Source organism: Centrocercus urophasianus, unplaced genomic scaffold (assembly GCF_019232065.1).
Source record: "Centrocercus urophasianus isolate 14NV4802_14NV808 unplaced genomic scaffold, USGS_Curo_1.0 seq_23, whole genome shotgun sequence".
NCBI lineage: Eukaryota > Metazoa > Chordata > Aves > Galliformes > Phasianidae > Centrocercus > Centrocercus urophasianus.
The window spans coordinates 2015733-2292659 of record NW_024884789.1 but is presented as its reverse complement, the minus strand read 5'-3'; the positions used below and the strand labels follow the sequence as shown (position 1 = coordinate 2292659).

Here is a 276927-nt window from a genome sequence, read left to right as displayed (position 1 = left end):
TACAGAAAAAGCACCTAGAACAAACAGCCTTCTGTTCTACTCATCTGAACAGTCAGCCGTTGCCAGGAAGAAGAAAACATTTCTTCAGTTGGGATTCCCAATTGTTTTCCTCTGCTTTTGTCTGAGCGCTGTTGAGCACACTCACCTTAATTGCCTCAACATCACCCGGCGAGGGCCCGGCTTTCTTTTTGTCTGTTGGCAGACCAGCGCCTGGATTGAAGCTTCAGAGGAAAAAGCAAAGAGGTGCCATTACTCCCTGGGAGGAGTGCGTGCTTCTCTTACTTCCAAACCAGGTTTGGAAGCATTTCATTCAATCAAGTGTAGTATCTTATCTTTGTTAACAAACTGATACAGTGATGAATTGCCTCCTTCAGAAACACCAACCACTTGTCCTCGCTGTCCCATCCCCCCTCCCATCTTTTCATCTGCTCATAACAAGAGGCAGACTGACATTTTATAAGCAAGTAGCTGACAAAAGCCGTTGGATTTGGATGTTGTTGAACACACGGGAGGTCTGTTACCATTACAGAAAGCAGAGTGGATAAAGACAGAGTAAATGAAGTTGGATTTCCTCTTCTGACATGTCTAATGGGATATTGTGACAGCCCATACATAAGCCTATGTTAGGAGAACACATCTGTCTCTGAAAATGGAAGTCACAGAGCACACAGCTGGAAAGAACTTCCTGAAATAGTGACCCAGTTCAGAGACCTGCAGCCTCTCCTGCAGCTGCACATGGACATTTGGTGTGTTTATTGGGTATTTAGTTCAGTGATTTACTTGCTCTAATGCTATCACAGACCTCAATCATTTCCACTCACAAACCATCGTGAGCCCATCTGTTAACAGTTTCAAATGTTCACAGTCACTGGCAAATCAGATTTTTCAGTTCCCAATCAAAACTGAGCAAACAACAGCCACCTCTCTGCAGTAAAGTAACAAAGAGCAAAAAACCAAGAAGTTTCCTGCATACTGATATACAGCAACCCACCCTGACCAGATTTCTGAGATGTGTTCACCACCATCCAAAAACTAGGGATGTCTCAGGGCAGTCGTAATGCTGCACACAAAGTGGTGTTTCTGAAGGAGAATGCCAGTGGAAGTGTTTGTTTTATCTTACGTTTTGGATCTCCTGGCAATATCCTTTGCAAGCTGTGCACCCCGTTTGCCCTTGAACATTTTCTCTGCCTCCTGTCGCTCCTACAGCGATACCACACACACAAAGTTAATTTGAGAACGTAGCATTGTGCAAAGCTGCTGTCTTTGCAAAGAAAGATGCTCTGGCTCATCTTCAGTGAACAACAGCACGAGGAGAGCAGGCATAAAAACAAGCACCAACACACTGCCACACTGCACTCGAGGTGCATCACGTCAGTGCTCCTGCAACAACAACCCCACGCTTCTACAGGGAAAGCAGAGGGCTCTGCTGTCATCTCTCATTCCTTTCTCTAGGTTTGTCTTACCACCACTGTTAGCAGCCAGAAAAGTCAGACTAAACAAACAACAGCAGCAAAACATATTAAAACTAATGAAGCAGACTGTATCCTTAACAGTGTGAAACCATCAAAGAGAAGCATGGCTTTCAGAGCCTCGCAGGACACAGAGTTTCATACAGTTTACAACTGGGGCAAAAAGCTCCTTGTTTTCACTACAGTCCCAAGAGTTAACAGGAGAAAAGGTCTCCATCTGGTGTTCAATCAGAAGGTGGCAGACTTACTTTGAGTTTCACTTTCTGAAAATCCAGCACTCTGACTTGGGGAACTTTGTAGATAACATATAATCTGTAATGCTTCTTATTTGTTACTGGATTCCTTAAAATGCTACAAGGCAAATAAAGGTCATCAAGAGTTACTTAGTTTGAAATATATTACAATAAATTACAAACAGTGGCTTTTCTTTTCAGGATGACATACCTCAGGTAAGTCAACGATTTAATACTTGACAGTGGATCCAGTTCACCCTATGCAATGGGAAGAACAGAGTAAGAATCTCAAATCCATTTCACAGCCATCAAATATTTCAGAACGAAGCTCCTGAGCTCCTGGCTCTGAAAGAGGAACTAAAATCCCCCACTCCTTTCAAGCTCACTTGTTTGGAAACAGCAGCATTTGTACCATTGTGGCAAATGACTGCAGTGAGTCAACAGTGTTCCATTCAATGGCACTGTATGCAATTTAAAACTGAAGAGGTTTGGTTTCACTATGGAAAACACACATCCCAGAAAAAGGAAAAAAACCAAGACAGTAACAAAGCAAGTTTCAGTCCTAACACATAACTAAGAATTGTAAGCTTCAAGCAGACCTGCTGGCTATTAAATCTGCATAAATGGATTCAAATCTAATTTCTACACATAAGACAGCAACAAAACCAATAAAGTTGCACTAAGGCACCTTGCTTATGAATTCATTAATTCAAAGGAAGAACATGAGAAATTGTGCTCTTAGGTTTTCTACTTTTGAGTAAGAGACAAAAAAAGTTCAAAGTGCATTTTCATATCTTAAAAAAAAAAAAACCACAACAAAACCAGGGGCTGTTTATTCAGTCCAAAATTAGACCTAAAATATTTCATTTCAAGGTATTGAGGTCACTTCCCTGAGTGCTCCTTAGGGGACTCTCGTTTGCATTTTAGAGACCAAGCAGAATTACTACAGTTAGTTTAGCAGGAAGCCCACCAAGACTTTGACTGCTGCTCCACTGCATGCTGCAAATGATGTTCATTAGGATACATGCACCACCACGACTACCAAATTCACATCATTCTGAAGAAAAAACTAATCAGAAAGGTGACAAAAACGCACAGTTTAGAGCCATTAAGATGTTTTCTGCATCAATAACTTACCAGTTCAGATATGTTGTTGTTGGTAAGAATGAGCTCTGTGAGACTGGGCAGAGCTTGTTCAAGTCCTTCCCCAATCCGACTACAGAAGAACAAAAAAGAACAAAGATTTCACCTTTGGCTGGAAATTAACAATGATGAACGTATACACAGAAATACAAAAATCACAGAATCATTAAGGCTGGGAAGACCTCTGAGATCATTCATATTAGGTTAGATGTTAGGAGGAAGTTTTTCACCCAGAGGGTGGTGAGGCACTGAACAGGTTACCCAAGGAGGTTGTGGATTCTCCATCCCTGGAGGCATTCAAGGCCAGGCTGGATGTGGCTCTGGGCAGCACGGTCTGGTGGCTGGCGACCCTTTATTTAGCAGGGGGTTGGAACTACATGATCATTGTGGTCCTTTGCAACCCAGGTCATTCTATGATTCTATGACATGATTCGTTCAGCCCACCCCCACCATTCCCACTAAACCACATCCCTCTGTGCCACATCTCCATGGCTCTGGAAAACCCCCAGGGTCAGTGACTCCAGCACCTCCCTGGGCAGCTGTGCCAATACAGAGCTCCTCACTTAAACAAAACCAAGTATGGCACCAGCAGAAGTTTGGGTTAGCACAGCTTTCTAACAAAGCTAGCATAAAACACTAGCAGCCACTGTAAGGGCATGAGGTGCAGCACAGCAGCCCAGTTCATTCAGTTGCAGGTATCCTTGTCTGTGTGTCTCTGAATGTGAGCCAACAGTGTGCCCAGGTGGCCAAGAGGGCCAGTGCTACCCTGGCCTGCATTAGAAATAGTGTGGGCAGCAGGAGCAGGGAGGTGATCATCCCCCTGTACTCAGCACTGGTGAGCTGCACCTCGAGTACTGCACTCAGTTTTGGGCCCCTTACTACAAAAAAGGCATTGAGGCCCTGAAACGTGTCCAGAGACAGGCAACAAAACTGGTGAGGGGTCTGGAGCACAGGTCTTATGAGGAGCTGCTGAGGGAGCTGGGATTGTTCAGTGTGGAGAAGAGGAGGCTCAGGGGAGACCTCACTGCACTCTACAACTTCCTGAAGGGAGGCTGTGGTGAGGAGGGGTTTGGCCTCTTCTCGCAGGCAACAAACAGGACCTGAGGAAATGGCCGCAAGTTGAACCGGAGGAGGTTTGGGTTGGACATAAGGAAGAACTTTTTCTCTCAGAGTGGTCAGGCACTGCAATGGCTGCCCAGGGGGGTGGTGGAGCCGTCGTCCCTGGCAGTGTTCAAGAGGCGTCTGGATGAGGAGCTGCAAGATCTGGCTTAGTGCCTGCGGTAGCAATGGTAGTGGGAGGGCGGTTGGACTGGATGATTTTGTAGATCGTTCCAACCTCATGATTCTATGATTCTACTATGGGAGTAGTGAACGAACTTCAAAGACTCAAAACAAATTCCAGACCCTGCATCTCACTGTCTTTCTGAAAACGGAACACAGACCTGGGGCAGAACTCTGCAATGAACAAAGCTGGCTAATTGAAGGCTGAAGCAAGTACTGAGCGTTATTTCTTCCCCATAAAGCAAACGTTTCTACTCCTATCCAGTACTGAAAGATGCAGGCACACTTCTCTTCCCAAAACCATTCTCGCCTGTCCCAGGTCCCGTCAGATCACAACACAAGCACGTACCAAATCCTGTTGTTATTCATCAGAAGAGTTTTCAGCCTTCTCAACAGAGGGAACCCATCCAGTTTCCGGATCTCATTATCCGAGAAATCAATCGCATCAAACTGATCCAACGTGGCCCCTAAGTTCTCAATGACGGGGATTTTATACCCTGCGGGGGGGGAGAAAAGCAAGGAGGGGAACAGCGCCCACAGGTCAAGGAAAGAAAGGAGGCGCAGTGCCGCTTCGGGGGCAGATCTGAGCGGGAAGAGCGGGAAGAGCCGCAACAGCCGCACAGCCGCTCCGCAGCCCAGCCCGTTCCCCTACAGGCCCCGCGCCGCCCAGCGCGGCCCTTCCCGCGCACGCCGCTCCCACACGGGCCCGCGCCTCCCCCCCCCCCAACCCAGGCACGGCTCCGCCCGGCAGATCCGTCGCACCCCGCAGGTCGAGCTCGCGGTCTCGGACGGCGTTGGTGTATTGAGCCGCCTGCTCGATCAGCTCCGCCGTCAGCTTCACCATCCCGCCAGGCCGCGCCGAACCGCCAACACGCCGGACCGCCTTGCCAGCCGAGCGCCGAGCAGCCGAGCGCAGCCGAACACAACCGAGCGCAGCCGAACACAACCAAGCGCAGCCGAACACAGCCGAGCGCCGAGCAGCCGAGAGCAACCGAGCGGGGCCGATCTCTGCCGAGCCCCGCCAGGCCGCGCAGCCGAGCGCCGAGAGGGAGTGGGCCGTGCTCTGCTCCCTTCAGCTCCTCCTCTGCAAAATGGCGGTCGGGGGGGCGTTGCGTGGAGGTGGATTTCCTGAACGTCCCGGACTGGAAGGGAAGGGCACAGATCACGGAATCACAGGATCACAGGATCACAGCGTGGTTGGGTGGGAAGGGACTTCGCAGGGTGCTGCAGAGAGGAGCATCCACCGCCTCCCGGGGCAACCTGTGCCAGTGCATCACCAGCCTTACTATAAATAAAGGCCACGTTTTCCTCCACAACTCTGCTGTGATCACAGCTGAAGCACTTCGGCAGCTTGTCAGCAGAGGGAACTGATGTCCTATGAACACCTCTGCCTGTGGCCAACACAGCTGGAAGCATTTCGGGCCACCTCTGTCCCCTCTCTGTCCCAGGCTGCCCTCTCACTACCGTACGGATTTGCTAAGCTGAGCACAGCTGGCCGTAGCTGCTGGGGAGCTGGGATGGCTCCGCCTGCAGCTTCACTTCAGCAGGAACCAAATCACCGGGCCTACAGCTGGCACACTGACGCACCTTAATTTGGGCTGTGTGAACACATGAGCACAGCTGACATGAACTGAAGGGGACATGGGAAAGGAAGCCCCGGATCCCCACGTCCTGCTGAATGTCACCGAGCCACCACCTGTGTGACTCCAGAAGGCTCCTCCAGCACTGCAGGCTCCCTCCATGAGATGAGAAGGAACGATTTCTGCACTGCTGCTATCTAGGGGAGGGTTCTTCGTGAGCTGTGACATTTTGGCAAGCACAGAGGACATGGCAATAGTTGAAACACTGCAGCCGTGTTTGGCAGTACATAGTGGTGGCTCATACTTACTCTGGGAGCACCTAAAGCATCGCCCTGCTTGATCCACAGGATCTGTTCTGGCTGGGGTCAGCTCCTATGCTCTGCATCAAAAACATCCTCACCACTACCTGACACCACAGGAGACATGGGAGAGCACATAGTCAGGTTGTCACAACATCTGCATCTCCTTAAAAGAAGTTAGGAGAGAGGAGAGAGAAACAAATATCATAAGGAGAAGTGAAGAACTGGCAGCGCAGTTTGACTCAGGAATCCAGGGATGCTGAAGACAAACATTGCCTTCAGTCCTGTCAGGTATCGAAAGGGGATGCTTCAGCCTTCTGGAAAGCAAATAAAATGCGGACCTTTCTCCTTTCACAATACAGCTGTATGCCTCAGCTCTAAGGCTGTAACAGAGTTGTAACTGCGAGCAGACGTTCTTGGTTTCAGATGCTGTACACGAGCTCTTGAAAGCTCCTCCTTTGTACTGGAATGTCAAAGCAATGATTTGTAAGATGCGTGCTCCCCACTTGTCAGCTACCAGGCAGCAGATGGCTGTGGATGCAGCCTCACAGCCCAACAGCAAGCAGGGCTGCAGGCTGCCCTAAGAAGATTTTCCAGAAAACAGCTATTATAGTTCAGTCATTGGCACCAAGAGACAACAGAGAAATGTGCTTTAATAAATTGCCCAAGTATTCGTTTATCTGGAAGAGACAGACACTTTGATCCTCTGCACATACCAGTGGCAGAGAGACTTTAATAGCTCTGAGCGAGCATTGCAATAGCCTAGATAAATAATCTGAATGTTATTACTTTCCAGGAATGATTTCTGAGGGAGTCGCAGCCCTGGGAAACACTGGGAGCTGATGTTGTTGCATGAACTCAACTTGTAGAATTTGTTTCTCTTTCCCTGCAGGCTGAAGGGCAGCAGAAAGCTGAGACTGCTGGGGATTGGTCATCTTCAATTGCATTGCCTCACCCAGGCTGTATTTTCATATTTTAAGTTGTGCCAAGGACGTAGGGGTAAACATTGTTCTCTTTCCTGTTTTCTTTTTCAGCATTTCAGTGCATCTAAATATACCATGGAGCAGTACTGCAGGCAGAGCTGAGCCAGGGAACTGGAAGTCAGAGCTGACACGGTGCTTCTGGTTGGGACTGGGACACAGCAACAGAAATGGAAGTTTGTTATTTTATGACCAAAGTGGCAGAAGCCAGAAGCATTTCACCCCACTCCTGACCTTGGGTTTGGCCTGAGACCAAAAGGGGGATCCCAGAGCAGCAAAAGGAATCAGTGTGTGATAAATCATCTGGCTCACTCCCGTCTATCCTCTGATAAATGTGAAGAGCTGAGAGAGGCACGAGCCCACAGCAGCACAGCTCTGAGGAAGCATCTTCTCTCAGATTCTGTGATCCTTGTGGATCCCTTCCAACTTGGGATATTCTATAAGCCCCACATGGGAGGGCTGTTTTCTCCTTTTTCATACTTAGAAAGCTCAGTACCAGATACCCAGGCACTACCCTGGGCACTTGGCCCACAGTTAATCGCTGCAAAACAAACACAGTAACAGGCTGCAGAGCTTCCTCTGCTCCCAGTCAAGGAGGGGAGGGTGCGAGCTGCGGTGTGGGCAGCAGGGCTGCAGGATGCTGAGCATGGTTGGGAAGAGAGCGAGCCTCCTGCCAGCACAGCTGGAGGAAAGCCCATCTGTAGTTGGGTGCCCTCTAAGACCCAGCCAGAAGGGCTGGGGTGCACCAAAGCACAGAGCCCAGCCTGGCACTGGGACCGTTCAGGAGAGCAAAAGGTCTGAAAGCAGAAGATCTTTCTGAGAATTAATGTGACCTTGCACGTGCAGCAGATGCTCAGGAGCCATTCCTCTTGCAGGTGCTGGGCTGATCAGGGGATCCGATCCAGCAAACCAACAAGATCAACCCGAGCTGCCTCCAGACAGGGCAGTGGCTGCACAGATTTGCAAAAAGCACAGATCCATCGCTCAGGGGAGATCAACAGTTTATTAACTTAAAGGTCAGTTCACCCAAGGCTCTCAGGCCAGGCTTTCCCCTCTTTGCCCCACAGAGGCAAGCCTGGGCAGGGTGCAGCGTGGCAATGGAGAACAAGCAGGGATCAGCCCAGCTCCAACAGGAACCAGCGTTGATTCACACTGTGAGTTTCACTGGCAAAAGGTTTAACTCATTCAATCTATCAGCAGTGAAAACCAGAACAAGCAGCATAGGGAAATACTGTGGATGTCTGGTTAAAAAGAGCGTCTCTGTGAGGTCGGAGAGGAGAAGGATGAAGGACACCAAAGATTCCCCACTCCCCATATTAAAAAAAAATAGTCTACAGAGAAAAACAAGGACTGTATAAGTTATTTTTTAAAAAATCTGTAAAACAACATAGCCAAGGATATTTTAAACACAATTGTATAAACACCACGTGACGTACTAGGAAGAGAGCGTGGAGAGGGTTGTTTGGGGGAGGGTTAGTGGAACTGAGTGTTTCCTGGCCAGATCCCTGGAATGTCTCTTTTGGAAACAGAAAGGAAAGAAAATCACTGCTGTGGCTGGGAGGTATCCCAGCAAAAGGTAGGATGGTGATGCAAAATGCTGGAGGAGATGAACTGGGAAACCACCTCGGAGAGGAAGGACGGTGCTCCTTCCCCAACTAAACGGCGACTCCGCGTCTGGGGAGGAAAATGCATTTTGCCGTAACGCTGCTGCTGCTCCGTGTGGACGAACCCTCCCTGCAGGCACCCGGCTCTGCCTGCACACAGGGGCCTTTGCTCTGCGGAGCTCCAGTCGTTGCCACACTCACAGCCAGGGAGAAGCAGCTGGATCCGAACGGGGTGGCAGAGCGGCACAGAGCCCGCTCCAGGCAGTGCCCGCTCGTCGTTTCACATGGGTATGGAGCACGGCGCTGGCTGGCAGCAGTGCAGGTCTCTGGGGCTGTCACCGAGCACAAAGCGGGGCCAGACCCGCGTGTGTGTGCTGTCCCATGTCCCCTCGGCCACTCCACGCACACACATCTGCAGGATTTCTGTGCGGACCCAAACTTGGGTGCACGGGTCGTGCCTTGCTCCCTGCTCACGAGGAGTGTTTGAGAGTATTAATATCACTGCCTGCCTGGGGCCTTTCAGGTCTCCATCATTCAGGCTACGATCCGCTCTCTGCTTAACGTATTGCTATAGAAACAAGCTGACAGTGATATTAAAGCCATCAAACTTACGACAGCACCATGTAAACTCTCCCAAAGCTGAAAAAATAAAACTTTTGTCCTAAACGTTTGGCAAAACCGGGCTGGCAGTCGGTGGAAGTCCTGGATGCTGCTACTGGACTTTACCCGGCCATAAGACACGTCTGACAGCAGAACTGCACAAACAGCTTCTTTTCACAGAGCTTGTTTGATTTCACCATCTCACAGAAAGTCTTGTCAGCTGGGAGGCCGGCCGAGGAACAAGAGAAAATGAGAGCAGATTAACATTTTAAATAAACAAACATCGCACGTAACAGGCGGTGCAATTCGTTCCAGTGTTTGAGAAGAGAGAATGGAAAAGGCGTTGCTTTTTCAGGGCATCTTTCACATGGTTTTAATGAAGGAAGAAAGAAGCTTTGCAGCGAGGGGGAGAATTAGCCCCGAGACTAAAGCAGAATGAAGAATAAACACTTGGGTAAATGCTTGGATGCATTTGAGCAACAGGCAGACAGCCAGCAGCTCTGCCAGCCACCCTCACCCCAGCAAGCCCAGCTGCCGTTAGCTCTATCTACACTATGAAGGGAATCCTCCAAACGCCTCATTTTTGCAACAGGGGAGAACCATCAGTGCCACTCACCATTGGTACAGGTCTCGTTGGTCACACAGGAGCCACCAAGCAGGCTGAAGCCGTCCTTACACCTCACGCAGTTCCCACTGGAGCCCTCGCAGGCAGAGCAGTGCTCATCACACCTGTGGAGAGACCACACTGTGCTCTGCTTGCTGCTCCAAAGCTGGGCTCTGCAGGCAGCGGAGCAGAAGAGGTGGAAAGCAGCAAATCTGAAACCTTGTGCCTTGGAAAACCACACTGCCTTCCAACCCTCCCTTGCACAATGGCCCCATGGGGAGCGCAGCCAAATTGCTGCCCTGCGGCACCTCCAGGCCCTGTGCTGGGTGCTGGGGTGGGTGAACGCTGTGGCTGCAGGGCAGGGACTGCTGAGAGCTGGAACACGTGCTCAACATCGCCCTGCCTCCCACATTGCCCAGAGAGACTGGAGCCGGGCTCAGCCCCTCCATATAGCCCCAGGGCACCTTGGCTGGGTGGCAGAGGGGATGTGCAGAGCTGGTTCCCTCCTCCTCTTTTTGTTTGATTTCCCCACAGACAGCTCCAGCTGCAAGCTGTTTTCACCATTGCCACTTATTTCTTTGACCAGGTCCGTACCTCTTGCAGACCTTGTTGGGCAGCCCGTGGCTGTCGGCAGGATAGAAGCCCTCCCTGCAGGCGAGAACACAGCGCCAGTGAGGGGCAGGGCTGTCGGGGGTGCAGGGTGTGCAGTCATCCTCACCGGGTCCTGTGGGACAGGGGACAGAAGCCACTTCACATCTCAGTCCCACTTGGGAGTGAACAAGATGCTCATGGTGCCAGTGGAGCCCTGCGTGCTGCTCCCACCCCAAAAACCCATCCAACATCCTGCCCTGGCAGCCTTTGTATCAAAATCCCCTGTTCCCTCCAAGCATCCCTTCCTACTCCAGAAGTGCAAAAATGATTTTCCCACCCTGCTCAGTGCAATGCATGGAAAAAAAAAGACAGATGCAAAATGCAGCCAGGGAGGAGATGTGGGGTGTCCATGTGTTGTGGCTGTGCTGTCATTAGGAGCCTTCCACGCACTGTGCATGAGAAATGGTTATGCAGGAAAAAGAGAGGGGAAAAGACTTGAAAAATAACAGTGGGAAGTGCATTTACACTGCCCGGAATAAGAATTAGAAGGAAAATAATTTTCTTAAGGGATTAAGAGTCCGTTCCCTTCCAGGCTTGCCAACAAGATCAATAAATATTTTGGATTTAGCCCTAGGAAATTGCCTGTGCATGATAAGTGAGATTCATACGACTGAACATGAATTGTCTGGAGATCATATTATCATCAGATCTATGATGATTTCAAGAACAGGCACAAACATTAACCATGGAAAACAATGAGACACGCAGACAGCAAAAAAGGCAAAATTTAAAGGGGACATCCAGTGACTTAGGGACATGAGTGGATGTCCCCAGCCCTGGGGAGAGCACACGTTGAGCAGATGACATTTTTAAGCACTGCAGAGCCATCCTCCATCACTGAGAAGGTTTTACTGCCTCCCCCACAACCTTATTAAACCACAGCACCTGGATTCGGACGAATCAGGAAATAAAGAATGGCTCTAATCAAAATGTAAAAACTCCTTACAAGCCTTTCCAGCAGGAATACAGCCCAGCACCTGCACTGTGTGCAGGAGCACTCTGTCCCCGGGGCTCCTCCAGGCATTTCCCTATGGACATGGTTATTCAGTGGGATGGCTGCAGGGAAAGTAATGCAGCCCACAGCCTCCCTGTGCTGTGATTTCTCTTCCTTGCTTGGGAATTGCTCCTCTCCTGCTGCAGCCAGCATGGTCCTGGGTGTTGTGGGCTCCTGTGTGTGATGTGCAAAGATTTGGGTTTTTTGCAGGGAGATGCTGGGGATGAAGGCTGTACCTGTGCCAGCAGGGCAGGTCTCGCAGCGCCGGTGCTCACGGCTGAGGTACATGGCAGGCTGGCACTCAGGCACGCAGCTCTCTCCCACCAGGCTGACGGAAAAGCAGAGAACATTGACACCTCCACGTTGGCTCTGGGGACCTGGTGCAGCCCATCCCCAGCTCCTGCAGCCCTGCACAAAGCACACAGTCAGCCTGCCCCTTATGCGGTTTGCAGTGTGCGGTGCAAATGTTTTCATTGCTCTTTCCCTTGTGTTAGACGCCACTGAATTCAGATGGGTGCTTCTGAACCATCCCCGTGGGTGCTTTCCATCTTCCAAACAGCCCGCCAAAGTGCTGCCTCTCCATTCCCTTCACACCGTTTTGCAGCACAGCCTCCAAAGCAGGATCTGAAGTCTTTAACTAATGATTCTCTAATTTCCCCCCATGGGCAGGCTGCTCATCCATTTCCCAAATTTAAAACACAGGCCTCGGTGCTGAAGGTACAAGCTCTGGTATTTTACCTGAACCCATCTTTGCATGCAGTACACTTATCTGGCTCGCCGAGACACTTTTTACAGCTTTGATGGCATTTCAGACAGCGTTTCTGACCTTTCAAAAAAATACAAAAGAAAAAAAACACAAGGAGAGTAGGTGAGGACAAAACCTGGATGGGGATTTGCAGGCAGAGCCGCGTGTCCCTATTAACAACTGCCCTTACTTAACAGCTCTGAATGCATTTTGTACCCCTTGTGCAAACCACCTCCCTCCATTCTGGTGGCACTTGAGCTGGCATTTGGAAATCAAAGTGTTTTCTCCATTGGAAAGCACACGAATGCACGCGGGGTTTAGCGCTGTGATACACAGCCATTTATCAGCATCCTTACGTTCATCGGCGTAAAAGCTGGGGGGGCACAGGGGCAGGCAGGCACCCATCTCGGGGTGGTGGTAGAGGCTCCTCTTGCACGCTGTGCACTGCCCTGGGCCCCGACCAACACAGCTCTCACAGCCCTTGTAGCACCGCCGGCACCTCCGCGCTGCCTTGTCGCCAAAGAACCCTGCTGGGCAGGAGCTGACGCACATCCTGGGGGAGGAACAGAGGGGCTGAGCCTTAGGGTTGGATTTGTTCTGCCCATCCACCGCCACTCGTGTTTTGGGGTTGCCCAGCCCCATGGCCATCATAGCAAAGCCCAACTTCAGGTGCCGGCTGGCACCTCAGCCATGCATCCTTTGATCATCAGTGGCTCTGGCCAACAAAGCCAACAAACACAACTTACCCTTCTGGCTCCATTTCTCCCATGCCACCCTACCCCAGGGCAGGGGTTCCCATGCTTCCTGCCTCTGTTTTCTCTCCCTTATGCTTCTTGCTCCATGCAAGCACCCCACAGGCCCTCACCTGCCAGTTTTCACATTGCCCAAGCTGTAGTGGATGCAGTTCAAGCACTGATCGGCGCTGGGGCCATCGCAGCCCTGGTCACCACACTCGGGGTGGCAGGGACCTGGTGGGAAATGGCAGCTCAGTCAGCAGCTCTGGCAGCTCTGGCACAAAGACAGAGCCTGAGAGCCCCCCAGGGGCTGCGGGGATGCTCCCACCACAGAATTCCCCCCCGACCCAGGACAGACAGACAGAGGGAAGGGGACACATTTCATTGTTTGCTCCAAGGGGAGGTGAGCAGAAGATCTTTGTTTTTTTATTCGCCAGACGCCTCCACCATCAATTTGTGGTGGGAGTGCCGGCGTGCTGTTTTTCTACCTTCTAATTTTACTGTCCTGCTGCCCCGCTCCAGCCACAGGCACTGATCCTCCCCACTCCCCCACCTCACCCTTATTATCCCAGCTCAGATTTTTGGGGTTACCTTGGAGGAAGGACACTTACCCGCATACTCCTCCTCCTCCTCCTCTGCCATCTCCACCTGGCTCTGCAGGAAGGCAGCCCTCGATGGCTCCATCTCCGATACCTCCAGTGTCCTCGTGCGGGGCTGGGGGGCCCCTGGCGTGTTGTAGGGGTGCTCAGCTGTCCCGTAGAAGAGGATGCTCCACTCCTTCAGCTTCCCTGTGGGGTATGTGTGCCATCACACCAAGTTTCCCACACAGTGCTTGCTCTGTCCCATGCTTCAGGGCTGAGCTCAGTGTGTGACAAGATTAGAAGGCATGGTCGGGATGGGTCGATAGTTGGACTCAATGATCTTAGTGGCCTTTTCCAACCTTAATGATTCTATGATCAACTAAAATATCATGGGTGCCTGACCCCTACACCCCAAATTTTACCCCCATTCACTGAAAGTGTCCCCAGTGCACAACGGGTGCAGCCCCATCAGGGACAGCTGCTCATGGGTGTCCTGCCCTGACCCACATGCTTTTGGGACCATCAGGAGCACACAGCTGCTCCCTCCCAGCAGTTCTTTCTGTTGCAATTCTTGATCAGTGCAAGTCTCTTCAAGTCTGTGGTGCATTCTGTTTTAACCACTAATCCCCGCTTTTCCAAGAAGGGCTTAATGATTTCAAATAAATACCTTGGCTCTTGGTGCTTTACACTCTGTTCTCAGGCAGGAAGGCAAGAAGCCACCTGCTCTATCCAGCATGGACAGTGTGGAGCCAGCAAAAGGGCAATCTCAGGTACCCTCAGCAAGGACAACTCAGTCACAACCTCCAGCCACCAAAAAAACAAAATGACTTCAAGGTTTTGCCTCCCATCTCAGTAGATGAGTGCCAGCAAATGTCAGCCCTGCACTGGGCTGTGAGTGGCAGTGAAGGGGAAGATCCCAGCCCTGGCCACGTTCATCTCTTCCCTTTCTTCCCCTTCATCTTTCTTCCCTTCTTTTTGTGCACTCTGCTTCAAACACGTTGCAGGTCCCTAAGGGATGACTTTATGTGCTCATTTGGGGTTTATTCCACACAGCCAGGTAAGGCAGAGCCCTGGGGCAGCATGCAGCCGCATGGAGCTGATTCCCTAATGCCAACTGAGAACCACAAATACAGGGGCAAAGCAGCTCTGGGGGTGTTTTGCTGCTGCTCCAATGAGTTCAAAAGCTTTCAGGCCAAGGCAGCAAACAGCAACACCTTCTACACAATGAGCCCCCATGTGTTCCTCCTGCCAGAGAGCAGCGTGGGTGAGGTTTTTAATTTTCTCCTGGCTTTCTATCAATGAGAAGGCAAATTTTTACACCCCCATATGGCACACCAGCCTGGGGCACGATACTTTATGTTCCACATTCCCTTCCCACGAGGCTGGATCCCACCAGCCCAGTTCCTTGGCCACTAAGGGGACAAGGACTGGAGCCAGGCTGAGGATGGGGGCACCTGGGAGGCTCTGGTTGGGGACAGTCCCCCCCAGCCTGTGTGGTGGCAGCTCAGTCAGGACATCCGTCTGCACCCACAGGGCACTGTCCCCTTGCGCCATTGCACAACCATCCCACGCTCCAGATGTTCGAGCAGCACAGCAAAACAAACAAACAACAATTACAGCTCTCGGGTTTCCTCATTTTGGACTCATTACGGTTTAATTTTGGAAACCTCGCTCTCGGTTGCAGCAAATTTGCCAGAGGGAGAAAACCTGCTGCCGGCTCAGCCCAGCTTCTGTGCAGTAGGGCTTGGCTTTTATACCCATTCTTTGGGGTGATTTCTTTGGGAAATTTGGGTGAATTTAGGCAAAAGATCTGAGATCTAAAAGTTTGGGGCAAGTGAAATTTGGGGCAAAGAGCCTGGGGGAGGCAGTAGTGCGGGCGCTTACCTTGCGTGGTGGGGCTGCGCACCTGGGACGGCGTGTCCTGGATCTCCAGTGTCCACTCGCCGGCTGCCCTCTCGCCCCAGCAGTGCACCGTCATGAACTCCCAGCCCTTGAAACCCTCATTGGAATGGTCAAACACTCTGCGACAGGAGAAGGAAAGCCACGCAGGTCTCATTCAATCAGGAAAGGGAGGTGTGGAATGAAGGATGCGTTTGGCATCATTGCACAGGTCCAAGATGTACAGATCCCCTTGCAACCAAGACGTGCTAAAGGTCTCCCCACGAAAAACTCCAAGCATCGAGCACAGCCCAAGGCGGCTGCTCTTACCTCCTGGCCAGGAGCTGTGACCTGGTCCCCGCTGGAGAGACGAGGCTGATCTGCAGGTCACCGCGGCGCGGGTGCGCGATGCTGAGCCGCACCACCACGTGCTCCAGGTACAGCACGTGCTGCTCGCGCTGCTCGCTGCAGGCGCTGCTCAGGGTGCTGGCACGCAGCACGTGGTCCGGGCGGATGTACCTGCCGGGATGCAAGGGTGACCAATGAAAGGTGAGGCAAATCCTGAGCCCTCACACTGTGTGCGTGGGTAATGTTTGCTCCTCACTGCAAGAAAAAAATCCCGTTTTTACAGGACGGAGGGGTTGGGGCATCAAACTCCCACTGATGGGAACTGGGTATACCATCCCACTGATGGGAGCTGGGCACCCAAATGCACTTCAGCTCTGCCTAGAGATGGATGGAACGAGGGCTCATGTTTGGGAGTACTTGGGAGCATTTCCCTTGGTGCCCTATTGGTGCTGCGTTCCCCCATTTCTTCTCAGTTGTGTTTAAATCCAGATTCCTACCGTTTTACAGCAAAGAGTGGCAAATTATCACCTCCTCTGTGTCAGTGCATTGTCCTAGCAGGGGGATTTGCTGAATTGCCCGATGGTAACGAGATGCTTTTGAAACGCTTCTAAGATCTATGCTTTATGGGTTGCAAGGGCACTTTTTTATTATAATTATCAGTGCAGCATTCCTCCTTGGGTTGTAATTAGTGTCTGTATCAGATAAATAGTTTCATGAACACACTTGGCTCCAAATCCATTCCTGCTTTGCATACTTGATGCTCTCCAAAGAAACTGCGCTTTCCTGCTGAACAGCTAACTGCAAGGCTAGGTGGTGCCATGGTTGGAGGCTCTGTTCTGTCTCAACAGACCCTAACAACCCTGAGGAAACCAAGGGTCACTACAGAGCCTGGTGTCCCTCCAGGATGCCTAAGCACAAGAGGGAGCAGGAGAATCACCCACCATCAGAGCTGGTCCCAGAACACAGCCCACAAGGCCTCCTGCCTTAATATCCCATCGCAGAGTAATACCAGCCACAAAACGAACAACAAAACAAAAGCAGAAGAAATGCTCCTGGCTTGTTCAGGAGGCTGACAGTGACCCAGGACTGCAGACCCAGTTCTTCCAGTTCAAGGGATCCATGCCCCAGTCCCACCACTCACTTGGGTACCCTGTCCAGGCTTCCCACGCAGACGTGCTGGGGTGGCACCGTCTTCCATTTCTTGGCTTCCACTACTATAGCTTCTGCATCAACCAGGCCAAAGCCATATAGATGGCTAACTGGAAAGAGAGAAGACTCAGAAATCTCCACTCTGCCTGACAGATGCTGCTCCTTGCATGTCTTGATGTTTCAGGTCCTCCACCCATCTGGGAAGACATAGAGCTGATCCTATGTGGCAGGAGGTGTTCCAACACGTGGGGATCACCAACCTGCCTGACTTACACCCTGAAATCACCTTGGGGACACAAAAAACCAGGAGCAGCCCAATGGACATTGAATATCCCAAGTTGGAAGAGACCCACAAGAATCATTGGGTCCAACTCATTGGACCACCCAAATGCAAACCTGATGTCCAAGAGCAGTGTCCCAACATTCTCTGAGCTCTGGCAACCCAGGGCTGTGCTTACTGCCCTACGGAGATGTTCCACACCCAACACTTTCTGGGGCAGACAGTTCCCAAACATCCAACCTGACCCTGCCCTGACTCCATGCTGTTCCCTCAGGTCCTGTCACTCCACTATCACCCAACACTGCAGATGTGGAGATGGCAAACCTCCACCAGGTAAGGCTGCAAAGCTCTCCCAACAGCAGAGTCCCCAGCTGTGAGCACCCATCCAGTGTGAATCCCCTGGATCTGGGGGCCTCTAATTTCCCTTTGGATGCTGTTTTTGCCATCCCACGGCACCTCACCTTTATGCCCTGCTCCATTGGTCTTCCAATCAGCTGCCCGTAGGTGTACCGGCCGTGACGTCCTGACCAGGAGGTGCTGGACATCCCTCCATGTGAGCAGGGGACTGCAAGGAGATGTGGTCAAGCACAGCTCTGCTGCCCCCAGTCTCACATCAGGCTAAAAATCAGGCTATCCTACTCAAATAGGGTATGAATTGGTTATTTCAATGCTCACGCCCTGCCTGGGGGTGGCCATTGCTTGGGGTGCCCAAATAGAGGGAGAGTACCCAGGGAGGGATGCTGTGTGCCCATGAACAGGGGGTATATAGTTCCTAGGCTAAAGAAAAAATAAAAGCTAGACAAAACCTTGGTTTGTTCATTTAACATAAAAACAAAACCCGAAGTGCTTTAAAAAAAACCCTTAGGCAGGGTTGACATGATGTCTGAGTTCATGGTGCCATGCAGAAACCACATGTTTCTATGCCTCAACCCAGGAATATTTCTGAAGAATTTTCCATGCTTTTCTTGCAGTCTCCTTAGCATCTCAAGTTATTGATATTGCTCTCAAACACCATTTAGAAAAAAGAAATATAATTTATTCCTTCTCATCATAATGGGGCATCTGAGTGCCTGCATCTCCCTGCACCCAGCCCTGGTACTTAATATTGCGTTTTATGCCCTGGATAAACAATGCAGATCCTACACCTAATACTCTTAAGATGGAAAACAGCATCTCCCAAAATGTGATCACTCAACCTGGGCACCAAGATCAAACTGAAAGAGATGAAGTCTGCTGAGCGTGACCGCCCCCAAATGCAATGGCAGCATTGCCCCACGGCTCATTCATGGCAAGGGGAGAGAGAGCCTTGCTTGTATTCCACTCAATAAAAACAGTAACAGAAGTTCATGAGCAGATGCCCTGCAAGCCAAGCGATGGCTGGAGCAAGGCTGAGAGTGCGTTTGGTGTTATGCAAAAGTAATCCTTTTCCCTAAGCTTGGGAAGGTCCCACCCCAGTGGGGTTGACTTACTTTGCTTCCAAAGCCAAGGCGATGATGCCGGCCACCATGGGTGCAGACACGGAGGTGCCGGTGTGGCCATCGGTGCAGCGGTGCCGGAGGTCAGTGGTGACCTGCAGAGAGAGCAGCTGCAGCCCTGCAATGCCAGAGGTGCTCCCAGTGCTGGCCATTGAGAGCTCCATGGAAACCATGGCACCATGGCATGGGTAATGAACCCTCGCCACATTTCCCACATCATCAGCCCAAAAAAGGGGCTGCAGATATATCTGGCATGTAAGAAAACACCTGTGTTTGTGTTTTCCCTTGCAAAAAAAACTGTTTGAAAAGGACAAAAAGTTAGTTTTGTTGTGGATCAGCTGGAGGAAAATATGGCTGGAGCAGAGCTGGAAAAAATGTCCATGAGCTCGTGCTTGTTTTCATTTTTATGTGCTTGTTTTCATTTTTACACACCAATGGGAAAACCCAGATTTTGGAGCCTCCTGAGGACAAGACCACCAGGGCCAACACACTGAGCAGCTGTCACCAAAACAACCCCACAAGCAGAAGCCCTCACCACAGACACCCAAGGGGCTGCTGATCTGCTCAGGGCTGAACTTACAATTTTCCGCTCATAGAAGGCCCCGCTGCTGTAGGTGGTGGCCAGGGTGGATGCACACTCCTCCAGGTACCAGGGTTTGTAGCCGTTCTCAGTAGTGCTGCTGATGGAGATGGTGTAGATGCTGTTGGTGTAGCCATCACAGGAGCAGTAGTCACCCTCCCGGCCGCCGTTTCCTGATGCCCAGACAAAAATGGACCCCAAGCCCCTGCGGCCCTGTGGGCAGAGAAGGAAAGGGGTGAGGAGACCAAGTGTTTGCCCAGGATGAGAGTGGGGAGCAGCCCGGGGAGCAGGGGACAGTGGCAGGGGCAGCCACCACTCACTGGGTTTGGGGCAGAATTTAGGGTTTGGTTAGGGTGGAATGGCGGAATCAGCATGCAGTTTTCCCCCTGGGTAAGAGCAGCTGGGTCACCTCATCCTAGTGGAACATCAAGAAACTCCCTAAAACCTGTGCCCCACTTCTCTCCAGCCCACAAAGCCCATCGCAAAGCCACCCACCACCCACCCAAACCATCAGAGAGCTTCCTGCAACGCATCCTTTAGGCTTTGTTTGTTTGCTTCTTTCCTTCCCTCATGGCTTGGCACGAACATCTGATGGAGCATCCCCACCGGGCAGCTTTGCTGGCTGCCCAGACCTCCCTGGAGCCAGGGAAAGTCCCATGTGGGAGCAGCCACACTGCTAACGAGGGGCCCCTAATGAAGCTGGCAGCGTGGCAGAATTGGGGCCCATTTGCTCCCCTTGGGGCACACAGAGCTAATGTGTTATTGCACATCCTGATGCTCTGAGCGGGTACCGAGCAGGCATGGAATGGAGCACCATTCCTGTGCATCCCTCTCGTTTAATTAAGTCTCCCTCCCCTAAATGGCTGACTTGGTCCTTTGCCTCCTTGGAGCCCTGGCCTCCTTGCAGAGACCTCAAGGTTCACCTGGGCAGATCGGTGCCTGCCTGCATCCCCACCCTCTGTTTGGCTGTCTGCTCTGACAGAAAAAGATGCAAAGTCAGAGCAATTTGCTGGGATTTATCACGTCTCCCATGTATATGGCCATGCATACATTGGGCCGGCCGGCCGCGTGACGCGTGACAGCCAACAAGAACTAGCAGCAAGAAAGCACCAACAGAACTCATGTGCCACCTACAGCATCTAATGGTACCCACGGACCACATGCAGGGATGTGGCTATGGGCTCCATTCGGGTACACACATGGGGAAGCCAAAATCTCCCTTGCAAGGATGCTCCAGGCTCTGCCTGTGTCATTGCATCCACAGTGGGAGTCAGCTCCAGAGCCAAGAGGACACGCAAGCAACATCCCTCCATCCCAGCACAGCACCACTCACACCCAATGGCAATTCCCAACAGAGCAGAACATTGCCTCACTTTGCAACTTGGTTGGCCCTAAGCCATCCCTGCACTCCTCACTCAGTCATGAAGCTTCCCACGAGCAGACCCAAAACACCCACTGGCTTTATTGGCCACCTCCCCAAACCAATACCACCCCAGAAAGGCTGCAATAAAAACAGGACGCAGACAGCATCTGAACCCCTGCAATTTCCCCCTTGGCCAATGCTTGGGACCAAGGAATCAGTGGGACACAAGGTGCACATCCCCTGCTTCTGCAGTGCTGGAGCCCTATGGTGCCAGGAAAAATATTGCCCTATTAGCTCGGGAGCTAACAAGTATGGTGAGTAACGAGATGATAAATGACCCCCGTGCAGCCCTACTGCTAACAGATAAAGGTTATTTTAATGTTTCCATTAAAAACTCAATTTTAAGGATTTATAACTCAGACGCAGCCATTTGCTTGGGCTAAAGGTTGCTGCTAGCTCTCTGCTTATGACTTTCCTCATTAATTAAGGGGAGGCAGGCGGCAATTAGGAGCTCTGCAAGGAGGGTGGTAAGGGCTGCAAACATGGGTGGCATTGGTCAACAGGGAGTGCGAGACGGGGGTGGTGCAGAACCCAAATCAGCTTGGTATGGAGTGGGAAAGGCAACACGGGCCTCAGGAACACAGCAATCCATCAGTAATCCTGCCTCACTCAAAAAATGGGGAAAAAGGAAGGGGGAAAGGGAGAAGAAAAAAGGGAGAGGGAAAAGGGGAGAGGGAAAAGGGGAGAGGGAAAAGGGGGCACCCAGGGGTACAGGACCCATCTTCATCCAAATCCCCTCCCTTGTCCAACCACTCTGAGCTCAGCCACAGCTCCTGTCTTCAAATAAAGGCAGAGATGTGGAGAACTCTTCCTGAAACGGCGGGTCCATGCCGGACAGGGACCCCACTGCTGCCTGCTCACTCCCACATGGAAAAAAGCTCTGTGAAGGGCGGCCTGTTCCTTGTATTTACACGACATGAACTCCCAGCAACTTCAATGAATTCCTCTTCAGCCCGACCGCCCCGGCAGGAAATCAAGTAAATAGTGGGAAAACACTCCACCCTATTTATAGATAACATGAGGGCGGCAGAGCTGAGAGCAGAGAGGAGGAAGGGAGGGAATGGTCTCAGGGCAGCCAAACCCAACCCCGAGCTGCCCCAGAACATGGGGGTTGCATCACTTACCCACCAAGGGGCCGCAGAAGGGCTTTTCCCAGTGCTCTGAGCCAATATTTGCCCTTTTCTTTTTTAATATAAAAGCACCAGGTCTTTGCCACTCGAGGGGTCTCCCATCACCAAACCCTCGGAGCTCAGGGATGGGACGCAGGGGGCCGAGCAGGGGTCCCACGGGGCAGGGGAGGAGTGCCAGCGCTGGGCGCTGCGCGGTCCACACCTTTTTAATGCCATGCTCAAAAGCCTGCTTGGCCAATAGGCCGGGTCCATCAACTGTCTTCCCATCATCATCTGGCCCCCAGCTCGCGCTGTAAATGTCAATGTAATCGGGTCTGATGCCAAGCGACTTCGCTTCAACAACATCTGTTACATCTCCATCTAACATACGAATGCCTAAAAGCACAAAAACATCAGACATTAGGGCTTAATGGCTTTTATGAAAGTGCAAGGATTGCAATCAAAGGCCTTTGTTAGCGGTGGCGGAAACCGCGAGGCTCGGCATGCCTCCAATAGCTGCAACAAGCGGCAGCGCCGGCGAGCCCCACGGCCAGGAGCTGGAAGGGCATGCAGGGAGCTCTGCTCGTGCTCCCTGCACTGCTTTATTGCAAGCAATGAGGTTTTGGGTGAGGGTTTAAAATCAGCTCCAGTGGGCCTGGGCAGGTTAGAAGGAAGGTCCGCTCCCATCATTGAAATTCCCATCCGAAAACCCTGGTATCCCCATCCGAAAACATTGGTTTCCCATCCTAAAACCTTGTTTGCCCCATCTAATCCAACAACATCACCTGGATGACAGCAGCTTTTCCCCAGTGTTCACAGCCCATTGGCTTTGGGCACATAGGGGCGGTGGGCAGTGCCACGGGACAATGGGACCCCATGTATAGAAACAGCAGTGCCCATCACTATGTCACATCAGTGCCCAACTGGTGCTGACAGTGCCTGGACAAGGACAGCTCCAGGAGCAGCAGTGACCCCATGCTGGGGTTGCCTGGCACCCCCACTGAGATAGCATGGAAAGCCGCATTCCCAGCCCCAAGGAAAACCCAAAACTGGGGTAAGAAGAGCAGAAGGCCCTGCAGTTGCAAGCGCTGATCCTTTGTATGGAGAGCCCCGAGCGATGCCCAGCATCCAGTCAGGCAGACTCTGGTTTACACTGATGCATTTCCCCTTCCACATGTGCTTCTCTTAAAGAAGACAACTGTGCGCAGACGGAATTACACTGCAGCTGTGCTCCAGACAACACTCAGCTCAACTGCATTTCTCTGATGCTGTCCCACATTAGCCAAACACAAGCTTGGAAATGCAGGAAGCTGTGCCTCAAACTCCCTGTCCCAGGAAACATGAAGGGAAGCTGCCTTCCAGGAGAGCGTTGCAGGAAAGAAGAGAGGAGGAGGTATGACAGGAGCCCTCCTTGCTTATGGCAACGTTTTGCCCACAGCAAATGAAAAGCGATGCATGAGTGATGGAGTGCAGCGAGCCCAATTAGGTGGGAGCTCCCTGAGTGTGACAAATGGGCTTCCCCAGCAAGTCGTGCTCATTCATCACTGCTTTATTTGAGTCATCCATCTAAAGTCACTCTCACTAAAACTGCAGTGTTTTCTTCCTCAAATGCAAAGGTGATAGGTCTGGAGGCTGGGTTTCTTGGCTCTGTCAGGTTGATTCGCTCACCACCCCCAGCACACACACAAGTCAAGAAAAGGAAGCAAATTGAAATAGAACTCATAATAAAGGCAGCAAGCAACACTCGTTTCTGCAGCCCTTATTGGGGAAATACAGACACCAGGACCTGACCTGCAGGGTGCCAAATCTTAAATCCCACTGAGTGGAGCAGAGCCAGAGCATGAACAACCTGTCCAAACGATGAGCAGAAAGCATCACGCAGGTGGGATGGGGTGGGGACGGGGCCACGACACAGCCTTTGCCAGCCCCCCGGTCACCCTCCCCAGAACAACATCTTCCACTGAGGCTTTCCTCAGCATCAGGTCCCTGCTGCCAGTCATGCACAGAAGGACGCAACTCAATGGAAAGCAGTGTGGTGCATTGCTGGGATGCAAAGAACCAGACACTGTGCACTTGGGACTGCTCCCAGTGCCTGGGGTGGCACAAGGGCTCACAGATCCTTTGGCAAAGCCCCACTCCTGCTGAGGCACCCGCCGAGTGCACAGCCAGCTCTGGGCTCACCACACACAGTCCCAGCAGCCACACAATGTGCTCACACCCCTATCTGCACAACCATTTTATTTTCCCATGAGGACATTTTGGGGTCCCCCAGACGATCCCTCCTGACTGCTCACTGACAGACAACAACCTCACAATGAGCGTTTTCTGGAGCTAACTCATTGCCACCAGCCAAACCAAATACATGTCCCATCCAGACCAACCCCCCGACACTTCTGGTCAAAGCCAACTCTACCCATACACACGCATGGACTTACGACAGGGATGTGACCCAAGCGGTTTTCCACCCCAAAACACACAGAGCCAGTGTCCCCCATACCCTGGGATCACCTGCATGGGACTGGGGACCCCCATCCTCCCACAAGCCCCCCCAGAGCTCCCTCCTCCCCATGCTGGGGTTTGTCCAAATGGGGGATGATCCACATTGAGCCACATCGGTGCCATATTCCCGGCAATATGTGGGGGAATGACATCCCTCTACCCACCCCAGGAGCCCACCAACCCCATTTGTGGCCCTGTGGGGGGACTAGGAAGGGCAGGGGGCTGCAGACAGTGCTGGCCTCACCTCCAATGCGTGCGTTGTAGGCAATGCCCACAATGCAGTACGAGTTGTTGGCTGCTGCTGCCACCTCCCCCGCGCAGCGCGTGCCGTGCCTGCAGGGAGAAAGCCCTGTGAGCAGATTTTGCATAAAGCCCCTAAAGCAGCATTTCCAGAAGGGATGGGATGGGATTCCATGGGATACAATGGACAGGGGCTCATCAGCTATGCAATTAGCACCACATACTTATTCTCATTGCTGGCATCGTAGCGAGGCGTTGGATCATGGTCATTCCCATTAACATCGTAGCTTGCAAGAGGGTCCTGAAATGGGTTTTCCACCATTAGGTTCCACTTGTTTTCATGGGACAGCAGCCCAGACCCTGCCAGAGTTTCCCCACATTCTCATTTCTCCTTCCTAAAACACCCCCTTCCTTTGACCTCCTGCTGTGCAGCCTCATGCTGTGCTTATTCCCCGCGATCCAGCGGAAACAAACCCCCTCCACTGGCATCATTCAGCCCCAGGTGCCCCACTCACGTAGTTCTGCAGCAGGTCGGGGTGATTCCTCTCTATTCCATCATCAAGGATGGTGACCACCACGTTCCTGCCGGTGTAGCCCCTCTGCCAGGCAGCGACCACATTCATCTCCGAGCGGCAGCGGCTGTTCCTGTCCCCGCAGTGCTACAGGGGCAGCAATGGCAGAGCACAGCCTGCAACAGGGCTGCGACCACACAGCCTGGGCTTCAGCCCTTCCACGGCAGCATGGAGCTCATTTACCAACCCAAAAGCACATCCCAATCCCAACCTCTCCCAGTAACTCATAGATCTGCTCCAGCCACACTGACCGAGGCCACCAGCAGCGGTCAGCTCAGGAGCACACTCTCCTCTCCCCATCATTCCTTCCCTCCACCACTCCTCACACCGCAGGCTCTTGGCTTTTGAAGCGCTCATTTCCTCTCTGCACTTAATTTCAAACAAATTTCCCCTGTCAAACACGGATCGATGAACCAGGCAGGAGGAAAAATGATATTGCAAATAGATGGTAGCAGCTCTTTGATGGGCAAAGATGTGCCAGCACTGCAGCTGTGATGCTCTGATGTCTACGCGCACAGTGCAGCGAAGGCACTGCTGAAACACTTCCAACCAAACCCCTTTGTACAAAAGATAAACAACCTGATTTTTTAGCTCACTTTTCATGGAGGCAATACGCACCAGGTACCACATGTTGGGCCACACCGGGTCGTTGAAGGGCAGGGAGGGGGGATCACCACGGACGTGTCTCTTCACCCGCCGCCGCACCTCCTGCTGCTGCAGCCACTCCACCTGTGGGCACAGAGCACTGCTGGGCAAAGGGCTGTGGGGGGATGTGCCCTCAGGCCCCAGCCAGCTCCGTCTGCAGGCAGAAGGGCAGGATGGACAGGCAGACAGCCAGGAACCGCTGGCTGAAAGCCGTCTTGAGTTTTACGTGTTTCGTTCATTCCTTGCACTGCATCCTGCAGAGCAGCTTTAGATCTTGGAGATAAACAAGGCTCATCAGGGGAGGGTCAGGGTGGATATTAGGAAACGTTTCCCAGAAGGAGCGGTGCTGCATCGGCACAGGTTGCCCAAGGGCAGTGGGGTGACTGACCCTGGGAGTGCTCCAGAACCACAGGGATGAGGGCAGTAGGCACGGCGGGGTGGACTTGGGAATCTTGGAAGTCCTTTCCAACTTTAACATTCTATTCATTCATATTAAAGTCACACAATTCTATACTGGAGGTGTGTGTAAACTTTGATATAATGCCAAGGTGCTGCTGCTCCATCCTAATGCCCATCTCTGGTGAGTCCCACCCTGCAGCTCTACCAGCACTCACCTGGACGCCCCTTGCTTTATGCAGCCCCAAGCACTGAAGGTTCATCAAAAACAACCCCATGTACCCCCAGGCATTTACCCCCACACGCTCCCTGTGTCGATGTTGGGCACAGAGCTCCCCAACCCTTCAGCCCCACATCTCTTAGCCCTGACCTCCATGTGGCCGTGGCTCTGATCTTTAGACAGACACTTTCCTACCAAAAAAAAAAAAAAAAAAAAAAGAATACAAATCCAAACGGTAAGTTTTTGTTTGGCTCATTTATGCTGGAGCTGCCAGCCAAAGCGAGAGCTCCGCACTTGGTTTATGGCTTTATGGCTCTGATTTACAGAGATAGAGGCAGAACGGTGAGCATCGCTCCCAGCCTAGAGCTGCGTTTTTAAACCTATATATTTCCAAGGAAGGGGGTGGGGAGGGGGAAGGGAATAAAATAAAATAACTGTTGAAACAAACAAAAATATATTTCATAGGAAAATATGGTTCCGTGGCGCCTTGCCTGCTGATAGCAAGCTGCTTCATTTGTGCAGCGACGGATTTAAGTGTTGGAAGCAAAAACAAAACACGGCTTCATGGTCTGGTTGAAAAAACTATGCTAAATAGAGGAAATTGCCCAATTAGGCAGCTTTTCTCCCCAAAGCAGCACTCCTTGTCTGAGGGACTCGCTGCCCACCCCCTTCCCAGCACTGCTACTTATGTGAGGATGGGAAGGAGCCTGGGGCAGCCCTCAGCTTGTGACATTCCTGACAGCTCCCATCACCCTTCACAGGAGGCAAAGGCTTCTTGGAAATTACATTAAAAAAAGAAAAGAATGGGGTTTTGCTACAAGAAACAGTTACAACACAGCCCTGTGCCGGGATCCCGGGCTGCGAGTAGAGGGGGAGCTCCTGTGCTCCCCAGAGCTCTGGGATCTCCACTGAGTGACACGGGCAGCTCCACCCAGCATCTTCTCCTTTCACCCACGGTTTGCCCCCCAAATTGCCAGATTTGCTAAATCCCTTCATCTTCACCACACCATTTGGTGAACGTCAGCCCCACAGTGAGAAGCCAGGACCTCAAAGGGTTCTCCGTGGGTATGAGTGCAGTTTAGGGTGTCCCAAGGACCTTTCTTGCATGTTCCATCATCTCCCTTACTGCCAGAGCCTGAGGGGACCTGGCTCCTGCGGTGGAACCAACCAATAAATCCCCAGGCTGGAACAATAGCCCCCTGGAAGACACGAGATGTGGAACATCTGCAATTGATTGCATTTGCTGCTTCTTCGGGGTTTCTGCAATGTTTGTTTCCCAGCTTGTGATGTCGTGTCTCCTTGTGCCTCGCAGGGAATTTTTTATTGCACTGTGCACGCTCAAATGCAGAGACACCTCTAAAATGAGCTGGAAACATGGGAGAGAGGGACAACACATGCCAGAAGGACCTAAACTCAGGGCGAGTGCCAACAGCGGGACCTCAGAGCTCGGAGGACCGCAGAGCAATGCAAGGCACATGCTCACAGACTGAAAGCCCACTGACTCGGCCCCATCTGTTGGCCCCAGATTCATTGAGATGGAAGTATTTCCATTGCAGATCAGAACCCATCATTTGCTTGTTCCCTGAGCAGCTCTGCCACCACTCCAGTGCTCCGCACATCTCCAGGCATGAGCACTGAGGATTTGTCCTTTGCTCTGCCAAAATAACATATCACAGGGCTGCAGCCCTCGACACCGCCCGGGCTCACTTGTCCTGCATCCTCCTGGTCCCCCATTGCTTTTGTCAACTCAGCTGCAACCCAAATCCCTTCGGATGTTTGCTCTAGGAAAAAGCAATGCACGCCGATTGCCAACGATTTCACACATAGCAACCATTGAGACAGCAAATGTTGTGGCAACTGGATCAACACCCGAGTATGCAGCAGCCTCTCGATCCTGTAAGGCTTTTTCCTCCCTTTGCTTTCCCCCCATCCTTCAGGCAGATGTTAGCATTTAGTCACTTTAAGTGTTTTTCATCACTGATAAACATCCCAATGCCCAGTGAGTCACCGTGTGCATGCACAGGGCTGCGTCTCAAGGACAGCGCTGTCATCGTGCCGTGCTGCAGACCATGGCTGTGGGGTTTGGGGGTACAGCCCCATACCTTGGGGTCCATGCGGAGGAAGGTGTGTGGTCCCCGGCTGCTCAGCGTCGAGCGCTTGAACGTTTTGCTGTGGTGGAAGTGGTAGTAGTTTTCCAAGCTGCCAATCTGGGAAAAAGAAAGATTTGTTTTACAAAGGCAAGGGTTGCCCACGGTCTGTAGAAAAATGCCAACTCCAAGGCTGTGCTGTCCTCAGACCCCTCATCTCGCAGCCAGTGATGCTGTGGACTGCGCTCTGAGCATCTGCTTGAGCTGTGGGTGCCCCTGTTCAGTGCAGGAGAGTTGGACCAGATGGCCTTTAAGGGGCCCTTCCAACTCAATGACCCTATGGCTCTATGTGGACCCTCTCTTCCCAAAAGCATCACTCAGTCAACCCAACATCCTGTGGAGATGCAGTGAGATGGGCAAGGAGGTTATAAACCAGAGTTCTTCATTCCCACAGGATTACTGAGAGCCAGCCCTGCTGTGAGCAGGACCTTGGGTCAAGGGACCCTTTGAACCTAACTTTAAACCTAAGTAGAAGAACTCAAAAATGTGATTTCCGTCTTAAAAAAAAATAAATTGATGGAAGAGTATTTGCTCTCCTCTCTGTGGGATCAGAGAGGACACTGCTGGAACTCTTGCCCTGCTCACTGGGAGCAGCGTGAGCCCCACAGGTGGGAGCTCTGGGGAAGCTGAGGACACTTCGGTTATTCCCATGGACAGCATCAATAGGGCTGAAACCCCATAAGCACAACAAAGGGAGTGCTGGAAACCCCGAGAGCAGCAGAGTCCCAAAGAGAAACACAACAGCGCAAGAGGTGAGTTGATCCCTTCTGCCTCCAGACAAGCTCACACATCCCAGTTCCAATGGGAATTGCTCTACAAATGTCATTCATTTAAGCAGCAATACAACCACACAGGCAGGGAGGGCAGCTCTCATGGTGGCACTGGAGTCCCCGCATCCAAGGTCCCAACGGGGTCTGAAATCCCAGAAGCTGAAGGAGGGAAGCACCACATGTCCCTCTGCCAGAGCAAGGACAAGCGCAGAGGTCCCCAAATCCTCATGCCACTGTTTCTCCCCTCCTCGTCCCCACAAGCCCCAGGGGGACGTGGATGCACGGGGTTCAGCACTTGGTGACCTCCCCCTGGGTGAGCCCCGGGCTGGGGATGGCCTGGAGCAGCCAGAGCACTGCAGAGGTGCACGCGCCGGAGGAGAAGCAGGAACGCCCTGATGCAAGCACAGAAATATTTCCCTTGGTCTGCAGCCTGCTGCCGGCTGTCCTGGGAGGGCTCAGGGGAGAGGGAGGGATGGACGGGACAGACAGATGGATGGGACAGACAGACAGAAATGATGGATGGATGGATGGGACAAAGGAGTGGATGAATGAAATGGACAGATGGATGGAGTGGAGAGGGATCGGTGCACAGGGCAGCCGATATAAGGCAAAGCAAAACCCCAAAGCAGGAGCACAGCGTTGGGTCGACGCAAAAGCCTAAGGCAGGAGCACGTCTGCTGCAAAGCGGGACGTTTAATGGAGACGTTGAGCTGAATGGGGAGAACCAGCAGAAGGGCGCGCTTCCCAGCTCCGCGAGGGAGATCGGGATGGGGCTGGACGGCCAGGGAGGGCAGAGCGCGGCGCTGCAGGTGGGGGACACGGGATGGAGGGACGCGGACTGGAGGACGCTGCCGCCCAACAGCTGCGGGACATGGGCATGGGACGGGTTTGTTGATGATGCAACACCCGAATTGCACTCCGCAGGGTTAGGGCAGAAAGCAGAGCTGCAATCAGTCGCTGGGACGCGGCTCCCGCAGGGGGAAGGGGCGGAATCCCCAGACCCGGGGGGAACCGTGCCGGGACCCCCCGGCATCCGCAGCGCGCTCGGACCGGGGAGAACCGCCCGCTCCTCGCGTTCCCGACACCTCCGATCAACCCCGGGCGGAGAGTCCAAAGTTTCCCCGATCCACCCGTGCAACTTCCCGGCCCCACGCGCGAACCCGAACGGCCCCGTACGGCCCCTCGGCACCTCCCCCCGCACCCCCTTACCTGCCCTAAGCTGATGTACCCATAGGCGGCTGCCAGGCGGGCGGCCTCGGCCGGGCCCCCCCGCACGCGGACGGCCCAGTGGTTGGTATAGACGGTGCGGGAGGGCCCCGCCGCCCCCCCCCCGGCCCCAAAGGAGCAGGGTCAGGGCCAGGAGGCAGAGGGGGGCGGGCGGCGGGGGGGCTGCGCGGCGCGGGGCGGGCGCGGAGGCCGGAGGTGCGCGCATGGTGCTCGGCGCTCCGCGGGGCCGCGCTGGGCGGAGCGGGGAGAGGCGGCTTTTAAAGCGGCCCCGGAGCCCGGCGGGGGCGGGGGGATGCTCCCGGGGTGTGTGTGAGTGAGAGAGAGAGAATGGGGGGGGGGAGGTGGAGAACGGCCCTGCCCGGAGGTAGAGAGGGGAGAAGAAGGATGGGGACGGAGCGGGGGGTGAGGCGTGCCTGCGGGCATCGCTCCCGCACCCACTGGGTCCCACTGCATCGTCTGGCACTGAGCGCCGGGAGTCCTTTCTGTACCCCCCCCTTGCATCCCACTTCTGCAGTCCCGCAGCCCCCTGCACCCTCATTACATCTCCGGACATCCCCCCCATACACCCTCTATGCCCCCCTGCACCCCCTAAGTGCCTCCAGCACACTCCCAGCACCTTCTCCTAAGCAGCCCACACCCCTGTCCATATCCCCTGCATGTCTTCATGCAGCCCTCCCTGCACCTCCTCAGTAACCCCTGGCACTCCCATCTGTATTTCCCTGCATCCCACTAGGCATCCCCTCTGTATTCCCCCTACATCCCACTGGGCATCATTATCCCTCTGCATCCCTCTTGCATCACCCCAGGTACCCATCCCTCACCCTCCCCACATCACCCAGATACCCCACTACACATCCCTGCATCCCCTCCACAGCCCACTGTAGCATCCCATGTGCACCACCCTGCCCAGCCCTGTAACCCTGGACACCCCCCTGCATCCCCAGACCCTACTTAGGGGATATCAGAAGCTCATGACGTGTCAGCAAACAGGTTTGTTACAGAACAGGCAGCAGAATCTCCTCTTCCCTGTATCCAGCATCCAGCTGACCCACTGGGTCGTGGTGAACTTGACCTTGGTGTGCAAACCTGATAAAAGACAGCAGGGCCACAGTGAACTTCAGCTGCTCACATGCAGCCATGCTCCAAACCAGCTGGGATATCTTTGGGACATGAGCACAGCTGTCACCCAGAGGTCACCCCGCAGCCACCCCCACTGGCCCTCCCCATTACCCTGTGATGATGAGTGGGAAACGTGGAGTTGGGTTTCCCATGGGAAGGCATCAGAAACTCAGCACGGAGATGAATCCAAGAGGAACCCATGGGGAGCCCAGATTCTCCCATAGGGTCTGACCCCTGTGAGTGGCACATCCCTTGGGAGCAGCAGAGGAGACAATGAGAAGTTGAGAAATGGGGATCTGGGGAGCAGAGCACTGGTGATGGACCCCTCGAGGGGAAGGAAAAACAACTGGTGTTGCCCATGAAGGTGGCATTGCTGAGAAACACTTTTCAGCTAAAAATATGTCAGAGCACATTAACGGCTGCTCTGGTTAAGTGGGGAAGGATGGTCTCCATTAGCACCAGGAGGTGGGAAATCCACTGCTCATTCCCCACCTGTTTTATGCGCTTTGCCTCGAGATTCCCCTCTAATTAAGAGCTCACTGAGCAGAGGAGAGGTGGGAACAGGGCACAAAACCACCCCAAAGCTGCAGCAACGGGGCTGCTCACAAGTTGGGTGCCCACTGTGCATCACAGTGGTTCCAAAACCCAGCATGCTGCTCCTGCCCATTTCCTTTCCAAACAAAAAAAAAAAAAAAAGAAAAAAAAAAAAAGCTCATCAGAGAATGAGGGAAAAGCCTTTGGAGCACTGCGAACATCGATCGGAGGGGAGGAAGGCAGTGTTCCGCTCTCGGTGCCAGTAGGGAGGTGCCGTCTGCTGGCTGACCCCGCAGTGCCGTGAAGCAGACTTTGTCCCCACCGCGGTGCAGCGGGGCACAGCCTGGCTCGGCGCTCACTCTTTTTTCCTGGGCTGATTTCAAAACCAGAGAGCTGCAGCGCGATCCAGCCGGGCGCGGAGATTACAGCAGGAATCAGGTTAAACCCCGGTTATGGGATGCGTGCCGGGGTACGGCGGTGGCACGGCACAGCCCCAGCTGCTTGCGAGTGGCCGTTAAGTCATGCCGTGCTCTTGGAAATAGCTCTTTCTGTAGCTCGCAGGTTTAACCAAATGAGTGAAAATTGTGCTGGTGTAATTAAAGCAGTGCGGTTTGTGATCCGTCTGTGCGCTGGAGTTATTCTGCAGATGGAAAATCCGTGGATGGCTGCAGCCTCGCATCCTGCGTGGTTCCAGTTTCCATTGCTGTGAGGGTGCCTGTGGACACCGCCTTCCTCCTGGGCTGGGCTGCTCCCAGGTGTTCTGCTTTCATCCCAAAAATGCTGCATGGAAATGAGCTGAGTGCAACAGTCAGAAATGAAGATCCGCAGCACCGTGGCCAACGGGTCATTTTTTCACTTTGGGAAAATCCTGAGTGGATTTCCAGAGATCTCTGCTTGATGGAGACATGCTGCACCTGCTGGTTGGAGCCTGGATGAGAAATGAGGAAGAATCAGAGCAAAAAGGCTCTGGGAGAGAGCTGCCATTGGGGCTGGAAGAGCCCAGCTTAGAACAAGGAGGGCCACGTGGATGGGCTTTGCCATGCAGCAGCTCTCCCAGCCATCAGAAACTGAAGGCAGCAGCACAGGAGATTTAAACTGGAGATTAGAGAGGCAGCAGGGAGATGGGAGCTCGTGCCAGAGCTGCAGTGAGAACAGCATCCACGGTCTGGATTTCTGCAATCTTGGAGTGATCTGCAGCATTTTCTATCATTGCTCTCCAGAAAGATTAAATCTTGATTGTCAGGAAGCAGTGCGGCGGGTGAGAAGATTTCCCAGACCAGTCAAAATGTCATCCTGGTAAAAATGCCGGTAATAAAAGATGAAAGGAGAGGGCCCACTGTGGGCTCAAGCCTGTAAAGATGGCCAGAAGATGGATCTGGAAGTTTAGAAACAATTTTAAGCACGGTGCGAATGGTCGCTGCAGGGACAGAAGGGCTCAGCACAGATATCCACGGTGGGGGGAAGAACTGATAAATTAATAAAAATCAGCGGCGCGCCCAGTGTTGAATTAAAAGAAGAGAATTAAACCCAATGTTTTCATAGGTCTCAAAGGGCTCTGTTGGTGCCTAAGAAATGTGGGCAATGAAGAAGATGCCCAGTGGGGTTGGTGGGATGCTCAGCCCCAGCTGGGACCAGGCACTGTTCCTTGTGCCAAAAGCAAGCTTGAAATAACCTGAGACAAAGCCAACCCCACCCACTGGAATAGCAGGTCTGACAGAGCTGGGCTATGCAGGCACTGGGCAGGGGCCGCACCGTGGCTGAGCAAAGGAGGATATTTCAGGTCCCCCTGGCCGGAGCCATGCATCTGTCACTGTCATTGTGGCTCTCCCCAGGGCTAAAATTGGGCTAAAGCTGGGACTCCGAGTGCTACCCGTGTGTCCATGGGGATGTGAGTCACCAGCAGGGACGTCCGCCTGCTTGTGCTGCGGCTTCTGCAAAGCAAATGCAGCTCCTCTGCTCTGTCTCCAAAGTGGGTGATGTCCACGAGGATCCACCGTGACCAGCACTGCTGTGTTTTCACACCTGAAACCTTTCGGCAAAGGTTTTTGAGCACTGGGAGCGCGAACGTGCGGGGCGAGAGATGAGCCTGAGGGGGAGAGATGCAAAGATCAAAACAACAGCGATTTCAAAATAAAATCTGACAGCCAAGGGAAAACACAGCTTGTCCCTGCCGAGACTATCATTTATGGCAATTAAAAAAAAATTGGCATGGCAATAAGGAGAACAGCATGGTATTTCCTGACAAGGGCGTAGGGAGCATCCTTGGAAAGTCTTCCCTGCACAGCGTGCTGGCTGCTTCCAGAAAAACAAAGGTTGCTGTGACCCACCTGTCCCTGAAAAGCAGCTATTTGGGGCTGTAATATGGCTCTTGTTTCAGCTAGGCCAAGGAGAACAAAAGTCACTGGCTGAATATGGCAGAGCTATTGGCAGCTTTTCCCGGCTCTGAGGTTTGGGTATTTGCCTGCAGTTCTGTAATTGCCATGAAACTCCTTAAAAAAAAAAAAAACAACAAAAAAAACCCAACACTGTAGAGCTGGGCTGCAGCAGCCCATATGAGATGAAGGAGAGCTGGTCACACGTATCCCCATGTCCCCACACCTCCCAGGAAGCCAGGGCTGGGACACACTTGGGGCTCACCCAGGGCGTATCTGAGGGTTTCAGTGGCGTAACAGGGATTGCCAAAGCCCAACCTCTGGGAGCGATTACCTTTCACACAGTACTTCAAGGGGGAGCATGGAAAGCAAACAGAAACCCACAGTTTTCTTCACCTGATGCTGCCTATCCCTCCTCAGAGCCACAGCCAGGCGTTGTTTGTGTGATGAGACCCGCACTGCCGCCAGACATGCCATGATGCTGAAGAGAAGCAGCTCCACCTAGACAAGCATTGCTGCTAATGCAGAGCCCACATGTGCTGCTGCACTGCCAGCTCACCCACCAGCCACCCATCATCGATTAATGACCATCAGTCATTGACCATCGATCACCGACTACCAAATATTGAGCACCAACAGCTGACCATCGACCGCTAACCACTGACCATCGTCCACGGATCATTAACCATTGACCAGCAATCACTGACCACCAGCCACTGACTGTTGCCCACCGACAATTGATCATCAACCACTGAGCATTGATCACTGGCCGCTGACTGTCAACTATTGACACTGGCTATTGACCATGGACCATTGCCCCATCCAGCTGGGCACCAGACTTGGCACCACCCAGTTCAAATTGCAGCCGGGTTTCAAGCTGCATCGAGGTCCTAAATCCTGGAGCCAGTTGGAGTCTTGTTACCAAGTTTTCCTTTCACTGAAGCAAACAGCACCTTCAAAACCCCCAATGTTCATTTTCTTTCCCAAAGAGGGTAGCAGCCTTAAGCAGTTGCCACTTGCAAAGTCATACTGAGAGCAATGGGAGGGAAAATCCTGTAGGAAACAAAACTGAACTTCAGTAAGACAGTCTGAGGTGAGAAAAGACCCTCTGTGAGCTCTGAAATTGGTCAGTTACAGCGGTGTAAGGCAAAGCGGGGCTTTGTGGAGCCCTGGACATGCCTGGATTAGCCCCATAGAAATTTGTTTCAGCAGCTGGTGGTAACTGTGGGTTTCCCTGCAGGAGACAGCAGAGAGACGTTCACCTGTGCTCATTTTGAGAGCTGCTCATTAGTCCTCATCAAAGATAATTACGCTTCAAATCAGAATCAGATGTCCAGCAGAATTTTGAACAACCATGACAAAGTGGGTCCCCATTTGTTTACCCAGGGGGAGAAGGGGTTCCTGTCTGCTGGGATGCTGGCACCTGGAGGAGTTTCTACCCACCCTGCTTCCCCCTCCCCGGTAAAAGTATTTGGTTGTTTTTGTTTTTTTTTCAGGAGAAAATGCACCCAACATGGAAACAAGAGCATGGCAATACCTTTTGGTGAGGAAATGGGCAGGAAATGAGGGGAAATGGGCAACGAGCAGCATGGGGAGGGCAGCTTCACCCCAGCTCCACCTTGGCAGGTCGCTGCTGCTGTGCGCTGCCTTCCCAGATATTACTCTAATGCTTTCTTTCAGCCTGCAGATAAATGGGCCTCTTCAGAAGGCATTAAGCCCTCTCTGTTCCAACATTTTCTTTAAGAGAGCAGAGGAAAAGTTTGGATTACGCTGAGCTTCTGAATTCAGCTTTTATGGGTGAGCTGTGAGGGGTTTCCTTCCAAGACAAAATAGGGCCAGTGTGCTTTTTTCTCCTTTCCTTCTGAACGATGACGGAGGCCGTGCTGCCCCTTCGCCTCCTGCATTTTCCTCCCCTCCTGTGGTTCCCTGTGGGCTGCGTGGCACCACCAATGTGATGCTTAAGGGGAGGATCAGTGCTGCCATTGTGCAGTGCCAGAGAACCCCGCACCACAGGCAGGTCCAACTCTTGTTGAGACAATGATTTGTGTTCCAATTTTGAAATTCCTGGGTGGGATCTTTCCCTGGCTCCAGAGCAGCAGCTGTGAGCATTGAATCACAGCAGAAATAGGGAGAAGCATCTAGTGGGAGCAGCACTGGGTGGGAGCAGCAAAGTGAGACCCAGAGACTGCTGGGCTGAGGAAATGGCAATGTAATAATGGTGCAGGGGAGGTGGAACTGGAGGAAGGACAAAAATGAGCCAAATTTGGGAAGAATTATGTTCAAGGAGAACATAATGAGAAGACCTCAGAAGGCTGGTTGAAGCCACCTCCTCCCAGCCTAAATTACCCAGTGATTCAGCCACTGGGGATGGTGCAAGCCCAGCGAGCTCCACGTGGGCGAGCAGGGTTGGTCACCGCTCACCTCTTCCCAGACAAGGGACGGGTGACAGCGGGTGACACGGCGTCAGCGGGGACAGCCTGAGGGAGGTGGCTCATGGCGGCTCTCAACCACAGGGACGCATTGGCTGCAGAGCCCCAGGGCTGCATGGGGGCAATTAGTGGAAGATAAATTAAAAGACACTGTCTGCAGCTCTTGGGAGTCCCTGATCGGCAATCTGCTGGAGGGGAGCAGTGCTGGAGGCTTGTCCTGGCTTTGTGCTCTGCCCTAAGCATCCACAGTGGGGCTTGTTGAGCCTGGGTGGGCAGGAGGAGACGGTGCTCTGTGGGCTCTGAGACACAGGGGGTCCTTGGGATGCATCTGTGAGGTCCTTGGGGATGTGTCCGTGGAGACTCTGGGTTTGCATCCATGGGATCCTTGGGATGTGTCCATGGGAAATGCAGCAGATGGGGTCCCCGACCTGAGATGTGCAGATGCATCCTGGAGAGGTGCACAGGTACGTCCAGTCCTGTCGCTGGGACAAGCTCAACATGCAGATCTTGCGGCACTGCCCCTCGTCCCCAGCCGGGCTCACAGTTCTGGAGAGGGGACATCCCGGCTGAGGGATGGGTACAAAGAAACAAACAGCCCTAAGGATCCGCAGCCCCGCGGTGGGGACCGGACCCCGTCATGCCCCCAGATGCCATCAGATTACCGCTTGGGCGCAATCCAGAGACCGTGCAGCCGCAGCTCCGCGCAGTCGGGGTCGGTGTTACACCGGGCGGGCGCTAGGGGGGGATGGCGGCACGCAGAGCGACCGCGGGCTGCGAGCAGCAGGAGGATGAGGAAGAGGAGGAAGGCCGAATCAGGCTCCAGGCGCAAGCAGGGGATGAGGGCAGGAATGGGGACTATCTTCTGCATATTGAGCACATCCCAGCTCCCCACCCAGGAGCAAAAAGAGGAGCATACTTTTACCCTACAATATAGCCAAAACTGCAGATCCCAAACTGGGGTTTGCCGGGGGTGGCAGAACCCCACTACTGCCCACTGTGCAGTGAAGGCAGCGGGTCGGCCACCGGATCCCACCCTGGCACTGAGACTGCCATCAACATGAGCACTGCACAGCCAATGAGTTCCACGCTGATCACCAACATTAATTATATTTTGCAATTTCAGACAAAAAGCATTGCCCACTGGGATTCCCATCCCAGCCTCCTTCCATGCCACAGCATATTCCCCCCCATGTGGCTGCAAAGCCCGGCAGGACTAGCCATCCCTGCAGCAATTCAACTGGCTGAGAGACTCCTGGTCTCACCACCATCAAGAACATCATTTTGGGAACCATCAGCACTTCAGCTGCACCCTGCGCACCCACCCCTGTACGCGTTCACTGCACGGCTATGTGAGAGCCCCAGCTCAGGCACAGAGGATGAGCCCTACAGCACCCCATATGAGGGAGTTTAGTTTCCATCTCTGAGCGTAAATTCTCTAATCATTTGCTCCCAACCTGCTCCCCCAGTCATCATCATACATTGCCTCCATTGTACCCCCAGTGCTTGGCTGCCCTGGGCTGGTTCCTGCAGGATGCACAAGGAACTGCACTCAGCCACCCCTCCACCAAATTCCCAGATGTCCCTTTCCCATCCCAGTGCACTGACTGCACAACCCTGGCAGCATCTGTGGAGGATTAGAGCCTCCCTAATTTCCAGTCTCCATTTATTCCTGTCCAGCTCCAATCCCATTTGTTCTGGTGCCAACATTGTCTCCCGGCGCACACAGCTCGTCTCCCTTCCTGGTGCTGTCCCTTGATGTATTAATAGCGGGCAGCTCCCTGCCCTGCCTTTGTTCCCTCTGCACATGGCAGAGAAGGATGTGGCTTTTCAGAAGAGGCTCAGGGACAAGAAGGCCCATTCAGCAAATCCTCATGTTCAGTGGCACTGCCATGATGAAATATCCCCAAAAACGGCACCGGGAGCTGCTTCCCATCAGACCCAAGCAGAAAATGAGCTTTTTGCTCCTCCTGCAAACTGTTCCTTCCCACTCTTCCCAGAAGGATGATATTTTTGAAGCTTGCAGGAAACGAGGTTTTGGCAATGCCTGAGAAGCAATGGGAGGGGTGGGTGGGTGGGGGCTCCCTGGATGCTTGGCGTGACTGGAGTGGTCTGAAGCTGGGAGCTGTGGGCTGGGGTTAAGCTCTGGCATGCTGGGAAGGGCAGGGGCAAGGGGTGACGACAAGATCCCCAAACTAAGATGAGCATCAAGGAGCAGCTCTGGGACTCCCTTCTGCACCCCAGGTTGGGATGCCGATGTCAGCAGCTCGCTTGGTGCACATATAGCCATATTCAGGTGGTTGCTTCATTTTGTTTTTCTCCCCTTTTTTTAAAGCACAAAATCACTCCAAATCTCATCGCCCATTTCCCCAGATCCACACTCACAGTAGAAGTGGCAGCTCAGAGCCTCCAGCGGTGTCAGTGCCTTCATATGGGGACACAGGGCAGCAGCAGGCAGCCCCTGGCAGGAGTCTCAACCACAGCATTCCCAACCTGGATTTAAACACATGGCCTCCATCACACTCCTTCATAAGCTAACTTAAGGCATCCCCAACTCTACCCCAGCAAGTGACGACCTTTCCGTGATTTTGGGTTTGCTTTGTTCCCACTGCAAACACCTGCAGGCTGAAACCCCCAGCACACAGGGGCATTTCCAAGTGTAGCAGGGAACCATAGAATCATTGAGGTCAGAAAAGATCTCTAAGATCATCAGGTCTAACCATACACCCATTGCCACCATGCCCACTGACCATGTGTCCCCACGCCACCTGCTGCAGCCTTTGCTGCTGCCAAACCCAGTGTGGGGGCTCCTGCTGCTCACCATGCCCAGGTGTTCCCAGGCTGCCTGCTCCTCCCAGTCCAATTACAACACCCAGCCTCTGCTCCAGGTGGTCTTTAGCCAGATGCTGACGAAGGAGGCTGTCCAGTGCCCTGAAGAAGTGCTATTACCTTTGGGTGCAGAGGGAAATCGAAGCATGTGACTTGCCAAGGTGTCTAGGTGTTGCGGGCTGGGGATGGGTGGCAGTGTCACAGCTCTCCCGTTGGCCACAGAGATGGGTCACAGACCCCGCTGCCAGCACCACATAGGGCTTAGAGCAAAGGGCTGCCTCACCAGCTGAGGTCCTCGTTGCACGCCTCACCAGCACCAGCTGCTTGGTGTCACCCCCAGCAGCATCGCCCCACTTTTACCAGTGACCACGCACCGGGGCGGGCAGCGCTTCCCTGCTGCAAACCCAGCCATGATGCCCGTCCCCAAGCTGCCAGCAAGCCGCTGCATTTGTGCAACTGTGTTCTCACTCTGCAAACACCTTCCCTTAATTACTTTCATTCAACAACAGGTCCTCCCGGAGCTGCTGCTCCCTGCGGATGGGGACTGCCCTCGCAGCAGCTGATAAACCCCAACGATACGGCCCTGGCGTCGCGGCTCCCCAGCAGCCGCGTGTCCTCGCATGCACGGTGACTGCATGCTAAAAACATTCTGCACTTTTTCACCGATTAAAATTTTCCAGGAGAGAGTCAGAACCGCAGCCCACACCCTATCGGCTGGGCCAGAGGTTTCCCCTCACTCTCCGCAGCCCTGCCAGGAAAATCAAGAATACAGAAAAGCATTTCTGCTGGTTTGGGTCATTTTGAAAGTTTGGCTGCAGCATCATTTGTTTAACAATAACTCATTCTGTGCTGCACCCAGAACTTTGGGCCCAGCCTTGCAGGGATGAAACGGATGGATGCTCACAGCTGCATGCCAGGCCCCACGCCTGCCCCGAATCAGAATCTTCTGTGCCCAATTTTGCTACCAGCGGTGGCAGAAGGAGCACTGAGGCTGTAGACAGTGTTTACCCAGCAAAGGGATCACACTGGTGAGACTGGAGTCTCTGCCAAAGCCACAGCCAAGCTGATAAGAAGGAGATGCAATCAGGTGTTTCTTCTCATTACCACTAATTGCTGTTTGCGTGCTCTCAGGAGCTCTGTTCTAGACTGGACCCTGTGCAACTGGAGCAAGCAGAGATACCTGTGAAAAAGTGCATTTAACCTGGAGATATCAGTGCTTTTCTTCTCCTTTCCTTCTCACCCTGCCGAGAACAATGGAGGCAAGGTTTGCAGAGGGAGGTAATATCTTTTTTTAGCCCAACTGAAATAATTAGGAGAAAAACAGGCAGGCTGCAGGGTACATGAGCCCTTCAGCAGGACTGAAATAGAAGCAGAAGTCTGCGGAGCTGAATACCAACAGAGAACAATAGCTGGAGCGTGACTAGTAGTGTTAACCAGTTCTGCCACCAAGGACCACTTTCCAGCTGTTTTCCTTGGGCACTGCCAAAATCCATCATCCTTGATGGTGCTGCCAGGAGCCAGCACCACTCCAAGGAACGGTGCCAGCCCACAAAGCCCCAGGATGTGCACCAGGGCTTTGAGAAGCTCAGGGCCCAGATGGTGCCTGACTGGGCATCATTCTGCACCCTGCATCCCATCCTGCTGCTCCCGGGGCATTGCTGCCCTAACCTGCACCCTGCCTGACCCTCATGAGTCACCACTTCCAGGGGTCCCATCCCTCCATGGGGGTGTCTCCTGAACGCTGGGGACGCCAGCCTGACCCTGGGGGCTGTGGCTGATCCTCAGGGACCTGTTAGACACCACAGTTCTTTGCCCCAGACCAGGGGCTCCAGGTACACATCCCACCACTGGGTACTCTGTCTCACCCCTATGGTCCACGTCCCACTTCCACGGCACATTTCCCACCTTGCAGAATTTGTCCCACCTCCACGGTCCATGTCCCATCCTCCAGATCCTGTCCTACCCCTAGGGTGTATGTCCCATTCTCTAGACCCTGTCCCATCTCTCTCGTCCGTGTACCACTCTCTAGACCTTGTCCCATCCCTACGGCCCGTACAACATTCTGCAGACCCTGCCCCATCTCACGCACCCTTTCCCTTGAGCCCTGGCACTCCATGTGACCCCAGAACCACGTCCCAGCTCCCTGACCGACCCCGGTCCCTCCATCCCGACGTCTCCCACCCTACTCCCGCCGCGGGCGCGGCCTCACGGAGCTGCGGAGCCGGGGCTGGGCCAGGCGGGGGCCGGGCCAGGCGAGGCGGCGGCGGGGCCGGGGCCGGAGGAGGGGGATCCCCGCCTCCCTGGGGCCGCGCTCGCAGCTCCGGAGCTGCCGGAAACCCGGCGCTGCCGCTCGGCCGGTGCTGCTGCTCCTCGGCGTGAAGTTGGTGCGGAGGCAGAGCACGGCCCGGCCCGGCATGTCCCCCCGCCCGGCTGCGGGACGCCGGCGGCGGCGGAGCCCCTGAGCGGGCGGCGAGGAGCGGCGGCCGGTCCCGACCATGGAGCAAGTGAGTACCGGGACGTGTTAGGGGCTCAGCCCCAGGGAGGGGCGTCGCGACCGGTCCCATGTCGGGGGGTCCCTCTGCTGCTATCGCAGCATCCCCAGCCCCGCGGCTTGTGCAACTTGCTGCTGAGTTGGGGTGCTGTGGGAGGGCGAGCGGAGCGGGGCCGCTCCCGGTGGCTGCGTCCCGCTGCGTGCTGTGCTTCCAACGGGCGCGAGCTGGGTGCTGGCCGGGTGCCTGGCAGCGGCCGTCCTTCTCCTCCTCCTTCTCCTCCTCCTCCTCTTTTGGGGAAGGCTGTCGTGCTTCTGCACGTGGAGCTTTTCACGGCCCCCTGATGCCACAGATTTGTTGGCAAGTTTAGCAGGTCCTCTCCTCCACGCGTCTGCTCACCCGGTTATTCCTTTTTCCCTTCCACCCGACGAGGTTTTGCTGCTGATGCACGAGGAAGGTGCGGCAGGACAGGCTGCGGGCTCCGGGACATGCAACACTGGGAGCTTGGCTTGCTCTCCCCGTGCTTAACTCCCCAAATGTTGTGGTGAAAATAAGGGCTTCTTCCAAAAGGGCCACGACAGCGGGGAGACCAAAAGGCAGTCCAGCGTGGTAGGGACTGAAAGTTGTCATTATCCGCCGGCATCCATGAAATTAATCTGTAGCACAAAAGTGCTTCCAGCTGGCGGCTGCACGCAGCGGGCGCTGCCGGGTTGGGGGCTGCGTGCCCTTCGTTGGCCACATATGAGTCCTCCTGGCAGTGGGCAACGGTGCAACTTCCAGGGTCTCACATCCATGTGTGCGGTGTCTGGTATTGCTCCTGCATCACGCAGATGTGAAGTGCCAGCAACGTGTCAGGAGTGAACGTGAAGGGATAGGAAACGAGCTGAGGTATGGGAACGCAACTGGGGATGCATCTGGAGATGCATCCGTGCTGCAGTATGGGATGGACCAGTTGCACCACTTGCTTGCCAAGTAAAATGCTCCTGTGCAGTGTGTGCAACTTGTGAAAGCACCGCCGCAGTCCGACTGTTGGCTTCTGCTGTTGTCAGAAGACACAGAAAGTATGTGGTTTTGTGGGGCCCTAAACTCAGGGGGAGGAAGGCAGAAATAACTGCCTAATTGTTAAATTAAAAGCCACCCCACGTCTTTAATTTGACATCTCTGCTGAGCTTTAAAACATGAAGGTAAAGGAGAGTCCAACTCGTGCTGCACTTTTAATGCCACCATGCTGTAAATCGCACCAATGACTTGTACCGGCTGTGGGACCAGCGCCGCTGGCTCAGGCAGTGACAGAATAACTCAGTTCTTCCCTTGGTTATGCTGGCTCTCTTGGCTGATGTCAGTGGGTTTATTCTGATGGATTTACACCAGCATCAGGCACGAATCCAGCCCGGGAACATCCTGGAATGGCTATCTTAGTATTTCTTGCCTCCAGCAGAAGGAATACCCGCAGAAAGCTGAATTAACAACAACAAATCATCTCTTTGTGCTGCCCTCCAATTTTAGTCATGGAATCACAGGCAGCAAGCATGGAGCAGACACTGAGTCCTGCTCCCAGCGCTCTGCCCTGGCAAACCTCCCCTTGCTGACAGATCGAGGGGCTGCACAAGCCAGAGGCATGGGATGCCAGCACCATGGGAAGCGCCGCGTGGTTGGGAGAGCATCCCATGCATGTGTCCTGCTTGTGTGTGGATCGAAGCGTCACTCCTGCTACAAACAGAGGGGGTGAGCAGCCAGGCTTTAGGCACAGACGGGGACGATTTGGCCCAGAAGTGGAAATCCCGATGGGGTGGAGAAAAGAGATTGTCCCAAGATATCAGGGAGCTGGTGAATGCCATGAGATCGCAGGAGTGCAAGCATGAGAATTCCCTCCAACCAAGGCGGTGATGAGGATGGGTTACTTTTTCAGCAGTAGACGTGAAGTGCTGCAACTTTATAGTGAGTCATTTTATTGTAAAACCATGGAAGAGAGGGTTTTCACACTGCAGAGTAAAGAGGCCACGGATAGGCTGATTTGCTGTGTGTTTTCAGGCAGCCATTTTGCCATCGAGAGAACAAATAAAAATTGATCTGCAGAGCAGAAAACTCCAACCCATTTGGGAGTAGCAGGAAGACAGGCGAGGAGTCACTCTTGGTGCAGCTACATCCAAGCAGAACTGCTAGGTGTGAGGTCAAAGCCCGCGCCCAGTTACCCAAGCATGATATCAAAAAGGATGATGCACCAACAGGTCTGTATTGGTGCAGCCGCTGATGTTTGCTGAAGGAACAAATCGCAACTGACTGCAACTTCCTGGCAACCTAAAAAAGTCGAGCTTAAAAAAACCACAGTGCTCCTCATTTCCCGGAAAAGTTGTTGGTGTGCTGCCATCCTGTTGCAGGGCCTGTCAAACACAGCACAGCACCATGAAACAGCTTCATTCTGCAAAGGGCACCGGGGCTGCTGGCCATTTCTGTGTGATTTACCTTTACCTGAGGAAGTCTGGCTGTGTTTCAGGTATTGAGCCTCTTCCTGACCTTGCTGGAGGCTGGAATAAACGTTTGCACACAGCAAATTTAATCTGTTTTGCTTCTCATTATGGGTGCAAGTTCTATCTTTAAGGAACAGCTCACCCAAATACTATCCAAGGGTGTGTTTGCTGGGAGTCTGGTTCATGAAAACAGATCTGTTAGTAAGGCTTTCCTCTGGATTTTTGGAACCTGTCTGTACTCACTTGCCCTATCTCCACTCCCTTCTGGCCACGGGAGTGCCTGGCTCTGACTCCTTGTGATGCACATGGGATTTCCTCATGGTAGGAAACATGATGTTTAAGCTACAGACTTTCTGATTTGTTTTGTTTTGATTTTTCCCTATCAGCAGCTAGCTAGAGCCATTTGAGGATGCTTGGGGCTCTGCCTTGGTCGTGCATCCTTTGGTTTGTGAAAATGCTGCTTAGTGCCATTACAGGCAACAACAGGTCCTGTGTCCTGGGAGAAAAGCCAAATCTGGGGTAACAGTGTGGTTCTGGGAAGGGCTCTGGAGGATTTGGGGTTGGCCTCCTCTTAAGGGTCACGAGTTCGGTGAGGTGTTTTTCTAAGGGGATTTGGCTCTGCTTGCTCCTGGGAAAGGCTTAGGGCAGCAGCCGTGCCGGATTCTGCATGCAGGGCAGCAGCAGCCTCAGGGTCCATGCCCACTCCCCAGCCCTGTTCCAGAGGTCTGGGCTGTGGGACAGGAGCTGCCTGAGCTCTCTTCTCCCCTGTAGAAGTGTTCTCTGGAAGATGCCAGTCTGGTCCCAGCCTTTCTCCCTGTGAGCTGCTGGGGAGGGACTGCACATGGTGGGTGCTGCGGTCTTTGCTGGGCAGGCTTTTCCAACGCCTGTCATTAGATGGATGGAAGGTGCTCTCAATGTAACTTCTCCCTTCTGCTTTTTTTGGTGGTCCTTCAGGATACAAAGGAGGAGGTCTCGGAGAAACCAAAGCCTGCTCCCAGTGCAGAGAAATTTGGCTGGATAAAGAAAAGCAGTGGAGGACTCCTGGGACTGTGGAAGGATCGCTACGTCCAGCTGCGGAAAACACAGCTCGTGGTCTACGAGGATGAGGTATGCTCACAGCTTAACCCCCTTGGGCAGGATCAAGTCCTCAGTGACACAGCCCTTTGATTTTCACTCCTCTTTCCAGCCCATTCCTTTCAGGAGGACTTCTGTAGATACTTTCAGGGAGGTTAAATGAAGAAGAGACAGCTGCTGCGTTTTAGAGAATATTATATACCATAAATATTTCAGCCAGTAAATATTTTGACAGTAGCATTGTTAAAAAAAAAAAAAAAGACAACGGGGGCAGGACATCCTGTGAGAAGGTGAACAGGGTAAGACTTGAGGCGGAAGCAGGATATGTGCTCGCAGTTTTTGGCATTTAAGGGCTAAAACTGCATTGTAGCAGCCTGACTGCCCACCTGCTGCTGGAGGGCACGACTGGCAGCCCTGCAGCTGTTGAGCACTCCACAAGCAGCTGGAGCCGCTGGCTGCCAGGCTGTGCAGGGTCTTGTTTAGCCACGATGGGCACAGGATGAGGTTGTGAGTGCTTGATTTATCCTTAAATAAGGACACGGTTTGGGTTTGGCTCATCCCTTCCTGTTGGTTGAGCAAGCCAGAGCTAAGAGAAAGACTCTTGGGAGCCTTTTCCTGAACTTCCCTAGATAAGTTGAATGCCTTAAGTTCATGGCTTCATTTAGAGCTGTTTCTAATCCAATGAGGAATAAGAGCCAAGCCAAATCTGCTCTATATCTTCATGCAAGAAGAATGAAAAGTGAAATATCTCTGAGTCTGCTGCTCTGTTGTTGGTCCGAAAGGGCTCTAAGAGTGAGATTGTCCTCAGAGGTCCCCAGAGGAATATATTAGTGGGCAGATCACATAAGCTCAGCCCGGAGGGGTCTGAGACAGGGGCAGCTGAGGCTAAGCCCTGCTGGTATGTGTGCTTCTGTGGCACCTGGCACGAGAGGACTGGGGCATTTGTGGGCATCAGAACGCTAGAAGACAAAAGCAGTCCAGTTTCTGTGCAGCATGTCAAGGGAACGGGAATGGGGAAACACGTCAGCAGTTGCACTGCTGTGATGGTTTCAGGAACAACAGGACTGACAAAAGAGTTTGGTTCTCTTTTCTAAAAACAGTATTGCCTAATATGGAAGATTTGTTATGAGCGCTTTGGGTTAAATTATATTACCTTCTGCTCTCCCCACATCCCAAGGCTTTCAGGAGGCGTTTGTTCTTGGTTTTGAAATGTCACGAAGAGTGCAAGAATACTGAAATGAGAAGTCAGGTCAGGTAACGAGGAGCTTGGAAGACAGGCAGAGTGGTGGGGGTGTGGAGACCTGCAGCTTTTCTGCAGAGATACAGCCTGTCCTGCAAACTGCTGGCTGTCTGCAGATCACATCCGAGTGCCCCAGACACCTGTTGACTCCAGCTGAAGCTACAGGAACAAACAGATTCAAATCTATAAACACGACATGGTGGGGTTTTTTTTTGTTGTTTTTGTTTTTTTTTTTAAACAGCATGCCTTTAAAAACAAGATACATGGAGGTTCTTATTACCACAAGGGAAAAAAAAAGCTTTTAAAGTAAGATTAATTTTCACAGACATTCAGAAGAAGGAAAAATCCTGATCATTTAAAGAGTTATTTTACTATCTCAACGAGGAAAATGGCATTTGTAACAACCAGACATAATGTTTTCTGGTAGCCTGCGGATTGTGGTAACATCCTGTAATAAATTGCATCTGTAAGCTACAGTAGCTACAAGGCCCCATTATTGCAAATAAGGGATCATGTTAATATCTATAGGCTATTAAAACTAGCTTATAGTGAAGTCAAATATCTCAAGAGAGGAAATTGCTACAAAATTATCTGGTAGCACAATAGGATAGCATGTGATTGTGCAGACTGACAACAAGGAAACCGAAGGAAATGGCAATTTTCTGTACTCAGGAGGGGTCCTGTTACTGCAGAATTGTAGTTCATGTTTATTACTGTATTTATCTTCCAGTAGCGTGAGTTGGCAGTGCTGCTGTCTCTGTCTCACAACTGGGGAAGTTTTGGAGATGAGAAGTGACTTGCCCAATGTCAAAGGAGAGTCTGTGGCGCAGCACGCTCTGATGGCTTCTATTTCCTTATCTCAATCTGCATTTTTTGGCTCTTAAGAAGAGAGATTTTTAAGTGGGATTATTCAGTACTTGTTGAACAGGAGGTTAACAGCCCTCAAAAAGCAAGGAGATAAAATATTGGCTAACAGAAATACAAGCTAAGTTAGACAAAAGTAGTTATGTGCGAGGGAGGCCAGCTTCCATGTCTGAGGGCAAGTGGAGAGTCTGCTCATTGAAACCCACCCGATTTCCACGAAACGAGCTGGTGACTTGGACATGCTGTCCTTTTATCAGTCCCTGGTGTGTTGGAGCCCTTCCTACAGAAGTGTTAACATTGCCTTCAGCAGTTGTTCCATATGCAGGCACACTTGTTTATGCAATTGCACAGGGCTGGCAGCTGCACTTGTCTCTGAAGTTTGTATGTGCAGAGTAACAGCAGAGAAGGCCAACAAAAGATGCTGGCAATAACATTGTAAGTACAGCCTAAGCGTAACACAAACACTGTATTTTAGCATCATCAATAGAAATCTCTTGGAATGTGCCTCTGACCTACCTTGGAAGCAGGTTCCCTATACTGCATCTGTTCATCTGTTTTAAAGCATAGCTACCTCCTGAAGGCAAATTGCAAATGGCCATTGTATTACTTGCAGCAGATGGTGGGTGAAAGCTGTGCATCTCTGTGCTGCAGGTTTCATCCAGCTGATGCAATGTATTCCTCGTTATCTGATGAGGCTCCATCCACAGGGCCCTGCAGGTGCACCCTGATGTGAACCTAGGACTCAGTTCAGAAGGATGTATGTACAAGGTACATATTACATACCCAAATGGCAGGAGAGATGCACCTATGCAAATACATACAGCTCTGTGACATTCAGATCCCAAGGAAATTACTGATGCATCTCAGTGACAGGCAATTGCACACAAGCCCACAAAGAACCAAGTAGGCAGGTCATTTTGTAGTGATGTTTCCTGTCTCTGCATATTCTTGCTGGAATAAAAGCTAAGCCCACGGAACTGCACAGGGCATCTGCAGAACAGGCAGTCCTGTGCAAAGAGGCCAGATAAATCCATGCCATCACTCCACGGATCAGAGAGAGTCAGTCTTTTTGATTTTAACTTTTCTTTCCCCTCTTTTGATGATTTGTTCTTTTTTCTTTTTTTTAAAGTGTGCCATATGACAGGGCAAAAATCTACTGAGCAAGATGGCTGCTAGGGAGCAGAGGTTCCACGAGGCCTTTGGCTTCCTGTGTGACCTCAGCAGTGCAACTGATGTCTGCACTTCTGCATTGGTAAAGTGGTAGCAGTGTATAACCAAATGTGATTTATCACTGCGCTTTGAGATCCTCAGATGGAAAAGAGGATTATTATTTCAAGCATTCCAGGCATTGTACAGAGAACGGAGGCTCACAGACCATTAGGATGTATTGGTGATGCAGTCTTTGCTGGAAATTTTATTTTCAGATAAGTAAAAATTTTAGCAGTTCTAGTTTCCCTTTTTATCAACACTTCATTCAGGAAATTCTAGCTTTGCCAAATATGATTCCTTGGTTAAGCATATGCATTAATATGTATGGGTATTTAGTAATGTTCTCCCTCAGGCATTGAAATGCTTACAAACACACACATGTTTAAGTAGCAGTGTGTGCTCCACGAATAGCTAATGGTATTGTTTTTCTGCATTAAATCATGAGTGTAAGATTTTCTGTACCAGGATTTTAAGTGTCTTATTGATTGTCCCTTACAGCAACTACAGAAGCAATTTAAAAAGCAGGCACTAAAATCTATAGAGGGAAGAAGGCCTCAAGGGAACTCCCTGTTTCCTCGGCATGTCTGTAGCCATGGGAGAGGTGTGGCGATGGGCAGCAGATGCAGCCTTATGGGACACCCTGCAGGCCATGCTTTGCTGGGAGGAGAGACTACTGAGTGGGGATTCGGGCAGCTCAATCCAGCATTTGTGTCTTAGTGCAACAGGAAAGAATTGTTTTCACTTCCCTGGGATACAAGAGGCAAAATGCAGCAGGAGCTGGTGTCTGAGACCAGTTTGTAGGGGCAAGGCTCTGATGGAAACCTTGTCTCTGCTTGATGCTGAGCATCCTCCAGATCCCAGGAGGGTGGAGGGACCTGGAGACTGTTGGGAGGGTCAGGCCCTTTGGTCTTTATCTGAGTCATAGAGAACAGAAATAAAAGATTTCTTTGTGCCCAGGTAGGCACACAGAGGGGCTGGCCAGTTGCCAAGGGTAAAACAGAGACAAAAGTCCCATTTTGCCATTGCCTGAATTTCAGTCTTTTCCCTTACCTCATGCGTGGGGTTTTCTTTTTTCTCTGGCTGCTCTCTTCCCTGCCTTCCTTGAAAAGGATAACTTGAGAAGCTCCAGTCTCTGAGATGAAGGAGCAAAGTCAAGTCACTGCCCTTGGGAGGCAGGGCCCTGCATGTCCCTATCCTTTCTGCCTTTATTCCCTGAGCAGCCCATAATCCCAAAGCCTCCCAGGGGAAAAGGGGCAGCTGAAAGTCAAAAGACAGCGTAGCAGAGCTGCTCAACCTGCAGTGTCCTCTTTGTCCTCCAGCTTCATCATAGCCCATGGCAGTCCATAGGATAAGGAGGATGGCTTGTGCAGGATGCGAGGGAAGTTTCCTGTCCAAGAGGCAGGCAGGAAGGCGTGGACAAGGGGGGTGGCACAGAACAACTGTGTTTTGCTGGAGGCAGAGCTGCTCTCCAAGGATGTGTAGGGTTGCCAGGGGACTCTGTCCAGATCTCTCATCAGTGTCCAGCCAAACCACCTACATTTACACCCCAAGCTCAGCAAACTTTCCCATAGGAGGTGGTGACCACAGCAGTCATGTGACAGCACTGAGATGTGGGTGGTCACCTACCCAAGGCCAGGATGAGATCACCGTCCCCTAGGCATGTATCACTGACCTCACCCTTCTCTCTGATTTGTTGGCTGCTGAGGGGTTATTATTTCCAGTTTTTGCAGTGACATTGCAAAACTAGGCAGCAGGAGCCTTTAAAGGGCTCAGTAATGTCAGCAGGATTTTATCTGTGAGGTTTTAGGTTTGGGCAGATTAATCTTCTCCTCCTAATATACCTCTTCCCAGTTCCCTGGTCACATTCACCTACTCAGTGTTAAACGAAATAAACAGTAATGCCATAACAATAATAAACCTAAATTAGATCCAGACAGCCCTGTGTGGCTGAGAACTTGCTCTGCATTCTCGCATTGGCTCTGCTGTGCCCCCATCTCCAGATCAGAGGTTTAAAAAAAAACTGAATGCAGCACGGGCTCTGCACAGTGACTTAAATGTCAAGTGGTAAGCGAAGGAAATTCCCCGCAGCCCACTTCCCTCTGAACTCTCCATTCCCTGCCTCCAGCCACGCAGTAACTTCCTGGCTACGACACATTTCCTCACCCCACACCCCCTTGCTGCTACAGAATTGCTAAATACAAACTCATACCACTACAAATACCAGCAGAGTCAGACCTGGGTACGGTCGTGGCTGGAGGTTTTAATTTAGGATGGTAACAGAGAGGTTCACGAGGCATGCTGACTGAAGCACTTTACTGGCAAGAACTGCTTGGCAATTCTCACTGCTTATTTATGTAATATGTTGCAAAAGGGAGTTTTGGTCTGTTCTGAGACATGAATAATATTATCTGCCTGGCGCTACACTGCAATTCCTATTAGGGATGGTGCTCTGCAGCTGAACTGAGCCATGTACCACGTGTGGAATTTTAGTTATGTTATTGGGAGAAATGAGCCAAGTTCACGGCCTGCAGTCATCAGTGCAGATACACCAGAGATAAATACTCCCCAATGGGACGTTGGCCCTGACAGTTGTGCTGGCTGTATGGGCTGCGTTTCCAGTCCTAGGCATTCTGACAGCTCAGAGCATGGCTGTGAGAGAAGTGTGTCCCAGTCACACGGGGCTGCCACCAACCTTGCTCACAGGAGGGCCAGGCTGCCTGGCTCAGCGTGCCGGCAGGGCTCAGCTCAGCCCACATCCACCACGGGCTTCCTGCAGGGCTGGGCAGTTGTGACGCCTGCTCCATCTTCTTCCCTGTGAAAAAGCAGAATAACGTTGGCGTCATTCATTGCAGGAAGAAGGTGATTTCACCAGGCTAAGTGGGAACTTGGGAGGACTTTGAGATCACATCAGGAAACCTTATGAAAGTGTGGTGTGTTACTTGTTGGATAGATGAACAAGAATCCATGCAGCAGGACTGGTAGCACTGTAGCTTGGCAAAATCCTTCTCATCTTGCATCTGACTGTGAATCATTGGAAGGAGCCACCAGACATGGAAGAGGCTGATGTTCTTGTCCACACTGAGTTATTTGCTCAGCTGCTGTGGACCAGCAGCCACACATCAGCCCATAGCTTAGAGACCTTCATGCTTTCTTGAGTGTGGGATACCAACCTGATCTGTGGGGGCTTGCTGTCTGCATGGAGATTTATTTTTAAGGCAGAAGAGCTTTTAGACAGATGCAAAGGGAACACACACAGAGGTTGATGGTATATGACTGATTTCAGTGACTCCTATTCCTAATAATGTTTCATTCCCTCTCTGCAGGATGAGCAGAAATGCATAGAAACAGTGGAACTGGAGAGTTACGACAAGTGCCAGGAACTGCGTGCACTACTAAAAAAGAAAAACCGTTTCATTTTAATCCGCTCCCCGGGTAAGAAGGTAGGATTGCTTTCTCTTCACCCTCAATTCTGCTAACTTCAAAATGAGTCCCCAGGCAGCAGACAAAAGGCTCTGAAATTTACTTGTTTGGCAGTTAGGAGAAATTGCCTGTGTTTGTGAATGGCCTAGGATGTACACAGAGATGAACATCACTGTCCTGTAGACTTCATTCTTGTGCTGGGGAAAGGATCTTTCTTTTACTGGATTTACGAGAACATTTTCCTCTTGATATTTTCCTGCTTTATCGTTTTCTTTCTCCCAGTACTCCTTGAGCAGTGGTGTGAGACCATACCCTGCTGTTCCCACTGTGCCCTGAGTGAGGAAGTGTCCCTGCCCCAGCTGTGCATGCTGTAGCTTTGCTGAAGTTCCAGTGAAGTCAGTGATGCCAATCCCTGACTGGGACAGTTCCTGTCCTTGGACACGCTCATATGAGAATCTCCAAGTAACTGCAAAGTAGCTGCAAAGTTTCTTGCAGCCAAACAGTTCCTAGAAGAAAATCTGTTTTGGAGATTTAATGAAACTCTGCAATGTTAGCTGCTTATGCAGCACCTAGTTGTGCCCAGAACCTAATAACCAGGCTGATGTTGCAAAGAAGTTCTATATCCACCTGAGCACGACTGTATGCAAGGAAGCCCTTTTATCTTATGTATAGGCCAATATATGTTCATCATCACTGCACATACTTGGGAAGATTTTCTTCATTCCTGCTGACAGTGTATCAGCATCTTTCTGGGCTAAGATGTTTCTGTTGTTGCTCTTAAATAACTCACTTTGACTTACATTCTAATTTCATTGTGATTTTATTGGCTTAAAAGATCTTATTAAATTTTTCCACGCAGATCCGAGAGGTTGTTAGGGGACAAAAAACATTAATTTCCATAAGAATATGAACAGCCAAAAATATCAGCTTGCATGCATTTCCTCATCTCCATTTTGTTTGAATAAATGGAGACTGTTTAGTCCTTGCTGTCATTGCTGCTTATTCTTTCACTTCATACACTTAGTGTTTATTTGTGTAACGGTGCCTCAAGACCCCAGCTGAGTTCAGAGCATCTCTGTGCTAAACTTCATTCACAACAACAAAACAAGGATAGTTCCCCTGCCCCAAAGCATTCACTTGGGCTGGGGTTGGGGTGGAGAGAGAAGGGGAATGATGTTTGTTTTGCAAGTAGGCCCAGTCTGCATCAGGAAGAAAAGTGATATTAAGCACAACACACCAAGGTTATGGTAGCCTGGAATTTGAGCCCTCTGCTAGAGAGCTCCTGCTCAGCACTGGATACAGAGCAGTGAGTCTCTCCAGTTTGGCTGGAGGTTTAATGTTTGTTTCGTAACTTCATTAATCACAAATCATGTCAATTTTAGATCAAAAATGCCTAACCTTGGCAGGCTTGGTGCATTTTCTAGAGGGAGACGGGACCACAACAACTGCCCCTGCTGAATGCCTCTGGCTACCTTGTGTGTGCACACCTACTCCCAGGGAGGCAAATAATTGCATGTGTGAGCAGAGATGGAGGCACAGTAGGAATTAATAATTATTTGCAAGTATACTACTTAGGCAAAGTGTATAATAGCTGTATGTTTCTGCGTGAATCAACAAAGAGTGTGGGATGTGTTCCTAAACCTTTTGTTTCTTTCTAAAGAAAGGTATGTCCAAATTCTGCACTGAAAGGGAAACTTCATCCTTTTGGCATCCTGGCAAGTTTACAGCTCCCCTGGTTCTCATGCCAATGATTAAATGGAAACCTAGATAGCGGCCACTTTTCATAAGGCTCTTTTGGTAAAAGGGAAGGCTTTTATAAATGAAAAGTTCCCTGTTTGTAGCTCCACTCCCACCCTCCTTTTGGCTGGGAGTCTGGTGAGGGTGTTGACACGCAATGTGCTTTTGCAGATGTTAGAACAAACTTCAGTGAGGAGCCCAACGTACACAACTGTCCTTCTTCTGTTTTGGAATTGCAGCTCTGGCAATAGATATCTGCTCAGCATTTTCCTTTGGGGAGACTAGCTGCCATCTGCAGCTTGCACTACAGCTTAAAGTCACCCTGTGAAGTGCCTTGCCAAGCCCTTCCATGTTTCACTAGTTTTCTCAGCCCCTTATCCTGAGCACAGGGCTGAAGAATGCAGAAAGCGAGCGAATAAAGCCAGGAAAGGCCATTTCTATTCCAGTGTGCAAATAGAAATGTCACTGTAGAAAGCAGGGATCCGAGTTTAACTTTGGGGGAATCCAGGTTTAAATACTTGATGGGATGTTTCTGAAGAGCAAAGGACACTTGGAAAGAGCAAACAATAAAACAGAAACTGTTCAGACCCTTCCCAGAGTCTGAAGGAACGCTCAATGTAGGACTGTGAACTCTGCTCACGGTGAATCCATCCATTAAAACAGCTCTGTAGCTACAGTTGCACCCAAATAGGTAAGTTGCCTTGCTAAGCACTGCTCTTTGATGGCAACACCCCAGATTTTGCTTGCCCAGATCACAAGATAACACTTCTGTGAAGCCACAACAATATGAGCGTGTCACACGCCTGCACTGGACAGCTTCCTTATGTGGAACTGAAACCAAGTGCTGTCCCCAGTGCTTTGGTTCTTCAGCAAAGGAAGTTGGAAGTGTGCAGAAGACCCATTCTGCTTGGAAATCTCAAATGCTTCACGTCAGTCACACTAATTAAATGAAAGCTGCTGAACAGAGAGAGCTGAGCAGAGAATTTGTAAGAAGGGGCAGCAGCCTTGGCTTGGAGACCTTAAATGTATTCATGATGCAAAGAGCAGCATAAACCATGTCTTCTCGTGTAAGCTGCCTAGAGACTCCAGAGATTGGCACAAGTCTGGTATTCAGCAGGTCTGAAAGCCTTCAGCTACCAGGATGCAGAATGGGAAGAAAGAGGGTGGCAGTACGGGAAAGAGTCCATGGGCAAGTGCTGCAGCCTCCCACATGTCCTGCCCAGCACTGCCAGGCACAAACTCAGCACTTGTGGAAATTTCCACTACTTTGGTTTTTTTTTCCCTCAGTCGACTTTGGAGGTACCTGTGGCTCCCTTCAGCAGGGGCCCAAATTGGAAGCTGACGAGATCTCAGTGAAGCACATTTGCTTGTGCTCTGAGGGGTTGCTTCAAGAGTCTGCCCAGGCTGAGCGTGGCAGAGGTGCTGCGTTATTCCCAGGGATGAGGCAGCTCTTGGTTCAGCTGCAGAAAAAATAACAGGAATCCCCTAATTGATCGTCCCCTTGCTTCCACTTTTTCCTCTGTGATCCAACCTGACGAGGATCCAGATTCAGGAGATCACATCTGGCAGATAGCCTCTGCTGCACCCTGCGTAGTTACTGACCCAGCTGTGCTCTGGCATCTGCTGGGGGTGACCCTCAGTGACAAAAGTCAGCAGAGAATGTGTTCCCACACCTCAGCCAGCAGAACATAAGCAGTTCACAGTCCAGTTTAGCCTACCCTTGCTGGCAGCTGAAGCTTTGCACTGAAATGGCTGAGAATACACAGATTTCTGTCACTCACCTCTTGACAGATTGGTAGCATCAAGCAGAAGAGCTCAACAAAGAGCTTGTATTGGTAAATGTCAAGAACTGCAGCTTTTGGGTTCTCCAGGCTTATCAGATAAATCACTTAGGGCTGGCCCTGGGCAGTGGGGTCAGCATAGCTACGAGACTGTCCCTGCTTGCAGAAGACTGATGTCTGAGAAGACACAGGGCAGTCAGAGAGATGTGCTCACTGTCGTCACGGGCAGTGACCAGAGTGTGAGCCTCTTTTATTGCATGACATGCAGCCAGTGATTCAGCAGGAACTGACTGGCTGCACTGTGCTCTGAACTCACTTACAGTAAACTGCACACACTGTATTCATGGCTCACAATGGCCACTATCACATTAGGTTCAGTCTGACAGCTTTTCCTGGCACACCAGGCAGTTGTTTATGTCATGAGTCAGTCTCAGCTGGCTTAGCAGGTAGGAAAGCAGATGGGCTGCCCTGCTTCCTGGCTTTAGTCTTGGTGTCACTGACCCTCTACCTAAAATTGCTGCTGGAGATCAGACTAAAGCTAAATGGAGATCAGGCTAAAGCTGTGTGTCCTCTGCTATCTGAATACTCAGATGAATAAAAATAAAGACAAAGTAAATTAATTTGTTCCTTATCTCACTCTAGTCTACAGAACCACAGTGGCAAGCAGAACTGAGAACAACATCTCTGGCTTGTTCCTCTATTTCCTCAGCTTTATAGCAAGCTTCCATCCCAATATGGGCAAACCTTCTCACCCCAGTGCCCGTGGTGGAGGACATGAACTTCAGAGGGAGGCAGACAAGCAGTGCAGTGCAAGGAAACAATGAGGCTCTGTATGGCAGCATCCCAAGTGCCAGCCTCAGAGCTCCAGCAGCCTGATTTTTCCTTAGTATCTGTGGATATTATGCTAAAAAGGAAAAAAATGTTCTTGTAGAAAGGAAACTGAGTGCAATGGCTCTGTGCTGCTGCCTTTGGAGCACCTCCCCGCGCTTTCCCCTCCCCCTGCTGTGCACTTGGTCTGTGATCGGCGGCTGCAGCGGTTGGTCAGCATTAAATAGGCCATGCCAGAGGGACACCTCAGCTTCTCAGTAATGACCAGCAATTCCCCAGGGCCTTCACTCTGCCCTGCTGCGCAGTCGCGAGCTGACAGCATCACTTTGTCACAGTCAGCTTTGGGAAGTCAGCGGCTTTTGTCCTGGGCAGAGAATAAGGCACAGGAAGTGGCATTAGAAGAGGAAGCTTGAAGTAAGGCAGGAATCCTTCCCTTGAACGCCATGTATGTTTCTAAACCTTGGTGCAGGATGCCAGGTCTTTGCCAGGCAGTGCAGCAGCACAGCTGCTCACAAGTAGACCTTTCTCAGATGCTTTTGTAATCACAAAACTTTGGGGTGAAATCATTTCCAAACAAAGAAGTTTTCAAGCACACACAAAAACAGGCCTGCTTAGGCTAAAACAAAACCTGGCTGTCATGTTCTGGAGCCTTGCCTTCCTTAGATTCCCTGGTTAGTGTGATCCCTCTGCACCCCAGACAAAGAACCCTTTTTCCAGAGTGCTGTGGTTGAGGCCCTAACCTCTTCTCTGGGCTCTTAAAAAGGCATTTGGCCCCATCACCTTATGTGCAAACTAATTGAACAAATACACTCTCCCAAAAATGCTTCTTAACTCCCTGCTGGCCATGCTGGCTGCAAGGGCCTTGAGCTTTGTTGCTGTGGTGTGCAGGTATAAAACCTGGGCACTGCAGCGAGCAATAAATGCAGAAAGGAAGGGTAGTATGTTCCTAACTAAACAGCCAGGGTGAGTGTAAGGAGATCAGGCTTCAGCTGTACAGAATTTTTAATGGTGCTGTTAGGGTCAGGAAAGCATCCCTACTGGGAGGCCTCGAGTATAGGCATGTAGGATTTCAGAAGTTGCTGAAACCCCGAACAGTTGCTGCCTCGTTGTACCATAAACAAAACAGGAAGCTGCTAAGAGCACTAGCCTTGTCACCCTCATTTTGTATAGTCTGGATGTTCTGACCCTGTTGTGATTTCAGAATGTGGGGCCTGATTTACAAAAAGGCTGAGACTGCAGCTGGTCTTGAAGGCAGTACAAATGACTGTAGGATGTTAAATACCTGGAAAAAAATATTTTAACTGAGGCTCTACTAGGATGTGGTTTAGGTAAGCCTCTATGTAACTCACCTCCCCACCTGTAAAATGTGGATGATTGTTCTGAAAAGTAGTTTGTGAAGCCCTCAGGTATCGTAGTGATAAGCAGCGAAGAAGAGATCATCAGTGGAATTGGTAATTCTGTCTTCAGGGCAGGGCTGCAGCGCAGTGCCATCAGTATCGACCCGCACAGCACACTATGAGATAGCGCAGTAGGAAGCTCCACCCCTGTCATTAGGGATAGACACATGAGGAACTTGTGTGGTGGCTGGGTTAAGGTTACCTAGGCAACTTTGGGATTGTCCAGTTATTTTGAGTGCTTGATTTTGCAGCTTTCGTGATGTTCTTTAGCACGAGAGCATTTATCTGTGTCTGTACAGTGCAGATTGCAGCTATTTGGATTCAGTGGAGCTATGTGGATCCAAGCCAGTCTGCCATATGGTAACCTGTAATATGAAGATGGTATTTTTCTCACCTGAAGTGTACTTTGGGGCAAAACTACACAATAGCACACAGCAGAAAAATAAATAGCATCTTACTTATTGTTCCTGCTGTGGTCAATTAGAGATTAAAAACATTGAGCACAGCCCTGGGATGACTCTGGAGGAAGGCAGAGCTGGTTGAATGGGGGACAGCCATACGATCATTGGTCCCATCCTCATTTTTGTCCTGTGCTTTTTTACCAGCTGTGTCTTCTATGGCCTGAGATTGTTCTGTATTCTTAGGATAGCTGTTCAGACCCCAGAAAATGTATATCTCTAGAGTCCGCTTTTATTTTTTTCATTTGCAAGCAGGAAAAGATATTGTTAATTTTTTCAGTTACGCTGCGCTTAGCCGCATCCTGTCCATGTGCAGCTGAAGCAGGGTTGGTGCAGCCAAGGTCAGAGCCCTGATTCCTGTATTGGCTCTGTTCTGCAGAGCCACAGGAACAGGGAAGAAGGCAGAACCCATGGCATGTGGGTTTCCTACTTGCAGCCTGTGGCAGAATTGGAGATAAAGCAGCTGATAGCATCTGAACTGCCACAAAACAACTTGGACTCTCAGTCTGATTCGCTGCACGCAGTTTGACCATTCACTGTACAAACAACTTTCTGCTATAAGAGCTATTCCATAGATTTTACAGAAGTAAGAAGCTCATAACTTACTACTTTAATTGCTAATTACAAAAATAGAACGACAGCAGCAAACAGCTCAGCATAACAAAATTCTGTTCACAGGAGCTATGAAGGGAAGTACTTGCCAAAGTGCAAAGGAATCTGTACTTTAAACACAGACTGGAACTGGATGTTATATAAAAACTGAAGGGATATACAGAATGCAGAACGCTGCCTCTCTGTAATGCTTAGGCAAAATTCTCTCTCTGCTCTTGCAGGTTCATGATATCAAATTTCAAGCTGCAACTTTGGAAGAAAAGGAATCGTGGATAAAAGCCCTGAATGAGGGCATCAATAGAGGCAAAAACAAAATATTTGATGAGGTAAGAGATGCTGTTTTCAAACTCATGTACTTCTGTGTCACTTCTCATTCACTGCTTATTTAGCTAGCAACAGAACTTGTGTGAGACCCCCGGCTCCCTGTCCTTCCTGAATGCTAGGCACTGCCAAAGAAAGCCCATTCACAGGTGGATGCAAGGCAGACCAAGCTGCATCCTTACAGGCTAGGAGTCTTTAGTCCCTCTAGTTCCCAGCCCAAGAGGCTAGATCATATCAAGGGGTGTTTGCATCCTTTCTGGTAGGGTTAGAAGCAGGCACAGTAGGATAAGTAGATGGTACAGAGACATCGTCAGTGCTGCAAGAGCTAACATCTCACTGAGAGACCCATGGGACACCAGAGCTCACCAAAGTCAGTGGGAGATGGTCTGATGGCATCAGTGGCTTTTGGTGACATGGTGTCACCGTCCTGGAGGATGCGACTGGCTGCGACTGGAAGGATTTCTCTTCCTCACATTGTCATGATGCCCAGCACCAAACAGCCTGGAAATTGAGGTATTTGGTTAGGACAGTCTTCAAGACCGGAAAAATGTACAGTGACTCAGTCTACCAGCTATTCTTGCTTCAGGCTGGAGAGAAGTCCAGTGGAAAGTTACTCCAAGGTTTCTCAAGCCCATGCACTCTCCCTGCCTTTCTCTCCACTGGCCCTAGTTCCCCACTCATTCTGGTGTGCAGAGGCAAGGATGAAAACTGCACATCATCAAGCCTGACTAACTTTGCCCTGCTCCCGGTTACCTTGTAATTGGCCCCTAATTAAACTGAAAGAGCAGTATGTATTCTTAGTTGTTTTTGTAACTGAAAGGAAGTGTACAAAACCACCATTACAGGAATGACATGAAGAATTAGGCAGGATTAACTAGGAGACTAAGAAAACAGCAAGATCTGTTTAGCAAAGGAAACCAAAGCAGTGAGTAAAAGTCTTGAGAAAAAAGCTAAGTTCCTTTGACAGTGCTTGAGTGCAAACTCTGAGAGCTGAGAGCTTGGGCTTTGCTTTTATTCAGGACAGGGCAAAAGCTGGAGAGAGGCTGGAACATGCCTCTTTTTCACCTGGGCAAATCACATCTCACATCAAGTTTTTAATGGTACCTGGAGCCCTTGGATCAAGAAGGAAGCAGCATGTGTAATTACATGGAGCAGCTGTGTGCAGCCTGAGAAGCCATTACAAAGCAGAACAGCAAAGAGCTGAGCAGCCAGGTCTGCTCTCACGTTACAGTGGGTAGGAGATACAATGTCCTCTAACATAATGCTGCTCAGCCCTCCCTGGAGCCACTGACACAGACAGAGCTGCCTGCAGTAGCAGGGCAATGGGCAGCAAAGCCCACAGCCCCCTCCCCAGCATGGTGTGGTGAGGTCTGGGGTCACCTCCCTCTCCCTTCTCCCTTCTCCCGGAGACAGTGTTCCTGATGAGGATCCAGGGCAGAGCTAGACTTTAATTCTTGTTCATTCTGCTAAAGATCAGATTTCAGATTTAAAATGTTTCTGCACAGACTAGGCACAAGCTAATGGGTCAGGCCTCAACTGGCTTGGATTTGCTTTTCTTCAGCCTATTAAACTGCCCAGAGAAGCTGTGGAGGCTTCTTCCTTGGAAATCTCCTTGGAGATCTTCAGAAGAGCTCTGGGTGGTCCTGCTTGATGGGCAGTTTAGAGCAGGTGACCTCCAGAGGTCCCTTCCAACCTTAACCATTCTGTGATTCTTTCCTGCCCACACGTGGGTGGCAGTGGATTACTCCTCTGATTCCAGGAAATAAATTTGTTAATTCAGCTACAGTTGCAATTAATCCAGGTCACTGCTCACACCTTCTATTCAGCTTCCTGCAGCCATTAGAGCTGTACAAGGGAAGGTCTATTACGAAGAACTGCTGATACAGTTCACCGTCAGGTCACGGTTATTAATGGGCTTTCACCTCTAAGATGACAACAGCAGTTTCAGAGCTCAGGCTGCGTGGGGACAACAAAGCCCTCCTGTGTCCTTCTCTTACCTGCCCTTTCGGTAGAGGGGAGGCTAGTGATTGTAGAACTCTAAGGGTTGGGTGCTTTGATGTAGAGTGCCTTTTAGATAAACATGCGCTGAAGATACCTTAAATATCCATCACATACACACAGGGCTTTGTAGGCAAGCTGGAACTAAGGGAAAATATTCAAAAACCTTCCCTGGATCAAATGCTGCATCCCTTCACGTGTGTCAGTGAGAATTTTATAGATGGATTGTGAGAAATTAACGACCTTCTTCCTTTTCTGTTTCCCTTCCTTTTAAAGGTGAAAGTAGATGAGAGCCTTTCCTTGGACCACGTGACTCGGGACAGAGTGAAAGTGGCCCATGGTCGCAGGCCGCCCACAAGAAGCCACCTCAAGGAGGTAGGTACATGCCATGGGGACAGAGCCACCTCCCCAGCTGGGACCAGCTGCACCCCTGCACACTGCTCCTTCCAGCTACGGGCAGACCCTCAGGAAAACCCAGGTGCAGACAGTCCAGAGAAAGCTCAGGAGGGAAATGGCTTCCCCTGGGAGACACGGCGCCCACACCTCTGTAACTAATCTCCAGGTTAACCCATAGATCTGTAGTTGCTGCGCCGTGTTACAATATATTTAGCTTCCCATAAGTCACGAGCTGCTTCGCTGTCTGGTGAGAGCCTTTATAGTTTCATTTTAATCAGAAGAGACCGAAGCTGCTATATTTATTTGCAAAGAAGTGATGATTTTGTAGCCACAGTGGTGTAAAGATACAAGAACTGCACGGTCTGTGGGGAGAAGCTGTATTTTTTATTAAACTAACTGGAAAAAACAGACAAGCTTTCAGGTTTACAAACCCTTCCTTAGCTCTGAAACAGAATACATTATTCTCCCAGGCAGTTTTATAGACTAGCCTGTCTACCCTTAACCGATTTTCTGGATCTGTCACTTAAAAAAAAAGGGAAAGAAATAACACTGCAAAAATAAACCTGCAGCTCATTTCAGTGGGAGAGGTTCTTATGCATGTTTGATTCCCGTGATTTATGAAAAAGCTTCCACACACAGATTGATATTTTAGCAGAACATTAATCTAAACCAACGAAGGTTTCTAAATCAAACCTTCTTTCTTCAGACTTCCCAGACTCTGACTTATGTGTCTGCACAGCGCTCAGATGGCCCTAGTGCAGGAAATGAGATGCCCCAAGATTTTTCACTTTGCATAGAAATGGAGGGAGAGTGTGTCTTGTGGAGGTATGCATAAGAATGAATCACAGGTTCTCATCCATCCCTTCAGAAAACAACAGAGCAAAACATGACAGAAGTTGCAGAAGCAATGAAGTGTGGATTCTCTGATGCATAGAATGGGTTCAGCAAAGCTGGATGCCCTTCCCTGAGCCCTGATAAGCCCTCTCAGCCCTACTCAGCTCCCTATTTTCATGAGATACCTCAGACATAAATATCTGTAAGTGCTCTCGCTTTCAGCCAAATTCGAGAAAAACTGGCTTCCAATTTCAAAAGCAGTAACAAGGAGAGAGAACAGAGCCTGCAGAAAGATGAGAATGAGAGTTGCTGGCTGCAGCATTGTGAGAGAAATGGGATGAATGAATATTTTCAGTGCCAAAGCAGGCCAGGTAAGGATGCAGCATGCCTGTCTCTGTCTGTTAACGGCTGGAAAGGCAAGAGAGCCTTTACCTAAATTCTGCACTGCAGGGCTCTGGCTCTAGTTGCAGTTTGGTGCAGCATTGGGTTCCCTCACACAGGAACTGTCACTGCATCTCTCCGTCCAGCACACTAAGCTCACATCCTGCAGTGTGTTTACCACATCCACCCTTTTTAGGATATCCCCCTGCTAGAGAAGTTTGCAGGCAGCCTGTGGTTTGCAGGAGGTGTAACCAGCTCGTTTTAGCCCCAGTGTGGCAGCAATGGCATTAGGCTGAGAGAGAGTGAGAAGGCAATGGTGTTACAGTAGAACCTCTGGCCAAGTGATCTCAGTGTATGCCAACTTGTTTTATGTGTTCACATGGAAATATGACAGTTCCAAAAGCAGAAAGCAGCAGTGCTTTGGGTAAGCACACAGGAAATGAGGTGGGTAGAGGGATCCAGCTACTACAGAGCGAAGAACTCGAATCAGTTAGAGCTGACTGCTTAGCATCGACAGGAAAACAGAAATAGGAGTGTGGAGCAGGCTTTGAGATGTTCTGCTCAAAGAAAGTATTAAAATAAATTCTATGCTTTGGTCCTAATTTTTGACTGCTTGTGGCTCTTGGGTTTGTTATTCTTGTGCAAGCTGCTGCACCATCAGGCAGGAAATAATTCAGTAGCAAAACCACCCATAGCATTCACAGAGCATGTTGGTCTGTAGAAAAAGAGGGCTAGGCAGAGGGATAGGAATCTTCATTGATGCATTCAACATTTGCTGTACGGTACATGACTTGACCCTACTTTCTTCTTTGTCGGGTAAAATGTTTTGGTTTATCACAGCTCATTAAATTTGGGCATTGCAGATTGCATTGGGTTTCACAGCTACTGCTGTGAGGTGGTATTACAGGGTGATGCTGCATAGCAGCAGCACAAGCTCTGTGGATTGCTCTTGAGCTGCAGAAGCAGCTGCTCTTAAGAGCGCCGTTTTTGTTATCAGTCAGATTCTCCTGGCAGTTTCGACAGGTGTGAGTATAAATAGGGGGTGGATGTGCAAAACAGTAATCCCTCACCTTCTCCTTACAGCTGAAGTTTTATGCTGCAAGTGTTTGTACCGCTGTATCCATAGCAATTCCTTGAAGTTAAAGGATTGAGCAGGGGATTGATGGAATAGAAATTGATAAAGTTCTCTCTTATGTTTCAGGCTGCCAAGTCTACATCAGATGGGATCCTGCGACTAGATCTGGATATAGTAGACAACGGACCACCAAACTTTGACTCCACTGTCAGTGAAAATGACAATCCGCCACCTCAGAAAGAAACTCCAAAGCCACCTATGCCACCTACAAAACCTTCTGGCACAAAAGAAAACCATGATGCAGAGAACAGTGTTCCTGATCAGGAACATAAAATGTCCCCTCCATTGCCTCCAAATAAGAAGCTTAAGGAAGGCTTAGCATCGAAGGAGAACGCAGATGTCAGGGAAGAGGATTGTGTAAGCAGAGAGGAGAATGTGGAAGAATCTAGTGAGGAGAACAGAGATCAGCTTGTTGAGATCAGCAACAAGGGCACAACAAAAGCTCCAATTCCTCTTCCTAAGAGCGTGTCAGACAAGCTAAAAGTTGCTTGGGACCAACCAGTCCTTGAGCCTAAAAATGCAAAAGACTTGGAATTATCAGGAGATAGTGGCAAAGACAGCCTTGCTACAATTGCTACCTCAGATGTTGCAAAGCCTCCTGTTCCTCCTCCTAAGGTTCTATCAGAAAAAATGATAGCCACTATGAACTCTAACCACAGTGATCTGGAAGCTGGGGGTTTGGAAGAACTGGGGTCTGGCAGTTCCAAGTCCCCGGTGAATGGCATTGAAGCTGGTGAAGCAGCAGAGTCAGCATCCCAAACAGCTGAAACTGAAGAAGGAAATGGGAGAACCTCAACTGAGACGGAACAGCAAACTTCAGCAGAACAGAGAGAGAGTTCCCCAGCTACAGAGTCAGGCCATGAGAGTATAAAAGGAACTATTGAGAAAAAATTATCTGTAGAAACCCCTTCAGTTCTGAAACTTCGCAGTTCTTCTCTGGGAGACTTGCTGTCTGATTTCAAAAGTACACAGAGAGCACTTCCACGCCAAGGTCTCGCTGAGGATTCCCATTACTGCTTAGCTAAAATGGAGGAGAAAGTTGCTAACGAACGGGAGAAGGCAGAAAAACTTCTGCAGAAGGTTTTAAGGGAAGGGTTGGAGCAGGCCCAGGAGGGCAATGGACCCCCGGTGGTGGCAGAGACATTACTCAATGAGGCTGTAGAACAACTTCGGCAAGCTACACAAGTCTTGCAAGAAATTAGAAGTCTTGGAGAACTGAAAAAAGAAGCAACACAGAAACAGAAAGACAAGCAAAAAGATCTAGTGACTCTTTATAGGAGAAGTGCTCCCTGACACACTCCTCAAAGAGACTTCTTTTGCGGAACTCAAAGCTAAACTTTTGCCATTTATGATTTGTACTATTGCTAGGCCAGTGTTCAAAAGGTGGTGTTTTGCTGTGCATGCACCATGTTTATGGAACAGAACTGAGCTTTCAGTTATAGGCTCTCTCTCTTCACGCTGTACATACGTACTAGTCCAGCTCTGATCCTCTTAGCACAGCAGAAGGTTACAAGACACTGAACCGCTTGAAAATGTGAACAGTCTTTATGGACTTGATCCAAAGTCTTTTTGAGTGAATGGATCAGGCCTTAACAATTTCTGATAGTCAAACCAAGTTCAATTTTTGAAAGAAGCAGAATGGTTATTCTAGCAAAAGCCCCTGTCTATCTGTATTTACAAGCAGATACCAGATTACACTGGCACATATCTAGTCTTCCCATTTAATTCATTTAAGGATAAATATAGTCAGAGAAAACTTTACTTTGTTTATACTTTTGTTGGCAAGGTTTCCTGGAGCACCTGGCTCAGTGACATCTAGGAATGTAAGGATAAATGGCTTCAACTTCTCTGAAGACGCTCGTAAAACTACATTCACAGTTAAAAAGTGACCTCACACAGAGGCAAGCAAAACTGTCCAGCTCCTGCCTACAAGAAGTGTCCTCAGATCTAGCAAGTCTGTATGAAGGCACTCTTCTGAATCCAGCTGGGCAGAGCTGTAGGTGTGCTAGGCACTGTGTAAGTGAATGCAAGTCTCAGTGCAGCACTGCCAGGCAAGTATTAATTGTTCCTGTTCCATGAATGTAGAAACTGAGGACACGATGCAAAGCAGGAAGAAGTGTTTTGTAGCATCACAGCACGTTTGTTTGTAAGGACCATACGCATCCATAACTCTGAATGCCATCGGGGTTGGGAACAATTAGCCGGCTGTTTGGAGAGCTTGTGTCCAGGAGACGCCCTGAGGCAGCCTGTGGTAAGAAGCTCATATTGTAAGGACATGCGTACCCTTAGCCATTGGCTCTGCTGTGGGATGTTAGCTGACAGGAACATGCACATCAGGCAGCCAGTCTGGATGGGATCCCCCTTCCTATTTAATATGTTTCTACCTGCCATGTTCTGGCCAGCCCAAGAGCCGTGGTTTGGCACAAACGTCTGGAGTAATTGGAGTATGGAGGGAAAGGCATTTTGTGTGCATAACTTTGGGGCTGGTCCCTGTGGCTTAAGTATATTAAAATAAAAGTACATTGCTGCAGAAGGGTCTGAAAAAGGCACTGCAAGAAGGCTCTGGCACAGTTCCCACAGCTTTCCCACCCACCTGCTGAAAGCAGCCCCAGTTCCCATGGTCTCTAGTGATTGACATTGTGATAAAATCACGTCTGTGCTGCTACTGCATAGCACTGTACTTGAGCTGGGTCCCCTCACCTATTCTCTGCAGTATTTGCTCTCGGGAATCATATGACACCATGAAGGGCTTCTCCTTTGCTTAAGGCAGGCTCTGGAAGCACAGAAAATGACAATCTTCCCTGACTGGTTTTAAGGAGTGTCATGCTACCTTAGCTCTTTTTTCTCATTTGTCAGCACTGCACTCCACTCCCCCATTTCCATTTCTTCCATTTTCTTTGTATGACTTCCCAGGTTCTGCAAAGCTGCAGTCAGCTGCAAACTCTTCCCTTTGCAGCAGCCCAGTGAAGCTTTTTCTTTATCTCTTCTTAGCCTCGCCAATGGGCTCATGTGTCTCAGCATAGAAATATCGCCTTTGGGCTTCCAAATGTCCCATTTTTCACCACCCAGAGCCTCTTTTGATTAAAGCAGCCGTGGTGGTCTGTCCCCCTCTCTTGAGCTGTAGACATTGCATGGAAAATCACTTGTCTTTCTCTCACATGAGAGGTTCTACATGGTCAAACACTCAGGGCTCAGGTGCCACAAAAGCTTTGCTGTGAGACAAAAAAGATTCCTATGTCCTAAGCCCACTGCCAGGCACTCAGCCCCGAACAAACTCTGGGTCTGTGTAATTTGCTGCTGTAGACTGAATGTGAACTGTGGGTTTTGCTCTCAAATATTCTTAGGACAAGGGCTAACAATACAGAAAATATTCAGTGCCTATCTGCTATCTAAATGTATTTTTCTGCATGTGCACTTTTGTTTACCGAACACTGTGTGGTATGAATGTGAGCTGTCAGAACCCTGTGCGCACTGGAAGTCGAGGGACATCAGCTTCAGAGAGCAGGCAGGCATTTGAAGGATGCAGTTTTGTAATAAGGGATGAAGTAGATGCGGAAAAGAAGTTCACTCTACCAAGAAGACACACAAACCACGGCAATCTCTTGGTACAGGTTCAGATCCCAAGGTTGAAGCCAGTCGTAAACTCCAGGATGGGCAAATCAAAGCCTGAAACTGAAAGCCCATGAGAATGGAAATAGCTTATGGGACAGCTCCACCCCAAGATATATAGAAATGCTTTTGCTCTCACAGGTGTTTCTTGTGGCAGTGTGTTCTGTGGACTTTCCCATCTGGCAAAGTACTGATGAAGATACTGAGACATCCTTAACCGTTACAGACAAACCTACAGGATGTGCTTATATTTACTGTGTATTTTTATATAATACTGAATATTCTAATGAATAAATGTCTGACATTTTACTGAATACCAATCGGTAGAAATCTTAACAGAACAAACCTCTATTTGTAACTAAATGGGCATGTTAAATCATTTTACAGGCTGCAGCTAATTACTGTTTTTATGTACTAACAGAACTTACTAGATGGAGTCTCCATAGCACCCAGTAACTCTACTGCTGAAAACATTATGTTAGACACTTTTTGTTTTTAACTGCTTTTGCTCATAGGGTTAGCAGTTTCATCCTAAAATATCTAGCTTGGCCATACGCCTGATTCACCCAGTCTTTACAAGGAACAACATCATATTGCTTCTGCAGTTTTTGCACTTGTTCTCCTCATTCTGATTCTAAGCTGGGCTCTCCCTAAAGCAGGAGGGTGAATTACCCTGTAGCTGCCTTCTGAAGTGCTTCTTGCTCCTCTGCAAATGGCAGTGCTGGTCACAGTCAGAGGCTGCATCCTGCTCCATTCAGCCTTTGCTCTGAACTCCTGCAGCAACTCCTTTGGTCAGTGTACATCATGCACTTTTTTTCCCTCCCTTTAAACGTACACTTCTAATTTCTGACTACATTAAGATTTCTTTCTAGTGCCTAGAAGCCCTGTGGGCATGAAGTGCTGGGGTGCAATTCTGTGTTTCAGGCTGTGCCACTAGGCTATGTTTGTGACAGGAAGGAAGTGAACTTGCAAGCAAGTAAATGTGGATGGCTATCTCAAAAGCAGCCACTGCATCCAGCGGAAAGGCGGCACTTTGTCTCCTCCTTGTAAAGAGCTTTGAGATTTGGCAATAAACCCCCTTTTAAATATCAGCTGCTTAAGAGCCATTTGTCCTAAACAGGAGCAAAGACAAGCCACAGGGTTTGATGTGAAGGAGAGTGTGTTACACAGGCTATGGTCAGGCTGGGGCCAGATTGCTGCAGTGCTAACCACAAGCCTGGAGGAAGGAGAAGCACCAGGGCTGCTGCACCCAACCAATTTCAGTCTCCTGCAAATGTTAAGTTTGCTCAGAGGTCATCCTCTTGGTGGGAAGCAGCACTAAAGCCTCATTCCTCTTCAAGATTCCAGGAAGATAGGAACTCGTATTGTAGTGAGTGCATCTCTTCTGTGAAACTGGGTGGAAACTGGCCAGTGGGTTCAGAAATTACAAAGAGGCAGAGAAAAGAGTTCAAGAGTGCTTGCCATCGTATTGCACAATGTTCTTGGTAAGCTCTGTAAGCCATTGCTGGGAAGGGAATAGTTTCTTAAAGGAATTTCCAAGACACTGATTAGTTTATATGGATGTGCTACAGAAAAGACAGTACTTTTTAAGAAAACACAATGCATCACATCTAGGTCTTAAACTGATGTTGGTAAGGAAGTGCTTCACTCTACATAAAGTCTATGGAACATGATTTTATAAGCCCATACAAATGAAAACACACATTGCATTGGCATGTGAAACATTTGCATGGCTGCTTTTCATTCAAGGGATAGTCATATTTATGGATTGAAACAGACTGTGTCATTGTGTAATCTGAAATAGAGAGCGGGGGTCCTATGTTTCACCCAGCGATCCTGCAGAATTTGGTAATTTGCAATAAGAGCGGAAAGAACTCCTCCAGCCCCAGAATGCCAAAGGATTTACTCCAGCATTGGCTAGTCTGCTGTGATGACTTACTATTCTTGCTATTAAAAAATGTCTTTTATCTTAAAGATGAATCATCAACAGTAAAGCTCTCCAAGATTTCGCCTTCCAGTTTAAGAGTCAGAAAGTTTGCCGGCACAGCACATATCCACTGTCTTCAGAGAACAGAGATCCCTGTTTTGTTATGCCATGTGAACTCACATTTTTCAGAAAGCCAGTGCTTAATTTGTTCCAGGAAACTTGTGTTCCTCTAGTGCCTTACCTCATGGCTCTGCAACCCATAATATTCCTGTGAAAACTGCCGACGTGATTTACAAAGCATTAACAATTTCATTCTCAGCAGCAGTCTGCTCTCTGAGCGCAATGTGAGGGACTTCAAGCAATGTGTTTTCCATCCTTTCCTCTTCTCAGTATCAGTGACCCAGTCTGACAAATATCCCTCACAGAGCAGAGGGCAGCTGGCACCTCCTGCTGCTCAACCTTGGTCCCCTCTCCCTGAGCTCCCACGGGGGCCACTTCATAGTTTGGAAAACTGAGGCTAAGAAACAGTGTAGCAAAATTAATTTAGTGCCCCTTTACTGGAGATCGCGTACAAAGCACTGGTGCTCAATCCTACAGATGAGAAGACAACTTCTGTGGAATATTACCCATCTGTAAGAGGTTACTACGAGATGTTGTCTGTCGCTTACCATATTTGTTGTGTAAAGAAAAATCAAGTTGGCTTAATTTGCAGCAAAGAGGACTAAACTCTTCAGGAAGGTCTTCTAAGCTCAGAGCGGAGGTATTCTGGAATGGGGTCTGCAGGAGGACCTCCATCACCAGGATCTCTTAAAAGCAGATATGCAAGAAGGGTGGTCCGCCTTCCTCTTCTGCCCGGAAAGGCAGATTAAACCCTTGCCTGAGGTCCTTTGCAAACATATGGTGTCTGCAGAAGGCAGAAGCCACAGCAACCAGACTCAGTGGCTAATCAACCCCAGAGGCTATTCACTTCCTTAATCTTGTTTGCTCTCTCACTGGGGATGGTGCGTGACTCTTGGAGCTGCAGGATGACAAACAATGCAGTGCTTGAGCAATCCCTCGCTGGCCCTGCTCACACCTCCCCCAGCCTGCCCTTCTCTCCCCAGCTTTCTCCTCTTCTGCTCCAGGCTTCAGACCTGCCCCCTTAGTTTCTCATCTTGTTCCCCCCTTCTCTGCCAGAACAACTCTTTCCTAGAAAGGTTGGTGCTGTGGTGATAGAAGCTCTCCATAAGTTGCACTGCTGCCTAGAAAACCTCTTTACTCCTCACCCCTGTTTGATCCATGGGACAGTTTCCACATCCCCATAGAGGATAAGTTTATGCTTTGTAACATGGGCATTTTTCAAAGTTGGGAAATGACTCAAAATAAGTGAATGAAATTAAAATGCTGGGAAACAAAGAACTAGCTTTTTTTAAAATAAAAAATTAAAAAAAAACCCACAAAACTACCACCATTATTGGCAGTTCTTCTATACCATCTTCCTCTATGAGGACTTTATGGTGTTTCCTGGTGAGACAGTGGAGATTCTCAGCCTGCAGAATGAGGGAAAGGCACACAGTTCCTGAAGTGCTGGACTCCAAACCCATTTTCCTGCAGTAAATTCTTTTTTAATTGGTGCAGTACTGACATTTTGCAGCAAAATTTAGATAACCTGAACAGTGTTAGCAGCCAACGTACTCTTACAAAGAACAACAAAGCCAACAAAAACAAATGCTGAGAATTTGTCTTTTGATGATTTTTCTAACACTTTGTAGGAACAGGAATGGAACACCAAATCCTGCCTCTTTGGTTAAAGAGCTATTATTCCTAGTCCATACACTGATATGACGTAAGTACTACAGACAGCTATTAAATCTACCATAGTGTTCATTTAAAGGAGGAATAAGAACCTGAATTATTTTTGGAGATGTTCTGGTGTAAAAGAGAAAGCCATCAGAGAATGTAAGTAGACTTCTAGAGAAGGGGTCAAAAGCAGGAAGGCAGCAGGCTGTGTACATGCCAAGCACTAGCTCCTGTTCAGGGCAAGGATGTGGCAGACATGCAGAACAGATCCAGACTCTCCTTCCCCTCAGAACGACACATCAGGGCCATATTCAGAAATGAGGATATTTGAAAACTGGTTACTGGCTTCCCCTTACCCCCTCTTGAAGTATTTACTTCCCTCTTGATCTCTAAATGGTTTACAGATGCTTAGTAAAATTTTTAACAATATAAGTATTTTCCCCTTTAACTGAAAGAAACTCAAGTAGTTTGGGAGGAAAATTGTTACTCCCTTTCAAGGAAACCTACCTTGCACAGAAAGAAATGCTTAAAGGAGAAAATGCTAATCAGTTTTATGTGGAAGCTGTCACTGCACAGAGATATCTGCCACTGAAACTGATAAAACACAGGAGGATCTCTGAAAGTCCAGCAGACATGTATGACTCAGAGTCTCAGGTGACAAAGCGCACAAACAAAACAGCAAGTTCCTCTGCTTTCTCATTCGCAACAAGAATTTCAGTTTTGAAATACTGGCCAAGTGCTCTGCGTTTGTTTAGACCACATCACCATGACAGCACAACGCTGCTCGGCATATTGCTCGTATTTGCAAGAAACAGCGGTGAAGGGGAAGTGAAGCTCAAAGGAAAAACACAGCTAGATGTCAGAAGGGAGATCACAGTAGATACAGATCTGAACCTATGTTTGCCAGCATCAGTCCCAGGCAGGTGGTCAGCCTTGTTGTCCAAGCCACCAAGCCTTACTCTCAGCTCTCTCTGAACCAATGCTGAATTTTCAACTGAATTTTCCTTGAGGTTGAGGTTGAATTTTCCTGAGCCAGTCAAATGAATTCACTTGTTTTCAACTGCCAAGAACTAATGAACTTCTGAATGGTTGTCAGTTCAAGCAGCAGTCATGTATTCGAATGACAGCACTGCTCTCAGCTTAGCCATGCTCCTGCTTTTCTGTCCATCTGAGATCAAAACCACCCACCTCCAACTGTGCAATCAGGGACCCGCTGGATTTGCTGACAAGAAATTTCCTCGCAAAACATTTTCAGAGTAAAGCAGTGACCCAAAACTGTTAACAGAGAAATATGTATTTAGAAAAGTGTCCCAGATTTAAAAATGTACAAAAAAAAGCTTTGCAAAGTTGATATTTTTAAAGTGGATAGTTTTGAAAACACAATTTCAACACAGAATCACAGAGCAACCCAAGTTGGAAGGGACCCACAGGGATCCAGTCCAACAGCCTGGTTAATTCACTTCTTTTTTTTACTTTTCCCTGAGAGTTTTCAAATCTTTGAAACAGTATGAGATATTTTTATGGAACTCCTGTAGCTACCTCATGTCTTCTTCTGTAAGTATGTAAGTTTTCAAAAAGTTCTATTTTTTGCCTTTTTGATCTAAATGGGGCAAGAGAATTTAAACGCCTGGGAAAACTCAGAAGATGACAAAGCTCTTCCAGTCTTGCTCTGGCCATAGAGAACAGGATTCCTGTGCATTTCAGTCTTCAAAATGGGGCATGGGGGCCCAGCCTGACTTCTCTGTGACCATGTCCTCCAAGGACCATCATTTCATTCTCAGATGGTCCTCTCACACTATGGGCTGCACTCCATCAGATTTGGCTCAAGAAAACCTTAGCTGTGCAGGTATGGGGTTGGTTTTTAAAATGTGTCTGCTACCGCCCAGGGAGAGTATCTTTTTTTTTAAACACAATCACAGTACATTTACAGATGTCGAAAGAAGCACCCCCTAGAACTTCTTCAGGAGTCTGGTCTCATTCCTGCAACGTTTGCGTTCAAGAGTGTCGTGTTTTTCTGGCAAACAACTCCTTTGGAATTAAACTATTTTCAGTGCTGAACACAAGAGATGTAAATCTGGGGGCTTGCAGCCAAAGCCACCATCCCTATAGAACAGACAGAGCACAGAGTGTTCTCTACAGCACTGCGTGTTCCCACTCTGTTTTTGCGACAGAGCGGAGGGCAAGCTCTGCAGCAGCCCCGTCCCAGTTAGACATCTCCCCTGTGGACTACGAGACATGGCAGTAGAATAGAAGGAATTTTTAGGCCTTCGAATCAGGACCCTTGGAGGACCCCTCCCATTCACCACAGTGAATAAGAGCAAATTGAAATGCAGCCACTGCCTACCCCAGTTTCCTGGCATTTAGCAGACACTCGTGGTGGCTAATTATCACCAGTCTTGTACTACCCAGGGCTCCCTAATCTTCTAACAAACTTCTTCACGGGAGAATACTGTATCTGCGTAGGACTCCACTAATACCGCAGTTACAGCATCTGGGTTTGAAGATGCAGTATCCATAGATTGTTTCTGCACTGATGAGAGAACCAGACCTTTGGTTTTTCCCTGCAGTTTCCAGATTCAGCAATCACTAGCAAACAGCAGAAGCCAGCAGAGTGTAATTGTATTTTTTCCAAAACAGTGAGGTGCTCAGCTGCAGAGCACTGTGGATGTAACTCAGCCACATTACAAGACGTCTCTAGCAAGAAGGCACTGGAGCAGGAGGTAATTGAGGGCTAGCTCCCGGAGGGAATTTTCCCTTAAAAGGACAACTACATTGTCATGATGAAACCAGCTTGCTTCCACTGCCTGCAGAGCTTTTTGCAAACACGCCTGCCAGATCTGGGGGCGGTGGCAATTATTCCAGCAGGCAGCTGGAGCAGCAGGGCAGTGGCTACTGCTCCGAATACTGTGGGATTTCTAGCCTGGCTCAGCCATCCTCTCCCACGAAGGGCAGCCCCAAAGGGTCACTTCAGTGCCCTGTAACAAGAGGCCAGCTCCTACCATCTGCTGAGGGAAAAGGGATACTTCAGCTAGGGTTGCAACCAAAGCAATCAGCTTCACAAGAAGTGCCTGAACTCATAATCAGTAATATTTTCAGAGAGGGGCAGGCAGGATGCCAGCTGAAAGCATACCAGAGCTACACTGGAATTTTTCCGATGAAATATTTTTTTCCTCCACCAGAAAATAACTGAAATCCCAGCTTTAAATCTGAAAGTCCACGGAACCATTCTGATCAAAGCTCTTTGGATGGGTTTGCAGCAAAATAGGAGAGGAGAACTCTGGTGTGGCCCCTCACACAGCAGCAGGCTGCTGATAAGGGGGAGCCAGGTCTGGGGCCAAGAAGCCCCCTTCCTGACAGGTCTACATCAGGGACTCAAACCTCAGTGTCCCACAAAGGAAAGAAACTGCTGTAACTCCAATGCAGCCACTGCTCCAGGCCTGAGCTCCCTCCTTGCCCTCTGCAAAGCCCACCCACCTGGATTCTGCTCTGTGCTCTCCTGTGCAGTGCAGGAAGGGCTGTGCTGTGGTTTTTAGATGGAATGAGGCTGGAATGGAAAAGACTGGTTTGGGCCCAGCTGTAGCAGCAGTCACGTGTTCCTACCTCACAACCAAAGCCTCCCTGTGCAGATCTTGGTTGAGATTTTCAGATGCAATTAATGGTCATGCAGTCTCTCTAACATGGAATAACCCATGCATTATGCAATGAAAGAATGGACCAGGGATCAGAGTTTCCCTGAGTTCTGATCAGCGGACAAAACACATGCAAGTGAGCAACGAGCAGGTCTCACGTGAGCAAACTGCCATCCCTATATCACAGCAGGGAGTCAAGGCATGGGACAGAAGCCTAAAGAGGTGACAAGACAAATTTCCCAAACATCTGGTCCCCAGCAAACCACTGCCACTGGAAATGCTGAGCACGTTACCAGGCAGACCAGCAGCAGCTCACCACAGGCCACAGTAGTCAGCTCAGGGGTTGCAGTAATTCTTCAGCCGTTCTGGGATCTGTCTGGTGTTTGCTCCACTTGGCAACAGCTCATTGCTACTGCTGTCAAGTGTCAGCTTGAAATAGTCCCATTTCAGGAACTCTGTGAGCAGCCATGGAGGATCAGTACTCTTCTCAGCTTTGGGGTAGAAAACTTCCTCATTAGTCCTTCTCTGCAAAGAGAAGTTTCAACAGGATAAGTGTACTGGTGCTGATAAACAGAAACTCGTCCAGAGATACACAGCAGAAAGCTGGAGAATTACAGGTGTCTACAGGCACAGACCAGTTGCCATTTGGCTTTCCCTTTCTATGAGTAATACTATGAAGATTAAACAAGCTCTATAGCTGAGTCACAGCAAGTGAATGTAAACTTCTTCTCCAGACTGGAAGGACCTGGAGGTGGAGGTGGAGGAGGGACAGGTGGAGGAAGAGCCCTGTATATTCTTATGTCCTGGATAAACACAGCATGGTGAGTCCACAGAACGGTGCAATTACTGCTCCAAGGTCTAGGATGTGCAAGCCTGTCCCAGAGGAAGACTCAGTGGTGGAAACATATGATAAACATATGACAACATCTGCCTTCTGTTTCCTGTACTCTGTACAGATTAGTGCTCTCTACAGATAACCCTGTCCCTTCTCTAAGAGAAAGCTGGGTTTGGGCTTTTTTAAAGGTCTGCTGAGACCAGCTACAATATGAGCTAGCTCATTCCATATCTGTTCTCATACCACGTGCACCCACTAGACACTCAAGCAATGCGATCTCACATCTGCCCAGGGTTGTTTGTTCTCTCAATCCTCCTTCTACGAGTGCACTGCTCTGAAACCAGAGACAGGACAGTCAGAGCACTCTGCAATCAGGAGTACTCTCTCCATGAACAGAGCTAACGCCCAGCTGAGCTCCCCCACCTCCTCTCCACTGATGTCATTATTTTCCATGTTGTTTGTTGTGCCCAGTAGTGAGGATGCCCATGGAACGCAGCAGCCTGTGTCAGAGCTTTCTGCACTGATCATCAGCAATTCTAGTAGCAGACTTTAAAGGGAAGCCTGGTGGGCTGCAATAAAATAAAAGTAATCAGGCTGCAATTTGACCTCTACAGATCTCCTTGTAAAGTACACAACTCCAGCTGCTGTCCCAGCCCCCTCTCACTGCCTTTCATTCCAAGACCATGAAATTACTCATTAGTTTTGGAACAAAGTTTCAGTGCACTTGCATGTGGTTGGGGACAGAGACAGATGTTGTGGGTTCTGGAAAAAGATTGCTGAGAGACAGAAACGAAACACTTCCAAAGCTGCACGGCTGCCTCCCAACAGCATGCTCGCTGGCTTCTGCTGCACTCCTTGGCTTAGCATGGAGTTAGAAACAAAGGCAATGATGGCTTCACAGCTCCGTTGACTCTTCACTTCTACTGTGATTTTATTGTATGCTCAAGCATAAGACTTTCTGTTTTGCTTAAAATTTCACACCAGGCTTACTGAATGACATTGGAGAAGCTCAGAGCTGTGTCACTGGCAGTAGGTTCCAGCAATTGAGGTTTATGGTTACAAAGCCCTGCATCTCAACTGCAATTTTTTCCTGCTAAAAGCAAGGGAAAGATTGCCTTTAAGAGCCAGACAGAGGCCCAGGAACCAGAGAAACCAGACCTCTTTTTACACATGCAGAAAGTGAGAATAAAAGCATGGCCTGCAGGCATGTCAGAGAGGGGATTATGATGCAGCATCCAATTATGGTTCAGTTTACAGGATGCAGCCATCCCCGCCTCCTGCAACCAAGGGCTCACTACATTCAAACCAGGAAGAGACAGGACAGCAGCTCTATCACACAGCTTCTGTTCAGAAAATAGTATTTTCTGCCCTTCTGATCCTTCCCTGCTGCTCTTGTTTTCCTTCACATATAAAATGTTTTAAGAGAACACCAGTCTTACATTCCTGGTCTTGAAAGACCAGGCTGATCTCTGCCTGCAAGGAGTACAGTTCAGAACAAGGACAGGACTGCTGTAACCTGGTGATCACTGTAGGATTGAGGCTGTCACACCAGTGATCTCCCAGCCTTCTCCCAGGTTGGCCCTTCCTTCCCACCAGGTGCTCAATCACTGGTTCAGACTGCGACTAAGCATTCCCACTACAACTCAAAGGAGAATAAACTGAGTTGGAAGACGCAGTGAAATCATGACAGTGAATTGTGTGAAAGGCAGAGATCAGCAGGAGTGCCATGGACATCAGGAATAGCCCTGCCGGCTGTGTTAATTGAGTGTAAGCTTCACTTTCAAAGCTACACAGAAGCTTAAGCCCATTCATCTTTTCAAGGGATTTAAAGGCCTATGAGCTTTGGAAAGTGGCTCTGACAGGACAGGAAAGTTCAAATCACCAATTGTAACTTCCAGTAGCTGTTAACATGGGTTGAACTATCTGTGTCAAGCCCACATGGCATCTTGCCAGGCAAGACTTGCTTCACTGCTCTGAGATTTCCTGGCATCTTTGAGACTTTTACTTAAAAACAAACAAACAACAATTTCTCTAACATGTGATTTCATCCCAAATCCATAATATTGGATTCTTCCTAAGTCTGAAGACAGAGAAAATCATTTTGTGGTACAGGCTGCTTTCTGAGCTAGGAGCAGCAGCTCTGCTGAAATACCTCATTCTGTGTTGTCTGAAAGGCTACACAGGATAAGCAGAGTCTGGGAGACGGGAAAAACTGAATTATAGGCTTATGAGATGGACACTGACAAAAAAAAAAATGAAGTGACAAGCTTGCTCAGATGCCCACTGTGTTTAATCCAGTCATCACACAGCCTGTTTAACTAAATATTTGACTTCAGAACTAGGCCTGAATTATTACTGGCAAAATTTTCAAGCTCCACAGGTCCCTCTAACAAGCTGCTCCTCTGTGGAAGCTTTGCAAGCAGATGAATGCAGCCTTTGAGGAAAGTGATGGATCTCTCCTCAGGCTTCCAGAGTGGGTTCGCAGAGTCTCCTCAGGTTTCCAGGGTTTCTGAAGGCTTCATATGTCTGACTGCAAGAAGCTACACAACTGATGTTTGTGAGCACTTCTGGAACGTTCCCAGATTTTTGGCTCTGTAGCAGGTCCCACTGCTAACAAAGAAAGCGGCAAAATAACCTATAGAACTACTAAAAGCTTGGACCGGACAGATAATAAAATAAAGCCACACATAAAGACATGTAGACAGAGCCCTAACATGTATTCTAAGGGGACATATCTGAACGTGCAGTTTGCAAACCTAGACACAAAGACTGTACAGTTATCCCCTTTCATACCCACAGCAGGGACATAAAGCAGCACAAACATACAATTCCCCACAGCATCACTGGTGGCTTCACAGCACAGTGCCAAGGGAAGTCGTTAAGGTGCTGCCACGTAGAGCCTACAGCACACTCATCTCAGCACACTGTGCCATTTGACACCCAGTCGTGTTAAGACAGACCATCAACACAGAAAGAGGATGGTGGTTGTCTCTTTTCCCATGCAATATTCAATTTCTTGACTGTGGCAGCATATGCCAGGGAATACAGCCCTGCAGGGCTGGAGGCTGTTGTCTCCCTCCCCAGCTGAGGGCAGCTCCAGGGTAGCAGTGGCTTGGCTTCTTGGGCTGCAATCAGCTGCAGGCAGGAGGAGTCACCTTCCAGTTTTGCTTCCAAAGGAAGATTATAAATTAAAGTGCAATTTGCTAAACCTTTTGGTAAGCAACTGTTTCTGCATAAACACATACCGGTTTGTGGGCTGTATTACATGGTTAGCTGCAAATCTTACTGACTTTAAAATCACTGTGTATACAACTAAACCAGAGGGTGAACAGAGGCACATTTTAACATGGCATGGATTTAAACAACCTGACTCATAATTTTTGAAAGCTGGAGATTGAAAATAATGATTATCCTAAACTAACACATAAAAATGGGGCACAAAATGCTATGTCAAAGAGCTTCCCTTTTAAGCAAGAAAGAGCACATAGCCAGCTTAACTAAAATTTTTCTTCAAGTGAAATAAAGTCGAAAACTTTAACGCCTTTCTGAAGACAGGGTCAATATCAAGGATATATTGCAAGAAGAATTCAAATTATTACCTCCCCCTGGCATTCAGTATGGTACAACATTAGTGGAAAAATCCAAAAGCTCTTCTAGTTCTGTTAGCTAATAAATGGATCACTAGGCAAGTGTTCAGCATGTGAATAAATCCTTGCAACATTCTGTTATTAGTATCAGCAGAAAGTCTTTACCCCTTCCACACCTGAACACGTACCTATTTTATAAGGAGAGAAGAAACTGCCTACGTTGCCTTTTTTTCTGCCTGCTGGAAACACCCAAGCCCACAGATGCAAACTTCCAGTGCATCTGTGCTACTTCTCTCTGAGGTCAGCATTAAGCAGCAGAAAAGCCACAGGAGATCAGTCCTAGCTGATTCAGGTTCTGGGAGAGGTGCAGACAGTGATGTTGACAGTGACAAGCTAAGTCCAAACAGCTTTCCATCTCTCAATCTCTTCTAGCGAAGTGAAAGAGTAGCAGAAGCCAGAAGTGCCACCCAGGGCTGGGAGGCTGCTGAGCTGGGCACAGTAGGTACACAGAAGCAGGGATTATTCTCTGCCCTATTCAGTGCTGTTTCCCCAGCCCTCGGGCAGTAGGGTACCCACTGGGGAAGGCTCAGCCCTTCTCAGTCATTCCTGCTGGCTCTGTTCCAATTTGTCTAAAACACTTAAATATTCATTGTGAGAGAGAGCTAGTCTGTGTCTAGCCGGGTGCACAGACTCCTCTCCAGGGAGACAGGACACCTGCCTTCTACACTCAGTGCTTCATCAAATCATTAATTATTTAAAATAACAGGAAAAAGCAAGAAAAACTCATGCTTGCAGCCTGCTGCTTACAGTACTCTCTGGGGTCCTGCGGAGACCAGGGTTTGCAACTCCCCTCCGGCAGAGGAGAGGATCAAACCTAGCTTTCCACTTTCCTCGGGGAGGATGCTTTACCCACTGAGCTATTGTACAGAAGGGCTTTTCCTTCACCCAGGCAGCCCGTAGGCTTGCTTTTCCTATCACTGAGAGTGTTTCTTTTTTTTTTTTTAAATTCAATTTGAATAAATGGAAAACAAACCCCAAATCCTAAGCTCTGAGACCAGCAGCTAACCACAGACCCCTACACAATCTTGTGTTCGCTTTAGAGATTAGGGTCTACCAAGGCAATAGGCATTCTTCTCCATTTCACAGCTGCAACTGCTGCCAATGGTCCCACAGCAAGACAGCTGCATCAGTGCAGCACTTGGGTGCACAGTCCTCATCGGGGTGCCTTTGACAAGGTGGAAACCCATGGATCAGCCCAGCACTTTAGTTAGTTCTGGTGTGTCTGTATGGGGTGCCGCTGTGCCCACAGACATTTCTCCTTTAGTAAAGGGTCTCTATATCTCTGCATCCTCTGGGCCTGCTTCACTGCATCTCAGCACACATAGGAGCAGCTAAGACCTGCACGAGGATCCCCAGGACGGTGGTGTCTAAGCATGGCCTGAGCCCGAGGACAGCCCCAGCTGCAGCCTTGAGCTCACTGCACAGCACAGCGAATCCCGGCAGGTAAACAGCACTGGCACCCTCGTGTGGTCGCTCTGCGCTCTCAGCCAAAACAGGTCGTCCAACACATCTAGATGATTCCTCTAGGGATTCCTTCTAAGGAGGATAGGGGCCCGGGAAAAGCATGAAGTCTGACGGAGCCAGTTGGCATGGTGAAGGGAGGGAATGCAAATGTGATGCTACAGAGAAAGCAGAGCGTCAGGGCTAGCAAGGACCTTGCAAGGTCTCTTCTACCACAAGATGAGCCTCTCTTCCCTGTGATCAGCAAAGAAATCCCTGTCACACAGCTTGCTCCCCTTTGCTATCTTGGCCACTGGAAAGCTACATGCAGAAGAAACTGAAGTCCTGGCTACTGAGATTTAAGCTCATGCTTCCCAGTCCTGCCCATTCCAAGTTTGCAGAATAGGTTCTTCCTTTCTCTCCACAGCATCTTCCTTGAAGGACCAGCAAACAACAGCATTTACTCAAGCAAGCCAACATGCCGCTCAAGGTGTCACCCCGTATTAAAGGCATGACAGAGCGCAAGCAGACACAAGAAAGCATAGAAAATGTAAGGAGATGTCAGGTAAAACAAAAGCATGCATCGAGAGTACTTCACAGCATCTACCCAGGCTCCTGGCACAGGAGCAGGGCCAGCGGGTTGGGCTGAGCAGCCAGCTTTGTCATTTCTGTGTCCTCACACACTGCTGCTTTGGACCCTGCTTTTTTCTGCTTGTCTCAGGCCTCCCCAAGAGGGATTGCATCCTTCCCCCACCCCTAGCTCAACCATTATCTGGTTCCTTCCTCCTAGAATTATCAGAAGGAAAGAGAAAATGAAAGACAAAACTAGATCTTGATGCTGAAACAGGAGAATTAACTCAAACCATGGGTAAAGAACCGATTTAACCCCATTCTGCAGCTTCTGCAGTGCCTTGGCCACACAGCGAGGAAATGCCAAATCTTACATTCAGGAAACAAACAAACAAACAAATTAAAAAACAAATTAAAAAACAAATACACAAAAACAACACAACAACCCACTCTGTATTTCCCACAGGAAAACCCTCTCCTCTCAAATCGGTGTGGAAGCAGAACTAAACCACCCATAGCACCGTATTAGTGAGGGCACTGAAGCTGAACACCCTGAGGGGAGGGCAGCACCGGGCTGAGGAGTCACGGCACGGAGCCCAGAACGAGATGCCTGGGCTTTGCCCCTCGCAGCCATTCCACAACGGCCTATTTTAACAAACAAAAAGCAAAATTAAATATATATATATATTTTAAAGCAAGGATTGCTGACCCAAGGCCACCTTCTCCCCTTTATGAGGATTGCATCAAAACAACTGGCGAGCCCCTGCAGCCGCTCTGCTTTCCAAACGGCGGCGTGTACGGAAACGACGGCGATATTCCATTTATCTTACTTTAAACAGCAGCGAAAGAGACGCTCTGCGGCGGTGCGGCCCGGCAGTCGGCCCGCCCATGAGGCGGCGAGGCTGTGCCCGCCCTGCCTTGAGGAGGTGACATGGGGGATGAGCCGGCCTCGGAGGACGATACGCGTGAGTGGGGCCGCGGCGGGCGGAGGCGGGAAAGCCGTGAGGAGGGGGTTTGGGCGGGAAAGCCGTGAGGAGAGGGTTTGGGCGGGAAAGCCGTGAGGAGGGGGTGTGGGTGCGAACGGCGCTGCGCGCGCTGTGGGCAATGAGGTGGAGCGCTGTGGGATCCCCCTCACCCCATCCTAGCTGTGGTTATAAGGGCCATAAAGATTCCCCCCTCCCTCACCCGCTTACGGAAATGCTTTTAGGAATAATTGAAGATGTAAAATTCCATTCAAAACACAGCTAGGTGTAGAGCAGGTTGCTTTTGCTTTAAAGCACTGCATACGCCTGAGGTGTGCGTAAGTACCCCAAATTCTGCGTTTTGGCCTGCTGCCACCCTGAGTGGTCTCTCAACATGTTTCTGTGCCTGTATTTCTGCTCTTTTACTGCCTTGCATAATAAGCTGCCTGCTTGTTGGTGCGTTGCGCTGAGGATAAAGTGTTTGAAGTGTTTTCTGTGCTGTTTGGGATCACTGAACTCATATTGAGCGCTTTAAGGGTGGTCATACCCCAGAACCTCAGCTCAAACAGTAGAACATTAAATGAATATAAATGGTGCCTGTGGGGCAGGTGTGTGCTGTGATGGGGAGTGCATCCACATTTACAGGGATAACTTCCTCAGTGTCAATGCTGAAGAGGCAATCACACCATCCAGTTGTTTCTCCTACATTGCTGAAAATAAATAAGTTTCAGCTTCTGCAGCCTTAGAGATCTTAGATTTGTTGCTTTATCTTGGCCATTAGAGGAGAGTGTGAGTGAAGTGGTGGTGTGGCACCTCCCACCTGTGCTTTGTGTGTACGCAGAAGGCATTTCTGCCTGGGAAATTAAGGCATTTGCTTAACTATGACTGAGAGTCTCTTGTTTATCTCCTGAATGGGACAGTGAAAAGTTCTGGTGCCTCTCTATGGCTTGTGGTTTGTCTCTGGTTGATAACATTTTCTCAGTAGTAATGAAGTGTCAGGCCTATATGTTTGCAGACACATAGAATTAATGGAAGGTGTTCAAAACCTCTTGATTTACATTAGATAATGCTAAGGCAGAGGCTTATCCATATCTAGATCAGCAGTCAAGTGAATGGAATTCTGCTTAATTACAGCTGAGAACCTGCCTGCCACCATTTGCGTTTTCAGAGTTAGTCAATACAAATGAAATAAACTAACTTGAGCAAAACCATCCCTGCATAGTCCAGCATTTCCTTCTTGTTTGTTGGGTCATTAGGGGTTGATTTTTGGTTAATGCAGGCAGCCTTGTCGTTCCTGCAGTCTTCAGGCTGTGGGAACCAGTGGAGAGTGGAGCTGCTCAGGAGCTGTTTTGCCAGAATATAAGCAGAACCACTTTGCTGATGCTCTGCATTTGCAGGGTGGATTTAGATCTGCTATCTAGCACTTGAAGCTGTGCACCTGTGAGGACCTTTTCATAGACTGGGGCATCTTTAGTGGCACAGAGCAAAACAGAGAAGATGGTTGTGCTCCCAGAGAGTGACGGTTCTGTACGATCCTGAAGTGCTTATAAATAGTAGGTTTGAAAATCAGAATGGGCTGTGTCAAGCAGCAGCAAAAGAGTGTGATTGAAGATTACTACCTAGACTTACATTTGGGTTAAAACATGAGCAGGTTTGGTTGACACAGGCATGTATTCTTGAGGAGGGTAAAACAACAGACAAAAGTTGCATTGGTCCCCTGCTATCTATCCTCGAACAGCAGCCTGAGAGCTACAGAAAAAAAATAGAAGAGAGCAGAGCGTCTGTGCCAGCTCTCCAGCAGGATGTGACAGGCCGAGGGTCTGACTTGATTACTTCTCTAAAGAATTCTCTAAAGCCATTAGGGCAGTGACTGAATCTGACAAAGGCTCGCAGCAGCCTTGCCAAAAACCCTGAGATCCTCCCTGTCAGGCTGCAGCAGGCCCAGAGTCACATTGCTCTCATTTCTTGGCAGGAGGGTTTGTTCGATTAAGGAGAAGATTGCTGAGGCAAGGCCCAGCATGGAGAGTAAACACCCTTAAATTATGCCTTGCTGTGCAAGACAAATGCTGCCATTTGTGTAAATTAATGTGCAGAACTGCCACAGTCTATTAGGAGATGCAACACTAATCACAGCTGGACAGTGGTTGTGTCCTGCCTGGCTGGTTCACGTTGCAGGAAAGGAGAACCATGTGCAAGGGCATCCTTGTAGAGCAGCAGGTAGTAAGTGGAGTGACAGAAGGAAGAGTCTGTGTCTTCTGCTTGAGTCTTCACATCGGTTCTGGGCTTGGAGGGTACCAGATGTCATGGACCAGAAGGATAGAACAAATCCCTACAAACAGGAGATACTGAATTAGAATTGGAAGAGCACTGATTTGTGGTCAGGAAAGGGGAGATAGCAGGTGAAGATGAATCCAGCAAACAGGCCAGCATCTGTATGGCCGGGATTCTTGCTGAAGGAATCTTTCTGCTGTCTTCCTTCCCTGAAGTCATGAGAACTGGTGAGCTGAAGGGGAGGTTTGTTGGGGCACGCTGCTCCGTGCTTCATCCCAGCACTGTTTCAGTACCAGCTCTTCTGTCTCTGCTGCAGTGCTTCATTCAGAGAAGGAGTTCCATGATGCAGCGAAGCGTAATGACACGGCCAGGATGGAGGAGCTCATCAAGAGGGGGGTCGATATCAAAGCCAAAAACAATGTAAGTGCCAAGTTTTCCTGCCTCCAAGCTGCCGGAAGTGCTGAATGTGTTTGAGAACTACAGCTCTGTTACACTGCTCTCCTCATTAGCTGCTCAATTGGCCAAAGCTTTAAAGTACACTGCCCAGTGCCAAATAGAACCTGTGGCAACTGGGCAGCTTCACAGCACACTTGAAAGCAACAGAAATGGCATGCTGAGCAGACTGGAAAGTTGCAAGCAGTGACAAAGGGTTGTAATTTATGGTTCTCTTTGGAGCCAGTGAGGTCACTATCTGCAGAGCAAGGAGGGAAAGGCTGTGGCCAAAGAAAACTGCACAGATTTGGGTCTTCTAGGAGGGTGGTAAAAATGCACACATTCTGCATACATCAGCTTTGGCTCTTTCCTTCATTCTCTTCCAGACAGAGCGAACTGCCTTGCACTGGGCTGCAGGAGCTGGGAATGTGGATGCTGTGCGACTGCTCCTGGACCATGATGTGCCAGTGGATGATGAGGACAGTGTATGAAGGCAAACATCTCTTGCTCATCCTGCAAATGTGTGCACTGCTGGGGGGTGCTGGGCTGGCTAAGGCTGCACCTTAGTTTTGAGTGGATGGCACAAGGCACTGTGGTACCTGAGAAGCTGTAGCTTCTCTGCAAAGGTGTAGTGGCTTTTTGGAGCTTGCCACATTTTGGGCTGCCTCTGTGCTTTGTCTTCTAGCCTCTTTTTCTGCAAGCACAGTGACCAGGAAAATGTCTGGGAGGATGCAAGATTTTTATATAGCACAGGAATGCTTAGCTTCTTGTCATCATGTTGATGAGGCTTGTGGAAATGCTATGACTGCCATCAAGTTCTCTCTTCCTCATAACAACCAGGCCAGTGGACACCACTGACTAGGAGGTGGCAGTTAAGAGGTATGACTCTGCTCAGCTTTTGAGACCATTGGTGGCAGGAATGGCACTAGCTGGGCTAAATGGCAGTTCGTGGACAGCTTAGCATTAGAGTGGGGATGGTAGTGGTCTGCAGTTTAGCTGTACGTGTTTCTCTTCTCTTCTGCTCAGTTTGGAATGAACGCACTTCTCCTGTCTGCTTGGTTTGGCCACCTCCATGTCCTGCATATCCTTGTCAATGCTGGGGCGAAGATAAACTGTGTTAATAAGGTGAGAGTCTCTGCATCTGGGTTTGTCATGCAGAGCCGGAGAGTGACAGAAAGAGAGAGAGGCTTACCTATTAGCCAAGGTAATTGTGTGTGACAACATCATCCCTCTGATGGGGTGACCTTAGGTGAAGCCATCTTCACTTTCAAGCCTAGACTTACTCCTGAAACAGATGTAATCATTGTAGCTATAGAGATGTATGAGGCTTTCTCAGCTCAAGTTTCTGCAGTGCGGACATGGAAGGCATTACAGAACTGGAGAATGGACCACGCTTTTTAAAATAAACCTTGGATGGGGAAAGGAGCATGAATACTTCAGTGATAATGTGCCTGTCTGCAGTAGATACTAGTACAGCCCTGGAGGTAAAGGGAGACTTCAGATAAGTCATTGTTAGCAGGAATAAGTTGTTGAAAGAGACTGTCCCTCAGCATTCAACTTGCTAAATAAACTGTCTTTGATCTCCTCTCCAGAATGGCAGGAACCTGCTTCATTGTGCAGCACAGAGGGGACACCTCCGGGTGATGGAATTCATCATGGAGAACCTGGAAGATGTGTGCGTGGATCAGACAGACAAGGTGGGAACTCTCTTCACTCATTTGTTTCGCTAGGTCTGATCTTGCTCTGCTGAGTTTAGCAAGAATGTTGCCGTTTGTTACAACCATGGGTGACTCTCAGCATTTTCCAGCCATGGCTGATCTGTTCCTGGAGACAGGAACATGCAGGAGTTGGCACACGTTTTTTTCTATTCCTTGGCACTCGTGGTTCCTAGAATGATCCCCATTCTGGTCCTTGGAGGCTAAATCAGGCAGCATAAGATCTACCTTTCTCCTGAAGAAATTCTGACTTGCTTGATAACTGATGTCTCAGATATTATTTCTCTATTTTGTGTTATTCTTGGTTGCTATTAGTAAGCTTTTTATTCTCTATTCTTATAAACTTTCCAGTGTTTTGTGAGACAGAGTTGTGAACACTGGTCTGTAGTTCTGTTCAGCTCGTGTTGTTACCTTAACCCAAAGTAAAGCAGAATACAAGTTAACAGCAAAATAAAAGAGAACTATTTTAGAAGCGTGACACTTTTTGCCTGCACAGACACTAACTTTGCTGAGAACTGGGTGCTTGCAGCAGACGATGTAATCTGCTTTCTGAGCCTTGTTGGGCTGTGTTTTTTTTCTGCTTTCTTTCAAAGATGGACAGGACAGCATTTCACCTGGCTGCAGAGCATGGTCAGCTGGAGGTGGTGGAGTTCCTAATCCGGCACGGTTGTTCTCACAGTGCTAAAGACAAGGTATGGGCATAAAACCACGCACGAGGGAATATAAAATCCAAGAATCAGAGGATGTGAGAGTCAGGCATGGGATTCCAAATAAGGTCAGTGCAGGCAAGTTGTCAGCATTCCTAACTGTGGTTGTGATATGTCAGGACTTTTCTTCCCTATCTACCTGCAAGCCGTTTGCTCCTCAGTCCGTGCTGGATTTCTCTCCAGAATTTTGCAGGTGGATACACCAGCAAGCCTGGTGGACCATACTCCACTTTAAGATGGCTGGGTTTCTTAACTTCATGCTGCTCTTAATACAAGACTGTATTTCAGATTGTTACTGCTGGTTAGGGTCTCTTCTTCAGTCACTCTTGGGTACACTGCAAAATTATCTTGTACGAACACTCACTCCTATGATATTTATATAAGCATATATGTGTGTATATGTATGAAATGATGTTTGCTTTCAGGAAAAGGATACAGCACTGCATTTAGCTGCTAAAAATGGGCATCTTTCTGTGCTGCAGAAGATTGTAGATGTTGGAGTTGACCTTGATGAAAAGAACTTAGTAAGTACATTTAATGAAATGAAAATCACACAAGTTTTTCTATCTCTAGAAGTACTCTCCTGCCACAGTCATCGGGCTGAATGATCACTATGAGGTTTAGAAGATAACTGATTTTATCTAATGTGTTTAAAAGGAAGTCACACTTGGAGAGTATCAGTGAAAAGCAACATCCTTCTTGGACCAATATCCAATTTTAAGGCGTCTCATTTTCTTTCAGTTGTACCTCCTCACCTACCTTATCATTCTGTTATCTCCCTTTTTCTCTCTGACCCTTGTACATTCAAGTGCCTAAATAGTTATTGAGTGTGTTTTAAACTCAACTTCAGTGTGCTTTATAGTATTGACTTAGCCACTGAACATATGGCCCTTCTGTTTGAGATCTCTCTTTGATAGACCTGCTTCAGAAAATTCTGTGGCTAGAACACAGTTAATGACTTAGATAGCAAATATTGGCTCAGTTAAGCTAGTATTAAGCTAGTATTCATTCCACGGCACACTTCCAATTAAGTTTATCAGCTATTTTTTAGTCTTATTTGGTTACAGTTCTTCCAAAGTACATTTGATTGTCACTAAGATCTGAAAGAAAAAGGAAACCAGCAATTTTAGTAACTGGTAGCATTTGTTACTCCCAGAATAGCTGCCCCCTCTGCAAGAGCTATAATAAAACCAGATGAACTCACCTATGAATTCTGCTGCTTTCTTGCAAAGAAATGAGCTGTAGCCCTCAGAAGGAAAAGGGAGAAGCAGTGTGGCCTGTTGGCCAGCTGCTTCCCATGGCATAAGGACAGAGCAGTACTCTGTTAGTGACAGATAATTGTGTTCATTATTTTCCTAACAATCACACTTGCTATTTTAACATGTAATGAATTCAGAAGATACGGTTGAGACTTGCTTGTTCTACTACTTCATCTTGTCCTTGCTTACAGAAGAGCAGTGTGTTTCCCTTTTTGCTTCTCTCATCCTGCCTTGTTCCAGGAAGGACTTACGTGTTTACACCTGGCTGCTGAGGGAGGTCACAGTGACTGTGTAAAGCTGCTCTTGCAAGCAGGTGCTGATGTCAATGTCCAAACTCAGGTGAGCTCTGTGGAGGTGACTCCTTTGTCAGAAGCTTTCTCTAGTGTGACTACTGTACCTGCACAGCTTGTGCAACCATGTTGGTACAGCCAGCAGCTTGTGCAGGGTTAGTTTCGAGCTTTCTTTTGGAGAATGGCTGGGTGATGTAGCGTGAGCGTGGAGAAGCCCTTTGTGCAGTCACCTAAGTCTCAGGAGAGCCCCTTCATCACAGAGGCTAGTCCTCCTCTGTAGATTCTTTTATACCCCTGTTGCTATCATGACAGGGTACCTGTAGAGAGGTCTTGGGTTCAGGTCTGCCTTAAGAAAATTGGAGTTGGCAGAAGTAGAGCAGAGAGTGCAGATGAAAGCCTGTGTGGCTTTGTACAAAGAGGTATGTGAAGCTGCTCTGGGACCAGAGAGCTGTGGAGATGATCTGTGTGGATTTACTAGTTCTGGGGCATGGGTTTCTTGCAGGAAGGAAGCGTGGAGGTTTCTGTGAATAGCCTGCAACAAATGCAGCTTCTGAGAAGAAGCCCTGACTAATACTTGTATTTTTTGATGTGTTTTTCTAGAAGAAAATGAATTGCCTTCATTATGCAGCACTACATGGCTATGAGGAGATAGCCAGGATCCTTGTGGATGCAGGAATCCACGTCGATGCTGTTAATCATGTGAGTCCCACTCATTGCTCTCGTTCCATACCAATAGGCAAAGACAGCTGGTGAAGCTGTTCAAGAGCAACAAGCAACTTTGTAAAGACCGGTGCTTCTGTGGAGCCTGTGCTTATGAGGCAGTATCCCCAGTACCCCCCCAGTCCAGTCTGGCACTTGTCTTATTTTGGACACTGTGGGCACAATGCAGTCTTTTTATGTGATGGAGGTGAGTGCTTTCTGAGCACAAGTTCTTTTCTTGTACAGCAAAATGCTTCAGCGACACACTTGGCGGTACTGCAGAACTTCCCAGCACTGGTGAAGCTCCTCATTGATGCAGAGTGTGACCTTGACATTCCAGATAATGTAAGTCTGCAACTCTTTTTTTTCTTTTTTTTTCCTTTGAAATGTGAACCCATTTTGTGGAAGATGTGATCACCTGGGGGACGGGACTAAAGAGGCGTGCTTTAAAATGGGGAAAAGCTGGAAGTGTAATTTAGGAAATGTGAAGCCTGTGAAATGATACTGAGTGCTGCAGTGAGGTAACCTCTTGATAGTGCTCACTGGGCTGTGCCGTGTCCCTGGGACATGGTGTAAACTCTGCCCTCTGCTGGAATCGGGTGACTGAAATTTCAGGCCAGAAGGTATTCTCCAAAGGTAGTTGGTTGTCTTGACTGATTATAATTTTGTGAATGAGGGGCTTTATTTGCAGCTTTGTGGCTTGTTTGTAGTGTTTTGGATAATATTCATTCTTGTGGAGATATTCTGTCCATGCAGCCACACAATCACCACATTTTGTATTTGATTTTTAATTTTTTCTATTAAGTAATTCCAGATTGCAGTGTGTACACACTAAGCAGACCCTTTATCCTCAGAACAAAGAATTGGCACAGGTTCATTCCTTCCTTGCCAAACTATTTGCCTACAGAAAATGTTTAAATAACATGAAATTAAACGTTCCTACAAGTGAGCCCCAGGAGATGTATGAGACTGAAGAGGTTCCTTCTTCAGACTGAAATGTCATCAGGGAGGCATCCCAGTGCTAGGACAGGGGCAGACCGTGGCTCAGCTTGAGGAACCCAGTGCCAGTTCAAGGTGTTTGTGTGTCTCAGTTGAAAAAGGGTTGGAGAGGAAAGGAAGGCAGAGCTGATAGTTCTTCCAGTGCTTCCATCTGGTGCTGCTCCTTCCTATCTTCACAGCCTCATGCTTGTGCCTCTTTGAAACTTACTCCTTTCACCCTTCTTATGCAGAGGCAGCAGACCTCACTTCACATCGCTGCAGAGCACGGCAGGCAGGACATCGCCGAGATGATTCTCATTGCAGGAGTAAATCTGAAACTAACGGACAAGGTGAACGTCTCCGTGGGTTGAATAGATCTTTCTCACTTTACAGATACTTCTCCTAATTTTTAAGAAGCGCTAGGGAGAATATTAAAATCTGGGTACTTCCAGGGATAAGGTCTGCAGTAGGTTGGTTTGATGCCTTTTCCAGTAAGGAAGTGACTGGTTCTTAGGAAGACAGAAAACAGTTCACACAGTGAGCAAAATTTCCTCTAGTTCATGCTCTGGTTCACATCACTTCTGGTTGAGATACTGTATACATTAATATCAAAGGTTAATACCTTTGATGGAAGTATGATAAATAATGTTAATCAGGGATCACAGTGTACGTTTTAACGGGTTTAAAGTATCTGGTTTGTATAAATTTGGTACCAGTGTCCTGGGTTTTAGCTCCTAAATTTAAAAAGAAAAGGGAATTGTAGAGGAGTCATGCACGTTGTGTGCAGCCTGAAAGCAGTGTAATGTGCCTAGAAAATGCTGAAAGGGGCTTAGGCAGAGGTTAATGAAGTGTCTTCCATTAATACATGGGTAAAAGCAGATCCAAAGCCACCTGGCTGAAACAGCCTTTACCTATAATAAACATTTGTCATCTTCCAGCAGTCTGTGGAACCACAGCAAGGCTCAGTGCAGAGAATACACTCACACTTTTCTGTGTGAAACTGGGCTTCTGCTCATATCTGAGACTAGAATCCTTCATATGCCCGATGGCTGGGCTGGCTCACCTTCCTACGTGCAGCTTTCTGATCTTGTGCCTTTCTTCTCTATGCTCTATATAGATACATACACACACTCTCCCCACTGGCCAATCACTTTATCCAAAATTATGTTTATGTAAGGAGTGTAGTTACATTTTCATAGTCCCATCCACCTGTGCTTCTCCCAGGAGACCATTTTTAATCACACATTGTGGATCCTATTAAGTTAATGAGGTTGCACAAACTACTTCAGCTTTGTGCATCAACAAACTTGCTATGCAAAAGGCTGTAAAATGTCTCAGATTGCAGAGCTGAGCTAATCTGTTGAAGACAGCACCCGTATTGCTGGTGCCTAAGAGCATCCTACAATCCACTGTGACTTACAAGATGCATTCCCAGATGCTGCTGCCAAACTGACAGTTCTCCCATGGCAGCAGAAGAAATACTGAAGATCTTGGCAAATGACTCCCTAAGCCTTGCATGCAATAAGTTGAAGGTGATTCATGGTTTACATGAGGAGACCTGGTTTACAGGTGGAGAATAAGGATCCTTCATCACAGCTAGGTACATTGCTCAATAGGATCAGCTGCCTGCTGTTAATGACTGCCAGGTGAGCATAGCTAGGTCTTTTCCAGCTCATTTTTCCCCTTCTGATTTCAGCAGGGAAAAACATCTCTGGATGTTGCTGCCCGAGGCAATCACATCAACTTGGCAGACATGATTATCAAGGCAGATCGGTTTTACAAATGGGAAAAGGTGAGCAGCTCATACCACCATACCCTGTGTTTTACAAGGTAGATGTGCCTTTATTGTCTCCACTGAGACTCCACATTATCAACTATCAAAAAAAAAAAGAAAAAAAAAAAGAAATGCAGGACATTCCATGGCAGCCTGACCTCAGCTTTCATTTAAAGGAAAACAAAAGCCCTCAGCATGTCACATCTACTTAAGGCTATTTATTTTTTTAAAAAGCCTCTGTTGTTAGAAGCTTCAGGCTGTGGTGAAGTGAACAGGGGTTTTCAAAGATTCTCTGGCAGCTTTCCCAAAGCCTTGCAGAAGAGAGTGGGGTATAATTATTTCCTTTTCCCAGAAGGAGAAACTGAAGCACTGAGTAGGTAAATGTTGGCTTGAGGTCAATAACTGTGACCTTGGGAGTTACAGCAGTGGGGGACACCTCACCTCTTACAAATATCGTTTCTTGCAAGGTGAGCGATAGTTTCTTGTTGGAATCATACAACCAACTTCCCTCTCAAACTTCCCCACAGTTGGGGCTGTTCCTCCTGTGTTCCCAATGTGGGACAGCAGTGTCTCCTGTGCATAGAGTACAGCTGCTCAACCTCAGCCCCCCTCCAAGTCCCAGATCTGTGCCCAACACAGTCTGAGCAGAGAGCATGTTAAAAGCACAGCTCAACACCACATTCCTTGCATCTTCATGGACCTGGAGCATTCCCTGTTACCAGGAAATGCAGTACTCTAGAAGGGAAGGAATAGAAGGGAAAGGAGGGCATAAGCTTGTGGCATAGGCACAGAAATAATGCTGTGTGTCAGACCCTTGTATGGGCTTCCCATGTAGCCCTTAGCAAAGTCATTTATCCCGCTTACAGTCTGGCAGGCAAAGGAGGTGAGCACGTGTCTGTGTTCTAGGGGAGCAAGGAAATCTGATTAAATGATTCTTCATACAAGTCCCAGATAAAAGGTGCTATAAAAATGCAAACTGTGATTTCCATGGGCTTCCACAGCAAAGCTGCTATTAACTGTATTTGTTAACATGCATCATTAAAGTGGAGTGAAACAACAATAAAAGAAATGTGCTGCGCTAGAGTGAGCTTGGTAGCAACCTGTGGGTGTGTGGGAGACAGCAGAGTGACAGCTATGTAAAAAGCTTTGGTGATAGCAGGAGGGCATGTGCAGGTCTTGGTCCAGGGAGCACGATGGGGCTGATGTCAGTAATACCAACAGAACAGATCTTTAACGTCCCAGCTTCACTGAGATTGTCAGCCCCAACAAGACAAAACCTATTGTAGACTGACATGAGAACAAGATGCAGTTTTGCACTTCGATGCCAGCAGGAAGGCTGAATTGCAACATGAAAGCAGCAGGACACGCCAAACTGCATCTTATCCCACAAAAGACTGATAGCAATTCTGCAATATCCCACGCTGAAACTCCTGTTCTGGCTTTGCAGGACAACCTGAACAGTGACTCCAATTCCTGGGTGGCAAAGCACTTGACCTTTAAGCAAGATCACAGGGTGGAAACACAGCACATTCGCTCAGTAATGTGGAGGTTAGCCACTAAATACCTCAAACCTGGTGAATGGAAGAAGCTGGCACATTACTGGAAATTCACTGATGCACATATTAGAGCCATTGAGCAACAATGGACAGGTATAAAACATTGCCCAACTGTTTTCTGTACTTCATTTGGACTGCATTTCCAGGACAAAGGTCTGCAGTACTACTGAAGTGTAAAGAAAGCCACCCGGCTTACTCGAAGCAACCAAAATGTACTTAATGAGTGGGGAGATATCTGTACACTTCTTCTGGGAGTCAACACAAGCATGGATGTCAGTTGTCCATTGCTTTGTGAGGTGCTGCCAGATCTTGAGGTCTTGCTACAGAAATTGAATTAATTTTTTTTTTCTTTAGGACAGAAAAAAACTTGTTTATCCTCTGTAGAAAGCTGAGTGAAGGTAACAGCAGAGTTCCATTTGGGATTTAACAGATGCCTTAGTAGCACCAGGTTCTGGAAACAGATCACTGCCAGTTTGGTGGTCACCATAGGGGGCGCCCCTGTAGTTTGAATAATGCAAGCAAGGAAATAAGCTATGCTTCAAAGGCTGAAATTTTGTACTGATATAAAAGGTTGCCTGACAAGCCCAAGCTCATCCATCACCTCCTCCATTAGCTTTAATATTAATCTAGCAATCTGACCAAACAGGAGTTAAGACAGATTGTACTTTACAGCCTCAAATCCAAAGAGGAGGGGCGTTCAAACACAGGAGGTCAGAAATCAGCTTCAGTCAGGGCTATGGATTGCCAAGTGCAGAGTTTCAGTTTCAGTTTCATTTCACCAGGTACTGCAAGCTACAGGGAGCACGGCCACAGGATGTTGCTAATCTGGCTTCACGGTGTGATCGTGGCAGGAGAAAATCCAGTCAAGGGGTTGTACGAAGGTCTTGTGGGCATTGGAAGAAGAGATTTAGCAGGTAACACTTTTGTTTTCCTTCAAATAGTACACACTAAGCACTAGCTGAATTCTGTTGCTAATACAGCATACAGAGAAAAACTTAAATGAAACCAAATCACAGGGGCTGCAAGACACTGTGCCATGTCCCACCCCTTGCCACCACTCCATATGTCATTTCTCTTTTAGTTCTTTGATCAATTAATGCATCCTGCCACAGCTTTATGCCTGCAGCACGAGAACAACCAGCAAACACGGATCAAAACATCCATTAGTAATCATACTGTGTTATCAATACCCACCCAAACCCTTAATGCTCAGAAAATTCTCTTTTACAGAAAGCATTCGGAAAAAAGCAAACGCAGACCCTGCTTCTCCAAAGAAGTGCACAGCAATGTAACACCCACTGGTTGTCACTGGCTGTCTTATGAGCTACAAGAGAATCACTTGCTATGCTACTTACCAGAAGGCAGCTATAAGTTCAGTGCTTGTCATAAAAGTCACTGCTGCTTCCTTCTTGGTCTGGAACTACCAGGATATCAGCAAACAGTAGCAGTCTAAATGCCTCCTTTATAAAGAAGTGGGATTTTATTGGCTATTCCATATGTTCCAAATACTGTAATAGGAGGTAAGTCACAGCATGGCAAGTGAGACTATCAGGAAATACTGCAGTATTTTACTGTAACTTGTTTGTGTCACAATTTTGTATATAAGTTTTTAATTGTCAATTTTATAAACTGTGGAGAACACCTTTGTTTTGAGAAATGTTCTTTGCTTATCTGTTTTGTGTTTGTTTCTAGTGCTTGCGTCTTAGATTTGGTCTCAACTTCCCTCTTAGCACAGGAGTTTGTTCAGAAAAGTTGAGGTGACTGCATGGTCTGTGATCTTTAAGGAGAAGATTGTTAACTTCATCGGTGTAACATTTATAAATCAGATGGGTAACTTGAAAAGCCTAGATGAGCACGGAGTTATCTGTGTTCTAGGAAACAAAGAGTGAAGTTGTTAAGACAACCTGAAGGCTGATGTTTTCATCCAGAGCACCGCTGTGTGGATTTTACTGTTTTAACTCAAAGATGTTAGCATTGATTATTTTACATAGTCTCTCATAAGGCCAGTTTTCATAAACACAGATTTGACTCATCAGCTTTTGTATTTTTAGAGTGTTTTGAGTAGAAATAATGTCTGTATTTCAATGAATCAGAATTTTACTGTTAAATTTGCACACTATTGCATATTATATCCTAGTCATCCTTTTCTTAAAAAAAGAAAAAATACATAAAGAAAGGAATCCAACAAAAAAAAAAAAAAAAAGTGCAATTCTCTCTCATTGCTGACCCACCACAACCTTGTAAGTAGAACTGTTCAACACAAGAGGCAAGTTCATGCAGAAGATTCCTTAACTTCTAAAAGGTACCTGTACAGGTAGACCTAGACCTCAGAAAGCCACGCTTCTGTTCTCTTGTAATCAGTAGAAGAGGCAATTGCTGAAATCGAAGTTTTATTGAAAACTATTTTTAACAGCTAGCAAGAAAGTTAAAAATTTCAAATAGAAACTAACTTGCAACACAACATTTAGAGCAAATAAGTGATGGCAACATTGGCACTTAAACATCTTTTAAATCAAATATTCAACAAAAATATATGTCAGCTTATAAGTACACAAACTGCATGTGGCAATATATACAGCTGAGTGAAAATATAAAAAGAAATACCATTCTGTGTGAGAACATGATAGTGAAGACTTTGGTAGCAAAAATGTCCTTGTTTTTAAAACTGTAGTCTTCCAAGGTACTTTCTTGAATTCAGAGACTGAAAATTAAACAGATGCCCTGTTACAGTGCTGAATGCTCATTGTCCGCGAGCGGCTCACTGACTTGATCCTGCTGGAGTCGCACAGTGGTAACCGGCTGACACAAGGAGAAAGGCAGAGTAGGAACAGATGATTGTACACAGGAAGACCACCAAACCGATGCCTCATTCTCATTGGCAGTCATAAACCTACTGCTCTTCTTGCTCACTACTGCTATGAAGACTGATCTTTTGGACCTCTAGTTCTTCTGCGCTGACCATAGAGGGATCAATGGCTGCATACCGAGTACCATGGAACTGCAGTAAATGAATCTGTTAGATACAGAAAATAAGAGTGACACTGGTGCAGAGTGAGACATTCTATAAGGGTTATTTTTCTGAGAGGATGAAATTGTTGGCCTGGAATACAAGAGTACAGATGAGGGACAGAGGAAACAGCCAGCAACCAAGCCCCCAAAGCCAACCCTTGATAAACATGGCAACCTGCAGTGCAGTTCTTCTGTAACAGTGATATGGGAGCATGAGTAAACAGAGCAGGCAGGCAAGAAAAAAGAAAAAAAGAGAGAGCTCAGAAAAAGTTTCCTATTGCTGTTTCAGCAACACAGCTGTAGATTAGGTTTGAATGCAGACACTCACTTGAATGTATAAATTGACCTCAGCACTCCTGCAGAGATAAGGGAAATTGCCTCCTGTTTTGAGATGAGCTCTTCTGGCATTAGGATAAAGCTTATACATTTCTTCTTTTGCTTCAGTTGAGAGCGCGCTCTGGTCAAACACCTGTGCAACAAGTCACAACAGTTAATTAGGAGTCTAGTCAGATTTTGCTTATTAAATCAAATGGGTGGGCCCTGTTTCTAGAAGCAGTTGCCAGCTTGTCTGTGGAACAGTTTTAATGAAACAGAAAACAAGCAAACAAGTTAAGCATCAGCGACTAGAAAGCTAACACTGATAGGTAAACATTTGGGTATTCTGTGCAGTAACAGCCATTAGCTCAACACAGAAAAGCCACTGTCTTATCCAGTCAGTAGAAAAAACTATTTAAATGCAAAATTAAACGCTGCAAATACTTATTAAGTTGCTAACACAATACCCAGGCCCTGCTTTCCAAGAGGAGGAAGTGATGTCTGGGGAAAAAAAGTATTTAAAAAAATGAAGGTGAAATAAACTTACATCCATAATAGTTACAGGGATATCTCGAATTTTATGAGGTTCCACATAGGAGTTCTGGCAATTGAGGGTTAGTCTTGAGGCAAGCTCACTCTGGCCCAGACTCTCCAGCTTTCAGTAGAGACAAATACTGATTAATAACATATTTCACTGCAGGAAGTTAATGCAGTAGTAACAACAGAGCCAAAGAGAAGACAGCTCCTTAGTTTTAAAGGGAAACAAGACTGCACTTCAGATAAGAATTACTGTTCCAACTTAGTATCTCTCTGCATGAGACAAATACTTAAAATGTTTAATTAATTGTTCCTGCCTCCAGAGCATAGCCTGTATCTCAGCACTTTATTCCTCTCCATCTCTTTCTTAGCCACTTCCCATATACATAAGTAAATGGAGTCGTAAGGCAGACAAGTCACAGCAACAGCTAAATTGCAAGGGCTGTCACAGCCAACACCTGCTGAGAATCCATCCACCGTTCACTTCTGGGTACGTAAACGAAGAAAGCAGAAGAAATATCTACGACCTCCCGTCTACTGAGTGAATCTCTCACAAAGACTGACATTACAGCCATTGGAGTGCACAGCCACCTACCCTGTCCACCATGAAATCAATCCCGTCAGCCATTTCAGGATCTAAAGGACCAGATGCAAAATTCCCAAGGACAATTTTTTTCAGCATAAAAGCAGGCATCAGCCAAAAGCTAAAACAGAAACGAGATGTAACCATCAGAATTAAGATGCTTTCTTTTAAGACCTCCCTTTTCTTGCACTGACTTTGTGCAAGAATTTCAAATGAAATTGTGAAGAGCTTCGAGAGCAGAGCTGGAAAACCTTGCAAATAAGTGATTGAAATGTTCTGGAAAGCTGCTGCGTTGCAAGGGTGTATTTTAAACATGGTGAATAGCACTCTAAAAGGTTTTGCTGGAAATCAAGTAGAATTCTTAAGACTGGCCACATCCTTAGAGAATCACAGGAAATAAATGCAAGAGTGGTCTGTCAAATTCCACGCTCCCAATTGTGATAACTTCTGTTTCCTTTGTAGTGTGGTTTTAGAAGTCGCATGTATTCCAGCCCTCACCATTTCAGGCAGGCTGAAAACAAGTCAGGCACATGTCAAACCAGATCAGCAGATCAGTGTGAAGTTTCATCAGAAAACAGGTGAATGCCCCCAACTTCATTGCTTGTCTCAGTCTTCCTTACCTGTTTGCTGTCCACGTCTGATTGAAGATGGAAGTGTCACTAAAGGCATTACACAGAATCAGAGACTGAACTCTGGGAGATTTGTGGGTGTATTCAGCAAATTTTTGAGCCAGAAAGCCTCCCAGAGAAGCTCCAAAAAGGTGAACCTAATTCAACAAGGAAAAACAAAACAGATCACGTTACATTTGAGAAATAAGTGACCCTTAAGGGTCACATTACAAAAAGTCATTCAAGTTTTACATTGTCTTTATAGCTAATTTTTAAAGAAAAAAACAAAACAAAACTTCAATAGAGGTTCTTTTGATTTACAGGAAGAGATGAATACTGAAAAAAGGAAGTGTTTCCTGATCACACTTCTAATCTCTGTGTGCTCATCATGCTTAAGTAAAAAGTGAACCTTTCACTTTATATTCAGAAGGTTTTCCAATCCAAGATAATTTATGGTGGCATTCTGTACAACATGAGTTATGAAGGATAACTTCAGCAGGATCTCATGAAAAAAGAAAAATGCAGTGGGCAACACAATTCAATAGGCCTACAACAGCAGTGAATTTAGTCAAATTTTCAAGGGGATTTCCTTTTGAAAATAAACTCACAACACAGCTTCTTTATTTACAGGCTGGCTTTGCATCATGTACTACACATCTGCTCTTAAATGAGACTTGCAAACATCAGGTTTTTATGGCAACTATATATCCATCTCTGGGCACTCACTTTATCCAGCTGAAGGTGGTCTAACAGTTTTCTGAATCCATCACAGAACTCGAGGTGATCCCAATACACCGGGTACTGCAACTAAAACAATATACGAGTTACAAAAAGCCAATCTCTAATCATCAGATGTCAACCTGCTGCTAGAAAGTTATACCAATTCTCACATTTAAGGTTTCTAGATAATACTCACAGCAATTACTCTGTAACCCCATCCGGTCAGTGCCAAAATTTGCTGGAAAAACACATCTGCAGTTCCACTTACAGGAGGAAGAAATATGAGTGGGCACCGAATGCTCCTAGGTCCTGCGTCGTACAGCGACCAGACCTTACTGTCATCATCATCTACTATTATCTGGAAGAAGAGAAGCAGAGGGGGTGAGAAACACAAGACTGAAATGAGCTTCAAGCACATTCCAGGATTGCTACTACAAAATATCTGTCGTTCAGTAAATCTCACAATATTCAAGACTCTTTCAAACTAGACTGTCTTTTATTTCTCACCACAACTTTCTTCTCTAAGGTTGTTTACTAAGCAATGATGCATGCAGCTGGAGCCAGAACTACAACCACCGTCAGACCAAATGGTGTCAGAGGCAGCACACCACACGGTGCCTCCTAAGAGCTCATCCTTCTGCAGATACCAAGAGTGCAAGCACTGGGAATAGTGAATTATGTTGCTTTTATAGTGATTGAGTGCATTTCAGAAATTGTGCTGGGATATAACACAAAAATCACTTCTTTTCTGAAAGAGAGCAGAAAGTCAGAAAGATGGTACATCGTGATCTGAAAATACAGATGGAGATAAATCATGGGAACAGCGAGGCTCTGGCTCCCTCAAAAACAAAAAAAGAAATCAGGTTTATACAATTCCACATGAGGGGAAATATGCTTGGAGCCGCTGTGCCACAGCCCAAAAGAGACCCAGGGGGCCACCTCAGTACCAAGCACAGCAGCCTTAGGCTGGAAGAGCCTGCACTGCCCCAGGGTCAGATTTTTAGCCAGTCACTGACACTTCCATTTACTGGACAAAAGATGTTACAGGCCTGGATACATGTGAGTCTACTGAATTCAGCAGCTAGCCGCACATTATCGATTTGAAGCAGTTACACCTGATTGCTAAGATGTACTCAACTCCCAGAGCAGCACTGCACAGCTGACCTGGAAGGAGATGAGCACATGTCTGGAGAGCCTGGAGTCCCTGTGACACAGCTGGCTGAAACAGCTGATGCACACACGAGCTGCTCACAGGGGGCACATTACATGCCAGAAGCAAGAAGTCACAGCAGAAATGGTATCTTCAGAAGTACAGGATTCAGGTAACAATTCTCTGCTCCAGCAGTGTTGAAGCCTGGCTTGATTTTACAGGGCCTGACCTACCAACAAGCTGTTGTGTGTATTTAGCATGCTGGTTTCAACCCTCCTCACCCCTGCAAAACCATGCAGCTCATTCCAGATCAACAATCACAGATCTAAGGCAAGCCTGCGTCACACAGCAGGAGTTCACCCCCGTGTCAAGATTTTGTCATTTTTTGAATAGCAACATAGAAGCATAATTCACTTTCCCAGCACAGCGATTAAGCTTCTCAGGGAGTTAGAGAACAGTGTATCACATTGGCTTGATTAACAAATCTGCTTGTAATAAAGCCGGTATTTCAAGCTCTGGGAACATGTGAGGAATCACATGATACTGCTGCTTTGTGAGGTCTTCACAAAAAAACAAAGAAAGATAGATTGCATAGCAGGGCTTCCCAGACCGATGAAGCCATTAAAAAGAGAAAAAAGAAAGGAAAAAAAAAAAACCAAAAACACACATACACAAAAAAGCCCCTTTGCACAAAAGCCTTCCTAAAGCCTCCCAAAAATCAACCCTCTGCATAATCTCCAAAAATCACAGTTCTCAGCTGTTATTCTGCAGTAACTTTGGAGACATTCAAAGTAGCTTCCAATGGCTACAACAGAACCTTGAGTATTTCCAAAGGTGAAGCAACACCTTGCTTCGCATCCTGCTCAAAATTACAGAGTTAGTTCACATGAAGGGAATGGAGGCTCAGAGGTAATGCTTCTTTCCTCAAGCTCAGCAAAATCAGGGGGTTTAAACTGTTCTATTTGATTTCTAGCCACACACCAGACACTACTACAGCTCAAAAACAAAGCTAAATGCTGTGGGATGGTTAAATGCTTGCTTGGTAGGGCACTGGTTTTTTTCTTACAGTCGAAAGTCAAAACAGTTGACAGTCACAGTCAGAAGGGCACAATTCATACTTCACTGAAACAAGCAGCAGAAATTCCCTTCAGTTTAGCAGAACCAGAGTGTCCTCTGCTGATGACTTTAAGGAAGGACTGATCTAAAACAGCAAGGTGTATGCTGAGGAGATCCCTATACACTGATACAGCATCCGGTCAGATTCAGCCTTAATTTGTACTCCCCTCTTTCTTCATTTTAGGCCTGAGAAGCTGCAGTACCTGAACAACAGTACATCTGCCATGATGAGGACCAACGTGGCTGCAGCTTCCTGTGGAGAACCAGAATGTTTATGAGCTGAAAAACCATGTCAGAGCCACTCACCTTGTGGCACTTGTTAACTTTAGGGGCCACAAATCCAAGCATGGGTTCATAGGCAGAGCTGAAGACTTTGCCTAAGAACATTATTTTCTGTGCTGTACTTCCTGTTTCTGACAAGAACAGGAAGAGCAACGGAACCGTGCATTTCCTGCTGCTTTTGAGAGGAGCATCTTAACCTGTTTTCAAACAGTGCTGTCTCTGCTTCTTTAGGGCAACCTGACAGCAGTAACAGGCACTGATCAGGACTAACAACAATTGGCCATTCCTTCCTCCACAGGGCACATGCTTTGCCTAAACCTTTGGGAAGATAATGCAAGCAGATGTACTTGCCACATCTTCCAGGAACTAGGACTATTTTACTTCTACCTTCTTCATACCCCATATTCATCACTGTGGCATCACTTTACTATGGAGATAGCTGAATCTCTCAAGGGGGAAAGGTATTCCCTAGTCTGAAGGTCGCCAGAAACCCTGGTGCAGCTTTGGCTTACACATGTTCTTATTTCTGAAATCCTGAGCAGTCAGCAGCAGCTGAAGGCAGTGGCTGCTGGCAGCAAGTTGCAGAACCCTGTAATGAAGTTAATGTCTTAGAGAAAGCCACACGCTGCTCAGGGGAAACAATGCACACTTAAGCATTGTTCCTTAGGGTTGGGGACACAGTCCCTTTACAGTGGCCCAAATGCAATCAGCTTGTTGAAAGTAGTGTTGTTCTTGCCTCTTCTGCCAGTACCATCCTGAAGCCCAAAGAGCTGCTCAGATTAAAGAACAGAACCAGCTGGAAGGCAGCAACTGCAAGCTGCTGCAGAAGTGCCAGAAGCACGTGAAAAGTGTGCTTTCATGCACTCCTAAGACATGTGGGGAAACAGTTTGGCTGGACAAGCACTGCCACAACTGTTCTGCGTTATCCAGAGCCAAACGGCTCGAACAGAGCACAAGGAGAGACGTAGCATGCAAGCTGAGGACAGCGGAACATACCTTTTTAAGAGGAACTGTGCTTCTGAACCAGTTGTAGTCAGGAGAGACTTTAATCTCTCCCATGATGTTTAGGAAAAACTCAGGTCAGACTGAAACAAAGAAAAACAATGTTTGAAATCAAGAATATGGGTTTCCTTTACGCAGCAGGCAGGAGCTGTGCCGTGCACACAAAGCATTTGCAGAGAGTTGCTCACAGCAGCTGACTGCTCTGCCTGTGACTCACACAGAGTTTACTTATCCTTACTTTTCATCACAAACCACATAACTGTGCTGCCAAGAGGCAGCCACCCAACTGCCTTACTGCACTACTCCAATTAGGAAATGACAACGCTCTTGTAACAGCACGCTCCTGGTAACAGTTGTAGAGAAAGACAACTGTTGCAGGCTGTAAGGGCCTCATAGAGCTAACGGCATATTTTCACCTTGCTTTTAAATGCACTGAGGAATCCTGAGGCTTTAAATCTGTCCATGCAGCAGCTGACTTGTCAGGAGTTATGCACAAATATACCCTTAATTAATACAAACTGATTTCCAAATCAGACTCACAGAGAAGTCCACTAATTTACTCTGAAATACATATTCAATACGACATGAATATAAAGGAGTTTTTTTTTTTTTTTTACAGTTGATAACTTCTAGATTTAACTTTTTAAACCTGAGACCATTAGCTTCCATTTATACAACTGATGGCATCAAACAGTTCTGAAGCTCACAGACATTGCAGCTTTATCCTTTTGGAAGCCAGCTGCCCCAGGAGATTATTTCCATGCAGTCATACATGGCACCATGCACAATAAAACAAAGCGACTTTGACAGTCGCCAAATACAAATCAATAGCTTTTATTTCTTAATTCCCGATAAAATAAGACCCCAGTGTGTTCTGTAAACCATTCCAATTCATTTCACCTTGCAGAAAAGCTGCCAGCGTGTAGCTTTAATTACCTTTGAGCTACAGCTGGATTAGCAGTTATTTACAATTTCCTCATCTCTCAGTCTTCATTTGCTATTTCCCATGTACAGGAAGCAGGAACTTTAAAAGTAACCTTTAACCTTGCACACCTAACAAAGAGTTTCAGAGCTGCAGGGTTTCATCTTGGTGCCTGCATCAACTGTTCTGCTACTCATCAGAATCTGGCAGCACATAAAACTGCAGTGAAGGTAAAAACAGCGTTTCCAGCAGCCTGCACCGCACAGCAGCACACTCACATCTGCACTAAGGGGACTGCTGGTCATTACTGAAAGGAAACAGCACTTCAACTACTAATTGACTTCCAGAGCTTGCAATAATTAGTTTCCAAAAAGCCATTCAGCAAAACACGTCGTGGCAAATTTATGGCAGAAATAACAAATTGCGGCGATGTAATGCTGTAACGCAGCCCCTGATGTTCTGTTACAGCAGGGCTAGTCGCACTCAGCCTCACAGCTCTGTGCACAGACACCAAGACAACAACTTTCTGCAAGCCAACGTGCTCACTGCAAGTGGTCCCTGAGCTCCCACTGCCATCGGCTCTCCTCTTCTGCACCGTTAAGCTGATCTGTGGGCCTACACACAGCTGTCTGCCAGCAGACAGGATAAAGGAGCAGGCACAACACATGCAAGCTCTGCCCTGCACCCTGGCCAGCACCCAAACAGTCCAGAGTTCACCTGGATCTCAGCACCGGGGTTTCCAAGGGAACTGTCAGCACCTGTGGAAGGGAACCTGGCCCTGGGCTGAGCTCAGCTCCTTCCTCGCACAGTGCCTCAGTGAGTGCCCTGCCTGCGGGCCGCCTACTGACCGGTCGGTGGGCGGCTTGGATCACAGAAGTGTTTGCAAGTCAGTGACCTCGTATCGAAGTGGGGTTTTTTTCGTTTTTTGTTTTTTTCCCTTTGACACAGAAATGCGGCATTAAACGTGCGTGCAGATGTGCGCCAAAGAGGGCTGCGTGCAGGCAGAGCTGAGCCGCGGGGCAGCCAACAGAGCAGCGATTTGGGGTACAAACACGTAACCCGATGCTGATCGCAACCAAACCCGTACAAATCGAAGCTTCATCTCCAGTTAAAAACAGCACCCCGAGGACCTCCAGCCTCAGGAGTGCTCCTCCAAGCGCAGAGCCACATCAGCAGCCCCGTGCCCACTCGGAGATGAGGGCTCTCCCCGACGGCGAGCCCCACACCAGCACAACCGCCCCGCCTTGCCCTGCCCTCGCCCACCCGCACAGCTCCCGCCCCTCGGCCTTAGCCCCGGGCGAGCTTTCCTCGCACAGCCCCTCAGGCCGCCCCCAACCCACCGGAGCCTAAGAGACCCCGCAGCCCCCTCAGGCGCACTGAGAGCCCCGCCGGTCTCTATGGCGATGCCCCCACACACCTCCGCGCAGCACTCGCGGCTCGGCCCTCCCCGGCTCAGCGGGGCGCGGTGCCGGCTGCGCCGCTCTCCTCCGCCTCCGGCAGCTACTTCCGGGTGCTGCCCCGCGCCGGCCACGTGACGGCAGGGAGGAGCGCCATCGCTATCGAGGCGGAAGAACAGAAGCAGAGAGGCGGATCGCGAGGCCACGCCCCCGGATCGTGATTGGTCGGCGGGGCTGTGAGGGCGCTTTCGAGATCCGGCCTTTTTCCTTTTTGCGCGTGCGTCTACAAACTAGGAAAGAGCCGTGACAGCTCTCTGCTCGGGCTCCTCTCCCTTCTGTGACCTGTCGTGCCACCCAGCGGGTGATTGCATTATCTGCAGCTGTCTGTGAAAAACGTCGATTGATTTAAAGCGGAAGCGCTGCTGAGGTGAACGCTGTGCTTCAAAGAGCTCCTGGCAGGACGTGCTGCTGGGTTTAGTGCAGATTAAAGTCAGGTTGGCAGCTGCTGTAGCGTTGAAGCTGTGTGTTACCAGATTAGAACCAAGAGGAGCTGAGCAGAAGTTAGGAAAGGCCCTGATCAGCCGCTGGAGGCCGTTTCCCCCCCTCGACTGAGGATCACCCAGCAGACGGCTCCATTTCTCCAGAGGTTGTTCCGTTTCTCTTAATGATTTCCAGCTGCTTTTTCAGCTTCATTTTTATGAAAGGCTTTTTAGGAAAAAAAAAAAAAAAAATCTCTATGAAAGTATTTCTCTTGCATTTAAGATTGGGAAGTGAAAAACAACGTGGTGATGTCAGGAGTTCTGAGAAAAGACGAGGTTAATTGCTATTAGAAGTAAGGAATTACCTAAAATTGACGTGCGAAGGGAAACTGAATTGCCAGACACCGCGGCGTAACCCCGGGAGGCGGCAGGGCGCAGCCGCACCGCCCGCACTACGCTTCCCACCATGCAACGCGGCGCAGCCCACCTCTCCCTCGCCTCCCACGAGGACTACATCTCCCAGAAGGCCCCGCGCGGCGGCCATCCCCTGAGTTCAGACGGGGCGCCTCGCGCGCTGCCTGCTGGGAACGGTAGTCCGCAGGAGGAGAGGCGTGCGCGGTGACGTCACGAGGCGGCGCCGAGTGGGGGGAAGGGGTGTTTACGCCGCGGGCGGGGCGCGCAGCTCCGCTGCCAGCGAAGGCCTCGTCGGGGGGAGCGGGCCGGGCCGCGGCCGCGCCATGTCCGCCTGCCACAGCTGTGCCGCGGCCGCGCGCCTGCTGGGCTCTACGCTGCCCTCTGCGCGGAGAGGTAACCGCCCCGACCCTCCGCTCCTCTCGGCCCTTCCCGGCTCCTTCGCGCTGCCCCGCGGGGCCCGGCCCTCCTCCCCGCGCCGCTCTGGCCGCTGTGGCCGCTGTCAGCGCCGCAGGTGCCGTGCGATAAGGGCCGGGGCGGCCCCGTGTCTGCCGAGCGTTCTCCTCGAGGAGGTTCAGGGCTGTGGGGAGCTGCGGGAAGCGGGCTCTCGTTGGCGTCGTTCCGTGCTGGCTTGGCGGAAAGCGTGTCCGGCTGGCGAGCGGCGCGAGGCCCGCGCCAGCCCTGCGAGGGGGCTGCAGCCTTCCGCCCCGGTCCGGCTCTCTCCTCGTGCTGTGCCTTTGTTGCTGTGCGCAGCCCTCCCCGCTTTTCAATGAGCTTTGGGGCTCATGAGGCAGAGGGCCGTTCGTGGCTCCCCGGCGTGAGCTCTGCGCCCGCCTTTGTGTGTGACACCTGCCCTGAGGGCTGAACGTGGCCTTCAGAGCCACGCAAATCCGGGGGAACGAGGAGTCTGAAAACAGGCAGTGCTCTACGTTTAACTCAGAAGTACTGTTTTTCTTTGTGCCTTTCTAAGGAACAAACAGAGCTTGTGTTTTTTCCCCTCAGAACTAAGAATTCAGAGGGATGTGTACAGGAGCAAATAAGGCTGGAACGTGTTTGTGGAGTCATATTGCACATCTGCTTACCTGGGGCTTATAAAAGTCTTCACTTGGCACGTTCTAGTGGTTGTGACAGATCAGTTTGTGGGGCATCGCTGATGGGTGTGGTGGCAGTTGGTATAAACTTGAGGTTGTCAGGCCCTCATCTCCTGTCAGTCTAAGGAGACTGACAGGAGATGAGGGACAAAACACTCTTACAGAATACTTGAGGTTTGGCCCAAAGGTTGGCGTTTCATTCCTCACCTCTCAATGTTTAATAAGTTGTAAAGGAGCCTTCTGTTTTGTCACAGCCTGCTGATCTAGGCAAGTTATGGAGAGGTGCTGTTGCTGCTGCCACAGCTCTTATGTTTGACACGTGTTCTTATAGCTACAAAAAGTGCCCAAACCTGACTGCTGGTGTGTGTGAGAATGCTGCTGTGCTGCCATGTATCTGCACCCTTACAGTGCCTGCATCCTTCAGCAGGAGGTGCCAGCACTGGGCTGGAATTGCTTTTGGATTTACTTATGGAGGACAGTCATTGTGATAACTTTCTTCCTCCTTTAGTCTTTAATTGCCCAATGAAGTTCTGTCTGAAGAAGATAATAAAGCAAGAATCACTCAGATCTCTGGGTTGGCTGAACACGGCAAGCTTCGTCCCAGGGCCTGAAGCTGATGGAGCAGTAATGTGGTTTTGTTTTCTTCTGCTTTAACCAATCTGTACCCTTTAGAATTCAGCACACGCGGCATGGTCAGTTTGATGTTGTACCCCACAGACTGACCAGCTTTTGTGAGAGGGAGGAAGGAGGGGGTCAGCAGCACAGGCACTGCTGCAGGGTGGATGGCTGCCTGGATCCATTGCCTGCAGCCCAACAGACTCTGGGTGCAGTCACACAGCTGTGGTGGTGCTGATCGGTAGAGCAGAAACGTGGTGCTTATCAGCTCAGGCACTTCTCATGTCATTTCATCCCCAGTGTGTTTTCAGGACATCTTCTGTGTCATTCAATTAAAATTGGCCACCTTCTGTCCCTGTATAGCGCTCAGCAGTAGTGAAGTGTTTGAGTCTCTTTATTAGGACTTTGTTCTCTGTAGGCAGGAGAATTGTGATATTGGTTTTTCCCTCAGCAGAGATACTTTTTTGTTGTGGTGGGTGTTATTTTTAAGATGTCCTGTTCCTTTCCCTTTAGAGGAAGCAAGACAAAGCTCAGTAAAGAAACCATTTATGAGGAATAAGCCCCCCAGCACTGGGAAGTGCTGCGTAACATCTGTGACACGTTGGGCACTCAGCACAGTGTGTTTGGTAGTGACAAGTGCACTCAGCACTCCGAACTGTTGGTGCAGGTTTGCTCAGCAGGGCACGGCTGCTTTTGAAACTGAACCAGCATTTGCAGTTTGTTTCTGGTGTGGAGCAATCTGTGTGTTTGCATCGCTTGTGCTATGTTGCAAGCTAAGGTGCTTTTCCACACTGTAGTGGCTCTCAGCGGGGAAGTTGAAATTCTGTTAATTCTTTTTGTTTACACATGGATTTACCATATACGTTTTAAAACAACAAACCAGAAATGTTTACTTCTTCCAGAGCAAATGAATTGTGCTTCTATTGCCAATTTTTTTTTCTGAGTAACTTTTTTGTAGATTTTTCATTACTCTGACTTAGAGCAAAAACCAGGCAGGAGCAGCAAGGTTTGAACTCTCCTGGTCACTGTACAGCTCTTCTGTCAGTAACATTCAGAGCTCCTGTCAAGTACATGAAACAAGTTAAAAAGCGCTGGTTTAAATAAAAGGAAGGTGGAAGATAACGATTGCAGGCTCCTTGTTTGTGCCCAGATGTTGCAATCACAAGGATGACACACGTTGATTCACCCCATACCCAGGCATGGAGTGTAACCTTACACGCCGCTTGGTTTCTCAGTACGTTTTCTTTCTTGTTGGCAGTAAGCCACGTCCACAGCATTCACCCTGTTTAATATTTATTGTGCCTCTCTGCAGAGGCTCCATGTGTGCCAGCTGTAACGCTGCCTTTTCAGTTTCCCCTGCAACAACTTTTTTTTTTTGTGTGTGTGTCAGACGTTTCCTCCGATTCCTGGAAATGACTTCTCAGTGAAATCCAAATCCAGGCACAAGGGCTGGGCCTCTGACGCTCCTCGTAGGTAACTGCTGCACAAGAAGGGCATGTTTCACTGGTCTCTTTTTTACTCTGATGGTTTCACAGGAGCTGGATGCTGGTTGTTCTGAGGATTGCTTTCACGCACGGGATGTTCCCAGTCCTGTGGCACGATGGGACTCTGAGCCCTCTGACGTCAGAGGACATAGGATTACTTTCAGGTCATTTTTGGACCATCTGGCAGCTTTTTATGGAGTAAACTTTAAGGTGGTGAAATGAATTCATTTTGCATTGCTGAAATGTGGCTGCTTGGAGTTCTGCTGTTGGTGGCTTTTATTTAACATAAATCAGCTTCGGGATTCAGTGACGTCAGAGTCAGAACTGGGGTATTTTCAATTGAGATCCAAAATGTAGGTACTTAACATGTAGGTAACAGACTGCATTCTGAACAGAGTATGCTTGAGGAAAACATTGGTTTGGTTTTATCTTACTGATTTTCCCTAAAGAGCTGGATAAAAGTATAAGGCAGTGCATTGAAACTGAGCAGATACAGTCACAGCCAGCGTGCTTGAGTCAGATGCTAACGAGGTATTCTGTGGTCTTGCTGTGATACTGGCAAGATTTTCACCACGCTGTAATGCTTGGTGAAATTAACTGTTTTCCTTCTGTGCTTTCATGTGTTTCCAGGTATTACCTGTGGCCGTACACGCATCCCTGTTCTGGGGAAACTTGGGACTTTTGAAACGTGTTCTCTCAGGCGGATTCCTCTTAGAAGCTTTTCGGAAACACCGGCGTATTTTGCTTCAAAGGATGGCGCGGGCAAGGATGGCTCTGGAGAAGGAAGCAAGGTAATCTCCGTGTGTTATGCTTTTCAGTAGTTTTGGTCAAGATGTTTCCTAAATGTTTTTAGTAGATATGATTCTTCAAATTGCTGCAGCTGACAGCAAAGAAAAATTCTACTGTGAATCTACCGGCAGACAAACTGTATCAATGTTCCGTAATGCTTGTCCTAGTTTTATTAGTCTTTTTGCCTGGGGACACTTCAGAAGTCTCTGTAGAATGTTATAAATCCACAACAGTTTTCAGCAGCTCAGGGAAGAGTAGTGATCACAACTGTTCTTCAGAAGCCTGCTGCTGCCAAGTGGGCTTTCAAAAGTAAGTACAGTTTTCAACGTTCCTTTTCAGCTCTGGTTTGGTAGTTGTGTTTCAGTTGTCACAAGGCGACTTTGTGAGGAGACCTGCTTTATTCTTGGAAGTAAATTTTAATCTATTTTCATCCTGGCCTTTCTCTGTAATTATAGTTAATAAACAGCTTCTTCAGATAAATGATTACCTGAGAATAAAATTGCTCTTTAGTCAGCAAATAACATTTTGAGAGTTTGAGCAGTAACTTTTGCCTTAGCATGGTGGTACGTCATCTGAGTGACTGTCCAGGTGACACAGGTGTGTTCTGAAGCTTCACATTGAATTTACTTGAACAACGAAGAAGGAAATCTGAGATTTTTTTCTTCTTATTCTGTGCTTGAGAAAGATTCTGAGGAAAAGTGGGCACGTAAGGCTTAAAAAAGTGCAGAAGTGTCTTGAAAGAGGGGAGAGATCTTTGGTGTTCTCTAAAATTAATTGCTACCAGTTAACATTAAATACCACTGAAAGCAGAACACGGAGAAAGAGCAGGATTCTGCCTTAGAGGTCAGAAGAGGATTTTTTGCAAACAGTTTCTGAGATGCTTGTTTTATAGGCATATCTGCCCTACAGCCATCTGCCTGCATAGGGACGTCTGCCAAGGACACAAGAAGAGATGTGGCATCCAGAACCTTCAGAATAAACAGTTTTGATAGTGACGTGACGCTCTATAAGAATGAACTGTTTTCTTCTCTGTGCTTAGCATAAACTGTGTTGGAATGTGCTGTTAAAACACTCCTAACGCAGCATAGCTTGCTATTATTGCAGTGCCAATCCAGCAGTTGTAATGCAGACATGGGGTGCTTCTGTGAGCATCCAAAATTGGTGCAACTGGGAAATGCAGGTACTTGTACTCTTCAGGTTGTTTTTATTGTGCTGCTGAGCTATCAAAACCTTTCAAAAGTCCTGACAGGAGTTATTTCATTACACGGGTATTACAGTATTCACGTGGCTGGATTCCACAAACACTGCCAAATGCCCGGTGTCACAGCGCTGCTGTTTGGCACTAATTGTCTGGAAATCTCTTTTTAGAAGTCTGTCGGTGAGGGGGGCGGTAAGAAGTCGAGCTCTGGAAGTTCTGGAAAAGGAGGGAACCAGCTGCGCTGCCCCAAGTGCGGAGACCTGTGCACACACGTGGAGACCTTCGTGTGTAAGTGCTGATGGGTGGCTTCTTCATAGATGGCTGCAGGGCTGGTTGGGTTAAGGATCTGATGCCGTCCTGGTCGTTATGTTTTAGTCTGCGTGGAACTTCAATTAATTACACAATGTGGGGGGAAAAAACAGTTTAGTTTGGCCACGTTGGAATAAGCACGTACTGTCTGATGCATTTGTGTAATTGCCTGTGATGTGGAGCAGAATATGATAGTGGAATTTGGACTGCGATTTATAACAGCTTGTCTCCATTTTATGGAGTCGTAGAGATGCCTGTGTAAACAGTACTGCTTTAACTACTAATAGTTCTTTTCTGTCCATTTATAGATGTAAATGTCAGTAGTCTGTCCTCTGCTTACTAAATAATAGGACTAATCCTCTATGCACTGAAACCAGAGTGGTTATCCAGCAGAGGAATCAGCACGTGACAGATGGCTTACTAGGTTGGGTTTTGTCACAAAATCAAACGCGTAATGCCTTCTAAACAGGAATCAGGAAAGTCCAAACAAAATCCAAAGTGTGTGGGGTGCCTGATGTCCAGCAGGAATAGCAGCCTTTTGAAATACAATTCAGAGTAATGCCAGCTATGCTGCAGGTTCTGTTGTACTCAAAGATGTTTCTCCTTTTTTCAACACTAATGAGACCTGTCTAGAAAATAGGTGTCAGAAAGCAAACACTCATTGTCACTTGGTGGGCCTCAAGGAGGAAGTATCAAATCCTAATCAGTCTTGTGCACTAAGAAGCTTCAGACAAGGGCAACATTAACTTGTTAAATGGTTGTTAATATCACAGTGAAAATGAGCAGATGTGCTTTTATTCACTGCTGCTTGTATAAAGCATGCTATTCATTTAAAATGATCAGGCAGCATGAATCACAAGACCGTTGTGTAGCAGCGGTGTACTTAAATAAAAGCATCAATCATTGGTAGCTGTTTTGTTTCTTCTTTTCTGTTTATAAATAATGGGTATTTTTATTTGAAACTGCAGACAACAAACCATTCTGAAAAATCCAACACAACTGATGTAACAAGAAATGGAATCCTTTGGGTATTGTCCTTTAATTTGGAAATACCATTCGGGCATTGATGTGGAGTAGAATAATGGCTGTGTCCCTACACAGCAGAAATGTAACCTGGTTTATTTTCATTGGCACTAGGAATATTTAAACATGCTTGAAAACTTTCTTATGAAGAGAATTAATTTCTATTAGTATTATGGGAGAAAGTAGGAGCAAGCCTGCTTGTTGGTAGCAGAGTGTATCTGCTTCTTACATCCTTGTGTGTTCTACTCAGACTTCAGGGCTGCACAGCCTTTAAAGCCTGTTAGCAGTTCTAACTGAGCACCATGGCACCAATAGTGGGCTGGAGTGGGCTTTCTCATTCTGAGAGCAGCAGTCTTCAGTCTTAGTTGTTAACTTGAAAGCTTTGTCTTCAATTTTACTTTATAATTGCTCTCAAGTTTTCTCTGGGTGTGTCTTTTTCTGGCTTAGTCTGTTAATTCAATCACGCTGCTTCCAGCCAAATCATAGAATGCGAAGGTGTTGGAAAACAAAAGGGATTGTTCTAATTCTTCTAAAAATACTAGAAACAAAGAAAAAGGGAAAAAAATGGTCAAAAATGAATGGGTTTCAAGTCTTCTTATACGCTGTAACTTTAAGTTTTCAGATAGGCCTTTGACCTTTCTTTAGCAAAACTAATTCCAGTTTGAATTACAGGCTGCAGAGCATTATGTACTGAGAGCCAAAAGGAAAATAAGGAATTAGCAGTCGCTTCATTTTTTTGCAGTAACAAACTGCTAAGGAAGAATGAAACAAATCAAGAGTTGTGTGCTTGGCATATTTCCTTAGCAGTTCCTGTGCTGCTTTGGTTTGCCAAGCTATGCAGAGTTTTGCGATGAGTGAAACAAGATGTGAGCTGCAGAGGTGGAGTGAAATCTAATAGCTTTAAAGCTGGTTGGCACAAGAAGCCTTCAGCAGGCACTGCTGTTGCTGCCTTCAGCTGACACCATGAACTCTTGTCCTCAAAAGCAAGACTTTCCTGCTATGTACTTCACAGGGTAGAAGCTCCCCTGATGTCCTTTTACCTTAGCAGTTTGGTAGCCCTTTGTCTCAGCCCCACAAGTGTTTTTTGGGATGAATTCTCTTGCTCTGACTTCCTGTGTGTATTGTAGAAACCCAACATTTCTCTTTGACAGGATCAGCTTGTGTGTGCTTTGGAAACTGTGTACAAACACAGCCTCTGGTACGCTATGGTAACGTTGCCTGAATCAGAAACAACACTCAGCTTGTTTTCTTATTACATAATGAGTATTTGCAAATATCTTAATGACAGTGAGATAATTTGACCTGAAAGCTCTTCCCTGTGTTCTTGTGTATTTGCCAACTCACCACATAAAGCATGGCATACGAAAACAACCAGCAGTGTACAAGAACATTAGTATTTAAGAACAGAGAAGTTCCTTGAAGTTTTGTGCTCACTTTTAGGAGAACAGCAGTGCTGGGACGTGATTTCCCTAGAAAACTGCTCAAAACTTCTGCCACCCAGTAGAACTTCTGTAACTGCAGGCACCAATGCTTGTTTCCCAGTGCTGTGCAGACAATGGGAGCTGCCCTCCACTGCTGTGTTTTGCCAGCTGAGGGCGATTACCAAATTAATCTGGGGCCTCCCACACATCAAAGCTGCTCTGTACCTATTGACCCTGAGAGTCTCACTGAAAATAGGAAAGGTCTCTAGTTTACCTTCCTGTCTGCTGCTTGGAATAATTGAGGCAAGTGTATTCTGCACAATGATTTTTTCTTTTTTTTTTTTTTTTTTTTTTTTTAATGGATGATGTTTTAAGAGAGCATTGGATTCTTACAGCTTGCTGTTCAGTCGCTTTCTTTTTTTTCCCCCACCATTCCTGTGGATCTATAAAGGGGACAAGGATTCTTGTGGTTACTCCTTGCTAACCAGGCTGCTGGCATTGCAGAAGGAAGGACAGCAGCCTTGTGGCTCTGCAGGCGTAAAGGAGAGCAGGGCTCTTCTGAGTGAGCTTTGGGAGTGTGTTTTCCTGTTGTGCTCTGACTCAGTAAGAGCTAAAACAGGTGAATGTGTGCCAGTGATTGCGTTCATATCAGGTAGATAACAGCTGGAATGTTGCCAGAGGAACTTGTCAGCTGTTGTATGAATTTTCTCTGTAGTATTTATTAACTTGACTACAGCTGTGATGATTGCTGTTTTATTAAATAGTCTGGTCTTTTTTTACTCAGCTATAAGGTGCGTTTAATATTAACGCTGATGCCAGCTCCTTGGAAGGCAAAAACAAGCTATAAATAAGCAGCTGGTGAGTTGCTGGAGGCTGCTGGTAGAATCAGCTGTACTAGAATGTACACGCCATTTTCTGAAAGCTTTTTATGAGTTCAGAAGTTCAGACATAGAAGATTTTCCTGTGGTTGTCTTGCTGCATTCACTTTGCTTTTAATTTAATAAGTTCACTAGCATATTTAGTTTAAACCAGTCTTATTGTATTTAACAGAACACATTGGTATTGTTAGACCTATTTCAGGTTATAAGCTTGTTTTTTCTGTTGCCTATTTTGGGTTATTTCAACTTGGATTTCTGAAAGTGGTAAAGTAGTAGTGCAAGTTCTGCTGTGCAATTCTTGAAGCCAGTGTTGGCACATAACATAACATGGCTCTTTGAGGAAATAATTCACTAAGTTGGCAGTAGGAGGGTTTGGCTTTTGGATTTTGAAAGTAAGGACAGACAGTAAAACTAAGCAGAAGGTGTTGCAAAGCATCCTGAGCACCTGTTGCAACCCCAAACTGTCTCTTGTTGGGATGAGCAAGTGATTTTTCTTACCGTTTGGATTCTCTTTTTTCCACAGCTTCCACCCGTTTCGTGAAGTGTGAAAAGTGTCACCATTTTTTTGTTGTACTGTCAGAGGCAGACACTAAAAAGAGCATCATTAAGGAGCCCGAGTCAGCAGCAGAGGCTGTGAAGTTGGCATTCCAGCAGAAGCCACCTCCTCCACCCAAAAAGGTACGGTCCTTGTTGCACCCCACTTTCCTTTGCACTACAGCATGCTGCAGTGCTTTACTTCTTAATCTGCTTTGGGTGTAACAGTCCACCGTGACAGAGCAACGAGGAATAAAGATGGTGAGTTCAAGATTAAACCTTTGAGAGCTTTGTGACCTGGCAGAGCACTGATAAAGAAACAGTAGATCCCATAAGAGGAGTTGGGCTTGGTTTCCTCTGCCTTTGTCTTGTGACTGAGATGCAGTACCTTAATTTTCTCCTTGTGACCTTAAGATAACCTCAACCCTCTCCAGCCATGGTATCCTTAATTTCTTGCCACGGCCTCACATTCCACACTGTCAACTTCTTTCTGTAATTGCAAAACCTTTTGTTTGACTTCTTTTTGGTTGTGAATTATGGCAAGTCAGCGTGTGGCTGCAACCTGTCTACTGCAGCACCCATCTTACATCATTTGATTTCCTTAGATAGTGAGGGAGCACTGTTGGTGACAGGTGGGTGGTTGGACCAGATGATCTTGTAGGTTTTTTCCAACCCTGGTGACTCTGTGTGATTCTGGGAGCTCACTGTGTTTCTCACTTCCTCGTGGACTGCAGTGGGGTCTGTTCTGACATGCAGGGTTCAGCTGTGCTTAATTAGGAAGTTCTCAGAATGTGTGTCAGAATCTTAACGCACACAAAAAAAGCCCTAAAACTGCAGTCAAGTTTTGAGTGTCCTGTAAAGGCTGTCTTCTAAATTTCTGCACAGTTATTTAGAACTATTTACTAATACTGAGTCACTTCTTCAGATTTATAACTACCTCGACAAATACGTTGTTGGTCAGTGTTTTGCCAAGAAGGTGCTCTCAGTTGCTGTGTATAATCATTACAAGAGGATCTACAACAATATCCCAGCTAACCTGAGACAGCAAGCTGAAGTTGAGAAGCAGACTTCTCTAACACCAAGAGGTTTGTGTGATGTTTTCTATTCTTCTGTTCAAATAAAATCCACCATTTCAGAACCCTGCCTCATACTTCTGACCTTCTAGTGGTAGTAGCTGAGCTGCAATCTGTACGTATTTATACACGTGTTTCCCAAAGGAAGAGAAATGTCAAAGCTTCCCAGAATGGCTGTTGATAGACTCAAACATTGCATTCTTAGGTAAAACACAGCATTTTCAAAACACTGCATGGGAGCAAATTACTGCCTTAACGGTGTATGAAAGCTCAGAAGTGATGAAGCTGACTGCTTTCACTGTCTAAATAGAATGAAGGGGAATAAGCAAATACTGCACTGGTGAGTTAACGAAATCTCACCTAAGGATGGCTTCACTTGATGCTCAGTGTTCTGTAATTTAAATTATTAAAGAGTATATACAGTGAAATTCAGATTTTACAGAAATAATTTTCTGTGACTTATTTAAATAGCAGTCCAGAAGGTTCATGATTTCACAGGTGTTGTCTACCCTACTAAATGTTTAGTGTTTTTCTTACTGGCACATTATTAGGTATCTTCCTTTATAAAGTAAGCTTACAAATTTTACTTCCATTCTCTTTTACTGCATATCTTAATCTAATTGCTGCTTAATCTGCAGGCAGCCATGCAGATCACACAGACAATATTTTGCATAGTGAATTTGATAACAGTTACCTTCCTAAACTTGATGGCTGCTGTTGGCAGCACCTGTTGGTCACTGTAGCATTGTTCCATATCTAGCAGGTGGAGTCTGAGCTCCTCTTGACAGTACTTCTGCTGCTGAGTAAACATGGGGCTGTGTTGATCTACATTATTTTTAGAAGTAGGATTAAGTGGCTGTCCCTGATTCAAAGCGTACCTTGGTTGTTTCTTTCTTAAGGTGTTTTGCTCTGCGTTGCAATGAATAGTATGCTAAGGAAAGAAATCTTTGGTTCTTGAATTTACTTCAAAAAAATCAAAACAAAAAACAGCACAAGCAAAACCTCGAATATGCAGGGGAGAACCTTAGCAGCACTGTTTTGTACCTGGCATGTGAAAGTTCCTGATCCTCTGCAGGAAGTTTTGTGTGCACTCAAAGAAACTGCCAGTGGATGCTTGTGATTTATACATTTGCAGTTCATAATACTTTGAAATATGTTTCATCTGCCATTCTATCACTCAGATAAAAACGTGTGAGTTTTAAGTCTCTTCCAAGCAGAATTGTCTTATGGTGTGTTTGTGTGTGTGTGTGTGTGTGTGTGTATGTGCATATATATATATATATATATATATATATATCTCCTTATTTTTCTGCAAGTGCTTCTAAAAAAAAGATCCATGTAGAGGTCTCAGTGTTAATGTCTTACGTAATAAATAGCTTGCTGTCACTTTAATTAAAAGCATGCAAGTTGAACCTGGGGCTAAACTTGATGGTAATAATAACAAACTTGTGGGGACTTCTTGTTACAGTCCTTGATACACATCAGTGATAAGTATTCAGAAGAGGGCAAGAGGTAGAGAAGCTGTAAGATTTTATAAATTTTCACTACTGTTTTCATCCTCTCTCTTAGAATTAGAAATCAGAAGACGGGAGGATGAGTACAGATTTACAAGTAAGTGATCTCTCTCCTCATGTCCTCCTCTGCAATATTTACCCTTTTGATATTCATGTAGAATAGTATTTAGTGACCACTACAAGTGCTGGGTAAAAATTCTGCTCGCTTTTCCCTTTTGTTATTAAATTTAATTGATGACATTGAGCATTTTTTTTTTTGGGAGGGGGGGGTGGTGAGGTGTTTAAGATCTGACTCTATGTAGTTTTGTATGGAAAGCAGCAAAGTGTAAGGAGGAATGTTTCTGCATAATATGCTGTGCCATTAGAGATTCTCTTCCTATGTGCACTAAACAAAAGCATAACTGAAAGTCGTGTTTTTTTAGTAATTGCTTGAAGTTTATGCAGTCCTCTCTAAATTTCTGCACAAATGGCTGTATCTGTAGATCCGCAGAACAGAGCAGAAAGCTGTGATGCATTGAAGGTACTGATAGGCCTTGCAGTGCTCAAACAGTGCTCTCATTATTCTCTTCAGAACTGCTGCAGATTGCTGGGATTAGTCCGCACGGCAACGCTTTGGGAGCTTCTATGCAGCAACAAATGAACCAGCAGATACCTCAGGAAAAACGGGGAGGTGAAGTACTGGATTCGCCCAACGATGACATAAAACTTGAAAAAAGTAATATTTTGCTGCTTGGACCAACTGGATCAGGTATACAGCTGTGTGATTTTATGTGTCTTAATTCTTTTTTGCTTTTTAAGTTTTATTTTAATGCCTTTTTGTATTGACTGATTAAAAGATGCAACTTTGTTACGCTGAAACAAAACGCCTCTAAAGTCTGTCTGCTTTCTAGGAGGCAAGTTGTGATGCAGTTCAAGTGATCTTTCACCCCTGGGACAGATCAGTTACAGGTGGTTCAATGAAACGGTGGCTGTGTGTTCTTAGGAAGTGGGCTGATGTCACAACGTTTTGCAGATTATCTGAGAGAGCACTCAATAATATGTTACTTCTGTTTCTCTCCAAAGAAGGAGCAGTGGAACTTTGCACTGCACTTTGAGTGTCTGCAAAGGACTATTGATTGATTTAATCTGTAGTCTATTCAAGTACGTGGATTTTGTTTTGTGTACTGTGTGATCCTTTGTTTGTGGTACAGAATGCATTTCAAGCTGCCTCAATATTGGTCGTATTCAAAACTACAGCTTGCTTGTGAACGCTGTCTGACTTGGGAACTTTTTCTTGTATGAGCACCTATGAATATACTGGTAACATTTTCAATGTTTAATCACAGTAGTGGCAATCCTCTGATAAATAGTTGACTTTGTGTGCTCTGCAGAACTACCTGCAGTTATAACATACGGGTTTTATTTCACCAGGTAAAACCTTGCTGGCTCAGACTCTAGCGAAATGCCTGGACGTGCCATTTGCTATCTGTGACTGTACTACCTTGACTCAGGCTGGCTATGTTGGTGAAGACATTGAATCTGTCATTGCAAAACTGCTGCAAGATGCCAACTACAACGTAGAGAAAGCTCAGCAAGGTAAACTTACACAATGTTTTCTCAAGTTCGTGAGCAAGTTATGTTAACCTTACTTAGGTGCTGTGAACTTGCAGATCATCAGTATTTCTGCAAACTATATTTTTGTGGCGTGTACCTGAATTCTTCTACTTTCAAAGCAGAAATAATAAACATGAAGAGAACTATAAACATATATTCTAGTTCTTGTTTTAGCTCTGTTTATGTATCTGGTCGTACATTTTTGCAATCTGAAATACAGAAGTAGAACAGACTCTAACTTAAATTGCTTTCTTCCCAGCATGTAAATTTTTGCTTGTCTTAAGAAGTAGAATCTTCCTTAAGTCCATTTTCTCTAACTGTAGGAATTGTTTTTCTGGATGAAGTGGATAAGATTGGCAGTGTTCCTGGCATTCATCAGTTACGGGATGTTGGAGGAGAAGGGGTTCAACAAGTACGTACTCAATGCAGTGGCTTTACTTTATAAGCAAACTGTTCATCAAGTCAGCTGTGTCGAACAGCATGGATCAGCTCCTTCATGATTAACCCCTGAAACTCTCACTTTTCCTCTTGAATTTCTTTTCTCAAAAAATCCCCAGAGCAACTCAGGACCACGTTGCAGAAAAGTTTTAATTTAAAAGCACCCTTGCAACATTCGGATAGGAAGTTGCTTCATGGAGGCAGTAATGGAGAACATTTTGTTTTTGGCAAACCTCTCAATTCATTACTGTGTGCCACTGGCTGGGTGTATGGGAATGGCATGCAAAGATTTTTGTCTGTAAGTGGGATTGCTTCTCATTGAAAACTGATTTCTTTAAGCTTTTACTGATAGCATGTGAGCGTAAGAAATGATAACACGTGAGTACACCTGTGAAGATACACAGTGTGGGATCTTGTACACCTTTGTGTGTGATGCTGCTGTGTGCATTTTTTTATTGCTTATTCTTTGCTCCTCAGGGCCTGTTAAAATTGCTGGAAGGCACAATAGTAAATGTTCCAGAGAAGAATTCACGTAAACTACGTGGAGAAACGGTGCAGGTTGACACAACAAACATCCTCTTTGTAGCTTCTGGTGCTTTTAATGGCCTGGACAGAATTATCAGCAGGAGGAAAAATGAAAAAGTGAGTACAGCAGGCTGTATTTGAACTGAGAAGTTGTTATCCTGAGTACCACTCGCAGCACTGGCTCCTGAAGGTCTGGCTATACTTGTAAATCTAGTAAGTTTGTGCCTAGAGCAGCAGTTTTCCATCTGTTACCTCAGGTCAGGGAGGCTTAAGAAAGGTAGCAAAGAGCAAACCTATTGTTAGTAGGCTTAAGGAGCTTGCAGTAGTCTCTGTTTCTACAGGGAATTTTTTAGCATTTGCAATAAGAAAGAGATTAAGCTGTTGACAGAACACTTGCTGGTGCAGTTCTTCATCTGTTGCAATACCCTGTGTTTCTTTAAAAACAGAATGAGACACGCATTGTTCTAGCAGTGATAACAGGATTTCTTTCATTGGGAGTGTGCCAAGTATGAAGCTGAGAAAACATTTGCATATCAGTAGAGGTGTGGAAATGTCTTAAGATGTGTCACTTTTCTTTTATTAAAGAAAAACCTACTCTTATTCAGTCAAGCATCGTAATGCCTTGCAGTGGCAATCAAGTATTATAAGGAGCTGATTGTGTGCCAGGGCTTTAATTTCACTAATAGTAATTCATTCAGCTTAAAGTAACGTGTAATGATGTAATTATTCCTTTTCTTTATGGAGCTGGAACATGATTTAGCTACATAAAGAAACTGAAATAGTTTCATAGGCACTTCAGGTTGTTGTTTTTCCTTCTTTGCAGTATTTAGGATTCGGTACACCATCTAACATGGGAAAAGGCAGAAGGGCTGCAGCAGCAGCTGATCTCGCTAATATAAGTGGAGAGTCCAACACACATGAAGATATTGAAGAAAAGGATCGCTTGCTGCGCCACGTGGAGGCCAGAGATCTCATAGAGTTTGGAATGATTCCTGAGTTCGTGGGGCGTTTGCCTGTCGTGGTTCCTCTGCACAGCCTGGATGAGAAAACCCTCGTACGGATTCTCACGGAGCCGCGGAACGCTGTGGTTCCTCAGTACCAGGCATTATTCAGCATGGATAAGGTTGGACCTTGTGACAGCTTTTCAATGGTCTTGTTTACAAATAAGGTTAAAAAGCTGCCTCGCTCTAAAGATGCACTGTCTGTTTTGTGGCTGAGGAAAGTGACTTTACGTACTTTCTAGCTTTGTAGGGAAAGAAATAGCAGACTGAGACAGGTAAGCTCTAAAAACTTGCAGATTGCTTGTTTAGGCCAGTGTTCTGTGAGGACATTGCTTACAAAACATTGGACAAGAATTTGATGCTCTTTTTTTACAATGCACATAAGAATGAAGTAGTGTGGTCTTCTCTTTACCTTATTGCTGTCATTTCAAGGCTATGTGTCCAGCTTGTTTGGTTAATGCTTGTTCTTTAAAACACCTTTCCTTTCCATTCAAAAAATAAAAAAGGGAAGAATGGGCAGCTTTCACTTTGAAGGGAAGTTTTTCACTGAGTGCAAGTGCCTAGATATATGCATAATATTTTTTTTCAACTCCTGATTCAAATTGTTGGAAAGGGCCTTGACTTGAGTGATTTAAGGCTAGGGGGTGAGGAGGCCTTTGTATCCTGATCATCAGTTCTTCATTCTTCCTTACTCTCCAAGCCTTTTCTTTAAATGCTATTTGCAGTGTGTGAAGTGCTTTGGAGATCTGCAGAGCATGAGTAACTGAAGAGTGAATTCAGTAGTTGTCTGTAATTACTATTCTTTCTGTCCCTTCAGCACTTGTAGAAGTTGTATGTAAAGGGATGGTCACTAGTGGTAACTTCAGGTGTAACAGAAGTGTAGCAGAAGTTTTATGTAGTTTAAATGTTAACCGTTCTGGTCTGCAACAAGTGAAAGACAAATACTTGCACTGTTACACCTGATGTGCTGCTGAATTATAAATGAAATGTTAACTGAAAGTGCTCTCTTTCTGTGTGCAGTGTGAATTGAATGTAACTGAAGATGCATTGAAGGCTATAGCCAGACTGGCCCTGGAGAGGAAAACTGGCGCAAGAGGTCTGCGATCTATAATGGTGAGTAAATCAAGTCTCATCCTGTGTAAGTGAACCTTCTCATATCGGTTCTGTGGCCCTCATCGTGGCAATTTGCAATCAACACCTTGCTCATAAATGTGTGCATTCGGATTTCTTCCATGAAGACCTCTAGCTCTGACAATCACTTACTAGCTGTATGTATTTTTTTCGCTGTAGAAGACACCATACCTAAATATTTCTTCTCTTTGTGTTCTTGTAGGAAAAGCTGTTGCTGGAGCCCATGTTTGAAGTGCCCAATTCTGACATTGTATGTGTGGAAGTTGACAAAGATGTTGTAGAAGGCAAAAAAGAGCCAGGATACGTTAGGTAAAGCCATAATGAAGTATCAGCTGAGTAACAGTTAGGCAAATGGTCTGATGTTTGTCGTAGGGACAAGTGCATAAGCACAGAACCATGCACACAACCTAAAAAGAATCCAGTATCTGTGTATTCTACACAGTTGTGTTAGTGCCTATTCTGTCCTAGAAACTTTGGGTTTGTATCGCTTTAGTTTTTAAAAAGAAGCTAAAAAATAAACCTTGTGTTTGAAGTTTCTTTAAATCTCATGTGTGTCTACCTGAAGAAATAAAGGAACCAATCAGCATCATAAGATAACAGTAAAAAACCTCAAGTTCTAAATGTAGACAAAAAACCTCAAGTTCTAAATGTAGACAAGATTCTGAAGCAGAATTTTTCCTCCTTGTAACTTCTACCACTCCGAGGTACTTCTAATGCAAGCTATGGGCTGCAGCAAGCTTTCTCCTCCACTGTGCTTGGAGGAGTAGAGTGTTTAAAATAATAATAATAATAATAAATAAAGATTGGCTGAGCTCATTAAAATAACGACCGTCATAACGATTATATTGTGCTGGAGTACTGAAAGCACGGGACAAATATAGGTTTAAAAAGTAATAGTTCTAATGACCAAGCAGTGGAGTTGAGGGGGATGAGTCAGGTTAAAATAAACAGAGGAATGATATTTAGGAACTTGAGCTTGGTCCACTTGGACTTTGTGCACTGAAGTGTGTGCTCTGCATTTGTCTGTATGCACATAATTTCCCAAGGGAAAGGTTATTATGGCTTGCTTTGCAGCGCTCATGTCTGCTGAAAACTTAACATTTACTGATGAAATCAAATGACTTAACTGAATTCATGAGCCTTGGGATTGGCGTTCAGTAACGAGCTTGCCTAGTTTAAATCTGCATAGCACCACTTTCAGATCAAAAGGTCATTAAACAGATGGAGATCTGAACAGCTTTCATCAGGGCACTTTGGAGGTAGCAAATTGCCCACAAGATACAGAAACTGTCTCCATCTTTTTCTCCTCCATTTACAGAGTATCTGATCCGTTCATTTTAATTATAGGGCTCCCACTAAAGATTCATCTGAAGAAGAATATGACTCTGGAGTTGAGGAAGACGGCTGGCCTCGACAAGCAGATGCTGCTCACCATTAAATCCTGTCAGAATGCTCTCCTGCAAAAAGCGCACTTGGTTATTTCCTTAGGATTTGCCTCTGGCTTCACAATCTGATACTAACAGCATTGGATCTATCTCGGATACGATACGTGATGAGGAACCTTACCAGATAAATCAGATCATGTCTTTTACTGTAACATCACATTGATTTATTCGATGGACATTGTGTGGACTTGAATGGCATAATGTTCAAATATAAATTGTATACTACACTTGTTCAATTAAAACATAGCAAATACAGCAACACCTGGATTGCTCTTTCTAAAAAGTAAACAGCAATGCAGGTGCTGCCGATAGGTAGATTTTACAGTAATGCTACTCTACAAATGGGAAAACAAGTTTAATAATTAGCAGAGGGTGAACGAATGATCAGCTCCTCGTACAACTCACGTGGGGGTATGCAGTGTTAGACTTCTGCTGGTGTTGGGAGCCAGCGGTGCTGGAGTGACTTGTTACATGGGCTGGAAGGGAAGCCCTTGCACCAGGACTCTGAAAAGCTTGGGGGCACTGCAGACAGTGCTGGGAGATACTGCTAAAAATGTACCACTGGCTTGTTAGTTAAATTGGATACTGAATACATCCTGTTGTTCACCTCTCCATCGGGAGAAAGTTTCGGTCACCTTAAATGCTGCGGATGAAGGTGAAGACAATGATTTGCTCACTTTTCCAGAAGGGTAAATGAAATTGAGGGAGTGCTAAGCCGCCAGAGTTTGGATGACAAGTTGGCATAAATTTTTAAATATTAATGTTCTAATATAGTACATTTTGTTTAACGTATTGGAACTATCATGCATCAATTTTTTGGTGCCAGGTATTTGCCCAACCTATCTTATAATGTTAAGAGACAAAGAGTAAGTGTATAATATTTTTGATGTAATCAGTAGTGAGTGTTCACACGGCAGTGCTTTTTAAGTTATACGCTCAAATGCTATAGTATTGCATCTTGTGCTTTTGTCTTTGGTTTTTAGGCTCACAGCAAAGCAGTCCTCCTGTTCTACATCCAAATGAATTCAATCCCTTAGGAAAGCATTTGTAAAAACCCAGTTGGACCTGTACGTTTTCAGTCTGTTTCAGGAATTAAAATTGTTGCTTACAACTCGGTTTTGTCCTTCAGTGATGGATTGAGGTTTTCCTGAGCCCTTCTCCTGAAGATTTAACTCGTGCTTTTTACAGAAAACTTGTCTCGTTCTTTTCCACCCTGTAGGTGTTTTATGTAGGGAAGGGTTCTGTGGGTGCTTGGCCCTCGTTTTTTTGTTCATTTTTGTCATGTAAATTTGAAGTGACAGTCATGTAATCGTTGTGTTCTTCCATAGGAAGCAGCGTGAGCCAGATGCATCAGGTACTGCATTAGGATTCCACCTTTTTCTGTTCAGTCGCCCATCCGTGGTTTGGAAAAAGCTGCTTTTAGAATTGGGAGTGTTTCTAGAGAAGCTTCGTCGCCTCAGATGGGAATCTGTGGTGAGCTGTAACATGTCCTCATTTTCCTTTTTGTAGAGTGAGAAATAGATTTGCTTTTAACTCAGAGCTCTTTAATCAGATTGTTTTTTAAATGGATTGAAAAGAATAACCACCATTCTAGGCAGAACTGTTAAAACAACTTAGTTTTGGAAGTTGTTTGGGATTATTTGCAATTATGTAATCAAGAACTGTTTTTAAGGAAACAAATGCTGTGTAACTGCAGTTTGTACCTCACTGCTGGAGTTTGAATAAAACCAATCAATACTGGGAGCTGGAGCCGTGTCATCCCTGCTGCTCCGCGGCCGGAGCTGCTGGTTAGCCTGGGCTCGGAAATTCAGTTCTGTTCAGTCACAGATGGACACCAAAGGAGCTCGGTGATGGTGATGAGGCTCTTTTAACTCAGTTTTAATAAATTAGGGTGAGAGCTAATGCCCTGAAATTGTGCCGGGGGAGGTTCAGGTTGGATAGCAGGTGAGGTACGGGCACGGACCGCCCGGGCGGTAGGGGCGGCTGTGCCTGGAGGGGACCTGCGGACAGCGGGCACGGTGGGGGCGCGCTGATGGCTGGGCGGGGGATCGGAGCGGTGCAGGTGACTCTACGGCTCTAAGCAAAACAGCAGCCTTTCCCTTCAGTCATGCCGCCCGCTTCTTCAACGTCACCCGGTCCCTTCCCCGCCCGCCCCCAGCCGGTCGGGCTGCTCTTCCCCTCAGGCCCCGCCCCCAGAGCGCCGTCACCGCCCGCCAGGCCCGTTCCTCCCGGCCGCCGGGGGGCGCAGTCGCAGACGCCGCCGCGCCTCCAAGATGGCGCAGCCTCCGCCGCCGCCGCCGCCGTTCCTGGGCCGCTTCGCGCCGCCGCCGCCGTTCCGCGCCTTCCCTCCTCAGGCACCAGGCCCGTTCCCGCCTCCCCCCGCTCCCTTCCCCGTCCCCGCCGCCCGCCCGGCTCTCCCTCCCTTCCTCCCGCCTCCTTCCTCCGAGCCCGGCCCCTTCTTCCGCGGCCCCGCCGCCCCGCCGCTCTTCCCCCCGTGGCCTTCGGCCGAGCGGCCGCCGCCCTCGCGGGACCCGGAAGACGAGGACGCTGCGCAGCGGCAGCGCGATGAGCGCTGGTTGGCGCAGTTCCTCGCCCGGCGCGGCCCCCCGGCGCAGCCCCCGCCGCCTCCCCGCGGCGCCGGCCTCGAGCTCGGGCGGCGGCTGGCGGTGCGGGCGCTGGGGACCGTGAGCCGCCTGGTGGCGCTGTGCCGGGCCCTGCGGTGCCGCGAGGCCGAGGGTCGAGAGGAGGGCTGGGAGCGAGAGCGGGCCGAGGCCGAGGAGCTGCTGGAGGAGCTGAGGGAGACGGTGCGGCCGCTGAGGGAGCCCGGCTACCTGCGGGAACTGGGCCGGAAGGCCGAGAAGGCGAGGAAGAGGAGGGAGCGGCTGCAGAGAAGGAAGCGGGAGGCCCGAGCGGCCCAGGAGGAGGAGGCGGCCCGCGCCGCAGAGCGGGAGGCTGAGATCGACCGATGGAGGGCGGGGCGCATCCAGGAGGTGGAGGAGAAGAACCGGGTACGGAAGAGCGGCCTCGGCCCGCTGCTCTGTGCCTGCGGCTCTGCTCACGGGCTCCGATGGAGCGGCGCGCGGCCGCGTTGTGGGTTTCCGTGCTCGTGGATTCCCCGGCTGCGTGCAGCGTTGGGCCCCTCGCGATGAGAAGGACGTGGAGGCCCTTGGAGCACGGTCCTGCGGGCAGCAGCCGAGGGAACTGGGGTGGGGCGGTCAGAGAAGAGGAGCTCGGGGGCCCCTGACTGCCCTGCACAACCCCTGAGAGGAGGTTGCGCAGAGTTGGGGTCGGCCTCTGCTGCCGTTGACAGCAATGGGGCGAGAGGTGATGGCCTCGAGTTGTGCCAGGGAGGGTCTGGCTGGATATTAGGAGAAATTTCTAATCAGAAAGAGTAACGTTGCACCAGCACAAACTGCCCAGGCGTGGTGGGGACACTCATTGTGGCACTGAGGGACGTGGGCAGTGGGGGTGGCTCCAGAGGAAAAAAAAAAATAACGACAAAAACCCACCCAAATTAAGTTTGGTGGGAAGTGGTGTTGGCACTGCACTGGCTGCCAAAAATTCACCTCTGTTGGTTGCTGGACCCATTGCTGGGGTGGCACAGAGCTGGTGTGCAAGGTGTTGTATCCAGACTGGTATGCTAACGGTCCGTAACTGCACAGCTGTGAAGTCTGCATGGTTTATATTCATTGTACATTTTTACTGACTTCCTAAGGTTAAAGGCTTTATGTATGCGGCTGTTCTGGCCCAAATTTGTGTGTGGCTCACCATTCTTTTTTCCCTGAAATTTCATTGTTAAGGGTTTTTTTTTTCTCCCAGGTCAGCTGGTTGACTCACCTGCTGCTGCGCTGTGACTAGGAAGCTGTGTTTGTTTGACAGCACCTTTTCATTCTGGTCTGGGGGGGATAATCCATGCATCCTGTTGCTTTTCTTTCCTTTGCAGGAGCGGGAGCTTAAGGCTGCTGCAGACAGCGTCTTATCTGAAGTCAGGAAGAAGCAGGCAGACACAAAGAGAATGGTGGACATCCTGGGCTCCTTAGAAAAGCTTCGGAAACTGAGGAAAGAGGCTGCTGCCAGGAAAGGTGAATTAGGAGAATTTTTCCTAACTTTTCTAATGGTGCACACAGGAAATAACAGGAGGTGCACTTTGAAGAAGCTGTTTCTTTATTAGTTCTTGTCGTTATGTGGTTCTGCAAGAACAGCTATAAAATCCTGAGAAGCAAATTGGATGCAGTGACTGTGTTCCTATGTTTCTAAACTTCCTTACCAGAAAAAAACCTTCTGTTGAGATAATTGTTAGCTTATATTTCTCTGAGACTTTGCCAGCTCTGCTTTTAAGTCTCATAACAGAGCTCCTTCTGAATTTGGAAACATTATGTTAATTCTCCTTCTCTTTAGGTGTTTGTCCACCTCCCTCAGCAGATGAAGCCTTTGAAAATCAGGTGGAAAGTCTCAGAGCATTGCTCAAAAATCGCACAGAGCTGTATGAAGCTGAGGAGAGAGCACTGAGAGTGATGTTGGAAGGAGAACAGGAGGAGGAAAGGAAGAGAGAAATGGAAAAGAAACAGAAGAAGGAAAGAGAAAAGCTTCTACAGCAGAAACGTGACATTGATTCCAAGCTGTTTGGGGATCCAGGTAAATCCTGTCAGACCTCACTCTATATACTGCTTTCAGCTCTTAGGCGTTGGGTTTAAAATAAAGGCACAAAAAAGACTGTAGGTTAAGCTGGAGTGGGAATAAACTGAATGGATTGAAGACTTCCAGCATGCAGCAGGTGCTTTATTCTGATGGTTTGGTTAGTGCAGTTTGTGTAATGGGGAACAATTCACTGTCCATATGTTCCCTTGGTGCAGAGGATGGAGACAGGAAAAAGTTTTGGTAGTCTGAGCTTCGCTCTGACAGCTTTGGTGAGGGTGAGTTGATGTGCAAAACACGTAATAATAGGTAAGGATTTCAAGTTAAGCTGGGGAGCAGCAAACCAGTCAGCAAATTTGGAACTTCTCTGACAGTGGCATCAGAGGTCTCTCTGGTTTATTGTGTTTTAACAGATGAATTTCCTCTTGCTGATCTGCTGCAGCCTTTCAGGGAATATTACTTACAGGCTGAGCTTTCTGTAGCAGCTCTAATCCAGATCAGGTAAAAGCTTTGTTTTGGTGTCTGAGGTGTCAAGCATTGTTTGTTGAGGTTGCAAAATACAGTTCATTCGCTTCCATGCATGGCTATGTGATGAATTCTTTCGTTTCCTTCTTTGTCATTTAAACACAGAGCATGGTTTAGAGTCTTGTGTATTGGTTGGTGTGAAGAAATGTGTATGTGTGCATGTAATCCTCCTGCTGAAGCTCTCTTGTGCTGGCTGTCCTCTCAAACACCTTTCTGTATTGAAGGCACGAATGGGATCAGTACCTGGTGCCCGCTGATCACCCCGAAGGAAGCTGCATCCCTCCTGGATGGGTTCTTCCGACTCTCCCCACGAATGACACTTGGGCCACTGCTGTCAGATAACTCAGAAATAAATTGTTTTTGCACTGGAGGAGTGTTTGGTTGTCATTGGTGGTGTCAGTGTGAGAGGATCCAGCGAGGAGGTGGCGCCTGGGTCCTGTCTGTGCTCAGGAAGCCTGCAGCCAGGGTCTGGAATGCCTTGAAGAGAACTGTAAGGGATGGCTTTGCTTTCTAACTCTGCGAGGTGATACCTGAGTGACTGCAAAGCTGTCAGCCCTTTCGTGGCACAGAATTACAGTGCTGCTGTGTGTTTTTATTAACGAATCGCAATCTCAATAAAGTAATGCTGCTGACAAGGTGATTGGTGCCAGGATTCATGAACTATTCTTAGTGACTTTACAAGCTGAAATCTCCAGAATTTTGTTGTTTTTTTTTTTCAAAGAGCTCATTACTGGATGTGTTTTTCTTCTCAAATGAAGCACGTCAGGCATTGCTTTCAAAATAGTTTCTGTGTTTTTGTGCATAGAAACGAGCTATTACGATTTTAAACAAATTCTAAGTACAAACAAGACATCGATTTGGGAGCTTGATTAAAGCAGCTGCTGACATTTTGCTTTGCTGGACTAAAACGGGTACCACAGCATGGAAAAAATTCCCTGTTGTGTTGAAAGAGGTCGGCCAGCCTTGTGAATATCTATAAATCTGACAAATAAGCCTGCTGGGGAAAAAGGTAATAAAACCTGAAGTTTAACCTACTTCAATTGTTTCTGCCTTCAAAGCTATTTTCCTGCAGGAACAGATTGTTTATATAGCATTTGGTTAAAAGTGCAGCTCTGTTTAGTAAGTTGGTTTCTGCACAGAATAAGCAGAGAAAATTGGATTGTTTTTGAAACATTTTTGCTCCAACGGATTTGTTCTACTGCTTGGCATCAGTGTGACCCGAGCTATTGGGAGAGCTGTCAGCAAAAGGTTTGTGTGCAGGAAAACTGCTCCCTCCTACAAGATGACAGAGGCTTATGGCTTCAAATCCTCCCATCCTCAGGACTGTTTGCTTAAAGCAGCGATGGCCCCATCTGGTTTTGGGGCTTTGCTTGCCTACGCAGGTTGCCTTGGCTTCTTTCCAGAGCTGCAGTCATGTTCTCACTTAGCCCGAAGGCGTGGGAATAGATGTGATCTTTCCCATTCCTTATCTCTTAGCATCACCATTGTGTAATTCCTGGAGGAGGCAGCACATGATTGCCTACTCGCAGCTGATAAACTCAGCTCTTAACGCTGGGCTTATGTCAGTGGTTCCTTGGCTGAAGGCTCCTGTTGATTTCTGTTAGTAAGAGCATACTAAGCAGTAATCTATGATAGAGCTGGAGTTTGGGTGCAGAAGTTGGCAGTTCTTGCTCCAAGCCATAGCACCACAAAATGCAGTTCACCAAAGTCCTCCAAAGAGTTCTGATGTGTGTGTCCATACGTCCCCCCCTTCCCTGCTGTGTCTTTTAGCTCCGTGTCATTCCAAGTCTTTATAGGTAGGTCACATCCTGGGAGTTTTTCCTGGCAAAGTAGCATGAAAGCTATTTCAAAATCAACACTTTGCATCTAATAAGATAAATGGCCAAAGGATGCTCTGCTTCAGCAGCTAGGCTCCTTATCCCATCAGTGCTCTGCTGAGGCAGGCTAACCACTTAAGCTACTATAATCTTGATATTGTCAAAGTCAGATGCTCGTCAGATGCATGGATTTAAAGATTTAAGCAGTGGATGAGGAGGTGGTATAAAAGCAACTGCTCTCCCTGCCATGTGAGAGGAGCTACTTGATTTCATCTAACGGTAAGGATAACTTGATATTACTGATAAGAATTGCAACTGCTGGTGCATATGGTGTACATGCAGGCATATTTCAATCTCACGAGCTTGGTGTGGTTTATTTGCACTTTTCTAATGATGTCTGCTTTAAAATGTTTTATGTTTTGAGTGAGAAAGGATGAAGTCACAGTTGAAGGAAGAGGAATGTTTGAAATCTCAAACGCAAAATGAGTGTGTTTGAGTGTTGATTCTTAAAAACAAGAGCCACGTGTATTCAGATTCAGTCCTAAGATTCAGATTTGAGTATAGCAAGGGATTTCTTACTGCTATCCGGATGGATGCTGTGAGAAGCAATGAAATTGCTGAAATCTGAGCAGGTGAATCAGCAGGTGTCCTTTGGTCAGCCAGATGGGGAAGCTCGTGGTGAAAGGAGATGGAGTTGGTTACAAGGGGCTTTTCCCTGGGCTGTGTTTATGCGGGGCACCCAGGGGTGTCACAGCTTTTTGCAAACAAGCCTGGGTCTTTGGGAACTGTTGTGGGTGCTGCCAGCAAAATACACCCTGCTGGAACTGCTGGGTGCACACAGCTGCTGGGAGGTGAATTCCTGCAGGAAGGGGCTGTGCCTTGCAGGCGGGGGCTGCGTGGGGATGTTAAGGAGATGGAGAAAATGGGGACAAGGCAGCTCTGCTGACGTTGTGCTGTTCTTTGTTGGCACTCACGTGGATGGTAAGCACTCTCAGCCAGGCAGCAGATGGCCCTGGCACGTTGCACGCTGTGTGTCAGTGGCTGTGTGTGTGGGGCAGAGCTGGTCCAGGGCTGCAGATGGATTAAGGGATCCTGGTGTCAGCCTGGGGTGGGTGCTGCTGAGCCCAGCTGCGTGTCACTCTTCATTTGCAGGCTACAGGTGGTTGGTTGCGTTCCTTTCCCAAGGTGAGGAGCTGCCTTTCTCAAATGTTTCCTGTTGTAGACCTTTATTTTCATGCTGCGTTCTCAGGCCCGTATACATTCTGCTGCTTATTTTTGCTTTGTGGAGTGTTTATCTATTGCTATAGAAGCCATGCTTTTCTCAGAGGGGGAAAAAAAAGTGGTAAAAGCACTTTAGTGTATACAGATGTCCCATAAACTACATATTGCACAGTGAGCGTGGCTGGCAAGCGTTGCCTTGGGACAAGCAGGCACCAGTTGCAGATTCCAGAAGTCAGAGGAAGACTTGCCATCAGACTTTGCCAGTCAACAAAGGAAACTATTCTGCATGTTGTCATCACTGGGATGTGGGGACTCGGGACTTAATGCAGCAAGTTGTGGCTTATTTTTCACTAAACTGAGTCATTAGTACAGAACTCATGGCTACGTGATGGCAGTAATATTTTCCATTCTGTTCATTTGAATTCTTTCTCTCCCTGCTATTCCTACTCTAAGAAACATCACTGTGCTTAAAATGAGCTGGTTCACCTTTTTCAGATGGTTCGTTCAACATCCCTCAAATGCTGCACTGTGCACCACTGTGAACCTCAGCAAAAAAGTACCCGAGTAGAGAATAGGAATAAAGCTCAGGTGGTTCTGTAGCTCTGCATTTAGCTGGGGGAAAAGGGGAGCGTGGCAGAGGGCGGGCCTGCTGAGTGGGAGCAAGGGGAGGAAAGCAGTGGGGTTATGCACAGAGGTGTCAGCAGGGGTGGAACTGGAGGAAGAAAGTGCTGAAGATCCCTGCTGAAGGTCGTAATCTTGGTTGGGCTGTGTTGACTCAAGCTCTGAATGGCAGTGATTAGTTCTTACAAATTTTCCTGCCTTCTAGTAAATAGCACTTTACAGATCTGGACATTGCACACAGCAGGGCTTACCTCTCTCAAAAGATGGCAAAAAATAGCTTATTTTTCTCTCCTTCCACCCAAATTTGCTGCGGTTACAGCATCACTCCTGTGCAGCTGCCAATCTTTCCTGTTACTTTTTTTTTTTTTCCATCCCTTCTTTAGGCAGTGAGCAATCAGGCAGGGACAATGAGCTACCTGGACGGAGTGCCCTTCCGGACTGCTGTGAGCCTCGAGGGCAACTCTGCAGGAGAAAGCACCTTCATCAAGGCACCAGCCATAGAGCTCCCTGACTGCACCGACATCCTCATGAGCACCATGGTGGGTTGGCCTCTTCCAAGCCTGGTAGGATGCTCAAAGGGATGCTCTTCTTGGGGAAGGAGAGGGAAGGAAAATCTCTTCTCCATGTTGGTGTCCTGCCTGTTGGTTGTTTTCAGTAGGAACATGAGGTGAGGGTGTTGTGAGGATGGGTGAGAGGAAGGGTTTTGGTTGGGGTTGGGTTTTGTTAAACGTGTCCAAGCTTGAGGACGGGATGGGTGGAGGGTTGCAAGATGGTCTTTCTTAGATGGAAAGTTTGATTTGTCCTTGAAAAGTGCAAATTTCAGGCTCTAGTTCAGGCTCTAGAAAATGGAGCTGCTCGCTTTCTTGCTGCTCCTGCTGTTCTGCTGAACAAGCTTCAGCAGTCTCACCCATAGATGGGGTCAGTGCACTGTGCAGGGGAAATCCCCCTGAGCACCCCAGGCCTTCCTCGTCCTGTGACTTGTGCGCCATCACTAAAGCATGCTCAATTTTTGAGGTGTTTATTTGGGATTCCTCAAAGGAAATGTTTGTGGGCAGGATTCCATGCAGGTGATGGTTTGCAAGTGGAGGCGTCACTGAGCTGAGCGTGTCCCTGGTGTCCCACCCCAGGGACTCTGGCTCGCTGTGGATGGGGACACATCTGTGCATGGTTCTGGAAGCATGCAGTGTTGTTCTCCTTGGGGAGCTTGGTTTGGGTCAGGCATAGCACAGTAACAGCAACATTCCCGTGCTGTGAATGTGCCTGCCTGCCAGGAGACCTTGTTTGGAGAGCTCTGGGACATGCACGGCTTGTTTGTTCCCGGAAAGCACTCAGATGTAAGTCAAAAACATGTTCTAAGGATTCTAAGGCAGGCAGTTTGTGACCCCTGTGCTCTGCTCTGGTTACTTGGGAGCTACTTCTCTGCAATCTGCTCTTCCCTCTCCCCAGCAGCCAAGGTGACACAGAACCCTTCCGTGCTTAAAGCATCCCAACAGGATTCCAAATACAACTGAAAGCAGTAATAATGCTGCAAACGGGTGTTTCCAAGTGAAATCCCATAGGGATAAGGCTGGGAGTGTCCAACCCCACAGCCCTGGTGCCCAGTGGCAATGAGACGTTAGTAATATAGAATTGTAGGATCAGAGAATTGCAAAATAACCAGAGTAGGAAGGGACCCACAAGGATCATTAAGCCCAACCCATGTCACACTTCCGCTCAAACCCAAACCCAGTGTTTGAGAGCGATGTCCCAGTGTGAGCGCTGTCAGCTCAGGGCCTCCCCTCAGCCCCCTCTGGGCTGAACAAACCCAGGGCCCTCAGCCCCTTCTCACACGTTTTGCCCCCAGGCCTTTCCCCATCTTTGTAGCTTCCCTTCCACAAAGGTGTAAATACTGGTGTTTCTCACTCGCTCTTACTGCGCTCCCACAGCACGACTTCTCACTGGAGCGAAAGGTGCAGTACTGGCTGGAGGCCGCTTCTCAGCACCAAACCCCCTGGCAGCAGCTCCACACCGACGCCATCCCCACGGCCCCACCATGCTGGCTGCTGCTGGTGGACGCCGCTGAGGGCAAGGAGACAGCAGTGAGCAGAGTGAAGGAGGGCACGGTGCGGCGCAGCATCAGCCTCAGTGCCGAGCGGGGCCGGGGAAGAGCCTCCGACACAGAGAGTGAGGCTGTGTGCTCAGAGGACGATGAGTGCTGGGAGGACGATGAGTATTCCTCCACCTCCTGGGAGGAAAATGACAGGGAGGAGCACATTCTCCGGAGGAGAAACCAGCATGGCTTGCAGCAGATCAGACCAAAGACGTCGCCTGGCTTGCTGGAGCCTCCTTCAGAGAATGGCTTCAAGGCCACGAGCCCAGATCCAGGCAAGCAGAGGAGGTCCATGGTTTTGTTCAACAACATGAAGAATGAGCTGGAAGCAGCCAGGAGGAAGCTGGCTGCGTTGGTGCATCCTTTAAACAGAGCCACAGCCGAAAGCAAAGGGGCTCTCATGCCACCAGCGCTCCCCCAGCACTGCCGAAGCAACAGGAGCCTCAAGTTTGGACCGGCAGCAGAGGGGTCTCACATGGGAAGCCTGGTGCCAGCTCCCCCCGCGGCACCCGATGCCTCCATGCCACCCATTCGCAAGCACAAGCCTACAGTCCCGGTGAGCTGCCTCGTGTTGGGGGAGAGGTGGAGGGAGAGGGCAAAGCACCCAGTCCTGGGCTCCAGCCAGCAAAGCTGAGCCAAAACTGGGCAACGATGTTCAGTGATGAGTGCCAGGGTAATGCTCTCCAGTGCCTGCCGTAACCTGTCGGTTTGGGGACTGACCATTGCACATGGGCGCCACAGTGGCGGCTCCATCCATCCCTGCTGGCTAACATGAGCTCCTGTCTTGTCTTGCAGTCCCTCAGCCCCTACTCCTGCCTGCCCCCAGCACGGCCGCTGGCATCCCGCAAAGCCAAGCCAGATTCAGCGGCTGACCTGCTGTCAGCGCTGAGCCAGGAGGAGCGCGACCTCATCGAGCCCGTCATTGCCTTGGGCTACCCGGCCCGCAAAGCCATCCTCACTCTTCAGAAGACCGGGAGGCAAAGCCTGGGGCAGGTTGGTGGAGCTGACACAGCTGAAATGGTGTGGGATGCTGTGGGGGCACAAAATTCATATTTCACAGTGATGCGAGCGACTCCCTTTTGCTCAAGGTGGTCTCCCTTGTTCTGCGTTGGGGAAAATGAAGCTATTTTTCTTGCTTTGGTATCAGAGCAGGGTTTTCTGTTGGATCAAATGCCAGCAGTTTTGCTGTAATACAATCTCAGTGAGCGCTCCGCTTGTCAGCGAGCAGTAACAGGCGGGTGCTGCTATCTTCCCCATCTGTTGCATGGAGCACAGTGTCCTTCTAGTGCAAATCTTGCCCCCGTATATGGAAATTTTCTGCACATCATTTTGTCTCAGCTGTTAGGTTCGTGTGACCATTTTCATGGCTCATCCTGTCAGCCCAGGACCGTAAGAATATCCCAGAGATTTATCTGGTTCTCCAAAACCCCAAATTCCCAAACTGGAGCAACCAATGACTCCACACAAGCTTTGCTTTTGGGTCACTGAACACTGCCATTCTCCCGAAGAGATGATTAATGTGCCAAAATACAGGATCTGCCTCATGTGCCAAAATACAGGGTCTTCTCCACCAAACGTTCCCATTTTTCCCTTTTGTGCCCCATGCATCCAAGATGAAATGTAAGGCCTAGCTGTGCGTGCAATTGCTACAAGCATAAAACTACCAAATTAGGCTAAGATCTTCCTGGAAAATATGTTTCATGTTAAAAACAAGAGCTGTGGATGCTCTTCATTGCTTGCCAGTGTCACGTAAGCTTTCTGCATGTGACTGTGACAGCTTCAGACATGAAGATTGATTGTGGCACCAGACGGTAGCTAAAAATCGTTCCATTTCTTTACTGTATCAAATAAAGCTGGCAGAGTCCACCTTGGGGAGATAGCAAACTTTGTAAGCAAGCAAACAGCCTCAAACAGCCAGCACATGGGTGTGAGAGTGGGGACATCTGCAGCAATGTTTTGGGTGTGTAGAACTGCAACCTGTATGCCTATTGGATTTCCCATTGCATTTCTGTGCTGGAAAACCAAGCACTGAGCTTGCTGGCCCTTGACCACACTCCTTGTAGGGTGAGCAGGATCAGCTCCTCCTCCTTCCCCAGTGAACAGTCAGCCCTTTGCTGAACCCAGGAAGTAAGTAGGTCAAAGTACATAAAAAACTGGTTTTGTTTAGTCTTGAGGATAGTTTTCGGGTTTTTTTTAATGATAAAAATCATGTAGCTGACAGCAGCACAGATTTTGTGCGTGGCTTGAGCAGCATGTCAGATTGCCAAGACTGGCTGCGTTCTGCCTGGAACATGGGGAGTGACTCCTTGTAGCAAGAAAATACAGCAATGATCTCGGGTTTTAGTTAGAAAGATAATGAGGAAAATCAAGCCAGGTTCTGAATGCCAGCAAGCAGAGCGTAACTCATGTTTGTATTAATAAGCTGCTCCTTAGGGCTGACATTTTGTACAATTCTTGCTCTGCTACAGGAGAGCTAACATTTGAGGGACTGTTTTTGGCTGTTTCATGTGTTTTGTGGTCTTTGCATCCCCCTCCTTGGGCTACAGCAGAGCTGAGGAGGGCGGAGGTCCGAGTGCTGGCAGAGCTGGGAGATACAGATCAGCTTCTCTTCAGATGGGGCAGGCACAGCTTTGCAGACACCTCTGGGCTGCTCAGCTTTTCTCCAGGTGGACATTTTCATATCTTCTTTTTTTTCTGCTATGGTACAGCCCATTTATTATGGTCTGTCACATGAGTTTTTTGGACAGTGAATGATTCTCGTGGTATTCCAAGGAGACCGCTGGGAATTGTGCTGTCAGCACTCCAAGAACAATGAGGAAAGCCAAAAATAACTGTTTACTTTTGGTAATGAGAGCACACAGGCCTCTCCTGGGGATGTGGGGAGTTCGCACAGGTCCAGCAGGGGCCTGGGGCTGGGAGCATCAAAGGGATGTTGGCCTGGATAGGGTTAGAGATCAGCAGGCACCTGGCATTTCACCCAGATGGTCTCTGCCAAATGAGAAAACAACTCGAAGATCCTTGCTTTGTGTTCAGACAGTTCAGGTGTTGCTCTACTCCCATCCTCCCTTCGTGTTATTCTCATTCCCATTTGGGATCAGGATGCATTAACCCTCACTGTTCTCTCTTCCAGTTTCTGGGCTACCTCCGCGCCTGTGACCGGCTGCTGAAGCAGGGCTATGAGGAGGGGCAGGTGGAGGAGGCCATGGAAATGTTCCAGTACTCGGAGAAAAAGGTCAGCAGCACAGCGCAGCCTTTTGTGTTTTGTCCATTTCCACCCCCCTGCCTCCTCGTGCCACCTCCTGCCAGGTCAGGTCCCATCGCTCTGCAAGAAGTGAACCCACATAGACTGCGGATTGGGCTCAGAGCCCCAGGAGAGCATTGTGTGGCCATAAGGACTTGCAGAGGACGGACTCACCTCGTGCTATGTGAGCATGACACTCTGGTGTGGGAATCCCAGCCCCAGGCATGCTTGCCGCCTCTTGGCTTCCTGTCTCCTCATCCCATAGCAGGACAGTGGTGCTGTCCCGTGCTCTGGTCCCCATCAGCAGTCCCACCGTTTGGGAGGTGTAGGATCCTGCTCGCCTCCTGTGCAAGGCTCAGCACTGGGATGGTGCTGCTTCGGTGCAGGAGGTGTGGTTTGCTGAGAACAGGACTCTGGGTGAGCTGTGGTGGTGAGGCTCACCCTGAGCAAAGGGAGAAATAGGAGCAATGAATGACAGAAATTCCCCAGTCCGGGGTGACAGTTCCACAGTGCAAACATGTGAGTGGAACTCGTATTCAATTTCATGATGAATAAGTGAAGTTAGAGGCTGACTTTATTAACTAAAGAAAGACTTGGTGCATAAAGACTGTTAAAAGTTAGCACTTGTCCTGGCAGCGGGGTCCACGGTGCCCTTCAGCAGTAATACAACCCTGTGGGATTATCTGGCCCTGCTGCTGAAATGTCGCGGTGAATGCGTCCTTACAGCCCGGCGCTGACATCGCTCCTTTCCCTCCTTCCAGGCAGCTGAATTCCTGCACTTGTTAGCTCAGTTCAACGACATGGGTTTCCAGCAAAATGAAATCAAAGAAGTCCTCCTGCTCTGTGGGAACCAGAGGGACAAGGCGCTGGAAGAGCTCATGATGAAGAGGCAGTGAATGTGCCCAGCACCTACAAAGCAGGATGCATCCTGCTGCCCATCCCTTCCTAGGCCACATTTACAAATACAGCCACGTGCAGATTCTTACACTGTGATATAAGTCACCTGAATTGATTGTTTTTACAAAAGCTGGGTGCTCTTTGCAGGAACATTGGTTCCTCCTTTCTTGGGAAGATTCTCAGCAGACTTTATGACATTTGAATGTTGTGACGGGAAATCTAGATGTTAGCGTCTCTTTGTGAACTAGAAACTTGACAAAAATGCACAGCTCAACGAAGGGCACAGAGAGAACATGGGCTGAGGTTGCTCTAGGTAGCTAATGTGTGACTTTTGACCCAGGACAGTGAAAAATATCTTATGCAAGGCTTTACGCTCAGGAATTGTCATGAAATCTGAACAGAGAGATGGATGACTGGCTTGCCTCTGCCTTTTATTAAGCAAATTCAAAGGGTGCTTCTCTAAATGGCAAAGACAATGGCTCAAAACCAGGTTTAGCACATCTGGGTGCCTGGGGGAGTTCCTGTGCTCGGCTAAGTATGGACAACAGGAGATTCAGATTCCTTACAGGACATTGCTCTTGTTTTGGCAGTGCAGCGATGGATGATGTTCTCACATAGAAGTACATTGTTCCCCTGTCTGTTAGCTACAGATGTAGTTTATCTGAGTAAAGATGCTCGGAGGGGTTTTTATAAAAAGTATTAATGTCTTTTCCTATGGAAATGCCAACTGGCTCAACCTAGCAGAGACAACTCCTAATGAGTCCCAAAGTAGTTACCATTTTCCACGGTGTCCTTCCAAGTGGTCTCCTTGCCCAATACAGTTCAGCTGAGTTAATGCAGCGTGTTCCTGCTCCACATCTCTCTGACCAGCTCCCAAACACAGGCACACAGGTGTAGCTCTCTATGGCTGCCTCCATCCTTGCCAAGTGCCAGAGTGACAGTGACAACATGCATCCAGATTTTGGCCTGGAACTGACCTTTCCATACCCGAGAGTGGGTGTTTTACACCAGTGTTGTGGTCAACATCTCCCTTGGATGGCCAAGGGAGGTATTCTGCTAGTAAAAAGGACAGGGAAACTGCAGTCAGTGGGGCATGGAGTGGCAGGGCAGATCCAGATCCATCCATCCATGCTGTGCCAACGTGGGGAGTGGCTTTGTCCTGACCTCCTTGCACCAAATCAGTCAACATGGGGCAGTCATCCTTCTCCAAAGCACAGTGCTTTCTGAGGTCATCTGCACAGCAAGCTCCCAGGCTCTTCTTGGAGCACCCGTTTCTGCTTTTCCTGCAGAGCTCTTGCTTGGTTATACAAGTTTTTATTTTTGATATGGTCCTTATAAGGCAAGTCCATTCTACAGGCAGCTTTTTGTTACGTTCAGCCTTGCCAAGATGATGTCACCTTCAACAGAAACTTGCAAAAGGTTGAGCTATGATTAGATAGACTGCACTGGGTCTAACTATGGTCTTTGGCAGAGTGGACACCATTAAGACTGGAAGGGGCAGATAATGGTGGTGTTCTCATGCCGGCAGTGCGTAACACCAAGCGCTGAATCCTGCTGCAACAGATCTGCAGCACCCTGCCCACTCACTGTGCAAAGGCTGAACAGCTTCTCATGCTGGCTCATACTTTTTCCCCCACTTGCAGAGGTACAAACAACATCTTTCTGCTTCCCTCTGCGTTACAGTCTGTACCACGGTCTGGTGACACAGATGCAACCACGTTACTCCTCTCTTGGAACATCCATGCCACACTCAACAGCGCCTGCCGAGACCGCCAAGTAGAAGTCAAATCTATTTTCTTTGCAGTTTGGGCTACATTATCTCCTCCTTTCAGGTTGGACATTAGCAAAAATCTCTCTAGGAGTGGTCAGGCACTGGAATGGGCTGCCCAGGGCAGTGGTGGAGTCATCATCCCTGGAGGTGTTCAAGAAGCATTTAGATGTTGTACTGAGGTTCATGAGTTAGTGGGGAGATGTTGGTGGTAGGGGGACAGTTGGACTGGATGATCTTGGAGGTCTTTTCCAGCCTAGGTGATTGACTCTATGATTCTAAGACCAGATTTTTCAGTGGTTCTACCATAATAATCTATTTTTGGCGGTGTTACCTTTGCCAACTTGCAAACTGTTGAAAAAACGATGCACAAAGGTGGGGTAGAAGTTTTTCTGCTTGGTGGTTTTGGAGCTGGAAGGAATGGGAGAGGCTGCCAAGTCAAATGGCCTTGGGTTACTTACAGCAGCTCGCCATAAATACTTGAGTAACAGAATTATTTGAACTTTATATTGATGGAGTCCTTACGCCGGTTGTTCAACTTAGCATGGTTTAAAACAGAGTGCTGCTTCCAGTTAGGAGAAGACAGCATAAAATGTTAATGGGCTTCATCTGAGAAGGGAGCGTGGATTGGACTTGATGGGATTTATGCTCGCAGTGTGCCTGGCGAGCGCCAGCAGCTCCTCTGAATTCCTCCCTGGGTAAGGCATGAGGTTACAGCAGCGCCAGTGGAGGCGGATGGAAAACACAACCCTGTCAGATGGAGCCAGTGTGGGGCTGCTCCTGGGACTGGGGTTGATGCTGGGGCTGTGGTTGCCACTTCCCTGTCCCAAGCAGGGTTGGAGGGCAAATGGGGACAGGCACATACTGTGTTTTAAATAAGGTCATGGATGCAAGCTTGGGTTTTCTTGTCTGTTTTGGTTGATTTTTTTCTTCTCTAATGCTCTCTGTTTTGAAAATGCTGAGAACTTGGCGAGGGTCAGCAGTGGAAGTATTTGAGGCATCCAGCTGGTATTCCCTTCCCTCCTCATGCGAGGAGCACAGCTAGCCTGGGGCATGGGAGCCCAGCTGGGCATTATTTGGGCTCTGATGAGTGCGTGGCTGCCAGGTTGACTCCTGGTTCCCATCTCCCTTGAGGGACAGAAGCATGAAGCATTTAGGGACACAGTGGGCGTGGTGGGGATGGGCTGATGGCTGGACATGATGATCTTAGAGGTCTTTTCCAACAGTAATGACTCTATGATTCGGCAAGGGGGATGAGGGCAGCCCTTCTCCAGTCATCCCCTGGGCAGAGCCTGGAGCTGTGCTGAGGACAACCTTCAGCATCATGGGGCTGAGTCCCAGCAGACAGCTTATCTGGCTGCAGAGCTCCGTTCACAAAGCAGACTTGGCAGCCTGGCATCTGCACAATCTGAGTGCAGCCCTGCTGATGCTCTCTCCTCTCCTTTCATTTTTGCGAGTTTGCCATCTCCTAAAAATATCCTTTGGATCAAATGAGAGCATTTGGGTCTGCTGGGAGCTGGCAGGCAGGTTTGGAGAAGACGGTGGCTGTTTATTGCGCTCATGGGCATGATGGATGGTTCCCAGGGAGGAACCTGCTCACTCTGGACCACAGCTTTCTCCTGTGTGGGTTTTTGGAGATAAACTCCTCGCGGTCTTTGCCCTCCACCCCCCTCCTGTGTCCCTTTGTCCCCTCATCCCAGGCGATGTCTCCCTGGGGAGCCCGGGACTGCTTGGGAACTGTGTGAGCAGCTCCGAACACTGCTGCAGCTGAAAACACTCAGCAGGCAGGAACGGGTCTTGATGTGGGTCCTCTGTTAGGAGACATTCTCCTTCAGGAGGAGAAAAGAACACAAGAGAAGAGTAATGACACAGGGCTTTCTACAGCTTTCCTTTTAATTCCAGGATATAAGGAACCATTAGAGCAGAGAGCAGGTTTTATGCTGCACACCTTCAGCGTGCAGTCCAAATAAATGTCTGCATCTCTCTAGAGCCTGTTCTCTGCAGAAGCCACAAAGCCCTGTGTGCCGCGGGCTCGCCCGTCGTGGCACTTTGCACGAGGCTGCTGTGCCAGCAGTTCCTGTCACCCCTTCCCCCATCACAGGGTGCCTCGTCACCTCTGGGTCCAACGTGGAGTATCCTTGGCAAGAGGAGGAGAGGAGCCCAGGGAGCTGTGCACAGAGCTGAGGCCATATGCAAGGAGAGCACCCCAAGGTGGGATGGGGCCGGCTACGTGGCGATGTCGTGATTGCGCCGGGGCAGCCGCAGCAGGAAGGTCTGCAGGGAGCCGCTGCGCGGGAAGCCCGCCCGCTCCTTCTTGACCCTCCAGGCCTCCTCCTCCACCGAGTAGAGCTGCGTCAGCATCTTGTTGACAGTGTACACCGTGTCACCCTTGATGGTGGCGGTGAAGAGAGCTCCTTTGCTGTTCATGAACTGCCCGGGCAGAGCCGTCCACTGCCGTGACCTCAGGTTGAAGCAGTCGATGACGCAGCGCAGGAAGTCGTCTCCGGGGCCGTTGCGCATGACGTAGAGGTTGTCGCGGTGGGCCACCATGCAGTGCCCGTAGCTCTGGTGCCGCTTGAGCTCGGTGACGGGAAGCCACGCGTCCTGCTGGCTCTCATACTCATAGATGACGGTGGTGTCCAATGGCTTCCACAAGCAGACGAAGATCTGCCCCATGGCCTGGGCGCAGGGTGCAGCCGAGCTCGGCTGCGGCAGATCGGAGATGAATGTCCAAGTGTTGGAGGCCACGTCGTATCTCTCCACAGACTTGAGCGAGATCTTCTCGTACTCCCCGCCGATAGCATAAAGGCAGCCCTCGTGGCCCACCAGCCGGACGTCGTAGCGCAGCTGGTGTGGGCTGGGGAACTCGCTCCAGGCGTCGCTGTCGGCGTCGTAGCAGAAGCTGCTCTCCACCACCTGCTTGCTGGCCCCATAGACGCCGCCCACAATGTAAATCTTGTTGTCCATGGTCGCCATGCCGGCTAGGAACGTGCTGGCGCTCAGCGGCAGGCAGGAGAGCGTCCTCCATGTGTTGCTCTCCTCGTCCAGGTAGCAGATGGTCCTGGAGAGATCCTCCAGGAACTCAAAGGTGGGCGTGTGGGCTCCCACCGCCACGAAGGTGCTGGGAAGCAGGGCCTGCACGTAGGCCAGCAGGTCGGCGGGCAGGCAGCCCAGGTGCTCCTCCAGCTCGGCGTAGCTGTCCCGGATGTAGAGCGCAGCACAATGGAAGAGGTCCAGGAGGCCGAACACGGCGGCGGTGTGGTACAGCAGGAGGCAGTTGTCGGAGTCGATGGAGTGGATGAGGTACTTGGCCAAGGGCTTCACCTGCAGGAAGGCCGCGCACTCCACCGCCCGGAAGGTCTCCTCACCGCCCAGCACGGGCCGCTCGCCCGCCAGCACGCGCAGCATGGCCAGGAATCCAGCAGCGCTCAGCCCGCCCAGCCTGATCTCCTCCTGCGTGCTCTCCCTCATGCCCGAGCGGAACAGGGCACGGAAGTACTCGCTGCTCTCCACCAGCAACGCCTTCTCCACCGAGAAGCACTGCTCCTCCACACGGATCCGCACCCTTCCCGGAGGCCCTACCCGAGCACCTTCGTCCTCCGGGCTCATCCTGCCCGGCTCTGGGGCAGCCCCTCCTCGCTGTGCCCACCCTCGGGTGTCTGCCCTGCGTCCCGGCGGCTGCTTGCTGTAACCTAAATCCTTTCAGCTAAAGATAGCCCGGCTCGTGATCGGCCCCCGGGCAGCGTGCCCCTTCCACAGCTCCGTCCCAAAGCACAGCGAGGTTCCCTGGTGGCTGTGGAGCTGCCGGCAGGTTGGGGCATCCTCCTCATTTCCCACCACAGGCCATGGGCATCACAGGGCGGGCTGCACGTGGCTGCCCTCCCTGCTGGGAAGAGCACAGGGCCGTGCTATTTTTTGTCTATTTTTTCCCTTAGTTGTACGGCCGCAGTGGGGGACGGATGTGAGCAAATCTTCATGCCTTCAGCTCAGCCGTGGGAAAGGAGCTTTGCATGGCCCAGGGCAGGAGAGCCCTCCTTTGTGGGTTCTTCCTGGGGCTGCCCCCAGGAGGAGCAATGGGAGCAGAATCCATCCCTGGTAAACGGTCAGTAACACGGTGTGAGCTCTGTGGGGACGGTGCTGGCGCAGTGTCAGAGCAGCAGTGGGGCACCAGTGGTGACAGTGCTGTGCTCCCCAAAAGGTCCCTGTGCAGGAGAAGTGTGAAGCTTTGCTGCGCCCTGTGCTGGGAAGCAGAGCTTTCCCAGATGTGTAATGGCTTAAGGAAAAAAGTAAGATTTCTTTCAGATTGCTTTGGATCACTCTCCACCTGCATCCAAAGGGGGGTGTAGGGCAGGGGCGTGTGGCCATCCCCCCGAAATCAGTCCCCAAATGGCTGTCCTTCCTTCCACAGGGGGTTGATCCCGTCCCCCCTTGGAACTGTTTGCCGGCACTTTCACGTTCACAGACTATTTTGGGAGGGTTTAAAAATATCCTCCACACGCTCCCGGCTGCTGATACCGCCCGCACCCCGGATTGGGGCTGTGCACGGACCGCGGGGGCCGCGTCCAGCCCCATCTGGGTGCCCCATCCCAACCGCTGTGATCTCCATGACAACGCTGCCTCCAGCTCCCACCTCCTCCCCGGGTTTGGATCCCATCGCGCTGATGGCTCGGGGCGGTCGGCAGCGGTGAGTACTGCCCGTGCTCTGCTCTCCCTCTCTTTGCGTTTTGGATGCAGAAAGGGTGGTTTTGTGCTTGCTTCTTTGTTTTCTCCCCATGTTTTCCCCCCACCAACCCTGCCGGCACCAGACGTTATCCATGCTGAAACGCATTGAAGGAGCAGGGAACGCACAGGGATAGATAGGAGCACGCTGTGCCGGTGGGAGATGCACTGAGCGCGCTGTCCTCAGCTGAGCAGCACGGGAGGATTTAGGGGGTCCGTGCCCATTGGGGGTCCCAGCAAGGCGCATGGGATCATCGCAGAGCCGATACCAGCCGTTGTCTCTCTGCAAATCTGCTGCGGGGGCAAAGCAGGCAGAGGGACGGCAGTAGGGTGGCCGGGGACGCGTGTCCAGCCCGGCCCCGTGCGGCAGCTTGCCTTACAAGGAGTTTGGCTGCGACCCGAGCGGCGGGAGCAGCGCTCGCCTCCTCCTGCCTCATTCATTGCGAGCGGCACTGGGGCTGCTGCTCCCCGGCACCGCCGTGAGCTCCGAGCGCCCAACATCCCAGCGGCAGGTGGGACGCTGCTTTCTCTCTTTCTGGGGTGCGGGTAGAAATGGGGTCCCCCATCGTTGCTTCGCTCTCTCGCAGGACCGAGGATGGCCTCGATGTTCGGCAAACCGCGGGTCAGCACCGAGCGACCGCCGCAGAGCCCCGTGGCAGAGTGCAACGTGGCCATCCTGGGCTGCCGGGGGGCCGGAAAGTCAGGTGGGAGCAGCGCTGAGCCGCAGCTGCTGTATGGCTTTTCGGGAGCCGCGGGTGCCTGCACCGCTCCTGCTTCCAGCATTGGCACCACTGCAGCATCCCTGCCCCGGTGCCGGGCAGCATCCCTGCTATAATGGGGTTTTGTGTGTTTAGGAAAGGAAAAAGTTCCTCTGCAATCGTCCCAGAGCCCCCTGGGTCATGTGCACGGCTGTGGCTGCGTTTGCTTGTTTTGCATGTGATTCCCATGGATGTATATTTATATTAATGGCTATTTGTGGACCTTTTCGGTAGCAGCAGTGTTTCCACCTGTGTGATATGGGGCTGTGTTCTGCATGAGTCCTGCAGGAAGCACACAGGTCACCAAAAGTGGGTCCCCAGAGGCCATCTCTGTGCCCCACTCATGAGGTGAAAGCCTCTAAAAATCATCAAATCGTAGATGTTTGGCCCAGAATGGCTTTCTTTTTAGTGGAGAAAACAACATCACTTTGTAAGAGGCAATCCTGGGAAAGCCGTGGGACAAGTGGGCAGGATTTGGGGGGAAAAAGTTGCTTTTGGGTTGGGAAAAGGGGTGGAAGGCAGATGGGAGAGGGGTGAATGGCCCCACTGCTGCCTGCGGGTGGAGTGTGGCGGGATGGAAGGTGACAGCATGCTGTTCAGTGGGGTGACCATGCCATCCTCCTCCACCTCCTGCAGCGCTGACAGTGAAGTTTCTCACCAAGAGGTTTATCAGCGAGTACGACCCCAACCTGGGTAAGGCGTTTCTCCCCCCAGTTATTGCACCCCAGCATTCCCTGCATGTCCCCAGTGTGCTCTGCTTCCCATCTCCCACACTTCCCACGAGTACGGCATCTAAAAGGGGGAAAAAAAAAACAACACGGCACCAAAAAGCAAAACAAGGAAACAAAACCCATCAAATAAACAAACAAACCAACCCAAAAGACATGAGAAACGTCAAAAGGGCCGAATTCAACCCAAAACAGCGGTGAGAACAGGCGCATCCCATAGGAAGCAGCCATTCCTTGCATCTCCTCTCCAGATGTGGCCCTCCTTTAGGTGTGGCCCCCCATCCCTCTTTGGGATGTTGGCTGAGATGAGGAGCGCTGCACTGCAGGTGTCTCTGGGGACCGTGTGGTGCTGTGGAGTGGCTCTGGGCAGTTTCTTTTCCACCCTGTTTGAGCAGTTAATAACTATTTTCCTGGGCTTGTTTCCAGTCTGCAGTGAAGAGCTGTAAATGATTTATCAGGGACATTCGGGAGATATGGAGCCCGTCCAGGAACCGGCTCCAGCCCCTCATCGCTTCTAGGAAAGAAGGAAAAATCCTCTGTTCAGTTTCACAGCGGCTCTGCCATCTTCCCACAGCAAAACCTCCCCGAAAGGCACCCACCAGGAGCAGCTGGCAGAAGGCATCCCCCGATGGAGGAGCCCTCCTGGTTCCCAAAGCAAGGCCTTGCTGCTTTTGTCCCAGTGATCGGCGCTCAGCCCCGTGCTGAGCCCTTGACTGCCATGTCTCACTGGGTCGTGGCATTGAGATAAGGGCTGAGCCAGGGGTGATGGCCACACTGGAGCCCATGGTGGGGGTGGAAGCAATCAGCCGCCACTTGCAAAAATGCAGCAGATTCTGGGGTTAAACCTCAAGGAGATGAACCCTGTCAGGTTAGGGAGGCTGTGGTTAGGGTGGTTCAGAGCGGGTGGGAGCTCGATTTCTTGCCAAGTGGAGTCAGGAGGTGGAAAGAATAAATATGCCACCCTGCTTTCTGCATGCAGTGGGAGAAAAGCAGCTCCCAGCCAGGCCTGTCCCCACTGCATCCTTCCAAACGATGCTGTTGGAAGGAGCACAGTGTGTCCCCCGGCAGTGGATGCTCCTTACCAGAGGCTGAGCTATTTCCATGACACCTCAGCCAGGTTTTGCTTGGCACTGGGGTCGCACAACCCATCCTCAGAGCCACCCTTGCCTTGCAGAGGACACCTACGCCTCGGAGGAGCTGGTGGACCAGCAGCCCGTGCTGCTGAAGGTGATGGACACGGCCGACCAGGTGAGGGCCGGGCAGCGCCGGTGCCACAGTGACATGGTGCCACGCTCACCTCTCCTCTCATCCTCAGGATGGCCCCATCAACTGCGAGCGCTACCTGCACTGGGCCAACGCCTTCCTCGTTGTCTACAGCATCGACAACAGGAGGAGCTTTGAGGGCTGCGGCCGCTACCTCGATGTCCTCGCCCGGCATGCGCGGGGCTGCCAGCGCCAGAGCCCCGTGCTGCTGCTGGGCAACAAGCTGGACATGGAGCAGTACAGGTACCAACCGCCCTTCTTTTCCCAGTAGGAAACGGCCTCACTGCCAATGGGGCAGCGTCCTTGCTTGGAGCCCGTTGCTGCCTTTGGTGGGATGCCTTGGAGTAGCTATGGGGCCTTGACAAACTGAGCCTTCATCCCACTGGTCCTCAACCAGTGGTCCTGCTCTCAAGACCTGTCCCCTTTCTAAAGGGTTCTGTCATCACCTCCACACCCTACACCCTCACTTGCCTTTTTTTGTTGTCCCCTCGTTGCCAAAACAAGAGGACCCCTCAGCCCTTTCTAATGGGCCAAATGCACCAAGTGAGACCCCATTGCCCCTCCGCTCTCCTCAGGCAGGTGACCAAAGCCGAAGGGATGTCCCTGGCCACCAAGTTTGGGTGCCTGTTCTACGAGGTGTCGGCGTGCCAGGACTTCGCGGCGGTGCAGCACGTCTTCCACCAGGTGGTGCGGGAGCTGCGGCGCGAGGCAGAGCACAGCCCAGCCCTGCGGCCTCTCTTCGTCGCCGAGGAGCAGCCCTGCCTGGCCGTGGCCACCCGGCATGGCCTGGCCAGCTGCACCATCAACACTCTGTCTACTGTCAACCTCAAGGAGATCCCCTCGGTGGCCCAAGCCAAGCTGGTCACTGTCAAGTCGTCGCGAGCTCAGAGCAAAAGAAAAGCGCCCACGCTCACCTTGCTAAAAGGTTTCAAGATATTTTGAGGTGCATCCTTTCCCTGTCCTGCAGGGGGCTGGTAGCACCGGGCATGGGGACCTCATCCCACTGACCGCTGCACAGCCCTGCCTGGGTGATGCATCTGTGGATTTGGGCTTCGCCTGGAGCCAAGAAGCATTGCTGGAGAGCTGTGCTGTGCATGGCTGCTCGGGCTTCCATGTGTGAATGGGACCAACTCACCAGCAGGCAGATGGGAGCCCAGGGAGTGAGAACTGCTCCTTCATCAAACACAGAGACGCCTGTGTCTCACGGGTCCCCTCACCAAGCAATAACTAGGAACAATTTACTTTTTTCCTCCAAATGAGAAAGATGTGGAGAATGTCACAGGTGACTGCGGGCCTCAGGTGCCCTGAAACTGGTCCCTGTGCATTGAAGTAAGGAACACCAGAACAGCTGGTTTTTTAACCAACTTTTTACAGGACGATGTTCCTTTTCAAAGGTTTTGCAAGCAGAGATGCTTCATCGACCGGAACACATTCTTAAAAGCTTTTCTTTAAAAAAACCTGTCGTCTTTTCCAAATGTCTTAAGTTATTTCACGGCCTCCACGTGTGCCCTGTGAAGGGTGTGAAGCAGATCCTACTGCAGAGTGCTGTGTGCCATAGGCAGGCTGTGCCCATGCCAAGGCCCGGGGCTGCGTGCTCGTGTTTCTTGAGGTGAACGTTCTGCTTCTCCCCAGAGTCGCATCTATCCGCAGAGCAAGATACCATGTACATATTTGTACATACATTCATACAGATAGGACTACAGTGATATAGAGAGATTCAACACAGGATTTTGATCGAGCACTTTGGAAAATATTTTAATAAAGGTAACTTTTGAAAAGAACAAACGCTCCCCTGCTTCAGTGTCAGCGTTTCCATGTCTGCAGGTGAGGGCCTGGGCCCTGGCTGGCTGTGAGCCTCCACCTCTCCTCCCATCCCAGCAGGCGGCAGCTGAGTGAGGGGCGTAAAGATCAGACAGAGGAGGCTGCAGAGGGGAGGCACAGGTTTGCCTCTGAGACCTGAGCTGCTTCTACTGACACAGCTCTTTTGTCTTTTCTTTTCTTTTCTTTTCTTTTCTTTTCTTTTCTTTTCTTTTCTCTTTTTTTTTTTTTTCTTTTCTTTTCTCTTTTTTCTTTTTTTCCCTTTTATTTATTTATTTTTTTTCCAGGCTACAATTTTTCAACTTTTCAATCTCCAGTTTCTGTGCATTGAGACATTCTGGTAGGTTCCTTATGGCCTCACATCAGCTGTTACATGGCATCCTCTGCCGTCTCCCTGTACAGAGAGGTGACAGTCCCATCCTTCCACTGCACCAGCACCTCTCCCGATCTCTCATCCTGTGGCAGCGGCTCTGGCTTCTGCGGGCTTTCTGGGCTGTATTCTGGCACAGTTATGAGGGCTTGCTTGGTTTCCAGCTCAGAATTTTGGGCAGCTTGCGCTGCTTCTTTATACATGTGGATCTTCCTTTTCCTGCAGGGAAGGCATAAAAAGAAACTAAGGAGTGAAGCAGCGAGCCAGGCCCACATTTGGGGTGCGTGCCTACCTGAGCTGACTGCTCCCTCCATCTCTCTGCATGCTCAACACTGGGAATGCTTCAGCTGCTTACAGGAAGCCCTGCCAGCTGCACTGTGTCATGTAAGTGGTCTCAAGTGTTTGAGTACACACAGCCACAATGCTTACATTTGAAGAACACACAGTGCCCCACATCGCTTAAGCAAAGCAGTAACACCCAGCAAGCCGCCACTAAAATGAGGGGATGGCAGGGCAGACCTGCAGCATCTCTGTTGCTCTTACTTCAAGATGAAAGCTCTGATGCAGGTGTATGTTTCTCAGCCAGCGAGTTATCCCTCAGCTGAAGGACTGCTGTGCAGTGGGACAGCACAGGGAAACACTGTGGGAATGCAGATGGCTGGGAAGTCCTGCTTGAGTCCCTGAGTGCTCCTGTACTTATAGGAGAGCCCCTCACATACACATATTCCTCCTAACACATCTCTTGGGCTAGCCAATGCTTTGACAGATGCTTTACTAAGGATTCACAGAGCAGTAAAGTGGCTTGTTCTGAGTGAGAACATAAGGAGAGCAAAGAGCCATGCAAGGTTTTACAATGAACTGTTTGATGTTCTCACTGCAGCACCACACCTCAAATGACCTCTAAGTTTTCCTGACTTACCTGTTTCGTGAAATGTTAATGGACAGAAGGACAAAACCCAAAATGGTGACCACGAAGGAAAGCGCAAGGATGGAGTAATTCCATGGTGATGCTGGGGGAAAGCACAAACAGGCAGTGTGAGCACACATGCATGGAGCAGTGTGGCCTGCAGAGCCCAGCCAGGTTTCCTTAACAATCCCTACACCCTGGCTGCTATATCTCAGTTGCAAGCTGAGGCCAGAGGTGTTCAGCATCAAAAGCAGAACACTCAGCTCTTGTTTTTGGAGATAACCTCAGCCAACCCTCCCTCACTGGGTTGGAGACTTGCAGAATTGGTTCCTGCCTGTCACAGCTCTCTAAACCAGATCACAGCAAAGCCTCGTGCCTTGGCCTCAGGCATGTCCCACTTCCTTTGGAGGTGAAACCGAGGGTTTGTATTTCAGGGGTAAGTAACCCCCTTAGATAAATCTCTCAGGCACCTCAAGTAGCAGGAGGGTTCACATCCAAGGACTGTACATTTCTGTGTCAACTCTCAACCCCATAAATCGATGGGACTTACGGTCTTCTCTGCGGAAGAACCACAGCAGCTCCTCCAGCTTTTCTGGCTCCATATCCAGCAGAAGGCCAGCACTGTATGCTGTGTGGTCATACACGTCTGTGCTGGTAAGGGCTGCGGATAAGTAGCTATATTGTGCTGCTGTGGAGGAAAAGAACAGAAAGCCATGATGGTCTTTCACTGCAGGCAAAAAATAGCCTTCCCCTTAGCTCCCAGGGTTGTCCATGACATCTCTTCAAGCAAACAGAATGAAGCTCTGATGCACAACCTCATTTCATATGCTCAGAAAGGAGGGAGCATCTTTGAGGAATGCATTTCTGCACTGCCCCCAAGTGGGGCACCCAGAGCTGGAAAGACCCCAGGGTGCCCACTGCCCTCCCACATTTCCCAGCAGTGTGTGTGCACTGGGCCCCACGGGCAGCACTGACCTGGTTTCTCCTTGCACACACTCCTCTCTGCAGCACTTTGCCACTGAGCCTTGAGACCTCTCACATTCTCGAGTGCGACTCCTTTTTTGCTTGCCACCAGGTAGCCCTGGCTGCTGCCCAGAGGAAAGAGCAACGAATTGGAGCAGTTCCAGCTCGTGAAGCCCACGCTGTCACAAGGACTTATCTGCACTCTGTCGGCTTCCACCACAGAGAGGCAGCTCTGTGTGCCATGATTCCTCAAAGAATCTCCTTGCCAAAACCAGTTCTGGAAATGTGATGCTGAATTACAGTCTGACAGCAATAAATCCCCATCCGTTAGGCTGGCCTGTAAACACTGCTTGACTTTAGCATTTTGCAGCAGGAAAGTTTCAGTGTCTGCAAAGAAATCAGAATGTAAGCATGGACACCCACACACAGTTCACCCACACACCCTCATGACAGTCAGGTGTCCTCCTTGGTGCAAAAGAGGCTGCAATACTGCTGTGAACAAAGGTCTAGGGTGCAGATTTCCTCATGGCTAGGCCCAGCTGCTCATGGTGTATTGTGAGAAAAAGAGGGCCATGTCCTGGAGATGGAAAAGACCTATTTCCAGACAGCTGAGGTCCATGTATGCATGCCTCTGCCATGATACTACATGTGCACACTCAAAGAGGTGTTTGCCCTCAGCCAGTGAGGCATTTGTAAGGTCATACAACAATGCTGGAAACACTTGTACATGTGCCTCCAGCTCCTGTGAGCCTGCCCTACACACAACCTCATGCTGTAACCCCTGCTGAGCCTGGAGTGGGTGAGCCCATAAAGACACACAGCCCTAGCAAATGTAACCTACTTCACCCACACCATTGTCCTCTAAGCGAACACTCTACCTTGCAGCAGAAAAAATGAGATAATCCAGAGTAACTTCATATTTGTCTGTGCAGCTGGAGTGGATCACGACTTCACCAGTGTTTCTTCAGTTTGGAGATGCCTGGGAAAGAAAGGCAAGAGGTGAAGATCCTGTCACCAAGAGCCCTGGAAGTTACAAGAGTTATTGAGCACAAGGAGTGCAGACAGGAGGCCACTGTGTTTCTCTTCTGATGTCTACAGAAGATGAGACAAAAGTACAAGTAGAAATGATAATCTTTTAAACAAATCTGTGCTCATAAGGGTGTGGGATGAGGGAGAAGAAGGCTCAGCTTCAAGAGGAATAATAGCCTGCTTGCCATTGAGGCAAAGGTATCTCCCATTCATACGGGAAGCAGAAAGCAATTCCTTGACCTTTAGTCCCCCGCTTGTCAGTGGCATTAGTCCAGGTTTTATAGCTGCTTGTCCAATGTAGTTATTCAGCCTCCCTTAGAGGGCCCTGATCTGAGCGGAAGACTTTCAGTTTCCCTGGTCCCATCCCACCCAGCCTGACTGCATCTCTGCCACCTCCCAGTCCATGAGGCTGCCAGGACAATGTGAGCTGGGGCAGTTTTGTCCACACAGCCCATAAAAGCACAGCTTGAGTGCAGCCAGCACTACCAAGGATATTGCCTGGAGACTAATGACTGCCAAGGGAAGGAATGGAGTCAGAGGCAAGGAAAACTGTCCATTCTAAGTTCTCTTGAAACCAGAAATGTTGGATCCACTCAGCCCACTGCTCAGCTGCGAGGCAGTAGAGATGCTGCCGCTGCTCACTGGCTTTATCTGAATTGTCATCCACTCATAGGTGAATGGCCCCACGGGCGATTAATTATTATCTGAAGGCTGGACTTTAGTGGCTGTCTGATACTCACAACTTCTAGTTGTATTTATAGCATGGCCAGGAGCTGACTGAAGCTGCTCCCTGGAAGTCACTCACAGGCATGTTCCACAGCACCAGTTGTGTCAGTAACGCTCCTGCTGACTCCATGGGCAGGCGTTTGTCCTGTCGGTTATAGACCTAATGATAGCTCCTATTTCCACCCCCCACTCTCAATGTCTTCACAATTCAAAGTCCACAGTTTATAGCCAATCATGCATGCAGGCTTGCTCCCTGCTGCCAGAAAATCTCCTGTTAGCGATGCTTTTAGGACAGGACTCTGAAATACATCACGTGGTCTGGTTTGATCTTACACTTCGGAATATACAAATAAAACTGTTTGCAGCAGTTAGGCATGCCAATAGCCTCACGGTCCAGGTAAGCTTTAGCTGTTCACACAGCTCACTCCCCAGAAAGAAGGAAATGGAGTGCTGGTGCCAACGAAATCAACTTATAAGTCTGCTACACCCTTGTAAGAATGCCACCTGAACGTGTTAAATCTTGCTGTGCAAGGCTTCTGTCTAATGATTTGCTTGAGCAGGAAAATTTGACATACTTGTTGCTGATTTTCTCCTGAGGTGTTCCTCAACTTGAGAGACACCTCTGAGCAGCTGCACAGCAGGAACGCTCCAGAAGATTGCTAAAAGATGCCTCTTGGGAAGATGGATGTTTATCTTGTATTAGCAGGACAAGTCGGTAGAAGCCTTTAAAGGAAACTCCTGTTATTGTAAGGATCTTTTACATCCACTGAACTAGTTTGGAAGTTCTGTTCACCAAAGCTACAAATAAAGTGCTCTCAGGCCTGTATGCACCCCATGGGAGAGCTCCCTCAGGACTGTCAATCCTCCACGTGTGGCTGACCAGCGCGACCCAGAGCACAGAGTTAACCCGTAAGGAGCAGCGAGCCCCACATCGAGCACACCCTCAAGAGTTTGGATCTCCTCCAAAGTCATCTCCTCCACCTTTCCTCAGGAGATGCTTTGCTCTGCTCTCTGTGTCCCAGCTCGGCTGAGCACTGCATCACCAAACAAGGTGAGAGAGCGCGGGTGATGCCTTCCCCATTGCTCCCTTAGCCCTGTGTCTCAGCAGCTGCTCTGGCAGCCGTTGGATGGGGGCACACCCTTAGGTACAGGCCTCAGACAACTCGAGGCTGTGGAATTTGGTCACAGCCTCTGAAGACAGGGGGTGCTTCCCAGATCTGGTACAACATGGGGAACACAGATGAGAGGCAGTTACATGCATTTTGAGCATGTGTGGAAGCAGAAGGGATAAACAGGCCAGCGCCTATGAAGGAAGCATTCTGCCTGCGCTGTTCTGAATGTATGTTCGTACCTGAGCCATCTCATCTTTGTTTTCGTTTTGGAAATGGCATTTTCACACTGAAACCTGCAAAATGCAGATGCTGTGTCCTTGTCAAACAAGGAGTCACTCACCAATGCCACCCCCAAATCCTCTTGCTCAAACCTAGGATTTCTGGAATTTGATGGCATTTTATGAAACCTCAAGAAAACTGATCTTGTTCCACACATGCTGTGGAGCCACCTTTGCTTTCTGTGTGGATCCTTATCAGGCCTAACACTTTGGTTGCTTATCAAGTCAGATGTTGCTCTCACCCTGCAAATGACAAGTCCTCAGAGGCTCACTATAGTGATATAAGGTGGAAACAAAAAACATCTGGAAAGGCCATCCTGTTGGTGTCCCTCCTCATTACTCACTACACAGTATGAGACAACGTGCTTGTCGCATCCCAGACTCTGTAGAACCGTCTCCTCTTGTCATCCAGACCCTTTATCTGCTGGTTGTCTTAACTGATCATGTTAAGCTGTGTCAGTTATTCCAAACATATCACCCAAGCGGGACGCCCTGTCTTCGGGATTCATACAGGATATACAGTGTCACATCATGAAGAAACGAATGGATGAGTTTGTATATACAAAGGTACATTGAGAGCTGAGTTCACTTAAAGAACACAGGAAGAATGTTTAGTATTTAAAGCATCGAGACAGGAAGGCAGACCGTACTATTTTTCAAGCTTTGAAAAGTCAAAAGGTAAAGAGCAAATCTCAGTTAAAGCAGATGTCCCTGTAAGTGCTTCCAGGGCTGTTTATATGCAGGAGTTATCCCAGCCCACCCCTCCCTTGCCATTCAGTCTCTTCTTAGATGAGAAATGCAGCCTTTACTTAAAATTGAGAATCTTAGCTTTCTATGCAAAATAAATAAATGAACTTTCAAGGAACAGTAGCTGTACATGAACTCACAGGTGAGAGCACCAGGAATGGCAGCTAATCCCAGCTAACTCACCATGTCTCCAAGCCCCACCGTGTGAAGACGTCTCCCCAAGCACCTGTCAGCTCCCTCCTACGGCGACCAGGTCCTGTCCTCTCGGAGTGCTATGCACTGTGATTCATTCTGCTTCTGAGTCACCTGTGAAGGGAGTCCAACAGCTGAGGTTCGCCCCAGTCCCTGAAAAAAACACACCTCTTTAGTGAGGCCATGCACAGCAGAGGGTGAATGACCTTTCTTCAAAGAATGAGCCATCAGGAACTTCCAGTTTATTTGCTCAGGCTATTGGCATAATCAGTATTAAAAGAGCACGCTGAGTAAATGACGCTGCAATCAGTTACCCTGGGTTAAAACAAGTGATTCTGTTCATTCTGACTGGCTCAGCCCTAGTTACGTAGAGGAAATGCACTCTGGTAAATCAGATATTAGGCTTTTTTTTTTTTTTTTTTTTTTTCCCTCTCTTTCTTTTAAGAAAATGCTCATTCTGAGGCTCTCAGAGCATCTTAGATACCAACTGGTTTTGCAGACAAAGAGATTGTGCCACCGTTTTTTTACAGGTACTGGCAAGTGAGTTAGCAAAGTCAACAGGCTGCTAAGAGGCTGTACAGCCTGACAAGACTGATGTGTAGCATTTCTGTGCCAGTCACATCTGGGAAGAATAATTCCTTTTCAATACAGCCTCACTGCACTATGTGACTCGTGAATGGAGCTGCATATGGCACACCAAGTTTTTTGCACACAGCTAGCACCGCTTAGCTAAAGCTTAATGGGAGATGGGCACAGTCTCCATATGCTTGTCCAGTCCTGGGTGTATTCCAGCCTGGAACAAAGCATCTTTGGCACTGCAGCCCTGTTCCAGAGTGATTAATCTTTTGAATCCCACTCCACATCCGACTGAAAGTTTCCTCTGGCTGCCCCTGTGAAACTTCATCCCACATACATGCATCCTCCCCAGAGGGAGATGTTCTGCTGTTCATTGTCAGCCTGGCAGGGCTCGGGTCAGAGCTCTCACTCAGAACCATGTTCTCTGGGAAACAAGATCTCCCCACCTCAGAGGGAGACAAGTCAAAGCAGGGTGTCACACATGCTGTAATCACTCTCTTGTTCCTCCCCATTTCAGGGGGGACTGTTTAAAAAAATGCCGTCACACTAGGAGAGGTGTTTCCTTGTGAGCAAGGAAAAGCATCCTTGTGAGCCTTTCTTTATGCCAGGTACAGTGACAGGCCAGCAAGTGGTCCCATGAGCAACACAACCAAACTCCCTTGCCCACTGCCTTTGAAAAATGTGCAAGGAAAGAGGTGCCCAATAGCTCCTCCTGCACAGGAGACCCTCCATGCCCTGCTGTACCGCTTCCAAACCTGACAGCCAGAGCGGGGTGGCATGGGACAGCAAAACGTATCAGTGCACCAGGAAAGTAGCTCCTGTTTCAATCCTTGTCCCCCACAAAAAGAGGCAGAATGCAGGCTCGTAGCCAAGGTGCCTTTAGGATGTAGCACTGGAAATAAAACCAGTTCCCCTATGGTTACAGCAGGCTCTTGTTCCCAGTAATCCTCTGGGGAGGCACTCAGAAGCAATCTCTTCATCAGTGAGTGTTTTATTTCATGCTTCCCTTGACAACACTGGCACTCTAATGGGAGATCTATTTACTTCTTGGAGACTTACAGTGTCTTTGGCAAGGAAGCAAAGTGTAGATAGGACATTGATTTGTGTTCTGCTTCCTCATTGGATTTGTCTTCACTCCTCTTAAGAAGAACTCCTCTGACCTTGGTGTTTTAATTTTGCTTATCTTTTTTGAACTCTTCTGTGTCTTTGACCTGAAATGCCTGGTTACAGAATAACTGAATGTTCAAGGCTTTTTTTTTTTTTCTATATAAAAAAGCAGAGTTCAAATCCAGCGAGAAAGCAAGATTTGGAAGCTGTTCTTCTTTTCTTTTTTTTTCTTTTTCACACAACAATTAGGTTGTTGCTTCCATTCTGCTATAAAAATTCACATTCAGATGAATTATCAGTCAAAATTCATGTACACTGTGGGCAAGGCATAAAGTAGACTGAATTACACAGTTATGTTAGAGCTGAGGATGGATTACTTGGGAGTAAGTATTTTGAAGTGAATTTAAGTCCACTTCATAAATGCACTTCAAATGAAACATTAATTATTTCATGAGTATGTCTGGCAAAATCTCAGCATAGACTTGCAGTTTGTCCAGGAGCTTTAACTACTGTCAAAACTGAGAATACTTCTCCTGGGTTTAAGATCCATGACGGGCTGAAGCTGAAGCTTCTTACAGTGCCACTGGCACTGTCAGCTCCAACTGTATTGGGATCCAACAGCAGGAAACTAACACTGGGTTTGAACTGCCAGCTTCTTGGGCCATTCAAACTCGTGCAGTAAATTCCAGGCTGTTCTGAAGGCCACAAAGTGGTGGTGATAAATACAAGGTTCACCCAGGGAGCTGGTACTCATCTGCAAGACACAGAATGTTGTCTTCAGTTTGATCCGTGCAAGAGCTTAACACCAGTGATGAGAGCCAGCTTTAGGGTAAGCTGGCATTGCAGGGCTGGTCCGTGAGCCTTCCTCCCGTGAACTGCTCACTCTGCTCGTGGAAATCTTGAATACTCTCAGAATCTGAGATAATTGACACGGTCAGATTACACAGTGTGTGGAACGCTGCTTCCTCTCCTGTGGAGCCTGATACCAGTAAGGGCCTGATAATATTTTTTGTAATCTCACCGTTATTGTGCAACAACTGATTGTTCCTTTTTTACCAGACTCACATTATTTATGGTCAGATTGTCAGACTGCCTCTCTCCTACATATTTTCCAAGCAGAAATACTCCGGTTTCTTTAACCTCTTCTTGAACAGGTGCCACTCCTTCACCCTTGTTACTCTTTTGTTCATCTATTTTTTGCTATGTTCTTTCACCCTGCACCCTGAGGAGCTGGCTGGAATTGCAGAGAGGCCTAAATGTGACCCAACTGGGCTCCACGAATGACAGAGAATTACACAGCTAACAGAGAATTAACTTTCTGGAGCACAAATTCAATGTGTTGATGCTCAACTAGGAAATTATTTCTCTATTTGCTATCTCATTTTGTCAGGGTACAAAACTGACACTGTTAGAATCACTTGGCTTTTTTCCTTTTCTCACGTACACTTTCTCATTAATTCTTCTCTGCTTCTACCAAAGGAGATGGAGGCATTTTCTTTACCAGAGGGAAAAATAAAACCCAAACGATGGACAAATGTGACAGCGAGAGTAAAACCAGACAGCGCCATTCTATGTGACACAGAATCTCCTTTTCCCTACTGACCTTTCCCTGGGGTACCTTGCCATCACCTGCCCTCTATTTCCACCTCTTCTTTCTTTTTTCCCTGGCACATATGAATTGTTTACAGGTTCTCATGTGCTGCATTTTAGAAATTACTAGCATCAAAGATACTGAGATATATCGAGACTGAGATGTACAAGGAATTTTGGAGGCAATGTGCATTAAAGGAAGTTCTGCATGAGTAAACCACCATCCCAAGCAGGGAAAGAATGTTCTCAGCAAAATGATAAAATATTTTTGTTCTTATGTTATGGGAGAAGACACTTCTTTAAGTGATTACCCTGACCTCGTGGTTTACAAGAAAACATTCTTTAAACTATAATCACTGTTAGAACGAAACTGTGCAGAGCGGGACACAGCCATTAGCTTCTTGAACACTGCATTGGAGCCAGGGGAAAGCAGTGGCCGCCGTGTCAACATCCCTTCCTGCCCCCACATTACCTTCACACTGGGGCTGAGCAGCCAATGGTGAGGAGGGCCAGGAGGCACTGCCCCTGCTTTCCCCCCCCCCCCCCCCAAATAGCGGCCCCCCCCCCAAAATGGCGGCCCCACCCCAAAATGGCTGTCCCGCCCACAAAATGGCGGCTCCGCCCCAAAATGGCTGTCCCGCCCACAAAATGGCGGCTCCGCCCTAAAATGGCTGCTCCGCCCCAAAATGGCTGTCCCGCCCACAAAATGGCTGTCCCGCCCTCAAAATGGCGGTCCCACCCCCAAAATGGCGACCCCGCCCTAAAATGGCAGCTCCGCCCCAAAATGGCTGTCCCGCCCTCAAAATGGCGGTTCTGCCCTCAAATGGCGGCCCCGCCCACAAAATGGCGGCCGCGTCCCACAGCAGCCCCTAGGGAAGAGGGTGCTGCCCACTCGTGACGTAATCTTTTTACGCCGGAAGTGCCGCCATGCGGGGGCGGCTTCTCCGCGCTTGGCGCGAGGGGCTGAAGGCGGCGGACGGCGGAGTGCGGCCTCAGCGGGAGCCGCCATGGCGAGTGTTGTTCTTTGGCACCGACCGCTTCGCTGTTACTACTTTGCGTGCCTTGCAGGCCGCCAGGTACTGCTCGGAAGGCTAGACAGCGAGGTTTGCCAGGTTGGGCCGGTGATGGTGTGCGCTTTGGGGGCCTCTGGGGGAGGGCAGGGCCCAGGGGTGAGTGTGGGTGTCGGTATGGGTGGGGAGGGCAGCGGCTGTGCTTTGCGGCTGAGATCGTGGGATCACGAATGTGTCGATGGTGAGGAAGCAAGCTACAGAGGGCGACGAAATTGATAAGAGTGTCTGGGATTGAAAAGGGGTTGGGAAGAGGGTTGGGCTGAGAGTCCGGCAGCCATCTGGAGGTTGGCGTGCGGAGAGGCAGGCGATGTAGGAAGGAGCATGGTGAGGGTGGGAGGTTAGCAGACTGACTATCGTTAGTCCTGCTTGCATGAGTTCTCCAATTCTTTTCCTATTTCAGGGAGCCCAGCAGGGGCTTGCTTGTGTCCAGGCTGGAGGTGGTGACGCTGCCCTCCCGTCTGCCCGTAGAACTGCCTGTGAAGAGCTGTGCCCGTGAGCTCCAGCTGCCTGTGCACGAGTGGCCACAGACAGGGCCTGCGGGGCAGTTTGATGTTGGTGTGGTGGCATCGTTTGGGCGTCTCTTGAGCGAGGACCTTATTCTGCAGTTCCCATAGTAAGTGAGTTGACATCTGCGGCTGCTTTCTTAGTTAAACAAGCTCTATTTTTGACTGTTATTGCAGTCTATGCCTGTAACTTGCAGCTGGGGAGGTGAACATCTTCCATGAAGTTACCTGCTTATCTGAGTCCTTTTGTTATTGTAAGGCTCTTTATCATGCTGATAGAAATCTATGCAAACATTCAGCATAACCTGTTGTTTCCTTCCACTTGAATGTTTGCTGGGAAGTTGAAGATTACATAGTGTGAATTTCCCTTATGTGTGTCTTTAAATCTCAGAAGTTCTGAGCAGGTAATTCCTGAAGTAGTTCCAATGTACTGTTGCACACACGTTAACATAAATTTCAGTTACTGTTCCTACTCAAACTTCATTTCAGTGGCGTGCTGAATGTCCATCCCAGCTGCCTCCCACGGTGGCGTGGTCCTGCACCAATAGTCCACACAGTACTTCATGGTGACAAAGTGACTGGGGTAACAGTTATGGAAATAAGACCAAAGAGGTGTGTTCCCAAAACAACTCTCTGCTGCTGCTCTGTGTAATCACTAGTTGCTGTTGTTTTTTTTTTTTTTTTTTTTTTTTAAAAAATGCTTGTTTAATATTAAAATATTAAAATATGAAGCACTTAGAATATGAGACTTGCCACAGATTTAATGTGTGTAATTTGTACTCTAGGCTGCTGTGATGATGATTTAGTTTTTTAACGTTTTAAAAACTAGTCTTTGTTGGTGAAATTATTCCCTAGTCATGACAGTTGGAATGCTATATTTTTTTGTATTAATTGCTCCTCAGTAATCTTTAAATGTGTGGTTAATATTGAAATCATTATATACATTTAAAGAATTCCCACCCTGTTCTTTAATTTTTAATGTTATTACAGAGAGCAGGCAGTTCAAATGGTCAGTGCAGATAGATTGATAGGTTTGGTATGACAGTACAGAAAAGAACGGGCTTTCAGTCTTCAGAGCTGTCCACAACCTACTGTAAGAAAGGGCAAGAAACTGCTTGACTTGGGAAAAGAGGGATAATCTATTTTAGCTTCAGCAGAAGTTCTGGCTTAGATGGCTTGTGAAAGCACATCATAGTTCGGTTTCTTTGTTAGACAATTGTCTTGATAACAGAACTCAGGAAAATATGGAAAAAATTCTTCTGAATGTTTCAGGTTGTTTTTTCTGAAGTTTTATATGTCTGAACTATAAATTGTATTTACAGTTACTGAAACTTGAGTCTTGCTTGGTAAAATGATTTCCATTTTCCCCATTTCTCATATGAGCCAATGTTTAAAATTTCAATTTTGTTATTAAAAAAAAAAAAAAAAAAAAAAAAAAAAAGAGTAACAAAGTTAACATATTTAATGTAAAATTTTGAACTGTTAGTTGAACCAGAGTTTTTCCTCCTGTAAGCTTGTATGTTTTCTGCTTTGTAGATTTGATGTGGGTCCAATTATTAAGCAAGAAGAGTGTCCTGTTCCTCCTCAATGTACAACAAAGGAGTTGGAAGTGATATTAGCAGAGATGGGTGCAAACATGGTAAAGTCATGCAAGCTGGTATTGCCACTGATCAGCACCTTGCTTTCAACATGCCAGCTATTCTTTATAATCTTGTTCTCAGTTGGCTACAGTAGTTAGGAGGAGAATGATCCAAAATTTAGTATTTGTGAATATTATCTCTCACTGAGAGGAAAATTTAAGTGGTGTGTGATAAGCTGTTGGTGTTGATCCCTGTGCGTTGCTATTCTGTTTGTAATCAGTGAAGAACTCGCTTTGTGTGGAAACAGTGCAACTGCTTCTTTTGTTGAAGAGAATGTTTGCTTGTTGATCTTAAAAATCAGCTTTCAGCCTGTTCTAGGGTTAACATCATAGAGCAGATCATCCAGAAAAGAGTACTTGTTTTTTTTATTGTGAGAAGTGCCAGTGTTGTGTCTGTGCTATACTCAGGTTTTTGTGACCAGATTTTCTGAAATCTGTGAGAAAGATTGACTAATAAAAAATGAAGTGCTGCATTTATATGTCTTAGATTTAGTCTTCCTTTCACTAAACATACTCAGATTTCCCAGTGTTCTTTACTAACATTTATTTTGCAGCTGCTGTCAGTTTTGAAAAACTTGCCTGAAAGCTTAAAAAATAAAAAAGAGCAACCAAAAGGAGGAGTAACATTTGGTAGGTGGGCTTTTTGTTTTTTTTAATAATGCAACTTTATTTTTTCTTTTATTATTTAGATATCTTTTTTACTGTGGTTTCTCTGCTGCTGCCTCTGGCTTAAAATCAGATGTATATTTTTTTTCTCCTAGCTCCTAAAATATCTGTAGCTAAGAGCTGTATAAATTGGGAAGAGCAAACAGCTGCACAGATAATTCAGCTGCATCGTGCCATAGGAAGTATGGTAAGAGTAGATTTCCTAACTCTTTTCTGTCCTCCAGCAGAGGATGTCTAGCATAAGGGGAGGGAAATAGAGGAAAAAAAAAAAAACAAACAGAAAGCAACAAAACAACAAAAACGAGAGTGGAAATGATGAAAATTGTCCCAGTGTGTTGTGTGCTTCTGTTTGCAGTTTCCTTTGCAGACGCTTTGGAAGGGCAGTACTGTTAAACTTCTGGATTTTGTAGAAGTGGACAATATCCTTGGTTCTGCTGGTATGTGCTCTTAAATTAATCTGCTAAGTAAAGTTCTTGTGTGTTTGTAAGCACTGACTTGAAGATTGTACACAATTGTGCTGAACAGGTACTGCTTTCTGAAACTGGTGTAACTAAAGCAGTCTAATGTGCCCAAAACTGTATTGAATTTCTGTGCCCAAAGGTGAGCACAATAGGGATTCTAAGGTTGTTCCTGCTTCATTATGGCAATGAGAGAACAGCAGGCATAGCTCTGTAAATCCTGAGCTTTGATTATTTTAATTCTGTAATGAGTTGAGAGATCCTGTTGTAATGCTGATGCCTCGTGATTTCCCAAGAGTGAAGCTAGATCTGTACTATCACTTAAACAATTTTCTGTAGTCACCTGTGAATCTGAGAGCTTTGCATGCTCTGAGTGCTGTACTGAAGTGCAGGACTTAATGGCTGCCTGTGGGTGAGGTAGGGAGCAGCGCTAGAGAGTGACCGTTCTGATTCTTTCCTGCATTTTTGAGTATAATAAAACGTAGAATATGGTAAAATATTATTGAGCAAAATAGTAACACAAAGTGATTGTATTTCAGAGACAAGTGTTTTAAACTTCTTTTGCTTGTTTGCATAAAACTGCAATGCAATCTTTTTTGCTTCTAGATCAAGTATTAAGTGACCATGGAGCTGTTCCTGGCTCACTGCTCTACCATAAAATGTCCCAAACACTGATAGCTCGTTGCAAGGTAGGCTTCTGTTTTTGTATTCATTGCCTTAAAGGTGAGGTTTTTGGTATCTGTTATTAACGTCTATCTTAATTGTCCAGTGTTATTCACTGACATAGTTTAGATCAGCATCAGTCTTTTTACTTGATACCTTAGAGAGCTTTTTATTTTCAGTAACAGACTTTCCATTTGCAACTGGGAATTCTGACTGAACTCATAGCATAAGCTTGGTGATACAGAACACATTTAGTAAGTCAACCTAATATTTAAAACATGGAAGAAGCTTACTGCTGTTCTTTGTTGTTTTTTTGTATTTTCTAGGAGGGCTGGGTTGGATTCAAAACAGTAGTGTTAAAGAAGAAGCTTACAGCTGTTGACTTCTACAATGGCTATATGCACTCTTGGTTCCAGCAGAACTCAAGAACAGTTCATCAGGAATGCAGGTTTCAAACGCTCAAACTTAACACAGCAAAGAAGACTCTGAAAGAGAAGGAAGTATTGTTGCAGGATATAAAGCGATAGATGTTTTTTTCCACATCTTAAAGTATATCTGTAAGTTAATATAAAATATTTCAATTCCAAACAGTAACTGGGTGAAGTTTTCCTTCCCAGAATGCGTGACCTTATTGTCAAGCATTCTGTTCTCATCTTGGATCCCTGATGATGATCATTTCTTTTATCCTATTAAGGAGCAGAATCTCTGTATACACCAAGGGCAGTGAATAAATCTGTTTCCACTCTTGGGTAATAAATCTATTTTTATATCATGTTTTCAATCTTTTTTTTTTTTTCTTGGACTTTCAGTATAACTTCCTTCAAGCTTAAGCTTTGCTCAGATGCTTCAGTCTAGAAACATTCCCTTGCTTCTCTGTAATTCATACGTAGTTTCAGAAAAGCAGACAAAAGCCTGTAACACTTTAAGGAGAGCAACAAAATGAAGATGAGGCAGGTGATAGGAGCTGCTGTAGCATTATTTGTCAGTGTATTCCTTCTTTTTTTCTGAGTACTGTTGCAGTAAAAGCAGTTACTAAAGTTACTCGGACTAGTGAGGCACCGTTCTGTTAGCTTCTTATTACAGCATTTGCATGGGAATTTTGTGAGCCTTAGAGAAAAACAGAATTGCAAGCCACATCCTCTTCCACCTGTCCTTTTGGCTCTTCAGGGTTTCCTGACCTTTCCTGCCTTTTCAAGCAGTTGTGGCATAATGTTAAAGCTCAAGTTGTGTGTTGAATGCATGATACTTACGTGAAGGTGGGAGGAACATGACGCGCTTGAATGTGACTCACTGAATGAGAGCAAAATCTAAAATAAAAGAAAAAAGTGTTATATAATGTGGATTCAAATGTTTGTGAAGAAGCATCTGTTAAAGCGGATGCTGCAGTATTTTTCTTCCCCTGCCATTGGTCCAACAGTGAATCTGTCTCTGACAGGTTGTCTAGAACACATGATCCTCCACGAAATCCATGTCTGTGCAAAAACTGCAAGCACCAGTAAGGTGGAAGTTGGACTTCTGTGGAGAATTCCTTTGTATCTTCTTGCAGCCTCCAGCATGCAGTTTGTGCTGCAGACTTTTTAAAACTGCTGACAAAATTCCTTGCAAGTTCTTTTAACTTAAACTCCTTTGCTTTTCTTGAACCTGTTATGGCATCATAGCAGCAAAGAACTGTGTAGGGATCCCAGAGAAAGATCCTCTGAATTACTTCATTTTTAGATTTTACCAAAGGTGCCATTCTATTCTGCTGTGTTTAAATTATTCAGAGAGCAAACCCCTTCGGTCAGAGCATATCGCTCCTAACTGATGTGAGCAAAGCAGTGTTCCTGCTGAGTGGCATTATTGCTGGTAGCTGGTACTGGCTTCCAACTAGCAGCGTCTGCTTTAACTGTTGGCATCAACAAGAATCCATGGGGCAATCTGCACATCTCCTACTGGCAGTTTGAGATTATGCCTTGTGTGAGATGTATTGCTGTTAGGCAGTAGTGGTGGTGGTGATGATTTCAGTTCTGAAGTGCAGGGTAGCCGTTTCCTTCTGTCTTACAGGGAGTTTGAAGAGGCATACACTCGGACACCCAGTAGGTGGTGCTCACTGCATCGCTTCTAGGGGAAGAACAAGGTCAGTGGGCAGAAGATATTGAAAAATCTGGTTCAGTATCTCTTTAGTTATGTTTAATACCAAATAATGTCTGAACTGTGCAGTGGCCAGAATTCCTATATGTTTTGAAGTTAATCTCCTCAAAATTTCTTTCTCTACAAGAGCTTATCAAAGATCAGACAGTTTGCTGTAGCTTAGCTGTTGGTTATCCTAGCTTTGAATATGCACAACTTTCTGCAGTTGTTTTATGGAGGAATTATGCTTAATTTATTTCTTAATGGAGGAAATCTTTGACATGGTGGAGGAGCTTTAAAGGGAATTGGAGTTCCCCAGGCAGCTCTTAGCCAAAATGTTTCTTTGGAAATTTCTCCTTCACCTGACTCTATGGGGATTTAATCCAGAAGGTAATGAAAATCTGATTATTTTTGCAGATCAGGCAAAACAAGAATAGGGCATTCACTGATGAGGTGTGGAATAGCATGTCAAGGTTGACTCTGGAACATAGACGTGGTGATTCAATCCCCAGGACTACTGTTTTGCTCCAGCACAGCCACCCTAGCAATTGGAAAGTGATATTAGCAAAATAAAACAGCTGTCCTCTTGGAGAGAGGAAGCACAGCAGAGATATTCATAGACCCAGCATCCACTAGGGCTCAGTTCAGGAGCACTGAAGCCAAGTTACTGCTAGAACTGCAAAACCTTTGGTTACCAGACGGGCTCTGGTGTTCAGCAGGGATGACTTCATCTTGTGTTTCAAGTAAATGTTACAGGGAGTGATATTTTCTAGTATGCTGATGACTAGCAGTTGGTTGCATCTGTTCTATAATCAAACCTTACCAGTCCCCCCGCTTCCTAGGAAACATTTTTCCTGTTTTCTACTAAATACAAACAAGTAGTGTTGGTGATTAATCACAGTAATACTTTAGGCTTTTAGAGAAGTTGTTTGGGGAAATCGATGAATAATGCAAAGGTTGAGTTCAGATGAGAATATCTCTACTTGTGTTTGTCCTCGTTGCTGACAGCCAGATAGCTTCTGGGAGGTACTATTTTTCCTTTCTTAATAATAAGAGGAGAGAGAGGTCACTGGGATTGGAAACCAGGTGACCTTAATGGAAGCTTCTTTGCCATTAGCCCTAAACCTACGGATGTTTGGGAGCAAGGCCTCTTGCTTCAGCCTGCTTCTCAAGGTTGGTGGTCTGAAAACTAATGCAGAGGGAGGAGCTGAGTTACAGCCTCCCTGCATTCCTGGAGTTGATGCTCTCCTTTGATATGTGGGAGTGTGCCTTAGGTTTTAGGTTGCAGAAGGGATGCTGTAGTACAATGACCATAAACATAGGCACTCAGGAACTGGAAAAGTCATATTATTGAACTGTAGCATAAAACTGCTGTGAAGGGTGAAGATTAGGATGTGCTGTAAGTTTTCTCCTACATAAACTCTTGACATATTTGACATGGTGACTTATCAGTGGTGAAGAAGTGTTAACTCTGAGTGGTAGTTTTTGGCTTCTTTTCTGGTAATAGTACTTCAGTGCCCATGTTTGAAACCTCTCTGTTCTGCTTTATATGCAGTGTACTCTGTCAGCAGTCTCTTCTGAGGGCTCAGGGACTCAGTGCAGCGATAAGCTTGTTTCTCCAACTTGGAATTAAGCTGCAGTGGGGGACAGCTTGGGGAAACTTGGAGAACTTCTTGCTGTTTCATGGGTAGGCAGAATTTCAGGGCTGTCACCACTTCACTGGGGAGAAAATTCTGTTTAACAGCAAAGTAAGAGCCCTAAACACTGCCTTTTGGCTCTGGTAAGTCCCTTAGTAGCACAGGGACCAGATCCTGAACCCGTTTTCCTCCCAGTAACTCCTGGGTTGATCTGGAGAAGTCATTTGCATTACTTCACTCACAAAATGATGAAACCAGGGCCAGGATTTGGCTGACTGTCTGTGTAGAGAAGAGACGTTTCTCTGTAAGTCTGCAGTGCAAGCCAAGAGCTCTGTGGGAAGGTCTAAGCTAATGCTCCCCACTGGCTGCCTTGGCCCCAGCTCGTGCCAAGCCCTTGCAGCAGACTAGACACAAAAGAAAACACGCAGTCTAAATTCATTGGTATGAAGAAGTTGTGCCAAAGTATTCCATAGCTCGTCTTTTTCTGTTTCTCTTTGTTAATTGTCAATTTGCATGAAAACAAAGACTATAAAGATTTGTTGTTGTGTTGTTTTGTTTTGTTTTGTTTTTTTTAAGCGTAGTTCAGGCTGCATTGGCATTTAGTCCTGCACAGTCCTGAGTTTAATATCCAAGATGCTTCATGACAGACCTGAGAAGCTGTTCCAGATGTTGCTAAAGGCTATTGAAAGATTCCCCATACCCTTCATGAGCTCTAGGTAAGACACAGACCTGTATCAGGATTGTATTAATATCTGTAGGAGAGGAACAAGTGGTAGGAGAGAGGGAAATCCACAGTGGGGTGTGCGTTTCAAGTCAGTTTTCGTTAAAAAGGAGCCCTTTTTTTGTGATCCCTGTCTGTGAAGATTTGAGTGCTGGAGGCCTGTTGGCTTACCTGCTGCGAAAAAGTTTGCCGGATATGTTTGGGTGCAAACCTGGGATGTGCTCTGTGCTGATGAGATCCCAGATTCCTCTCTACAAGTAGTGGTGCAAAGGCTGTGGGGTTTTGTAGGGCACTGTGTTAAGTAGAGCTCTTGGAGTTTGGTCACACTCTGACCTCTTCTGTGGCCATCTGTGTTTATGTGTTACCTACATTTTCTGTCATCTTTAAAACACTTGTCCCCAGCCTTTTTCCTTCCCAGTGCTCTCAAACTCTAGGAACTCTGCTGCTCCCTTTTAGGCACCCCTTGCCCTGACCTCCCAGCACTTGCTGCCCCTCTTAATCTCGTGGATGTGGTGCTGCTTGCAAGTTGGAGACTGATTCCCTGACTACAGCGTTCTGGGGCAATGCCTTGGACTTGGGAGCAGCAGCTACCCACCAAATCCCTTTCCAATACCCAGTGTCAGTCTCACATTGAAAAGTGAAATTTTGTAGGTTGTTCTTTGGTCAGCTCTACACATGGTTTATTTACTTGGGCATGTCAAACACAAAGGTAATATAGCATTGCCAAAATTACACAAAATGGCTTTTTTTTTTTTTTTTTAAATTCATCTACCCTATTGTAGAGCATTACTTGAGAAGAAAAACCATGCAAGAAGCAAGAGAAAACTAATTTTATCCATGCGGAGCCTACAAATCCATATGGCTTCTCTGTGCTCTCAAGCATATGGCTTCTTAGAAATGCAGCTGGTGGTAGTTTAGCTCGAATACAATCGTTCTAAAACAAGCTAGAAATAAATAAAATACTTACATTTCAAGTACAAAACCTTGCAGTTGAATTCAGTATGGGAAAATCAGTTTATTCCTTTTCATGTTACCAACTACTGTACAGGTACTTGGGCTAGCAAAGTCTGCAAATGCAGAATAGGAGGATGTCTTGTGTATGTGACTTAATTGAACTGTGTGTTTAGTCTTCCCTTTAGGCTATCAGGTGAAGTTGTTTTATCTCAGATTTTTTGATGCTTTTAGTAAGGCAGGAATTCACTAACAAGGACTGCCTTATATCTTTCCTTTGCGGTGCAATGCAAAAATAAAACTAAAAAAAAAAAGGGAGTGGGAGGGGAATATAATGTCTCAAAAATGCTGACATCTACCTGCTTTGAATTAGGCTATTTGCAGGTAGATACTTTTTTTTTAATCAAACGTGAGTGACTTTACCTAGGCTCCTCTATAGCTCTAGTATGAAGAAGGACGTTGACCTCTCATCTGGATTCTGCTTTGGGTGATCTGGCGGCTTCCCACCGGCCTTTGGTATGCAGGGCTCTCCCTTGGTGGTACCTGCACGGACTGCTGGCCTAAGTTCCTCTGGGACTCAAATAAGCTTTGCTCTGCTGCGCTCCTCTCCGAACAGGTGAAAGTCAGCGCAACACCGATATCACTCTTCATGATTCTGGAGCTGCCATCTGATGTGCCATCGAAACACCTGCCCAAAGCAATTTCCTTGGCGATCCTCGGGTCCTGGTCGGTGACGGTGTAGATGCCATAGTTATGCCCCAGGGGGTCAAGGGGTGCCAGCATTGTGTATTCACTGGAATCGTTGTTGGTAGCCATGGGGAGGTGGTTCACCAGGTACTCGTGGAGCATGCTGTTAACGCTCTCCCGGCGACAGCTGCCTTGTGGGATGACTTTCACAAGCGTGCGATCCACACGGTCTTGGTCAAAGAGCATGCCACTGCACTTGAACTCCAGGCAGGCTGCTGACACGTCCTGCTGCTCAGGATCCCGAATGCTGCGGACGTCCCTGATGCCATAGAGCCTGCCAATGGTGCGTGGATGCGTCCCACCCATGTTGCGAGACCTTATGTTCACTTCTTGGGGTCCATTAATTTTGACTTTTATGTAGCAAGCCCTAAATTCCATGGGTTTGGGCCACCATGCCAGATAGTCATCGGTCCAACTCATGAGGTCATCTTCACTGAAGGGAACAGTATTGTAGTCATACCGATCTCCCTCTATCCTGTAAAACCTGAAGTGAGCAGCGCTGTATGGAGCTTCCTCACATTCTTTCAGATTTTCATAGGCATAAATAGGGCCGTTGTTCTCATCTGCAGAATTTGGACTTGGCTTGGCCATATTGATTCTGAATGCGGTTTTCTTTGTGTTAGGATCCTCGTGGTCTGTTCTCCTGTAGTTGAGCTTGTTGAGATATGGCTGTGGGACGCCAATGGCATTAGGATTGAGTTTGGGAGCAGAGGGCACTGCTTCAAGTTCTTCACCCCCCAAGCTTGCCAAAATGTAAGCTGCATAGGCCTCCGGGTTCTGCTCGTCACAGAAAGCTGGCACACAAGCACCATTGGGACCAGTGACCACGCTGTCAAAACGGCCCCATGCTCTAGGGTTGGAGGAGAACCCTGGTTCTGGCTCTGTGTTTATAACAGAAATCACCACCCCTTGGATCTGCTCGCTTGGCAAAAATCTCTCGCTTCTGTATGCTCGGACTTTGACGTAGCACCGTCTGCTCTCTGGGACGTCCAGGTTAAAAAGCCGCCTTTCCTTGATCTCCATGTTCCCAACCAAAAAAGTCCTCTCCTCTCTTCTGCGCCGTCTGCTCTTCTCCAGGTTGAAGTCCCCCTCTTCCTCCCATAAGCCTGTCTCAGGGTTCAGTGACCAAAGCTTCATTTCTTGTATGTGCTCTGGCATCCTCACCTGAGCAGTGTCCAAGTGGACCTTCACATCTTCTGCATTAAGAGTCTCGGTGCCCTGTTCATCAGTGAAGTCCAGGGAAAACATGCCATACGTGCGGAGTGGGAACACATCTCCTTCGTCATCTACAAAGTTCAGGTCGCTTTGTGTCACAGGCGCTGTTGAGAGTTCTCTTGGGTCCAGAAACGTCACGCTGGCTTTCACTTTTCCTCTGTAAGGTTCTCCATTCTTCCTGTAAAATGAATCAGGAGGGATTTCTAATTCAGCAATAGGATCCTCATCTTCCTTTTCTCCCAAGGGAATTACACTGGTTTCAGTGGATTCCAGTGTAACAGGGGCTTTCTTTCGTAGTAACTTAATGTCATGAAACACAGCACCTCCATTTTCCTTGAACGGCAAAACTTTTGTTGTGTTCACAAACTTCTGCAGCCGATCAACGAAGGTTAGAACCAGTCTTTCAGTATCCGGTGGGACGTGGATGGAGAAGGTTCCCTTGTAGCCAGTCATGCTCACTCTCTTGTTCCCCATGTAGATGTGGCCAAACCTCAGTGGCTCACCGTTATCCACCGCTGTAGCTCTGCCCCGAACTGTTATTTTTGTCTCGGTGCATTTTTTGCAGCCGCATTCTACGGCGACTTTGGTGGGGAGCGTGTACCCATCGCACAGGATCTCTCTCACTTCCATCTTAGACACCCCACAGCAGTAGGAGATGTTGTCCTTACAGCGGAGCCCCTTATCCAGCTTCCCAACGCAGGTCCTTGCTGGGCACTTGCCCACGTCGTAGTAGAACGAGTCAGTTGCTTTTTGGAAACAGTCGTGCGGAAGACGAATGAGGTGGCTTTGGGGCTGGGAGCTGCAGGCTGCCTCTTGTTTTCCTGTTGAATAGCATTTCTTAATGAGCAGCATGAAATAATTGTACAGTCATCTGTATGTGGTCAGAAACCCTCTGAGCTAAACATTGCTTCCAATCACAGGGAGGCTTTTGCAGCAATAAAACAGATGGTTTGCAGAATTTTGGTTAGCTGGATTCATCTGGCCTTTGTTACACTGCAGCAGGTGCTCAGCTTTAGTTTAAGGCACCTGATTAAGAGCAGTTCTGTTTGCAGGAGTGTCCCAGCTCCTCCTTACCAGCTACATGCTCAGCAGCTGCCTGGCTTCTTGGCTATGAACAGACTTAAATGGGTCCCAGGATTTAAAAAAGAAACAGAAATATTCACACGCTGGGCAGTGATTACAGTGAGAAATGGCTGCCCAGTGGATTAAGTTTGGCAGGTCATTCTGAAACCCAGAGCTCCGGATTGTAGCGAGCAGCTGGCTGATAACCAGCACAGTCAGGCTTGTCTGCTAATGGGTGCGTAAAATAGCACCTGAATGTTTTTCCTGCACCTTTCCTTTCATGCATGGGTCATAATTTCTGAGCACTTTCTGTACCCCTGCTGCTTGGAGCAAATCACACACGTTTTCTCTTACCTATTACAGAAAGCGTGGCAGGTTGGGATTTTGCTGAACCTCCATCACTGATGGCCTTGCAGAAATATTCTCCTGCCTGCCCTCTGTTCAGGTTCTTCAGAATGAGGTTGTTTTTGTATCTATATATAGAAGGATCCAGCAGGGAGCCATTGTGGTACCTGCCAGGAACAGGCAGATGGTTAATGGGACAGAGGCCTGACCGCATGGCTTGGGCAGAGCAGGGCCCAGATCCTGTCTGTGTGGATTTTACCACACCTCCTCCCTCTGTTACACCACTTATATCATGGAGCAGCCCTGTCCCAGGAGCTGCCCTTTCAGACTTGTGGTCATGCTTAAAAGCATCTCCCCACTGTGTTGCATGGGGTGCTACTCATGCTGCAAATTCTTGCAGGGGCTTCCCCTAAAACCCATTCCAGACACAGCTGTCAGTCATGCCTGCCAAGGTTTTTGAAACTCCTATCTGGGTGTTTTTCCATTAAGTCCCTCTGCAGATTATATTACTGCACCTGCGAGAAATGCCAGCTCTGCAAATGTGCAGGAAATGATCATTTGTAGCACGGGGTTCTCAGTGTATTTATGCTTAAAAAAAAAACAATCCAGCTTTATGGAGATGGAAAGGAGGTACAAATCAACAAAATTAGTGGGATCGTTGGAGTTGGAAGGGACCCTTAAAGACCATCTTGTCCAACTGCTCTGCAATGAGCATGGACACCTACAGCTCCTCCAGGTGCTCAGAGCCCATCCAGCCTGACCTTGAGTGTCCCAACAGATGGGGCACCCACCACCCCTCTGGGCAGCCTGTGCCAGTGCCTCACAGCCCTTATTGGAGACAACTTTTTTCTTACATCCAGTGCAATCTCCCATTTTAGTTTGAAACCATTTCTCCTTGTCCTCTCACGTCAGACCCTGATGAATTCTGTCCCCTTCTTTTTATAGCCAGCTTGTATTGATAGCAGCTGTTGCTGCAACCCAATGCAACACCTTGCCCTTGGCTTTGTTGAGCCTCATGAGGCTCCCCTGGGCGCACAGCTCCAGCTTTCTGCCCTTCTGCCAGGTGGTATGGGATCAATGGGAGTTCCTTACCACAGATAGCGGTCTGGGGCCGGAGTCCCCACAGCATTGCAGCAGAGTGACACGCTCTGCCCCACTCTCCTCGCCTTGTCATCAGGGCTCTTGAAAACATAGGGTTTGCCTACAGGAGGATGAAAGACAGCCTCATTACTCTTATTTTTGTTAGTTGCTCTTAAAGGTGCTGGGCTTCCCTGTCTCTATAGTTCTACCTGATCTCTTCAGCTGCACTTGGAGCGCCAGGTTCTTCCTGTTGGTCTCCGGTACAGTGATGGCTGCGGTCGTGTATTTGGCTTTCTTTATTTTGAGGGTGTTGCTGCCATCGGGACAGACCCCAGGAATCCTAAACGTGCCCTTATTGTCAGCTGTCGTCAACAGCTTGAGATTGTTGGCTTGCAGGTAGACCCGGGCGTTGTCTGCAGGTGAACCATCCTCCAAGGAGACCTTTCCATGCAGGGTCACATCCTCGCACATGCATGCATCGCAGTCGGCGTTCACGCGGCCCATGGGGCAGGTGATGTTGCAGCCTGGGGTAAGGCAGGTAGGTAAGGAAGCAGCCTGATGCCCTGCCACGCTCCTAGCATGGCCTCACGCCTGCTTTCCATTTAGATGCAATAGGGCAGATACTGCATAAGGAATAGATTGTATCCAAAATGTATTTCCAGAGATTATCAGCAGCTGCGTATTAAAAACGTGGGGCTGATGGAGTGCTGAGCCTCGTAATTAGTAGAAAGCACCCACATGGATGTAATTACAGCTAGCAACTTTTCATTACCATCCCCAAAGGGCTGAATTTCAGGGAAGCTTGAATCCCAATCTGCATGTGAGCTGAACCCTGGCAAAATCACAAATCCAAATGCCTTCAGCTTTGTAGATTCCTGTTGCCAGCCCATGCCCAAATGCCACGGCATTGGTTTGTCTTAAAAGCCGCCTCTCTTAGCAGCATCCTGGCTTGCATAGGACGTAGGCTAGGTCCTAATAGCCTAACTGTTGAATAAGCATGATCTGATGAATCCAACAAATAGTCTCCCAAAGAGTGATTCTGTGATGTTTTCTTACCTATAGCAGTTAATCTTACATGTCCCTGTTTCTTTCCATTTACAAGGGCACTCCCTTTACAATCACAGAGCCTCCGCCTACAGCAGCTGTGTGATAATCTATTTATTTGCAGCAATAAAAAGAAGAACCCGGAGAAAACCCCATAACAACTTTCCTGGAGAAAACACAGACTGTTTTTCGGAGTGATTTGTTTAAAAGGGGAGTATAACTGTAATACAATGAATTACAACCTGCTGTAACATCTTCCTGGGGCTGGCTGCAGGCAGCTCTCAGAACTTTGGCAAGGAGGAGAACTGAGGTAACGTGACTATGAGGGGAGTAAAAAAACATAACCAAGGTTATGTGAGCACCTGAGCAGACGTGTCCGATGCAGAGCCGCCCTTCCTCCATGACTTCATTGCAGTGCACGCCCCAGAGGCGATCCGCCAGGCAGGATCGGGTCCGCTTCTGCACACCAGTTTGGCCACACTGTCCTGAGCACTCGCTCCATTTTGACCACGGAGACAAGAACTTTCTGGGATCTTGCACCAGAACAGCTTGAATGACATCATTGGGGTGTTAGTGAGACACACATTCAACGCAGGGCTGCCCCAAAGCAAGCAGTTTCCATACAGCTTCTACGTGGCTCGGGCATGAGTTTGTATTTGGATATTATGCACCACAAACTCAAAAGCATGTTGAGGGAGCTGGAAAACAAAGCATGTGAAGGTGCCTCAATGCTTCAAACATCATTGCCTGAATTTGGGACAATTAAGGTAAGCCTAAGGGGCAGAGTGCAGCAGCTCACGCTTAGTCTCGAATAACTTTGACTTAGAGGAGCTCAAACCCACATTGTCAACTGAGTGCTGTCTGAGTGGCAGTGCTTGCATGTGGTTAAATGAAAAAAGCAACAAAGAAGGGTGCTATTGTTGGTAGGGCTGTGCTGAATGCCTTTAACCCTACTTCAACATATGTTCTCTATAGGGGAAGCGTGTGTCACAGAATCACAGAATTGTAGGGGTTGGAAGGGACCTCCAGAGATCATCGAGTCCAACCCCCCTGCCAAAGCAGGTTCCCTACAGCAGGTCGCACAGGTAGGCATCCAGGCAGGTCTTGAACATCTCCAGAGAAGGAGACTCTGTGTCGTGTTGGGAGCACCAGCTTTGCTGTGTGCAGAACAGAAGGCTGAGATGCTGAGCATGCTGGGGCTCTGCTGATTTGTCAAACACAAAGAGGTTTATTGGGAGTTTGGTGTGCGGTTGGATGTTCCAAGGAATTCCTTTAAAAGTTACTGGACGTAATTAATTTAAGCTGTTTGAATGGGTGAGATCCACCCCAGCCTGTGGTTAGGGGTTATTTTTAAATGACGATGTTCTAATAATGTTTACGAAGATGTGCTGGTGACTAAATGCTCTAAAAATGAGATCTCTTGGAAACATGTGCGTGCACCACACCATCTCCCACACCTGTACTTCCACAAGGCTCACTGTATGCCAGGGCAAGTTATGTCTGCCAAGAGGCAGGCAAGGTTGTGTCTGGAGTGTTGGAATAGCAGGTTTTGAAAATGAACCCTGGCTTCCACAAGCAGGTGTTGTAGGGGGATTTTGTGGCTGGAACAGATGACTTAAATGACAGCAACAGTGCAATGTCTGGTTTGGAGCAAGTGCCTGGCTTAGCTGGATAGATTCTTAATCTGTTGGCACATTAACTTCTCCAGTTCACCATCCCCATTGGTACATAGATAGACATTATTTAATAATTTGGGGTGACACTGAGGGGATGCAGGAGGAGGTGCATTTGGAGACACAGTCTCTTTCTAGGAGCACACTCAGAAATGCTGTTCATCTTTGCCCCAAGCAAGTGTTCAGTTTGCAACAGATTGATGTTGTGTTTCTCTACAGCCCTTCACAGCTCTGGCTATCAGCAGCTATCAGGTGCTTGAATCTGCAGGGCTGGTGATGGTAAGAAAGGCAGAGGGGAGGCCAATGGCTCCAGACAGCACCTTGACTGTGGGAAAAGCAGAGGGCAGGGAGAAGCCAAGGGGTGCATGGGGAGTGAGGAAGGGAAGCAGGACATACTGCGTCTGGCACTGGTGAAGATCGGGTCCAACCGGCGGGGGCTGCTCCTCGTACCTGTGGGCAGAGGATGTCTGGTATGACCCTGCATGCTCAACTCATGGAGGTCTTCTAGACCCACTCCCAGAGGTAAATATTGAGGTTGGGGCTTACTGCAGTGAAAGGCAGATGTCTAGTTTTCTAATTGCTGTGGCCCAAACCTCAGTGTTTTGCTGGGTGTAACCCACAGCGCCGCCATCCTCACCCCATGGCCCCAAGGACAAGCTGTGGTCACGCAGCTGACCTTCAGCTTTCCAGGACTGAAGCCAGTGGTGTGTGTCAGCCAGAGCTCCAACAGGAGGGTGCGGGGTCAGCACCATTTGTTCCACTGTCTCAACGTCCGATCTACTCCAGTGAATTGATTCAGTTTGAAATGAAGACTGAAAAGAATAAGATGTCCCAGTAAGGGGAAGCCATCAGGGTAGAACGTAACTTACCCTCTAGGCTGAGCATCACTATCGGTCTGAAGGTTTTCTGTCCTATCTGGATCCTGCCAAGGCCTTGTCTAACAAGCCTTTGACCTAGGGGTTCAAGAAATTAGAGATTAAAATAGATTATTATTAATAATATAATTGGATGTGAGTGGTCAGGCATAGTTTGGCTGTGTTCCACGTCCCTCCTGCTGGGATTTCCCCTGGCCCTGCTGCGTTTTGGGCTTGCTGCCCTCTGTGTTGGAGCAGCTGTGACCAAAACATCTTTTTATATCTGGAGGAATAAGATGCATCCCCCCTCTCCCTGCATGGGGGAGGAACAAATCCAATGAAGGGATGAGCTTGGGTTAACCCGGGGAGCTGAGCCCAGGGCTGCCTGATGCAGAGCAGGGGTCTGGAACCTCCCCATCAAGTTCTGACCTTTCTGTGCTTATCCCCAAGCTTGTCGCCAGAGCCCTTCAGAGCAAAATTCCTCCATGCCCTCAAAACAAATCCAGACAGCCTGCAGGCACCCTGCTATACAAAACCTATCTAAGTAAATTGGGTCCTGCTCATCTTGGAGATGGGCACTCTGCCCTCGCTGTGTCTGCTGATTTCATAGAATCATCAAGGTTGAAAATGATCTCTGAGATCGAGTCCAACCATCAACCCATCACCACCACACCCACTAAGCCTCGTCAGAACTGTGTTTGGGGTCACCAATGTTGCACCTTCACCTGAACTGGCTGTGGCTCCCAACAGCAGCAGTAGCAGCAGCATCCATCCTCTTGCGGTAACCAGCATCATGTCCAGAGGTAACTGGGAGCTTCCTCAAGGACCTGGAGCTGTCCCACGTCCCTCAGACCTATGGGGACAAACCTAGCTGTGTCAAATCCTACCTACGGGATGCTGCTCCCAGCAGGTGCCCAACCTCCCATCCTGGTTGTTCACCAAACGTCGCCCCATTCCCATTGCAGAAATCTCTCTCAGAGGTTATCCACTTGTGGCAGCTCCTACCCATTTGTCCCCCCATGGCGGAGGCACCGTATCCTGCTGCTCTTTGCAGTGGCATCCCATCCCCGCTTCGAATCTTTTCTGCAGAAGAGTGCTTTGTAATGACATCTCCTTACTGGGCCCTTTTCAGGATAAGTGCTTCTGCAGAGCCTCAGCCCCCGTCCCTCTGCCCACAGCCTGGGCTCAGAGCTCCTGGGAAGGCTCACAGGCAAAGCATAAGCCAAGCTCTTACTGTGATGCTGTGATTGTCAGCAAGCAGCCAGAAATTGTCCTTTTTTTCCATCACGTAGCCCTGTGGCTTTGAGCACTGAGGTACCCAGGTTTTGAGCAGCTGTTGCTCAGTCACCCTGCTGCAGTTATGGACATGTTGTGTTGTGCATCACAACAAATGAATCTGGGGGATAATTGGGGTATTCTGTGATTCCATGTTTGCCGTAGCTGCTCAGTGCCTCAGTTTACCCCAACCCAAGGCTGCAAGCAACAAAACTGCCTCTGCTTGTAACTAACTAGCCTCCCCAAGAACGGGTGCTATGAGAATAGGAAATACTTTGATTACAGCTCAGCGAATCCCAGTCAAGCACAAATAACGAGCAACACATGAGCAGGATTTTGTGAGCTTACGGCAGGGTCACGAACTCACAGCCAGACAATAACCAGGAGAAATGCATGCAGGCGGAAAGCCCCGTTCCCACTTGCAGGTTATTTTGGGATCCGGCTGCGACTCATCCGGGGTTTCATAGAGATTCAGGGACACGTCCCCCCTCTCTGGGGCTCAGTCCCAAAGTGCTGCAGGACAAAGTGCAGGAACAGAGTTCTGTTATCCTCAAACTCCCCTCCGGACCCTGTGCGAAACCCATTTGCTGACGTTGCAACGGGATGGCTGGGGATGCCGAGCAGCCCGGCAGCCTCCCACACCGCAGCAACAATTCCCACTTCACCCTCAATCACAGCCGTTTGCAATTACACTGCCTTAATTACCCAGCGAAGTTATATAACGCCTGTGCTGCAGAGGAAGGAAAAGCTTAGAGTGATTCTCTGGTATTATTATTTTTTTCTCTTACCTACAAAAACCATAAAACCTCCAACGAAGGAATGTCCCGTCCTCTCGTTCCAGGGAGAGCGGGCTGGAAGCAGCCGAAGGGGTTTGCGGAGCCGCGCTTTCCCCGCGCCTCAGCACTGCCTGCAAAGCACACGGTCCCCACAGTCTGAGCGCGGAGAGCGCTTATATAGCGCGGCGTGAGGCTCCGGAATGGCACCGCGCCACGGGCTGCAGCGGGTCGGGCGGGCGAGGAAAGCGCCGGCGGAATAAATCCCTCGGCGAGGTGATGGTAAACACGGGGCTGGGCTGCGGGAGTGGGGCTTTGGGGTTGGAGTTGTGGCCAAGTCGGGGACGCTGAGCTGTCAGTGTCATCAGGCTGTGCTGCGGGAGATGCTCCGGGTTCGGTTCCCAGTTGAACGGCAGTGGCAGTTTGTACGGGATATCCCACAGGTGCTGCAGTGAGGATGCTCTGAGTTTCCCAGCTGGCTGGGGATGAGGTGGTGCCCCTCAGTGCCCCAAGGGTTCCTCACATTTGGGATACATATAGCTGTCCTGGGTATATGGGGCATGGGATGTGGCCAGATGCTTGCTTGGATCCCATGGTGTTCCAGGAGAAGGTTCTGCCCCAGCACGCAGTGGGCATGGAATGCTCAGGCCTGAGCCAGAGTTCAGGCAGCTCTGGAACACCTCTCTCAGGAGTAGGGTTTGGAGAGAGCTGCACTGACACAGGCTGCCCAAGGAGTGGTGGGGTGTTCCAGAACTGTGGAGATGTAATGCTGAGGGACGCAGTGTTCATGGTGGGAGGTGAGCTGGTGTTGGACTTGGGCATCTCAGCAGTCTTTTCCAACCTTAGTGATTCTATGGTTTTGTGGTGGCCCTGCGTGGATATAGGAGATGGATCAGTGGTCTCAGTGGTTTATTTCCAGCTTGGGATATTCTCTGATCCTATGGAGCAGCACATAGCTGCAGAGGCAGGATGCCATCCTCGCTGGGACCCTCCTTGCAAGTCAGTGTGCCCTCATCTCTCTTGAGCCATGGGGACAACTGGCAAAGCTCCTGGTGCGCCCCCCCCTTATTTCCCCCCCCCCATGGAACTCCACAAAAAGGAAGTTTGGAGCCATGTGCAAGCGTGTATGCCTGTGGGGCCATATCTGCTGCAGCGTGGCACAAGATGGAGTGTGCATTCAGGATGGGGACAGGGCAGAATAGAACAGGCTGCCCTCTTAGTAATCCCTCCTGGCCCTGCTGCCAGGGGGAGCAGTGCAGGAAGACATTGATCAGTGTCACATAAAAATTAATTGGAGGTGCCCGGAGATGACTCCTGTTTCTGTTTATGAGGGAAAAGAAGAAAACAAGCTGGGATTTGCCAAGAAATGGTAGAATGTTTATCCAGCGAGCAAGGAGCAGCCAGGTCAGGAGTTGCCTTGGTGCGAGGTTAGGCTGATCACAGCCCAGGGATGCTCAGGGGAAGGCAGGATGCTGCCCATAGCCATGGGGAAGGATGCAGCTCACATGTGTAGATGTGGTACTTAGGAACGTGATTTAGTGGATAATACTGGTGGTAGGTGGGTGTTTGGACTGGATGATCTTAGAGGTGTTTTCCAACCTCGATTCTATGATTATTTGACCTGCTTATCCATTGCTGGCATTTCCCTGCATAAAGCCAAGGGCTGGAGAGGCCACATTCCCCTCACGCCCCACGCCACGATGAGCCCTGGGAGGCCCAGCTGGCTCTTACAGACTTTTTTCCATGATTTGCTCGCGGATGCATAATTAGAAAACAATAGTGTATTGATGGGAATGCTGCCATGCTGAATGCTTTCCCCCAGCCCAGCACCGAGATGCAGTAGTGCACAAGGACCATGATACAGGCAGTGGGACCCCACTTCCCTGTCCACACTCCTTCTCAGGGCATGTCCATCGCTCTTCTCTTGCCCAAACGAGGGGAAAACATGGCCATGATGTTCACCCAGCTGTCTGTGCTTCCCCTCCTGTCCAGTACGCCACTGACACAATGACCATCACCAAAATCACTGCACCACAATGGGGATCAGTGGGGTTTGCACCCTGTGAAGTCCACGAGGGACCAGCGGGGCCACGTTCTGCTCCTCTCTGCCCGTGACACCAGAAGGAGCTGACGCTTTTTTTCCCCTGCTCTGTGTCTCTGAACTTGCTCCTGTTTACAGAGATCGGAGTGAAAATAACTGATTGATGACTTTGTTCCATCCCAAGCGCTTTGGGGAAGGCTGTGTGTTCTCAGAGCTGGGAGCTGGGATTTCGCTAAGCACTTGGCTCCCAGTGGTGCTCCAGTGGTGGCTGATGCAGAGCTGGAGCTGTTGTTTTTAAATCCTGTTTTGACATCCTAGGACTTGGACTGTCCCTGTTTATGGGCTGGATGAAATTTTGGATGTGTTGTGGATCCCTGGACTTAGCGCTGAGGTTTGAACCACCACCAGCAAACCTCTCAGCTGCCACAATATTGTTTCGCTTAAGCCCTCCTCCACCGCTTCATCAGCACAAAAGCAAACTCCAGCTGCCTAAAAGCTTTGGGAAAGAGCCCAAAGAAGGAACTACTGGAGTTTGTTTTTATTACACAGATGAGGATTTATGGGCTGTGGCTAGGCAAGAAGGAGCAGTCTGGTGTTTCCCCCTGGAAGGATTCACTTAGGGGCTGAACCCAGAGTGCAGGCTCCACCTGCAGCATTGATAGAGTTATGGAATTGTTTGTGTTGGAAGGGGCCTTTAAAGGTCATCCGGCCCAACTTCTCTTGCAATGATAGGGACACCTCCAGTTCCAGAGGAGGGCCACAAAGATGATCAAAGGGCTGAAGCACCTCTCAAATGAAGAAAGCTTGGGAGCTGGTCTTGTTTACCTTGGAAAAGAGAAGGCTCAGTGAGGGCAGACCTCATTGTGGCCTTACAGTGCTTGAAAGGAGCTTATAAGAAGGAGGAGGGCAAACTTTTTACATGATCTGAAAGTGACAGAACAAGGGGGAATGGCTATGAACTAATAGAGGGGAGATTTAGCTTAGATGGTAGGAAGAAATGGTGAGATGTTAGGAAGAAATTTTTATTCACAGGCCAGTGAGGCCTTTGCACAGCTGCCCAGAGAAATTGTGGATGCCCCATCTCTGGAGGTGCTCAAGGCCAAGTTGGATGGGGTCCTGGACAGCCTGGGTTGGGGGGGGGGGGGGGGGCACCCAGCCCCCACCATGGCAGGGATGGTGGCAGGGTGGTCTTTGAGGTCCCTTCCAAAATAAGATCTATAGCTTGATCAGGCTGCTTGGAGCCGTGAACAACCTGACCTTGAATGTCTCCAGGGATGGAGCATCCACCCATATCTGGGAAACAGGAGCAGAAAGCACTGCAGAGTGGGCACAACACAGCGGTCTTGGGGTCAGCAGGGTCCCCTAGTATGTCTCTTCTGATGTCATGGCCATCACTGGGCTCAGTCCTTCCCCATCATACCTCCAAAGAGGTGAGATGGAGGTTGCTCCAAGAGCACCAGAAAGTCTCAGTAGCAAATCCCTTTATAATCACATTTCTGAGCACGACTCATCTCAACACCACAAGATGTGGCCACTGTTTCATAGAGTCACAGGGTCATTAAGGCTGGAAAAGATAACCAAGTCCAACCATTGACCCATCACACCATGCCCACTGAACCATGGCCCTCTGAGTACTGCACGTCCCAGCACCTTCCTGTCCCACACCTGCAGCATGAGTGGTGCAATACAGAGGTCAGTGCCAGGCAGGGTGTGATGGGACCACTTGGATTGGACCACTCTGAATGGGGACATTTAACATGCAAAGGAAAGGCAGTAGCAGAGCTCCAACCCACAGCCCTCCAGGTGTTTGGTTTTCTGCTTGATGGACAAAGATCACCCTGTGTTGGCTTGAGCAATTAATTAGTCTTGAAGAAATCTATAATTTATTGCTCTTATTTACATGCAATTGCTTCAGGCTCAGATGCACTCAGAGCTGGAGGAAGGTGATGGGGTAGTAGCTTTTGTTTCACTATAATTTTTCTTGCTCCATTTTTCCCTCTAGATCAGGTCAAGGCAGGGGGGTGGCAGCTGATTGATGCTGGCAAAGGACTGTCAGGATTCCATGAACTGGAGCATCAAGCCAAGAGCTGCTCTTTGGCAACATCTGGATAACCCACAGTGCCTTCTGGGAATGGATTTGCAAATAGCAACCCCCAAAAAAGCAGCACCACGTCCTCCCCAGGAGGGAAAGAGGATGCCATGGTGAGTTCTGTGGCTCAGCTCCATCCTGTGGATACAGCTTTTCCCGTAAGAAACATCAGATTTGGGTCCAAACACCCTGGGGAGCTTGAGAGAGAGAAGGGCGTTTGATGCACGCGGCCAGCAGGAAGAGACAGGAGGTGATGGAAGCAGAGAGTAAAAATAGGATGGATGAAAGAGGGCACGGAAGATGAGGAGGAGGAGAGCCACTAAAACCCATCCAAAACCAAGAGCAAAATTGTTCGCTTCCGTAGGTTAGTCACAATGAAAACATTTGGATTTCATCACTTCCAGCTCAAGAAAAATAGCAGGGTCAGGCAGCAAGGTCACTGGGCAGGTCACCAAACCTATGTGCTGACTACACCTCGAGGCTTGTTCTACAGAAACCAACTCACCTCTCTCATCCACTTTAGGCATGGCAAAGGGTGGGTGTGAGGGGAGAGCATCCTCCTTGTCAGCTTGCTCACCTTCCTGCCATCCTTCCCAGCTCCCTATGGACATTGCTAGGAACGACTGACCATGGCTCACTGAGCTCTGCAACACCAGGCTACCAAAAACCAACCACTCTGATGAGACTGAGCATTGAGAACGTTTTTCTCGATGCTTAGAGGCACAGCACACCTGAAGAAGGGTCTGAGTGCTGCAGCACCTCTGAATCCAGAAACAGAGCATTATTGCACAAAGAAAAACCCAAAGAAGTTGCAAAGATGTCTGCAAACAGCTGTATGCACCCCATTGGGTACAGCCTTCTTGCTGTATGGTTTTGCCACAGTGACACCCAATGTATATATTGAACCACTCCTTGCAGAGGGGCTCACAGGTGTCCTGTGACCCCCTCGCTGCTTTCTGCAGTGAGTATTTCAGCAAACTGGTGTGATGCACAGCTCCAGTGCAGATTTTAGTGAGCAGGAGGAGAGCAGGGAGCCACGCACTGTCTGCTGTGGACTTTGGGGAAGAATAGAAGCCATTCCAGGGCTGAGCTCATCTCTAACCCCGGGAAATGACTTCATGGACACTGGTATTTACTCACAAAAACACCGCATGTCAGATGTCTCTGACTAGACTTTCTGTTTCAAGTCCAGTATGAGACAAGAATTTCCTTGGACGAACGGCTCCGGAGACAATTCAGAGCTTGGAGGAGGAAAAGAAGAACCAGAAGAAAAATGTCTGCATTTGAGAGTCTGAAGGGTGAGGCTCACTGAGCAAACAGGGATTCAGGGATGCCAAAAGCACCTGCACAAGGGCAGGGAATGAGGGTCTGCAAGACCCCAGTTTATATGGGATGTGCAATGCAAAACGTGCTCCAGCTGCACTTCTGCTGCAGGTGATCCCATGCTTCTTGTGGTCCCAGGACAGCATTCCAGCCCAGTGGGGGCTGTATGGGAACAGCCCAGCAGTGCTGCTTCCCAATCCTTCTGCCCAACAACGTGATGGTTAAACCAGTGCTCAGCAGGCAGCTGACCTTTAGGGAGAGGAGCAGCAACAACAACGAAAAGAAAACACAGGAGATTTACTATGAAAAAATTTTAAAAAATGGGGAAAAATAGTCATTTTAACAAGGGACCACACCCTTAAAATGTCTCATTAGTAATGCATGCCCAGGACATGGCTGCGTGATGGCATGCTGCAAAAATCCTCTCTGAACAGGAACCAAAGCCTTTGTTGTGGCATGAGCGGGGCGGATGGTTCCCAGGAAAAATCCTGTCCTTCTCTTGCATCATGCATTTGGGGTCGGGAGGACGTTTCCAGACATGGGGCAGCTGGCCAGGAGGGAGGACAAACAGGGAATGCATTCCTGACCCACTATTTAATTGCCTTAGAGCAGGTGCAAAGAGCTAAGTGAAAGGAAAAATCAAGATGTGGGGCTGCATTCCTCTCCGCTTTGTCCAGAAGAGAAGGCTGCTGCCATGAGTGGGCTCACACCCAGCTCCTGTGTGCTTTCAGTGCTTTTTTCTGCCCCAGGAACAGTCTCTCCTCACAGATGTCCATGCCAGGTAAGGAGCCAGTGGGGACTGTTCCCTGCCACTCTGCCTGCCATGGCTTTGGGTCTTTGGGGACAAGCTCCCTCCATTTCCATGAGCTGACATTTTGGGGGCAGAAGTGCAGAAGTGATCCCGGGTGTAGGATGCTGGATGTAGTCCCATAAAGGCTGTGCATGCCCTGGATCTCAGGGTTCTGCCACGTGCTGCCTTTGCCCAAAACCCTGGGTGATCCACCGGCTGCCATGGTAGGCAGCATGACTGAAACCACAGAGAGGGGAAACAAGCCCCAGCCTTGTGGTTTTTAAGCCCCCGTGAGCTCTTTGTCCACTCTGGAACTTTGTGTGACCATGGAATCATCATAGAATCATTAAGCTTGGAAAAGACCTCTAATATCATCTAGTCTGCCTACCACTAAAATGCTGAAAAAACTCAAAAAATAATGAGATGGGAATTAGGAAAGCAGAGATAAATGAGTTTATTTATTAAAGCAGCAACACGACCAAAGTTCCCCTCTGGGTTTAATCCCTCCTTATGGCATTTCCAGGCCAGCACACACCTGAGCTCACCTCTGGGCTCACACAGACCCAGCCAGTGGCGGAGCATCGCTGGGTGCGCACATGGCCATGTAGGCTGCGAGCTCCCGGTTGTCTGAGCAACAGGATGCTCATCACCAACCCCAGTGATAATTAACTCATTTCCCTGTATTTATAGAAAACCGATGCGGTGCATGCTGGCGCTGGTCCCTGATGGGGCCACGTTTGGTCACAACAGCAACAGACAACATCCTGAGCACTGGCCACTTCTTGCCATCCATCAGCTCCACTCCCACAGCCGGCTCATTAGGACTAAAAGCGGATCGCTCGTTAAGCCAGCAGGGCAGGGGTGCCCACCTCCAGGTTTGCTGCAGGGAATGTTTGCGTCGGCGTTGCCTTCTCCAGATGCCAGAGGCTGCATACATCTCTGCTAATAGCAGCGAGCTGCCGGCTGTGCAGACGCACGGATGCTCAGCACTGGAGCTGCCTGACTTGCTGCGGGGACGGGCAGCGTTTCTCTTCGCTTCAGGGCATGTGTGTGCCAGGTATGTCCCCATCTGCTGGGACAAGTCCACATGGACAGCAATGGCTTGGGACTTTGTTTCTTTTCTCTGCTTGCTTTCTGGGTATTTCTTGGGGAGGAAAGGGAGGGATACAGCGAAGGGACTGGAGGAGGGCATAGGTGTCTCCATCCCACAGACACATTGGGTGGGATGGACAAGTTCCCTGGGGGAACAGGTTGGTCTCTGCAACTCGTTTTAAGGTGGGGAATGTGTTAATTGGATATTGGCAACCAGAAGGCTCTCAGGATGCTCAGAGACCTCCTGGCAGTGGGGAGCATTAATGCTTGTGTGCATGAGAGTTTGGAGCATTTGCCCTTGAAATGCAAGCTGTCCCCAAGCTGGCTGTGCTTGGGAATAAAGGGGCAATTAGATCAAACCAGAGGCACTCATCAGCTGGGCACAGGGGACCCGGCACCATGGATGGAGGCAGACCATTAAGCGTTAAATTGCTAATGGGAAGCACTGTGGGATTTTTTAAAAGGTTGAAATCTATTTGCAAAGGTAGGATGTGCCATCCCATGGCTGCAGCCACTGCTCCCCAGCTCCTCTACTGCCCTGCAAAAAGCTAAAAATACATCTGGGCAAGCAATTGCTATAGCTACAGGGGGCTGAATGAGAGCCGGGGAAGGCACCTGGGCAGCCCAAATGAGCATCACATGGATGGGCAGTGCGGAGCTAGGGTTGATTGCTGCCAGACTGCACATCCCACCTTCTCCTGATCTAAGGGTAAATGTTGCAGAGTGTTATGGTCTAGAGCACTCACAGGCATGGGTTGGTGGTTGGACTGGGTGATCGTATTGGTCTTTTCAAACTTCATAACTCTATGATTTCTCTCTAATTACCAGCTGCTTTAATTGAAGCTGAACCACCCCACCACCCCACCACGGAGGGGGTCACCAACACCTCGGCCGCTCGCTGCCCGCAGCACTGGGTCGAGCCCCGGTTCACGCAGGCTGCAAAGGTGCGCGTGGCCGTCACGGCCATCTTCTTCTTGCTGGCAGCGTGCAGCAATACAGCAGTGCTGGGCAGCCTGCTGAGGAAGAGGAAGAAGTGCCACGTGCGGCCACTAATTCTCAGCCTGGCGCTGGCCGACCTGCTGGTGACGGTGGCAGTGATGCCCTTGGATGCAGCATGGAATGTGACGGTGCAGTGGTATGGCGGAGACCTTTCCTGCAAGCTCCTCAACTTCCTCAAGCTCTTTGCCATGTATGCGGCTGCCCTGGTGCTGGTGGTCATCAGCCTGGACCGGCATGCTGCCGTCCTCCAGCCCTTTGCTCGTGCCCGACGCCGCAATGGGCTGCTGTTGCGTGCTGCATGGCTGGGCAGTGTGCTGCTAGCATCACCCCAGGTAGGCCTGGGTGGTTTCCTTATGGGGTTACTGACCTGGTTGGGTTGGAGAAGGGCTGAAGCAACAAATCCATCCCAATCTGTGATCCCACCATGGCCAGATTGGCTTTGCTGTGTTTGGTGCACTGAAGAGTGGTGGAGGTCTCTTGGTTTGTTCATTCCAGGAGGCTGAGGGGAGGCCAAGAGCCTCCTCATAGTATCCTCCAGCTTCCTGCCAAGGGGAATGGAGAGGCAGTGATCTCCTCTCTCTTGTGGCAGTGACGTGATCCAAGAGAATAGCATGGAGCTGCATGCATTGGCCCCAAGCACTGCCTGGATGCAGTGTGTGTCCTGCCCCAGAGCTTTTCTGAGTTGTGATTTGGTTCTTGATTTCAGCTATTTCTCTTCCACCTGCACACGGTCCCAGGAGGGAACTTCACACAGTGCGTTACTCACGGCAGCTTCCGAGCACACTGGGAAGAAACTGTCTACAACATGTTCACCTTCACCACCCTCTATATCACCCCCCTGAGCATCATGATTGTTTGCTACGTCCGAATCATTTGGGAGATCAGTAAGCAGCTAAAGATCAACAAAAGTAAGCAGGTCCTTAGGGCTCAGCAGGATTCTGGGATTCCCACTGGTGGTTACGTTCTTGTTCTCTCACACCTCCTGCTGTCCTTTTGACTCTCCCCAACAGGTCTGGTAAGAAGTCAAAATGACCACATCTCCAAGGCACGCATGAAGACTCTCAAGATGACCATTGTGATTGTTGCCACCTTCATCATCTGCTGGACCCCGTACTACCTCCTGGGTTTGTGGTACTGGTTCCAGCCAGCCATGATCCAGAGGATGCCTGAGTACATCAACCACAGCTTCTTTCTCTTCGGCTTGCTGCACACATGCACCGACCCCATCATTTATGGGCTGTACACCCCCTCGTTTCGGGAGGACGTGCAGTCGTGTCTCAGGGGAATTGAAGCAGCCATTACCAGGCATGAGAGACACAAACCCGTCTTAGTCTCAGAGAAGACCACCAAAGATGGGGCTGTCAATGGCCAGGTGGCATCGGGTGGCTCCAATGGGACAACCATTAACACGGTGTGCTGAAGAGATGTACCAGATGGAGACTAGCAGCATCAGGGGCTGCTTTGTCTGGATGATTTTGGAGACAAGTTCACCAACTGACTGTGGGGGGTGTGGGTCTATAGCCATAAACCATGAACATTTCTCCTGCCTGTACTGAGAGTGAATCCTCAGGTAGGAGCTACTCTCACCCTGCACAAGGAAGATGCAGTGGAGGGGCTGGGCCTCATTTATTAGAGACCAACAAGCCTGAGGTCTTGTCCAGTCTTCTCCTTGCTATGGCATCCATAAAAGCAATTTTGGGGTCATTGCCTGACCCATCTCCCCTCAGGCTGCCCCTGCAGGGAGGGAGGAGATACTATGGGGATGGAGACAGACAAGAACAATACAAAGAGCTGCAGTGGGCTGAGATAGGATTGAAAGGGACACAGTGGTGTCTCACCTCATGCAAAGGTGGTGTGGATACGTCCTTATGTAGCAACAATCTGGGACACAGGATTGACCAGGAGTAAGTATTTGGGGTAACCAAAGGGTGAGAACAAGACCTGCTGCTGCCTAGCCCCTCCCAACTGCCATCTTGCACATGCTAACAGAATTAACCCACCTTTTCTCCTCCCTGCTTTCCCCTTTGTCACGCACTCATGTCTGCTTTGCCCTACCACCCACACCTCACTGCTGACTCCAATCAGAGTGCATGCAGCCAGGTGCACTTGATGACCCTGTGCATCCTAAGGAGGACTGTGATGGGAAACACCTGTGGGGGGAGGGCTCATCAGCTGCTGTGGGTGCCAGCTGGGTGCTGATGGCCTTTAAATGCACAGCACAGAGCAGAGAAGCTGCTAGAAGAGTCAGGGTGGAGGAAGGAAGGAGTTGGCTGAGCTCTGGTGAGTAAAATGGTTTATTTTTATTTTGTTTTTATTTATTTATTGTCTTTTCATTAACGTGCCAGAAGTTTATGGAGGTCTTTGTCTTTAGGTGTATGTTGAAGGTATGAATTTATTCAGCTGTGTTGTATGCAGTTAGGGGTAATTGATTGCTTCTCTGTGAGATGCTCGTTGTTGTTAAATGTTTGGTTTTTTTGTTTCTGAAGGCAGCTTTAGTTGGAGCTAAGAGGAGTTCTTTAGTGTTGCTGGTTGGCTGTTTTTTTGTTGTGTGAAGTCCTTGGGCAAATGAGGTTCTGGATTTGTCAGGAAACAGTTCTGAGTATTTTTGTGACTACTGTAGCTTTGAATGAGCACTTGAGTTTTATCAGCATGAATGTATTAATAAGACTCTTGACTTGTGGCTGTAAATGTGTGTGTGGGGAAGCTGAGATCCTCCTGGAAATCAATTACTTTATGAGAAGCCTGGAGTGATGAATCCCTGTTGGTAAGAAAGGATCTGGACTGGTCTCCCAGTGCCCAGCCCACAAAAACCAAGTGGGGTTTAAACAAAAGGAGTGGTAAGTGGTGTTGGCTGGGCAGCTGTGGTGCTTTGGGTGATAGCAGGCTGGGGACAGGTGTTGAGTACTTGCCTTTCACCATGTTAAGCATTGTCTCAACTGCCTGAAGTGGGGGGGGGGAGGGGGGGATCAATCAGAGCTGTAAGAGCTCAGTCAGCCAACTGGGATTAATTTGAGCTGCTGAAAGCATCTGAACTGCAGTGAGATATGTAATTGCCTTTTGGCTTTTCTGGGCTTGCTCCACTCAAGGTTAATTTTGCAATGCTAGCAGAGTAGGCTGTCTTGGTTTGACTGGTGCCAGTGGGGTTTCTTCAAAGGTGGTGTGAATGGGTTCTGGTGGGGAAGGCAACTTGCTCATCAGACCCTCCTTTAGCAACCCTATCTGTAGCAGGGGCTTAGAACTAGATGAACTTCAAGGTCCATTCCAACTTATGCTATTCTACGTTCTATTGGTCCTGCTGTAAGGCTGAAGATCCCTATGGGGGGAAAAATGTGTTGGTTGTTTGAGCCTTGAATTAGTGGCAGAGTGCCTTTAATCTCTTAAACATTCTTTAGTGAATTTCTGCTGAGTGGGAGCAAATTGTATCCAGACTTATTTAAGGTCACTTGTCCACTCTTGTATGGTGTTAGGAGAGCTTGTAGGCATCTAAGAAGTGTATTTCCTTTTGGGAGGGACTTGTTACCTTTATGGCCTGTAGGTATGGTGGGAGAGCATAAAGTGTTCTGGCTTTGGGATATTTTTAAGGAATTCTTTCCTATGAGGGTGGTGAGGCATTGGGAGAGGTTGTCCAGAGAAGCTGTGGCAGCCACATCCCTGGAGGTGCTCGAGGCCAGGCTGGATGAGGCTTCGAGCAGCCTGGTGTACTGGAAAGCGTCCCTGCTCATACTGGGGAGGTTAAACTAGATGATGTGAAAACTCCATTTCAACCCCAACCACTTGGTGATGCTATGAACTGTGGCACTATAGGAAAACTCTTCTCCTTGGGATGCTGGGGAGGACACATCCCTCAGTCCTTGGGATGTGGTCCCCAAGATGCTTGTGGGTGCTTTGTGCATGCTGTGCGTTACTCCCTACTGCTTCCTTTCTTCCCTTCTCTGGTGCTTAAAGGCTGACATTTCGGCGAGCCCAGAGCATGGGCAAGATGCCCAAAGTGACAGCTTTCATGATAGAAGGGAAATGTCACTGGGGGAGTGTGCTGCCAAGCAGTACCCTGCTCCTGCTCGCCCCGCGTGCTTCTGCTTTCTGCCCTGGTTGCCTGCCTGCACAGCCTCAGCTGTGGCACTGAGGGACATGGCCCAGTGGGGATGGTGGGGGTGGGCTGATGTTGGACTTGGTGACCTCTGGAGGTCTTTTCCAACCTTAATGACTCTATGATTCTAACCCTCTGCTTCAGACAGTGTTTCTTTCTTCAGGAAGAAGCTCTGATTTGTTTTCCATTAGCGTTTTTATAGCACTGTGCGTGTTCAAAGAGCCACACAAGTGGCTTAAGAGCTTAACGGAACCTCAGGTTAATTCAGAATATTGTTGGTTATTCAACACAACACTCGCATTAATTCAGTTGACTGCATCTCGCCACGTTGGGAAACACATGCTGAAATCAGCAGGGAGCACAGAAAACAAGCACCAGAGTTGGCTATTAAGTATTTTGATGGCCCACTAAGATAGAATGCATTCATTTTCCTATTGCCTTTGAGATCAGCAGTCCCAGATGGGGCTCTAGAGCTCCAGAGAACCACCAGGGTTCCCTGCCTGCAGCCCCTCTCTCCTGTGGGTCTGCTCAAACCTGGGAGTGGAAAAATCCACTCTTTGGTATTGCTGGTTTAACACAGTGCTGGTTTAAAGCCAAATAAAAGCCCAGACAGACACTGGGAGATAGTGCTGAATGGCCACTATGCATTAATTCATTCTGCTTATCCTTCAGGAAATTTCTCTATGCAAAGGAGCCTTCAAACCGTGCCATGTTTCTTCCCATCTGTTCCTTCTGCCTGGCTGCTGGGCTCCAGGTCTGTGCCTTTCCCTGCAGCAAAGCAACCATCCATCAAACAACTGCTGCTTCAGCCCCTTCTTTTTCAAAGGGCCCCGGATATCCCATCTGTTCCCAAAGATGTTTCATTTGCAGGCACACACCAAGGCTCTTACCAACATAGTACCACCCTCCAGACAGCACCAAACAGCTTTAGGATTTCTGCCTGGCATCCTACCTACCCTAAACCCATGGCACATTAAAGATCACTTGTTGAAATAGACCAAAAGCAGGCAAAAAAAAAAAAATCTCAGAAACACAATGCATGTTTCAAACCCCAAATTCCTAGATTGAAATATCCAGCTACTGTAGCTGAATCTGTTGTGCAGTGAATTGTTGGTTTATGTATATTTTAATTGCAAATCAGAGCTATAATTAGCACGTATGTTTCATGGGCTGTGGCAATGCAATGTGCTGTATCAGTGAGCATTATTAATGGACTGTAAAAGGCAATGGGGAATTGGACTATAATGTTCTTGTTTTGCAAGCTGTATGGTGAATAAATAAATTGGTCTTGGCAGTAAAATTAACTGGAATAAATGCTTCCAGCTCTATCCACCAAGGAGAGGGGTTGCTGTATGTGTCCTCAGAACTGAGTTAGGAAACCTGATTGGCAGGTTGTCATTTCTGGCAATTAGGTAACAGAATGTTAGAGAAAGAGAGAGAGATTTGAAATATTTCATGAGTAGGGTTAGGAATCAGACTCCCTTGCTATGGATATGTGATGAGATCTTGTTCTGGTTAGCTCCAACCCTATAAAGGCTGCCAGGTGGCTGTGCATGGAACCCTTTACCCTCTCTCTTCCTCCTGAGGAAAGCAGTCTGACAGCAAAATGCACATTCAGCATTGATGCTGAAGTGCCCAAGTCTGTCTGATCTTATGTGCTAATCAAGGTGGGTCATGGCTGAGAGCAGCAATCCTGTATGTGTTCCAATGGGGAGTGGGGGGGGTGGGGGGGGTTGAAGGGGAAGGATGGCACTGAGGTAGAAGTCATTTAGTTTCTTCCATTTTGGTTGCTGTTTTATTTCTTTCTTTCTTACAATCATTATGCTTAAATATAAAAATTAATGGTCAAAATCATAGTCTGTTTTAAATGTGAACCCACCTGCATTGATACATAACAAACATCTCTACATACAGTTTCTGAAAACAAACTTGGACTTTGACGTACAGGGAGAAACTCCCTTCCACCTAGTGCAAACATTACTAACTCAATCTGACAGAAAATAATGACAGCAGAATATTTCCACACTTAGTTTTCATTAATTTTAAATAACTTTCTCCATGGACCCTTAAGAATCAGTTCATGCTAAGCTGCACTATTAAGATCCTTCTCAGCTGTACTGGGTGTCTTCATGAATCACAGGAATACAGAAATAATAACTGGAAAGTGCCAAACATCTTTTATTTCCAGAGCTCTGGAACAGATGCAGAGCTTGGTGGATTCCTTGTTATTAAGGCACACAGTGAAAACAGCAGTTTATTATCTTGAAGGGCAATTCATCCCTCTGAGTGAAACATTCTGTGCCAGTAGTAGAGGAAGGCTGGTGAGTTGCTGGCCCCAATCACGATCAGCAGCAGGAGGTACAGCATCATTGCTATGGCAAAACGGTGGGTGGAAAACCAGGACTGACCTGAAGGCCTGAAAAGGGAAAAGTGCATGGATTTCATGAGTGATGTGGGTCTCTGCAGCTTGTTCCTGTTGCTCTTTCACAAATAGGGTAGGTTTATCTATCTGTTCCACCATGCTCATCAATCTAGGTGGCTGAGCTCTTACCTCCTGTGCTGTTTCTGCGAATATACCAGCAAGTATTTAACTCGGAGGAGCTGATTGTTTGTGACAACAAAGTACTTCTGTGGCACGTCACCACCTTCGCTGTTCTTCACTCTTGCTCTTTTTCTGTCTATTTCTTCTGAATCTGCATGGGAAGGAGAAAGAAGAGCTCTTCAAGGAACAGAGCAGCCAAACTCCCATGTGACTGTAAAACAAACAAACAACCTTCACACGCATGTACACCCACAGGGGTGGGAATGAGATAATCAAAGATCTCAGCATTCCCCAGAATCCTTTAGCATCCAGGAATAGACCAAAAAGTTTGCTTGAGGCTACACCACTCCTAGTCATCCCTGGTATGGGTGGTATTCCAGCACAGACCAGGGTGAGATGGAGGCGGGTCACACACAGTGCTGGAGGGCTGCTCATGTTAACAGGGGAAGAAAAACAACGCTGAAGGACTGAGTCCTGCAAGCAAAAAGGAGATGGACAACCTGAGCAGAGGCTTCTTAGTCTAGATATCTAAGATAGTTCCTTTTTGCTACACTCTGATGCTCCTGTCCCACCATCATAGGCATCAGGAAAGGTGAACTTATCATAAGAATAAATGATGCAACCAAATTAGTGTCTATCCTTCAAATATGCATCTGAAGATAGTATTGCAAGGCTTATATGTGCCTGGTGAGGGGTCAATCAGAAAAGAAAGCCCCATATACCACACTGTCTAAGGCCATGTATGTGCCCAGAGCTGAAACACAAATGGTGCTGAACAAGGGCTGAACTGTTTGTAGTTATTACTGCAACAGGCTCACCTTTCTTCTTCACCTGGCACTTGACGTCGGGGTGGTCGATGATCTCACAGACAGCAACGCAGCTCAGGATGGAGCCCAATGTGCTTCGCTGCCACCCGAGGCCGTGTGGGCTGTAGAGCAGAGCCAGGCTGAGGTCACTGGTGAGATAGGTGCCTTCACCAAACAGCGATGTCTGAAACAGGACAGAAATGTATCCTAGTGTCCTGCAGGGCAAGTTATAAACAGCATGCAAGTGTTCTTTACTGTCAGTCTGGTGGCTCTGTTTCTTGAGGTGAATTAACAAAGGTTTTTCTACCCACATTTGGCCTGGTCCTCTGCACTGCTTTTGTCCTGGCACAACTTCCTGCCCTCTCCCATCCCTCAGATTAGCTGTTTGGCACAGCCCCTGGTGAGGACAGATTCATGCTTTCCCGGATTTGGATTGAGCTCGCCAGTGTAAGCATTTTATATCAACATGACTGCACTGCTGTCAGGGGCATTGCACTGATTTATTGAGACTGCCATCATTCAAGTAATCCAGCCTTCGTGTACGGACAAGGCTTTAACTCACATTTAAATCCCTGCTTCACAGGAAAAGAGGGGAGCATGTTTCACTTGTGAATTCCTTTCAAAAATAACTGTTTCAATAACTTTGAATCAGAGGATTTGCCACGCTGACTGCAGTTATTAAGCCAGTAGATCCGGCATAGCTGAGGAGCCTTGTTCACAAAGGGCATCCGGGGCGGGGGGGGAGGTGGGAAAGCATGGTCCAGGTTGATGGGAAGGATATGCAGCTGTTGTGTCAGAACTGCTTTACAGACAGCGGAATCCCAGCTTCCTTTCTGCTGAAATCAGAAAGGCTGAAAATCCTGTGGGATATTTCCCTTAGCTGGGCCACTTAGAAAGGGATCTGCAAGTGGCATCTGAAGCTACTTGACCTGACCCTGCAGCCAGGTGGAGAGAGAATTCCCTGTGTTCTCTGGGTTGCTGTTTTGTTCTGTGCACAGGCATGTTCCAGCTGCAGGCTGCCAGAGAGGCTGTTATTTCCAGAGGCATTACACCTCCTTACAAAGGATAGACAGAATTTGTCACGCTGGAGGAAACTATTTCATGCTGCTTCCAGTTTTTACCCTTAGGCTGGAACAGAAGACTGAATGCAACTGTAGGCCAAGGCCTACACTGAAGTGAAAACAGGACTAACTCGTCAGCATGCTTTGTGCCCTTCCTTAAAGGACTCTGCAGCCAGTCCAAGTGTTACTGGCTGCAGGTGACCAACAAGAGATGGTGCCCATAAGGGGCATCAGAAGCCTCACCCTGTTCAGATGGCAATGCAGGCCGTTGTGCAGAATGGAATGGAAGTTTTCCAGGCGACTGCCATGGAAGGCATAGATGAGGTCCTGCTCACCCCTAGTCTCAGCAAACTTGGCATTCATTTGATCACAGTATGTGACCTCAAAGAGGAAGTCCGGAGCAGGAACAGCAGCATCAGACATCCCAGTGAGCTCCTGGATCTTCTCATACTTGAAAACAGGAAGGAACAGGAGTGTCAGTTGATGGGGTTGGGCCATTCACTGGCAATCCTCTTTTTCATCCCTTCATCTTTCAGACTGCTTTATGTATTTTGTTCGTGCCTCCTGGGTTAGAATTCAGTGTTCCCAGGGAGAACAAGTGTGTACAGTCATAGTTTTGATAGGTTTTGCTTGACTGATGTTAGAACATCATCTTTCCACCAAGCTGTGCTGGCTAAGATGACCCCGCATCACCCGACCTTGGAAAATGTGAAAAGAGAATTTGTTTTCTTGCTACTAATCCCTACAACTATTTTGATCCCTGTTACAGAAGTGCTCTTAACCTTTCTGTTTTTGGGCCAAGCATGCATGACACAAACTTGTCTTTGAGTAAGAAGCAAGGCCCAGCCCCGGGAAACCTGAGCAGGACTATCTTGGTCTGGTACAAGCACATACGCATCCTGTTAATGGTGGCTGCAGCACTGCCAACCATCAGCTACTGATAGCAATAACTATTTCTTCTACTTGCTTTTTCTCAAAGCTATTAAAAAGAGAAATCCTCTCTACCTCCAGGAAAAATGTGTTGAACAGCAAAGTTGCCTGCAGACAAATTCTAATGGGCTGTTTGAGTTCAGGCCTTACCTCCTGTTTCTTAATGCTTTGTATCGTGAAGGTCTTAGATGACAAAATCCAGCTTAGCAATTCCCAGGTCCTTTTCTCTGCGTTCGGGACGGCTCCCAGGAGTTCCTTCAGGCTGGGCAGCGCCTCGGTATCTGCAAGCTGACAACAGGAGCTCAGCCCGAGCTCCTCATCGTGATTAAACAGAGACCTCTAGTGAAAACAACCGAGTATTTCAGCCCAGCGGGCTGGAATCCGAGACCAGTCTCTGTTTATCGGTGGCGTCAGCGCCGCGCACGCAGGGGCAGGCGGAAGGGGAGCGGTCTGGGTGCGGGGCCGCGGCGAGGCAGAGGCGAAGGGTTGGGGGCCGGGGGACGCGGACCGTTCCGGCGTCGTTCTCAAGGCACACATGTAACAGCTCCGCATCTCCGCTCCGGGGCAGCGCAGCGTTCACGCTGCGGCTCGAGCCGTGCCACCCCCGCCCCACTCACGGCCCTCCCGCCGCCCGGCTCAGCCCTGCCCGTCCCCGCTGCGGGCCGGCTGCGGCGCCGTGGCCGCGTGCCGCTCACCAGCGCCTCGAAGTCCTTGGAGGCGGCGTCGGCGCCACCGTAGCGGCTCGGGAAGGGCCGGAGCGCCGAGTCCCGCCTGTAGCTCTGCAGCGCGGCGGCGAACAGACTGCAGCGCAGCTCGGCGCCCAGCGGGTCCCTCCGCACCGCCTCCCGCACCGCCTCGCCGGGACGCGGCGGCCGCATCGCTCCGGCGGAGGGGGAGGGGAGGGAAGAGCCGCGGCCCTTCCGCCTCGGGGCCGCCGCTCCGCCCCGCGGCCCGGCGCTCACCTGCAGCGGGGAGCGGCCGTCGGAGCGAGCAGAACGAGAGCTTCGTGCTCGACTGCGGAGCTCGGGCGGTTACTTACCTGCGCGAACAGCTCGGTAACATCGGAGCAGCGCCGGTGCTTGAGGGCAGAGCCTGGTGGATAGCAGGCTGAGCACGGTTGCGTCGCGTTGACGGTGATTAAATGCATTGGCTTGAGTTGTCGCTTCGCTCAACAGCTTTTATGAGAAGTGAATCTTTTAATAAGAGCCGCGGGAGCAGCTCCCATTGAGCTGCTGGTGCTAAGGCAGCAGGGGGTGGGTTCGGCTACCCTTAGGATCTCCTCCAGCTTGGAGATGCTGTCACTGTGAGCACAGAAGCAGGCTGATTGTAAAGGCTGCTTTGCTTTACATCACTCAAATTGCCGGATGCAATTTGTCTCTAAACCCATCCCGCGAGCTCACTGCTAGCTTTCCCTTCTTACCACACTGGATGTGATTGTTGTGTGGGCTTGGGGTGAAGGTTCGGAATCTGGATTCTGCCCTTTCCAGATGCTGCAAACCCACATGAGCTCCGTGCATTGATGGAGGCTTGTCTGTCACAACTGGTGCACATAGGGTCATCACTGACTTGAAATTAGCCCCCAACAGGACTAAAACATTGCCAACATTATAATGGTTAATGGTAATTCTGAGAGCACTGATCCCAAACTGCTCCCTACCTCTGAATTTCCAATGGACAGAGCTTCCATTACAGCAAGCTGGGCCAAGTTGGGCGATGACAGCTATTGATAACAAGTTTGCTGTGTTGAAGCCGGCTATTTGCTCCCGTTCCTCTGCCATTGGATGAAACCCCGTTTCACAGAGCAGCCGCTTTGCTGGAGATGAAGTATGGAAAGCTTTCAGTGCTGCTTTTAAGGGAGATGTATCCTTGTGTTCTATTGCTGCAGGGCTGGCTGTGGCATGGGCAAGCAGCTGTCCTCCTCTTTCTTCTCTCAGACAAGTGCCCTTCAAACCTATTTACCTTTTCCCGTGTTGTTTTTGCTAGATAGGAAAGCTGCCCTCGGTGCTTTGCTGCGGCTCGGTGCAAAGATGGCTTTGTAAGAGGGTCACTGCCAGCACAGCAGATTGAATAGCACTGCTGTTCTGCTCCTCATGAAACTGAAGATCTGATTATTTAACGTAGGCTGTAATAAAAATAGTTTCTGGTGTCGGTGGATGCATTTCAGCATAGAAACAGGGCTTAAATGTCTTCATTTAATTCCAGCGTGTTTAAAATTGATCTCACGGACCGGAAAAGAGATTTTTTTTCCCTCCTTAACTAGGGCCTGTGAAGGAAATTAATATAGGGAAGGGAAAATAGAAATACAATACTACACTCAGTAAAACAAATGCTTATGGCTGAGGGGTTCGTTACTGGCTGGTAAGGCTGGAAAAGCCAGCTGTATGAGGTATGTTTTATTATGGAATTAACCTTGACCCAGGGTTCAAAGAGAAAGGTTAGCTGGAAATAAATCAGTGGTACGCTCAGGTCACTTCAAAGAGCCTAAAGCTGAGCTTGAAGATTACATGCTGTTTGTGTGTATGCCATTGGAAGGGAACATATGGTAAAGATAATAGATGTAAACTATTTATCTCTTTTTTTCTCCCTCTTGTAGGGTTTAATTTTTTTTGTCCTTTGCCTATAAGTACTGCAGGGTTTGGCCTGGCTCCCTTTTCCCCAGTGCAGTACATGCACTGTGCAGATCGTGGCATATTTTAAGATTTACAATGGCCTGATTTTTTTTTCACATTATGGGGAAATCTGATGATTTTCCATTTTAAAGTAATTGCTGAACAATAGGAAGGAGTCCACTTGTTAAAAGTGAACATAAAAGCGAGCTGCATCTACCTCAGGGCACTGTGCCTTTGCTAGATCTGCTCCTTACAGCACTCTTTAATCTGCCGTGCTGGGAAATGAACACAGTGGGAGATTGGAGGTGGGATATACAGCAACTCACCTCTGGGTCATGGGCTCTGATGCAAGGCAGGTGAGGAGCTGGCCTGCAGGGCAGCATGGAAGGCAGCAGTGTCCTTCTGGAACAGCACTGTTGGGCTTGCTGTGCTGGCAAAACACAGCATCTCCATCAGTCTAGTCTCTCTTTAGTCCTGCATTGCCACGTTTCAGCGTGAGATGTTTGATGTGGATCAGAATTTCTCATCTGATTACAGATGTCTGCAGTACAGCAGCCCAGTGCTCCTCTGAAGCTTGAAGTTTGCCCTTCCAGGCTTGGCAATACGGGTCGGCCACCAGCGCTCCTCTGTGGCTGTTGCTCCTAGAGCCAGGGCAAGGAGATGTGGTAGGGGCTCAAGGAGAACCAAAGGCACTGCTGGGGTTTACAAACAGGACTCACATACCTGTCCTCAGGTGGGAAGCTGCTTGGTGGGTTGCTAGAGTGAGGGTAGCCTTACAGTCAAAAAGATTAACACAGTGGAAAGGTGATACAGGACAAACAGTAAAAGGAACTAACACAAACAGGATGGTGTTACAAAGAGAAAGTGCTCACCTGTCTCTGAAGATCTAAGCTCACAGGGAAGCTCCACAACAGAGGGACCTCCAACCACAGATCCTTCCCCAGCAGCAGTCAGTCCTTAAATGAGATCTAAGAGAGGTGAAGTTGGGTTCCACCCCTTCCTGTCTCACAGCTGAATCGCCTTCACCTGTGCTCCCAGGGCTGACCGGTCCTTTCCCAGGTGCTCAATCAGTGGTTCAGGCCATGACTTAACAGTTCCCATACAGGTAGCATAGTTAGGTTGTGGCTGGGCTTGATGACTGGGAAGGTCTTGTCCAACCTGAGCAATTCTGTGAACCCCAGGATGGATTCCTTCATGCGTTGCTTTCTAGTGACCCTGCCCCAAAACCTGACTCTGAGCTGAGAAGGAACGTGGGAGAAAACTAGAAATCAGATCTAAGAAGTGAAACGCTCAGGGACCTTCAGTGCTGGGGAAGGCCTTTGTGTTCTGTCTGGTGGTTCCAAAAATGGGGATTTTGCTGCACCTCGGCTGCATCAGATCTGAGAACTGGTTCTGTTTTCCCTCACACCAGAGGCAACTGCCAAGGTTTATCTTTGTGGGTTTTTGTTACAGAAAGGGAAACGGGAGTGTGAAAGGTCCAGAAGCCTCGTGTAGCTTTGGCCAAAACCGCGTTGTCTGCAATAGCAGGTTAGCTGAACCGTGGCCAAACCTCACTCTGCACCTCTCTCAACATCAGGCTAGAGCTGTGAGGATAGAGCCAAACCCTTAGAGCAGACCCAGGCTGTTTGCTGGGGGCCTGCACAGCTGAAACATGGGTCTCTGTCCCCAGAGGAGCAGTCTGGAGAGGCTCCAAAGGAAGCTGAAGTTCTCAGTGCAGGTGGCAGCAGCCTCCCACAGCACCCTGTCTGCTGCCATGCTCCTATCTGTGGCTCCAAAGGGCGCTTTCCTTGCCCCAAGCAGGATCGTGCCCCTGTGCTGGTTCTGTTTGCCGGATGATGGCAGCAATGCATCTAACCTGGAGGCAGCCGCTCTGCCTGCTCAGAGCATCCCTTTCCTTTGCTGCTTCCCACCAGCCTGTGTGAGACAGCCGATGTGCTGCGCTGTCATGTATACAACATCATGTGCTGTATTTAGCAGCTGGGCAAAAACGTTGTCAGGTAGAACTTCTCTCTTTCTCTTGCCTGGGCTGTCCCAGACTTGGGAATCTCAGCACAGCATTGAGCAACAGCGTGCTGCAAAGTTTTGATGCTCATACAGGTCCTTATCACACCACCCTGCAAAGTTCAGGATGGCTTTTTAAAGCCTTTTGGTGACGTTGATATTTGGAGCAGGACCCCTTTGGTGTGGGGTTGAGTCGCTCATAGCCGTGCTGCTGTGAAAGGACAGGGAAAAATGAGGCAAGAGGGAAAGAAATGCATGCCCTATTCCAAGGAAGTTACCTTTTCACCTCCCTGAACCTCCAAGGTGAAGCTCTTGATAAATTTTGGATTAAAAGGAGCAGTATGCCTGCATGGACATCTGATCCATCGTCAGTAGTGACACTGGGATCTGTCACGTAGGAATTGCCATCTGTAATCTGGTTGGAGGTGTTCCAAAGGGTAGGGAATGGGAGGTGTATTGGGGGTTGAAATACAGGGGTGGTTTGCTGCAGGGAAGAGTGACTACAAGCCTAAAAAGTGCCTGTGCCCTTTCTTTCCAAATCACTCCATTCCTCCACCAGCTCGAGGAAAAAAAGTAGAAAAACACAGGAAAAAAAAAAGGAATTTTTCTATGGGATGGGTGCTGCATCCATGGGACACATAGGCACCCAAGATTAATCCAACCACCAGCCATCAGCTATTTATTTAAAGAGGTAAATTCTCATCTTGTGTTTTAGCCATCAATCCCCATTAGTTTCCCTCCATGGTTGATTGAATAGTCCATCAGCTGTACTAATAAGCACCCATTAGCTGTCCCACGGAGCTTTCGTTTTATTAGAAACAATTCACGTCAGCCTCAGCCAGATGGAATGCTTTTAGCCCAGTTGTTTTGATTGCATTATTTGGAAGGTGCAATCTGAGTGCCTGGATGGCCACAGAGGGGCAGGAGCTGTGGGGCCATACAGGAGCTGTGGGGCCGTGGGGAGCTGTAGGGCCATGGGGCCTTGCTTTATCTCTTCTTCTTTGGACCAAACGAACCAAGAGACCTCAGCTGCTCCTCACACCTTTTGCCTTCCGGACCCTTTCCCCATCGTCATAACCCTCTTTTGGATGCCTTCTGATAGTTTTATATCCTTGTATCGAGGTCCTTGAGGCAATGCCTTTCTTGAAGGGACGAGTTTCCTCCAAGGATTTGCAGCAGTTGTTTCCATCACCTCCCCTCTGTCTTTGGGCTTTGGAAAGCCCACACTTCAGGACTCACTGTCAGTGTTCCTCATCCCATTTTGTCCTGCTTCTTCATTCCTCAGAGCACAAGTGCAGAAGTTCCCCCTTTTGCAGTGTTTCAGGTTGGGGTAAGCTGTTCCCAAGCAGTTTGGCTCACTGCTCCACAGGGATTGCTCCAAATCACTGCTCAGCTGCTCTTCATCACGCAGGCCTGGCTTCCATCTACCCGACAGTCCTGCTAAAAGGATAATAATGCTTTAAAAATTAAAGTCAGCCAAACAACTACTTCATAAATTCATGGCCTTGCCCTGATCCTTTCCAGAAGTTTTTCTTTTGGATGGAACCTGTATCAGACCTTGGATTCTTTTCCTTTGGAAATGCTGCTGCTTTTCTCCTTTGAGAGCGTGCTGGGTCACCCGGCTATGCAGGGGGGGTTACCAATTATCTGTCATTAGCTCAACACAAACAAGCCTCACTTCAGAATAATCTTGTGATCTCTCCTTCAGAGAACACAGGATAATCTCTCCGTGATATTGTCTCATTGTGGGATTTTTGTCCTTGATGGATAAACCAGCCCTGAATCCTATTAAGAGCTATTCTGCATCCCTTGAAAACAGACAAACTTGTGGGAGAGGCAAATCCCAAAGAGACTCTCAGCTCCACCTACCTGATGAGAAGCAGCTCTGTTTAGCAGCAGCTGTTTCTATCTGAAGTGCTTCTGAAAGCAGTTTAGGTATGAGCGCAGCCCTGGCTCTTCCATGGGGCTGATGGTCCTCAGCTCTTCAGATCTGGCCACCAGCAGGTAGAACTGAGGGCCAGTAGAAGGCAGCACTGGGCAGCAAGGCTTGTCTGATGGGTGATACAGCATCTTCTCCATCAATGACAGGTCCCCAGGTACTAAGGCCTTGGAGCCGCCTGCAAGGCTCATGGCTCACAGCTGTGGGTTTCAGCCCAGGCTTTTCCCATGCTTTGATGATAGGAACGGGCTTTTTTTTTTTTAAATCATCCTCTGCCTTTGCATCACCATCTGACTGAGGACTGCCCTGATTCCCAAGGAGATCCTTGGGTGGGGACTGATTGAACACGACATGCAATTTGCTGCTAGGTGTGCCAGCGGGGGTCAGGTGCCTGTTGCATCTAAAAGAACCAAAGAATTGACTTCTGAATACTGAATGTGAAACTGTCAGTGCCTTGGCTGCTTTCCCATGGCAGCTTCTTGGCTTTACACTGGCGCATAGACTTCAAGGAGCAAAGAGACATTGGCTTAGCAGGAGTCTCTCAGACACCACTGCAGTAAATACAAGTGGTAAATTTTTGGCAATCCCTGCTTTCTCTTAAAATCTGGGGTCTTTATATCTTGAAGAGAGTTATGACAGCGAAAGAAAAACAAATCCATCAGCCACGAGGGGAGTTTGGAAATGTTTTTTTTTAAAAAAAAAACAACACGTAGATTTGATAGGAAATATTGAGCAAAGTGTAAAAGGGAAAATCTCATCTTGTGGAAATCTGACAGCTCCAGTAAAGTCAAATTGCTTCTCAAGGGATGTCAGTGGGAGGAAGGAGCCTACTAAAGCCTGAAATTCGTTAAAAAGAAAGAAAAGGGAAAGAAAATTGTCTACCTTGCCTTAGATATTTTGTTTTTCAGTGCTGAGGTCCCAACAGTCTTTCTCTTCCCAACCTCTCCTGGTGCCACCAGCCATTTCCAATCGGTGCAAAGAGTGGATCTGATTTTTAGCAGTGAGTGTTGCAAAGGGTTTAACCACAGTGCTGTGCTTGTCCTCTGGGTCCCAGGGGATGGGGCAGCATCCTGGGCAGCTCCTTGCCTGGGGATGGCTAATCACACAGTGGTTTTCAGCAATAAATCCATTGCAGGGGCAGAGAGTGGATGGGGATGCTGAAGATGTAAAAGTCATGTTATAAAGGCCTGTTAAAATATGCTCGTAGGGAACGAGAGCTCGTAAGAGCCCTGTTATCTAATTACTTCTGCCAGGCAGAGAATTCTGGGCAGCAATTATTTTTAACCGGACCACTGCTGGAGGAGCTTTCTTGCTTCTCAGCACTTCTTAAGGGCAAAACGAGAGGCTCTGCAGAACAAACCTCTGTCTCAAAGGGTTCATTTTTCACTTCTCCGGTGTCTGAAATTCGGGTCGCTTCTTTCTTTTTCTGGCATGGGATTGAACAGGGCACATCTGCACCCCAAAAAGGAACCAGGTGTTTGGGCTGATGGTCCACACAACCATATGACACCGGCTGGACTTCCAGCGCCTGCATGACCTCACGTCTTCCATCAAGCTGAGAAAAGCTTCCTAACCAAATTAATTCCTCTGCCCCGTACAGAGAGATCCTGGGACAGCATCTCATCTTACAGAGCACTTCAGTCCCAGCTCTTTGACCCGTGCTTGGGGAGCTGCCCCCTGTTTTCTCAAGGTCTTTTGAATATCAGTGGGGACGTTTATCATCCCGGGGCATGCAGGAAGGTATCGATCACATATGATGAATTGGTGCCTGTGTCGTGCAGGAGGAGTGATTAGTTAATGGACGAACGATGGCAAAACTCGTGCTTTCATCCCTAATGGCTGCTTGTTCCCCTTCCTGAGGAGGAGGAACTTTGGGTTTTGGGGTGAGGGAAATGGTGCTGTGAAACCAGGAGGACCTCACCCAGCAGATAACACAAGGGGCCACACAGCTCCTGGTGAAATCGACTTCTCTTCCAGCTTCCCACCAGTGCAATGGAGCCCTCCACAGACCAGCGCTGATTCCCCCCTCTACCCCCTCATTTTTTTTTTCCCCTATACGAATGTTTTGGAAGCAAAGCACATTATTCCAAATGGGATTAAGTCGTTTGGAAGAGGATTATGGTGTTTTGGGAATAACACCCTCTTATTCCCGAATGAGATCAGTCACACAGGGAGTTAATCGGGGGCTCTGCTAAGCCTGCAGCCCCACATCAATCCCAACCTTGGCATCATAGGAAGCAGCAGCAGCCATGCAGCCATGGTTTGCATCATCCCCCAGCGTGATTTGTTTTTTTTCTTTCATCCTCTGATATGTATTTATTATTGAAAATTAACGGGTTTCCTAAATTTTGATTTCCAGGCTGGGACCAAACACAGCTTAGGCAGTTAGCGATGCATATTTATTTCCATCTCGAGCAGGAAAAATATAACTTCTTTACTCGTGTTTCTATAATTTCTTTTCTGCCCATATGCAAATTGCTGGTTTATTTGTGCGAGATTTATGCAGCTAAATGATGGGGAATTATAGAGGCAATTCAGCACTTAGAAAGGAGAGAGACAAATGCTGCAATTTGCTTGTGCCGTGCACTAATTCCTTCAGAAAATGCTTTTGCTCATTTATTTGCACCAATTTCTGCACCCCTAAGCAAGCTTGGAAAATTTTCTCCAGGGTCAGTGCGCAGCAAATGGTGTGTATTTCTTTCTGCCCATGCCATCGCCTCCCCGTAATCCTTTATAGCAATTAGTAACAATAATGAAATATAGCTGTGATTTCTCAGTGCTGGCTGAAGAAATGCAGCCTGTGCTGTGAATCAAGCACATTTTCTGGTCAAATTGGCCATGCGAGCTCGCTGCTCAGGAAGCTTTAAATCCTCCTCTGCATTGCTATGAGCTAAGCTCAGCAGGGGGAAAAACAGCTCTAGGAGCAGAATTGTTCCCTGTTCCTACCCAGGACTTTGTCGTTGCCAAAAACACTGCACCGTGCAATGCTCACTTCTGGGACAACATGGGATCACAGAATCACTCTTGGAAGAGAGTTCTAAGTCCAACCCATCCCACGTGGCCATGGGATGGAGATGGGACGTGGGGCAGAGGAGCAAGGCTGCAGGCCCTGCAGGGGGACTTGCTGTGCTCGGACATCACTGGGCAGCTGGAGGCCAACTATGGGAGAAAGGGAAGTGATTTAGGTTTGACCATTACCAGAAAAACATGTGCGGAGGACGGGGCAAAGAGAAGAGCAGCCGTTTCCTATTAGGATAAGAGTAGGTCAGGTGTAGTTAAAACTGAGTAAATGGAGCAGGAAATGTGGCCGTATATTACTCACCCGAGATATATTGCACACATTAGCTCTGTTTGATCGGGCTGTGCTGAGGTGCGGGGCTGTGGGGTGGCCAAAGCCCAGCTTTGTGCTCTATTAAAATAAATATATGGCCGGTGTTTAATAACGCCGCTGCGTTGGGATGTAATCGAAAGTCTGCGCGGGCTCTTCTGGAAGGCTGTGCCTGTAATGAATCCGTGCCTTTTGAAGGCGGAAGGTGTGATATTAATACTGTTTACATAGCAAAATAATTTATGGATATTCACTTAGCAACATCACTGACTTGTAATGCGTGTCTGCTCCTCCCAGGAGCAGCTGGGGCGTTTCTGGGAGTTGCAGCTGGGCAGAGATGAAGCTCTGCTGCCTTTATTTTTGCTAGGAATTAGGAAAAGAATGCACTTTTTTTTTTTTTTTGTTAAAAACCACACGTGGGGTGGGCAGCATCAAGGGTGAAAATGTGCTGAGATTCTGGTGATGGAGCTTGGGCACTGAGTCTTAATGGAGAGTTGTGCTGCTTCTCAGCACGGAGCGGTGGAGATGGGGCTGTGCAGGACAGCCACTACGGACGGTGCAAATCCATTTGCAAAAATAATTGGAAAATAATAATAATAGAAAAATGCCAGCATGGGCAGAAGGTGCGATAGGTTCGGGGGAAGGACGCTGTCGCCCCAGGGAGACGCCGCCGTGTCCTGTGCGCATTAATGAAACACTTTCTTTCCGGTTAGGACTTGAGTGATGCTCATTGAAAATCAGGCTGCCATGGAAACCGGAGGTGTTTGGTCTTTTGGGAACGCTGTCGGAGGGAGGTGCGGGGAGGGGGAGGAGGCGGCTCTGCCAAATGCCCCATTTGCTGTTCCCGGGTCCCCATGGCCGTGGCTGGGGCGGGCAGCCTCATGATTTTCCTTTCTCTTTGCACTTTGGTTTCTGTCTCTGGGATTTTACAATCTCCTTTTGGAAGCGGTCGGTGGTGGGTTGGGCTGAAAGGTGACGTTCTGCTTCCCAACGGCCAGAGCCGCTCTGTGCGCTGCATTGCGAGGATTCCCAAATCTCCCAGTGCCTGCGGCTGTCCTCCCAGGGAGGGGCTTTACTTCCGAGGTTCCCCCAAAGAGCGCACATTAGAAACACCCTGGGAGAAAACAGAGGCTGTAAACCGAATCTGGTGATACTCAGCCTCTCACCTGTAGAGATTTTTCCTCTTTTTTTTTTTTTTCCTCCTTTTTTTTTTTTTTTTTTGAATCCTATAGAACCGAACCCAAAGCCCCAAGCCCAAAATCACTGCGTGTTCAGAAGGTCTCTACCCCTAAACCCACACGTGAGGGCTGAATTTGCTTCCACCCTGAAGGCTTGTGTTCCCTTTGGGGGTGCTGGGCTCTGCACATCCGGATTTGGACTCAGTGACCCTTAGGGGCCCCCCTTCCTCCTCGGGATGTTCTGTGGCTCCACGCATCCAGAGCCACATGTGTGGGTTTCTGTGGGCACCCGTGTCCCTGCAGCTGCTCGAGGTTGGTCTGTGTGTTGCATGCAGCTTCGTGTAGTTCTGCTATAGCAAATACAGAAATAACGTGGGGGTTAAAAAAAACAAAAGTCTGGAGGATGGCATTGTTCGTGCTGGCTAAAATCCTGTGAACAAAGCAAGCGGCGTCATTTCACTTGCAAATCGAGCAGCAGAGCAAAATACCGTTTATGAAACTGTAATTTATTCTTGGAAAATCAAGCACTTGGAGTGTCTGCTCATCGCAGGTTACGTTACAGAAAGGGAAAAAATAGATTAATGATGAATGTGACAACATTTCAGGCTCAATCATTGCAGCAAAATCCTGCTCAGGTTGGGTTTCTGTGGCATTAAGGCAGCGATTGCTTTAGGATTGGAGACGTTGAATCCCATTGGCAGCTGGGGACATTGCCAAACCACCAATGGGCACCAAAGCCCATCACTGGGGGCACTGCAGGAGGTGCTCCATGGTTCATTGAAGGTCTCCCAAAGCCTGCTCTTGGCACTGGGCTTTGCTCCCCGTCCCTCTCAGTCCTTCCATGGCACAGAGCAGTGTGGGTTCCTGTTGTGGTTGAGTCTGGTGGGTGGCTTGGCACTGCACAGCTGTTTGCTCACTCCTCCATTCCCGGTGGGATGAGGAGAGAATGGGAAAAAAACAGAGTATAACTCATGGGTTGAGGTAAAGCTATTTACTGTGATAGAGAAAAGGAAAAGGAAAATAGTTATGACTGTATATACAAGTGATGCACAAGTGATTGCTCCCCAACCCCTGATGCCACACTAGTCCCTCAGCGAGTGGAAGAGCCACAGATGAACTCCCACCCCTTTCAAAACTCTCCTTCCATATGGTATGGAACATCATTCTGGCCAGTTAATTCAGTTGTCCTCATTCTGTTCCCTCCATGTCTCCTTGGGCCTTTGGCTGAGAATAACAGCCTTGACTCCTTACAACACTGCTTAGCAGCACCTATAAACATCAGTGTGTAATCAACATTGATAGATCCAGAACACAAACCATACCAGGCACTGGGATGAAAACTATTCCATTTCAGCTGGAACAAAGACAGCGCCCCCTTCCCTGGAGGTGCCCGAGGCCATGGATGGCGCCCTGGGCAGCCTGAGCTGGTGGGGCAACCAGACCCCAGCAGGAGGTCTGGTTAGGGTGAATGGACCCAACCGTTCTGATTCTTATTGCAGGTGGTGGCCACATACCCAACGCTCAGCCCTGGTGCCAGCAGTGCATTCCCCTGCTACTGCAGGCGGTGACTGTTGCTCCGTGTATCCCTGCTGCCTGTGATTGCCACTGAGTGCCCTGAGATCCCAAACCCCAGTCCTGCTTTTCGGGCTGCTGGTGGACCAGTGGGAGGCTCCGTGTGCAGGAACAGCAGTGGGTTTTGGCTCTGCACCCTGGAGCTGCCAGCTCAGCGCGCTCTGTAGGGTCCCACATTGAGCTCCGATGGAACGGAGTTCGCGACCCGGGGAGCTGTTGCCAGTGTAATAGTGTGTCACGTATTAAGGGAGCATGTTTGAAACCACATTATATTATTAAAATTCATAGCAGTGATTTATAGGGTGTTTTAAAAACAGCAGCTTGCCAATATAAATTGGCTTAGAAAAGTCAACTGTAATCCACACAGGTCCAAATAATGACATTTCCTCCAATACATCGAAAAAGCTGAAAAGCAGAAAATAATATCCAGGCTCCAGAGATAAGGCGAGTGCCCAAGGGAGAGAGGACTGAAATATTCATGCAGTTGTAGATTGAACGTTGGAAACGGCCGTTCCCAGTGGCTATGTTTAGGGACTGATGAATTTAGTTACTGTACCTTTATATTTATCGCTCAATAAACAAGACAAGCTCCTTTACAACTCCGAGCAAGACTAATTTAGCTGTTTTAGTGCTTAGGAAGTGGCTTTCTGGACCACGCTAGGGTTTGATAAGGAGTGAATTTCATAGGAAATTAGGAGAACTTTAATTCAGCCCGATGGGAGGCAGAGCACTGGGGTGGAGCTGTACGTAGCGGGGTGGAAAACCCCAATTTGAGGGCTGTGATGGTTAAAAACCAAGGAGGTGGGAGCCAGGACCCCCATGGCACACGTGTGGCAGTCAGGGCACCCAGAGCCCAGTTTTGTCCCTTGGTGAGCACAGGACCAGCCCTGTCAGACGGCGCTGATGAAGATGTTCCAGCTCGTGGCTTTTAAAGGTTATTTTTCGAGGCAGAGAACAGTGCTGTAAAGGTTTTACGGCAGCTGCGCCGGAATTAAGCGGCGATTCATAAAAGTGTCACAAATGAAACTGTAATGCCTGAGCTGTATTAGCGCTAAAATGACCTTTCAGATAGAGAGGGTTTATGGGATATTATAAATTCCCAACGTGCTGCAGGGTTACACCTCCAACAGCAGCAGCGGCAGCATGTGAGGCAGGAAGAGGGAGGTTGGTGCCATTGGCCACACCAATGAGGCCATGGGAACATTTGGGATCCCCGAAACACCCATCCTGAGCATCCTCCTGCTGCAGGGAGCGGGGGACATTGGGGACCTTTTTGGGGTAACTTCTTGAGCGCGCTAATCATCCCAACAGCCCCAAATCAAAGAGATTATTGCTTGGCTTCTTTTTCTTTCTTTAGTTTCTAAGGCGTTAGCTTAATATCATCGAGCTTTTTGTTATTGCTCTGAAGGCAGGGGAAGTCCTTTTTTAATGAAAGCTGAGAGCTCTGTGTAATACCCCGACTCCAAAGCCGCGATTTGAAGCACCGTATTGCACAGAACTTACAAGAAAATCCCCGGAGTGAACCAGCTCTGATCTTTCTTCACCTCTTGTGTTGCCACTGGGAAATAAGATCAGTTTTTATGCCCGTGTTTATTAGGAGGTGTGTGTTCAGCCGGCGCGTGGCAGGGAGCGGCTGCGGGGAGCTGTGACGCGGCTCTTTGCACTCACTGCTTATTGAAGGGCTCTTCCCAGGAGCGTCTGCCTGAGCGGCAGGGTTGTGTTCCTGTCTCCATTGGGACCCACTGTGCCCCAAAAAGTCAACGTTCAGCCCCGTATCCAGGCATCCCCCAGAAAGCAAAGGGCCCAGCACGGTGTCTCCGTTGCAGCTCACAGTGCTCAGCCCTTCCCAATGGGTCTGCAATCTGCGGTCAAGGAAGCACTTTGCTTAATTGCCAAGACTTCATTAGCTGTTCTTAACCCAGTTAAGAATCGTCTGCTCATCCCCACGCGCTCTGCTCGCTGCCGGCCCCCTCCCTCCCTCCTTCTCCCCTGAGACGTTGGCTGAAAATACCATTTTTCAGCAGGTAGAGGAAGGAGCTCAAAGCCTCCTCCGATGGCCGTGGGGCCGCCGATGGCTTTGTGCTTCCCAGCCTGTTCCCAGCCCCAACCTTCAGCCCTTGCTGACGGCCTTTCGGAAGCCATTCTGTACCGAGAGCAGCCAACCCAGCAGCCTCCACCGCCGCCATCCCGGCACACCGCGCGCTTCCCACGCTGCCGCCATTCATCTGCTGCGGCAGGAACAAAGCACGGCTCAGCCTGAATAGCTCTAGCTCATTTATTCTAGCTTTATTTTCCTTGTACAAGTAGCCACGGGCTAAAATCTAAACAGAGCAAACTACAAAAAAAAAAAAAAAAAAAAAAAAAAAAAAGAAGAGGGGGTTTTTCCTTTTTTTTTTCCTTTTCCTTCTTTTTTTTTTTAATACAGAGCTAGCAATTGTAGGATCAATGGGATTTCAAATATCAAGACAGTTCAAAGTAAGAAAGGTAGAAAATAAACAGTAGAAAAAAAGTGCTTTGCAATTTGGGTTTTTATCATTACTCTTTAACGGTAGATTTCCATAAAGGAGTGGGACAAAAGCTGAGCATCATCTTTTTTATTACTTTCTTACAAACTCAAGGACATTGCAAGTTCCAATGACGCAATGATGACCAAAGTAAAATCCCTCAGCTCTGCAGGACTGTGACCAGAGCTCTTAAAATCTTTTCCCCAGTCTCTGGGCTTTGCCCTGGCCCACCACCCTTATTGTACAAAACGAAGTGACCAAACATTGCTCCAGGGGTAACCCTGGAGCTGCTGCCCTGGGTTGCACCGCTGCATGGATGTGATGCACGTTGGCAGCCCACATAACCATGTCCAGAGGTGCTTCCCTTCCCCTATTTCTTTTTAATTTGCCAAGGGAGGAAAATAAATCAGCCGGTGTTGGGTTTGCTAGATAGGATCTTTAATCTGCCTCGAACAGCCCAGCATCGGGAGGGATCCGTTTCCAAATCCTGTTTGCACAGATGAAGGGAGTCAGTCGCTCCCCCTATGCTGCTTGTTTTCATAGGGCTTTCATTTCCTTTTCCCCTCCTTCCTGGGCAGCTCGGCGAGGATCCCAACGCCTGATGGGTTTGAGGCCATTGCAATGAGCGTGGGTAGGGATGGAGGAAAATGCTGCGGGCATGGAGATGGAGTATGCATGGCCACACTGACTGCCTATCAGTTTGAGCGGTGGTGGCAATGACTGCTCAGTAATTCTCTAATTAGCAGCGTGTTTGTACGTACTTACATAGGATAAACCCGTCGGTGCAATTATGGTCTGATTTTGGGGTGGTCCCATGTGGAGCCAGGAGATGGAATCAGTGATCCCTATGGGTCCCTTCCAACTCGGGATATTCTATGATTCCATGAAATGTATTACATTCAGCTCTGCTTTTGCAGCCCTGCACCTATCTCCCTTATGCACACACCAAGCAGCTGCCACCCAACTGACACCAAAATGTCTCTGGCACAGCATCTCTCATTGTATACTGCCAACCAAAAACATACCATCTGGGGTGGAATCTTTAGAATTCCCAAATTGGTCCAGCACTTAAAGATTTCAGCATCTTTCCAAAACAAGGAAGAAGAAAGGTACATTAGACAAATAAATACCTGAATCCAACAGCGTGAAAATACCCTGTCACAGCATCAAACTAGTCCCTGTCCAACTAAACACAACGTGGATACTATCCCTGAGGTAGCAGCCATCTCTGGTAGACTTGAGAGCTCCGAGAATAGGTTGTGCCCATTATGGGTTACAAAAAAAAAATAATAAAATGAAAGTCAGTTTTTGGATACCTTAATTCCTTGCTGCAATTTCATCTCACCACAGCCAGAAAAGTGAGGGGGTTTCTGGATGTGCCCTGAAAAGGCAGGTGGGGTTGAATTAGTGGGATTACTTTCTTGTAAAATACTTCAGGACGCGACTCCTGCCCCAACCATGGGTGATTGCCAGCAGCCGGCTTGGGACCCAGAGCCTGCCCTTATCCACTGCTTTTTGCATCTGGATAAAACATTCTGAGCCAAGAGGAAAAGGGAAGAAGAGAAGGAATCCAAAAGCCGGCAAGCTTTGGGTTGAACGTTTGGGACGTGGTGGAGCACAGCAGTGGGGCTCATCTGCATCTTCTGGTGACCCAACACCCAATGCAGAAACAAAGCCCTGGTGACACAGTACAGGGAAGGGCTCACAGAACACCTGCGATGAGCATTTTGACACCTGCAGCCTCCCCCCAAAGCCACGCGGGGACCTGCTGTCCTACTTGTCCTCCCAGTGGCAGCACAGAAATCCCATGGTTTCCAGCAAAAACAGGGCAGCAGTTTGGATGAACCAAGGGCAGGCTTGATCCTCTGCCCCGAACTGAAACCAAACACAAGCTCTTATTTTTTCCTCCTTCCTGCTTTACAAATTAAAGCCACTCCAGACAACACTTCCCTCACTTTTTCTGGCACAGGTTTGCCTACAGCCTGGCTCATGATGACCCCGCAGACCGGCTCTTGCCACCTTTTGGAGGGTTTTTTTGCCCAGTTTGGTATACTCAGGAGGCTTTGATGAGGTGGGGAAGGCTGCATCCTTCTGGCCACACAGCCTCAGCCCTGCAGGGCTGCCCCACCATCGGCATGGGTTGACAAGAGCGTCAAAGAAACTCAACAAGAGGAAGAGCTATACACCTAAAAACAGCATTTAAAGATTCACATCCATCTTCAAGCGTCTCAAACCAACCCAGAATCTGCACTGGTTTAAGCCATTACATTTCTGCATAATTATTTAAAAAGAAAAAAAAAAAATCTACTCTCGACGTACTACCATATTCCAACTAGTCAAATGGCACAGCATTTCCCTTTAATAAAAGGAAGTAATGAGAAATACTATTACAATATCACAATAATATGATATTAAATTAATAGCATATTCACAGCTCCGGGGATCCTGAGCTGAAAGCTACTCTAAGTCATGGGTTCACTTTGGCAACAGTACTTCAATGTGAGCTTCGGCGTTCCGCACAACGACAAGGAAACAAGAAGCGGGGCCGGGAGCAGGATGGGAAGAGGTTTGGGTTTCTGGTCACGGCTCAGATCCGGCCCTGTTTCAGTGATGGATGGATGGTGCTGTCCCCATGGCACACCGGAGCAGGAATACGGCCAGTGGGGTGAGAGGGGCTGCTTGAATCTGGTCTGGAAGCACAGGGACCCGCTCACACCTGGCCCTCGCCATCCCCAGGATGCAGCACACGGGACAGGACTTTCCTTACCATCCCATATATTGTATTATTTACACACTTACTGGCAGCATCCCGTTGCCAAATATGAAGGTGGTGGGGGATGCTTCTGACATAAGAGACTCTCCCATTGGTACCATTTAAAAAAATACAATTATTATTTCTCTTAAACTCATTTCTTTTCCTGATTCTTTTTGCTTTTCTCTGCAAACACGGTGACGTTGGATTTGCCACCACCTCTACAAGAGTTCAAACCTTCATGCTTGTCTGGTTTTAATAACCACATGGCAGGGGACCTGACGGGCAACATCAGTCACACACCAAGCTGTGAGGCTGGGACAACATAAAACAGGCTGCCCAGTGCTGTGGGTGCCCATGGTCAGGATGGATGGGGCCCTGGGCAGCCTGAGCTGCTGGAAGGCAGCCCTGTCCCCATCAAGGGGGTTGGACCTAGATGATCATGAATGTCCCTTACAACCCAACCGTTCTGTGATTCTAAGAATCTATGAATCCCAAAATGGTGGCAGGTTGGTGGAGGTCACAAAAACTCTCTTTGGTGTTGCTAGCCCTTCTGCATCGCAGTCAGAGCTCCCATACCCCATCCTGACAGGAGCAACGAGACCTTGTAGGCCATGCATGGACCACGGTGGCCACTTCAAGACGAGGCCCTGCTCACTGGAAACCCACTCAGGAGCATCTCAGTGGGTTCTGGAAGTGCTGAGCTGGGGTTTCCACGAGCTCCTGGCCAGAGCACCCATCCCACATACACCCAAGGATGGGCCAAGACAGCTATTTGGGACCACCAAGTGGGCTTTGTGAGAGCAACGGTGCTGGCAAGCCGCAGGGCATCAACCACCATGTGGGCCATATCCGTGATGGTCCCCAGAGTCTTTAAAGGTAAAAAAAAGAAACACGACACAAATCTCCACCAGGCGAAATCCCACCGTGCCTAAAATAAAGCTCATAACACCAGCTGCCTGCACGAGAGGCAGGAGGAGGGGGTGAGGACGCACACACACGAATTTCTCGCACACTTGAGGTAGAACATTGCTTTCAAGGTTTGGAAGTGCTTTACACAGGAAGGACGACAACAAAAACAACAACGATGCGGCAGGTACAGAGCGGGACGGCTGAGGTAGGACCAAGCTTGTACTGACCAAGTGCTACACTACTTGTTTTTGAACACGAAGGAAGACGCAGGCATTTCTGCTTCCCAGAAGACATTCATTCCGGTTGAGGTAGGTTCTGATTTCACTCGGGTTGTTCATCCAAGTCTTTCAGTAGCCCTCAGGCAGGCTTCCTCTGACACATTTTTTTTTCTTTTTTCTTTTTTTCTTCATATTCTATAATCAATCAGCAAAAAAATATCCTGAGAAATAGTGAAAGTGTACAAAATCATCCAATCCACAGAGAGATGGCCTTCCCAGGCCTCAATTTTTGGAGTCAAGTTAGAAGGACTGCTCCGAATCCAGTCTTCTCAAAATAAAAAATAGATCCAAAAAAGTAGTCCTAAAGCTGCTGGTCAGGAAGAAGTCTGTGATGCCAAGAGACCGAGGCATCCCGGGCCGTCGGGGACAGGAGTTTGCCAGGCTCTGCAAGGAGCCTTTTACTTAGCAGCTATGGGAAAACCAATCATGACCAGTCTTGGTATAAAGCCATCGTTGAAAGAAATGCACCAAGGGGCCTGAGACAGGTCAGAAAGATAAACTTCACAGAGTTTCAAAAAGGCTGTATACACACACATATATATATATATATATTTATATATATATATATATATATAAAAAATAAAGCAAAACAAAAAAATAACAATCAGACTGCAGAAATCTTCAATTGACCTGAGATTGATGAATCATTGTAAAGACATCACCAGCTGCGGTTTTGGTTTCTGGTAACTCCTGCAAGAGGGTTTGAGTCTTGGCAGTTTATCCTTCATTGGCAGGGCCGTGGCGGGGAGCCGAAGCAGCGGGGCTGCCATTGTGAGGGCTTTTGGGGGGAGAGTCTGGCTGCTCCTCAACAATGCTGAACTCGTCCATTGGCAACGTGGATATCTGGGTGTCGTCATGGGCGGCAGGAGGGCTGTGAGCAGGCTGCAAAGAAAGAAAGTTCCCTGATGGTGGCAGGTGACCAATGCTCTTAGGCATTTCATGGAATCGTAACGTCATTAAGGTTGGAAAAGACCACTAAGATGAGCTAGTCCAACCAGCAACCCACCCCCACCAGGTGCGCTCCCACCTCGTGCTGCTGGACTTACCGTTATCCCCTTGTCCTGCTGCTCTGGACATGGTGATGCTGGGAACAACCTCTCCAGCTCGTTCATGTCCAGCTGCTTTCCATTCAGGTCCCGCTCGTCCCTGTCTCTGCGGGCGGCTCCGTTCAGGATGATCCCCGCAGCGCTCCTCTGGCTCCTCGGGATCTGCGGAGTCGACAGCTGCTCCTGCACGTTTTTACACATCAGCAGCCTGAAAAACAACGAGGCAATGCCTGAGGGTGAGCAGAGCCAGTGGCTCTCCTTTCTCCTTTCTCCTTTCTCCTTTCTCCTTTCTCCTTTCTCCTTTCTCCTCCCTTCTTCCTCCTCCCTCCCTCCCTCCCTCCCTCCCTCCCTCCCTCCCTCCCTCCTTTCCTCCTTCCCTCCTTCCTTCCTTGCTTCCTTCCCTCCTTCCTTCCTTGCTTCCTTCCTACCTTCCCTACCTTCCTTCACTCTTTAAATCCCTCCTATAAAGTTACATCAGGGTCTGTGTGCCTGGGGGGAAGGCAGGGAACACGGTACCGACATCACCAGTGTGGCATTCCCAGGGCTGTGCAGTGATGCTGCAGGATGCACAACCCACTGCATGGTGAGCAGCTCTTACCTTCCTCTGTACCCAAACATGAGGAAAAGGACGCAGAATATGATGCACGTGACGCCGATGTGGATCCCAATGATGATACCAGTCGCAGAGGTTTTGTTGTTCTGCTCATCCTTCATGCAGTCGCACGGGCGCCCCCCCCCCCCCCCCGCACCGGGGGGGGGAGGAGGTTAGCAGTGAAAGTTTCCTTTTTCTTGGCATACATAAGCATCTCCCCTGTTCCTGGTACCCCATAGAGGCTGTAGCGAGCCATCCCCATCACGCAGGCTGCTGTTATCAGACCTTCCCTGAGTGAGCATGGCACCTGGCAGAAGGCACAGAGCTGGCAGCTGCCAACGGGATGAGTATTTACTCTAGCATAGACAGAGAAGTAATACCTCTCTCTTGGAGATATTCCCACTGGAAGGCTTAAAAGAACGGTAAGAGCAGCAGGATGTTTTTTACACATAGGTGAAAATTAAAGGTGTGAGCAGTTAGAGATTCCCTCTAGAGATTTCCTCTTCTGCCTCATCTTGTAATGCTCATGCTCTGCAGCCCTTCTTCCCAAAGCCACGTGACCTCCTTCCTCACCACCAATAAAGCTCAAATGTCCGTGGGGGCTGAGCAAAGATGCTCAGTGCGCCATGTCTCTCCTGAGGACAGCAGTTTTTACCTAATGCTTGGAGGTGTTGGCTTCTAAACCTAATGAAGGGCAGCTGGGATGGATCGTGGCAAGGGAGCCAAGTCCTATCAGCACAGCATGGTCCCAGCCCCACACACTCTCATCATTTGTGAGGCTGAAAATAACAGTGACTGAAAGTGGTGCTGTCTGGGGGATGTGTTGCCACTTGCCTCCAAATGGTCTGATTTTTGAGTGGTCCTTTTGAGTCAGGTAATGATCCTTATGGGTCCTTCCAACTCAGGACAGTCTGTGATTCTATAAATCAGTATTCATTAACTACAACTGAGAACAGCCTCGTCCTACCTGTCCTCTCCGCAGTTTCCCTCAAGGACACAAAGCGGACGGTCGAGTTTCCATCCCCATGCTGGTTATAGGCAAGGAGTTTGACCTCATACACCATTGATGCATCTGTTTGGAGAAACAAGAAGGGTATTTCAGGCTTAATCATCAGCGTTCTCTCCACAGCGCAGCAGTTCTTTAGGAAACACACGTCACCAACACCATCACCAACGAGATGCTGCAAACAAGTCACAAGACAAACTGCACCACCTGCAAAGTGCCCATAAACCTGAGACAGAGCTGTAGCACCCTCGGCTCAATGGCTGAGCCCTCCGGGAGTCAGGAGGTGGTGCAGATGGAGCAGTCAGTGCACTCACCCAGGTGGGTGATGTTGTATGCCGTGACGTTGCTGGCCAGCAGCACCGGGCCTGTGTACTGGGAGAGGTGGACTTTGCGGTAGTAGAGCTTGAAGCCTTCGTGCTGGCCCAGTTTGATGGAGGGCTCCCACGTCGCCTGCACGGCCGTGCTGTTAATGACTTTAATAAAGAGGGATGGCATGGCTGGGACTGGAACATACAAAGAGAGACAGTGGGTTGTGCGCGCTCTGTATCTGTACAATGAGAAATTCCCCACCAGCATTTCCCTGCAGCCACTGCAACAAAGAATGTGCTAGATGAGACTGAGAAAATCAAATTAGACCAGGGCCCTGGTTTAACAGCCTAGACTCTCTTCAGGGAGCTGTGTGAATTTCCAGGGGCTCCCTGTGCTCAGCTCATCCGGCACAGAGGCTACTCTGACAAGCAGCTGCAATCCGATGCTCAGCCCCGCCGGGTCAGGGCAGGAATGCAGCCACTTTGGAAACACATTCTCAGCTTCCACTTTTCTGCCCTCACCCCGAGGGCAGCGAGGACCTTTCAGAGTGATTAATCCCCACGGGAGGAAGGAACCAGAAAGGATGGAGCCGGAGACATCTGTCTTAAAGCAGAACGTGAGGTATGTATGCTGCTGCCTGGCTGAGTGCACTTGGTACCTGCAAGGGCTTGCACAGTGTGCTGGGCTGCTCTCCCTGCTGGCTTTCAGAGGAACATTTGGTTCCCTGCTGGGGGAATGAGGAGGGAATGGAGGCATCTTCAGTAAGAGCCCTACTTCCCTGAGCAGCCTGAGCTCCATGCACAGCTGTGGCTGGCACTTACCTGGCTGTAAGGGTGCAGGGGGATTTAGTGGGGAAGACGGCCATGCTTCTGCCCACTGTCACCAAGCCCTGAATCAGAGCCCACCTGGAAGCCTTCTGCTACCATCAGTGGCACTCTGCTCAACAGACCCAAAATCCTGCCTTCGTTTTTGGGGTTACAAACAGCAAAGTGTCATTGCCACTTTGTCCCCAGGTCCCCAAAAGCTGCCCAGTCGCATCCTGCCCCATCAGGCCAAGGTTTGCAAACCAGCGTCATTTTCTTTGAATCAAATAAATCAGTTTTCCAAAGCTGGTTCTGCACAAAACCCCGTGCAGAGCGGTGGCACACAGCACCATGTGCCCCTAAGCATCCTCCTTCCCATCTCCCTCCCTCTCTCCCACACTGAGCACATCAGTGCAGAGATGTGTCTCAGCAGGACCTTTCACTGATGATTTTTTCACTTCATTTCCACACAACTCCCCCAGGCCAGATGCTCCCATCAGCTCCTGTGCCTTTTTCAGAAGGTGGATGGATGGCAGCAGGCACTGTGGGCTCTGTCTTGCCTAAGGGCTCTGCTCCCACACGGGTTCTTGGGCAGGGAGCTTGGCTAAACCCAGCACAAAAATCACCGAGCAGAACAACAGCCCTGCTTGTCTTTCAGCCTTTAGCTAAGAGAAGGCTTTGAGGCAGAGTTATTTTCCAGTTCTGAGTGATTATAAGCTCAAAATACCCCCAAACATGAGGGCTGGTGGACGTGCATTGCACTGATGCTGCTTTTTATCTGGTTTTCCCCACAGGTCTCTAAACGATGAGCAGTGAAACCCGGCCCTGACACTGTCCTTTGGCACAGAGTTCAGCGCAGCCGTTTAGCGAGCACTGCTGAAAAGCAGATGAAATGTGGCTGTGACAGTCTGAGACTGACAAGAGCTAAAAAGGGCACTGCCTCCATTTAGTAGTAAAGTCAGAACAACACAGCACAACAGTTGGCCTGTTCCCGGGCACTGAGAGCCCAGGTTCCCACAAGGAGATTTAGGGGCAGGCGAAGAGATTTCTCCTGGTGAGTATCCCAGAAAGATACTCACTCTTCTCTTCTTCTCTGAGCCAATGGAATAACATAAACACACTTAATTTCTCTCAGTTCCCATTAGGGCAACATAAGGAATCGGATCTCCCCTCCAAGAAGTCGAACCTTTGCTCAGAGCATCAGTTCCTGAATCATCAGTGCAAACACCACAGGAAGGGAAATTGCATTATGGAGAAAGAAATACTAGCGTGGCCCATCCTGATTTGTGAAGAGTTGGCTTTATTTTATGGTTGCAGAGCCTTACATTTAATAAAAACCACAAGAATCTCTCCCCTTCAAGGTATGAAATATATAGTATTTATTCAAACTCTGAGTATATATAAGTATAATATTGATTAGATGGACGTACTTGTAGGATGCACGTGCTGCTTATAATGCCATTACACAAATAAGTGTATACAGATGGAGCACATCTGTGTGTGCAGCAATATATGTACTACACACACGAGTGTATATGCGCTTCACAGAAGTATATATTCAAAACATAATATGACTCTAATATAAGTAAGGCATCTCCCTCATGCTAAGGGCTGGGATATTCGTTTTCCTCTTCTGTGCTGTTTGGAATTTTCCCCAGGTCATTTCAACTTTCTTCTTGAAGGCGTCTTTAGCCGAAGGTGACTAAAGGAATAGTCTTCATCCTAGAGAAATGTCAAAAAGTCCTGGAGAAAACCCTAAAAAGCATTAAAAGACAAGAACAGGACTGCATGCTGCTTAAGGAAGCGCACAGAGTCTGAGATTTAAAATACCGTGGCATAAAGAAGCCCTGAGCTGGGCACAAGAGCTCCCAGAAAAGCACTGGGTTGCCAAATTGAGGAAGTCAAAGGGTTTTCTATGGCGAGTGCTCCCTGCCTACCCAGATCCCAGCACCAGCACAGGATGGGCACCAGGCAGAAGGGCCACCAGTGCTGGGGGGACGAAGAACCCCGAGGAGGCGAGCAGACCTTTCTAGCAAGGAGGACAAGGTTGTCTTGTTTGGCTTCTCTGCAGCACCTTGCTGCCTTCCTCTCATCCAAAATTATCACTGGCCACAAAGGAAGGGACACTGTGCTTACAGAAAGCATTGGGATCTTCAGCCATGTGCACTGTCTCAGCATATTACTACCCTGAAAAGCAGCCCTGCTCTGAGAACCACACCAGCAGAACACGGTCAATGCAAGGTGGGTCTGAGCAGTTCCAGCTGCCCACACCTTTGCCTGCAGCTCTGACAAGCTCTGTGAAGCTGAGCTATATCCTGCAGCCAAAAGGAGCCCTCAGCTTCTTTCCAGCAGAGCAGGACAACTCTGCTCCCTTCCAAGGCCGTTTAACAGTTCGGCTTCACAGCTCCCCAGATACAAAGGGTCACTCACTGCTCTTTGGTGTAACCTGGGGAGGCACAGTGTGACATGGCTTGGCTGTGCATGAGAAGGGGCATATCTGCAGCAAAACCTGAATTTGGTGGCCAGAGCTGCTGGATCCTGGCTCCCTGCCCCTCTCAACTCTGTGAGCAAGAGTGAAGCAAAGCAAAAAAAATTCAGAGAGAGCCAGCACTGTCTGCACCATGTCTACTTACAAATCAAGACAGAAGTGGGCTTGTAAATCTCCTTTTATCATCCTGGGAGGCAATCCCAGGTTGAGTGATCTTAACCAGGCCAGCCTGTCCATCCTGAACACGTAGCTAATTGCTGCAGGTTCATTAACATAGAATAAGACTTTTTGAAGGGTAGCAGAGCAGGACAACGATGCTTTGCAATTTCAGAGAGCCTGGAAATTTATGATCCCATTACCAGATACTTAACTATTCCTGCTGTGATTGAAGGTAATAATGACAAAACGCCCTATCTTGCTTGACCCAAACTTCAGCAGAAGCACCAGACTCTGTGAAGCATGGCTGGCTTTTAGCTGCAGTAGCTGAACTCAGAGCATCGGGTCAAGGAATTTCAAGTTGCAGCTTGGTCAGTTCCTCTGTCTCTAAATTGGAAGGAAAAACAAACTCAAAGGGTGACTGATTTCCTGTGGAGCACCAATAAAATAAACTTGCGAGGTAAGTGTCTAGTGGTGGTGTTGCTTAAATGCTGTAGTAAATGGCAGCAACAGCTCAAGATGGAAGGAGGGCCGGATTCCCCACCTGTAAGTCAGCGTCCTCTTTCATTTAATCTTACATTGTACCCCATGCCCTCCCTGCTGCAAATTTGTAAATACTGAGTGTTCAGGAGAACAACGGCAGGCTCCTAGGAAATGGTTCTCAGTGAGACAAGGACTCAGAGGTGCTGGAGAGGCACATGAGATGGTAGGAAAACGTTCTCCAAATGCCAGCAACCAGATGGGTGATGTTTGCAGATCACACTCAGACTGTGGCTTCTGGCTGGTGTCCATACACAAAGTGCCCTGCATCAGAGTTCCCACTTTAACTGGAGAAGCCAACCGGTGGCCACATCTGGGAGGCCAAGGCAGAGAAAAGACCTGGAGACCTGCCTAACTTCCCACTGAAACAGAGGGCTGCTCCAGGGCAGGGACTCGTGGGCTAGGACAACCCAAGTCAGTGTGCTTTCTCAAAGGCAGAGCATAAAAAGGTTAAATTCAGAAAAGCGTGGCACCTATCAGGTAAGAGCTGTGAGTGCCAGAGCTGCAGAGGAACTTCTCCAAGAGGAAATGTGCATTTAGCAAGCAGTTTAGGAAAAGCCCACAGCTGCTGCAAGATGGATGAGAGGACTGATTTGCACTCACACTCTGCTACAGCATAAGTGAGTAAAACACAACATTTAAGGCCATTGGTTGATCCCCATGTAACAACAATAAATGTGAGCTTTAAACAATACCCCACAGTGTGAGAAGAGCAGAAATCAGGAGCAACAACAACACAGGCTGCATGCCAAGGTGCTGGGGAACGGGTATCAGGGTGAGTGGTGCTGCTGCTGTGCACAGCAGGTTTCAGCATCTGACGGCCCAAGTGCAAAGCGATCCTTACCTTCTCCCAGTGTGCTCACCACTGTGACTTCTGAGGCTTTGCTGGCACCTCGGGAGGTGTAAGCCTTTATATAGAAGCTATAGCTGGTCGAGGGCTCTAAATCAGTCACTAGCTGCTGGAAGGTGCTCTTGCTAACAGCCTCCTGATACTCCATCTCCACGGGATCTAAGTTGAAAGACAGAACAGAGACACATTAGACTTTGCAAGAGGTAAAGGGATTAAAGAGATTTTGTAAGCAGTAAGTTTGGTCCCTAATGAAGAGGCCCTCTTTTGGGTCCCTATACCCTCTTTTGGGTCCCTATACCCTCTTTTGATGCGATTTGATCATTCAGCTTCACTCTCCCAACCCTTTTGCTACTCATACCACCCCTTATTGCCCAACCTGTCTTTCAGAAAGACGGAGGAGATGGAGTTGATGGCAGCACTGCAGTGCAGACCCGGTGCATCTACTGGACCTCACTGCTACATTCTGTGAAGGCTGAGGAACCTCTGGGCAGTGGGCAGACCATACCTGCAGCTTTCCGGATGTGCAGCACGTAGCCGATGATCTCCTTGGTGTTCTGCAGGGGCTCCTCCCAGGACACCTGGATGGTGGTGGCAGACACCGTCTCGGCCCTCACGCTCTGCGGGGGTCCAGGCAGCCCTTCTGCCCACAGGACCGTCAGGCGGGCGCTGGCCTGCGTGGAGCCGGCGCTGTTCTCGGCGATGCATTGGTAGATGGCTTCATCCGCCTGGTTGATCCCATAGATGGACAGAGTGCTGCACGGGGACACGAGAGGGCCAAGCATAGAATCATCAAGGTAGGAAAAGACCTTAGATCGTCGGGTCCAACCATCAACCCATCACCGCAACGGGGATTACGTGAGTTCCCAAGGACACTCCTACCCGAATCCATGCTGAAGAGGTGAAGGTAAATACAAGGATCTCCAGATGGCCACAGGTAACCCAGCCACACAGCACGGCAAACAGCCACCAGCAGCGATTCTGTTCAGGCGCCGCACATGGGTGCTAAGCCAGGACTGACTGAGTGCAGCCAGAATGCCCCTCGGTGATGCTCTAATTGTATTACAGCATATTAGAGCAGTCTTAGGGTGACAGGAGGATTAGCTGTCTTATTCAGCAGGGTTACGTGCTCAGCTCCTAGCTCTGTATTCTCAAAAAAACAGTCACCATGAGCCCAAAGCCAAAGTCTATGAGTGCAGTGCAGGTTTAAAGCATCTGCAAAAACCCTCAGTGCATTTCCATGCATCAAAGACAACCATAGGCTGTCCTGCTGGAAAACAACCCTAACAGAGGGAGAAAGCCACTGAAGCACCTCTTCCCCAAAAGACAGTGCTCCTGAGCGTGCTGCCCATCTCTGCACCACCCCTGGTGAGCGCACTCTGGGATGCTGCTGGTGGCTTGGTGGGCACATAGACAACTAGACTGCATGTACACATGGGCACCTCAACTGTTTCATTCCAGAGGTAAAGTTCCTGCTCGAGCCCCCAGTCCACTTCATTTGAATTTTGGCAGAACGTTTGGGAGACCTCAATGCCTCTCAGTTTTAGCATCATCTCTTTGCCTTGTGCCAAAGCTTACACGAGCCTTTTGTTCACTGTTTTTTCTGCAAGAAATGAGCCAAATCTAACCAAAACCACACCTGCTGCTTCTAGGGAGGATGAGACCAGCTTCTTCTCCTGAAATGAATTCCAGGTGGACCTCAGAGCTGAGTGCACACGAGTAAATCATGAGCACCTCTGCTGATGCAAGGGGCACTCTGTGGTTTTTAGGGAGTTGTAATCAAAGCTGTCTTTTATGCAAATGAAAGACAGTACATGGGAGGAGGCAATGATAAATAACCTGCCTGGATGACAGAATGAATGCTTCTAATTGCGGCAAAATATTGGTCTTCCAGTGTTAAAATTTATTATCGCTGTTGATCTAACATTTGTATTTCTGCCTTGCAAATTATCCAGACCATGGTGAGTGAGCAAATGTTTAACAGCCATCTATTTATGCTCCGTGCCTTTGTTTCCTTGGAAACATTGTAAATGGAATATCAAATGTGATGGTTTCAGCTGATATGGTGATTTTACAGAACAAGCCCTAAGCCCCTCTCATCGCCAGGGGCTCAGCAGATCTGATTAAATGGAAGGGGAGCCCTGGCGTGTGGCTCAACTCAACGGCCCGACTCCAGCGAGGACAGATGGCAGCAGGCAGGATTATGCAGTGCAAGAGCTGCACTTGCAGCTCTGCATAAAGCAGATGTGTGCAGGGAGCAGCGGTGTTTCCTCCTGCCCTGTCAATGTGGGGATTATTTCTGCACGGCTGCAGTGCATCTGGGCACCAGGAGCAGGCAGTCAGGGCTGGCATACACACCGAGAGCAGTGGTAACCACAAAGCCAGCCAGGAACAAGGACCATTTATCTGCTGCCTCCAAGTGTACTTACTTATCTGCTTTGCATTTAAAAGACAGAGAAAGGAGGGAAAAGGGGAGGATGCTTGAGATGCATTGGCAGTGCCCCGGCCATCCTCTGCAGAGTGCTAGTGGGTGCCAAGCCAGAAGGAATAGAAATAAGGCAAATTCCCTCAAACTGATCATGAAGATAGCTTCAAACGTGCCTCTAGCTTTGAAAAGTCCATCTTAATCGTGATTTGCAATGAAAAACAAAACAGCTGGGTTTGGCTGTACAATGAGTCACCTGGAAGGACGCACAAGCAACAGGGTCAGTAAAGCTGCCGGATTTGCAGCTCTGCCTATAAACCTGGGGGAGGAGCACAAATCAAGTGAGTGGGATGCCCAGCATCTAAACACCAGCTCTGTGAACACCAGTTTCTCTCCCTTCAACTCACAGACAGAGCCCTACAAGGGGCTGCCAAGCTGCACTATAAGGAGTTGGCAGTGGGTTATGGGAACCCCAGTTCCCATACTCTCTTTGCTGTGCATCCTTTTGCATCTGAACTACTGACACATTCTGCCTACCTCACACAGCACCCCTGGGATGCAGAAGATGCTTTTTTAATTGTTCTCTTTTTCTAAGGAAGCTCCAGCAAAAGGAAAAGAGGTGGCTGCTGTGTGAGGCAGCGCAGAGCATTGCTGTGCATCAACCATCTGAAATAGGAGGTGTCCTTTTCTTCCTTCCTGTCACTGGGAAAAATCTGTCACTCCTGGGACATCTGCTGCTGGAAAACTTTCCTGTAAGCAGCAGGCCGGCAGCGCCGCCACCACGGCGAGATGCCAGAGGACTTTGTGCTGCTCACCAGAGCCGCGCGGGCTGCGTCACATCTGGGCACAAAGCCCCGCTGGGTGTTGATGGAGGTGGGGAAAAGAAAGGCTGTGGGTTCACACTCTGCTGAGCCAGAGTGAGGAGGGGAGTGGGAGGGCTCCGAGCTGCTATTCCCAAGCTGTCTCGCGGCTTGCAGGCAATCAGGATGACTGATCTTGCTGAGGTCAGGGGTCCGGGCCGCTGACCAGAGATCAGCTTTCCAAAGGCTCCTCTGCAAAAGTCTGAGGATTGAAGGAAGGCTCTTCATCGATTCAGCGGCACAAAGGAGGAGAGGGGCCCAGCTGGAAGGAGATCAACATGCGCGCGCACGCACAAAGCAGGAGTGTGATGAAATTAATGCAGAAATGCCTGGGTTTGGAGGCTGCCTTTAGTGTAGGCTGAGAATAAGGTGCAAAACATAAAGGGTGACACTCGTTGGCCCAGACGGACGCTACAGATCATTCCCAGCCTTTCACACACATTCTAACGCCCCCAGGAATTAAATGCCCTGCAGGCTTCTTAGGTGGAACCCAATCGCCTGGGTGGTGCTATGCAGGACAGGAGGATAATCCCTTTCTGTGCAGCCTGGCTGGTGTCTAGAAAACACAGGCCAGGATCCCACCCAGCTCTTTGGTTACAGACTCACCCCAGTGCAGTTCCTGCAGGAATGCTGCCATTGCCAAATAGGATGCATGGTGCCAGTGGGAGCCTCCCCACCCACTCACCTGCAGACAAAAGGATCACAGCCAATGCTCGGCCCTGCAAAGCTGTCAGACAGAGATGCTGCTCTTTCTTGCAGCCCTGGGAGAGGACAGCTTCCAGCAGGACAGGGACGTGGCTGTAGGATGGCTTTTCTCAGAAGCGGATGCTGTAAAAAGGTACAGCAGCAGGACCACTTCATCCTGAAATGCTCATCCTTCCTTGCTGGCTTCAGGACACCTGGGTTTGCAATGTTACATAGCACTGAGGACATGTAGTGAATGAGCTGCTGCCACTTGCTCTGTTTGAAACTACAGATTTAACAGAATCCTGTCCGAGGCAGGGAGCAGAGAAGGTTTTACATCTACAGAAACACAGAGCACAGAACATCTCAGAAGAAGCTCCTGGAAAGGAGGGTGGATGCCTGTGTTGGTAGCAGTAATACAGACAGTTGAGAGAGCTACTGCTGCTCAATAATAAGCCCTCCCACGTGTATTTTGTCCCAAGAAACACTGAAGCCCCTGAACTGCACTTCCTGAGTAGAGCAGTAGCAAAACAACAGCAGCCACAAGAGGACAGACTGACACCCATCACCACCACCTGCCCTGGGGCTGCAGTGTGACCTGGCACAGGACTGGTGCCCATGGAAGGGGCTGCCCCACTGAGCATCACGCTGTGTGCGACCGTGCTCAGACCCACCCCCCCACAAAGGCCATTAGGAGCCTGCACAGCCTCCCCACGTGTCTCTTCCAAATGAAGTCAAACCCATAAATTATTCTTAAATCACAAGCAGCTGGTTCGCATCCCGGTCCTCCACGTGCTTATTTGTCATGCTTCTGGAAACTGAAATATGATTTTCAATATCTTCTCATAATCACCAAAGGTCTTTAAGCTCATCGCGTGCACAACCCACAGGCTCGCCTGTCCTCCTGCAAGGCGCCCAAATCCCTCCAAATTCAGGAGCTTGAAGGGATGCACAAATCCCTTTGTACCTCTCTACACCCAGCTAACATGGATTCTGTAGCCAAATGCCTCCTTGCCAGCCAGTAATGCCTTACCTGCCCTGGGTTTGGTACCCAAAAGCACATGAGGCTATCTCCTTGAAGCCCATTCTCCGTATCTGCAACACAACCAGTCAAGAAAAGCAAAGTTGTCCTCAAATCTAGGTAGGGGAGTATTTTCTCTGATAATCCCTTGAAGTACATGCACAGCCCTTGAAGTGAGTCATTCCCACTGCACTAAAACAAGGACAAACCAGTGATGAAGAATTTAAGCAGCAGACAGTTCATAAGCAAAGGTCACAAGGAGAGCAAACACCACCTGAGCCTGAGTTCTAACGAAGCCTTCCTCCCGTGGAACAAATTAAGTCCCTTAATTACCATTTTGTAAATAAAATCTTCTTGGAAAATCAATATTTAGAGCCTGCCTTCTCTGAAGATGTTAGCCTTTGTTCCTTGCTATTACAGCAACATAACCCCCACTTCTGGGCTGAAAATTATCCCCCTGAACCTGATTGGGTTAAAGGAAGAAAAGCAATAAACCTCTCAGAGCAGTAATTTAGGTAGTATTTCATGCTTCCTTGTAGATTTTGAAGTAATAACCTAAAAAGCATGATTTTACACAAGCTCATAACTAATACATCCAGTTACCACCCCTTCCTGCTGCAGCAGCCCACATGCGTTAGGGCTGTGTTGTAGGGAATGCAGCTGAAAATGCCGATTTCTCTTTCTCTTAGGCCAGAGCACTGGTCTCACAATCGATCCAAATCACCCCATCAAAAATAAGGGCAGCATGTCAGCTCTGAACCAAGGGGCACGGCTGAGCACAGCATCCCTCTGACACCTCTCAACCCCCTCCCCAACCCGGGGATCACATGGCAGGACACCCCCCATCATCAGCCCCTCCAGTGCTTCTTATTCACAGATTTTAATGGCAAACCCCACTGTTCCCCACACCTGAGCCTTCATGCATTTTTCATCAACAATTATCCACTATCCCAGAACTGCTTTTGATTTTTGCTAATCATCGATTGGGTATTTTGTTCCCGCGCAGCTGGCATTTACAAAACATAACCACCACCTCCGGAGAGGGCACAGGAGAAGGCTGATCTTTAATGCTAACGTGTCAAGAAACCATCAGCACACCAGGCAGTGACGATTCGCATCAGAAGGACCACGAGGGAAGAGGAATTTATTGGACACAGCCAGAAGATCCATGCCTCAAGCAGGGGCTGTGCTTGCAGAGCTCCACCTCGGACACTGCAGGTCTGGATCACACTTCTAGTTGGGTTCCTTTCCAAGAACAAGGTTGCTCTGAGTAACATACTTTGAAAACAATTAGCAAGTGGTATGATTTGGGATGATGATTTGGGATGATGTACTCTTTTTTTCCCTAAAAGTCCCTATGGGGGCATTGAGACCTTTATTGCTATATTAAGCAGAGTTTTAATCCAAATGAATTTTCTAGGAAACCATGAAATCTAATTAAATAGCTCACGGTGCAGTTTAGTAGCTTCATTACTAGTAGATTTGTGATCCATCTTTACATGGACAAATATTTTCCAACTTCAATAGACTGATAAATCCAAGGCACAGTCGCAGATTCTGCCTGGAACTAAGTGAACTCAGTCATGCCCATGAGAAAGAAACAAAGCACAGCTTGAAAAAGGTCAAGAATAAAACACTAATCCATCTTTTCCCTCGATTCATGGAGCACCCAACAACACACTGGACAAGCAAGAGCATTTTTCAGACTGAAAGCTTTGGAAACTGCCAGGCACGGACATTTTGCTGAACTGAGGGTTGGAGTAGGCCAAAAGTAGAGGAAAAGAAGCCAAAAGTTCAGTATTGTCAACTGCGATGGCCTCGGGGTTCTGCTTCACAACTGCATTACTACAGCTGCAGAAGACAGCACATGTCAGCTGAGCCCAGGAATTGGCTGAGCTCCCCCAGCCTGTTACAGATGCACTGTAATCTGATCGGTTTGCTTGCAATGGAAAAGGCTGCAGCTAAATTGCATTAAATGACTGCCATAAGAAAATGATTACAGCCATGTTCACCGAGTGGCAGTTAACAGGCACGTGGAGCGCAGCTCTGGGCAATGGGACTGGCTGGAAGTCGTGGTCATGATCAAAGACCCTACTTTTGCCTTCCTTTAACAGGGAGGAGGAATGATTTCACAGGCAAGGCACAAGGAAAGACCCAGATCTGGACTCTGTGCGAGTTTATTCATGGCTTTTGAAGTCTTTGGTCTCTCGTGACTCTGCCTCCTGGCCGATACAGGGGGACGCACTGACTTCCCTTCTCCCATTTCTGTTCATATTCTAAAGGCAGACATGCCTCAGAAACCCAAGCAGTGAGCTATTACACCGTGAGGATGGAATGAGTGGCATCTGTAAATGCATGCACAAAGTTCACTGAAGCTTTTTGAAATCTCAGCATGAAAAACCCTCCGCTGATCAAGAAGATGTTATTACATTTCACACCTTGTCCTTCCTGCAATTCACATCCTTCATGTAACAAACCTTAAAAATACCTCGACCTTGAAAACAAAAAGCTGCCTTACAGAGAACCTTACAGAAATAAAACCCCCTTTTCTCCTAGGGAACACGTGTTGGTACCAACCCAGTCTGAACTGAAGGTCCTGACTTTCCATCGAGGTGGACTTGTGAGTCACATTTATCAATACAGAGAGCAACTACATGACACTACAGAGTGCAAATCTCTACCAATAATTTAGGTTTACAACACAGGTAATATTATTTTTCAGCACATTGTTCAATGCCATTTCCATAGGAAATATGTTGTCAACTTGCAATTTTCACACTAAGTGCATCCCACCGTATCATTTGCGCAGTGCAAACATCCCCATCCCCTCGAATGGAAATGCAGTTATTTAGTACTCAGAGAAAACACTCTTCCCTGGTGAGATAAAAGGCTGTAGTTCAGTGACAGCCAGCTTCCATGCAAATATCTCAAACGGGGAAATGCATTTGCACACCCAGGCAGATCAGTGTATGAGCTCTTCCACCGTGGAGTGAGCGTGGTGTCCCAGCCAGCATCAGGGACAATATTTGGCCCTCCCAGAAACACCCAGAAGAGGATCAGGACGGTTGCCAGGTCCCACGGGTCAAAGCCTGTGTGAGCTAATGTGCTCTTTATTCAGTTTGATCCCATGTTTGTAGCTAAACAATGTGAAACAGACCTGCAGCGACAGCTCTTTCTGGGCCATCAGGTAGGTGATGTCAATCCTTTGTGCATGGCAACTCCAGGCTGACGCTGCCCTTCACCCTGGCACTTACCTGTTGTTATTCTTCAGCTTGATGTGGTCACTCGTCTCCAGGATCTGCCCATTCCTCAGCCAAGTGATCTGGGGGGGGGGCTCCCCTTGGGCCACGCACGTGAAGATGGCTGTGGTCCCCACGGGCCTGGAGATGGACTGGGGATGCTGCACGAACTCTGCAGGGGCTGCAGGGAGGAAGAAGGAGAGAAGTCAGGATGATTAGTCTTCATTCTGGCATGAAAAGCAACCTTGTAGCTTGGTTTGCACCGTCTCAGGTACTTGGGGAAAGAAAGTCCTATTATTGTCAGACCCAGGGACATATTTGGCTAAGCCACAGCATAGGCAGCAAATAACATATAAAATGGCACTAGCAAACTGCTTGCAAATGGACAGGAATGTACAGACATGCACATGGCAATCTGGCAGGTTCTTCTGTCCCCAGCAAATATGGAATTTGCTGCACATCATCCTGATGGCAATAGACAGGAAGCCCTTTTTAGCTCAGATCCGAAGCCTGGGACCCTTCTGGAACTGCTGAGCCTTGGAGGAGATCACATAGCCTGTAACTGCTGTAACCTCATAACCAAACATTTTTACCTTCAGATTTGTAAACAGAAAGTGATTTCTCCCCCTCCCAGCAGCTCTGAATAGATTTAAAACCATTTATCAGAATAAAACAGCACAGCAGCCTACAGAAAGCGGGGCTGAAAGGCGCTGCCAAACCGGTGAGTTTATTCAAGCAGTTACGCTTCAAAGGGCAAAGTGATAAATACACTCCATGCTGATGCTGAGACCTAAAATCAGGTGGAACCAGCAGCAGCTGCAATGAAGACAAACAGACGAGAGGCATGAGCCCATAATGAATTTACCAACCAGTGCTGCACAGCGGATGGCTGGCGTTAAATTCTTCCGACAAAAGCAAGATCATCCAGGGAGAAACACTCAGTGCTACCTGCAAGATTTTCCATGCATGGTGCCGGTGTGAGATGCAGAGATGGGAGGAAGGAGCAGACTGGTCCAGCAAAATGTGCTGGCTGGGTGCAAGCTGCAGGCAGAAGCAGCTATGCAAGAGCAGAGCCTCGTGGTTCATGGCCAAAAAAACCCCAGAACAAAAACCAAGGGGTTTAGCTATGACAGCACAGCACGATTAAGCTTTTCCCCACCTGCATGCATGCAAGGAAACAGCATCATTATCACTGTGGCAAGGCCAAAGCACACCAAAAGGTGCCTCTGTCTCAAAGCAAAGTCACTGGTTAGAAGTCCTGCAAGCAGAAAGACACAGAAGCTCACTGAAGAGCTCATCTACCTTGAAGGAACCCCTTATTTCAGTTTTAATAACCGAAGGGAAGTGGAGCATGGCAGCCCTGACTTATGTTAGCAGTCAGGGGCGTCCCCCAGCAGAGTTTATTGTCAGGCACTCGGGTCTACTAATGAACCTGAGCTCAACAACCTAATGGACACATATTTTCAGAACCTCCTGCTAAACTTCGCCAGGTGCCGATCGATGCACTGTCCTTCTTTTTCCTTTCCACATTTTTCCCCCTAGACTTATAAATTAAAATAAAATTCAGGATGGGTTCAATAAAGCTGGGAGCACAGACAAATGGGGATGAAATCTCCCTTCCCTGCAGTGAACGGTTCCCTTTGTGGCACACTGAGAGCACAGCACGCTAGGGACCTGATTTTCAAGGCTTCCTTAACCTCCTGCCCCCCATTTTGTGCTGGCGAAGGTTTTGCAGGAGCAATTATTCTGCAAGTGGCTGTGTACCTCCTGGCTTTCATCTGGGCTCAGGAGTCACGCCTGCAATGCTCACAGGTGCAAGATGCAGTGCTAAGGAAGGGCATGGCCATCTTTGGATAGCTTCATTATGGACCCCTCTGATGGCTCACCCCATACCGAGGGGTTGGAAATCACCTCTAAGACCACCAAATCCAACCCCAACCCATCCCCACGGCCTATGTGCCTCAGAGCCACATCTCCATGGATCCAGCCTACCCACATCCCTCCGTAGGGCCTTCCTACCCCCAGGCAGATCAGCACTTCCAACTTGGTGTCATCTGCAAACCTACTGAGACTGCACTCAATCCCCTCACTGGCAAGAAAGGAGCAGCAGCACAGCCATGTCTTGTTTTCATTCATAATTAACAGAGCATCTCATTAGTGCTCAGCACGTTGAGGCACAGCAGCCTCAAAAGCTCACGTCCTTCCACCCTGCAGCCAAAAGACCACTGCAGGTGGTGAGGGGAAGCATCTCAGCCCTCCCAGGAAAATCTTAATGTAGACCTTAACAAAGATCACTCTTCAGAACAGAGGATTCCATCCAAGGAGGAGCAGGCAGGCTCCAACTCTTGCTTCTGTGGGATGAGGAAACCAGAATGTTGATTCTTCAGGACTTAACGGGAGGGAGGGGATCATTTTTAATGAATTTTTAATGAATATTTAAGGGCATGACATTGGTATCAAAAAGCAATAATGCTTAATGCCACCTTCAGAATCGTTAACAAAGTGCTGCAATAGGTTTTTCTGTGCACAAACTGTGATAGCACAAAGATGCACTGTAACAGCAGGCTGCAATGGGAGAGCTGGGCTGGATCCATCTCTTCCCAGCCCTTGGGCCTCAGATAATGGGGAGCCTCTCTATGCAGCCCCAGCCCCGGCACTGGCTTGGGGTGCAGTCTTTATTGCAGTGAAATTCGAGGTGCCAGTGCCCCTTGCACCCAAAACACTAAGCAGTCATTAATTCTCAATTAGCTACAGTCATAGGTTAAAGGAGGGAGGCTGGGGTAAGGAGGAGGAAGAATAATCTAGAAGCAACAAAACCTCATAAATTAGGCGTCCACAGTGCACAACAAGGGCATAAAGGAGAAGATGGGTCAGCAGGGAAGTCAGTCAAGCACAGCATCACATGACAGAAGATAGAGAACCACCTCTCATTTTGCCTCTTTCCACTGCCTAAGAGGATGCACAGACGCTTCTGTGAGAAACTGCGTAAGCTGCAGAGCTGGTGAGACTGCTGGGGCCAAAGACAGAACCATGGCCCTGTCACCTTCTGGTCACCTACCTGGCCCAGGGTGGACACACTGGGGCTCCAGTATCACAGCTCACTACATCATCCTAATGGATGAGATCCAACATCCCTGCTCAGCTGCTTTCCTTGGGAAGGCAACCAAGCAGGTGGGCAGGCTGACCCACGCAGCGGGTCACAAGGCCAGTTCTGAAGCATGAATTTCAGCCAGGGCTAAGGTGCAAACCACGTGCCACGGTGCTGAGCCTTAACCACAGCAACTGCAGCACATCTGCTGGCAAACTCAGCCCTACAGCACCACCAACACGGCACGGAGATGGAGGAAACACCAGGAAGTGCAGCGGCAGCCAGATCTGTTGGACCGAGGAGCAATGCTCTGTTCTGCCAGCAGAAAACAACATGAACAAGGCAAGCATTGTTGGCAGAGCCTTCAAAACCACATCCTTAAGATGGGTACCCATTTATGAGATGGGCTCTCATTTTTCTGCATAGCTTTCAGGAGGAAATGAAGCGTGGAGTGGAGAACACTGGTGACCATCTGGCCATTCACAGCCCATCAGTTTGTTATGACACCAAACACATAATAAAGCACAAAAGATTGCACAGGAGGTAGGGAGAAAGCGCTTTGATATGTTTTTCTCCCCTTGCCACCAAAGCTTGCTCTTCCCTTGCACTGCACACACGCATGCCCTATGCTTGGCCGTGCTGCGTTCGGCCCTTCCACAGCTCCCCTGGGAGACTTCCATTGGCAGCCCGGCACAAAGCAATATTCAAATGTCTGCACTGGGATCTGGAGAGAAAATGGGAACTTTCTTGTGTGAGAACCTTACAAAAGAGATCAAAGGAGCCTAAATGGCCAGGGGAGGGCAAGGAGGGAGGGAGGGAGGGGGGGATTGAGGCCTTATCCTCTGAAGGGAGGAGGAATTCCCAGGAAGATAATAAGATGATCTGAAGGAGAGCCTGCAATGCGAAAAGCTGGAGGAAAAGCAGAGCCCTGTGACAAAACACCTCTGTGGCTGCTGGGATGGGGACCCTGGCATCCTGCAGAGAGGCAGAGGCGGCAGCAGGAGGGCGGATGGGGTTTCAGTCCCTGCCTCCTGCCAGCTCCTCGCCTTACAACAGGAAACATCGCTCTTTCTGCCCGTGTTTCCCATCCATAAAACTGTGCCTCCTTCAAAAGGCACAGGGCAAGTTACTTTGTGCCTGCAGGCACTTCAATGGCCCTGTATAAAGGCAGCAAGTACCTGGCCTGGTGCTTTGAGGATTCTGGCATTGTCCTAGCCCTGTACTAACTTCCTCTCCAACCAGGCTTTTGATAGCCTGTTCTTGGCTTTTATTCTCTTTATGGATGTAATCTGCATCGCTGCCATCTCTACAAAGATAAAAATCAGTCTCCCACATCAGTCATTACCGGTGTTTGCTTCCCAGGCAAACCTGAACGGCAATCATTTGTACCTCTCAGCTGGAAAAATTCAGGCAAAATGAGATTCAGATGGAGAAGTTGCTTCTAGAAGGAGGGTGAGCAAAGCCGGGATGAGCCCAGCTGCCTCCTGGGGAAGCACAGCCTGCCTCAACATTATTATACATCACTTTATGGATGGCAACACAGGTTTGACTCTTGTACAGCGCAGCTCATGTCCATAAGTGCTTCACAAAGGATATTCCACACCACTGCCCACTTCTCTGCTCATCTCCAGCACTGAAACAACTCCTTTCTATAGTGAGGCTGGGCTCCCTTTTAGGGACAAATTCTCATATTGGTTTCCTAGGTGAAAATCCACAGTAATCCTACTCCAGACAAACTGCTGCTGCTCAGGGGCTGATGTTCAGCTCCCCAAAGAGACTGCTTTGTGGCAATGAGAAACTGTGCTACCCTTTCCCCTCTCCTCCAATTGCTAACTGGAACCCCCAGGTGTATCTAATTTCTGCATTTTTACAACATCATAGATTTTTCAAGTAATTTCTTCTGGCTCTGCCTGTCTGCTACCTAGAAATCAGCTTTGTGCTTTTGCAGCACATGCAGCATGTGCAGAGCCATCTTGCAGCAGCTCAAAATTGTTTGTGTCAGTACAGTGAGGTTTTCTCAATGCTTGGGTTGTTCTCAATGCCTGGGCTGTGTTGCTTGAAAAGAGACTCCCAGGCCAGCTGGCAGTGCTCACTGCACAGTTCACTTAGAAATGCAACAGCAAAAGAAATGGCAAGTTCTCACCTCCTGCCGGCACCTGAGACCCAGGAGGATCACTCAGCCCTGTACAAGCTCCCTTTCTGCTGCTCCCAAAGCAAAAGGGAACAGGGATGCCAGCACACAGGGACTGCAGGCGGTGCTGGATCACCGCAGCCACTCTCAGGACCTGTCAGGTGAGCATCAGGGCTGGAGCAGGGCACTTTCCCCATCACCAGCATGAAAGGTTCAATTAGCTCGCTCCGGCAGGAGGTGTATAATTTCAGATTCAGGATATCATCAGTCAATAGTTAATGAGTGAACTGATGAGAGCACGCACGATGCTTTAAGTGGACTAGCTTGAAGAGGAGGTGAGTGCCTGTAATCAGGGGCGGATTACTGCCATTCAGAGCACACTGCCAGCTGGGTTTGCCTTCTGAAATACTTGCCTGGCTCCCCTCACCATGGAGACTGGTTACACAGAGCATATGCAGGGGATTTGTTTGGTTTCTTCAGGGTTGAACTCTACTCTGGGCTGAATCACCCTCTCACAGTGACATTTTAGGACAGTTGCTGCAGGGAAGGGGAGCAGCATGCATTCTCTGAGCGTGAACCCAAATGGGGCTTTACCCACACTGGAGCAAGATGCTCAGATGCAGTGTTGACTGCTAAAGCAAACAGTCTTGCTGACTTTCTGGAAATGGCTTTAGTTCTATTTGTGCCATATCTACTCCTGGATATCACTGCATGAATGATGCAGATTTGTCCAGTAAGAGAACAGTGCCCACATCCCTGTATCACTAAGACCATGCAGAGGGAAAGAGGCAAATCTGGCTAACTAATTCATCCTGTGCTCTCTGCTGAGATGTACAGGTAACAGCAGAAGTCTGCTCAGCCATATACTTCCATGAGGCGCTGGGACACTGCAACTCTTACAGCTGAGACCTCAGTTCAAGGATACCAAGTTACCACTCACCTTTTGTGGGATACAGAAACTTTCACCCACCTGAAGAACCACAGCTAAAAAAGAACTGCTTTGTCTGACACCATCAGTGAAGCCCAAACCAACCTGTCACACAGCCCAGAGACACACAGAAGCTGTGCAAAGCGCATGGGTACCATCACTCTGCAATTGTGACACCCCTGCTGTGCTCACCTTGTACAACGAGCCTGCCCTGAGCAGTCCTTCGCACCCGAGTGCCAGGTTTGTTTGCAGCACACACGTAGATGCCAGAATGCTGCACGCTGAGGTCTGAGATCATCAGATTTCCTGTCCCCAGCACCTGGATTCCCTCCACACCAATTGGGCGGCCGTCTGTAAGAAAGGGAAAAATATAAAGGTTGCAAACTGGGCCTTTGTCTGAAATTCTCCAAGGCACAGACTTTCTTGAGGTCCAGTCCAAGTTCTTACGGAGTGGTACCACGCACTTGTACTGGGATCTGCCAAGTAAAGTCAATGGCTTATAGCTGATGCTCTTAGCAGAACTGTCTTTGGAGAAAAACAACATTCTCAGTTAAGTGTTTGCCCAAAGCCACGCTTTGTGCTGCTTGGAAAACCAAGGCACCATCACGAGGAAATGTGGAAGCTTTCAACATCACGTTCAGGTTAAGATGAAGTTCCCAGAATGCTTCTCACTAGAGCAATAAAACCAAATAAAATCGTACCAACTTCTGCAAGTCACTGTCTAAGTTCCTACATTGGACTGACCAAGGATTCAACAGACATCAGCAAACACCCTGATGCACTTCCCTTGCCACCAGCAATTTATGACTTGGGGATTTCCTGAGCTAGAAGTGACGCTTTGTGTCTGTTAACCCTTAGAGGATCTGTGCACTGCCTTCGGAGACTGCATGAACATTGGGTTTTCGACTCCTGAACTCCTGAGTACACAGAATAGCCAGGAGTCAAACTCTGAGCTGAAAGGGCTGCCTTCATCCTGAGTGCTGGGTCTGAAGGAGGATGGCTGGAGAGCAGCAACATTTTCAAAACTGAAACACTTAATATTAAATAGTTCAGAATCAGAGAATTCTTCTTTCTCCAACAAAGCCTGCTTTCACTGGAAAACTCTCAGCCAGCTCTAATTACAATGTGTTTCATTAGTATCAGGCTATTGCTTTTTATTGTTTCATTGGTTTGTGTTTTAAGACACTGTCTGACAAAGGCAGCTTTAAATCACTCCTAGCATGTGTCAGGGTGTCTGAGCAGAGTGGCAAGGCAGGGAATTCGCCTTACTGGAGCAGCAGTTAGAAAGCATACTTTCCTCAGATGGGAACTGGGAATCCAGTTTAAGGAGCTTACAGAAAAGGAGAAGCAAGAACCACCCTTGATGATTACTGCATCTGAAAACCCCGTGAGCCCTCCAGACGTGTGTGCTTCCCAGCAGAAGAGTCTGTGCCTTACACTTCAGAGCTGTGATTAGGAAAGGGAAACATTAACCCAAAAAATTTCCTCCCAGGAGCTCTGCTGGTCTGTGCCATAGTCTTACCCACCTCAAGTGGGCAGAAATTGTTGCTGGGGTCCATTAGCACCAGACAACCTCAAGAAAGTCACCTTGTAATAGTACGCTTTAGATCTCATCTTATGCTTTGCGTAATAAAGAATATTATGAGGATTGGATCCACTGGATAACCAACAGGCTCTGGAACAGACTGGGAAAACAGAAAGGCAAAGCAGCACCTGGAAGGAAGGGCAAATTAACTACCAAGACATACGGATCCACTTGGCAGGGCAAGGATGGGATGGGGAGCTCACGCCTCTGACAGCAGCATTGGAGGGATCCCATTTCAGACTGGCAGCATCAGGCTACTGGCAAAACACGGTCCAAAAGCTACTGAGCACTTCATAAACATTTCTCCTGTCATGCTTGTTGTATTGTTTCTCAGGAAATTTTTAAGCTTCAAGGTTTCCTTGCTTCATTAGGCAGGCAATGCTAGATCACTTCATTATTTGCATTGCAAAGAAAAATGCTTGGGTCTTCTAGACAGAGAAAAACAATGTCATTAAATGATTAAATGATCACATAGCTGGCCAAGCCACTGCAGCAGTAAATGGCTCAGTCATAAAAGGGACAATAAAACATGACCTGTCCCGCGTTTAATGAGCAATAAGAAGGAACCATTTCCTTCAAACATCATTTGAACTGAAGTGTAAAGAGGTCTGAATTAAATTCAAATTGAACTTGATTTCATCTTTTAAATTAGACCTTTTGGATGCCTGTATTTACAATGGGTGTAAAAATCAAATCTCCCTCTCAAGGGAGGGACGGGATCAGCAAAAATGCAAAGCAGCCGTATTTGGATGCTTCATCCCATCATTGCCTTGAGAAACACCACAGAAATGTGACTTGAATGTCAGTAGATTTACTGTATTATTTATCATGTGCTGCATAATTTAAGCACAACAGTCCCAGCCTGCAGCAGATACTCCACACAGCCTGAATACCTGCATCGATACTTCCCTCAGTCGTTTCTCTGGATCCAAGTATTAATTAGAGGTGTGATGCTCTGAAGAAACTCTCCTGTCAACCCAGCATCTTTCATCTCCCTGAGGAACAAAGCCCTCCGAGCCCAGAAGCCCCAAGGGAGCTGCTGTTTGATTCAAATAGCACAGCCACGTACAGCAGCCACACAGGCTCCCTGTGCCAAATCAGCCCATATGTCTTTCTCATTTGCTGTTTTCTAAAAAGTCCTGCAAGCTTCTAGCATAACATCTGTACGTTCCCAACTTCTTATCCTTCTTGCTCTATTTGCTTTAAGGATAAAGAGGCAGATCCAGCACTCTTGAACCCCAATGGGAGGGCTGGAACACAAGGGAGGGCCATGCAGCACCACACAGCTGTGATGGGTTTGGAGAAATGTATGGAAAGGGCTCTGGTACCCAAACCAGCTCAACCTGAGCCATGCTGTGATCAGTTAGAAGGTTTTCAGCTAATATGAGGTCTAACTTGGTAACACCGACAACGCGTACAAATAATACAAAGCATTTAAATAAGAAATCCTTTGTACCCAGGAAGCTCAACACATTGCAGAAGTGCTGCGCATTGGGACTGATGTCTCACATCCACTTTGCAAAGACTGACATCTCTTTTAACCTTGCTTTTCTTGCTGGGAGGCTTGGATCAGGAGATTAAGACCCTGAAAACCCACCTTCTTGGCACTGCTTCCTATCAACAAGTCATTTCTCCAGGCTTCAAACTGTTGATCATTTACTGTGACCTTCCACTTATGAACTCAAAAGCAGAACATCTGAGAGCTGAAAACAAGCCAGACTAGAGGGAAATGACCACCAGGTTATCTCTGTCGGTCCTTAAGTGAAGACAGATGAAGGATGTGAAGAACAGCCTGGAATAAACTGGAGTGTTCTCCTAGTGGGAGATGCTCCCAAAGAATGCCTGTTGTGGAGCATTAGAGGCTCCCAGGTTTTCTGTTGGAGCAAAGGCTGGATGCAAGATGCCTGGGGTTTGGGAGCTGCGTTATTTGTTTTTCCAAGGTGTACACGATGCCTTCAGGAGTCCTTTCTCTGCCTGCTAAGAAGTGATTGGCACACTGGTACCAATTACAGGGACCTGTTAAAACATGCCAGGAGATATGAATATGCAACAACACCAATGCCTTTCTTTTTTAAGTAGCAAGTAGAAAGACAGTAACAACTTTCCAATGTTGATCATTTAGGTCTTTTGTGAATTCTTTGTATTGTGCCATAGTAGCCTTCTACTTCTTAGGCACATGGGTCTCCTGCTCCAGTGGACACTGGGCGCAGTGGATTAGCATATTTAGAGCACATTGCAACAGTTGACTATTCAGTATGTGAAGTGGTGAAATTTACTCTATTATTTCTAAACACTTACAGGAACGGTGCTCCTGTCAACCAGTCAGCCATCTATTGCAAGCTTCTGTGTCCAATAAGTTACCAATTAATTGGCTCCTACAATTGTTGTATAGTTTACTTCTTGAATGGCTCCCTCTTCAGTAATTTCCTTCCCATTGTGTGACCCCTTCTGACAACTCCTGTATAACGCTATCAGATAATCACTGTCTTTTCTTTTTCGCCTCACTTTTCTGTATCTCTCTAAATAGTGCATTATTCTGCCTTGGTACCTTTTATGGAGGCCAGCTCAGTGGCCTGTCAGTTAAAGGGTAAGGATACATTAAAATCGTCATTCATTCAAAAGGCTTTGCTGGAAGTGCCCAGGATATTCATTTGTGCACACATACAGGTCCAAGCCTGAAGTGCGTAGCTCTGAAAGGAAAAGCCCTATCTTCCCTGAACAAACTCTTAATGATTTTACATTTCTCTCAGAGCCTGCTCCCTAATGAATGTTGACATTACACGCACTGCGACACACAGGAATTCTGTTTGTGGTCAGCAGCTACAACATATTCCCAAGGAAATTAAATTCAAAATTGATCATGTGACAGTCAAAAACTGGCCCAGAATTATAGCTGCCTTTCCCACTGAAAACCGGCCAGGTTTTAGCAAAGGCAAAGCAGAACGTGCAAATGTTTTTATGGCTTGCTTCCCCTTGCAACAGATAGCTGTAAAAGCAAAATTGTTCTTCTGCTTCTTTCAGATAGAAGAAATGCCACAACATCAAAACTGTGAGCAAACGGATTGAAACAGACCCTCCAAAATGGCAAGACTCCCTGGGCAAAGTCCTGGCAGAACAGCAATGCTGTGACTCTTTCCCTCCACCAAGCAGGAGGGATTGCCATATATCATTAACTTTGTTTAAATTAAGCCAGGTCTACAGCCAAAGCAGGTGCACATCTTTAAGACCTCATGACCATGGATTTTATCACTTCTGGGAGGGGATGAAGGCAGGAAAATGCTTCTGAAATCACTGCAAAGAGACAGCAGGCTGTTGAGACTGTTGAAATGTCATGAAGATATCGTCATCCTTTGGATGTGGAATGTTCACACTGAAGGGTAAGGAAAGTAACGAGATCTCCTTCCTGTTCAGCAGCTCTAAATCCGCTGCTTTGCCGCAAGGGGTGTTTATTTTTGGTGGAAGGCAGTGCTGAGCTCACACCATCCAGACAAATCTAGCATGAAGCCATTACATCTTCATTATTGCACTGCTCTATAGAGACAAGTGTTTTGAAGAAGGTAATAAGCACTTACAATTAAGGCAATTATAACATAGTTTATTATAGTTGAGCACTAACATAGAGCTGCTTTGTGTCCAGGAGAACCAGAACAGTGCTAGAGCTTATCTGGGGAATTTTTAAACCAGCATCCATCTGATGGTTATGGCTCTGGGGGAAAAGTAGTCAGTGGCAGATTTTATAATCCACCACAGGAAGCAAGCAGGAAGGCAAGCATGGAGAAATGCACTATTACTGCTGGTACGTGTCCTTGTGCCCTCACAGATGGCTCTGTGGTGGGACATCACTCCTCCCACAAGCCTCACTTGACCCTAGCAGCACGGACCTGAAGCCCTGCATTCAGCCCAGCAGCACAGGACAAGATTATCCCTGTTTGTGCTTCAGAGCCACTTGGGGTGACTCGGAGAAATTAGCTTCTAAAAACCACACGGCCTTGCAGATCACAAGGCCCTGGGGAATGCTGACTAAACCCAACCCCACAGCACGCTCACACAGAGTTACAAGCTCCAGAAGACAAATCAAAAGCCATCAGCTCTTCGCTCAGCACAGACATCTGTTGGGCAACAGAAATGTTGCTCTGCACAAAGTATTTTCTGAGTATTCCAGTTAGAGCCTAAAATAACCCTTGCTTTCAGACTGGGAATAACGTTACATTCCGCTTGTATGATGCCATCAGACACTGGCCCTGGTTTCCATGCCGATTAAAGAATATCACTGACCTCGGCAGTGAGCATCTGTTTTTTCAGAGCTTCAGACATGGCTACTTTAAGCTCCCTCTGCTTTTATAGAACTCTCTGAACAGGCAGCAAGTTTCTTTTAAGTCTGTTTTACACGGAAGACGTGTTTGTGTTGTATGATTCTGTTTCTCTGGGGCCAACAGTGGTGATGTTTTTGATGCCGCTGAAGGAGACGCTGTCAGTCGGGGAAAGAAAATTATCACCTTTCATGATACATCTACAGATTGAACCAGCCCACTCCTTAACAGCTGAAAACAGGATCTCGGCAGAGGGAAAAAGCAAAGCGTAGACAAGAAAATAAAAAGCACTTCAAGCATACAATTAATCACTGCAGGAATGAAAAGAGTGAATCACTTGTTGCTGAGACAGCCAGTGGCACTCCCTGTTTCCCCTGCGATGGCAATGAGGTGACATGAGACACCCCATCACTCCGGGGCTCACCTAGGCGGCTCCAGGAGACGATGGGCCGGGGGTTGCCTGTGGCGATGCACTCCAGCACTGCAGTCTGATGCACCGTCAGCGTGAGGTTCTCTGGTCCAACAAGAATCATGGGGTCCTTGTAAACGGTGGAGTGGGAGCCTGCAAGGACAGAAACATCATTAGAAGGCATCCGCACGGCCTTGCAGCATTTGATTCTCTCTTGTTTGATGGAAACATAGAGGGCTCTGTTCGTCCTCTAAGGACAAACGATGTGGCTGGTGCCATCTTCAATATGTTTAGGAAACACATGAAACAAAAGGATTGCAATAATTGTGAGGCAGCTGCATTGCCTGAATGTGTTTTAAGAGGGCACTGATATTTCTGGGGAAAACTCAGCCATCTGACAAGCAGTTCTGTTGATCCCTGCACATGTATGGTAGAGAGAAGGGAACTGCTCTGCTGGCTGCAGGCCATAGGGCAATCATTCCTTGTCTTCTGCAGCACACCAGTGCTGGTTCACTTTGGTGTACCAGGGTGCACGATGGGCTGCATCACATCGCCCTGAGACAGTCATGCTACAGTCACTGCTCATGGTGAGATCACAAGTACTTAGCTGCACTACAGCAGCACCAACGTGCAGCAGCCAAGGACAAAAACCATCACCCAAGATCAGAGATTCATGGAATCTCCTGACATGGAAAGGACCCTTAAGTTCCATTGTGTCCAACTCGTGGATCTACATTAAAAGCTCTGGTGCAAGGGCACTGGGACCAGCAGAGGCAAAGAATAAGAGACAGAAATCACATTTCACCAGGCAAAAGATGACTAGGGACAAAACCATCACCCTGTGTCACAGCTGAACCTCCTGTGAATCCCAGAAAGTGCCTTATTTCTGGGCTGATGCTCCCATCAACCTTCACCCCCATTTCTTTGGAAGGAAGCAAGAGAGGAACTGAAGGAGGTACTCTCAGTTCTCCATCAGCGAACAAGAACACTGACAGCCTCCTCATTAGTCTTCACACTCCACATTCCCAACAAGAGCTGGGTTGCACTCCAGAAATGCTGAGGTCAAGCAATATTTGAGCAACCGAAGCAATCTGACAGCTGCTGCTGACAAAAATGCTCTGAGGAAAACACCTGCAGGGAAGAATACATGGGCTAACTGCCCCAAAAGGGCACTGGGGAGTGGGAGCAGAGGTCTGCCATAGGCAGGAATGCAGTGCAGGGCCTGTTCCCCACCAAAGAGTAAACCTATCTACAACAGTTCTTCTCCAAGATTTCCTCTCTTCCTGCATTTTTTTAGGGCTACCCTGTCGGAGCAGGGGCATTTCACAGTGGTCTACATGGCCAGCATGGATCAGAGCAGCTCGTGTGTTCATCATCCCCGCAGGAAAAGAGCTCTGAGGTTGTGTCTAAATAGGCAAAATGCAGGAAAAATCACCGTGTCGGTGTGACTTAAGAGCTGACTTTCTCATTGAATGCATTTCACTGCAAGCCATAAAATGTAGATTTTTTTGATGAGAACCAGAATGCACAATAAATTCATATGACCGGTTGGCTAACCCCAAGAGATCTGAAAAACAATACCTTCCCCTCAGTATCTCAGAGTGCCTTTAAAACCCATGTAAATTTATTGTTCTAAATCACAATAGTAAATGTTCACGCTTAGAATAATACGATATTATCATCGTATTATATACAGATTTCAGTATTTCAAAACACTGAAAAATGAAACGAATTATCCAAGGTCACCCAAGAATATCAGCAAACGGGAGCTGAGACCAAAGCAGAATTTATAAAATGCTCCATTTTGCCAACAACAACAAAGGAATCACACTCTTTGATTTACACCCTGAGTCCTACATATGCAATCAAGTTTCCAGGCATGGGATCAGCTCCATGAGTTTGGTCAGATCATGACCATCTCTGGGACTGATGCTTCTGCCACTGCCAGCTCCAATAGGTCTCCAGAGGGGACAGTCGCCACCCTGGCCATCAGGGAGGAGGTTTCCTCCTCCAGCCAACGTGCAGGGGGGAAGGAGCGACACAGTGAGGGATTCTCATCCTCGATGTTCAAGGCAACGTGAGGGGGATTTCTTCCGAAAGGGAAAAAGCCTCCATTGATGCTTGCGGTCTGCAGGGACTCCACCAGCAACAATTGCAGAGGATGGGGAGGTCCCCAGCTCTGTTGGAGTGACAGGCACTTCAGCAGTGATGGCACGGGCCGTTAGATCTCGATCAAAAGGATGGCAGCAGAGAGAGATGCAGCTCATGCTGAAAAGGTGTCAGCGCCGAGAGGCAGGCAGCCCCTGGGGAGCAGCTCCACTAAGCAGGCACTTGAAAATAATCAATCAGCAAGGCTGCAAGGCAGGGCTGTGGGCAAGAGGAAGGGATGGGCTGCAAGCAGGCTGCTTCCTCCCCTGCAGCAGCCATCCTCCTCTTTGCAAACACCCAGAGCACACAAACCTGTTTCTCTGAGATTTAACCCACTGCAGTGCGTTTTCAGCAGGCTCAGAGCATGCAAGGGTGCTGTTACAGCTGCGCTGCTCACATGCAGTAATTGAAGCACAGCCCAAGCCCTTCAGCAGACACTTAAATGCTGAGCCCATATTCATCATCTGAGTGCTGTAAGGAAAAGAAAAACCACAAACATTGCATAGACAGGAAACCTGGAAAATATCCATTTGCAATGAGGGATGGTAAGACGACAACAGCTAACAGCTTTCTGTCTTACAAGAAACAATAGCTCAGACCAGAAAATTGACACAAAGAACTTCAATGCATTGATAATTTACTGTACTTTTCCCCCTCCATGCAGTTACTGTTCACATAGACCAAGAGAACAAGCATCAAAAGCTCCCAGGTCTTTCAGAACCGGCTAACCTGATTTCTTTCTCCACAAGAGCTGACATACACAGCATCACTCACTCCTCAGCTTCTCCCCATTTCACACACACTGCTTTTTTACAGTCTGTAGGGGCTCATCTGACACTCGGTGCAGGTGTAAACCTCCCGCTGCAGGACCAGTGGCCAGGCAGCTGAAGGCAGGCCGTGTGATTTCTAAGAAGAGAGACAATGGTGTCATTCACCACCGAGGCTGGGTTGTATAATTTGACTTAATACTTTCCACTTGCTCATGCCAGGAGCAGCTACTGAAGCACCAACAGAGACTTCTGAAGCCAAAAGCGTTTCGAATTAAAAAGACTGACCGGCAAAGACATTGCTAAGCAGAAGGAGGCAACCTAAAAATCAAGTTTAGAAATTGCCCCACAGGGCTCCAAGAGGTCAGCTTGAGTCCCACATGGATGGCTAATGGAAGATGGGCAGTTGGCAGGGCAGTGGAGTATGACACAGCTATGGAAACATGGTAGTGTATTTGCAAACTCCTTCTTCCTCAACTACACTCAAGCTCATCACTTCCAGGGCACAGTTTGTGTAGCCTCCTAAACAGATTGAACTTCTGCACATGCAAAGTGTGGATGGGAGTTGCTTTGGTTTGAATTCACAGTAGTTCTATCGCATTGTATTTCCAGCAGCACACAAAAGAGCAGCCAGTATATAACTTGGGTCTGTGTTTTCTGTGCAGGGACCATAAGATACTGTCATTCCTTCAGCTGGAGCTTTCAGAGGTGAAAAACCAGTTTTCTGCCAATTGCTTCAAATCTGGATGGAGAGCTAAGTCAAAATTCAGACTGGGGAGCTCAGGGTTTTTCCTTCTCATCTTCCAAAAGAAAGGTTAGCTCACTCTGGTTGCAGTGTAACACTAACAGCCTACAGAACATAATTCCCCTATTAGATAAATAATTGATCACCGTGTGTGCTGCAATTACTTCCAGGGTGGGCATGTCTCACAAGGAAATGATGAATCTTCCACGTTTCCAGAAGAATTTATTTAATCTAAAGATGCTCTAACCCTTGTTTGCACTGTCCTCCCTCTCTCCAGAAACTGGCATTAATTTGAAGGCTAAGAGACAGATTTATCTGCTGGCAAATGGACTAATCCTGAACAAGGAAAGTGCTTTTGCCTGACAGAGGAATGCTTCTCAGTGCTGTCAGCCTGAAGCACTCTTAAATGATTCCAGTTTAGAACAGCAACAGGTAGAAAAAGAAGGAAAGGCAGCCAGGATAGCCTGTGCTGGTACTGACCTGACACAGTGAGCCTGGCCTCCCGGCTGAACTTCACATTAGCAATATTGGTGGCAACACAGTGAAAAATCCCACTGTCTTCTGCTCTTAGTCCTGTAATCTGGAGGACCCCCTTGGGAAGCAGCGTGTACCTGCAGCAGGAGGAAAAGCTGAATCAGAACCCTGCAAGGCAGGACACAATGTGAAAGCGGGACATGACATCACTCAAGGGAGGAAGGTTGGATCCCTTTTTCATCTTCTGATGCATCCTTGGGAAAGGATGGATTCTGATGGAAGGCTACAAAGTAGGTGTTTCCTACTTACCTGTGGAAAGCTTTGGAAGTGTGTTCTCATGTGAACACAGCTGAATGTGTGTTACATCCCATCAGCTGAAGCACAACGACTGCGAGTGAGCACCAGGGGAAGTGTGCGTTCCACACTCCCAGCTCCAGGCCCAACTCAGGACTCAAACCCATGCAACCTTAAAACCTCAAATGCACGGAAGAGAGTCTTTAAAATAGATACTGTGCAGGCATATATGTAACTGTAAATATTTTGTATATATAAAACAGATTAATTTGGAGCATGCATGCATACACACACACACACACGTGTACACATATCACAGGTTGCTTGGCAACTGTGTGTTTGAATTGGCTGTAGTATGTCATTACACTGTGATGAGTTAATAATCCACTTCCGCCTGGAAAATGAAGAATATCTTCTTCTATGGCAGCATATGGTTAAATGCCTACAACCTGCTCCCTGTGCCACCTTCCACGTGTGTGGCTCAGTGTCGGTGGCAGCCTGACAGCAATCAGTTCTACACGTCCAGAAGTTGATTGCAATCTCTCCGGGACTTTAAAATGCCCGTTGTTTTGGATGAATTATACCACAAGAAGCCTTCATTTTGTTAACAATCTGCCCACAGCATTAGAAGATTCAATTCCAAAGCTATTATTCTGTCTTCAAAGCCTCCAAGTGCAAGACTCAGCATACAAATTTATATACGCGTCTATAAGCAGAATTGTGCCAAGCATGATTAATGCAGAAATTCAATTCAGTTAGAGAAACAACCCTCACCACCTAGGACCACTGGTGTCAGAGATTAATCTACTGAGCTAACAATAAAAATCTTCCCTATAAATGTACTCCTATTAAAAGCCTGTTCAAAATCAGGACACCAAACATAGAAAACCTGCTCCGAGGCCACATCCTGGGCAAGCTCCCTGCCCCATACAGAAGCAGTGGGATGAATGCAGTTCGTGGTGGTCTGCCTCTTCCTCCCCAATCTTGGAAAAAAAGAGCCCTTATCACATTTGGATCATGCCATAGGTCTGGCTATCCCCACATCAGTAACCTCGAGCTCAAAAAGGGGGCAATGAGCAACTTCACCCATCCACCCATCCCGCAACATCTCACTAGGATTTACACGAGGTGTCAGGCCCAATTCTTCACCTCCACTCCTGCTGATGCTACCTTGGACCAGATGCCCTACTCTGCTACATAGTTGGTTTAGCGCTTGTTTGAGTGAGGAGCCTTCAGAGGAGATTAAATTTAACAAACCAACCATGTACCAGGCTAAAAAAAGCTCAGATGAAAAACACCAAGAAAAACACAACCTGACAGTTGCAGTTTTCCACTGCAGGGTTGGGCCTCTTGGGTCCTTCTACTGTAAGTTCACCGTGGCACTGAAAAGGTCAGGTATTGTTCCAATCCTCATGTTTTCTCCTGCCTCCAAAGAACCCAACCACGCGCTGCAGAAGGACTGACATTTCAAGAATAGAGGCTTTCAGGAAAAATATTTACAGCTTCCTGGTTTCGCCTATTCCCAACACACAGCCATCAGTTGGTGATGGAGGTGTGCTGCGACCGATTGTCTCCCACCGCCGGTCATGAAGACCTCCAGCTGCAGCTGGGAACACTGGTGTGGAGCACGCACTTCCTGCCACCTGTTGGGATTTAGGGATGTTTCCGACACGAATGGAGCAGCCTGGCAAACACAGGAAGTGAGGACGTGCTGTCCCAGGTCTAGCATGGGGGAAGGGGAGAGGTTGGCGTTTCTCTGCTGGAGGATTGCAGGGGAAACAGCAGCACTGTGGGATGCTCTGCAGAGCTTCCCTGCTGCCCCCCACAAAACGCCGTGGTGTAACTTGGTGCTTGTAGAGGTTCAGGAGACACCTGTAAGACCAGAAATCATGATTCTAGCTTGGAAAGAGTTGCACAAAATGGGGCCATAGAGTGATGAGGGGTGCCAGAGTTGCTCTGAGCTCTGCCAGGACTGCTGGTGGCTCTCCATGCTGGAATGTCAGCCTGGAGGAGGGCTGCCTCCTCTCAGGAGAGGGCAATGTAAGCCTATGCCCCAGAAAAATCAGCTAAAAGGGTTTAACTAGCTCTCCTGTAACACAGAATCATTTGAGTTGGAAGGGGCCTTTAAAGGTCCTCTTGCCCAACTCCCCTACAACGAACAGGGACACCTACAGCACACACTATTTCTGGACAGTCTTTAGCCAGAAGGTGCCCAGACAACTCAAAACATGAACTGAAAGAGTTTTCCATGGCAGAAATGGTAGATAAGAGTCTCAGCCCGCATCAGTCATGCCATAGTACAACTTTGTCACCTGTTTCCACAGGTGTGGAATAGTGTTATGTGGCTTGGACATGCCCTACCTTTCATTGTCCGTGTTGACCGGCATGCGGTTCTTCTGCCAGAGGATGACGGGCTCAGGGAGACCATGAATCTGGCACTGGAACCTTGCAACGCCCCCTTCCTCCACCACTGCATTCTGAGGGTGGATGTGGAAGTCAGACATGGCTGGAAGACACAAAGAGAAACAAAAATCATGGAATCACAGAATGGCTTGGGTTAGAATGGACCTTAAACACCATCTAGTTCCAATCCCTGCCATGGACTGGTTGCCCCCCACCAGATCAGGCTGCCCAATACCCCATCCAACCTGGCCTTGTGGATCTCCAAGGATGGGGCATCCGCAGCTTCTCTGGGCAGCAGTGCCAGGGCCTCGAAAATATTCACATGTGGAAAGAGATCCATGACCAACAGCTGCACATCAACTACAAATGTCTCAATTTCCTACAGCTGGCAAACTGCATCGCCCTGCATCCGCCATGGCAGAAGAGCAGGCTGCTTGAAACCTCTTCTCCTACCTCGTGGCCAACTCTTGCTGTACACCTGCACACCGAGCCAACTGACGCACTGCACCTTCTACCTTCAAGCATTCCCAGACTGCAGAGCAACAGGTTTCAGGCAACACATAACAGGCTGCCAGGAGCTCAGCAGCCCCGCTCACCAACGTTGGTGATGTCAAGACCACCCCACAGAGAATGACAGACCCCAGCATGCCCACACAGGGTGCATGCAGACCTGCCCACTGCAGCACAGCCACAGCTGTAACCATTGTGCAGAAAGACGCTGGCGTGTTGTTAGAGCTACATAAATAATACAGTAATTATTACTATTAATTAATTGGAAGGTGCTGCCTGTTGACTCCGCAATAAACATATTCAAGGCTAATAAACATCCCAGTGGTTACTTAGCTCGTGATTCATTGATAGTGCTGCATCTGCAGGAAGATTGCTCACATTATCATATAAAATAAACTCAGAGAGAGCCCCTGCTCCACCACCCCAGCCCCATCACACCAGCCAGAAAGCCCCATCCCCGTTACATGTGTCAGGCATAATGAATGTACCTCTGCTAAGGAACAAGCTGCCCATGTGTCAGGGCAGCTTAATCATTCATCTGCAAACTCCAGTTGGGCTCAGGCAGATGGGAGGTGGCCATTAGCAATCATACATTAAATATGTGTTGCATTAACCTGCCCTGCTCCCCGACCCACGGCTCGCAGCAGATTTGTTAAGAGGATTGCAACGATGCACAGCAAAACCTCGACCTGGTCGTGGGGTTCGAGGGGTTTTCAGCCATACAGGCGTGGGTTGGGGCCCCCAGCCCCATGCCAGGCTGCACACATCAGCACAAGGCAAAAGATCAGGCACTGATTATTTCCCTTTCCCAAGATGAAAGCTAATGCAAATAGCCCCTCTGGCACGGGGCAGAGCCCAATGCTCAAATGGTAATTTACCCAGTTGCTAGAGGTTCAGCCTGGAAATGAGACTGCTCGTGTCCCAGAGCACCCAGCCGTGTGGGAAGGACTCCAAAGGCAGCCGGAGGGTCTTGCACAGCAGCCTCCAACCCAGGCAACCCCTCTCCAAAGTGAAACAAATGGGAATTCTCAAGGCAGGAGAGCTCAGGCTGGCGTGAGCATCTCACAACCAAAGCCGATGAATCCTCAGCTTTGAATGAAGAACTGTGAATCCAAGAATTAAAAAGAATGACACAGAGGTTGTTAATAAAGAGGAAAAAAAAGAAAAAAAAAAGCAGGGATTCAGATGCCTGCAGGAAAATTGGTTACAAATGTACAGATGCTCAGCACTGAGGTTTTTTCAGTGGCTGACAGGGTTGATAAGGAGGTGTGAATGAGAACAGCCCCAGCACAGACGTCGCTCTGCTGGCTGTAGAATTCACTGTCGTTCCTTTATTTCAATAACATCACCTCTTATAGGTAAAACTGCAGCAATAACCTCTGCTCCTAAAGACACCAGTATTAATATTTATCATGAATAAAACATGGGAAGTTATAAATAATTCAGTTATGAGGATGTTAAGTAAAATATTACTTTTCAACGACCCTATAATGTGGCTTTGAAGCACGGTTTTATGTTAAATGCCTAGGAAACACTGTGACCCTTGCCAAGACCAGCTGGTTTGCAGAAGATGCTTTAAAAATTCATTCACTGAGCTACAAAATGCTATTTTTAACACAGGTTTACGAGTTTATTTACACTTGACAAGACAAAGGCTTTCACAGCACCTCCTGTAAAACAGCAACCAAACTTAAATGCAGGTGGCTGCCTGGATGCTGCTTTCAGCCAGCAGTAAATCTCAAGGTGTGCAGAGAGGAGCGGAACAGGAGCGTGGCTGCTTTGCTGGGCATTGCTCAGAGGGCCTCCATCTCTGCTGAGCCACCCAAGATTTTTACATATGTGCCAGGTGACTGTAAACAAACTCCTGCAGCGAAGTGCTTGCTCATGGTTGTCACTTGTCCTTCGGCAGACTCCTGCTGCCAGCACACAGAGAGGAGCTGCACGGCAGCCCGGTGGGGTTGGCCAGCAGCCAGGGAGCTGCATCTAATTTCTCTGCTAATGGCCATAATCATTTGAAAAGTAAATACATGCAATCACAACAGTCCCTCTTAATATAAGCCCCTAAGCAGGGAGACACCGGGAATCCAGCAGCCCATGTTACCCATCGCTCTCCCACAGTCTCCACCATCCGTGTGCCAACGGAGGAACTGGTGCTGCCCCAGGGCCCTCTGTAGTGTCATCAAGTATCCCATTTATCTGCCCTCTTTCACCTCCTTGTGGAGCACAGTTCCATGCATGGTGAGCACAGGGTACCCAGCAAACAGTAAAGCCAGACCTGGATCCTGCACACAGCCCCTACTCCACGCTGATGCTACAAACCATGGTGTCTCAGTGCTTTTGCTCACATCACTCCTGGACTTCAGCCATGGTACACAGAGACTGACACAAAGCAGAGAGATAAAAAAACAAAACGCCACAGAATAAGGCTTGCAGAAGATGGGGAAACACAGAATCACAGAATAGAATCATAGAATCACTAAGGCCGGAGAAAACCACTTACTCAATCCATCACCACCACAACCACCAAACCATGTTCCGCAGTGCCAATGGCTTTAACAGCCCCTCCGTGCCACTCATGTAGGTGCACCTTCCCACCTGGGACAGACGCCAGCTGGGAAGTCTAAGGCTTGAGGCAAAGGAGTTACTCTTCCATTCTTTTAATCTTGGAGGACCTCTGTCAAAATGGAGTTGGTTCCCTAAAGAGAAGCCCTCATCCCAATGCATACCCTACAGACACAGCTCCAAAGCCACAGCATCACGCAGGTGAGCAACAGCTCTCATCCTCATCCATATTCACAAGGGATTTGTTCTGGCAAACAAGCACGCTGAGGCTCCTTTAATCAAAGAGCAAACACACTCCCAGCCTATCAGCTCCCGTGAAAAGGCCAATGGAATAAAACTGAGAATAACTATCAAATGAAATTTCCTTGACTCCATGAAGAACTAAATTGAAACCATTAGTGGCCAATCCTTTTTTGCTCAGCACAGCATTACTGCTAAGCCAGAGATTGCCCTAGATTTGATATAGAAAAAGAAAACATTAACTTGGTATGTCAAAGTAAATCCCAGGCCTGCTAGAATCATTAAAACGCAAACATTATTATCAGCTGCAGACACAAGGATAGGAAGAAAACTTACAAGGTTTGGTGCCAAGCATGGTGTTAGGAGATGTATAACCAAGATGTTATAATTTTGTATAACCAAGATGTTATAATTACAATATAATCAAGAGAGTAAGGCAAACAGACAATGATCACAAAGAGAATAAGTGGAAGAGCTTACCCTTGGGTTGAGCTCACCAGAAGATACCAAAAGAGGGGATCTCCAGAAGAGATCCTTCCCCTCTGGTAGCCAGCTCTTAAATAGGTCCAGGAGGGGGGGAGCCAGGCTCCACCCCTTCCGGCAGCACAGGTGAATTGCCTTCACCTGTGCTCCTCTGGCTGACTCAAGGCTCACCTCAGCTGATTAATCAGAGGTTCAGGCCGTGACTCAGCAGTTCCCATACAGGAGAGTACTGGGAAGCCCACCTCGATCTGGAGTTGCATTGCCTGTTGCTTCTAAATTTCTTGTGGAAAGCAAATACCCAGGGCTGCGATGCCCGAGGATGCTGGGGAGATGCTGAACATCCCAAACCAGGGCTAGAGAGCCCACAAATTGCAACCCAAGGGCAAGACCTTTTCTCCACATTTCTGCCACCAACCCATTACATTTGAGCCTCTTCCAATGGAGGCATGTGGCTAAAATGCCTCTGAATTAATTCAGTACATGGAACAAGGAAGTACCCGAGCTTCCAGCTGCTCCTGATGAGGAAGGTAGGCTTCGTTAGCTCTATTACAGCTGAGAAATATGAATCCTGAGAAGAACATGGTGAGAACAAGTCACAGGCAGGCGCAGTTCTATCCTGGTGCTGGTAAGGCTGCTGATTTTCATACCAATATTTCCAACTTCCTAATTAAACTGAATTTCCCTTTGGACCAGCAGAAGTCAGGGTTGTTTTTAAATCACCACAGCCCACCGTACCAGTTCAACACAGTCCTGAACTGGTCTCAGATCAGGCTCACTGCTGCAGCAGAACCAACCCTTGGTATGGCTGAGGCTCATTAAATACCTGTCCTGGTTGGCACCACATCAAGGCACCTGCCTCAAGCCACAGACTCGTTGAGGTGGAACAGAACTCTCAGATTCCCAAGCCCAACCCACCCCCCCATGCCCACTGACCATGTCCCCAGCCACCACATCTCCATGGCTCTTGAACACCTCCAGGGACGGCGACTCCACCACCTCCTTTTCCAATACAAGCGGAGAGAGAAGAGCTTCTTCCACTTTCTCCCAGCCTAAATCACCTTCCCACTGCCAGACTGCTTCCTCAATCTTTAAGACAAGACGCTGCATCTTCTTTCCCCATGCTTTTAAAAATAAAAGATGCATTTATGTACAAAAAAAGCTGACACCACCTCAGCCCGGTGGCAGCTCCAGCTGCAGAGCTGCCCTGCGTGTCTAATGATGCCATTGTGCGAGGCCGGCGCCCAGCGCTGAGCGTCAGCCGCTTTGTGCATAGCGAAGCGTGAATGGCAGCGCCGCCCATTTGGCTGTTTAATTCTCCAGGAGGAGCGGCGGTAAGAAAAATCGCCTTTCTCTCAGCTTTGGAAAGGGAAAGAAATCTTCAAGAGCAGCTGTACTGCTCCCAGCACAGCGAAAATCCCCTCTGCCCCTGCCTGCTAATCAGAGCGCCAAAATCCTCAATCTCTATTGTCCGTGCTGGGCCTCAGATCCCAAAAGAAAAAAGGCAGCAAGACTCGGGAGTCAAGGAAGACATTTTGGAGTTTAGCTCTTGGAAGAGAACCCAAAATGCATGGGGGTAGGAAAGAAGGGGAAGCCCATCCCGCTCTCTGTGCCGGGCAGGTGGAAGGAGGGTCACAGTTTGCTCACAGCCTCTGCACCAAACGCTCTCTGCCTGCTGCTGTCCCTTCCTCCCCAAGCTGGTGCAGGCTCTCTGCCTTCCCTGCATTCTGGGAGCTCCTGTTTGCTGCTGTCACACACTGTCGGCCTCAAACAGAGCTGAGTGCAATAGTTTAAACGAGGTTGGGCGGTGCTCCCATTGGTCACACTCCTCTGGCTGAAGGATAAAATTCCCACCTGGCCTTTCTTCCTTGCCTTAAGCCCTTGGGACAGGGATGAAAGGGAGAACGCAGAGTTAATGCCTAGCAGCAGCTGCCCACAAGAGGCAACATGCAACAGATACTTTTGCAAGAGGGGAAAAAAACTATCTGTCGCTTTGCCCAAAAACTCCAGTCCACCAGGAGGCAAGTTGCTGTAGATGCAATTCCATTCAGATACATCTCAATTGCATTGAGATGGTAAATCTCTGCTAAGCACCAACCGAAGGAGGAGTGAGGCTTTGGCAACATCTGCAAGCTCAGTGCCACCCTTTGGATTGCACATGGAGCATCCTCGATACCCAATGCCCACGGTGCCATTGCAAAGCTCCCTCTGAAACCCAACAAGCAGCCAAGGCTCTGTGCATCCTCTAACCTCTCCTACAACCCACCTACCTTGTTATAGAGTAGATGGGCACAAAGTGACACCCACAATCACAGCCCAAACCCAAGGTCCATCCCTACCAAGAGGCAACTCCATATATAAATCACTCCAAAAGATGCATCTGGGCAATCTCAGGGACCGAAGGCCTCCCTCCCTCCCCAGCACATCCCACCACGTGCACCCCACGTGGCCATTTGCCTTCCTGCACCCTGTCCTTGCACAGGGGAATCGAGTAATAACCAGTGCCTTCAGCACTCTAAAATTGGTTTCAGGGAGGGAAGTTTCTGGAGGAGAAACAGAAAGATTGGGAGAGACCTTTATCGTGCAGTGCTATTGCAGTAATTTTTCAAGACGAAATTGCTCTCTGGCTCGTGACAGCATTTAGTGTATCCTGAGGCGACCATTTGTGACGCCAAACCTGTGGTCCTGCTGCCCTGCTGCTGGAGGGAGGGGGGGAGTATTAAATGTCATAAACAACTCTTAATTTGCTCAGGAGGGCTGCATATGGGGCCTGCGATTCTGCAGTTCAGGAGGAGGTTATCTGTCAGTGTCACAGCATGCCGGCACCAAGGGTGATGGCGGTGATGAACCACAAAGGGCTCCTGTGTGTCTGTAAGGGGATTTCTCAAGTACAGCAAACCCCAGCACTGCAGGAGGCTCCTGCACCCCAAGTAGGTCCAGCATTGCAGCATGCCTCCTGTTGCACCCACAACTCACTGTGCCCTGTGCCACTCCAACGTCTCACCATCTGCCAGGCTTTCTCCAAAGCATGTTTGCTCTTTGCAAAATATCTGTGTGTTATCCCACTGAAATACCAAGGAGATGGAGGGCACGTTGCCTCACAGACTGCAGGAGGCTGCAGGAAGCAACACGTGGCAGACCCTCCAGCTTCCATCATGGTTTTCCCACTCCAATGCAGACAATTAAGGCGAATTACATGGTTACCACTGTCATTTCCACTGTCATTTGTTGCACAATCGTGTTTTTCAGCCCGCTCCCAAACGTTGATGGGGATGGTACAAGAGGAAGCTCCTGCACAGCCATTTTTGGCTGCGGAGCATCTTGTTTGCAGCCAAGTGCTCCTGACAGCAAGCACAGACAAACACTCCCACTTTTAGCAGCCCAGAGAGGCTGTGAGCCATCCCAACATTGCACAGAAGAGCAGAACAGTGCCAGGCGCTCTCCTGCCCCACTGCAATACCCCCATAGGAACATCTCCATGTCGTTATGTCCCCACTCAGAGCTCCTGCCAGGGTTGCACACATAGCACTGCAAACCCTACAGCTGTGCCCATCTTTTTGAGCTTACAATCATTCCAGTAGCTCCAGGGGATACAGTGGAATTCAGAAAGGTGAAGGACAGGAAGCATCCCATCAGCGCTGCCCACGGAAATGCCATTGGCCCCACTCGCAGACTGGGAGCCAGCCTGATTTACAGGCTAATGAATTTTAAATGAGATGCATTTCTTAATTTTTTGTCGTCAGCCCCCATTTTTCTGCTAGCCATCATTCCAATAATAGCTTTAAATTTTCAGCATCTGTTTTTACCAGCTCTCTTGTAATTAGTTTACTAATGTATTTCAGTGCGCCTTTGTTATTTTCAGAGAATTGCCTCGTTCCCAGCTATCAGAGATAGCGCACTTCAGTCTATAAGGAGTTTGGCCTTTGTTCCCTCCTGGTTATTCACAGGGGGGAAGATGGCACGGCGAATGACAAGCCTTTCTATCACCGCACATTCTCCATTTAATGTCTTTATACCGGCTCATTAATTACCACAGCAAACTCCTTTCCGAATGGAACCTGTGATTTATAGGAGACTTGGGCAAGGTGCCATTTTTATCAGGCTGACAGCAACCAGCCCCAGCGCCGCTAATTCACTCTGCATTTCCCCTCCTGCTGCAGGGTCGGAGGAACTTCTACACAACATGGGCTGCTCTTGGCTGTAGGACCCCCAGACGTGTCAGGCTTGCAAACGTCAGGGCCAGACCAAGGAGAAGAGCTGCACAAAGACATGGAGCAAAGCTTCTGCAGAGCTAACCCAGGTTGAGAGCAGATCCCTCCCTTCCAAAGGGAGCAACCTGAACAGCGGTCTCTCTGTCCAAGAAAAATGAGCTGTAAATCCCTCCATACATTGCTTCTTTCACCACTCCCATACACTGCGTTGAGCAGAACAAACGTCCTCTTTTTTTTTTTTTTTTTTAATAAGTAATGAAGTGGAGGTAGGAACGGTGCACATGCTGACTAAAGAAGTGATTCAAGGTGGAAAATGAATCGCCCTGGATGTATTCCCATGGCTGGATGCTGAGGAGCCACCTCACAGCACTGCATGGGATCATTCAGCATCCTCTGTGCAGAGGAGGGACCAGGGGCCAAAGGACCAAATGCAGACACAGAGCAAAAGGCACAGAGTTAGCATCACAAAGCACTGCCCTAACACTCCTTTCCATTCATTTTAACACCCAATTTCTCTTGAGGGTACGATTTTCCAACATGTTCTGCTCCCATCCCTGGCAGCAAGCAATGCCATTGTGTAACGGTGCAACCTGATCCAGACTGAAGGTGATAACGATAAGATTTAGAAAGGACTGAGCTGCTGTGATATCGAGAAAATACAACTTCCTCCACGGCTTGCTTTCCTCCGAGCAGCGGCGAAGCCGTCAGCTGTCATCTCTTCCCAGTGGCTGCATTACTTACATAAATTCCTGTTCGCTCCTTGGCAATAGCAACAGCTTCCTATTTTTCTGGCAGCCATCCAGGGAAATTCAAGCTGAATTACAGCCATTCTTCAGAAAATAGGCCAAATCCACGAAAGCCGCACACATGACCGCGGACGTAGAGCTTGTCCTTTTTTTTTTCCTTTCTATTTATTCGCAGCGAGGAGCCCCGGCGGCTGAAAATAGCTTATCTCTGGAAGTTCCCTTTTCCGTTCGCGGCTGCCGCTCCTGGCTGCTGGCCAGACCATTACCACCTCAAAGAGAAAGTTCACAGCCCAGGCACATCGGCCACGCTGTGCAGTGGCTGCGTTCTGATGTCGGCCGTGATTCCTCTCGGTGAGATGCAGATTGCTTTTCGGCACAAGCGCCAATGCCTGTTAGCTCCTTTCTGCTCCTCCACTGGGACGGCTGCGACCCCAGGGCTGAACCCATTGCAAAGCAGGGCCTGTAGGATGTCTGCATATAGGTGCGTGTGTGTCAGAGCTCCACGGACAACAGGAGCTAGGCTCTGAGACCAGGTGAAGTGAAAGTGAAGTAATGAGATCCCTTCTGACACCCCAGGGTGTCTGAGAGCTGTGGCTTACCCTTGTGGGGTCCATAAGGAGCAGCTGCTCCATCCCACAGCAGTTCTCTGCCTAAAACAAGTCCCTGTCTCCTCCATCTGCACCACAAAAGATCCTAAATACGGTTGGGAAATGCGCCCCTACCCAGAAGCACACAGAAACACAAGCAAGGGACAGGACAGTGATGTGGAGGATGGTAATGCTGAGCATGAAACTGATGGCAGCTTTCAAAGAGGAGTCAGAACCTGCAGATCCCACCTTGCTATCACTGGACCATCACCAAACTCACGGACACACTCCAGAAAACATCGTTCTCCAAAGACAGTTGGCATCTGGTTGGCAGGAAGCAGGGAGGCTTAGCTCCCAACCTCTTCATACAAGCTCTACTGATCAAATTAAACTCATCAGATGTATCAAATCAAACTCGTCACCTTTGAGGACTCCCCAAAAAGAAATGGATCAAGGAGGCACTGCTCCCACCATCCTGCTGCGCTGCTCCTGGCACTCACCGCCTCCAAAATCATCAGCAACGCCACAAAACCCCAACATCACATCGAGGCAGAACCACAGCAAAGGTCAGAAACAGGGGGATGCACAAATCCACTGCGAGTGCTGAGGTTTCCACAGGTACTCACACCATGGAGTGCTGTGGATTTCCTGTCCATCACATGGCATAGAACTGCAGGAAGGGAGGGCCAGCAGCTGACAGGGCTGCATGGAGGGACTCTATCAATTTGCTGCAGGAGGAGGAAGAGAAATGGGAAGAGCATGCACTATTTCCTATTGTGGAACTTGAAAATATTTTACCCAAATGTTTGAGGAAGCAAAAACACATGAAGAAGCGTGAGCACCTCTCCAGAAATACACCACCACTTGCCAGCATTGCTTCTCAACATCTCCTTGGCAGCAAAATTCATGAGCAACAGACAAGTGGAGATGCACAATGCTCAGCCCAGAGGAGGACTCAGCTCCTGCCAAAGGAAAGGCAGCAGGCACAGAAGAAAAGCTGAGCATGATGATCTTAGTTGGACTACACGATTGTAGTGGTCTTTTCCAACTTCAATGATTCTTTGATGCTATGAAAGCAGCCAAGAGATCCCAGTCTACCAACCAAAGAAACGACATTCAAGCAACTAAGCTCCCTGTCCTCATGAGGTTCCATTTTAGTTAAGGCGTGTTAAAGGTTTGGGATGCTAAGTAACAACGCTGACAAAGCAATTTGGGTTCTGGAGAGCAGGCAGGGGTCAAACACTGTGCCTGGCCAGAGGGGCTGCAGGGGGCATTATCACTGACTATGAGCTCTGAGCTGAGCTTTAAGCTTTGCAGCACACGGGGGAAATCAGAGCCAAAACCTTCTCAGTTTGCTCCTGTGTGAGCCGAGCGCTCCCCACGCCTGGCTATCAGTCCTATCCCTTCTGAAATCTGCATCTTCGTTGGAAAAAATGCTCCCACCTCAACTTCTGCTGTTACCCAGAGATGGAGAGCCAGTAACAGATGTGTGATTGAGGCACAGACTGCCAGAGTGCTGAAAAACTGCTGGGACACCTGAAATAAACAGGATGGCGATTAAGTGCATCTTAACAAACCTCGTGGCACATAATGGCTCCCTGGGAGACTGATGGTGACATCCGAACAACTTGTTTATGTGACCAGATTGTCCAATAAGGGGTTTTGTGCATGCACAGGGCAGCACATCCTGCATGTATGTTCAGGTGGGGAATAAAAGATAGGAAGCAGGAAAATCAGTAAGGTGCTGGCCTGGGACAAGGCACAGGAATCTGCATGGAAAACATCAGTAGCGACTTCACAGCTCTCCCAGCCACGAAACGAAACAAATAAATAGAGAGCTCCAGGAACTAGCTGCGATGGTGACAGCACTGAAAGAAAATGAAAGCAGAAGGGGGAAAAAATAAATAAATCCAGCCAGGCCAGCTTTTGTGTCACCGCACAATGGGGCACGTCAGCCCTGGAGCCTCCGCAAGCCATCACCCGCCATCTGGCACTGGGCTGGGCTGCTAATGGGGGGCCCCGGCCCCCAGCTGACTCGCAGAGCCACGGGGGAAATCAAGCTGACGAGCTACCCGCATTAAGCCATCTAAATGAAGGCAGATGCGCGGCCGCTCGCGAGAAACTTGGCTGGTGAGCTGCTCGGATGGTGCGAGATTGCTGCAGCACGCCCTGGAGCATGCACAGCACTGGGGCTGCAGCAGGGTCAGGGTGTGTGCAAGTCGTCCCTGCCTGTTTGTAAGATGAGCTGCGTGCAAAGGGATCCCTTCTTACCGCTCCCAGCTTGGTGCAGAGATGCACGATGGTCTCCACATGCAGATGTCGGGATGCAGCAGCCCAGTTGAGCACTGTCTGTTCAATGCACTGTTCTCAAAAGCAGCCTCCAACTGCTGTTCTTCTAACACTTCATCAAAGCAGATTTGCTAGGAGTTTGCTGTGCAAGGGATGCATGCAGAGAAGGGGATGAAGGTACTGATATCAGCGCTCAGTGCCAGGCTCACCATCCTGCAGAGACGGAGGGCAGCACCTCATCCCCCTGAGCCAACCCCATTGATTTTGGCAGGGTCATCGCCACAGAGGAACACTCATCTCATTTCCCCAAACTCTGTGGTACTGAATAAGGGTCCCAGAGCCTGGCACTGCATCACAAGAAGAAATTCTGCACTGTTCTGCAGAGGGAAAAGGTTGGCTGAGTGCCTCACGGCCCACACAAGGTCCGGCTTCAGTCCTCTCCCTGCCAGCTGCTACACAAGATCAGAACAAGGCACTGGGGATTAAGGATGCACGGCACTTCCTACACAGGGAATTACAAGCTGGGGAGCACATCTTCATCCCATGGAGCATGCACTGCTCTGAACAAAGCTTAGATGCCAACATTTCAGCATTGCTATGCACACTCGAGGAACTTCCTGGGGGACAGCAGCACCTCACAACAAGCAGGTATTTGGGATCTATCACAGCTGCTGTCAGCTGAGCTCCCGCTCACAGCACTGAGGCTAAACCCAGAGCCTTTCAGCAGGCAGCAGCCTGAGTGATTATGGTCCTGCTCTGCAGAGCTGCTATCAATCGCAGGCAGGCAGAAACACCCATATTTTACCTAATGAGGAGGGTGGTAGCATATGGTAAGCGTGGGTTACACTTGGCCCCAGGAGCAATGCTGCAGCTCCTGCACAGCTCCCACTATCCCCACATCACATTCCAGGTCTGTAATGTCCCACCAGAAGAGAAGCAGAGTTTTTGCTGGGGTGAGAGAATGGGAGAAAACCTCTCCACACAATTAATTTGCCTCCAAATTGAGGGTCATTGAAATAATCTGTTGGTAAACACAACACACTACTGGGATAACAGCTGAGCAGAGGCTCGTGTTAAACAAGTATCTCCAGATGAAAATATCACTCATCTAAAAGGCATCACCATTCATTCATGCTCAATAAAACACAAAATGGTTACAGATAGAACTGATGGAAAATGAGAGCGAGAGATGGAAGCAAAGGTAAACCTGCCAGGCAGAAAACGGCGTTGGAAAGGAAAAACAGAACTGTGAAGAGGCTGACTCGGCAGCCTGCTTTAGCAGAATATTCAAAGGCGGGTTTTAATACCTAACAGAACTTTCCTGCTGGCTGATGGAAGCGCAGGAAGGGACTAACAGCCCCAGCACACCCCACAAAAACACATTTCAAGCAGTGTCGCTTTAGTCAGTCCTGCTGCTTTTAAGGACACTAATGGTTCATGTCCATCCCTCGGTGCCTTACACCCACCGTGAGCATCTCCTCTACCTGCCAGGCAACGGCTTCACCCACGGCTGAGCTTCTCCAGCTCACACATTGTCACAGCTGTGACACTGCTGCAAGGGGCCAAGCGTGAAGGATGACAGGAGCCAGCCAGGACTGTCCCCTCTGAGCTCTTCCAGCCAGTACTGCTGCCTCTCAACTGCTTGGCTCCCTTTTGTAGATGATTTCCCCATCTAATAAAGAAGCAAAACATTATCTGCCACTGCTTCTCTTATTTCCCAAGGAACAATAAGGCTGGAAACATCTTTTTGTCTTGCTAATAAAACCTTTACAACCTTCTTCCCTGACAGCCCCTGAGCAACAGCATTTTCTTAGACAAGAAACATGGGATCAGTGGGGAAGGAAGAAACGCACTCTGTTCAGGGACCACCCCAGCTCGGGTGGGAGTGTGAAAGCTCTTCTCCCCACATCTCAGCACTTCCAGCATTGTCAAGCTGGTGTAGGTACAGAGGCAAAGCCGTTCAAAACACACAGCAGGCTGTAGCTATCATGAGATAGAAGATGATAGTAATTTCTCTAAAAAGCATGTGGTCATCAACAAATAAACCCAACGTGTATCAGTAATTTCCACTCTGCATTTCCAGGAAGGAGGCACAGAACATAAAGGGCTGTCAGAATCTCTGGGTCGATGTCAACTCAGAAAGGAAGGGGTTGGCCATGGCAGATAATTACTGAGAAGCCCTAATTAGAAGGATGAACGGGGAAAAAGGAGGAGAAAAAAAAGCACCCAAGGCAAGATGGCTTAATCACACAGGAGGAGCTTCCATTCTGGTCCATCCACACATGGATGTCTTTGAAAGCATTTAAATCCAGGAAACCGCTCCTGGCCACAAGCACAGGTCAGAAACAACAGCAAATCCATAAACCAGGGGGAAGAAAGCTGCAGAGGAGGAGGAGGAGAGCAGGGAACATTTTTTTTTTTTAATCACACAAATCAAAGGACAGAGAAGACTCCATGTCACAGAAACCCAAAGCTCAGCTACTCACAGTCATAAAGCCCAGGAAGGAAAGCGCTTTCCTTCCTTTCCGCCAAATGCTTTTTTTTTTTTGGCACAACTGGTTTTAATTAGCAGCCTGACTCTCTGATGCCCGTCGATGAAGCTGAGCATCCCAGCAGGACTCACCCCTGCTCCCAGCAGCAGCTCGTGCTCCTGGACCCAAACCTGAGAGCAGCAGGGGAGCAGAGCACGGGGTTGGTGTCAGGATGGTCAGATTTCTAAGGGCTCTCCCTGCTTCTCAGCAGCCTTGCGCTCCCCAGCAAGCTCCAGGTACAGCTCTGAGCTCCCTCTCCTCCCCACTTTTAACCAGTTTCCACAGATCAGCAAGGACACGGCTAACACAGCGCTGCTCCTGCGTCAGCACTCCCTGGACATTGCCAAGATCTCCACTATTAATGGCCAATCCCACGTCCAACCGAGTGCCCTCCACGTGCCAAAATGTCCACGCCATTTCCTTGGATGCTCCCTAGGTTTAGGGACATGGTTTAGTGGGCATGGTAGTGATGGGTCAACAGCAGGACTAAATGATCTTAGTGGTCTTTTGACCACAATGATTCCATGATTCTAGGGTTCTTGCTCTTGTCCTGGACCACAAGTTGCTCAGATCCTAGCTTGGCATGCTGCAAATAGCTGGGAAAAAGCTCCTGTTGGAGATAACATTATCCTTTCCCTTTGAAAGGATAAAATATTTTGATTTTTATTTTGATCAGATATCAACATATCTGATAATAAGAACTACTGGTTCCTAAAAGCACAGTCTTGTTTAGAAGAGCACTCACCACTTCCTTCTACATTAAAATAGCAACCTGACCTCAATAAAGTATAGAACAATTAACTTACTAATTAGTCAACAAATAACTGTTTCACCCAAGTAGATACTAAGTTGTTAGGAAATCTATTAGCATTTCCACTGTAATTTCATGCTTTGCTAATGATGAATAAAACAAGGTTGAATGGGACCTATTCACAACCTGAGCACAACGCCCATTAGCTGTAAGGATGCTAGTAGGAAACTGCCTCCACAGTGCCACGTGGAGGGACCTGAACCTCTGACATGGCATCAGCAACACCACAGCAGTCCCAAAAGCCAGTCAAGGTGAGTATGGTCAAAAGGAAGAGCAAGGGCTAGGAGGGAGCAAGCTCTCCCTGTGCTCCCCATGGAATCTGTAGGGCAAGGTCATGCATGCAGTTGGGCCAACGCAATCCTACTTAAATGAAGTGTTTTAACTATCCCAGCCAGCCCCATCGTAGGCAACAGAAATTTTACAAGACAAAAGTTGGCTTTTTGACCATCCTCTTTTTTGATAAGATCCGTGCTCCATTCACAAAGCACAGCCACTATCGCACTCACCACAGGGTGACGATGCTGGGACCACATGCAGCTCTGCCATCCAAGAGCCCACGCCACCCAGCAACGTGCAACCTCACAACACAGCCCTGCTTTCCTTTTATCCCAACGTACGCCAGCACGGGAAGAATTTGCATGTTAGAACAATTAGACGTGAAACATTACATGCCTTATCTCAGTGATATTACATAATTGGATTTGCAGTGCATAGAGATAATGAAAGCCAGAGCTTCCAGCAGCCAAAAATATAAATCATATGCTGCATTTTCTGCAGTTAAAGTTTGGAATATTTTAAGAGGCCTCACCAAAGACACTGTTTACATTAAGAAATCAAATCATGTTATTAGGCCCTGCATTTATCTAGTAAAATCTTTAAAAAGCTCATAAACTCGTTACTATATTAGTTCAGACTTATTATACGTATTTGAAGTGATACTCGGAGGTATTGTTAAGCTACTGCAGGCAAGGGTTATAGGTCTTACGTATTTTCCTTTTGGTAGGACCAGATGCATAAGGGCTGGTCTGGAAGCTTTGCTCAGAGTAAACCCAAGCAAACCTCTGTGCATTCCTGCTCCGCTGGGACCTCCAGCATGCTCAGCTCAGGTTTTGGGATAACTCTTCCCCTGCCTGCCCTCCCCCCAAAAAGGAAGGCCACCTGTCCATGCAAACCCAGCTGCAGACCTGCTCCTGAGGTGCCTGGATTCCTTGTGCTAATTAACCCAAATGCATTCCCACCCTGTCACCAGAGCACCCAGTGTGTGTAAGATCCTGGTGTGACAGAGAACCGTTTACACAGTGATCCATCTCTATCACCCTCTCCGATGCAGAGGTCTTATGCAAATAGATTAGTGCGTTCATTTGCATGTTTGATGAATATGCATTGTCACGCCCATAGAAGTGACAGCAAACATCCTAATTACCAGCTTGTGAAGCAGAGCGGTGCCAGGACTCTGTCAGTAACACCATTACTGCTTGCAGCTCTGGTGGGAGCAGGGCAAAGAGCTCTGATCCTACAGCCTCCTGCTACCTCCCACATGCATGCTTTGATTTGCAGCACTGCATGGGATTCCCCTGCCACCCTGCTCACAGGGATCTGTGGGAGGATGATGGCTGAGATGGGGGGAAATAAAACCCAACCTCAACAGGGGAACCCACAGCATCCTCAACACCCAGAGTGCAAAGCCACAGATCCCCAGAACGAAGGGGATGTTTTCTGATGGCGGTCTTGTTATTTTAACCAGCCTCTCTTATTTTGGGGGCTTGGATTTGATTCAGAAGGGCTTATAACCATCCACAGCAGGATGCTTGACCATAAGGGCAGAGAGCCCAGTCTCCAAAGGGAGCACCCCTACGAGCCAGAATCATGCTCCCAAGTCTCCCAGACATGTGCAAAACTCTGTTAAATTGCTTTGGGCAGCATTACTGTGACAGAGCTATGCTTTTTCTGCTCTGCCTCTGTGTCTCAGCCCCACCACCCCAAAGCTGGCCCCGCAGTATCCCTCAGGCTCAGTCCCACGTCCCCCCATCCCACAGCAGCTGGGCACCAGGTGAGCAAGGAGCCGCTCAGGGGCTCGCGGTCCCCATGACCCCGCTGCTCCTCTCCCCACTCCCCACCGCCCGCCCGCCTTTGAAGCTCGGCTAATGACAAAATGACATCCTGCCCCTGCCACCCCCCTGCGCAGCCATGGGGCCCCTCTCCTGACCTTAAGGTGTGACAGCTCGTCAGGTTCAAAGCCCGGGGAGGATGCTCAGAGCTGTGGCCATTTTGCAGCCCCAGAGGCGACAGCGCTAATGGACGGTGCAAACCACCATGTTCTGCCTTTTCCCGCAGCCCCCAAGCACTCAGGAAAACAGTTTTCCCTTTTTTTTTTTTTTTTTTTTTTTTCCAGCTGAGATATCAACAGATTCAAAGACAACGCTGGGAGTTTGTCCCTGGAAATCAAGTCTTTCCCACAGAGCTCCCCGTGCCACCAGAGCCTCAATACTTTATAAGGTCTAATTATCGATTCACACCAATGGGGCACTGATCGCTGCTAAGAGAGGGATTAGATGAAAGCAGCTCTGTTTGATTTAATATACCATTACATCAGGCTCCCCTTACCTGCTTCTCAGCTCTGACACTGGTGAGAACAGCCAAGGCTTTATCTCTTCAAGTGTCTCCTATCTCCTCTTTAAAAAACAATAATTAAAACACTTGAACAAAGTCCTCCCAAGGTTTCTGAGCAGACAGGGAAAACATTTTTAATCTCTCCCTCCGCAGTTTAATATTGGCAATCAGTTACCCTGGGCTCAGATTTATTTAATAGAACATACAGCATGAACAAGCAAGCGTCTCCTATTAGAAGCTGGGGATGCAAAACTCCATCACTGGTGGCTGCAAGCGTCATAAAGGCCATTAAGGGAGCCAGTCTGCCTAAACACACATAATCAGCAAATTTATGGCCTGTTCCTTCTGTGCAGTGAGGAATTGGCAGAGGAAACAAAGCTGTGAGATGCTCAGGAGCGTCGGCTCCCTGAAACCCGCAACAGTTTGGTGCAGGAATGCGCCATGTGTGCACACCGAGCGGCCCGCGTTGATTTAATGGACTCCCCCAAGGGCTTTGGTATGGGTTTTATAGTGCATAACTAATACTGATAAGCAGGCGTGATAAGGTAGTGTTATTACCCAACTAATGGGTCACTTCATCCACAAATACTTTTTAATTTAATTGAAAACAGCAATGTGAGCTGCCAGCAGCCAAACCTCTGCTACCATCGGCACCAGCACTCCTGGTGGTGTTCTGCTTTCCCCTTCCCACCTTCAGTAGCTCCTGAACCATGGCAGATGCCTCCAGACTGTGTTTTGTGACTACAGATTCACAGCCAAAGACCTCTGGATTCAATTCAGCCGTGCAGCGAGGGAGTGCAGCTCCCAGGGACTTCAAAGGGAACTGCATCCATCACTTTCAGCAGGGCTGAATTGCCTTTTGCTTATACCTACCTCCCCAGGTCTGCCCTGAAAAGGAAATTCCTTGAATAACTTTCATGTGCTTAACCCTTCGGAAATGGTAGGCATTAATAAAACCCCCCCCCCCAGCATCCGCTCACCCAACAGAGGTTGGAGGCCATCACAGCAGTGATGCTGGCTGGTCATTAGCAGAACAACACACCTCCAAGTTTCCATTCTGCTGGAGAGCAGCGTACTGCTCGCCTCTCCCGAGGACATTCCTGAAGAGCACAGCTCCCATTAAGCAAATTGCTCTAACGAGAGCCTGGCCTCCTTTAATAACAGTGACGAGATCAGACTGAGATATCAGATCAACTTCGCAGTTACTGGGTGCTGGGGGAAAACACCACAGCTTCTGACCCACAGAGAAGAAAACATTTTCTCTCTTTTCTCCCTTTCCAGTTGGCACAGAGCTAGCCCTGCTCCTCGGGGTGCTTCAGCCCATTCTCACCAATCCTCTGCTCGGTTCCATGAGGTGCAGCACATGGCAGTGCTCCAGCTCGGCTCAGGCTCACGAATCAGATCAATGCCTATTGCTGGAAACGAGGATTACTGAAGTATCAGAAGTTACCTCTCCAACTTGTGCCTACAAACGCCGTGAGAGGCAGCAAGCCCCCGTCCTGTTTAAAATCAGAAGTTTTCCTTAATTAAACAACAGGAAAGGCAGACCCCCTCATCCACCAGAAAGCACTGAGGTTGGCAAAGCAGCAATATGTCTAAAGGAAAATAAAATGTTTCCCAGCCCGTCTGTGTGTGCATTTCCCTTCATTAGCACTAAGATCAACAATTTAACAGGAGGCAGCTAGGGGATAGCAAGACCAATCCAAACAGTCTTGCTTAAATTCCATCTAAATGAACCCAGTTTTCTGGGCTTTTAGCAATGGAGGGATAATGTATGGCTATTAAAGAGCATGTCAAAGCCCCAGTCACACAGTCTGGGCATTCAGTTAAAGCGAAGGTCACAGATATGTGCCCTGGGGCCAAGAGAAAAAGGCTCAGAGGAAGAGGAGTGGCCATCTGGTCCCCCGCTTATGCAGAGGTCACTGCTTTCTGTCACCCCCCTCCCCGTGGCCTCTGACTTCTAGGACTCAAAGAGAAAAAAAAAAAGCCAGGCATGATGAAAGCGGAGCCCTGATGTGCCGAGACAACTTGCTAAAAGAGCTCTAACTAAAACCAGCCCCGTGCTCCGTGCGGATCAAGGGACAGCTCTGACCGCCGGCGCCCGCTGTGGCTCTGCCGCGTGTTTTTCCACGCACGGAAAACGCTTGGGACGAAACCCGGAGCGGGGCAGAAACCTGCAGCCCTCCAACAGCTGCAATGGGGCAGCAGCGATCTGGGGAGATGCAGACGAATACAGCGGCAGAGAGGTCGGGCTGGAAAGCAGGGGCAGGACAGAAGCACAGCCAGTTTGCAAAGGTCTCTGAAGTGCCAGATCCTTGCAAATGCCTGAGAGCAAGATTGATGTTATTCATGCCCAGCGTGCTCGCTTCCTGCTCAGCAATGGCATGTGCACTGAATCGAATCCACTAATTGTTCTGTCCGCATTGCCATTTGCAAACTGGATGGCTGAGGAGCCAAGAGAAAATAAATGAGGTGTTTATGAGAAGGAAGGCTGGTTTCATACTCTTTATAAAAGCTGAACAGCGCTGATTCTCCGTGCCCCAGCCTGGCTTTCTGGGTGAGATGTGACTTTGAGCTGTGAGGGGCTTTTATCCCTCCGGAGATACCCATTCAGCATTCAGAGCAGAAGGGCATTATAGCAACTCTGCCATTTATTTTCAGAGTAAACAGGTTTCTTGTTCATTAATTACATGGGTCTTCAGATAACACGCACCATTTCCCATTACCTGGGCTCCGTGCAGTTTGTTCCCTGCGTGCCTGAACACTGCAGTCGTTTTATCAAGCAATCCCGCTTCATTTTAATCTGTGATTTATCTGAGGGCCCAGCATTGGTGCCTGAAGGGTATTGTTTAAGTAACAATACTGATGTACACATTCCCACATCAAATGTCAAGGGAGAAGAGGGCTGCTCCGAAGGATGCACAGCCTCAAAGGAAATCATTAAAAGCCACTGGCCTGCAGAAACCAAATTGGATTCCAAAAGAAAAACTAACAGCAGGCAGGAAGCCATTGGCAATCAGGCACAGCTTAGGGGGCAACAGCTCAGTTCTCCCCTACAAACTCTCATCACAACCCAGGTTTCATTTTTAGGCAGTCACAGTCCCGGACTTCAATTCCTAGTTGTGTGGATAGGTATCGTTTGAATTTAATTCTTATTTCTCAACATCACAAAAAATCCCTTTGAGGCAATGGGGACCCCTCACCTCCTCACTCCCCAACAGCTCTGCAGCCATTGCAAATTAGTGCAGTCCCATCAGAACCAACAACTCCAATTCAAAGCTCTTGAGAACCCTTCCCACTTTACATCCCGAACGCACTCCTGTTGCAGCACAGCCCAGAGCACAAATCAACCTCAGGGAACACAGTTCTGCGACAATCAGAAAGGAGTCACCTCGTGCTGCCTCTTTCCCTGTTTGCTCAGGAGCAGTGCTTGCTTCTAGGATGCAACCTGCACCACAGTTGACTTAGGAGCTACTTCTACACCAAGGAGCAGGCACAGCGCTGTGTGAAGGGTTAATCAGTGCAGCTTGGACTGGAGCCTCTGAAGGGTAGCAGGGAGAAGAGTTCTGGCTTTAGTTTTTAAGTAACTGTTATTAATGTCTCGATACTATGGAGGATTTGGGCAGCACTGTGAGCACGGGTGTCATCAGCTCTTTCCCTCCCTGAAGGCCAGCAGTGTTGGTGGTCTGCAGGAGCCAGGGACACGGCTACAGCCAAACACTGCAGCAGCTTCCAAGACAAAATGGCTATGAAGGTGCTCCTTCCTTTGGAAGCCACTACGAAACAGAGGGAGAAGGGAAGGACGCCCTAAGAACAGTGAAGCTGACAAGAACTGAGCTGGGCTGTGAGGTCCTAGGGGCAAGCATTGCTTTCTGAGCACTGTGAGACATGGTGACACCAGTTCCAAAAGCAACAGCATCACCAGAAATGCCACTTACTGCTCAATCATCAATGGACATCGTTGTTTGCAGCACAGTTGCACTCTGAATTCAAACAGCAGCTCCTAGATGAGTTAGAAATGTAATGGATCTCCTCTCAAAGCAGTACAAAATGCCAATGCCTTTAGGGAAAAAAGCATTTCCAATATACTTCACAACAAGGAAGGGATAGAGGAATTAGATGCTAATTCATCTGCAAATATAATTAAAATCAGCAACACTAAGACTTCATTGTTAATCTACTTGCATGTCCGTGTCATATATGCAACAAATCAGAAACAGGCCCATTAATTTACAACTTTACATATAATATATCCAGAACGTAGCATAAAATGGCAGGAATACAGGCAGTTCCATCTAAAACTCTGCAGTTGGTAAATTAAATCTATTTGCAGCAAAGTAAATTGAAATACATACTGAACTTATTACTGTGTCTAGTTTAATATCTACAAATGGGCTGGATTTCTCCAGGTGAATGTTAGCCATATGCAGCGGAAGAAATTTGGCTCCTTCCATCACTGCTCATATTGCTCTCATCCTAGGGGTGCTCCCAAGCCCTGATGCTGCTGGGGTTTTGGGGTGGATGGTGGGGGGAATTGCCAGCATGCACAATTGCCAAAATTTCACAGTCTTCCAAACGCTAATAGGAATAAATAGCATCTTTTCAAAGCATGGGTATGTTCTGCAGCATCAGAGTGGAAAAATGGCCGAACCACAGAATGTTTGGGGTTGGAAGGGACCTTTGAGACCACCTGGTTCCAACCCCACACTACAGGCAGAGCAGGGCAATGGGAAAGAGCCTTTAGAATAACAGAGAACGGCAATGCGAGAAAATAAAATGTATTTTGCTCTGGTACTTAAGGAAATAAAAGACAACGCAAGATGCAGCAGTAAGGAACACAGCTGTATTGGAACGCTTCCACGGAAGCACTGTTTGGAAACTGTCCTAGCAGAAAACATCATGCTTTTCATTACGCAAACGAATCTACATAGGGGCCACACTCACTAAATACCAACAGCCCTTTTCTCTGGCACTCCCCAGAATCACACCCTAATGCAAAGCTGTTATTATTCTCAAAAAGGAGAAGAGTTTCACTGCTGCGCCTATGAGGCTCAACTCCAGTTGAGCACCAATGCAAGAGGCGCTCCAGTCCTCGTCCTCCTCCAACATGAAAAGTAATGGGGAAAAAAAGAAAATCACAGGCACCTCCTGGATATAAAGGCGTTTTAGTCCTCCGCAGAAATATTTAGATGTTTTCACACCCTGGTGACCGGGCACCGAGCCTCCAAACAACGCAGCCAGCCGGAGCTGGGCTGTGCTCTGCTAACTTCAAGCAAAGAATACCAGGAGCAGCACATGAGCCTACAATCAAATTTAATTTTCAGAAAAAAACAGCCCTCGTTCCACCCCCACCAGCCTGCTCCTGCCTAATGGGCTTTATTTAAACACAGCTCACAGCAGCTCTCCCCCCACCCGCCAAATACTTTCAATCCATAATGCCTGAAAGGATCTTTCCCTGGACCTTGCACGGTTTATAGGGTTAATTGAATGCACACTGATCTACTAAGTGTCCAGAAGAAGAAGAGCCATTCTTTAAGATGTCATTTGTCCCCCCGCAGCCCCCTCCCCGGTCCCCCAGACAATGCTGTGGGGCTGTGCCTGGCCAGCCCTGGCCCCAGCGAGGTTATTGTTCCAGGGCAGGGGGGGCCCTTCAGAAACAAAGCAAAACAAAAGAATCCCTGACATGCCTAAAAAGGAGACTTCATGCCAGAGCTAACCTTTGAAGATTTATTCCCCGCTGCCCTTGTGACCCAATTCAACCTCCATTACTCAGGAATTCCCCAGACAAGCCCCAAAAGGCAGGGATGGAATTTCGGACTTTCTAACTCATTTGTTTGTGCAGGACAGGGTGGTCTGGCAACCCTGGCCAGAAAGGGGACTTGTGCGCTGGAGAGGGGTGAGGTTTGCATAGATACACATCTGTATTTATAGGTAGTTTAGGTATTATATATAACTATCATGACAGTTCCCTTGCCCTCTGCTTAAAA

General features: G+C 48.5%; 15 protein-coding genes and 1 long non-coding RNA gene across 40 annotated transcripts in view; 7 read left to right on the top strand and 9 right to left on the bottom strand.

The window, feature by feature from the left end:
* Positions 1-5023, bottom strand: part of SNRPA1 (small nuclear ribonucleoprotein polypeptide A') — a 5832-nt gene extending 809 nt beyond the window's left edge. Inside the window, exons 1-7 of the mRNA XM_042824042.1 lie at positions 4889-5023; positions 4476-4623; positions 2840-2918; positions 1914-1960; positions 1718-1820; positions 1121-1200; positions 146-221 (exon numbers count right to left, since the gene is read on the bottom strand). Coding sequence (XP_042679976.1) covers positions 146-221; positions 1121-1200; positions 1718-1820; positions 1914-1960; positions 2840-2918; positions 4476-4623; positions 4889-4970 — 615 coding nt within the window. The 5' untranslated portion in view covers positions 4971-5023. The remainder of the gene's footprint in view (positions 1-145; positions 222-1120; positions 1201-1717; positions 1821-1913; positions 1961-2839; positions 2919-4475; positions 4624-4888) is intronic.
* A 2946-nt stretch (positions 5024-7969) lies between these two features.
* On the bottom strand, positions 7970-30661 carry PCSK6 (proprotein convertase subtilisin/kexin type 6). The gene is given in 22 exon segments (XM_042824768.1): positions 7970-9409; positions 9806-9918; positions 10388-10517; positions 11675-11766; positions 12177-12264; positions 12540-12736; positions 13049-13151; positions 13529-13705; positions 15383-15519; positions 15707-15895; positions 16866-16983; positions 17615-17718; positions 18623-18723; positions 19209-19421; positions 21964-22136; positions 24484-24572; positions 24704-24780; positions 24995-25138; positions 25670-25780; positions 28415-28519; positions 30439-30558; positions 30560-30661. Coding segments are annotated over 22 exon segments (2781 nt in total). The 3' UTR covers positions 7970-9311.
* Positions 30662-31316: 655 nt separating this feature from the next.
* On the bottom strand, positions 31317-41863 carry LOC122163506. 2 transcript variants are annotated; one of them, XR_006169949.1, is made up of 4 exons: positions 39729-41863; positions 39293-39400; positions 31687-34195; positions 31317-31542 (listed from the first exon to the last, which is right to left on the bottom strand). It is a non-coding gene; the product is annotated as an uncharacterized LOC122163506 (long non-coding RNA). The 2 variants fall into 2 exon arrangements; XR_006169950.1 differs by lacking the exons at positions 39293-39400; positions 39729-41863 and adding an exon at positions 34878-35103.
* Positions 41864-42163: 300 nt separating this feature from the next.
* Positions 42164-69078, top strand: PLEKHO2 (pleckstrin homology domain containing O2). Its single transcript, XM_042824769.1, has 6 exons — positions 42164-42240; positions 45648-45800; positions 52404-52520; positions 59535-59639; positions 61909-62007; positions 64445-69078. Exons 1-6 carry the CDS (start codon positions 42232-42234, stop codon positions 65669-65671), a joined length of 1710 nt encoding a protein of 569 aa, XP_042680703.1. The 5' UTR covers positions 42164-42231; the 3' UTR covers positions 65672-69078.
* Positions 69079-82708: 13630 nt separating this feature from the next.
* On the top strand, positions 82709-104511 carry ANKDD1A (ankyrin repeat and death domain containing 1A). 11 transcript variants are annotated; one of them, XR_006169841.1, is made up of 16 exons: positions 82709-82779; positions 85364-85467; positions 85866-85964; positions 86506-86604; positions 87072-87176; positions 87788-87886; positions 88327-88425; positions 89401-89499; positions 90051-90149; positions 90396-90494; positions 91379-91477; positions 92824-92919; positions 94349-94550; positions 95240-95371; positions 95688-95977; positions 102680-104511. XR_006169841.1 is itself a non-coding variant. In XM_042824206.1 (15 exons), the coding sequence occupies exons 1-15, from the start codon at positions 82746-82748 to the stop codon at positions 95747-95749; spliced, it is 1524 nt and encodes a 507-aa protein (XP_042680140.1). In that variant the 5' UTR covers positions 82709-82745; the 3' UTR covers positions 95750-99322. The 11 variants fall into 11 exon arrangements, 9 of the variants coding, with proteins under 9 accessions (XP_042680140.1, XP_042680141.1, XP_042680142.1 ...); XR_006169840.1 differs by lacking the exon at positions 102680-104511 and adding an exon at positions 96150-99322; XM_042824206.1 differs by lacking the exon at positions 102680-104511 and having other exon boundaries at positions 90054-90149; positions 95688-99322.
* Positions 96831-106200, bottom strand: SPG21 (SPG21 abhydrolase domain containing, maspardin). Its single transcript, XM_042824215.1, has 9 exons — positions 106119-106200; positions 103774-103862; positions 100426-100587; positions 100236-100316; positions 99522-99667; positions 98914-99022; positions 98329-98436; positions 97795-97935; positions 96831-97470 (listed from the first exon to the last, which is right to left on the bottom strand). Exons 2-9 carry the CDS (start codon positions 103834-103836, stop codon positions 97348-97350), a joined length of 933 nt encoding a protein of 310 aa, XP_042680149.1. The 5' UTR covers positions 103837-103862; positions 106119-106200; the 3' UTR covers positions 96831-97347.
* A 1091-nt stretch (positions 106201-107291) lies between these two features.
* On the top strand, positions 107292-126793 carry CLPX (caseinolytic mitochondrial matrix peptidase chaperone subunit X). 2 transcript variants are annotated; one of them, XM_042824424.1, is made up of 14 exons: positions 107292-107384; positions 110809-110969; positions 112336-112453; positions 116320-116474; positions 117256-117415; positions 118973-119014; positions 119489-119665; positions 120328-120492; positions 120834-120922; positions 121426-121590; positions 122297-122596; positions 123495-123587; positions 123808-123914; positions 124953-126793. In XM_042824424.1, the coding sequence occupies exons 1-14, from the start codon at positions 107315-107317 to the stop codon at positions 125041-125043; spliced, it is 1893 nt and encodes a 630-aa protein (XP_042680358.1). In that variant the 5' UTR covers positions 107292-107314; the 3' UTR covers positions 125044-126793. The 2 variants fall into 2 exon arrangements, with proteins under 2 accessions (XP_042680358.1, XP_042680359.1); XM_042824425.1 differs by lacking the exon at positions 118973-119014.
* A 530-nt stretch (positions 126794-127323) lies between these two features.
* On the top strand, positions 127324-140192 carry PDCD7 (programmed cell death 7). Of its 2 annotated transcripts, XM_042824557.1 has the most exons (6): positions 129605-129685; positions 134253-134408; positions 135795-136514; positions 136754-136951; positions 139089-139190; positions 139961-140192. In XM_042824557.1, the coding sequence occupies exons 2-6, from the start codon at positions 134277-134279 to the stop codon at positions 140093-140095; spliced, it is 1287 nt and encodes a 428-aa protein (XP_042680491.1). In that variant the 5' UTR covers positions 129605-129685; positions 134253-134276; the 3' UTR covers positions 140096-140192. The 2 variants fall into 2 exon arrangements, with proteins under 2 accessions (XP_042680490.1, XP_042680491.1); XM_042824556.1 differs by lacking the exons at positions 134253-134408; positions 135795-136514; positions 136754-136951; positions 139089-139190; positions 139961-140192 and adding exons at positions 127324-128058; positions 128994-129132; positions 130099-130186; positions 130435-130580 and having other exon boundaries at positions 129449-129685.
* A 3898-nt stretch (positions 140193-144090) lies between these two features.
* KBTBD13 (kelch repeat and BTB domain containing 13) lies at positions 144091-145473 on the bottom strand. Its single transcript, XM_042824351.1, has one exon. It carries the CDS (start codon positions 145471-145473, stop codon positions 144091-144093), a length of 1383 nt encoding a protein of 460 aa, XP_042680285.1.
* A 147-nt stretch (positions 145474-145620) lies between these two features.
* Positions 145621-151119, top strand: RASL12 (RAS like family 12). 2 transcript variants are annotated; one of them, XM_042824359.1, is made up of 7 exons: positions 145621-145675; positions 145800-146548; positions 147171-147287; positions 147978-148034; positions 149244-149317; positions 149385-149575; positions 149908-151119. In XM_042824359.1, the coding sequence occupies exons 3-7, from the start codon at positions 147179-147181 to the stop codon at positions 150272-150274; spliced, it is 798 nt and encodes a 265-aa protein (XP_042680293.1). In that variant the 5' UTR covers positions 145621-145675; positions 145800-146548; positions 147171-147178; the 3' UTR covers positions 150275-151119. The 2 variants fall into 2 exon arrangements, with proteins under 2 accessions (XP_042680293.1, XP_042680292.1); XM_042824358.1 differs by lacking the exon at positions 145621-145675 and having other exon boundaries at positions 145775-146548.
* Positions 151061-157785, bottom strand: SLC51B (solute carrier family 51 subunit beta). 6 transcript variants are annotated; one of them, XM_042824353.1, is made up of 8 exons: positions 157466-157662; positions 155721-155868; positions 155160-155290; positions 154269-154369; positions 153403-153777; positions 152978-153115; positions 152440-152530; positions 151061-151739 (listed from the first exon to the last, which is right to left on the bottom strand). In XM_042824353.1, exons 4-8 carry the CDS (start codon positions 154306-154308, stop codon positions 151520-151522), a joined length of 864 nt encoding a protein of 287 aa, XP_042680287.1. In that variant the 5' UTR covers positions 154309-154369; positions 155160-155290; positions 155721-155868; positions 157466-157662; the 3' UTR covers positions 151061-151519. The 6 variants fall into 6 exon arrangements, with proteins under 6 accessions (XP_042680287.1, XP_042680286.1, XP_042680288.1 ...); XM_042824352.1 differs by lacking the exons at positions 155160-155290; positions 155721-155868 and adding an exon at positions 157681-157785 and having other exon boundaries at positions 157466-157588; XM_042824354.1 differs by lacking the exon at positions 155160-155290.
* Positions 157786-161659: 3874 nt separating this feature from the next.
* Positions 161660-170208, top strand: MTFMT (mitochondrial methionyl-tRNA formyltransferase). 3 transcript variants are annotated; one of them, XM_042824108.1, is made up of 10 exons: positions 161660-161823; positions 162218-162430; positions 162810-162932; positions 163857-163959; positions 164514-164589; positions 164721-164812; positions 164981-165062; positions 165690-165772; positions 166073-166303; positions 170069-170208. In XM_042824108.1, the coding sequence occupies exons 1-9, from the start codon at positions 161675-161677 to the stop codon at positions 166271-166273; spliced, it is 1122 nt and encodes a 373-aa protein (XP_042680042.1). In that variant the 5' UTR covers positions 161660-161674; the 3' UTR covers positions 166274-166303; positions 170069-170208. The 3 variants fall into 3 exon arrangements, with proteins under 3 accessions (XP_042680042.1, XP_042680041.1, XP_042680040.1); XM_042824107.1 differs by lacking the exon at positions 170069-170208 and adding an exon at positions 167790-167862; XM_042824106.1 differs by lacking the exon at positions 170069-170208 and having other exon boundaries at positions 166073-166518.
* Positions 166983-181399, bottom strand: LOC122163144 (cartilage intermediate layer protein). Of its 2 annotated transcripts, XM_042824103.1 has the most exons (10): positions 181248-181399; positions 179910-180037; positions 179200-179283; positions 178727-178780; positions 177020-177205; positions 175823-176137; positions 175626-175734; positions 174543-174700; positions 171588-173947; positions 166983-167053 (listed from the first exon to the last, which is right to left on the bottom strand). In XM_042824103.1, exons 2-9 carry the CDS (start codon positions 179977-179979, stop codon positions 171606-171608), a joined length of 3318 nt encoding a protein of 1105 aa, XP_042680037.1. In that variant the 5' UTR covers positions 179980-180037; positions 181248-181399; the 3' UTR covers positions 166983-167053; positions 171588-171605. The 2 variants fall into 2 exon arrangements, with proteins under 2 accessions (XP_042680037.1, XP_042680036.1); XM_042824102.1 differs by lacking the exon at positions 166983-167053 and having other exon boundaries at positions 170863-173947.
* On the top strand, positions 175290-192455 carry LOC122163145 (gonadotropin-releasing hormone II receptor-like). 2 transcript variants are annotated; one of them, XM_042824104.1, is made up of 9 exons: positions 175290-177424; positions 181301-181514; positions 185276-185475; positions 186550-186660; positions 187298-187466; positions 188166-188532; positions 189396-189898; positions 190273-190474; positions 190577-192455. In XM_042824104.1, the coding sequence occupies exons 6-9, from the start codon at positions 188520-188522 to the stop codon at positions 190984-190986; spliced, it is 1128 nt and encodes a 375-aa protein (XP_042680038.1). In that variant the 5' UTR covers positions 175290-177424; positions 181301-181514; positions 185276-185475; positions 186550-186660; positions 187298-187466; positions 188166-188519; the 3' UTR covers positions 190987-192455. The 2 variants fall into 2 exon arrangements, with proteins under 2 accessions (XP_042680038.1, XP_042680039.1); XM_042824105.1 differs by lacking the exon at positions 175290-177424 and adding an exon at positions 177710-177742.
* Positions 192456-195420: 2965 nt separating this feature from the next.
* Positions 195421-199870, bottom strand: PARP16 (poly(ADP-ribose) polymerase family member 16). Of its 2 annotated transcripts, none has more exons than XM_042824421.1 (6): positions 199688-199870; positions 199143-199304; positions 198306-198512; positions 197014-197185; positions 196205-196346; positions 195421-196069 (listed from the first exon to the last, which is right to left on the bottom strand). In XM_042824421.1, exons 1-6 carry the CDS (start codon positions 199868-199870, stop codon positions 195928-195930), a joined length of 1008 nt encoding a protein of 335 aa, XP_042680355.1. In that variant the 3' UTR covers positions 195421-195927. The 2 variants fall into 2 exon arrangements, with proteins under 2 accessions (XP_042680355.1, XP_042680354.1); XM_042824420.1 differs by having other exon boundaries at positions 199143-199280.
* An 18831-nt stretch (positions 199871-218701) lies between these two features.
* IGDCC3 (immunoglobulin superfamily DCC subclass member 3) overlaps positions 218702-276927 on the bottom strand; it is an 83351-nt gene continuing 25125 nt past the window's right edge. Inside the window, exons 3-14 of the mRNA XM_042823960.1 lie at positions 253322-253466; positions 250673-250803; positions 246548-246685; positions 240421-240579; positions 234097-234262; positions 226361-226608; positions 225850-226014; positions 221024-221212; positions 220662-220775; positions 219710-219839; positions 219112-219319; positions 218702-218947 (exon numbers count right to left, since the gene is read on the bottom strand). Coding sequence (XP_042679894.1) covers positions 218783-218947; positions 219112-219319; positions 219710-219839; positions 220662-220775; positions 221024-221212; positions 225850-226014; positions 226361-226608; positions 234097-234262; positions 240421-240579; positions 246548-246685; positions 250673-250803; positions 253322-253466 — 1958 coding nt within the window. The 3' untranslated portion in view covers positions 218702-218782. The remainder of the gene's footprint in view (positions 218948-219111; positions 219320-219709; positions 219840-220661; positions 220776-221023; positions 221213-225849; positions 226015-226360; positions 226609-234096; positions 234263-240420; positions 240580-246547; positions 246686-250672; positions 250804-253321; positions 253467-276927) is intronic.

Coding starts and splice junctions, on each gene's coding strand:
- PARP16 (XM_042824421.1), bottom strand. CDS start 199,870: ATGCGGCCGCCGCGTCCCGGCGAGGCGGTGCGGGAGGCGGTGCGGAGG. Junction 199,305..199,687: donor CCAAGGACTTCGAGGCGCTG/GTGAGCGGCACG, acceptor CACGATGAGGAG/CTCGGGCTGAGCTCCTGTTG. Junction 198,513..199,142: donor AAAGCATTAAGAAACAGGAG/GTAAGGCCTGAA, acceptor CCTGTTTTCAAG/TATGAGAAGATCCAGGAGCT.
- ANKDD1A (XM_042824205.1), top strand. CDS start 82,746: ATGGGGGATGAGCCGGCCTCGGAGGACGATACGC. Junction 87,887..88,326: donor CTCACAGTGCTAAAGACAAG/GTATGGGCATAA, acceptor GTTTGCTTTCAG/GAAAAGGATACAGCACTGCA. Junction 94,551..95,239: donor CATTGAGCAACAATGGACAG/GTATAAAACATT, acceptor TCATTTCACCAG/GTACTGCAAGCTACAGGGAG.
- MTFMT (XM_042824108.1), top strand. CDS start 161,675: ATGCGGGGGCGGCTTCTCCGCGCTTGGCGCGAGGGGCTGAAGGCGGCG. Junction 163,960..164,513: donor CAGAGATGGGTGCAAACATG/GTAAAGTCATGC, acceptor TTTATTTTGCAG/CTGCTGTCAGTTTTGAAAAA. Junction 165,063..165,689: donor CAATATCCTTGGTTCTGCTG/GTATGTGCTCTT, acceptor TTTTGCTTCTAG/ATCAAGTATTAAGTGACCAT.
- LOC122163144 (XM_042824103.1), bottom strand. CDS start 179,979: ATGATGCTGGTTACCGCAAGAGGATGGATGCTGCTGCTACTGCTGCTG. Junction 176,138..177,019: donor CATCGGACACGTCTGCTCAG/GTGCTCACATAA, acceptor GCCTTACCCCAG/GCTGCAACATCACCTGCCCC. Junction 173,948..174,542: donor TGCCACGCTTTCTGTAATAG/GTAAGAGAAAAC, acceptor GCTATTCAACAG/GAAAACAAGAGGCAGCCTGC.
- KBTBD13 (XM_042824351.1), bottom strand. CDS start 145,473: ATGAGCCCGGAGGACGAAGGTGCTCGGGTAGGGCCTCCGGGAAGGGTG.
- SPG21 (XM_042824215.1), bottom strand. CDS start 103,836: ATGGGAGAGATTAAAGTCTCTCCTGACTACAACTGGTTCAGAAGCACA. Junction 99,668..100,235: donor ACCACCTTCAGCTGGATAAA/GTGAGTGCCCAG, acceptor TTGTTGAATTAG/GTTCACCTTTTTGGAGCTTC. Junction 98,437..98,913: donor TTGATTTCATGGTGGACAGG/GTAGGTGGCTGT, acceptor CTCTACTGAAAG/CTGGAGAGTCTGGGCCAGAG.
- PDCD7 (XM_042824556.1), top strand. CDS start 127,324: ATGGCGCAGCCTCCGCCGCCGCCGCCGCCGTTCCTGGGCCGCTTCGCG. Junction 129,133..129,448: donor AGAGGCTGCTGCCAGGAAAG/GTGAATTAGGAG, acceptor CCTTCTCTTTAG/GTGTTTGTCCACCTCCCTCA. Junction 129,686..130,098: donor CAAGCTGTTTGGGGATCCAG/GTAAATCCTGTC, acceptor GTGTTTTAACAG/ATGAATTTCCTCTTGCTGAT.
- LOC122163145 (XM_042824104.1), top strand. Junction 189,899..190,272: donor TGCTGCTAGCATCACCCCAG/GTAGGCCTGGGT, acceptor TCTTGATTTCAG/CTATTTCTCTTCCACCTGCA. Junction 190,475..190,576: donor GCAGCTAAAGATCAACAAAA/GTAAGCAGGTCC, acceptor TCTCCCCAACAG/GTCTGGTAAGAAGTCAAAAT.
- PLEKHO2 (XM_042824769.1), top strand. Junction 45,801..52,403: donor TCGTGGTCTACGAGGATGAG/GTATGCTCACAG, acceptor CCCTCTCTGCAG/GATGAGCAGAAATGCATAGA. Junction 59,640..61,908: donor AAAACAAAATATTTGATGAG/GTAAGAGATGCT, acceptor TTCCTTTTAAAG/GTGAAAGTAGATGAGAGCCT.
- RASL12 (XM_042824359.1), top strand. CDS start 147,179: ATGGCCTCGATGTTCGGCAAACCGCGGGTCAGCACCGAGCGACCGCCG. Junction 147,288..147,977: donor CCGGGGGGCCGGAAAGTCAG/GTGGGAGCAGCG, acceptor CACCTCCTGCAG/CGCTGACAGTGAAGTTTCTC. Junction 149,318..149,384: donor TGATGGACACGGCCGACCAG/GTGAGGGCCGGG, acceptor TCTCATCCTCAG/GATGGCCCCATCAACTGCGA.
- SLC51B (XM_042824352.1), bottom strand. CDS start 154,308: ATGAAGTTACTCTGGATTATCTCATTTTTTCTGCTGCAAG. Junction 153,778..154,268: donor CTCATTTTTTCTGCTGCAAG/GTAGAGTGTTCG, acceptor ATTTCTTTGCAG/ACACTGAAACTTTCCTGCTG. Junction 151,740..152,439: donor ATTAACATTTCACGAAACAG/GTAAGTCAGGAA, acceptor CCTTCCCTGCAG/GAAAAGGAAGATCCACATGT.
- CLPX (XM_042824424.1), top strand. CDS start 107,315: ATGTCCGCCTGCCACAGCTGTGCCGCGGCCGCGCGCCTGCTGGGCTCT. Junction 110,970..112,335: donor GCTCTGGAGAAGGAAGCAAG/GTAATCTCCGTG, acceptor ATCTCTTTTTAG/AAGTCTGTCGGTGAGGGGGG. Junction 120,493..120,833: donor CGTAGAGAAAGCTCAGCAAG/GTAAACTTACAC, acceptor CTCTAACTGTAG/GAATTGTTTTTCTGGATGAA.